The sequence below is a fragment of the Canis lupus genome, chromosome 30, assembly GCF_003254725.2.
Source record: "Canis lupus dingo isolate Sandy chromosome 30, ASM325472v2, whole genome shotgun sequence".
NCBI lineage: Eukaryota > Metazoa > Chordata > Mammalia > Carnivora > Canidae > Canis > Canis lupus.
The window spans coordinates 6,890,384-7,134,176 of NC_064272.1; the positions used below are offsets into that span (position 1 = coordinate 6,890,384).

The following is a 243,793-nucleotide window of genomic DNA, read 5'->3' on the forward strand; positions in this document are numbered from 1 at the left end:
CTCTAAGGGAAGCACAGCTTGAGAACCACTGCTTTAGCATCTCTCCAGTTCCTTCATTCAATATCCAGCTATTGAACAAAACAGAAATCCCTCCTCATAATTAAGTTATAAACTGATTTTAAATTAATATTTGGTGCTCCTAATTCTAATGAGCCCCAAGATTATACCTCACATTATCTATGGCCATGGAGGATTAGGCAAGGGGACTCAGACACAGGCTCAGCCCAGGAATGGACAGCTTTTCAACCACAGCCTGGAATCCTCTCAGAAGACAGAGTGAGGACTTGTCCTTTCATATCTGAATAGAAGGAGAATCAAGGGATGAATCAGGCTGATGACTAGCCTAAAGGGCTCATTGTTGTTCCTGGTTAATCTATAACTCCTTGCAAGAGGATCTGAGCTCTTTCCCTCCCCTTGGATCTAAGCCCAGTAGGTGATGCTCTTTGGATGAACACCCTTACCACCAGCAAACTCTAATCACCTGAGCATTGTCCAACCTGGGCCCCCTCCAAGAATGACAACACCAACTGGCAGGAGGTACAGATAGCTAGCCACCATCTTGAAGGAATAAGCCTGCAGAAGCTGGCCAGATAGACTCTGTTTACATCACATAAAAGTGCGAGGAGGAGGACATCTTGGGATTTTCTGAAAGTGAATTTATTACTAGGCCAGAGGATTCCTCTCTTTTCTCAAGGAATGGGCTGCCTGACTAGGGCCTTTCCAGATTTTTAGACTTTAGTAGGCTTAATCCTTCATAAGGAAAACTGGCTTACATTGCAATCTGAGTAGTTTATAAAGAGAATTTGATGATCCCAAAATGGGTATCCAAAGGAAATAGAAATAAGAGATCTATCCCCTGTAATCTTTTTTATTTTTTCCCCTGTAATCTTTTAATCAGAGGCACCTGGGTGGCTCAGTCTGTAGAGCATCTGACTCTTGGTTTCAGTTCAGGTCATTATCTCAGGGTCCTGGGATTGAGCCCTGAGTGGTCAGGCTCTACACTCAGCAGGGAGTCTGCTTGAAAATTGTCTCCATCTGCCCCTCCCCATGAGCACCCCCCCCCGCCACCCCCCCACACACTCTCTCTCTCTTCTCTCAAATAAATAAGTCTTTAAAAAAAAATGTAGAGACACTCATCTGCCAGGTACACTTGGGTGGAAGAGACGCAATGCTTTGGAGCAGCTGTGTAACCATAAATAAGTTACCTCCAGGATTTGGGCCTCAATTTCCCCCATGCGTAGAATAGAAGGACTCAATTTGGATGACCTCTAACTTCCTATATATAAACATTTTATGTTCTTCTAAAGCCTAAAGCTTTCATTCCAAAGCCTTGCCATAACTGCTATGATCTCAAAATTTGATGACACAGTTCCTGATGGTTGGAGCTTTGTGCATATTCCCACTAACTAGAAAATTCTAGGTAAGCTATAAGAAGAGATAATGCAGGCGGGGTGAATTACTACCTGTCCTGATCAGAGATTTTTTAAGTTCTTGATTTATTCCATTTTATTAAGCAGCAAGGATGAATTAACTCTTTGAGCCCACTCCAATCAAGTTGTCACTTCCATCTCTCCACCAAAAATGCCCTTTTAAAGGTCACCAATAACTTGACATCGTAGAATGACTGACAGAGCTTATCTTCTTTCTACACCACTCAGTGGTATTCCTTGAAGTTGACCACTCCCTCATCCTTGAAATCTATTCTTCTGGCTTCCAGGACAATCCCCAACACGCATGCCTACTTTTCCTCCTGTCTCTCTGGCTGCTCCTACTTGGTCTCCTTCACTGGTTTCTCCCTGTCTCCCCAACCATTTGATGTAACAGTGCCCTTGCTCTTTCAGTCTCTTCTCTTTTTGTTCTATATCCACTCCCCTGGTGATCTCACCAGTCTTGTGACTTTAATACCACTAATGATTCCCAACATTACATCTCCAGCCCTGACCTCTCCCTGCTGTAGGATGCCAAGTAAGACTGCATGACCAGAAATGCTCTAGAGGAAGGGATTTATTTTTCTAATACAATGGGGGTAGAAGCCATCTTGAGGCTGGTTGTTTTTTGTTTTGTTTTGTTTTTAATTTCTAATTTATTTATTAGTGAGAGAGCACAAGCGGGGGGGAGTGGCAGAGGGAGAGGGAGAAGCAGGGTCCCAACTGAGCAGGGAGCCCCACTCGGAGCTCAACCCCAAGACCCTGGAATTATCGCCTGAGCAGAAGGCAGACACTTAACCAACTGAGCCACTCAGGCACCCTGAGGCTAGTTGGGTTTTTTAAGGCTTTCCTTTCAGAGAAAGATGGATACTTGCAGCTCATTTAAATAGGAAGTATGTTTTTCAAAGTCCTAGAAACTTATGAGGAACAAGACAATGGTCTAGAGAAAGTTGGTCTTGTCTCAGGCGCATTCATTCATTCATTCATTCAGTGCACAGGAAAAACATGCTCGTGAACCTAAGGGAACCATCCTTTTGGGAAGACGCCAAGAGACCTTGTCCTTGGGGTACCTCTGACTCAGCATTACAAAGAGGAAAGAATAGGATGCCTACCAACCAGTATTTCATGTTTGCCAAATGAGTGAATGAATGAAACAAAGAGGGCATAGTTCCATGCTGGCAAACAAACCAAAAAGCCCAGTAAAAGGCAGATGTTCAGCAATTACAATTTGAGCACCAAGCAAATGTAATCATCATGGTGCATTTGCATGGGATGCAAAGCTAAGGTCACATCCTTCCCCAGGCTGTGTCACAGAGGCCCTAAAATCCCTGCCCAAGAGTCCAAGTTTCTAGGGTCCATGGGCCAGGCTACCACACTCTGAGAGGCCGGAGCCAGCCCTCATTCTGTGCTACCTTCCCATTCCTCACCATGGGTGGCCCTTCAAACACACAGGCTTATTTGTCCCTTCTTGTCTGTATCTATATGATTTTTTTTTTTTCATTTTCATTTGCAGCCTCTGAAAAACAAGGACAAGAGTGAGTGAGCACAGAGCAAAGAGTCTGGGGACTCTTTCTCAGAAGCCCCTTTATGAAAGCGTTTCTAGTTCTTGCTTTCACAAGACTGGAGAAAGACAGGCAACCAGACATAACAGAGGGGCCACATTCTCAACAAGGCCAACCTTAGATTTGATGGCACTCCAATAAAGCTGTGGAGGCCGAGAAAATTAAGGCCATTCCACTTTGAGTTCAGCGTTATCACAAGTGCAGCCATCCCAGGCCCCTGTGAATAAGAGCTGAACTTTACCTTACTTCAGTTACAGGAAGTAAACAGCTTGCAGCTTAACGTCCTAGAAAGCCCCTATTAGAATGAGAACAGAGCCCAAGCCAAGGGCAGGAAGCCCCTATTAGAATGAGAACAGAGCTCAATGCCCTTGAAGGCCCCATATCAAAATGTAAACAGAACTTGAGGAATTGCTGCAGCCCTTCTGGAGGTCTCCTAGACCAGCCCTTAAAACTAAGCTGAAACCGACCTCGGGGTCCAAGTCCCTGCTTGGTATACTTGGACCCAGGCTCGAGCTTGCAAATAAACCCTCGTGTGTTTGCATCGGTGTGGGCTCCTTGGTGGTTTCTTGGATTCACGATCTTGGGCACAACAAAGCCACAAAGCCATCACCTTTGGGTGGGTTTCTGAAACATGGAACTACCAGGATTTCAGTCAGTGGGCCTCCCAGTGCCCTGCCAAGCCACACGGTACAAAAAGGTGAAGAAGGGATCCTTGGGTGGCGCAGCGGTTTGGCGCCTGCCTTTGGCCCAGGGCGCGATCCTGGAGACCCGGGATCGAATCCCACGTCGGGCTCCCGGTGCATGGAGCCTGCTTCTCCCTCTGCCTGTGTCTCTGCCTCTCTCTCTCTCTCTCTGTGACTATCATAAATAAATAAAAATAAAAATAAAATAAAAAATAAATAAAAAAAAAAAACAAAAAGGTGAAGAAGATGTCCAGTGAGACATATGTTCCCTCCAGTCAGTGCCTGAGCAGGTGTCTGCCCCCCCCACCCCCAGGCTGCCCTACTGTCGGCAGGAATTCACAGAGGGCCTGCTCTCCCTTCTCTAGGCGGGCAGCACAGGGGAGCTCCCCACCCTGACCCGGCAGCTACACCAGGCCTTCCTCGCCTCCTGCTCCCCATGCTAAGATCCCATCAGAATAAAAGATGGTAAAGGCCCTTTCCAAATGGGACTGGCAAAGTTTGCCTTGATTTTTTTTTGTTTGTTTGTGTATCTGTTCTGTTTAACAACTGGGCTGCTGCATTTCCAGTTCCCCCTACTCCTATTTGGAAGTGGACACTAGACATTTTTCCCACTTGTGACCAAAGCTGCAGAAATATCAACCTGTTTTCAATTACCCTGTTGAATGTCGCATGGTTACCTCCCTTTTTGCATGGAAGGAAACAATAGCTAATGCTTTCCAAGTCTAGTGTGGCTCTTAGGCCCTCTGAAAGCAGCTGACATACATTCCAGCATGGGGTGGGTCCCCCCACAAAGGGTAATTGGGGATAGAGTGTGGGACCAGAGACAAGGGAGCAAACTAACAAGGCACCCACAGGGTTAGGATCCCTCCTTACAGGTGGGGATCACGGGTATCTGACATACCATGATGAAGGCATTCCAATCCTGAGTCCTCAGTGGCTGAAGAACAAAATGAGCCAGAGGGGCAAAGACTTCAAGCCATAACAAATAGCAGGGCAAACAAGTGGTTATGCAAACCTTTAGTATGTATAAACCTACCTGGAGGCTTATTAAAGCAAAGATCCCTGGGCTCAACTGCCTGCCTAGAGAAGGGAGCTAGTAGTTGACCACAATCTAGAGTGCAGAGGGTGCCAAGGAGGCCAAGAAGAAGCTCCTAACGCAGGCAGATCATCAGGGCTGAGTGATTTAAGGTCCTCATTATCTTTCCTGTTGGACTCCTACTTCCAGCAGACCTGATCCTATATGAAAGCAGATGCTGGCACCCTGCTTGGTCTCATCACATCAGCTCTCACCTGCTTACACCTTTTGGTACCTACATCTGGCTTCTTTCCCTGTTCTGACTCTTCTTGGCTTCTAACAGTCCATCCTCCCCAGTAAGGTCTTGCCAAGCTCTTGAATCTGACAATAGACACCACCCCAATGACGTTTGCTCCCTCTCTCCCCACCCTCAATACGTGGTGATTTGCAAACTCCCTTCAGCCATCCTGCCTTCGGCGAGCCTGGATAGGTAAACGTTCCCTGGCCCAGGTCGGCCCAGATCCTCGCATTCTTAGACCTTGCCATAGATTCCAGGAGCTCCACGGGATTTTTCCAGCTCCAGGGGAGAATTCACAGACTCCTGAAGGAATAGAGAAAGTGGATTGTGTATAGAAGGACAAAGGTGAGATGGCAGATAAGGGGTAGGTTTTAGACAGAAGGACCCACATTTTAAGGTCAGTGATAACATCCTGCCTTTCCATCAGAATATTTCCTAATCCCAACTACTTTGTTGGGAAGGGGAGACTGATTGTTTCCGGAGTCAAAGAAAGGCTTTGGTGTCAAGCACATTCTCCTGGCCAAGGAGATTCTCCTACATCTTGATGGAACTACTCCGGAAGGCACAACTGCAGCACAACTGAAATCGCAAGTCAAGCTGACGAAGTTGACCGTTAGTGGAAGAGCTTCATTTCCCTGAAAGGGCCAGAGATGGGCTGCAGGAGTCTTACTCTGACTGAGCTGCACTGGTAGCTCCAACACCTTTGGCATTTAGAACCAGTAGGAACTCTGAGGGATAGCCTCCACCCTCCCCCACATGATCCCCAACTGGCTTTGTGACCAAAGAACAAATCATGTCCCATGTAAAAACCTATCTACTAAACACTCCACTGCAGTACCACTGATATAAAACAAATTTGAAAAAAAAAATGATGCTTTAGGGAATTTTGTAATTTATTTACTCTTATTCTCAATCTCCCTCTCTCTCTCTCTCTCTGTCTCTTGTTCTCTGTGTCTTTCTCCGTGTGTGTGTGTGTGTGTGTGTCTCTTTCTCTGCCCTCCCCCCCCCTCACACACACACACACACACACACACACACACACACACATGCAACTCTAAACTGCTTAAGAGCAAGAACTCTTCCTGACCCAACATACGGTATGTTCTACAATGCCTGGAGAATACTTTGCACACAGTAGGCTTTCAAAACCTGTGCTAGTGAGCAGGATTCACTACATTAAAATAAGGACTGATATTGATCATCTTCCCCATAGGAGAATCCATGAAGGATGCTAAGTACAAGTATCTCCAGAGACCCTCTCATAAGAATGTCCATCTATCTTCACAGGCTCAAATTAATCACACAAAGGAACCGAAAAAGACTTTTCAAACCTTGTATCCCCCTAATCATGCCTTTTCCTAAGTTTACATGGTAGTGGGCATCTATAGCCAATCAGTAGTCACTGGTCATAGTCTAACCACTGAAGATTTGGAGATTTGTAACCTAGACCTATAGTTTGATCGGAGAGGATGGTAGTAGTCAGACAAGTAAGGGTAAGCAAGAATTATCTGTTTTACCTATTCTATCAAACTGTAGAGAAGTTGTTCTTTGTTTTGCCAAGAACTTCTTAATTGGTAAAGACTTGCAGAGAGTGTTGATTTAGGGCCCCTTGCTATTTTACCATTCATGAGTCAAACAGCAGGTTCCCCTCCTCACTGAATATCAGCAAAGACTCTAGGAGAAGACTCACAGGTCTATGGCTCTGTCTTCTTTACATAAGGATGAGTGATCCCTGGAGACATTTTTCATCAGGGCTTGTCCACAGTTTGGGCCAATCCCATTGCATTCCAGATTCCTAAGGCTTAGCTGAAAATCTTATGGGAACAGAAAGCCCTCTAAGCAGGAGAGAACCAACATCCTCACCCTAAAATGTTATTGTCTTTCCTGGTAAATTATTCTTTGGTAGTTTGTTTTTTGCAAATAGAGAAATAGATTACTTTTCCCCGAAAAAAAATCATTTATTCAAAGTGTGTTGCAGTTTTTAAAAAAAGTTGTAAAGCCAGTCCTCTGATTCCTTCATTTTTTTGTGTCCCATAATCAAGTTGAGGAAACCAAATATCACATTTTCCCAGGGAGAAAAGTGCCTGCCATTTTGGTAAATCAGGTGTGATATGACCTCAGAGAGAGGAAAAAGTTGCCTTGTCTTGGGTTAAAGGCCACAGGGCCAAACATAAAAGAAACAAAGATTCTGCATTGTTGAGCTGAATGGCCACCCAAAAATCCCAAAAAATGAACTTTTAACTTTCTCAATGGAAAGACAATCACAAGAAGTTTGGCAGCTCATGGAGAAAGTTCCTTCGTGAATGTCTGACCTTAATGGCATTTCATCTTTATACAGAATTAACCCAGGAACTGAAAGATATGTGTCTTTTCCTGTTTTGTTTTAATGGCAGGCTCAGAATAGAGGGTACAGTTTTGCTTCTGTCTCTAGAGCTGTCCTTGCCTTGCCCTCCAAGGCCTACAGCCAGCCGAGCATTTTTGGCCAGACAGAAACATTCTCCAATCCCAAGAATGCCCAGGAACCAACAGACCTAGGTGGTTCCTAAGCTTATTTCCTGTATTCAGATTCTGGAGTGGAATCCCAGTTTGGCCTTGCTACAGACTGGAAGGTAGGAAAGGTGAGAAATTCTCTAAAATGTTTCCAAGTTTTCTACTTACTGGATAGACAACAAACCAATAACTTTGGAGGAGCTAGACTGCTGGCAGCTATTTTCCAAGAATTTCCAAAGAACTATGCGTGGCCTAAGGGAAGGAGGTAGCAGGGACAGAGCAATAAGGGAGGCACAGTAAAGAAATGATTTATTGGTGCCCTTGGCAATTTAAGGTCAGAGTGGACAGCACAGCTAAAATCTATCTTGCTACTGCACTAGGGAAATGAGCTGAGGATGGTGTCAATGAGAACTGCAAAGGACGGCAATCTCACTGGAGAAGCTGACTCTAGACAAAGGATATTGGTGCTGAGAAACTGCTCCAGCAGTTTGCCAGGTTATACGCTGTTTGTTTTCACCAGGACTGTGTGTGTGTGTGTGTGTGTGTGTGTGTGTGTGTGTGTGTACGCGCCTGCACGTGTGCATGTGTGCCTGCACATGAGAGAGTGAGAGAATGAGTAAGAGAGAGACAATGAGAGTAAGTAAGCTATCCTATTGGAGAAGAAGTGAAAGGGTTGAGGGGCGTGCCTGGATGGCTCGGTGGTTGGACATCATTTGCCTTTGGCTCAGGGCATGATCCTGGGGTCCTGGGATCAAGTCCTGCATCAGGCCCCTCATGGGGAGCCTGCTTTTCCCTCTGCCTGTGTCTCTGCCTCTCTCTCTGTGTGTCTCTCATGAATAAATAATTTTGGGGGGGGCAGCCTGGGTGGCTCAGTGGTTTAGTGCTGCCTTCGGCTCAGGTCATGATCCTGGGGTCCCGGGATCAAGTTCCACATCAGGCTCCCTGCATGGAGCCTGCTTCTCCTTCTGCCTGTGTCTCTGCCTCTCTCTCTCTGTCTCTCATGAATAAATAAATAAAATCTTTAAAAAATAATAATAATATTTTTTTTTAAATAAAAGGGGGTTGAGAGAGTTCTCTGTTCTAACTTAATTAAAAGAGGAAGACTCACTATAATATATCAGGAAAACGAGAAGTCAAACTTTTGAGATGGCAAGGGGGAATCAAAACCAGAGATGAGACAGTGATGAATGAAAGCACAGAAGTAAAGTTCTTTCTTAGAGATACACAACTGACCTGAGCCCTATTCCCACTAAAGCTAATGTTCCTCCCTCACTTGAAGTCAATGCAAGAGTCTCTGCCTGGCAAGATAGCATGCTCTCTGTCAGGATCTAGCCCATCTCTCCTCCTGGCCACCAAAGAGTCAAGTTGCAACCTAACCTGGCCAGGAAAGGGCTAAATCTGCAATAGGAGGAAAAAGGCCAACCCCCCAAAGGGGCTGCAGGTCCCAGACGACCCGTGGCAGCAGGAGTCAGTAAACTCTAACAGAGACTGGATCCTGAGAGAGTGGCATCAAGGAGAATGGAATATGAATTTGAACAAGAGAAAGCTATGAAAGCACTGTCTTTGACACAGGATTTATGAACCCTGGTGAGCGCCCATGCTGATGGGGTTGACAATCTGCTAGAACGGTTCTTGGAAACTAGGTGAAAGCAAGAGGTCACAAGAAAGTAAAAGAGAATAGCCAGGCTACCATGATCTACTGGGGAAGAAGAGATCTAGGGCTCAAAGAGGCGGGCATGAGGTAGAGCACACAATGAGGCTGGAAAACCTCAGAGTGGATTATGTTCTGGTGGCCAGGAGGACACTGTATTCACCAGAGTGATGAGAAATGTACTGGGGGCAACGGCAGCAAGAAGCCGTTAAGGTGACTGTCCTCTGTAAGCTGGGCTGACCAGAGCAGATGCTGCTACGGAACTGGGCTCCCTGAAAGCAAGGGAGATGATAGGAAATAATAAACATAATAGAGGCCAAATAATAGCACTCACCTGACAGAAACGAGATGAGTACAGTGATTGTCTGGAGCAGTAAAACGGGAGTGGCAGCCGGGATGCCAGGCACGGAGGGAGCTATGGCATGGTTGCTAGAACACGGAATCCCTAAGGGCAAGAAAGATGGGCTGTCGATGCAAATATTTCTCAAGCTGTATTGTTGAAAGAAACCAGGACTGGATGATCAGAAGGTGAAGGGCAACTGCCTAATAAAAGGCTATGATCTCTTGCCCAGTTTCCAGAGCTAAACCAGTTTTCGGATCTTCTACCGTTTGGCTGCAGGAAAGGCCAGGTACCCAAACAGAATACTCCTGCAATGCCACAGTGTGTGAGGTGCTAATGGCCTCAGTCTTCCCTAAGGGATCTTATGGCCATTTACTTAAGCCACCATGAAGCAAGGAAGAGGGAATGACTTAACATTTTGAAGCCTGATGGATAGAGTCATTCACCACTGTGACCACACCTATGTGGGGACCCCTGATGTCCAGTTGATCGGGGGAAGGAGGGAAAAAAGCCGAAATTTGTTCACAGATGGGTGGGCCTGATGATAAATGCACACCAGAAATGGACTTTAGTGTTCTAGGTCCCACTCACTATTAACCCTGAGAAAGAGTCGTGAGAGGACATCCTCCCAGTGAACTTCAGGAGATGTACCTGGTTACTCACTTTGTGAAACACATAAAGGCCTGTGAGCAGAGGTCAATAACTTGGCTGGTTGGTTAGTGACCTGAAAGGAGAAAGATTAAAAGATGAGGGACCGGGCAGTCTGGAGAAGAAGAATATGGAACCGGACATGAAGCACAGAGATTTCTGTATCTCATGTTAACGCCCACTGAAAAGCATTCACCGGGGATGAGGCACTTTGCAGTCAAGCAGACAGAATTGCTGGCCAGTAGATACCAGATAGCCTCCCTCTCTCATTAGCCACCCAGTGTTGGTACAACAGGCATATGCACAGAGTGGTCATGGTGACAGGGATGGAGGCTATGCATAAATCCAGCTTACAATAGAAGTTGACCTATCAACTGTTGGCTGCTGAATGTTCAGCTAGATGGACAGAGGTCATTGTCAAGCTCCTGGTACATAGAACCATTTTTCAAAGAGACCATCCAGCTACTTTGTGATGCACTAATTACACTGAACACTTTTCTACATGAGAGGGTCAGCAATCTATCTTAAATGAAATCAGCACATACTCAGGGTATGGATTTGCCTTTCCTGTCCATAGACCCTCAGTCAGGGTTTGCCTCACATTTAGTTCACTAACACAGGATCCCCCACAATATCCCATCATACCAAGGAGCTTACTTAAAACAAAGGAGGAACAGCAATGAGATCATGGGATCCAAAGGTCTTGTCACATACTATACCGCCCAGAAGCTTTAGATTGTATAGGGTGAAGATACAGACTTTTGAGGGTAAGACTGAAGCACATGACAGTTTATGCTTAAGGATGGGATATAATCCTTCAAGATGCAGTGAGCCCCCTTCATCAATGAGTAGTATATTAGTATTGTGTCCTCTCTGTATAGAATACGTGGTTCAGGATAAAAGTATGGTGGTCCCACTTAGCATACCACCCAATAATCTGCCCAGGGAATATATGTCCTCCATAAATTCCTGGCTCTGAGTATATAGAGATTCTGTCCGCAAGAACAGAAATACTTCCACCAGGGGCACTGCAGGAATCCCACCAAACTTTAAGCTAAAGCTGCTACCTGGGTACTTTGGACTTCTTGTGCCAAGAGATCAACAGGTAAGGAAAGACACTGTCATCCTTGCAGGGGCAACTGACCCTGGTCATCAGAAGAAGGTTGGACTGTTGTTACACAATGAAGATAGAGAAGACTGTGTTTGGTAATGAGAAGGACCTCTGGGGCATCTCTTGGTAATCCCCTAAGCAACTGTAATGGTAAAAGGACAAGAGCATGAGTCATGGCTTGAGAAGAGCATGATGACCAGGAGCTCATCTCATTAGAGGACGAGGATCTGGGTCACCCACCAGGTTTCCCCCTGGACCAGCAGAACTTCTAGCTAAGGGGTGAGTCTACAATGGGTTGTAGAGGAAGGATTTGATGGAGTGCCAGGTGTCCCCAAGAACAGGTGCACCGATGAGCACTATAATTTCTCCCATTAAACTTCCTTTTGTTCATTTCCCTGGGAAAAGAGGTTGACCAGAATTCTAGAGCATCTGTTTCCAGATAGGCTGAATTCTTTATGAGAAACTGTAGATCCAAGAGATTCAAGGAGTGACTTCAGTGGAAGCTGTGATATACTTCCTGATTCCCCTCTTGGTGCTGAGGATTCATTCTCCCAGCTGCCAGAATCATCAGCTGCTGAAAGCTAGCAGTTGGGTCCTTCTCCAGGAATTGCCCTTGGCTAGAGGGAGATGCCTCACCTAAGGCCATGCCTGCTACCTCCCTGCAGGAGGCACCTGCAGCCATTGAATGATCAGCCCCTGTGCCTCAGTTTGGGACAATTCTAAAGGGACTTCCAAACTCAGATCTCCCCAGGATCAGCTGAGGTCATTGTTGTAATACATCATAGCTCAACTTCCTCTGCCCGGCCCTTCCCCTCACTCTTCCACAGATGTTGAGGGCACTCCCTAGTAAATTTCCTACACACAAATCTCTAGCTCAGAGTCTATTTCCTTGGAGCATGATCTGAAATACAATAGGCTAAAAAACATTCACACACATTGATCCTGCGGCCTCACATCCAAGACAATCTAAGGAAATAATGAAACCAGAGTTTTGAGTTTGCTGTTGTGGCATTACTCTTTTAAAAACTCTGAAGCATATCAGTGTTCCATAAGAGGAGATAACTAAAATAATGATACAGAATTCTTCACAACCATGATAATTCATTTTTGAAACATATGTAGTGATGTGGGAAAGTATTCACAATATAACTTAAGTGAAAACAGCAGCATACAGAACTGTAAAACTATAAATGTCCACAAACATATCACTTAAAGAACTATAAAGTGTAAGAGAAATTCAATGACCCAGAGGTGACTGTATGCGGAAAATCCAAGAAAACAGTCAAATTTTGTTTGAGTAAAATTCTATCTCATAGCCAGACCGATTTTTAGATAAAATAAAATACAGTGAGATCTCTAGCACTGGATATTTCAAGAATGGCATAAATGACCGCTTGGCAAGCTCGATGTGGAGTGGAATTTAGTATTAATTTAAAATGTTAAGGTACCTTTCAGCCATCTGGAATTCCATTCCACAGCGGGTAAGTGTCTTGGAGATGTGTGGTTTTCGTCGGCTTTCCTTTGCTTTCTCTCGGTTTGCTTTGCTTTGCTTTGCTTTGCTTGGTTTTTCTTAGTTAACAGCTTAACTCTCGAAGATGTCTGGTTTCTTTGGCTTACTTTGACAATTCAGGAGGAAGGAATTTACTTGTTCATTCCCACCTCAAAATCCTAAAATCCTCAGGCCTTTATCACAAGCATTAGAGAAAAAGAATTCAAATAAAGGAAACTCGTTTAGATGACACCACCAAGAATTTCTAGGCAGCAGGAAGGAGTAACCCGGTCCTAATACTAAGGCGGAGGGAACGCTTTTTAAAAATAAGATTTTATATTTGGATTAACTAATGGTGATGCAAAGTTACACTCCATGTTCAGATCATCCCCTGTGCATATGCTCTGACTTTCAGCAGAGCCCAACCACCCACCAAAGCAGTTCAAAGAATCTGACCCTGTTCCACCGCCAAGCCCCCGATGTTTTCTAGGTCTGAAAAAAAAATCAAATGTTCCCATTTTCCCCGTTGCCTTACCCCCCACCCCAAGATAGTTCAAACACTTTAATGGACAATTTGAAGGCTTTTAAGGGGTGAGATTTAAGGCAGACACATCATGCCCCACCACTACTCCACACTTTTGTGAGGACAGACTCCATCCATGCTCCAAGAACAGATGTGCCCTTTGAGTGTCTTCTTTATGCCCTCAGTTCAGGGAGAAGTGCAGTGCCTGTTGCTGCCCTGCCCTTTCCAACCAAGGAGGTCCTCCTGGCCTGGCCATGGGTGAGGGGTCCCTCAAAACAAACAGGACCCACGATTCTGTGTTTTCAGTAAGACACCAAGGTGTACGGATGGACTCTCCTTCCCTCTTTACCTAGTGTTTCTCTGTAATGTGATTACAAGTCAAGAATATACCAAGGGGAACTTAAAAGGGACAAAGGGATCCTAAAGAGCCTGCATGATGACGCAAGAAAACTAACAGTAAGCAGTAAGGGTAGTACCGAGGATCTAATCCCTCTCCATTCTGTCTGTAGAACCAGGAAGATCTCTTTGCTGTAGGACCGTTAATCGCAGACAAGTCCATGTGGAACCAGAACATCTGTGTTTATTCAATAACTATTTTTAAAGCTCTTGCTCTACGTCAGGCACTCTATTAGGTGCTAAAGATATGTAGACCTAGACGCTGCCCTCATGGAAATTATATTCTAGAGGCTCGGAAATGTATTAGGAGATATCCTCCAAACCTGGCTGACCCAACTCTACTGTCAGACAGAGCAGTGCTGCAGTTGATCCGTCCCTCAGATGTTCCCAGGAGTGCAGAGAAAGGGAAATCCCAGCCAGAAGCATCCTGAGGAAAGGATTACCCAGAGCAAGTCAGGAAAAATCTTCAAAGCTGTACCTGTTTCCCTCTCCATCGCCACCACCGCCACCAAGCAGGAAAAAAAAAAAAAGATTCAACTGGAGAGAGATGTTCAATGTTCAGCCAGAGAAGTGCCGAAGCCTCAGCTGGAGCTAGGACAGCCCTGGGCCAAACTGCACAAGAGGCAAAGTTGTAACCGTCCCAACTTAACCTCATTATCGATCTCCCAGACGCTACGTCCACTGTCAGCTGCCTTCGAGATGCCCCACATCCTCCAATAAGCCCAGACATGCCATGAGACGGGTGTCTGATTAAAAATGCAAATGAGGTTTAACCTCACCAGGGATGCCTCAACAGCCTCTGGCCAATCTTCCACCCAGACCGGGCAGAAGTGGTGTAATGGAAAAAGCAAGGCTTCGGGGCCAGAGAGACTTGGTTCTCCGCCCTAGCTCCTCCACTTACTATCTGGTGACTGCAGGCAGGTTACTTAACCTCTTTGCAGCCTCCATGTTTGTGGCCATAAAAGGTAGATAACAATGCCTGTCCAAATACATTTGGGGACAAATTAAAATATAAACATGCTCTTCGCTCCTTATCCTATCCTCCCTCATCTTGTACAGGAAATCTATAGATCTCAGCAAAAATAAAAGAAAATACGTTTGAAAGAAATAGATTAAAAATAAAATCGGCATTGGCAGAAATCCCCCATCCTGAATAGGGCGTCCCATCTTTGGTTTGCCTTGGCTGGGAAGGGGGCAGTGCCCCGGTGCAAAGATCCAGGGGATTACCCTAGCAGGAGCCAGGCTTCTGGCCAAAACGTGTGCAAGAGGCCTATCAGGATTCTAATCCCACTAAGAAAGAGCATGAAAAACAAAGTGTATTCTAAATTGCTTCAAGAACTTCTGGGTTCAAATGGTCTGTCCTGGACATAATGAAGAGAGGAAAGATAGGACTTGGCTTTATTTGCAGAGGTGAGGTCATTGGGATTTGCTGCCTGTTACCTGGAAATACCTCCGGGCTGGCCTCCTCAGCCTGTGCTCGGTCCTGTCCGCTGGCTCTTCCCCGCACCACCGCCCGGCTTCTGTTGTCCTGCCTCTGCGCCACTCATGCTGCTCTTCCCTCCACCTGAAAAAGCCCTCGTTTCCTGTTGGCCCCTCATCTCCCCCTTATACACACTCTCCAGCTCAGACGGACCCTTCTGCAGTCAGGACAAGGTAATAGAAGCTAGAGCCCAGGGTGCATGTCTATGGACCAGGCAGGGGTCGCTAGAGCCAAACAAGGTGGTGCTGCGCACACTGCAGAGCTGGGACTTACTCTGGAATGTGGCTTTCAATTGCCCTTACAACCAATTCAGGAGCTTTAAAAAACATATAGGCAGCCAGAGCCCACCCCAAACCTACTAAATCAGAATATCCTGTGGGGAGGGGTGCCGGGGCATCTGTATCTTTAAAGGCCTCCACTTTAGATTCTAATGTGCAGCTCCGGCTAAAAACCACCGCTCTCAGATAAGGACTTTGCTATTTAAAAGAAATTGGATGCCCTGGTATCACTTCAAAGACTCTACAAATGGAGCTGATGGAAAATAACACAAAAAGCAGGTGTTGGACAACCTGAACATCTACAAATCAAAGAGGCAGAGTAATAGTTTGGCATGTTCAGAGACCCAGGTAAGAATTCAGTGGGAAAGGTCTCATGATGTCTCAGGGTCTATTGGCCAGCAGAGGGGTGGAAAGCAGTGGAAACTGAAAGTGTCTGGTCATTTGTCCTGAAATTAACCAGCACCTGTAGGTCTGAAATTAGCAAGGTAAAAAAGTCATTGCAAAAATGTAATTTGTAAATTTATCTAGGACAGTAGAATTCTCAGGCAATAAGCAAAAAGGCTTGCTTAAGGACAAAGAATGCAACAACCCGACAGCTCTTTTGTTGTTGTTGTTGTTTTGGAAAGGGCAACCATATGATAGGAGGAAGGAAACACAGGCCTTTTGCAACATTTTATACAGCAACTCCCACAATTTCAATTGCTGAAAGTGTTCAAATGGGCAGAGAGAACAATTCCCCTGCCTTGAATATTAACAAAAGATTCTGAAAGAAAGGTGAGAGTTTCTGGCAAGTCTCCAGAAAGAGCAGAGGTGACGAGCAGGGTGTCCTGGGATCAGTGCTTGCTCACTTTAGATTTCATTTTACCTTCTAGTCAGCACTGTAGACAAAAGAACGAAAGACCCCTGAAAGATAGCTGAAGACTTGTAAGTGAAGAAGTTGGCAAACCCAGGGAGAAGAGCAAAATGAGATTGATGATGAGCCCACAAGTTTCCACCTATGCACAAAACAGCAGAGAGCTGAGATTATTTATAAAAAGGCTGACCTGCTCATTGATCAGAGGGACATTAATCAGAACCCCTTCCTACCGCTGAAACGGAAGTACCCAGGCCACAGAAAATGTCTAAGCCGACAGAGGTAAGGGGGGCCAGCACCCTGGTGAGGGAGGCTCAGGCTGTAGGGAAGCCAGCAAGCCACCCCCGCCCACCCTTCTGACCCATCCTTCAGGGGTGCTTCAGCCACAGCCACGGCACGGACCAAGGCAAAGCACGCTGACTGTATTGATGCCAGCCATGGATGGCTTCTTTCTAGAAAAATAAAAGATTACAAGAAAGGTCGAATAACCAAATGATCCACTGCAAGATCTTCCCAACCGTTGCCATACCTTGAACAGCGTGTGCCAACGGCCGAACTCTAGGAAGCTTTCGTACTTCTGCAGCAGCCTGATCTAAGAAGACCAAAGGGAGGGGGGATTGGCTAGGGAGAAGGGGACCTCAACAGCCAGCGTGTGCCGAAAGCCCTGCATCAGCCATGTGATTCACGTTGCTCCCATTTAACATGAACGCAGAGCTGTGAGGCAGGTGGGGAGGTTAAGCAGCTGCATGCAAAGACTCACAGGGCGAGTGCAACAAGCTGTGTGGAAGCGTGTCCTCTGAGCCCCAGCTCTGTGCCCTTTCCCTCTGCTGCCCGGTCACCCACCGTTGTCTTTGAGAGGGCTCCTCCCCCATTTTATTCCTGGCCTCAATTCCACCTGCCTGCCTCTGCTTCTAGAGCCAAGCGCACTGACACGCAGCCAATGAGCATGCCTCTCCCTTATGGATCTATGTGGGGTTCCCACCAATCTCATGGCCGCTTGGCTCATTACCAAGCAAAGGAGGACAAAGGTCCCCTTCTTCTGGGAGTGCCTCTACTCCTTGGAAATGTTTCATGTGGAATTCAGTGGTTTCTGACTTCAGGTGAGCCAACTTCTGGCCCAAAGGGTCGAGAATCAGGCAGAAGGAAATGAAAAGGAGTCGTAGGGCAGTCAGGCATTTAAAAGGACATGGAGGGAAATGTAGGATCCCCCAGAAGGGCAGATGGCAGGGCAGTTAAGAGTGCAGACACTGGAGCATGGGTGTCTGGGTGTGAATCCTGGCTCCAGCATTTTTCTATGTGGGTTTGAGCGATTCTTTCTGCCTCAGTTTCCTCATCGGTAAAATGGGTTGTAAGGAGCATTCAGGGTGAAGCATTTAGAAATGCTCCATAGAGGCTGGAGAAACAAAAGTGGAGCAAAGACAAAGATGCTAGAAGTCTCAAAATACATTTGCAATATCCCTAGATGAAGAATTTTCATATACTTGCTCCCCTTGTTTACTTCTCCAGGAACTATGTCGTGTTCCTCCTGTTTTGTGTAGACCAATACATCACTCAAGTTGTTCTTGCAACTATTTATCCCAAGCGAAATATGAAATAACAAGCAGACAAAGCAGGCACTGCAGCTGGACGGCTGCTGGTGATGGGCCTCCTTGGACGGAAAGAAGAAAGGTGTTATGGCTGGGATGAAGGAGAGATTATCATGAAGCTGGATCCCAAAAAGTCCAATCAACATTTCTAGCAATTAAAGATGTTTCTTGCTGACTTTATATGAGTCTTTTCTATTTCGGACCACCAGGGCGAACTGAGAAGCAGCTGAGATATTGAAATTTTCTAACTAAACACGGGGTGCCTGCACCCAGGCCAAAAAACAGAAGAACAAATTCACATGAGCCCACCAGTCCCTCTTCTTAGCACACCCCCCATCATTCAAAAACCCTCTGTGGTGACAACGTTGCTGTTTCTGCCACCAAGGAGTGAGGACTGGAGGAGGGCCTGGCTTTCTGAAAGGGTTTCCCAGCACTCAGTTTCCAATATGAGCAATCAAAAAGGCAGGGAACAGGGAAATGATAATATGCACTGTTTTACTGCAGCCACTGGCCCCAAAGGCAGCATTGGATGCCATCTTTGGATTTCTTGAGATTTTCCAATATCTAGAACATAGTAGGTTCTCAAAACATATCTGCAGAATGAGAAAAAAAAATCAAAGAATGCATGGCTGGATCATTGAAACCTACTCCCAGAGGAAATGGTGGGAAAAAGCATTTGCTAAACAGAGCATGCAATGATGAGAGCCATCCCAGCATGGGAAAGAGAGAACCAGACTTGGCATCCAGCCTCTAAACTAGCGTATGAAAGGATTCCCCAAGGCTCTGGTTTAAAATGCAAATCCTAGAGCTCTACTCCCCAGGAATGGAGATTCTAGGATGGGGCCCAGGAATTTGCTTTTTTTTAAACAAGTTCCACAAGTGACGTCAATCCAGGCGGTCTGTGGTCTGTGTTCCTGAAGGAACAACTGCTCTGAGTCCCACTTCACTAATAGCCTTACTTTGAGCTTCTAAGGTGATCAGAGCGCTGGCCACCTTCTCCCCAGGAGAGATCCTTAGCCTCTCAAAAATGAGTGGATGCCACAGCCTCTAAGACCCAAATGCAGATAGAAATCTTCAGGCTGGGATGGCATGCAAACCCACTCATCAGCAAACAAGTCTCAGGTCAACTGGAAGAGGAGTTTCTGGTAGGGATGAGCGGGAAGAGAAGGAGAGTGACATTATTCGAACCACAGCCCCTGCCCCACTAACATTCCGGTCACATGAAGTAAGAGACTTCTGCATGAAAGCATGCGTCCCTGGGAGGGGAAATTCCTGGAAAACATAGAGGTTTTTATTGCTTCGTTTTAGAAAGACGACAGGGTCAATCCCTCCATTATTATAAAATATGGGTAAATTGAGAGCTCGATATCTTACAAAACACCATAAAAGTTTAATCTTATGTTATTAAAAATTTTTTAAATAAAAATTTTTAAAATAATTTTATGTTATTACTGGCTTAATTCTTAATGGCAGACTTTTTAAGAGGAGCAAAGTAATAAGAGGCATTCCTCTGAGTATAACTCTGACAGAGAGAGAGGGACTGTCAAGCTGAGAGATGTTCCACTGAAAAGCCGGCTGGTCTTGGAGGGTGTGTCTTTGCAGGCTCAAGTCTCAGACACACAAAACTCAGAGCTCAGGAACCAGCCCCTCCTTCACAGGACCAGGAGTTCAATGTCACCCCAGGTGTGTGTGAGGGAGAGAACCCAAACAGGACTGAGGAGGAACTGGTGAGCTAAATTCCCAACCTTAATCCTCTGAAGTGAAATGCAATCTGCTTACTGATCCAGGTGAAAAGACCAGAAGACAATGCCAAGGCCCTCACCTGGAAGCTGCTGGAATGCGGTCTGTCGGCATAGGGCTGTCCTCTCTGCAGCAACTCAATGCCCTTATTCCAGACCAAGACTCTTTTCTATTCTGCTCTACTAGCATTTGTTGAGTGCCTAACATATTCTGGGAAGTGTGGAGAACCAATTCCTTCAGCACAGTGTGTGTATATATACCCGAGCCGTGGTCAGCATCCTGCTTGAGATAAGAAAACACCCTTAAAGTAAATGATCGGAAATTCAAATAACAAGATCTGAAAGCACTAGTTACTTCAAAGGGAATTATATCCCAAAGTGTTTTTTGTTTTTTTTTGTTGTTGTTGTTGCTGTTTAGAGGTCCAACACATTTGTCCAAAGTTATCCGTCCTCGCCAGGTATGCAGTCCCCACATCATGAATTCATAGTGCAGGTAAAATTATACATATACAAAGAAAACGGGGAAAACATTTCTGCTGCCTGATTATAATTGACTTAACAACTAGGTATTGTAACTTCATAAAGTAGTTGTTTAAAACATCTGAAAGCTATCTTTAATGATGACAGACTCAGGAAATCATATTTCAGTAGAATTTGTGGTGAAAAAGAGGAGATTTTTTATTAAAAGGTAAGAGGAAACCTAGATTCAGAGGGACTTTAGATTATCTCGCATCCTTTAAAAAAATGACACTTTCTCTTGATAAAAAAAAAATAGTGCAGGTTGTAGAAACTTTGAAAATTTTGAAAAACACATTAAATACTAAAAGTATGGAAATCAGGGTGGCTCAGCAGTTGAGCATCTGCCTTTAGCTCAGGGCGTGATCCTGGTCTTGGGATTGAGTCCCACAGCAGGCTCCCTGCGAGGAGCCTGCTTCTCCCTCTGCCTGTGTCTCTGTCTTGCTCTGTGTCTCTCCTGAATAAATAAATAAAATCTTTAAAATAAAAAATGTAAAAGTAAAAAATATAGATTATGCATGGCCAACAGCATGCAACTGCTATTAACACTCCACTGTATTTGTGTTTTTTTATTCTAAACATATATGCATGTATTTTTTTTAGTAGATTTTTAGTTTTTATTTACTTATGATAGTCATACAGAGAGAGAGAGAGAGGCAGAGACACAGGCAGAGGGAGAAGCAGGCTCCATGCACCGGGAGCCTGATGTGGGATTTGATCCCGGGTCTCCAGGATCGCGCCCTAGGCCAAAGGCAGGCGCCAAACCGCTGCGCCACCCAGGGATCCCTTGCATGTATTTTTTAATTGGAAGATACAAACATCTGCTTTTTCATTTTTTTACTATAACATTGTCCATTTTATCACAGCATCATCAACACCATATTTATTAGCTTTCTTCTTAAACCTAACAAGCTGATAAACAAAAAATTTTCTCATCTTAATGTTTACTTATTTGATGACTAGTGGGATTGGCCTTTGCTTTCCTTTGAATTAATGACTTGTATTTTTTCATATATAAATTATCTTCTGTGTCTTCTGCCGACTTTTCCTTTTCTTTTTTTTTTTTTAAGATTTATTTCAGAGAGAAATAAAGAGAGAAAGAGAAAAAGAGAGCATGCTCTCCACTGGTGAGGAGAGGCAGAGGGAGAGGAAGAGAATGTCAAGCAAACTCTCTAATGAGTGCAGAGAGCCTGATATGGAGCTCGATCCCACCACCCTGAGATCATGACCTGAGCCAAAATCAAGAGTAAAAATGCTTAACAGACTAAGCCACCCAGGCACCCTGGCCTACTTTCCTGCTAGAGTATTCATAGTTTTCTTGGAGTTGAAAAGATTATGAAGACATAATATCTCCTTGGTCATATATATGTTATATATTTATAATATATTTATTTATTATTTTTTCATTATCATTTAATTTTGACTTGGTTCATGGTGTTATTTCGTACTCAGAATCTTTTAATTGTGTGTAGTCAAAACTCCATATTTTCCTTTCCATTATCTCCCTGTTTTTACATACAGAAATTATTTCCCTACATGATATAACATCTAGGTTCATTTTTTTCAAATAAGTATTATTCAGTTTTTAGGGTTTGAAAAAAATAATGCACTTACATGATCACAGAGCCAAATTTATACATTTATGTCTGTACATACAAAGGTCTTGCCTCTACCTCTACCTTCCTCACCCCACCCACCCCCATTCTCTGTGGATATTCATTTTTACCAGTGTCCTATTTACATTTCCAGTGCTTCTTCTTGCACATTTTAAAACAATTATCTATTTAATCCTTCTGGAATTACTAAAGGGTATTGCATATTGAAAAAGATAGGGGTTTTTTCCAATAAAGTTTCTAACTGGTTATGATTGATGCCAAAATGTTGATTTCTGAACATTTATATTTTGAATATATTTATGTTGTTGAATTTTTAATAATTTTCAGTTTGTCCTCTTGGGTTTGTAGATAGGCAATCATACTGATAATGCCATCCTCTACTTCCAAATAGTATATTCTTATTCTAGTTCTTATTTGTTATATCAAAATAAATCACCACTTTTCTTTATAATAAATTTATAATTATAAATTACAACACTGCCTATGGTTTTTAATTGTAAGAATCGTTTCCAGCTCTCAAAGATAATGGCCAATGCCACGTCTGGAGTTTCTGTTATCATTTATATTAGGTAGGATGAGCTACATTATGTTGCGCTGTTGTATTAGTAATCAACCATGAAATCTTAGAAGCTTAGAACCATGAAAGTTTTTTTCTCACTGAGAGAAATCATCACCATGTATCATGAGAAGCTCAGTTCCATGAGAGCCAGACTCCAGGGCCCATTCCACTGGAAATCATACAATCAAATGTTGTCAGCTATTATTGCCCAGGCTAGGAAAAGGACAGGTGGAAAATTATGTGCTGGCTCCCACAGCCATCTGTCTGAAGGCACACACATCATTTCCAATCACTTTTTATTGGCCAAATTAAGTCATATAGCCATGGCTGTCTTCAAAAGAACATAGAAATTCTATCCTACCACTTGCCTAAAGGAAATCAACTTGGAAATATGAGCGGACAGCACCAAGAAACTACTATGTCAAGCTAAACACACACATCAATATACACATCCACAAATGTACATGAATAGGTTCTTCACCGTTGATGATAGTTTTTAACACATCTTGGGGTTTTGACAATGAAAAAAGTGACCCTTGTTGATTGTACTAACTAGATGATTTCTTTTAAGAGAGAGAATGTGAGTGGGGAGGAGCAGAGGGAGGAGAGAGAATCTTAAAGCAGGCTCTACACAGAGCCTGACACGGGACTAGATCTCACAACCCTGACATCATGATTGGAGTTGAAATCAAGAGCCGGATGCTCAACTGACTGAGCCACCCAGGTACCCCCTAACTACATGATTATTAATAGACTCTGTAATTCAATAATGCTATCCTTCCAATTCAGAGATTGAATTTTTTAAACTAATGAATTGTTGGGGCTTTGACTTCTTCCCTTTTCCTTAGTCTAAATTAATTAAAGTTTACTATGATTTTCTGATGGCTGATTTCCAGATTAGCTTCATAATAATGCACAGCATAGCTAGTAATTTAATTATAAATGCAAGTAACCCCTAAAAGACCATACTTTACTTTCAAATCTTACTGATTACAGAAAATTTGGGTAATCCATGCTCTAGGAAAGTCCTTACCTTATGACACTGATCAATAAAGAGATGGCCACATATTCATAAATATCAAGTAATTACTAAATATTTTGGCCTGGTAAATTATTTCTAATTGTGTCTAAAGTCAAAGGTATCATCAAATCTTTCCTCATTTGGGGCTAATTGCATTGCTTATATAAAACAACTGGTTACCAGGAAGAAAGTGGAGTCATTCAATCCTCACCACCCCAAACTGAACAGGATCTTTCATTTCCATGGCCTCCATCATGCCCATGTGGTTGGCATGCCTAAGACGTGAAATCACATAGAAATTCTCTTGTGAATCCCCAAAATATGTCAGTGAACCAAGAGCCTGCAAATATACAATTATAGTATTAAATCACTGATTAGGGACACAGAAAAACCGAGTATTTTTATAGCATACACTCCTTAAGGGATTTATCTATTGACATTAAAATCCCCAGTGGAGGGCAGCCCAGGTGGCTCAGCAGTTTAGCTCTGCCTTCAGCCCAGGGTGTGATCCTGAAGGCTCGGGATCCTGTCCCACATCAGGCTCCCTGCATGGAACTTGCTTCTCCCTCTGCTTATGTCTGTGCCTCTGTGTGTGTGTGTGTGTGTGTGTGTGTGTGTGTGTGTGTGTCTGTGTGTCTCATGAATAAATAAGTAATATCTTAAAAAAAGAAAAGAAAAAAGAAAATCCCAGTGGAAGTTCTTGTTCATGTGGAAGGTAGCAGCTGTGCTGGTAACATTTGTTAAGAACTTGCCATAACCCATACATTATGCTAAGCAAGTACTGTCCCCATCTTCTCATTTAAATTTCTCATCTGTCTTCTGAAATAGGAACTATTACCTTTATTTTACCAGAAATAAGAGAGTAAATGTTCCAACCAAAGTCATATGGCAGGAAAACCTGTTGGGAGGGATTCCAATGTCATAAATAAAGTGTTGGTAGCTTGGACAAAGTCATGATACTGGAAATAAGGAGGGAATTTGAGATACACTTTGCAGCAACAGCCTTGCTGGTAGACTGAGTGTGACAGATGAAGAAGCAGCAGCAAATAAGAATGACTGCCAGGATGCTGGCTGGAGTACTATGATGATGGCACTTATTTGCATGAGGAAGACCAGGAGAGAAATATGTGCTCCCCCACCCCCAGAAAACTTTGTAATCATACTTATAGCAATACATATAACACACACACACATATCCATATTTACCTTTTTTAAACATGATCCTGGAGGAGAATGTTCTTTCACTTGCTGTTCTTCATAGTGTTCTATCACAGAAGACCCTCAATCAGGATTTTAAAGTTTGTTTGTGGTTGATGTTTTGATCCATTAAAGGAAAGCACACAGTGCAGAGGGAAAATTTAGCACCAAACCACCCTCAAGTGGCCCCACCCCTCCTCTGGTTTAGATTAGCCTTAGCTAAGTTAGCATTGTTTAAAATTGGCTATTCTTTGTTCTCCCTTGGAGCACATTTCTCACTTGCAACCAAGAACTACTCTTTGCCAGCCCAGAATTTGACTAAATCTGAACAAGTGGCCCATTTTGGATGACAATTCTGAGTGCATACTCCTCACTGTTATACGGTGTCTTTACTGATTTTTTTTCCTTCATTGTTTTCCTTCATTGGTGCTTTTGACTTGAGTCCAGAAATGTCTGGTTCATACCATTTTAATTTTATACCTTTTTATTTCATTTAATTTAAATTTTAGGAAATAATAGATATTTAAAAGAACAAGCATTTACAGGCAAACAATTAGAGGGCGGAATTGAACAGAGTATGGGATGACCATTTGAGAGTCATAACAAAAAGGGCCTAGAAAAGCCTTCCCAGTACGCTCTGCAGGGATGTTTGCCTGGGTTCCAATACATCATTTTGCTACTCATTTGCTACATCATTTCTTGACCACTCAAAATAAACCACCAAATCTGAGGGTATGATATATAATTAGTTGATATATAATTAATATATAACGGTATGTAATTATTTGATGCACCATAGATGTAAAACTATGCCCTGCCTTAATTTTCATGCATTTAAGATAGAATTAAGCAAAAGATAGAATTCTCTCTGGTATGTGAAGAAAAAAAGGAGCCAATCTAATCACAGGCATTAATAGCCTTCTAGAACCACACTTTAGATAGTATGTTTCCCAGGCAGCACAGGTGGCTCAGCAGTTTAGCGCCGCCTTCAGCCCAGGGCCTGATCCTGGAGACCTGGGACTGAGTCCCATGTCAGGTTCCCTTCATAGAGCCTGCTTCTCCCTCTGCCTGTGTCTCTGCCTCTCTCTCTGTGTCTCTCATGAATAAATAAATAAAATCTTTAAAAAAAAAAATAGATAGTATGTTCCCTGGAACAACAGTTCCTTGAGATATTAACAAGCATCCCAAAAGGGAAAAATGATCTGTGGTCCTGTGGGTAATGCCGGACTAAATAAATTTAAACAATATTCTTTACGTAGACTTCATATCTTTTACATGATGTTAATATGTATTCTGAATTTCCAATGTGATCTCAAACATGCATTTAGCTGTTTCCCAAATTTATTTAATTGTAGAATCTACGATTTGAGAAATGTTCTGTGGCACATATTTTGGGAATCTCTAATGAAAAAAAAAACATAAATAAGTGTTTTGTTGAAAAGACAACCTCATTTAAAATTAGTCAAAGGGAAGGCCACTATTTGGATCACAGGAAACTAAGACTCCATTTCGTCACTAATGTAAAGATTTGTCCTTGGAAGGGATTCTCAGTACCCATGAACACCTGTAGTAAATTGACCCTTCTACACTATCTCACTACCAACTATAATGAAACCAAGTCTTGAACCAAATTCTGCTTCACGTACAGATATTTATTAGGTGAATAGTTATCAATAGCCCTTACAGCGTGTTTGGTAATCTCAGAGAAGTCTCAGTTTTCTGCCTTTTAATTTTTTAAAAGATTTATTTATTTATTTTAGAGGTAGGGGTGGGGAGATGAGCAGAGGGAGAGAGAGAACCTCTGGCACACCCCCTGCTGAGCACAGAGCCCACAGTTCATGATCTCAGGGTCATGAGATTGATCCCTGAGTCTGGCTCTGCCCTCAGCCCAGAGTCTGCTTAAGATTCTCTCCCTGTCCTTCCCAATCTACCCCTACCCCTAATCATGTCTGCACATACTCTCTCTCTCAAATAAATAAAATATTTTTTAAAAAAAGAAAAGAAAATAAAAGAAAACACATCTGGGTCTTTACTAGAGACACACCAGAGCCAAGATGTGCTACCTATACAACCTTTCACCTTGGCAGGGATCCCCCAGCCTCGGCAGTGATTCATCACAGGGTCATCTGGGCATGTCTTGCTCTGTCAATCTCTGTTTCAGACACACTCAGCTACACTTTAGATCAGCATCATAGTAGGTGACAGTGGAAACTTCCTTGGTTGGGGGCCCAAGAGAGGAACAAGATCCTCATGCCTGAACCTGGCCCACAAGTCTTCCCCAACCAGACCAGGCTGGCTGGGAGGAGGGCTGTCATTTTTTTTATGGATGTGATCTGGGGTAATTCACTCCTCTGTGTTTGCCATTTAGCCATAACTATGGCTGGAGGTTTTTTTTTCTTTGAGTTTTGTGTGTGTGTTTTAAACCTAAACTGTTCAAAGAAAATATGTGTTGTTCTTGGACCTCTGCAAAGCATGTTTTCTGAATTAGATGCATTTTCACAGAGAATTAGTCTTAAAACCCCTGTGAGCTTAAAAATAGACTAAGAACTAACTATTTCCTCTCTCTTTGGAATTTAAAGTGTTTTTGTGAGTGGGTATTGATTTGATTTTACTTTTGGGGGGTGGTGCAGAGGAGTAGCATAATTAAGATCAAGAAAAGAAAGAAAATAATTTTACTATTCCCCATACTGCCCAAACTTTGAGACTTACTTATGTTGATTAATAAAGCTTATTTGGAAATTCGTTCATTTATTCATCCGCTCTTTCATTCACAAAAGTTGACTGTGTACCTACCAAGTTCAAGGCATTGTGGTAAGAGAAATATGCAGGAAGGAGCCTGGAGCATTTAAGAGCAGGATATTGATATACATACAAATTAAAGGTACCATGATTTGCGCTTCTGAGATATTTGACTAATTAAAGCTCAGGAAAAGTGGCATCTATGTTGGCAAAACTGCCAACAAAGGAGTTATCAGATAAAACAATCTGCAGTAATTTCATCAGCCAAGAAACTTCAATTCATTATACCCATCCAAGAAGAAAGTTAATTACGGCTTTGGCTGATTGCTCCCCTGGCTCTTTGTGTTATCTTAACACAGAAGGCAAGAGAAGGCAAGAAGGAGTTGAAAGAACAATCCTTTCAAAATACACTGGGGAAAATAAAAAATGCAGATGTTCCTCTCTGGGACCCTTGTGACTGGTCAGATCCTCTTACCCAGATCCTAAAAGGGCTTAGTGAAAGCAAAAATGTTAACTGTGAGTGTTGACATATTAATTGGCATTTCTTCTATATGGATCCAAGCCTTTCTGAACAGAGTCCTTCAAGATTCAGCTTTCACCCTGTAACCTCTGTACCCCTCAAGCCCCCACACACAACCAAGTCAGCAGGCACACTCACACATCATGCTTGTTCTCACAGCTCACCCCTCGCTATCAGCATGTATGTCTGTGGATCCCTCTTTCTCACAGGCCTGGTAGATATGCGGTGGATCTTTGGCACATAGTGGCACTCAAAAAATGACACATAATACATAGGTTATGAAATTTTCAGAGCATATATTTAAAGGAAAACATAAAAAAATACTCATTGTGCACATTAGAATAATAAACACTACATTAAAGGTGGTTTACAACTATAAACAGAAAAAAATCTGGCCAACAGTAAAAAGAAAAACATGATCTGTCTCACAGGGTACATGCAACCCACCACATCTTCCAAGAGGTCATTAGCCTAAAGATAACTCTAACCACTAAAAGTGTGGAGTCTATTTATTTTTAATAGTGGGGAGCATTTTAGAACAGGATGTTGACACGTATGCACACATGTCCATTGAAGGCACTGTGATTTGACATACTAAAATCTTGGGTCAATCGAAGCTTCAGTTGTTGGAGCTCACTCTTCAAATTTTGTAACACTGTCACACGTAGAAAATATGTGAGGTTATAATCAAAACTTGGTCAAGTTAATCTGAAACATTAGCTAGTATACATAATTATTATTGTGCTATACTGTAATGAGGTATCCGTTGTAAGCAATTCGTGTAGATTATTATAACAATTAGCATAGCTTTCCTTTCCCCCTTCTGGCTTCATTTTTTTCTCCACAGTCTGCAGAAGTGTCAATGTCTACAGGGTTCCTGACACTGTGCACTTAGCAATGCCTACCTCACATACACATAAGCATGGGCACCAAAGGACGAAAATCCTATGCCCCTTCCCCTAATGCTCTTTCACATGCCTGTCTCTGTTGTCACCTTGGAGAGTGCTCCCCACACTCTCTTCTTCTTCAGTTTCCCTCTTAAGCATCTCCTCCAGGGGCAGAGTCAAGATAGGTTGGACCTAAATTGTATATAGTGTAGGGAGTCTTATTTAAGAAAAATATTACAAAACCATGAGTTCAAAATTAGGTAAAAATGAATGTTTATTTGAAATGAGAACAGACACAGCAAACTGAAAAACACTTCAAGTAACAAATATCACAAACCACAAAATCCAGAAAAATTAACAGACTGTTTGTATTCCACACTTCTGTAACATTTTCCCACAGACTACCTTCTGGCTCCATACGTTTAAAACTTTGTTTCTGCTCCACTACACACGTGTGTGCAGGGTCAGACACTATGGGACACATACCATGATGCCACCTCTAGCCCTATGCCTTCCTGTGAGGACACAGGTAGGCAATAGGAGTACTCATGCCACAATGGCTAGCAATTACTTCCCTACGTGGAGAAGTGACTGTGAACCATCCAAATATATCTTTCTACCGTGTCCCTTTAGCCAGATCCCCCCAAAAATGCCTGTGGTCACTTTAACTCTCCAACATGAGGAAAAGTATGACAGGGGCAAGTTGGAATGAAAAAGCCAGTGGAGTTATGGTTAAAGTATCTTACTTTTGTACATGTTACTGAACATTTGACCATGTGAACACATTGCTAGGGCCTCTCTAGGGCCTTGGAAAGAGGCTGGCACAGAAGGAGCTCCCGAAACTAAAGTTCCCTCAGCTTGTTAGTAAATCCATGTCTACCCTCCTCTCACGCCTCCTCCCATGGGTTCAACCCCCCACCGACCAGGGCCGACAAGACCCATGAGGCTTCAGGTGCTGAACACCATGACTTAGGGCAGGATGGACATACTGACAAGGGAAACAGAAAAAGGAAGCCATACAGATGCCCTCTGTCTTCAAATCTTGGGACAAGGAGTGATGGGGGCAGTGGTTAGGATTCTGATGAAAGTCGGGACTTCGAACTCAGGCAAGTGAACTTGAGGTCATTGAATAATGAACACTTAGCTCATAAAGAGAAGAAGAAGAGAAAATGAAAGAGGAGAAGGGAAGGGGAAGGAAGCAAAGAAGAAAGGGAGGAAGAGAAGAGAAAAACAAGAAGTTTCCTCCGTGTATATCTCTTCTCTGGGAAGCAGCCCTGTTTATCTTTGTGTCATAATACCATTTACAAACTTTCTTCAGCCTATACACTCATCCTCTTAAATTAGAGAGAGTGACAGTTCTCTTGGCTCCATTCTGCAAAATGCTGGTTGTCATGATCTCACTATTAAAAAAGGGAAAAGGGGGGGGGACCACCTCCCAAGAGATTGTTATCACAACAAATGCCCAGTGGCCTGGCCATCTGGTCACTGTCCACATTCCCCGGTGGCATATGAGTTTTTCATCCAGACCTAAATTCGATGCCAATCTCCATGTCATCGTCGATCTTCAAAATTCTTCACACAATAGCTGGAGTTTTCTTTACATTTGCTTGCCTTACTTTGTTAAACGACTCTCGTAATTTTCTTCCAGAGAAAAAAAATAACAGAAAACTTGGAACAATTATCATTTATAAATGGGGGGCTTGAAGTAGCATGTTGAACCTCAGAAAAGTTGAATTCTTTAAGAAGAATGTATTTAATCAGCATCAGAAACAAACTCCCTCATGGAAATCCTGGAAACTCCGTTGTTTCAAAGCTTTGCAGTGTCATGGACTTCCTTACTGACAGGGACCCCTGAAGGTCACCTGATTCCAGAGTAACTACCATCATGCCACTGGTGAAGACAATCAGGAGACATTTCTCAACCCATCTCAGTAACATTCCAACATCATAATCCCCACTTTTAGGAAATCATGATTTCCAAAGATACTGCCATTCTTCCACATACTTTGTGAAAATAAATAGATCAACACCTTTACAGTCTCAACAAGAAAAACAAGGTACAGAATTAAGGCACATTCTATACCTCTGCAAGCTAACTTGTCTATACTTTTTCCAGCCCTTGAACCACCTGTTCAAAACTCCCATATCTAACCCAGGTAGTCCCTGGGCCTTTAAGTTGTGGGCGGAACAAACCAGCCATACTTATGAGTGCTCCTGAAGGACACTGAGATTGATAAAGTCTAAAAGTTGAATAGAAAATAAGGTCTGAGGACTAGTGCAAAACATGGTGACTACAGTGGATAATACCGTAAGACCTAACTGGCATTTGCTAAGAGACTGGAATATAAATGTTCTTACACATACAAGAAATGTTACTATGGAGACGCCTGGGTGACTTAGTGGCTGAGCGTCTGCCTTCGGCCCAAGGCGTGACCCCAGGGTCCTGGGATCCAGTCCCACATCGGGCTCCTGCGAGGAGCTTACTTCTCCCTCTGCCTGTGTCTCTGCCTCTCTCTGTGTCTCTCATGAACAAATAAAGTTAATCCTTTAAAAAAAAAAAAAAAGAAAAGGAGAGGAAAGAAATGTTACCATGTGAGCTTACGGAGGGAACCCTTTCCCATTGTACATGTATATCAAATCAGCACACTGCACGTATATTTTCAACATCTGATGATCATCAACACCTTTCTTGCTAACTCTCCCCACTTCCATCTCTGGCAGGGCCCAGGCTGAGATCTCATTATCTCCTTTATCCTTCTGCTTGCCCCATGTCCTCGATTTCCAGGCAGGTCCATTTCCCAACTCCTTCACTGGGCATCAGCTACTCCTGGATAGGCCTTTCCTCTGTGAGGGCCCTGGGACTACATCTCAGCATCAAGTAGTGTTTGCTGCTGGAAAAAGGCACAGGAAGAGAGAAAATGGCTCAACTTCCCCAGAAAGCATTTGAATAACATATGTGAAGAGTTTTTAGTATATTTTATCCTACAGCCTAGTCTTCTTCCTCTTACCCTAAAAAAAGTCAGAAGAGGTTCCAGCAGAGTATGAGTGAAAAGGCAATCCAGGCAGATGAAAAAGAGCTGCATGAGTTGTGAGGTTTGTGGCTGGGAGTAACATGAAACAGCAACAAACTGGCTTAAATAATCAGCACAGATCCAGAGAAATCTGGAGGCATGATAGCCTTCAGGGTTGGTAGATTTAGCAACTTAAAAAAAAAAAAAAAAAAAAGTAGTCTCACATTCAGGTTGTTTCCAGGTCTCTGTTTTTCCTTCCTCCATATTGGTCTCTTGCTAAGTTTGGCTCCCCTAGTGGCCGACAGCACTTGTCAGCATTCTTGTTCACATCTGAATGGAGCCAGAGCGAGCCTGATTTCACAAGGCTTTTGCTTAAAAATAAGAAATTTTCCCAGAAGCCTTCGGCAAACTTCTCATTGGCCAGAATTGGATCACATGGCTATTTCAAATCAACCACTGTCTGGGAAGGAGGCGATAGTAGTGGAGAAAGTAGTTACCCTGAAGCCAACAGCTAGCTCTACCCCTTCTTACGGAGATGAATTTCCGGAGTGTACTTCTTCAGTCCTGTGGGGGAAGGGTGCACTGCTTGGGAATCAGTCGCCCCGTGCACCCCAAGAGCTAAGGCATATACACATGAAATGGTATAGCTGGTTAGGGAAATAGTGAGTAGACTGATTCCTTTGCACCATAAATTCACTTGAGCATAATGGGACTTGGAAATTCAACTGGTAGAGCCAAGCTCTTCCCAAACCCAAACCTTTGGGACTTACAATATAGTCCTTATACATAACATAAAATTTGTTTTGAAGGGGGCACCTGGGTGGCTCAGTGCTTGAACATCTGCCTTTGGCTAGGGTTGTGATCCCAGAGTCCTGGGATGGAGCCCCCCCCATTGGGCTCCTCGCAGGGAGCCTGCTTCTCCCTCTGCTTCTCTGTGTCTGTCATGAATAAATAAAGAAAATCTTTTTTTTAAATTTCATTTTTAAAAACTAAATAAGAAAAAATGTAAGCTGGTGAGTTATATGGTAGAGACAAGCCATGTTTCAAAGTTTCACAGAAAGAAGAAACAATGCAACATAAAGCCCCTGGAGAACATCTCAGGAAGGAGAGGGATTGGTGTCCCATTGAAGGATGAGAGAAATCTACTGGTAACTTTCCTCTGGCTTTGCCCATCAAGGGAGCTGGACTGAAACAACACTGAGCTATGAGCTAGGGGAAATATTCAGAGGGAATGAATTTGTGATGTCTTCGTTTTACAGATGCTATGATTTTGGTCTATTCTAAAATTTAACGATTTTTCGGTGCTGCTCACTTCGAAGAAATTTTCCACTGCTGACCATTTCCAATATATATTTTTTAAAATCCCTACACAAAATCACAGCCCACCTTGCTATTCTTTGCCAGATAAACAAAATTTTGTCTCAATTATCCTCCTCTCCTTAATCACATGTAATTTTCAAACTAGCTGTTACTGACAGTCCTTTCTTTCCTCCTATTTACTATCTCACATCCAATTAGGGGAACTCGGCAAAAGGAAATCCTATAGCAAAATGCCATATACCTTACAATTTAAATACATACTCCTTGAGGATAGCAACTTGGCAAAGAGAGAACTGGACCCTTTCCCTAGAAGACCCATCATTCGGGTCTGTGGCAGATCATTGGCCTGAAATCCCAGCATTTGTAAATACACACCCAAGAGGGACAAGATCCCTCCAATGAAAGGTATAGGTTTTCTTTCCCCCTTTTTTTCCATTCCTGCTTCTCTCATAGTTTCCCAGAGGTACTCAGGTTTCTGGGGGAATATTTTCAGCACACATTGAACTGACCAGCAGGTTTCTATCCCTGCCCCAATAGTCCCTCCACTGTGATCAGGCCTTTCAGCCCGAAAAACGGGAGTGCTATCACTTGGGGAAGGCCTTTGTGCTTGAGATAAATAACTCCTATGCCTCTGTCAGCTTTCTTTGACAAGATAGCTCTTCCCTGCCACCATACAGATCACCCTTCTATCTGTAAAGCACGTCAGAGGATAAAATTCTTTTCCTTGTTTCGTTAAAAGAAGCCAAGTTCCAAGAAAATCCAGAGGGATTCCCACAGTCCCTTTTTACCAAAAATAGGCGTATCCTGCTTTTTCGTGGGCCTCTTTGAAACCTTCCACCGGAGCTGATCCGTGTAAAACTAGCAAATTGGGTGAACGAGTAGGGAGCCATCAGCTGGCCGTCCCTCCAAAAACTGTTCCTAAGTACTTCATATTATGAAGAATTAAGAGCAAGTGGAAAGGAAAAAAATTGTCTTTCAAGGAGCACACAGGATGCTAGGGAAGAAGGAAGGAGTGGGACTTGTATGGCTGCTGACTCTGGAATCTTCAGATCTGTTTGGATGAGTCATTACCCATGACTTCTACAATAGGAATCTGATTTGACTAATCATTCGATAGAAACTTTTATTTCTGTCTCAGCATGTGAAATCTATCCGACTGTCAGGTTTCCTTATTGCTTGAGCAACAAAGCAACAAGTGTCCCAGGAACATACTTGTCATCTTCCAGAAGTACTCGGTGTATGTTGAGTAACTAGAAAGCGTTCATGCTGTAACCCACACACGTGCACCTTGTCACACAACACTCCCACACAAGAAGAGTGAAACTGCCCTTTGATGAAGGCAAACTCGTGGGTGTTTCCAGCAGTTAGGAGTCCTGCCAGGTGTGAGCTCAAAGAAGGAAGGTGAACCCGAGGGCTTCCCCTGCCCTGCCTGTGGCTGAGCTCCTTATTTGGTAAAGCTCCTACCTGCGTCCTGTGTCTCCGTCGGGGCCAGCCCGATGGCGCAGGACACAGCGGGGGAAGTGTGGCTGCTGACATCCCAGCCCTAAGAGATGAATGGAATTCCAGGCAGCTGGAGTCATGCTGGCTTGAGACAGTGGTTTGGAGACCAGACTTCCAATGACAGAAGCATTGAGCCGCCGCGCTCGTGGTAGTTGGTGCACCCACAGAAATGTAACCCACCCCTCGGTTTCGGGAGCTAAAAAAATGAAAAGAACGTTGAGGGAGGCAAAAAGGAAATAAGATGATAGGTGGAGGGTAATTTATTACTTGATGGGCCTGTTCTGTGAATAGTCTAAGACCCCAGAGCCAGATGCTTCCGCAAGTCCTCCAACCAGGAGTCACGTTAAGAAGCACGAGTGGGCACAGAAACTGTTTTTCAAGCCGCAAAGCCCGTTTTGGCTGCAGGGAGGTTCTAGGAGGCCGTTCCCTCCGGGGTCGCGGCCAGCAGGCGGCGGCCGGCGCGGGCCCCTCCATCCGAGTGCAAGACCGCCCCCAAGCGGCCAGCCGCGGAGGCGCCGTGCAGCGCGGGGGGCGGCGGCGGGGCCCTGGGCGCCCGGCGGCGGGGCCGCGAGCGGCGATCGCCCGCCGGGCGGAGGGAGGAGGGTCGCCCCGGCCGGAGCCCCAGCGGGTCCCATTTACCCCCGACGGGATCGTTGGGCTTCACCGACGGGCTCGGTCCCCGAGCGTCAGCCGCGGCCCAGGTGTTCCGGGAGACGGCTCTGCCCCAAAGTCCCGCCCCCGCCCCCGCCCCCGCCCGGGGGCTAAGGCCGGTGCCGGCTCCCGGGGCTCCCTCCCGCCTCCCGCGGCCAGAGCGCCGAGCGCCCGCGCGTCCAGGCGGCGTGGGCGGGCTCCTGGGGCAGGGACTCCGCCGCCCCCGCCCCCGCCCCCGCCCCCGCCCGCTCGCGCTACTCCGGCTGGAAAGGGAGGCTGCGGCGGCGGGGGGCGGAGACAGGGGCCCAGCCTGCCCCCCTCCCGCGGGCCCCGCCGCCTCCCATTGGCCGGAGGCAACCCCAGGAATGTGCGCGCGCCCTTAAAGGCGCACCGCCCCGCCGCCCCGCCAGCCACTGCCTCGAGCGGCCTCCCGCCCCGCGCCTCTCCGGACTCGGCGCCGCCCCGGCCCGCTGCACCCGAGCGCACAGGTGAGGCGCCCCGCTCAGCCGCCCTGAGCCGAGGCTTCGGCCCTCGGGGAGCCCGGGTCTCCCGGTGCCCGCCGCCCCGCGCCCCCGCGCTCCCCCCTCCGGCCGTGGGGTTCACACACCAGCTCGTCAGGACCCCCCAGGACTTTCTTTCTCCCCACACCTCTCTCTGAGCCGTCGGGAGGGGAGTCTCGACTTCCCCGTGCCTCCCCGCGCCCCCAGACCGCATCTCCTGCCCCCCCTCGACTTCCCCAGCCAGAGCCCCCAGGTTGCTGGTCTTTGCCCCAGCGCCACCCGCCCCCGACTTTAAAACCCGTCTCCCCCCCTCACTCTTTCTTCCTGATGCCCCGTCCAAAGTGAGTACTGTTGCCCCTCGTTCCGGCAGACGTGAGGCCAGAGGGGGATCCGCCAGGGCCCTGGCCCCAAGCCCGGCGCCCGGTTGTGCCCGCTCTCCCTGCGCGGCCGCTCTGACCCCGGGGTCTGCTTCCCGCTACAGGCTCCCGGCTGGGCACGAGCGGCTCCACCATGGGGCTGGCCTGGGCACTCGGCGTCCTGTTCCTGTTGCGTGTGTGCGCCTCCAGCCGCCTTCCAGGTGAGTCTAGGTAACACCTTCCGAGCGGGGAGGGCAGATGAGGAGGTGCCGGTTACCCCGAGGACACCCCCTCCCGTGCTCTCTTGTGCCAGCCTTCCCCCGGCGCCCTCGGGGACCATCAGCAGGCAGCTTCCCCCGACCACAGTGCGGATTCAGTTCTTCCAGTGGTTGCCCAGTTCTTGCCCTGCCCTTTTGCCCCGCACCCCCGGCCTCAGCCTAGTTGGCTCACTGTGTGCCCTGCTCCTGTTGAACAGAGTCTGGGGGAGACAACAGCGTGTTCGACATCTTTGAACTCACGGGGGCTGCCCGGAGGGGCTCTGGGCGCCGGCTGGTGAAGGGTCCTGACCCCTCCAGCCCAGCTTTCCGCATCGAGGATGCCAACCTGATCCCCCCCGTGCCTGATGACAAGTTCCAAGACCTAGTGGATGCTGTGCGCGCGGAGAAAGGCTTCCTTCTCCTGGCCTCCCTGAGGCAGATGAAGAAGACCCGAGGCACGCTGCTGGCCATAGAACGGAAAGACCACTCTGGCCAGGTCTTCAGCGTGGTCTCCAACGGCAGAGCCGGCACCCTGGACCTGAGCCTGACCGTGCAGGGCATGCAACACGTGGTGTCGGTGGAAGAAGCGCTGCTGGCCACCGGCCAGTGGAAGAGCATCACCCTGTTCGTGCAGGAGGACAGGGCCCAGCTGTACATTGACTGTGAGAAGATGGAGAACGCCGAGCTGGATGTCCCCGTCCAGAGCATCTTCACCAGGGACCTGGCCAGCGTGGCCAGACTCCGCATCGCGAAAGGAGGGGTCAACGACAACTTCCAGGTGAGGCCTCTCCTCCCGTTCGTGGGTTCGTGGGGTCGGCTGCTGACCTGTCAGGAGGGCTGTAGCGGGGGAGGCAGGGATTTCCAGTACAGGAGATCCCGCCTTTGGACCAGAGCCGTGCTTCCCACGCCTCCAGGGGCACCAGAATCACCTGCAGGGCTCGGTGAAACGCGCGCTGCACCGCATCCCCAGAGGTTCAGATTCCGTGCCCCTGGGATGGGGCCTGATCATTTGCGTTTCTAACAAATTCCAGGTGAAGCTGGGGCTTCACAAGCTGTTGGGGCCTGTGTTCTGGGCGTGCCGTACTTTGAAGACCGCTAAAGGAAACAAGTAGTTTTCCTATAAGCACCTGTTCAAGTCCTAAATACTCCTTATGCTCTCCTCAAGAAAAGAGCTTTTTTCAGATCGTTCTGCCAATTGTGATGTAGCTTGAAATGGATACGGAGAGCAGAATAAATACCACTTTGCCATTTGATTCCTCATGGGGTTGGAGCCAGTCTCAGGAGCCGGTCCCCAAAGGTTAAAATAGTGGCTATTTGCGGCTGCGGCTTCCTCCTTGCCTGGATGTCTAGGTTTTTGCCACTGTGGCTTTGAAACTCCCACATCTAGCTCTTTGACACTGGAGAGTGTCATTAAATCCTCTGTCCTTAGTATCCGATCCCATTTCCTGTGTACCCAAGTAGGCAGATAACGGATTTCTTTGTAAAGTACTCAAGACTTGGCGGACAACCCAATTAAGATTGTGAAGTTGTTTGGCAGTTGACGTTGGTGTGTTATTTTGACGTGGTGATCTTCAAAGGGAGCTCTTTTAAAATTTTAGAACTTCTGTTGTGCGCTTTTCCTGGAATAAACTGCACCCCCACCCCCACCCCCACCCCCACCACTCTACAAGTAATGTGTGTCCTCTGCCCCCAGGGGGTGCTGCAGAACGTGAGGTTTGTCTTTGGAACCACACCAGAAGCCATTCTCAGAAACAAAGGCTGTTCCAGTTGTGAGTACTCTTCTATTTTTTTTTGGGGGGGGGGGGGTGTCATATGAGGACATTCAGGAGAGTCCACCTAAAACAAGCTGAGAACCTTAGGGAGTGGTAGTCATGCATAAATTACCCCAGGTAACCCCAAGTGACTTCAGAGTAATCCACACACATGCACCTGCTCCTTGTGTATCCTTCACCCCAGGTGTCCTATCTTTACAATTAGGAACTGTGGGGGCGGGGGAGGGAGAGACTGGCTTGTGAGAGCAGCTGTGTGAAGATCTGCCAATACTTTTCTCATCGTACTCCTTTCTTTCTTGGCAGCGACCAACGTCCTCCTCACCCTCGATAACAATGTGGTAAATGGCTCCAGCCCCGCCATCCGCACTAACTACATCGGCCACAAGACTAAGGATCTGCAAGCCATCTGCGGCATCTCTTGTGATGAGCTATCCAGCATGGTTCTGGAGTTGAGGGGCCTGCGCACCATTGTGACCACACTTCAGGACAGCATCCGCAAAGTGGTCAGTGGCCTCGGCTCCCAGCCCTTGGGCACGAGCACCTGAAGGGGCATCACAGATGCCCCCCTGCCCCCAATGACAAAAAATGAAGACAGACACTAATGACCTTTCTCCCCCTTCCAGACTGAAGAGAACAAAGAACTGGCCATTGAGCTGAGGCGGCCTCCCCTCTGCTACCACAATGGAGTTCAGTACAGGAACAATGAGGAGTGGACCGTCGATAGTTGTACCGAGTGCCGCTGTCAGGTAAGGGCTCATTCCAGACTGAAATAGGAAGCGATGGCATGTGTTCAAAGCCCAACTCTATGGGCTAGACCCAGATGGCCGCACCAGCTCTTTCTATGCTCCATGGCCAAATACTGAAGTGGGGTTTGTTTTGTTTTCAAGATGTAATTGTGACGTCCATAGAATCTTGAGTTTTTCAAAGTCTTAATTATACCCTAGGCTAAGTATCTAAAGGAAAAAAATCTAAGACATTGGAGTCATTTACCCACTTTCGTTCAAAGGCTAAGTGTTGAATGTCAGTGAAATAAAACCTGGTCAGAACATTCCTTTTATCTCCCCAACCCTGACTCGTATTTAGCAATGACACTGGGATTCCCTTAATACAGTCGTGATTGTTCAAATCACTTAGCCCAACAGTGGTAGGACATTAACTGTCTACTTAGCTCAGATGGCACTGCTTGCAGTGTGTGTGTCCCTAGCACCCCAAAACCAGTGCCGGGAGACTGGGCAGTTTGCCTGATGTGCTGAACAAAGTCCAGTTTAAATGTAAAGCACAGATTGCTAGATTGGGGAGCCAATTTTATTTCCATTCTTCAACATGGTATAAAACCAGATCTATACACAAAGAAATGCTCACTGATCATTTCTCTATAGAGAACATTGTATTTTTTTTTTTTTAAAGACTTTATTTATTCATGAGAGAGAGAGAGGCAGAGACACAGGCAGAGGGAAAAGCAGACTCCATACAGGGAGCCTGATGTGGGACTCGATCCCGGAACTCGGGGATCACGCCCTGAACCAAAGACAGACTCTCAATCAACTGCTGAGCCACCCAGGCATCCCTATAGACAACATTATAAAATTTAAAAGTCCCATGTAAGTTTTGAATTCATTTTCAGACACAGACTAAAAGATTTGACTCATGGTATTTGGTGGTTCCCTAGGGATAAATTCTTCATGTTGTCACTTCTACCATTTGGTAGCAATTAAAGAACTCTCCGAGGAAGGGAATGATGACTAGCACTAGAACTGTCTGCACAATATGGTGGCTGCACATAAGACGTATTAAACTCCTTCCACTGGAGCATTTACAGCCCGACTCGGTTTTATCTTGTAATTAAAATATTAGTCTATAAACTTCTGCTTGCAACATGCTTTGTAACCCCTTTCTCCTGCAGAACTCCGTTACCATCTGCAAGAAGGTGTCCTGCCCCATCATGCCCTGCTCCAACGCCACAGTTCCTGACGGAGAATGCTGCCCACGGTGTTGGCGTAAGTTCTTAAAACTGCATGACCATTCTTTAGTGACAAGGGTCAGTTCTCCATGAACACAAGACCGCTGGAACCCCACCCCCATTTCCATGGTGTGTTTTAACTCAGTTTCCTGCTGCAGCATCTGGTTAACTGATGACTTGGCTGCTCTATATAGGCAATAAAGATCTCACCCTAGCTTATCGATTTTGACTTGATGCTCAGAGGAAAGGAGAGACGAATTTGTAGCAGCAATAGCTCTAAATTTTAGAATTTGATGTCATGGCCTAGAGTTAAGAAAAATCTGCTCACCAGATAAATTGATGGTCCAACATGCAAGTGCTGCACTTAATTTAGGGCCTGAAAGTTGTATCCATTTTATCTGCATGAGCAAGAGGCCTAAGAATAACTGCAGTTTCAGGTATGGGGCACTGGCAGAAATAAGGCACTGTATTGTTCCATGGCACCCTATCCCCCGGTTTCTGTTGCCAGTATATAAATTCATCACTCTGCTGAGACGATAATGTAGTATATACAAGTCCTAAAAATGATTCAGCACAATTGAGATAAGAAATGAAGTGGGGAAGTAGCACTTCCCCTACCCCTCCACCCACCCCGACCCTTCCACGTAGCTGGTCACCAGCTCAGAATAAGCTGTCTCCTGCAGGGATCGTGTTGGTGATCTTGGCACTGTGATTATTGTGCACCTATTTGCTTCTCTTCAGCTTTCACTTCAGGTGTGGGCTAAAGAGAACAAAGCTAGTTGGAGACTAGTGGCGTCTTAAACTTGAATCGGGACTGTTAGGAAAACTTCCAGCTGCTGGCCAGAGAAACCAGTTCTCTGTCTTTGTCTGATACAGCTACATGTGATTGTAGTCCTGGGACCTATGCAGATGGTAAACAAACCCCTTCTCTTGTGAAAATATGTACAGAGAAGGCCCCACATGCTAGGGTAAGAGGAGCTGCACACTGATTAACCTGATGACAGAGTTGGAGGCAGGGCCAACAGCAGCCTCGCTGCCTTCAGGCTTGTCTGCCAAACACGTGGTCTGGCTCCCTTGACAGTCCAAAGTGACTCCGAGCTGCCTACACATCTAGTACTCTTGGAAGCCTGAGACTGGAAATGCCTAGCAAGATCTCTTAGGTCAGGAAAGAGCACCTCATTGAAACACTGAGAAAGCCCTGGCCTGGTATTCCGTTACCCGGTGAGGGGATAAACCTGCGCTGGTGGCCTGAGACAGACATGGCTTTTAGCCCTCTGGCAAAGGAAGAAGGTCCTAGAGAGCACTAGCTAACCAACAGCTTGTCTTGATCACACACTAATGAACCCACTTCCTCTGCAGCCAGCGACTCTGCGGATGATGGCTGGTCCCCATGGTCCGAGTGGACCTCCTGCTCTGCGACATGTGGCAATGGAATCCAGCAGCGCGGGCGCTCCTGTGATAGTCTCAACAACCGATGCGAGGGCTCCTCCGTCCAGACGCGGACTTGCCACATTCAGGAGTGCGACAAGAGATGTGAGCACCCTGGCCGCATGGCAGTGTGGAGCACAGGCTTGTCCTCATCCAGAGAGCATAGTGGCCAAGGATACCGTTTCTAGACTGCCAGAGTCTGAACCCCAGTTCTGCTCACCTGGGCACCCTTGAACCCAGTTTACCCCCCGCCCCCTGAGGCTCTTTCCTCAATTGCAAATTGGGGATGATAATAACTCTTCGTAGGGCTCTTTTAAGGATTTCATTTAGGCAATGCATTTAAAGCAGTTAGCACAGAGTTTGACATGTGGCCAGCGCCCTATAACCGTCAGCTTTGTATTTTAGTTAAACAGGATGGCGGCTGGAGCCACTGGTCCCCGTGGTCGTCTTGTTCCGTGACGTGTGGTGATGGTGTGATCACTAGAATTCGACTCTGCAATTCTCCTAGCCCCCAGATGAACGGGAAACCATGTGAAGGCGAAGCCCGGGAGACCAAGGCCTGCAAGAAAGATGCCTGCCCCAGTAAGTGAGAGCGTGCCACACTACCCGGGGCTGAGCAGCAGCTCCGCCCCGCCGGATGCCTGGCATCTGCGGCCTCTGGTTGGGTGGGTCATAAACGGGGGAAAGGTTACTTCCTAGGGAACAAGTAGAGGCCAAGTTCTGCATGCTCAGCAGCTTCTTTTAATAAAAAGCAAAGGAAACCATCTTAACCTCTCCCTCCTCCCAGACCACCTCTTCGTGTGTCCGAGGAGCAGAGGTTTTCTTGAACAAATTTAGGAGTGTCTTCTAGGACAGATTGGAGTGTTTTGAAAATTGACCTTCACTTTTTACATGTGGTTCACTTGCTTGCAGTCAATGGAGGCTGGGGTCCCTGGTCACTGTGGGACATCTGTTCCGTTACCTGTGGAGGAGGGGTGCAGAAACGTAGCCGGCTCTGCAACAACCCCACACCCCAGTTTGGAGGCAAGGACTGTGTCGGTGATGCGACCGAAAACCAGATTTGCAACAAGCAGGACTGTCCAATTGGTGAGTCATGCAGCCCCAGGATAAAAGCACCCTTGGGAGTTTGTTTTTTCTTTGTTTAACTGAAATCCATGGTCAGCATTCAAGGCAGAAGCGCTCTGGCTCTGAATGGTCCTGAGTATTTGGGGTGCATTGTCCCTCTGGTATTTCCAAGTAGTCTCAACAAGTGACAGGTCCCATCTACCCTATAAGGTTTCCCACTGTATTTTGTGATGTGTGCCAACAACAGCCACTTACACCAACCATTTGCCCGTCTCCCCGATCTCAGATGGATGCCTGTCCAATCCCTGCTTTGCTGGGGTCAAGTGTACTAGTTACCGCGATGGCAGCTGGAAATGTGGAACTTGCCCCCCGGGCTACAGCGGGAATGGCATCCAGTGCAAAGACGTGGATGAGGTAAGGAAGTCCTGGCTGAGTTACTGGGTCTTGGAAAGCAGTTCAGCTGTCCCTGTCACCTCCCAGGGTCCACGTATCTGATCATGGGGCCAACTGTTGTTTCTTCCCCCAGTGCAAAGAAGTCCCTGACGCCTGCTTCAACCACAACGGAGAGCACAGGTGCGAGAACACGGACCCCGGCTACAACTGCCTGCCCTGCCCACCACGCTTCACAGGCCCGCAGCCCTTCGGCCGCGGTGTAGAACATGCCACCGCCCACAAACAGGTAGACTGGCCTAGGCTGCTGGCCCAGAGTAGAGGGGGTGCCTCAGCTGAAACAGCCAGGAAAGGGAAACCTGTCCTTTCACAGCCTTCACAAAAACGGGGAGAGGGCTGAGCAGACGGCCTAGATTTTAGAATTGTTGGTGTGTGTGTGTGTGTGTGTGTGTGTGTGTGTGTGTGTGTGTGTTTTAAGATTTTATTTATTCATGAAAGAGAGAGAGAGGCAGAGACACAGGCAGAGGGAGAAGCAGGCTCCATGCAGGGAGCCCGATGTGGGACTCAATCCTGGGACTCCAGGATCACACCCTGGGCCGAAGGCAGGTGCTCAACCACTGAGCCACCCAGGCGTCCCTGGGTTTTAGAATTGAATGAATCTGGGAGGGGGACAATAGCCTATCGTATTTGAAACTGCTGCTCTGGAATAAATCCTGAGCAGATGGGCTTGTTGTACATCCACAAGGGGAGAAGAGGGACAGAGGTACCCCACACTCCTTCTCATGGAGCCTCTGTCTTCTTGGGGATGAGTGGGACACAGGGACTCTTGAAGGCTCTACGTTAACATCAGGACATTGTGCCCTCAGGTGTGTAAGCCCCGGAACCCCTGCACAGATGGGACACATGACTGCAACAAGAATGCCAAGTGCAGCTACCTGGGCCACTACAGCGACCCTATGTATCGCTGCGAGTGTAAGCCCGGCTATGCGGGCAACGGCATCATCTGTGGGGAGGACACAGACCTGGACGGCTGGCCCAATGAGGACCTGGTGTGCGTGGCCAATGCCACCTACCACTGCAAAAAGGTAGAGCTGACTTCCCTTCCATGCCTTCTGAGAGAAGGAACATAGCCCTAACCCCAGGAAGAGGCTGAGGAATTTTTTATGCTTAAAATTAGGAAATGAATCAAAGATGAAATCACACAAAGGCAGAAAAAGGTTTTTTTTTTTTAAAAAAAAAAAGACTATTTATTCATGAGAGACACAGGCAGAGGGAGAAGCAGGCTCCCTGCAGGGAGCCCGAGGTGGGACTTGATCCCAGGACCCCGGAATCATGACCTGAGCCAGAGGTAGACCCTCAACCACTGAGCCACCAGGTGCCCCAAAAGAGCACAAAGTCTTAACATTAAATCCCTCGGTGCCACAAACAAGAATAGGGCAGGCCCTTTTGGCCGGTATGCTCCAGAGCTGGTTCTTTTCTCTGGAAAAATGTTCCTGGCTCTTCCAGATACCCACAGGGCAGGACTTATGCTCCCAGCAAGTACAAAGCACAGGGCATTCTTACAAATGACACATCCCCCAAGAAAATGCTTAATTTCTTGTCCTCCCATTAAAAACAATAAGGTGCTAGCAGGGAGGGCAGCATTCCTGGTCTGGATGCGGCGTCTGGGGGCCTGGGCTGAGCAAAGGACACACAGATAGCAGCCATCATGCATGCGCATCCTCTCTTTCCAGGATAACTGCCCCAACCTTCCCAACTCTGGGCAGGAAGACTATGACAAGGACGGGATTGGCGACGCCTGTGATGACGACGATGACAATGATAAAATCCCAGACGACAGGGTAAGGATATGTCCTGGCCTCTTTCCTTCACCTCCTCTATGTAGCAGCAGGCTACAAGACTCCAAGACTCTGTCCAACTCAGAGCTACTTGGGGGTAGCTTGAACACCTAGATGCTACCGAGAGAAGATCTCAAATGAGGGTTTTGGTTTCCCATCACAACCTTCCCTCCCCCCAGGTTGACCAAGAAATTACAACATGTAAACAGATGATACTCTCTGCTCCCCAGATTGGTTTCATGTTCTAACCTAAATGGCAGTAAAATTCATTTTGAGCCTATGGAAAACTGGGGCGGTGCCCTTATTTACATTTCACTGACTTGTAAGCAACAGGAATCTATTTTTCATCCATTAGGGCCCTGGCTTTTAACTGGTATAGCGAGGATGAAGTAGAAAATGTTTTATGTAACACAGATGCTTCGAGGCTTGAGCTGGTTTCATGGGCAGTATCCTAAAATGCTCCATTGCTTTGCAGGACAACTGTCCTTTCCATTACAACCCAGCCCAGTATGACTATGACAGAGATGATGTCGGAGACCGCTGTGACAACTGCCCCTACAACCACAACCCAGATCAGGCTGACACGGACAACAACGGGGAAGGAGATGCCTGCGCCGCAGACATCGATGGGGACGGTAAGGCGTTCCCTGACAGCATAGCCCTGGTGGTGGTGACCACACTCTGCTCTCACCTGACCTTTCTCCAGCCCTGGCTATGGGGTGTGGTTTGTTGACACCCCAGAGGCTGGAGATTCCAGCCCTTACTAGTCACTTGTTCTCTGTAGGTATCCTCAATGAACGTGACAACTGTCAGTATGTCTACAATGTGGACCAGAGGGACACTGATATGGATGGGGTTGGAGATCAGTGTGACAACTGCCCCCTGGAACATAATCCAGATCAGGTAGGTGGACTCCATTGAGAATCTTCCAGTGGGTTACTGGAATAGCTCTTTCTAGGTCTTTTTTTTTTTTTTTAAAGTTCAAATTATTTCGTGACCAGGGCTCTCAGAGGTCTCAAAGCCAATTGCAGTATTTTCATGAGCATGAAATATATCATGGGAGCTCTTTGCATGAGAGCATCCCCTAGATAATTTCAGTCCTATAAGGGCTTACTCTGTGTGATCTGCCAAATTATACAATGCAGAAATCTGATAACTCTAGTAATATTAACCATTTCTAAGACTAAGATGAAAGGGAAATATCCTTAAGGAAAATCAATAACCATTTTCACAGCTAATGATAAAATCTGGTTGTAAGAAAACCTCAACTTAAGAATACCTCCAAAACCTAAAGAAACCTCCAAAACCTGTTTGTCATTCTTCAAAATTACTTGGCATTGCAAATCAATCGTTCTGTGTGAGGGAGTGCTACAAATAGACATTAGCCAGAACAGTTTCTGTGTCTGGAGCTATTTCTTTTCACATGTAATTGGCCATCATATTCCAGCAGTGTAAGTTAAGGCATTTCTTCTCTAAAATGCTTTGCTGTAAAAATTTGGGAGACCAGCTTTTTAAAAATGGAAGCTTTATAAGATCACAGAAATGATAAATACAGCTTTTTCCTCCTAACACTTGTTTTTGAGGTCTTGTTCTCATGAGGTCCTGGAAGACCAAAGGCAACAGGGTAACTAGCTGTGAGGCCATAATAGGAAAGTGTAATGCTCTGGGATAGCTTTGCTGAGCAGATGGCATCGAGGCCTCTATTTTCAGTTTGGGTCTTATCATAAACTTATTTAATATCATTCAGTCTCCATGGAGGTTTTGTTTCTCCGATTCTAATATTTATAACCAGGCATTATGTAAATCTTACTGGGAAGAAAAATTCCAATATGCATAAATAATCTCTGAGCATCCCATGCTCACTAAATATGAAAGTAGCAAGAAATAGTTTTGAAAAAACTTAGAATTTTGACTTTACCTGAACCAGCAAATAACCCTCACAGACTAGAGGTATAAAACTACCAAAAAAAGTTTTATTATTATTTTTTTATTTTTTTTAAGATTTTTTTTTTATTTTTTATTTATTCATGAGAGACACAGAGCGAGAGAGAGAGAGAGAGAGAGAGAGAGGCAGAGACACAGGCAGAGGGAAAGCAGGCCCCATGCAGGGAGCCTGATGTGGGACTCGATCCCGGGTCTCCAGGATCACACCCCGGGCTGCAGGCGGCACTAAACTGCTGCGCCACCAGGGCTGCCCACCAAAAAAGTTTTAATAAAAATCCTTGATCCCTGCCATACACGTGACCCAGGATATACAAAAAGCAGTGCCATGTTTTTCCATGATTCAATAACCTAGAGCAGAAGTGGACCTGTCAACAATTTTACAACTGAAACTTGCAATGGAAAATAAGAAAATGACCCAAAGAACTACATTTAATGTTTCAAAGCAAGCAGTTAACAGACTGAAATCTTAAAGTTTTGGTCTGTTAAAGTAAGGCACCTTAGTGATTAATTTAGAAAGCTTTATATTTAAAAACTCTGAATCTCTTTAAAAACTTAACATGAAAATCAAGGATCAAGAGAATTTTTTTTAAGATTTATTTTGGGGGGGTGGGAAGGGAGTGGAAGGGGAAGAGGAAAAGGACAGAATCCCAAAAAGACCACACACTGAGTGTGGAACCCAATGGGGGTTCAAGCCCAACACCCTGAGATCATGACCTGAACTGAAATTCAGAGCCAGGTGCTTAACTGACTGAGCCACCCAGGCACCCCAAGGATTAAGGAAATTTTACTACTACTCTTTCGGCAGGTGCCTACAGACCTGAAACCCCAGTGGCCATATCAAACACTGGAGAATCTTCCATAAGTCATCTTTAACATTAATGACCTATACTTCAGTTCATCTTCTTTTCTGTCTCTTTCAGCTTGACTCTGACTCAGACCGCATTGGAGATACCTGTGACAACAATCAGGATATTGATGAAGACGGCCACCAAAACAACCTGGACAACTGTCCCTATGTGCCCAATGCCAACCAAGCTGACCATGACAAAGATGGCAAGGGAGATGCCTGTGACCATGATGATGACAATGATGGCATTCCTGATGACAGGGACAACTGCAGACTTGTGCCCAATCCTGACCAGAAGGATTCCGATGGTGAGTCAGTGGAGCTACTTTTTAAGTGACTAACACCATGGCTCTCTGGATTGAGAATAAAAGCAAAACTAATCGTATTTGAGAAGATGAAGAGACTAGCTGCCAACTTTTAAAGATAGTGAATTTCTGACACCAAGAAGTTTTCAGAATTTCACTGAACTTACTTTTTTGACCTTAGGTGATGGTCGAGGGGATGCTTGCAAAGACGATTTTGACCATGACAATGTGCCAGACATTGATGACATCTGTCCTGAAAACATTGATATCAGCGAGACTGATTTCCGCAGATTCCAGATGATTCCTCTAGATCCCAAAGGGACATCCCAAAATGACCCTAACTGGGTGGTACGTCATCAGGGTAAAGAACTCGTCCAGACCGTCAACTGTGATCCTGGACTTGCTGTAGGTGAGTTAGCGAGTTCTCCATATGTGAAAGAGGCAAATCTAAAACCGAGCATTTACATGTATCCCTGAGGTACTAAGGATGTCTGGGAATGTGACAGAAGCTTCTAAAGGCTGCAGCTTTTAACCTGGCTCTGGTCTCCTTTTCCTAGGTTATGATGAGTTCAATGCTGTGGACTTTAGTGGCACCTTCTTCATCAACACAGAGAGGGATGATGACTATGCTGGATTTGTGTTTGGCTACCAGTCTAGCAGCCGCTTCTATGTGGTGATGTGGAAGCAAGTCACACAGTCCTACTGGGACACCAACCCCACTCGGGCTCAGGGATACTCTGGCCTTTCCGTGAAAGTCGTGAACTCTACCACCGGGCCAGGCGAGCACCTGCGGAATGCCCTGTGGCACACAGGAAACACCCCTGGCCAGGTAAGAACAAGGCCCCAAGAAAGGAAGAGTGGATAGGTGCTTGGCCAGCACTCCCAACTGGTGGTGGGGTTGAGGAGGTCTTAGGTCTCAAATGCCCAGCACCACCAACTACAGCAGTAAGTTCTGCATCTGAGAGGGGAGCTTGCTGTAACTTAGAGTTACCTTCAGCTCCGAAGACCACCTCAGCCTCTTCAAACACAATTTGCCCTCTTTCTGCCTTATGTGGACATTCAAGGGCACACTCAAATGAAAGCCCTTAGAAAAAAATGCAACATCACAGCCCTCTAAATTGAGGTCCACTTGGTACCTTTCAAGTACTAGTTCTCCTAGAACAAAATCGAAATCTAGCTGGAGCCACGTTTCAACTTTTTCTTCCTTTAGGTGCGCACTCTGTGGCATGACCCTCGACACATAGGCTGGAAAGATTTCACTGCCTACAGATGGCGTCTCAGCCACCGGCCCAAGACGGGTTTCATTCGGTAAGATCACCCAGATTAGGTTTCACTTAGTCACACCAATGGGGAAGAAAGAGGAGACAAAAAAGCAGGGGTGTCATTAACAAGATTTTTCTTTCTCCTGCAGCGTGGTGATGTATGAAGGGAAGAAAATCATGGCTGATTCAGGACCCATCTATGACAAAACTTATGCTGGTGGTAGGCTAGGGTTGTTCGTCTTCTCTCAAGAAATGGTGTTCTTCTCTGACCTGAAATACGAATGCAGAGGTAGGAGCAACATTACTGTGAATGCACAGTTGACATCTCTCATTCAGTCATATTGAGTGTGCCAATAATGGAAGCACATCTGTTTAAAAGATGGTTTTAGAGACCAGGGTTATCAGTACTTTGCTATTGAAGACCATGAGAAGAACAAGGTCCATGAACTGTGGCTTATGAAATTCTCCCCCCTTGTTAACCTCAATTGGCTTAGCAGTCTCTCTGCCCGCATTCACAGTGGAAAGACAATCTACAGACCTAGTCCTGTACAGTTTGGACCACATGAAAACTACTTCAGGTTGACCTGATTCTGTGTCTTACATGCCACTTTAGCTCTATTCACACCACTAGCCCAAGAAGTCTTTCCCAGCATTTCCCTGTGTAGGAGGAGAAAGGAGTACTGCCTTCATTTTGGTGTGCTCAATTTGCACTACCAACCTTAGCTGCTTTTTGTTTTCTCTCTCTGTGGTTACATGAGCACTGAATCTAGCACAGACCTGATCTCCAATAAGTGCTTAATGTTTACCAGGCCAAGGACTGATGCCTTTAGGATGGTGGATTTCACTTAAGATTTAAATTATGATGTCATCTTTGTGAATTTTTTTTAACCTTGAAGCCTATAGAAAGCACAGTGTAAGCTCTGGAAGGTCAGGCTATAAACACATTAATATTTAATAAGTTGATCATCTTAAATTATACTTTGGGCACAATGAAAGTAGAGCTATATACTAAGGTTGATTTATTAACTGATAAAGCCAGTACTTTCATGAATTAATTGGCTTATATGTTTGTTTATTGAACAGATTCCTAATCAAACTGTTGATCAAAAGACTGATCCTAACCAATGCTGGTGTTGCACCTTCTGGAACCACGGGCTTAAGAAAACCCCCAGGATCACTCCTCCCTGCCTTTTCTCTGCTTGCATATCATTGTGGACACCTAGAATACGGGACTTGCCTCGAGACCATGCCATTTTCCAAATCAGACTCGGCAGGTAGCCTCTGAACGCGAAGAGAATCTTCCAAGAGCATGAACAGTTACCATGGTGTGCTTTTCAAAAAGCAAAAAAAAAAAAAAAAAAAAAAGCATCCGCTTGCTTGGGCTGGCAAGTGGCTATCCACTCCGTTCCTGTCAGAGTAGAGCGCTCTTGTGAGGCCCTCTTTGAGACGTGGACTCAAAAGCATTTTCAGGCATGTGAGAGAAGGGAGGACTCATTAGAATTGGCCAAACACCACCCTTGACACACTCCCTCAGAAAGAGGGGGAGCAGGGGCCCGAGCCCGAAGTGGGGGGCGTGTCCCCAAAAGATGATTGTATGAAGAAAAGATGGAGGAGCTGTTACGTGTTCGGTACTAAATCATTTTCAGGGGATTGAAAGACTCTTGCTGGATTTCATGATGCTGACCCACGTTAGCTGACTAACCCACATACATAGGCACTTAACTAGAAACAGGGAAGGGAGGGAAAGACTGGCTTCTGGACTTCCTCCTGGATCCCCATCCCTTACATGCCACCAGTAATGACCACAATAGGGAGTGAGAATTGAGCCAGTGGAAGTATGTGCTGGCTGCCCCTGCCTGGTTGTCAGGAAATTGTTGGTTTTATTCCACACGTAGCTCGTGCAGATGTAGCAGGAAAATCCGAAAACCTACCATCTCAGTGAGCACCAGGCTGCCTCCAAAGGGATAGGCAGCTGTGCTCATATTTTTATGGTTAGAAAGGCACAAAATTATCAACTAAAACATTCCTGATCTCTTTTTCCTGAGTGTCATGGAGTTTTCCAACTCTAAGACTTTTTTTTTTTTTTTTTTTTTTTTTAACAATTAACAATATAAAATATTTATTTTTTACTTACTCTGGAGGATCTGTCTGAAAGACTATTCATGGAACAGGAAGAAGCGTAAGGACTATCCATATCAGCTTTGTTAGGAGTCTTCATGACTGTAAGATTGTAAATACAGATTATTTATTAACTCTGTTCTACCTGGAATCTAGGTTTCATATGGAAAATGTCTGACAGCAGGTAGTGGAGATTTATCAACCAATGTCTCATGAACGGCACAAGGAACATCAGAGCAAGATGCTCTTCACTTTGTGCTCAGAGTGAATGATTTGGGATCTTCTTTCTTTGTCAAGTGGAATGAGTTGTCTGTTTGCTAGTGTCTTTAAGTTTCAAAGAAAGCCACGAGGCCTTTCATAACTGTTTTACCCCATCTCTTGTGCCTATTTCCAGGGAGAAGAAAAGTATCTACACTTTTTTGTTTTTCCAAAAGAGAAAAAAAAAAATAACAAAAGGTGAAACTTCTATACAAATATTACCTCATTTGTTGTGTGACTGAGTAAAGAATTTTTGGATCAAGCAGAAAGAGTTTAAGTGTCTTACAAACTTAAAGCTACTGTAGTACTTTAAAAAAAAAAAGTCAATGTTGTACATAGTATAAAAATTCTTTGCAGAAAAGTATTCCCAATAAGAAAATAGCATGGAAATGTTAAATACATTTTCTGAAAGTTGTTTTTTTCTATCTTATATACCATTGCTTTATTTTTATAAGTTATTTTCTCATTGCCCTTGGAATAGATCTCAGATTGTGTAGATATGCTATTTAAATAATTTATCAGGAAATACTGCCTGTAGAGTTAGTATTTCTATTTTTATAAAATGTTTGCACACTGAATTGAAGAATTGTTGGGGTTTTTGTTTTTTGATTTGTTTTTTGCTTGTTACCCCCTCCCCCCAGTTTTTACTATTTGCCAATACCTTTTTCTAGGAATGTGCTTTTTTTTTGTACACATTTTTATCCATTTTACATTCTAAAGCAGTGTAAGTTGTATATTACTGTTTCTTATGTACAAGGAACAACAATAAATCATATGGAAATTTATATTTATACTTACCGTATCCATGTTTATTTGTTCTCTGCTGGCTTTGTTAGGAGGTGTGGGTAAAGTCTATTCCTAAATCAATAAGAGCATACACAAGAACACATTACAAGAACTAGTAGTAACATTCCCAGTTCCTATATAATTGAAGACTGATTTTTTTAGGAAACACATTTGCTGGATTTGTGGAATAAGAACAAAACATTACCTGCCAGATGGGATGCCTGAGTGGCTCTCAGTAGGTTAGCCGTCTGACTCTTGATCTTGGCTCTGGTCTTAATCTCGGGGTCTTGGGTTCAAGCCCCTCGTGCTCCATGCTGGGTGTGGAGCCTCCTGAAGAGTCCTTTCCAAGATTTTTTTTTAAGATGTGGACCCCCCACCAGGATATTTTGTATTTTACTAAGGTAATCAAATGTCCTACTGAATCCTTTCCAAAGTACAGTTCTGTTTCTAAAAAGAACAGTGAAAATGGGAAAAAACACAGGAAGTGCACGCAATTCTCACAGCTACATTTTCTGACCCATGAATTACAGCGCTGGATGGGCAACACAGCTGCATGTTGTGGAGAAGCATGAGAAGTACTTGCTAAGGAGGGAGGAACCGTCCTTACAAAGTTGGGCCAAACTCTATAGACCTCACCTTTTAGAGAATGAATTCACCTTTGGTCAAAAACAGGACTAAAAAAGAATTCATAAGAAATCCCAAAGATACATATAAAGTATCAAATCAGTTTTTGCAGAGCAGACTAAAGCAGACCTTGAATTCTGGGTGAGCTAACAATGACTGTTGAATACTGACAGATTAATTTCCAGCTTTGATAACCGGTAGAATCAGAAATCCTAGGAGTAGGCTAAAGGTCAGGCTTCGGGGTCCAGTAAACACTAGAAATGACTGGTTAACAGACTCTTCTCGTTGATTTTTGTCTCTCATTCTAAAAATACTTCTCCATCCAAGGGAACATAACCACATATAAGTTTCCAAATCATTCCATGGTGCCCAGGTGAAGAATCAAGAACTAGAAGGTATCAGAAAGGGTTACAGAGTTTGGAACACTGATTTGAAAGGCAACTCTTTGAAACAGAACCTCATTCTTTCTCAGAGGAGCACAACCAAAGCAAGTCTTGGGAGAGAATTCTAATTCACTTTGAAGTAGCAAACCTACAGTAACTGAGAAGATCCTGATTGGACCAAAAAAGTGTATAGAAACAGGAGCTTCTTTCCTAGGCATGTTCCAAGTTTACTCGGAGACTGACCTTCAAATCAGTAGGTTGAATTGAAATAAAGGGCTTGTTAAAAATGAAAATTATGCCATCAGGGTGATAGCTTTTTCCTGCTCCAAGAGTTTATTTACATGTGTTTGAGATTTGGACTGAAGGACAATAAACCTCAGGTCCTATGGGAATTTACAATAAAGCTGGTGCCAGTAGGTTTCTTGAGAAGTGATTAGCAGAAAAATCTCAAATTTTAAGATCCTGAAGATACTCTTTCCTACTTTTCTTTATCTTGTTCTGGGGCAAAGACTCAGGTCTAGAGGAAATCTTAAAAACAATGATTTTTAATAACACTTTCTCTCCCTTTCAGGGTTAAAAAAAACAACTCTGGAGCCTCCATGTTGAGTTATATTATACCCCTGAATTCACCCGATCTTGTCTGAATTATATGTATAACTTACCAATCCTTGTTAGAGGAACTTTCAATTTACCTGCTATGAAATGGTGTCCCCTCTTTCAATGGCAAAATCCATTACTCAAGATCATTCTGTCTTCCTCCCCTTCTCTTAAAATCCTATAACATAAAGGCTCACTATACCCCAAATACCGTTTGCAGAAACACATTATAAAGCCATAAGCTCTCATCTCCCACCCCCCCACACACATACTTAAACACCGACTCCCCCCCACCCACCCACCCACACACACACACTCATATACCAGAAGCACACAAGTTTAGAAAGCTGACCTTCTTGAAAAGGTTGATGGGCCAAAATTGGCTCCTCTCTGTCATCGTTCCAAGTTCCCACCCAGGTCACCTCTCCCTTGACTCAAACCTTATAATGCACATGTCACTCCTAGGAGAGTCTAAAAGCATGACTTTAATTTCTGCCAGTACCCACACAACAAAATTCTTAGCATCAAGATAAGTTACAGTCACACATGGACATCAACATGAACCACAATTACTTTAATGTAAACTGAAAGGGGAGGCTCAAAAAAGAAATTGCCTGTTGATTCCTCTGAAAATAGTAAAAAATTCATTTTTTAAAGTCAAGGAAATGTGATATAAGCGATCATTAACATCATCCACTATCAGTAGATGAAAACATGTGAGCAAAAAATAATCATCTACATTCCTATCACTCCAAACTTCATTAAAGGCAGAACAATACAGCTCATTTCTTTTTCATCAGAAATAAATTGGACTTCTAGCTCTAGCCACCAATTCACTGGGGGGAAAAAGTGCTGACATAAAATTTTCTTGTGAATCCAATGACTTACTTGGAACTCGACAAAACTTTTAAAATAGAAATTTTCTTAAATAGCCAATCTTTATTTGCTGCATTCTAAGTTTCAGGGCACTCTGGAAAAAAATATCAGTATCTTCCCTTTGCCCCCTCTTTATGATATTTATGGCATTTTGATTAATGACCATGTATTTAAGGGTATTGTCCATCTATTACCAGTGTAGCATAAGCATGACCAAAAAGAAGATTTAGAAGACTTCTTTATATGGTTCTTTCATAATAGTTGTATATTAAATTATTAACTAGAAGGTGGTTGTCTCTATGACATCTGTAAGTCTAATGTGGAGGAGCAGCAACAAATTATTTAATATTTTAATAATTATTTATTATTTATCCCCTCCAGCCTTCATGCTATTTAAAATTAGAGGGTTCACCATAGTATTCTCATTGGGAGACAGTAGGAGGTTAGTAACTGCAGTAGATATGTTTGCTTCCTCCTAAGCACTCCTTGCAACCGCTTACTTTTTACTATTATCCCTAGTTTCTACATGCTATTCCAGGGAGATTGACCCAACTCCCATCTAGGAAAGTAAGCATGACTCCTTGACTATACCAATCATCATAGTCCATCCTCTGGCCACAGAATTTGTGTCAGAGATGTGAATGTGATTAAACTGGTTCAATCAAAGTGAAGCATTGAACCTCTGCTCAAAATTCTGATGTATATATACTCTCTCCAATAGGATGATATATTTGCTGCATTCTGAAAGATGATAACTGATGATAAAAAAAAAATCAAGTAATTCAAACTCCTGTTTAAGCAAAGTATCATTGCTAATAAGAAAGCAGGGATCCCTGGGTGGCGCAGCGGTTTAGCGCCTGCCTTTGGCCCAGGGCGTGATCCTGGAGACCCGGGATCGAATCCCACGTCGGGCTCCTGGTGCATGGAGCCTGCTTCTCCCTCTGCCTGTGTCTCTGCCTCTCTCTCTCTCTCGCTCTCTGTGTGTGACTATCATGAATAAATAAAAATTAAAAAAAAAAAAAGAAAGCAAAGCCTATGCTAACATTGCTTTGTTGAGAAAATTATTTTTTTTCTATGGCAAGTTGTACTTACCAGGCATTAGAGAGGAGGAAAGCTAGAACATCAGGGCCCAAATAAGAATTCAGTGATTAAATCTGGAGTCCCAATGAAGTTGTAACACATAAAATCAAATACAAAGCCATAATAGCACTTCCACTAATTTTAACATAGCACACACATACATAAAATGGTGATTTCTGTAATGTATCCCTGATGTTACAAGATAAGCAATAAAACACAATTTTACCAGGAATTTCAATGGAGAAAGCCATTGACCAATTGTACCCCAAGTCTCAAAAATATCAAAGAAATAAAATCCAGGAAGAGAATCCAAATATTAAAGTCAGTATTTGACCAGTGGTCTCCATAAATGCAGTCACTGAATATAAGGATTCAAAAAAAAATGAAATTTAATTTACCAACTTTCTTAAAAGCACACCCAGCAAATCTTTAAGATTCTTTCCATTCTTCCATCACATCTTCAGTCTCCTATTCATCTGCACATTGAAAACAATAACCAAAGTTGTAAAGCAATCAGAAATGTATGCATAATTAAGAAAAATTATTCAACCTACAGAACAGTAAGTCATTTTACACATGAGACAATAGCTGTTCTCATTTAATATTTGTTGGACACTCACCACGAGCTGTATACAAAGTTCACAAGAAAAAAACAAAAGAGAAGGGACCCACCTTCATTTAGCTTACAGCCAAGAAAGAACTTGCTAGGTTTTGAGAGCTAAAATAATTACGGATTTGGAGATGACACCAACCTGTGTTGGTCTCTGGCAAACTGGGATGATTGGTCACTGTAAATTGAAACTAAGAACAAAAAAGCCAAAGGGCAAATTAATTACCTAAAGCTTGCAGTAGTCTGGGTAAGTAGCAGGAGCCTGGAGCTAGAGGAGCCTGGAGCCTAGAGGAGCAGAGGGATGTTGGGTGTGCCTACTCACCAGCATTATCTGGTCTAGTGGTTGGGAGCATGGGCTTTGGCTGAGCCAGATCTGGCTTTGAATCCTTTGCTATTAGCAATGATCTGAGGCAAATTACTTAATCTCTGTCCTCCTCACCTTGGTTTCCTTATTGGTAAAATAAGATGGTTTTATTACTTCAATAAGGATCAAATGATATAAAAATGATTATGTCTGTGACTGGGTATGGTTGGCAGTAGTCCCTCCTTATCTGCTATTTCAGCCACCTGTGTTCTGCAGCCTTCCAGAAGCAGGTGATTCTCCTTTTGACTTGGGAGGTTAATAGTAGGCTAACACTATGTCACAATGCCTATGTCCTTCACCTTCATCCCCTCCCTCATGTAAGCGTTTTATCCCCTCACATCATCACAATGAGAAGTGTGAGTGTAGTACAAGACATTTTGAGAGAGACCAGGCTCACATAACTTTTATTACAGTAAATTATAATTGTTCTATTTTTTTTAGTATTTTTAATCTTTTACTGGATGCAATTTATATATATTATATATAACAATATATAAAAATTTATTTTGGGGCCTAATTTATAAAAATTAAACTTTGCCATAAGTATGCATGTATGGGAAAAATCATAGTATATATGGGGTTTGGTACTCTCCATGGTCTCAGGCATCCACTGAGGGTCTTGGAACATATTCCTTTTGGATGAGAGTGACTACTGTATTTAAGGTTAATCAGGAAATTTTCCATAAAAGCCTGGACTTCTGACTTTTCTGACAAATCAGCAGGTTCTTCCATCAGTGAGGAGAGCTGAGTAGCAGACATTCCCTTTGTTTTTTTTTTGTTTTTTTTTTTAATTTTTTTTAACTTTTATTTATTTATGATAGTCACAGAGAGAGAGAGAGAGGCAGAGACACAGGCAGAGGGAGAAGCAGGCTCCATGCACTGGGAGCCCGACGTGGGATTCGATCCCGGGTCTCCAGGATCGTGCCCCGGGCCAAAGGCAGGCGCCAAACCACTGCGCCACCCAGGGATCCCCGCAGACATTCCCTTTGGAAGGGGCAGGTACCTCCAGGAGGACACAACCCCTGTCTGTTCCTCTCTGCTTCATGTGCCTGGCTCTTTGGAGCCATAGGATTTCCATCCCATGTTATAAGCCTTTGCTGCTTGGAGTGTGGCCCAAACACGGGCAGCTTGTTAGAAAACCTACTGACTCAGAGTTCGCACTTTAATAAAATCCCCCCAATGACACTTACTATGAACTTTGAGAAGCACTGTTACAAACCACAGAGTGTTATTCCTAACCAGAGAGAGCATCAGGATCATCTGGGGAGTTTTCTGCTTGTTTTTTTATACCTGTGTCTAAGGCCCTAGCCTGACTTACTGAAATTAGAATCCCTGGTGTGGAGCATTCAGTCTGTCAGATTAATACAAGCTACAAGATTGTGTTATACATATTTGAGAAGTATGGATTTCAGTACAGATGTGAGAAAGCTAACTATGTTATTCCATTGGGGTCCTCAGATGGACCAAGTTGTACCAACAATGACCACTGTATAATCTGAAAATACTTCAAGTTGAGATGCTACCCACCAAAACTTTATTTGCTTGTAACTTTTTCCGTTATTTTTAAATTTTAATTACAGTATAGTTAAACTGTTAAATTAGGTTCAGGTGTACAATACAGTGATTCACCATTGACTGTAACTTGAGGTGGTTGTAGGTGGATTAGCTTTTGTGAAGGACATAGCAGTTTTGAAGGGCTGTGTGTTAGTATAGGTCCTTCCTCGGACCACTTGAATAGTTTCAAAGGCACTAGATTGTTTTGAGAATGTTTTCTTTGTTGTAATATAGACTTCCTGGTTTGTAGTGGAGCGCTGAGATTCTAAAATAGTAACACTATTAGCTACCTTTTCTTTCTTTCTTTCTTTCTTTCTTTCTTTCTTTCTTTCTTTCTTTCTTTCTTTCTTTCTTTTTTCTTTCTTCTTTCTTTCTTTCTCTTTTCTTTTCTTTCCTTTCTTTGTTTTTTCCATTAAAAAATATGTTGGCTTGCTCTTAGGGAAATACTTAACTCGTCATTGCTTTAATGGAGTTCTGTTTCCCTCAAACTGTGTGTGCCTTCAGGCTTCCTAGTTGTTATTTGTTAAATTACTTTTTCAAGGCTACTCATTGCTTTTCAGATGCTCCTTGTAACTAAACACCTCTCCAAATTTATTTGATCAAAATATCAGAGCTGCTATATGAGAAATTGCCAGTGTTCATTACCTCTTGATATAAAACTTTAGTATATAGTATGTTGATATTCAATGAACTTATCTTTTCAAGTTACTTTCAGCTAATTTTCTTCCATTTTGATTTGAGGTGGACTTTTCATGTAAATATGTGCCACTGATGGCACTCCCTAAAAAATACTACTTTATCATTTTGTTTAGTAGTGTGGACAATAGCATGTTGGAGAGTTTTGGTATTGCAATACATTATCTTTTTATCAGTTAATAAGAACTTATGATTCTATTGCTTCATTCAAATTGGGTAAAATGAGATCATGGCTCCTCCATTCCTCCATGCTATTGGTTCTACATGGATGGGTCTCCACAGGTGAGGCCCGAAGATTTAAACCTCGGCCAGTGACTGGGTATATCAGTTCACCTGGAGGACGCAGTATTGAGAAGACCATGTAACTGCCTACACAGTTCACAACGCCCTACATTTCATCAGCAATGAAGCCAACCTACTTGTTCTGCATTCGTCAGAATCCATCTATCTTTACATGGGTTCTGATCTGGGTGGGGAAGAGAAGACAGTATTTACCAATCCCCTAAAGCCCCAACAGTGAGTGAGTACAACACTGAATTTACTGGACCTTGGAGTTTTTTTGTTTTTTTGTTTTTTAAGGTTTTATTTGAGAGAGCTTGAGTGCATGAGCAGAGGGAGGGGCAAAGGGAGAGGGAGAAATAGACTCCCTACTGAGCAGGGTGCCTACGCAGGGCTCCATCCCAGGACCATGAGATCATGACCTGAGCTGAAGGCAGACGCTTAACCAACTGAGCCCGTAAATTTACTGGACCTTGTATCCAGAAAGTCAAATATCAGTAGTTACCACTAAGCCTAAAGCACAAACTTTAATACAGCTGTGAGGCAGATCCTCCTTTTCCAATGCCACAATTTAGAACGGCCCTCAATATCATTCAGCTGGGTCCTCTTTTTGAAGTTTTATCTGACTCTGCCTTTTAAAAGTATTTTCATACTTGTAACAGACCTCAATTCATCAAGAAAAAGAAAAGTATGTATCAATAATATTTTCTATTGAAAGAGAAAATAACTGGTCTTTCTTAGTTCATTCCTGTCTACAGAAATCTACTCTGAATCACATTTACATGTATCTGCTTCCTAAGAAAGACCTAAATATAATGTAACGGCTGAACACACTGCAACTCCTCATTAAAGTTACATTTGTGAAGGGCTTTTTGCCAAGAAAGCTGGCTTGGCATTCCGTTTTAGTGTTCACTTTCGTAGAAAGCACATAATTACAATTTGTATTCAGAATAAAATTGATTAGCCAAGGATTTTCATCGTAAACACCGAGGTTAGTAAAATTAGAAACTCCAACCTCAGGTATGCTAACATGCACTCAAAACGAGATTGTAGAACCTGTTCCTTATAGTTTGTTATGCAATTATCAGAAAACAAAATCTAGCTCCCATATTCACTCTATGCCATCTTAGTCCACCACACTCACAAGGGTTGTTACACATTAGGGACTCCTGGTGCTTTCAAAGGCATGTTCTATGAAGTGATAGATAAGCTACACAGCTGCTTTCCATCAAGCCACAAGAAGTTCTAGTTCATTCCATCTTGTCATGTTCTACTCAGAGACAGATATACATCAGTGTGACACAAGGTCACATAGAAATAAAGACATATTTTAGTGAAGTACTATTCTAAACCTCCGTACACACAGACTCCACTGGAATGAGCTCGCATATACAACAAATGGTCACATCCAATGTAAGTCTGCTTAGAGTAGACAAAAAGGAGATGCAGATACCTTCTCTGATAAAAATTCTTTAGCTACAAAGAAAATACACTGCGATTTTAGAGCAGAACAAAGTTTTCACAGTTTATTTTTTAAATGAAGATCCTTAGTGGGGGGAGGCAAAATGCACCCATCTAATCGAATTGCATGTTGTAAAAATGAACTCTGCTGGATACAAACTTCATAGCTTGTAAAATTTCATTTGAAAAAAGAAGAAAAGTTCCAAATCTTTATATAGCATGTGAGCCTTGCATAATTCTTAAGCAATACCACCTGCTTTCATTCATGATGTGAAGAATAAATGTGAACCACATTTTCAGCATATTATTTGAAAACTGGGTAAATTTTCATTTACTAAACAGGCACTTGGTTTAAGGCAGCACTTTGGGCATCACAGGAGATGCAATAACAAATCAAAAGATAGGATCTTTGTCCTTAAAAAAAAAATTACACAAGTATAAGGAAGAGAAGGGGCGCATGTGCACAACAACTTCAAGACAGGGTATGTGAAATGATCTGATGGGAGACCAATGTTCTAGGACATTCAGAGGAGAAATCAAGATTTTTAAAAGCGTGGAAGGTTACATTCAGAGAGATAGGGTTGGGAATCCAACTGCCACTGAAGGGGCACCTGAACATTCTTCAGGGAAAGAGGGTCAGGGCTGTCCAGGGGCAGAGGAAAGCACTGGAAATCCTGAGACCAGATTAGCTAACCTGAATAACATATAGAGGCTTAGTTAGAGAGCAATTAGGAAGATCGAACTCTGATTGTGGAGGCCTTGAATGGCCAGGGAAAGAATGTAGATCATATTCAGTAGGCAGTGGAGAGCGTCAGAAGTTTCTGAGGTGCAAGGTGTGGTCACCAAAGCTGTACTTTGGTGGAATTAGTTCAGCCGTGATCAGCAATGGCCGGAGGAGAGGAGAACCCAGTGGTGAGGAGGCCTGGTCCGAGGGCTATCACAGTGTCCAGCTGAGGCAGCAGGAAGAGCAAGGAAGGGATGGGCATGGGAGGCGCTGCAGGAGCACAGCAAACAATACCGAAGGGCGAAGGTGGGAAGCAAAAGAGGGAGAAGATACAAAGATGACTCAAATTTTGAGCCCAGGGTGACTGAAGAAACAGAAGGGAGAGGAAAATCTGAGTTAAAAGGAAAGATGAGGAAAACAGTTTGAGGCCATAACCACATGGAGCTAGCTATCTGGGAGGCAGTGAAAAATATGGGACTGAGGAGTTAGTTCAGAATTAATAGATTCTAGGTTTAATAAGTAGCATGGAGATAGTAATAGATCGACATAAATTTAGTAGACAATATAGAAAATAATCAATAGATCATTCAATAGAGTAATCTACCTTAGAGGAAAAGGTTCAGTCTACTTAAATAGACTTCTAACATAGGTAATTGAATATTTATGTCAAAAAATGTCCACCTGTACCATTGTACCACTGTAAAATGCAACACTGTATCCAGACAAAATACCGAGCATATACACACAGCTGGGATGAGAAGTTTGTATAGAAACTAATAAAATGGAGGGCAGCCCTGGTGGCTCAGCGGTTTAGCGCCGCCTTCAGTCCAGGGTGTGATCTTGGAGACCCGGGATCGGGTCCCACGTCTGGCTCCCTGCATGGAGCCTGCTTCTCCCTCTGCCTGTGTCTCTGCCTCTCTCTCTCTCTATGTCTCTCATGAATAAATAAGTAAAATCTTTAAAAAAAATAATAATAAAATGTATTTCACATTTTACAAATTCATCCCATGGAATAAATGTCCATCCCTGAAATGTGGAAGTTAAAAGACTAAGCAAATCTATTCAAATTATTTGCATCTGTTGAAACTAATTTGTTTTATTCTGAAATCATAACTGTTTTCTGTATAACCATCAAGAATACGTATTAATTGGGATCCCTGGGTGGCGCAGCGGTTTAGCGCCTGCCTTTGGCCCAGGGCGTGATCCTGGAGACCCGGGATCGAATCCCACGTCGGGCTCCCGGTGCATGGAGCCTGCTTCTCCCTCTGCCCGTGTCTCTGCCTCTCTCTCTCTCTCTGTGTGTGTGTGACTATCATAAATAAATAAAAATTTAAAAAAAGAATACGTATTAATTACCATTAGGAATAATGTATCTCATAAAAGTACTAATTTCAATCTTGCTCTCATACAAACACGGATAAATTGTCATGCTGCATGCTACTGACACCATCTGTGACCTACAAACATACCTCTTATCCTGCTCTACCTTAAACTATAACACATTTATATTGAGAGGCTGAGTAATAATTACACACCAACATATATATTCTCCAAGCCTTACCCATTTCTGGTTTCTCTGGAGGGCTGACTTTCAGATGTTGGTCTTCAGATGAAAGGCTCACATTTTTGCCATACAGTGGATCATCCAAGAAAGAGGGCCTTTTCAGTCTTCCAATGCCAAGGGTCTTCGACATAAAATAGTCTTTTGTGTCACAAATAACTTTGTCCTCAGAAAGTTGGAGGCATTTCAAATTCTCTGCTTCGATGACAAGAGCCCGGGATGTGAAATGCCCAGTCAAGGCTTTGGTGAGATAGTAGCCTGTACGTGTTTCACATTCCACATTCTCCAGCACATCTGCATCTTTCACCTCTGTGAATTTTGTTTCTAACCCATTTAGGAGCTCAGAAAGGATAGATCTGGAAAGACAGGGGACCTCCGGTGTTATATCCTCAATGTCTTCCTTTTCTCTTTCTGAAGAAAGTCTAGTCACAGACTTCTGTTTGAGTATGCATTCATCCAGAAGACACCTTAACTGTTCCTCAGAGAGAAGTGATGCTGAATCTAACTGATGAAACAAACCAAATGTTTCCATAGTCAATTGATGGAGTAAACACATATATTGTTGATAAACTGCCAGTAATACAGTATAAATGCAAGTGCCAGGAAATCCCTTACACAAAATACCCAAATAGCAAAATCATTCATTTTAAAGGATCCAAAATGTCAGGAGAAATGCACAGAATCCCTAGAGAATCGCTTTAGAATCTACCATCCATACTGAAATTCTGGGGAAAGCCCCTTAGCACTGATGGAAATAAATTACTGCACCAAATCAATCACTAGTTAACTATACACGTGCAAGTGACATGAAATGGAGATAACAGAAAACCACCTTCAACTTTATAAGTCTTGGGAAATCAAGCAGGGAAGTAGGCAAACAGCCCATTGATAAATAGCTAGAAATCCTGCCATAATCTCCAGTAGATGTTTCCCTGTTTTCCACCACTCCTCAGTGTGAACCCCATCACCCAGCAATTTCTTAAAAATCTGGAAAAATAAATCTCAGGCAAACAAGTCAGCCTACACCTGCCCCTGGGGATTTACCTCCCCTATGTCTGTCCACAGCTTTCAGTGGACAATACAACTGAAGACAGAAAAGGAAGGGCAAAGGGGTGGTGCATCCTGAGATGTGTAGTTACTTCAAAACTACAGATCTAGACAGACGCCAGGGGCATTCCAATAACGGTGCATTCTGGGAGGAGGACTTGATCACAGACATTTAATCTCTGCTTGTAGAGGCTAACAGGATTGAGCATTTCAACCAAGATCTTAAGGATTCAAAAACATTGTTTTCTTCCAGTGATGTCTCAGGAAATAAATCAAATGAAGGTATAGAGCTATGTTCCACAAGAACTCAACTGAATAGCATGCAACTTGAATTGCATCAATCTCAAAAGGAATGGAATTAAAATATATTGGAAAACACTGAAAATAATTTTTCCTTCTCTAAAGAATCAGCACCATTCCCGATTTATATAGTGGATCATTTAGGAAAACACTAATCCTCCTTTACAGGGGAATGCATTATCTAAGAACAAAAAGTCTCCATAAGAAAACCTAATCATGAATTGCTGCAAAGGCCTTAATTTCTACTTCAGTAAAGTAAAACAATGTGTTGTCCTACTTAGTAGGACCCAGTAAGAATTCACCAAAAATGTTCTGCATGTCTAAGGTATCAGGGAGGGAAGGTGTTATTGGAACAAGTATAGTTAATTCCTTATTATTGTGTAATGCTTCTAATGCAGCTAACAAAAAATAGTATGTAAAACAAATTTTTAAAATATAATTTGTTTTAAAACTATATTTAACTTCCATATATTAAAAACTAGTTTTCATGGTGGCAAGTGCCATTATGAGTTTGAGAATAAAGAGAAATTGGGAATATATTCTTAATAATTATCTAGGATTCAAACTTTAGGTAATTCACCCTGAGGTTAATATACATGCCAAAAAATAGGACTTGAATTAGATAGTAGCAAATCCTACTTTTAATCACATTTCAGGCATCCAGATGTGGCACTTTATCCACTATTAGGAGAACTCCCTTCAAAAACCTTGTCAACTAGAAAATGAAGGCAATCCTTGTACAGTAGTATTTAAAACACACTTTCAAAATCTGCTTATATAAAACTGTTACATAAAAGTGCTTATAATGATTAGATAATCCCCTGAAACTTCAAAAGGATCCATTGAGTGTCATCTTCACAAAACATTCTCACCAAAGGCTTATCATATAAATTTCCAGACACTAGAAAAAATATTACTTCATACTGCAGAAGGAGGATGAAGGAGGTCTGGGGGAGAGGTTGGAGAGGAAGAGGATGTGGAAGATTGGTAGATTATCTGGTATATTTGACCACTTCCACAAACAATACTGATAAAATAGATGCTTTGTAGTTCTGATGATCTATTTGGCTACATACAGAAAATTAAATAAAAGGAAAAACAAAGCAATTACAGACTCTGGGGAAAACAAAAAGCTATACAAAAAGAAAGGAGTGGTAGTGTTTCAGAGAGGTAACAGAAAATTAAGCAAAAGAAAATAAGATAATTATTAACTTTAAACAAAAAGTTGTACAAGAAAGAATACCATAGCTGGCATTTGGGTGGCTCAGTCAGTTGAGCATCTGACTCTTGATTTTGGCTCAGGTCATAATCTCAGGGCTGTAGGATCAAGCCTCATATCAAGCTCAAGCACCGGGTGTGGAGCTTACTTGAGATTCTCTCTCTCCTTCTCCCTTTGTCCCAACCCCCACCCCTCTCTTAAAAGAATAATACCATAGGATTCTACTTTCTTTTGTTGTATATATATTTAAATGGTCATCATAATATAAATAGTGATGATGGAGGTAACCAAAAATTGTGATTTGACTATTGTGGAGAAATAAGAACAGAGAGAAGGGATGTTCAGAGTTAAAGCTAAATCTATTACAGGAAGCCAACATACAACTAAATAATAATACCACACTATTGTATTATTGTAAATTGATATAAAACAAATCAATTAAGATGGCAAGATATTAAACAATATAAAGGTAAAAAGTGAGAGAAAAGAGCTAAAGGAATTAAAAATGCTTGATTCTGGAGAGCAAAACTAAGGGGTGGGGAAGGATGGGACAAGGAGCTACCATTTTTGTTTAAAACCTTTTAACGCAACTTTTTCTTTATTACTATAGCAAAGGTTAAAATTAAAATATAAAAATAACTTAAATGTATTCAAGTTATTAAATAAAAATTAATTCAAAAATCAAAATCTGAAATAGTAAAATGAAATTTCTAACTGATTATATCTTTGGGCATCAGAAGCAAACTGAGGTTTTATAGAACCTGAAACTTTTAATCTTGCAGCAGGAAGAGAACACTTTTCTGTAAGAAAAAGAATACAGCATTACAAGTAGGAAATAGGTACACAAGTGAGTTTCTTTTTCTTAGAATGTGAGAAAGATCACAATAAATTACTGGAGCCTTGGAAAGTCAGGTCCATCTCTTACATTCTCTCTTTAGGTCATTTACCAGAAATGTTTATATAGAAATGCTTCCTGATTACAACCTAGCTTCCTCTCCTCGCTCAAGGCTCATACAAGTGAGGGGCCTGACGCCTAAGCTTCACTGGCTTCACAGTAAATCGAAGCCAATTTGGCTTCTGGGTGCTCCAAGATAAAACATAACACATTTGAGTCTGGGTGCTCCAAGATAAAACATAACACATTTAAGTCTGTGTGTACACGGAAATAAGCTCAACTACAATCACCCTGATCCTCTGGGGGAAGCAGCCTGATGGGAAAGAAAACACAGATGACTAGAACTTGGGCTTTGGTCCAAGCTTGTGTATGTCACCCAGGACCCATCTCCTTCAGCACTGAAAGGAGGAATTGAGGAAGATGGTCTCCAAATTAACCTCTAGCCCTAAAATTGATTTTTGTGAAAAATAAAAGAAAGAATAAACGTTCTATTGACATTCAAGCATCCTTGACAGAATTTAGGAGAGCAATACAATAACAAAAAGACAACTTTTTTAAAGATTTTATTTATTTATTCATGAGAAACACAGAGAGAAGCAGAGACATAGGCAGAAGGAGAAGCAGGCTCCCTGCGGGGAGTCTGATGTGGGACTGGATCCCAAGACCCCAAGATCACGACCTGAGCCCAAGGCAGACACTCAACCACTGAGCTCAATTTCATGAGCCCCACAGCTGCCCTACAGAAAGAAACTTTTATTTCCTTAACTTCTTCACAATACTAATCCCAAACTCAAAAAATAACCAAAAATTGCCTGGTGTCAAGACATTATAAGTAAAAATGAACCAACTATATTAAACCTCCAAATTAAGTTAATTTAGCCACAGTGTTTTCTGGGTGGCAACACAGATCAGAGCCTTCACCATGAGCCGTCTTTCTCATCTTTTGATTCTCTGCAGAGACTTGCCCATGGTATAAACTCAGTAACTCACTGGTATGGGAATCGAGTGAATTAAGGTTGCTGGGTGGTTTGCAACTGCAAATACTACATTAACAGAATTTACAAATGCTTCACTAGACCAAACTAGGGTTCTATCCCAAACACCCCTAATAATCATTGATAGTTAAAGGACCATAACCCATACCCTTCATCCAAATTGCTTTGAAACTCCTGAGCTAATGAGCTCTGTAACTAAACGACTCACAGCAAGTACAGTCAAGTAACCATCTGTTCAAGTATTCACCTCAAAGTATTCATCTTTCATGCCAGTTCTAATTTTCCAGTATTTCATAAACAAGTTATTATTCATGCTATTCCTGTCTTTCACAAAATTCATCACAGTGCATCTCAGTCTTCATTTTTCCAGACCAGAACCCAATCTATTTACCCTCCTTCTATGAAAGCCCCTCTCTTCTCATCCTGATTTTACTAGCCCTTTTATGCACCTTCTTTCTTGTTTTAGCCAAAGCACACATATTCCATAGCCAGAGAGTAAATATATTGGATTTTCTCGATAGAACAAGAAGATACATATTGGATTTTCTCGATAAAACAAGAAGATAGAATACTTGTGGTGTTAGTTCTCACACACCTTGCTGGTCTTGTTGACACACCTGGTGAAGTCTTACAAAACAGTAACAGTTAGCAATTATTAGGCACCTACTCGGGGCCAGACACCACTCTATGAGTACAACATGTAGCATCTCTTTTCATCTTCACAACAAATCCAGGAGGTAGGTACTATAGTTATTCCTGTTTTATAGATGAAGAAAGTGAAGCACCAAGAAATTCAGTAACCTGTCCATGGTCACACAGCCAATTAAGTGGTAGACCCAGGATTTGAATCCACGTGGTCCAGGTCCAGAGCCCACGTGCCTCACTATTAGGCTACATAGCCTCTCACTGTAAATGAGTTCTCCCTCTACCACTCTCTAAGTATCCTTTTCCAAATGACATTCATTTTTCTGCCCATTCCCTCAGACATGACAATTCTTCCCATAGAATATTTTACCTTACTTTGAATTTATTACCCAGACCAGCATAGTATCTTATACAAACTTACATAGTGACCTCTCTTTCAGCTAGGGAAAAAAAAAAAAATGACAACCCTCAACTCCATTCCCAGAGTGCCCACTATTTACACTTCTCCACCCAGGTAAACACCAACTTGGTGTAGGAGCTAAATCTGATGAGGAGTGCAGCTTGTAATTGTGGGAGATGGATCATAGACTGAATTACCTCACCTTCACCCCTGCCTCTCCTCTGATGCTATATATATGGAGTTTCCCCAGCCATAAAAACTCCAGCTATTTGGACACTGAGTTTGTTGACAAGGCAATCAAGATTATGTCTCTGGGGCAGATCATTCGAAAGTCCACTATTATAAATAAGCAGAACCAATCCTGCCTACTTTGATGTAAGCTTATGTCTGATATTGGGTTTTTGTGGAGGGTTTTTTTCCCTACAAATGCTGAGTTCCTAAGGACACACCCTCTAAAGCCAACATGATTATCACAAGTGAGAAAAGAGTGAAAAGTCAGAATGTCCAAAATGATTAACAACAAGAATATGGATGTAAATAGCTTTTTGATGACATCAAATTCTACTTCAAAATAAGTAAGTAGGAAATATTCCACCCTTTCCTTAATTGCCAAGATAAAAGTTTACAACTCTCTGTTGCAGCCACTGCTGGCAACACCTAAGTAGCAGTTTATTTTAATCAAGGTTTTTTTAGCCATGAGGAACAGAAATCCTTATCTAAAGAAAAGTCAGGCAATGATCTACTCCTTTAGCTTTCTCTTGTCTGGAAAACTCTCTCAGGCAGTAGAGACGATTTGGTCTTGGATCTAAGAAGTCATCTCATGGACACCAGCAAGCAAGAGATGAAGGATGGACAGAGATTTGGGGGTCTGGAGCTGGGAAGCCATGAGAACCTAAGTCATGTGCTCCACCTCTTACTGAGTCCCTGTGGTCTTAACTCCCTGCTGTCTGATGCATCCTTCCCTCAGCAAATGAGCTGTCTCTGCTTACTAATGCTTTCTTTCTGCTCCCTTACCACCCCAGATTGCCTATGCATGAATTGACTCTGCTTCTAGCCAACATCACCTTAAAAGTCTAGTACCCACCAATGACTAGCAATGATCTCTACATCTGTGAGCTCATGTTTTCAAGCAAGATGACCTGGTTGGTCATTGACACAATGAAGGACCATCAGGATTAGTTTCAAGTGTTCATCACTGGTCCAGTCACCTATGGTGAGCATCACATGGTATGAACATGGTTGACGGGATATTTTTGGCAGGGCTGTGGGTAAGGGGGATTTCTCAAAGAAGGCGTGAGCAGAGCAGGAACCCCAAAATAAATCTACCACATGCACAGCATCAGAAAGGGACCTGACAAAAAAAAAAAAAAAAAAAAGAAAAGAAAGGGACCTGACACTGAATCAATGTGAGGTCATATGGCCAACTTCATTGATTAGCCATCCAAACTTCACCGATCCCATTTACTCTGAGTACTCACTGAATAATTAATTGAGAAGTAAAAGTAGGTAGCAGTACTTGTTGGAAAATATTCACCTGGGGATAGAATGGTAGGTTGGACTTCTACTTGGAATACAGAGTGGCACTCTCAAGCACTATCTACATACTCCCAACAGGCTCATGTGGCCTCAAAAGGTTCACATCACTTGCTGGGACCCTTTGAGATTGAGCAAATCTAGAACTCACGGGGGTAAAATGATTGATGTTCCCTTTAATGTCTACATCCATAGTGCTAAATTTTCACAGAAGGAAAGGGCTTATTTGTCCTTCCTAGGTCCTTCCCTCCCTATTCTATTCTCCTACCTTCCTCTCTGACACTGAGGCTACCCCAGCCATATACAGGCCAGTCTGGCAGGTATAATGCTTTTAGGAGGCCACAGAAGGGACCACGGGTACAGAGAGCCAGGTAAGATCTGGCATATTTTTACCCAGAACAGTCAGAGGCTGTCTGGCCAGAGGAGAATCTGAACCCTAGTCAAAAGGGAAGCAAAGGTCATTGCCAGAGAAACTATGTAAAACATTAGGAATGAGGAGGGTTGAGGCAAGGCTGTAAACAGGAAAGTGAGTCAGCCCCCAGGTCAGAAGCTGGGAGGCTCTGTGGATAGAATAATACAGAGTGTGAAATAGGTCAAGGCAAGTGGCTCTGAGGTGAGAGTGTGAGTGATGGGGTGGTGTTGGAAGTCTGCTTTTATGTGGGGCCTGGCATATCAAAGTGGCCATGCAGAATAGGACATCGCCCTTGCTCAAGCCACTGATCATCCCCGAACAGCTGGGAGAGGCAGAGCCTGGAAGGTTTTGCCCAATGGGTTTGCCTGATGAAAGGCTGTTGTGCCCCAGAACATTCCGTAATGGTTCTTCTTAGCCCAGGTGCCAGAGCAGGTCTCCCTGGCATCAGGATTCCAGACTTCCAGTTTCCATCTCTGAGGATGAGACGGGTGGAATGCCAGCATGATCCCAGTGCATAAGGAAAGGGTGAGCACAGATGGGAAGAGCTAGACGCAGGAAATGGGATTCTCAATTCCTGCCATTTGTGAGGGGGCCAGGAACTGAGCTTTAGTTGGTGACCTAGTCAGAAGGGTGCAGATGTGCTCAAAGGAAAGCCAGACCAATTTCACTCCTCTGATTTCTAACAGGATGACTTGAAAAGGGGCTCTAATTTTTCTATTTGGTGGAAATGTTTCATCTGAGGGTTGCTGGCACTTGCTGTTTTACAGCAGTAGAGACAGTAAATCCGCTTGGATCAGATTCCCCCTGTTCTGAGCAAGTTGCTGGAATGGCCCTTTTGTCACATGTCTACATCCTTGTCAGAAACAAGGCTGAGGTTCAAGGTCTGCAGCTGGATGGAAGGAGCCAGGTACCCCTGCACCCCATACTCCCAGCTTGGCCAGGAGGCTGCTGAAGACAAACACAGCAAGTTGGTACACAAAGAACTTTTTCTGATCACTTTTTCTGGTGGGCTGGACCACCTGCCCACCCTCCACCCTCTGGGGAGGTATATTCAGTACCTTCCTTAGAGTGCAACTAACTCCCCCTCTCAACTACGAAACATTGATGGTTTACTGGATAGTAACAATTATTAAAATCATTTACATGGTCTTCCCTACTCTCAATTTGAAAGGCTATTTTTATTATGTAGAGATTAGCTGGGTCAAGGGAGGCCATGATGGGGTCAGAAGTCAAAGAAGGCCATTAGCTATTTAAATGTTTTAACCCGGGCCAGAGTCCAGATCAAGTCTCATCTTGATTTTGTAGGTCACCTGAAAGATGAATCAAGTTCGAAAAATTCAGTATAGGGGATCCCTGGGTGGCGCAGCGGTTTAGCGCCTGCCTTTGGCCCAGGGCGCGATCCTGGAGACCCGGGATCGAATCCCACGTCAGGCTCCCGGTGCATGGAGCCTGCTTCTCCCTCTGCCTGTGTCTCTGCCTCTGTCTCTCTCTCTCTGTGACTATCATAAATAAATGAAAAAAAAATTTTTTTAAATTAAAAAAACAATTCAGTATAATCAAAACCTAAAGAACCTCTGTATGCCCACAGGATTGCCCCTCTAGAAATTTAAGTACTTTTCTTGCCATCATCTTAGCTTGCCAATTGAAGACAAGGTGACCTTAGAACTCCGTCTCTGGTATCTTCAACAGGCATTTACTGGGCTGTGGTCACTATAGGACCACCCCCAACAGGGGCTCACTAAGGCCAGGTCAGAGGAAGATATCCAACAGGTGTTAAGGAAGATAAATGATCACCCAGTGCAGAAGGGCATGGAGGAGGCAATCTATTAGAGCTGAAACAAGGTAGAGATATGTCATGACCTAGAAGGTAGTATTTGGCCTCACAAGGCCTATTGATGGGTTGGCTAAGATCTCCAGCCTCTGACAGTGAGCACTTCTGGAGACATGGGTCCTCAGTACATGATCAATGCCACATTCATCAGCTGTTCCAAGGACAGCTCTTCCTCCTGCTGAGAGAAATGTCCCTCTGTTGTGGCATTATCTAGATCCTGTACCTCACCCCCAACCAGAGAGAACACTCAGCTGGATCCCACTCCCCCACATAAGAGATTACCCTCTGAGACATGCTCCACTCTAGGAACTGGAAAGGGAAACTGAATATTTCCTTGAGTAGACAAGAAGGCTCCTAGTAGCACAGACAAGCCCAGGAGCCAAGCTGCACTGACATTAAAATGTTCCAATGTGACAGGATCCAGTTTAACCATCACCCAGATCTGTGCACTTGCCTGCTGCTGGGCCAAGGGGACCTAACACAGCTCGTCCTGCCCCCACAGCTGCGGATCCAGATATCACCGCTGATGTCTATACCTCGGCCCCTGTGTCACTGATAAGCACATCACGCCCACCCCCCTCCCCCCGGCCTGCCATCCTTTCTGTTGCTGCTGAGGTGTGGGTTGGTAACCAGGTATGATGTGGTCAGCTGGTCACTCCTGGGCTTGTGCAAACTAGATGTACAAGTTGGCCCTTGAAGCAGACTTTGACCAAGAGGGGAGGGAAGCCAGTGAGCAAGACCCTGTCTCCTCCTTCCTGGGAAGAATGGCTGTAAAATGTAGTCACCGTCAGGGATTTTCCCTGAAGATGTCCCATAAGATCAGACAAGAAATTATACTTGCTAGCAAACAGTAGCCAGATCAATCCTACACCTTCCATATTTATTTTCCCGCCTTCTTTGTCTCACCCCTTTCCCCCACTTCTTCTCTGGTGTTGCTCTCACGAGCTAAGTGACAGCAAAGAAGCTTTTGCCTCAGATTTTGCTGTTCCAGACTGAGACAGCCACAATGAGCAACAGCTCCCAAGACCTGGTAGGGCTTCAGACACAGCAGCTGGAGCTGTCCCGGGCCAGGGGCACAGGGCCAAGAGCTCCACCCCCAGCCTCTGCAAATTGGTCAAAGGCCCACAGGGCAATGCTAGCTGGGTAGAGGGACTGCAGAGCTAGGGCAAGCACTGGTAAGGCCGAAGGAGGGAAAGGGCTGCCTCAGGAGCCTTAGGGCTCAGGGCTTCGCAGAACAGCGGAGCACCCCCCACCTGCCCACCTCCCACCCCACCCCCACCCCCTGCCAAGAGGCAGGATCAACACAGAAAATCCCTTAGAGTCCTAGGGGGAAGGACATTTGCCCAGGGCAGCCAGAGGTAGCAGAGCTGGAGGGAGAATACGAACTGGAGCCACAGAGAGAAAGCCAAGGTCATGGCTTAGGTTTGAGTGTCAAGATAAACAGGAAAAAAAACAAAAACAAAAAAAACAAAGACAAAGACAAACACCGGATATAAAAGATGTGATGGTATGGCGTTCTGTACTAAGGCACGTCTATTACCAAAGCAAAGGGAGGCCTGCCTTGGTTCTGGGTGGGCAGAGAACAAGAGCACGCCTGGGACCTAAGGGAGTCAGACAGCAGCAGACCCCACTACATCAGCACCCACCAAGGGACCAAAGCAAAGGGCTAGGCCAGCAAACACAGGACGTGCCTCCGCAGCATAGCGGCCTCAGCAGCCTTTCTCCCTGTTGTTCCCCCACAGCCATCTGTGCTCTGGCTGGAAAAGTTCCCCACGTTAAGTGTTCTGTAGGCTAAATGCTATCATTTTAGGGGGAAAAAGACAGAGAGAGAGAGAAGCCTCCAGATGAAGAAGAACTAGTCTTAGCCACAGCATGTAGTAGTAGAGGGAGGCTGATGTGTCTAAGTTGGAATCCCAGGTCTCTCACCCCTTTGGACAAATCACTTGGCCTCCCAAAGCCTAGAATTTCTAAACTGTGAAAGGGAAACACTAAGGACTGGCTGGCTCCTCACCAGAGGTGAGGAATACCAACTAGCAACCTGCAGTGCATGTGAGAAACACGGGTGGGGCTGCTAGCGCCCTGCTGGTGCCCCATAAGCAGAAGTGCACGGCGTGCCAGGCCATCACCAGCAGCACCAGGCTGCAAGTGGGAAGCTGCTGGTAGCGGTGGCTGGATGGTGCCCCCAGGAGGTTAGAGCCTTGGGCCCACACATTCCAAGCTTGGAGGGTCCCCCTGGCCTGTGGGGAGCGGGGCATTGCAAATGATTGAACAACTAAAACCTGCGGGCAGTTGGCAAATCACCCTAGGCGCTGCAGGGGTTGGTGTGGGGGCTCCAGAGGCCATCAGGTGCGGGAGGGGGCCCCCAGGAAGGAAAGGTGGAACATGCATCTTCAGTCATCAGGGCAAGCAGGAGGAAAGTTTACACTTCCAGGCAGACACTATTAAGTCATCAGTACAGGAAGGTACTGTGGTGACCAGAACAGTACCCAGAAAGGGGCTGGTTTCCAGACATGTTTATCTTTGCTTAAAATAATTAATGTCGGGTGGGGGGGCGCACCTGGGTGGCTCAGTGGCTGTCTGCCTTTGGCTCAGGTCATGATCCCAGGTGCTGGGGTCAAGCCCCGCATCAGGATCCTTCTCCTTCTGCCTATGTCTCTGCCTCTCTCTGTTTCTCTCATGAATAAATTAAAAAATAATAATAATAAATAATGTCAGGGCTCAAGATGAGTCGTGAAGCCCAGGGAGGTAGGTGAACCAGGTTTGTCCCTTGCTTTGTGTGCAGGCACGCACAGGACACTTGCCTTTTGCCAACCCCGGCTTTTTCTGCTCGCTTCCCTTGAGTACCCTAAGACCTCATGGTGCCCCATCAGCCCTCTCCACTTGAGCACACCTTCCTCAAAAAATATCCTCAATTCAAACCTTTTCAAAAGTCCTATTGCCCTCACATCCAAACTTACCTATCCTAAGATGCATTTCCTCATTCTTCTCCCTAAGACCAAGCAATGCAAGGGCACCATGTAACCCTCCCAAGGGACAAGCTCGCATTTTACAGGTGGGGCCTCTTCAAATCAGAATGACTTAATCAAAGGGGTGATTCTTAGAACGGGCATCTGGGCCTGTAGCAGGATGGTAGAAAGATATTTGAGAGATGCCGTTTGGAGCACCCTCAAGTCAGGTCACAAAGTTAGGCCTAGTCGAGTCCTACAAATGATGGGTCCTGTCAAATCTCATCAGATCTAATTTCCCTCTTGGGTGTGAATCTAGCGCCAGAGAGCTAACTCCACATTTAACTTGTTAATCAAGGAGAGCTTTTTCTGGTCACAAACAGGCGACCTGTAGCTTTTCCCAGGGTTGAGCAAGTGCTCCTGCAGCTTTATCCTGTCTAGACATGTATCTGAAACATCTAATTACCGCTGTACATTCTGTACAGCACACAAAGCCCAACGTTATTACATAAACATGAAGCTCTCTCTTTATATTGCTGCTCAGTGAACTGTCCTTTTACATTTGTCATTCTGAAAGTGAAGTCATGCTACCACCGACAATAAGGATCATATACTGTGGACAGTAACTTCCAAGTTTTGCTCTGACCCAAACTGTGGGAAGTTACATTCTCTAAAAGTCAAACAAAAAAGCCATTTAGTAAGTTGGATCCAAACTCAGAAAGATCTAAATAGTTTGATGCATCGTCTCTCTTGAATGATAAAACATTTAATTTTGCCTTCCACAGGGCAAGGGGCTTTCCTTTGGGAAAACAAAGGGATAACACTTTCCACTTCCTCTGCTGGTTATCAGCCCCGTGTCAGACAGGTGTACAGACCAGCCTTTGGTCCTTGGTCAGTGGCACTGGGGCCATGGAGTGGACAGGGTTTATAGTCCTCGACTATCCACCATATACCAGGAATGCCGACGTACATTATCCCATTCCATTCTCCCAGTTACCCAATGGGAGAAACTGGGAAATCACTCTTTACATTCAACAGATGAGGAAAATAAGGCTCAGAGAAATTAAATGTCTTTAGTGCAAGGCCCAGAGCTAATCAAAAAATTAAGCCAGAATATAAAGCTAGGGTTTTTCATACCCCTGTCTTCACGCAGCTGCCTAGAAGAGCTGACCATCTTCCATCTTCCAGGGGGAGCACTCTGGTGGCAGCATGGTACTGGGACATGCCCTCTCACACTCTATTCTACATCTGAAAATGCCATACAGCAGAGCAGCCTAATAGAACCACTTTCACTTCATAAACTCAAGGCAGGAGTGTGAACAAGAGGCCCTTTCCTGGGGGTCACAGCTGCCTTCTGCACCCCCAAACCTGGACTGCCAGGTCACATCAGCACAGCACCCTCTGTGTCTGCCTTCCCTGATGGATATAAGGTTTCTCGAGGCTGGGACCAGGTCTCCTCATCTCTGTGCCCCATGCCTATGGCACAAGATGGACACAGGCACAGGTTTGTTGGCTACATGAAACCTTCTTTCCGTGCTCCTCCACCTTCTACAGTGGCAACATGCTCCTGTAAATTCAACTCAGTGGTCTCACTCTGTCCCCTTAGTAGCCAGTGCTCCCAAAATATAGGCCAGTCCACTTCTCTCCCATGCATCCTATGCCCCCTGGACCCTGATCTCCCCATACAGCTTTGGAAGATAATGGTTTAATCAACTGATGGCTCTTCATTTATGATTTGGGCACACCAGAGAACAATTCTTTAACTCCTGAGAGTTTCTTAACCTTTCAGATTCCCAACAAGGATAGACGGACAAATTGGCTGAAGGGAAAAGATACTTCTTCTCCATATTGCCCTCCACAGGCAACAACTCACTGGTCCCAGGGGCAAAGACAATGCCAACAAGGATTGGTCCCTCCAAGCCTCCACCAACTTTGTGCCTACTGACTGAGGAAAAATGCTTCAGATTCACAAAAATTCCTGAGGGCAATAAAAAGCCTATATTCTAGGCTTTCTAAAAAGCCCTCCTATATTCTAGGCCTATCACTGTGACATTCACTGTAAGTCTGACACAGAGGTTTAATTTGGTCTGCCATGAAAATAGAACAAATAATCACAGCCGTTGATTGTGGTTAGGCTTAATTATGGAAACCAACTCGTGCACTTATATAGAGAGCTTCATAAGCATGCAGAAAACTATTTCTTTTCATAAGTATTTATAGGGAAAGAGCCTTCTCAAAAGATTCGTTAAATAGGTTTATTTCTTTGAGAAAGATAAAGAGAGCAAGGGTTAGAGGGTGAGGGCAGGGGCAGAGGGAGAAGGGGAGAGAATCACAAGCAGGGTCTCATGACCCTGAGATCATGACCTGAGCTGAAATCAAGAGTCAGATGCTTAAACTGCATGAGCCACCCAGGAGCCCCAAAAGGTTCTTTATTCATAGATAAATACTTCAAGTGAACAAGCCAAAATAGGGTCTCTACCTTTTCTGGGGCATGAATCATGATCATGTCACATTAACATTGCCCCTTTTCATTTTCAGTGATGGAATAGAAGGAGCTCCAGCCTGTGCACCAGGTGGGGTGCTGAGTCACTTACTTATAATGGAATGTGGATGGTATCGAGACCAACAAGTACAGTCGGTGTTCAGCGCAGTGCATTGGAAACATCGTCTCATTGACTATGCTAAGATAGCTTGGATGAAGAAATTAGGGGAAAAAAAGCAGTAAAAACTTTAAATCTCTGTACTCTCTGATTTTATAATATAGCAAACACTATTTCTGGAAGTCAGACAGAATAATGAACAGCCTTTGTTTCCTTTTAATCAAATTTCAAATTAATGTTTTAACTTCAAGTATGCAAGGCACAAACACAACTTCCCCTAAATCACTTAATAATAATTTAAAGAGGACGGGCTGAAAAATACAAAATGCATAAAAATAGGAACACAGAGAGAAACAGAGTCAGATAAGCACTTCCATTTGCTGGATGTAAACTCCCTTACTAATGTCTGAAATCTTCCCTACCCAGACAACCCTCGTAAAATACCAAAACAATAGATTACACTTAATCCGGGTTTTTATAGTTACCAAAATGTGTTATTTAGCTGAATCCACTAATGAACCGAGCCAGTTGACATTGTCATCACTAACTTGTTAAAATTAATGGTGCATTTAGAAATTACCATGCGTCTGTCATTCCACAGCATAATTAGTTATAACTAACTCATCATATTAAAATGAACAATTTATAACTGTGACGCCAGTGCAGATGAACATCTTTAAATGGTAGTAACTCTAATAAATATGTGAAATGGAAGGTTCATTGGGGATTTTAATACTACTTCAAAACTGAAACCATAACACATGTACCTTCTAATTTACCTTAGCATGTGTTTCATATCTGAGTGCTAGGTATGAACATGTCAGATGCCAGGAGATCGCCTTCATATCTGCCGCAACTCTCAAGTTCATTGCCGCACACACCCTCTCCATTTCTCTCATTTTCTTTCCAATGCAATTTCTTAAAATGGTCTTCCTGTCATCAGATCCATCTGCTCCTATTGTCTTTTAAACCCACTCCAGACAGGACTTAGCCACTCAGCTGCACCAAAATTGCTCTTGTCCCAAGAACCCATGTCCTCCCCAGGCCTGCTTCCCCATCTCACAGGTCCCTAGCGACTTATCACAGATAGAGCTGACAACTCCTCACTGAGCTCCCAGATCACTGCCCCCTCCTGAGTCTCTTTTTTTAAAAAAAAAATTATTTATTTATTCATGAGACACAGAAAGAGAGGTAGAGACACAGGAAGAGGGAGAAGCAGACATCCCACGGGACTTGAACCCAGGACCCAAGCCAAAGGCAGATACTCAACCACTGAGCCACCTAGGGGTCCCTCCCTCCTGATTTTCTCCCTTCCTCACTGGTTGCTACTTCAGAGGCTCCTCGGCCAATTTTTCCTCATTTCCCCAATTCCCCTACCTTGTGGAATGCCCCAGGGCCCAGTCCTTGGATCCATTCTCTCTTCTGCTTCTTGGTGATCTCACGTCCCTACAGAGTGTTGACTCCCAAACATATGGCTCCGGCTTGGACACCTCCTCGAACTTTAAACTCATATCCCACTTCCTATTTAACATGTCTACTCAGGTATGCAACATGCACCGGAAATTTAACACATCCAAAATCAAACCCATGATCTTACCCTTAACCCTGCTCCTCCCACGATCTTCATTTCAGTTAATAGCAACTCCAACTTTCCAGTTGCTTGGGGTGAGAAAGCTTGGAGTCATCCCTGCTTCCTTTCCTTCTCTCTCCCACCATATAGACACTGTATCTGAAAACCTTTTTTGTTCTACCTCAACATATATCCAGAATCTAATTCATTCCCCCTTCCTCCTTGCTTCCACCCTAATACATTCTCATTGTTCACCAGATTGCTGCGGGGCCTCTAAACTGTTCTTTCTGCCTACCTTTGCTGCCCTACTGAGTTTCCTCCACCCAGGGTGATTTTATCAAAAATGGAAGTCCAATCATTGGCGGCTTTCCTGCTTAGAATCCTCCAGTGGTCCCCACCTCCCTTGGAGTAAAAGTGAAGCTCCTTTAGGAGTTGGGCTCCCCTACCACCTTCTGGTCCTTATCACCTACCTCCCTCATCATTTGCTCCCTCCCACCTTGCCTGCTGTCTTGCTGTCCCTTGAAGACAATGGGCATGCACCTGTCTTAAGGCCTTTGCCCTAGCTGTCCATCTTCCCGAAACACTCCAACTCAGATGTCTTGAGGACTCATTCTCTCTTTCAAGCATTGGTTCAAACGTCAGCTCACTGAGCCCTTCCCTGACCACAGCGTCCACTCAGACCTGCACTCCACATGTCCCTTCCCTGCTTGATTTCTCTCCCTACAGAGATTGCACTTGCACCTTTCACATACTCCCTAATTCACTAATTCATTTGTTGCCTACCTCCTCCCATTAGAATGTAAGCTCCATGGGGCAGAGATTTTGACTAATCATTTCACTACTTCATCCCTGGAGCCTAAAAAAGCATTTTGACATAGGAACTTAACAAAATACTTGTTCATGAATGAAATAAATACCTTTTCTCAGGGAGGTATGTGCTGCACGTGTATGCGTTCACGCTGTGGCTTAACATCCTTTTTTATCCTATGGTACAGTTTTATCTCCCATTTGGTGAGTAAAGTTTACACCATATGGGATCACTCTGTCTTGCTTTTGTCATAATAGCATCACCAACCAATATTCTTCTTTTGGACAGTCTAGTGTTTTGAAATTCCCTTTAAATGCCTTAGAGAAGGGATCCCTGGGTGGCACAGCAGTTTGGCGCCTGCCTTTGGCCCAGGGTGCGATCCTGGAGACCCAGGATCGAATCCCACGTCGGGCTCCCGGTGCATGAGCCTGCTTCTCCCTCTGCCTGTGCCTTTGCCTCTCTCTCTCTCTCTCTGACTATCATAAATAAATTTAAAAAAATTAAAAAAAATAAATGCCTTAGAGAAGAATATGTACATTCTTTAATCACCCAGGACAAGCCTTCTCTTTTTTGTCTTACTCTCATCCATTTCATACATTTTATGTACCCTTCCTGATCTCCGAAGGAATTTCACTTGGCGACACCTACATAGAGCATATTACAGATTTCATCAACTAGCCCCGTGTCCAAAATGCAACCTTCTACTTTAATTTATCCAGCAATTCCATTTTTTGCCCAGGAACCATGAATTTCTTAAGCTACTTTTCCCTTTATTCATTTTCATCACATTAGCATGTGACCCTTCAGGACTACTTCTCACGACAAAATAAATTATCTGCAACATGGTGAGCATTACTGTGTCAGAGGGAGGGACAGAGAATGGAACTTCGCTGTTGCATGGATGCCAGACCATCTAGACTGTCTCCTTCCTGCTAGTACACAGGTATCTTAAACCAGGACATCAGAGGTACCTGCTATATCCTACTCTCTGGATCCTATCAGCATGTCACAATACATGGGACTAGCATAGTGTCCTGAGTGATGGTCAACAAACCTATAGAAAAAATGGTGACATAGCGATGAAGTTATTCTGCTGCTCCTATCAGATAAAAGCAAACTGTATTCTCTGATTTGCCTAAGGGGGGTAAAGCATTTGTTGGATTTAAAAAATGCATAGCAAGTATCAAGGCATGTTTTGAGTTGCTCCAGTAAAGAGACTGTATCCTGAACAGAACAAGTGTCTACTAATTTCTGTGAGGTCTTAATATTCCCTTTTCCTCAGATACTCTAATAAAAATGCTCAGGGCTCTTTTGCAAGGCTTTATCTAGCAAGTTCTTGACCTTGCTCCCATTTAAAAGATACTGGGCGTATGAACTAATCCTTGTCTGGGAATTAAATGAGGGGTTATGATTTCCTATTGTAATAGATAAAATCAAGCCTGTTTGCCAGAGGTAAAAATCAAGTAGCATAGCTAAGTGCCTATCTATTTCAATCACAGGGATCCCATTATCAATTGCTACTTCCCAAGACACCTGCTGGTCGTCCCAATTAAAATGGCCATCCTTCTGCCTATTATGGTAGCCATGCTGACTACCTTACCTTCTGATGGTAAGATGCTGCAACATAAATTCCATCATCCCAGGATCCTAATATCCCTAGCAAAATCAGAGAGCCCTGCTTCAACTTGAACATCTTCTATCAACACCACTGGCCTACAGAAATGGCCCCTTATCTTTTCCCAAAGATGTTATTGGGCCCTTCATCACTGTATCTCTCAAGCTTTTGTTGAGGAAATTTTCATCAAGAGTCTCTCAAGGGATGTAGTTAAAACATGGGGTTCAATACCCAAAGTACATCCCCTCCAACAATCTTATCTTCCTGAGTGTTTGAATTCCTTGCTCCTACAGTCTATAAAGGAATTTCTAGCATCTCCATGGGGCTTAAGTCCAAGTTTTGGTTCACCAATCAAGGAAACAAGTAGAATCAGTGTCACTTAGTCACACCTGTACAGTGAATCCATAACCTCTGATTAAGTGCTCCCATAAGAATAAATTCAACCCATCTAAAAATTTTATTTTTCTTTTTGGATATAGGATCTTCAAAGTCCATTCTCATGTGTTTCTGGATTTTTTTCAATATTAGTTGGCAAAATCTTGCAATTTTTTAGCACTTCCTAGCTCTGACTTTGTCATTGGCATTTTGAGGTATGCTGGCATGCTAGTTTAGTATTAGATCTGGGAAGGCGGCATATGGGGCCTAAAGAAAACTAACTTTGTCATGTAACTTCTTCAGGTAACACAAAATTCAGCCAAGACAAGAGTAACCTCATCAGAAAAGGCAAAGAGATTAGCAAGGGTGGCTTGATAATCCTGGGGACCGAGGGCACCCTAAATTTATCAAACCCTATCATTCCCCTGTTCTAGATCTTGGGGTCCTACCCTTTGTCTCCAAATACCCAAACTTAAATATAAGGGACCTAGCTGTGAAGGTCCCTTATATTTAAGGGACTGACACTAATTTGGCAACCTACATTTGGCTTTTGATCTTTTCAACTCTGAATGACAATAGAGCTTTTTTTTTTTTTTTTTTTTTTAGTGCAGTCACAGCAAAGTCCCAAGTTTTTAATCCATGCTTAGAGAAAAAAAAAATAGGGATCTGAGCTCACATTCTCTTTCTTGAAGCTGTCCAACACTGTCACATGCAGCTACCACATCATCCCAGTCCTTCAGATGCTCATCCCTTCACATTAATTATGGAAGCTCCCATTTAGTTCCCAAAATCCTCTTTCCTTCAATAAGCATTCATTCTAGAAGTTCACAGATGATTTATTCGCTGATTTGCCATTGGATGTTAATGGTATACAAGAGTCTCATCCTTTGCGTGACTGTATTTCTCACTACCTTCAGCTCCAACTAAGCCAGACAACCAATCCCAGACCCCCACCCCCCATTTCTCTATGTTTCCATTTCCTACAACCATTTCTGGTGCCAAGTTTCACACCAGTCAGTGTTCTTAGTTGCAAATAAATAGAAATCACAAAACCGAGACTGGCCACTTTAAGCAGAAATGAAATTAACTGAAATAATCTTGACTTTTCTCATATAATCACTAAGAAAGCTAGAGAAGAACTTTGGAAAACAATCAGGAACAAGAGGAGGCTACCAACCATAACCAAATTCATGCTGCATGCATGGTTCAAGGCTGCAACTTCCCCTGGATCACTCAGCTACTGAGCTGAGGTACCTGACCAACATTACAGCACCAGAGACAGGATGCCATTGCTGGAACTGCTGCGTCAGGACACTGACATTTCTATCACCACTGCTCACACTGAGTGGATTCTCTACTCTCCGTGCTTCATTCCTTGGTTCAAAGTGGGTATGCCTGCTAGGCTAGCTCTAACAGGCATCCTGTGGCAAAGGCTGCTGGGAAACTGAAGACTGGGACTTCCCAGATCCCATGATGAGACAAGATCTGAATCCCACTAAGATTCACAAAGTCAGAAATTTCCCAAACAAAGGAAAAGGAATCATACGCAAAATAGATTAAAACAAACCAATAAAAAAATAACCCACATAGAAGTATCCCTGATAGGTATATTCTGTGTATCATTAGGAAACATTACAATAAAAGAAAGGTAAATTTTTAAGTGATCCAAAGTTGGAAATTTCCCATGCTGAGGGGAAAGTAGTGTTGCAAAAGTTTCATTTGTTTGTGGGTGTTTGGCATCTATGAAGGAGAGGAATGCCTGATAACGAAGAAAAAGAAAGTTGGCAAAAAAGTCAAAGTTCCCTTGAGTTTAAGTATGCAAATTAGAGAATCTGGAAATAATACCCTTGATCCTTCATCCTTTTTACAGCTCTCAATAAGGCTGATTCATAAAAAGTATTTAAAATATCTGCTAGTATTTTCTCAAGAATGTTTTAAAAATTCCACAGGGAGCTACAGGAGAACATTTGCTATCAATTAGAATGGATTTGAACATCAAAGAAGAGAAAAATTCTTATAATAACTTGATTCCATACTTCCCTTTAAATGTGTCTACAGCACATTATAGCAGAGCACATTCAAGCAATTTGCCCTCCAAGAAGTGCAACTAAGAGGAGAAACAATGGAATACAACAAAGCAAAAATGGAGAAGCAGAAACCTAATGGTAGAAGGAGAAGAGGAAATATGCAACAGGGCAAACAAATTAATGAGTACTTACATATTTCGCCACTGATGAGGAACAGCGGATTTCTTCTCCATATTAAGAAAACAAAAGATACAGAGGCTACAGAAATACATAGTTATCTCTCATCTTGAGCAGGAATGTATTCCTCCCTCTTGTTATAATCGCCTGAGCACTAAATAAGCACTTTAATTTATCTGCTCGTTAACATTCAAGTTATTTCACCCATTCAACTATGTGTGTTTAGATTACACATGTCATACAGCAGACAAAACATTTTATAAAAATGTAGTTAGATGGACCACAAGAAGAAGTGAAAGAGAAAAAAGGAGGCAGCAAGGAGACAAAGAGGGGAGTGAAAAGACTATACTTTTTACTATTTCCTCTGTAAGAGTGTGTGTGTGTGTGTGTGTGTGTGGTTTTGACCAGCAAATTTACTTCATTTCAATAGAGACCTTAAGCAACATAATTCTGTTATTTTTTTCTTATTTCTAAATATAAAAGTTAATGTCAGTTATTCACAACAGCCAAGATAGGGAAACAACCTAAGTATCCATAGATAGATGAATAGATAAAGAAAATATGGTATACAATGGGCTACTATTAAGCCAATAAAAAAAAAAAAAGGAAATCCTACCATTTGCAATAGTATGGATGCACCGTGATGGCATTACGTTAAAGTGAAATCAGTCAGACAGAGGAACACAAATAGGGTGTGATCTCACTTAGATATGGAATCTAGAAAAGCCAAACCCATTGTTGGAGGAGGTAATCACAAGGACATGGCCACCAGTTGACCCTCGGGCTGGACCCAGGCAATATGTGGCCCTCACCCCCTTCCTACCTCCCCTCTTCTTGGAATGTATACTCTGTTCACTGTTCCCACAGTGGAGGCTGTTCAAGAACATAGCCTGGAGAAAGTAAGGTGTTATTGAGACCATCTGGACAGTATATGTGACTGAGCATAGTTAAGGCCTCTGTACAAATCTTAAAATTCTGAGAGATGGGCACAGATGACTTGTGGCTGCCCAAAACAAGCTTTGTACGTAAGTTCCCTTGCTTGTTAAAACTGGCACTCGCCAAACTAGAGTGACCTGCCTCTTTCTTTGCTCTCTCCCTGCCCTCTGGGTATGGGGCCCGGTTGCAGATCACACCCAGGGAGCTCCCAAGGTTACAAACCAACATTTACATGAAGAGTACAGTGGTGGTTGCCATGGGTCAGAAGGTTCGGAAGGGGTGAGGTGAATCTGGTCAAAGGGTACAAACTTTCAATTATAAGACAAATAAGTTCTGGGGCACCTGGGTGGCTCAGTGGTTGAACATCTGCCTTTGGCTCAGGTCATGATCCCCGGGGTCCTGGGATTGAGTCCCACATCAGGCTCCCTAGAGGGAGCCTGCTTCTCCCTCTGCCTCTATCTCAGCCCCGCTTTCTGTGTCTCTCATGAATAAATAAATAAAATCTTAAACAAAAAGAAAAATAAGTTCTTGGGATCCAATGTGCAGCGTTGTGACTATAGTTAGCAACACTATTAATACATACTTGGAAGTTGCTAAAAGAAGATCTAACTATGCAAGGTGAGGGACGCCTGGGTGGCTCAATCTGTTAAGCATCTGCCTTCAGCTCAGGTCATGATCTCAGGGTCATGGGATTGAGCCCCACTTCGGGCTTCCCATTCAGCAGGAAGACTGTTTCTCCCTCTCCCTCCACCCCCACCTATTGTTCTCTCTCTCAGTCTCTCTCAAATAAATAAATAAAATCTTTTTTTAAAGATTTTTTATTTACTTATTCATAAGAGACACAGAGAGAGAGAGAGAGAGAGAGAGAGAGGCAGAGACACAGGCAAAGGGAGAAACAGGTTCCATGCAGGAGCCCGGGACTCCAGGATCATGACCTGGGCCGAAGGCAGGCTCTAAACCACTGAGCCACCCAGGCATCCCAAAATCTTTTTTTTAATGTAAAAAAATAATAATAGTAATCATGTGAGGTGGTAGTGATGCTAACTTTATTGTCATAATCATTGTACAATATACACATATATCAAATGATCACACTGCACACCTTAAACATACACATTATTGTGTGTCAATCATATGTCAAAAAAACCGCAGGGGGAGCTAATATCAGGGTAAGACCCAAAGCTACGTGTTGAGCAAAATGTAAAGATGTACCTTTAGATTTTAAATGAAGTCTCTAAAGTCAGAAGGATACTGTGAGGCAATACTGAAGAGAAAAAAAAGAAGGGAAAGAAAAAGAAAAAAAAAAAGCAAATGCGTTCAGAATAGGAAGTTAAAAATCTACCAAATTTTCTTGGTTCCCAACTGATACCCAAGACCAAAGGGCACCACTTTGCTTTCTTCTGCAGCTGAAGCTGTCGTGGTTATTGCCAAAGCTTCAGACCTGTGGGGGCCCAGAGGGCTTGAAGAGGAATGACTCTCAGCACTGCAGGTGATAAAGCAGAGAAAGTGTTTTCCTTATTCCTCTGACAACAATTTTTTCATGTTTTTGACACAGCTGTCCTAGATCCACTAGCAAGTGAAAAGAAATCAGGAAGACTACAGCTTCGTCTGTAACTAAACAAAGTTTCCATTAAAGGCAATGGACAAAAATGAATTCAAAGTTAGTACACAAAACTCTACAATTATGCTTTCCAGAAGGCTGGAGTCGGGCCCTGGGCACATATATTCTATACCAGAACTCTGCAACACCTTGAATATGCCAGGGTTTCTCATGGGCCTATGATTTTCTAATGTGTTTTCCTCCTACTAATCCTTCTGACACTTAGAGTATACAGCAGGGTGAGAGCACCTCTCCTGTTCGAAATCACAAATGCAAATAAGGACACATTGCAAACGTTGTATATTCAACAGCATACTCTGGATACCAAGAGTGTCCTAAGGGATACACAGGGACTATTTTTTAATATAATTTCTCAGTTATTTATAAAGGGGGAAAAATAAGAAAGTCTGCAAGGAAGTAAAGACCAACTTCATTTAGTTATAAAGCAGTAGCTCCTAATTCTTCTCAAAATTAAAACAATGAACTGTTTTTTTCTCTCACTGGACTATAAAATACCACGTGGGCCACAGCCAAGTGTGCATTTTCATTATTGTAATTCTAGCACCCAGTAGGGTGTCCAACACAGAGAAGAGCTCCAAAAATATATGTTGATTGAATAAATGGATACTGAACATAAAAAATAATAATATTAATATTTAAGCATTGACTTCATCTACCTGCATTATGTATACTACAATATACTTAGTCCCCAGGTAATGTCAATTAAGAAATAGGCAGAGGTGAGAAACATGAGAAAATAAAAGAGACAAAAAGCAAAAAATGGACAGAAAGAAAAGTATCATTTGCCTTTGGAAAATCCTTCTGGCAGTTTATCCATTGATTGTGGTGCCTAGAAAACTTAAACTCATAGACGCTCCTCCTTAAATGGAATAGCTACAGGAGACTCCAAGGAGATAATACAGTTCTGGACATAATCAATGGTCCCCTCCTCTGGCCTGTGATGCCCAATAACATTAAATGAAGTCTCATCTGGCTATGCAATTATTTTTCAGGACTGTGATAATGACCTAAAATCAGAGAACCTCAGAGCCAGAAGGAAACACATGAACCATCTAATTCAACCCATTAATTCACAGATGAGGAATTTCCCAGGGGGTCTGAGTGTCTTGCCCCCATGCCCTGGCAGCAATGAAAACCGGAACCTTTGCTCTGTAGTGCAGCATCCTGAAGTCTTGCACAGACATGTTAGCTCACACTGGCCACAGTTTTAGTCATTCATTAAGAATTCAAGGCTTTTCAAACCACTTCTTGGTCTGAACCTGCCTCAATTTCCACTCTAATAGCAACCATTACCCAGTCATTCTCTACAGAACTCATGCTTTGATGGAGTCTCATTGCAATACCAGAATGCACACAGGATAGGTGGAAATAGTTCAACGGCAAATATTTAGATTTCCAGTCTCTCGTTTCCCACTCATGAGTTAGGCCATTTTCCCCTCTCCGGCATACTTTTTATCCTACAATTAGGCAAAATGTAATAGGTAAACTCATTAACTGTCTAAATGGTGATACCAGGCCCCCTTAAATTCAGCCAGTAGTGGCAGGAACCAAACGCTTGGAAGAAGGACAAGTGGCCAATTCCCACAACAGATGCTCATAGGAGTCTTTAAAAAATGGTACGAATGAAAGCTACATGAGAGGAAATAAAGTTAGGAGAGCCTATGTATAAAACATTATCCTCCAAAATTCCTCTTTCTACCTGGCATTATAGAGAACCATTTGGATGTCATCCACTGGGGTACTGCAAAGAACACTAAATTGCACAGCACTTTGAGTTTCTTAACCCCAAAAAGGCTTATGGATACAAATGATTCATTACTACAAATAAAGATCTATGAGACACCGGGAAATCCCTGGAGACAAAGATGTTTTCAATAGCCATAGAAAGTGTTATCAGCAAAGAAGAGAACACAAGTTACATACACAAAATTTTTCTAATTCAAACTGAAAATTTTGTAAATGCTTTTTAATTACCATTATTTTCCAGGGGTGCCTGGGTGGCTCAGTGGTTGAGTGTCTGCCTTTGGCTCAGGTCATGATCCTGGGGTCCTGAGATGGAGTCCCACATTGGGCTCCCCACAGGGAGCCTGCTTCTCTCTCTGCCTGTGTCTCTGCCTCTCTCTCTCTCTCTTTCTCTCTCTCTCTGTCTCTCATGAATAAATAAAATCTTTTAAAAAATAATAATTCATATTATTCTCCAGACAGAGGAAATCAGGAGCCTCTCTCCACAGTACACATCTCAACCGTCTAAGTTGTAGTATCAACATATTGCCCACCACCAGAACACAAAAGCAAAGTTCAAGCCCTCATTTTAAAATCAACACAGGTTGCTGATGACTGTCAATTGCACCAGTAGGTAAACACACAACTCCCCAGATGCCTGTCACCTGCCTCTCAATCATGTCATATATAGTTACCAGCTGTATAGCAGACAAAAAAAGTCCTCAAAACTCTTTATTGACTATAATAACCAGGGTTTATGGTATTTGAAATCAAATAAGCACTATGACTAATACCATAAAATATGATGTATAGAGATGATAGAAAACCATTGTGTTGTTCTATTTGACTTTCCAATGGAAGAACTATGAGTCATGGCTTCCAGTCTGTTTGCCACTACCATTTACATGATTGAGGACCGAGATCAGCTCTCCCTCCTACATTATGACAAAGGATTAAAACGGGAGCCCCACCACCCTTGTTCTAGGGCATACTGCAGCCAGCAAATGTAAAATAGGAAAAATCCAGAACTCTAAATAGATTGCCCAGCTGCTAGTGTAAATTTACAGCAGTCTGTAAGCCTTAATAATAGTCACCAAATTATTGAGCAGTCCTTTGATTACAGGGTGCTATAAAAATGCAAACTGCAGTCACAAGAAGAAGTTGTGGGTTGGGGCCTTTGAAATCAGCCTTCCTTTTTTGACTTCCCATTTGATATTTTGCTATACAGCCTCCAATTTTCATGTTATACTTGTCAGAGTTAGTGAAACTGAAAAGAGTCATAGGTACTATGACTCCATTAATATAATATCATCATTATCTAATATTGCAAGTACTCATGGTGCAGAAGCTGAATGCCATAGGACCAAATAACTTAGCTGCTGATCCCCCCTGCTCATTAAAATGAATACAGCAGGGATCCCTGGGTGGCGCAGCAGTTTGGCACCTGCCTTTGGCCCAGGGCGCGATCCTGGAGACCCGGGATCAAATCCCACGTCGGGCTCCCAGTGCATGGAGCCTGCTTCTCCCTCTGCCTATGTCTCTGCCTCTCTCTCTCTCTCTCTCTCTCTGTGACTATCATAAATAAATAACAAATTAAAAAAACAAAAAACAAAAAAATGAATACAGCAATAAGCATTCTGACTAATTTTAATGAGACAGCTTAAAGCAGGCTCCCCTCCCCCAAACTCCATTTTTTATTTATTTTATGATTTTTAATCTGCCTGTGGTCCAAGAAACCTATCCCTAGCCCAGAGTAACAGGCATTTCTTAATGACCTCTCCAGCAGGGCTCGTCCACATGAGTGGCTTCCTCCAGCTTGCTCATGGACTCGCAGACGGGGTGGCTTTCAACAGCCTCCTTCTACCTGAGGGTCTTTGTATTTCAGTGAATTCCTTAGTGACAGTGATCTAGGGAATCAAGAATGCTGCTTGGGGTAGGAATGCACACACATGTTTTCAGCTATTTTACATGCAGGCTTGCTGTGACTCAGCTTGCAAGTTCAAAGTTATAAAGCCATTTTTCATTTCTTGGGGAAAATATCTCATTAAAAGTAAGAAAACTTTTAAAAAATCTAAAACTCCCTTTTTTAAGGGAGATATGAAATAAATGTTCAAAATGATTTAGATTTTTCTAACCCGTGGTAACAATCATGAAATGACACCCACTAAGATCCTCTAAGTGAATCTAAAATAAATAACATACAGGTTTATTCCTTTGATAAAATGCATAAATTGGTTGTATATTTTCATTGCACTTGTCAACCTTCACTGAGTCTATCTCTAAAATAACTCTGTACTATAATTTTTTTTTTGCAGATGTCTGGGAGAGAAAATAAAATTCCTCTAGTGGAGACGATTTCTTTACATAATTGATTTAGTCCTTAAAGTAGTTCATTTTTAGGTGGCAGTCATAAAGTTAAATCTATACATTAATATTTACACTTCTTGCCTTTGGAGAAAATGCTGGCAGTATAATTAATCCTTCACACCTGGGGTCAGAAATGTGGCAAAATAAGGTATCATTTTAGGCCCTGGCAGAAAAAGTTCAATTATAACATGGGAAAGAGAAGATGGGGGGGGGGGGGGGGGGGAAGACCAATATATGAAGTGACGGCTATTTTATTAGAGCAGTGGTTGTATGTGTAAAAAAATATTTAAAAAGCAAGTTGACAACAATGAAATCATAAGAATTTTGCTTTCTTCTTATGGATTTCAAAACTGAAGTCATTAGAAAATATCAAAACGATTCATTTATTTGTTTTGAGTATGGTTGAAATATGTTACATTAGTTTCAGGTGTACAACTTAGAATTTCAGCAAGTTTATACGTTACGCTATGTTCATCACAAATATAGCTATCATCTGTCCTATTATAGTATCACAGACTATAATATTCCTTATTCTCTGCTTTTTATTCCAGTGACCTACTCATTCCATAACTAGAGGCCTTAAAACTTTGAGTCTTTAAGTGTTGAAGGTAATTCTGGAAAATATTTGGCCACACAAACCCTAACTGGGCTTATTGTAGATGATATTCCAAAGTGGAGATGTCCAACTGGATTAATTTGGGCATTATCAAATACTGAGGTACCCAAAAGGAATGGTTTGAAAAAAGCTGATGCAAAAAGAAAAAAGAAAAAAAAAGGATAAGGAAACAGATAAACAAATAAATGACATAGCCTATTTTCTGATCAGAAACCAGCCTGCCCACTACCCGTGAGAGACTAAGTGATGCTTATCAGTCTCAAATTTGCCTGAATTTATTCTCGGACTTCTGGATGTATCTTGAAAAATCTGGACAATACTGCTTCTCACCTTTTATAAGACATTGTAGATGTTACCTACAAAAGTGGGAACACCAAGCCCAGCCCTTATTTCTGGATTTGCCTGCAATTGACTACATAATTCACAAAAGTGCTTTTGCAATTTACTCTTCCACATGAATACTCTTACATATGCAAGTTATTTAACTTGGATCTAAGCTCCAAAAACCAATGGTAGATTTTTCAACCTTCCAGTTTCACTTGGTATGATTGGAAAATTCTGCAGAGATAAGAAGTGTGCCATAAATTAAAATAAAGCCTGAAGGAGTAGAATGTAACTACATGGTTTACAAGCCTACAAAGGATCTAATGGCATGAAGTTTATGAGTAACCAACCTTGGTGACAGTGATCTTCCTCAGCTGAAACTCTCTATCACCTAGAATAATCTGCAAGCCATCCGATTACATCTGTAGACTTCTCAGCAGGCTGTTAGTACTTGAAAAACTCAATTTCTGAAATCTCCCTTTACACTTGACCCCTCCAAAGGCACCTCCTCCTAGATTTCATGCTTATCACTACTGAACTCGTTGGGAATGTCCGAAACACTTCCCCTCACTACAGAAAAGTACATTAACCTCCAGCCGCCGGGCCTACCGTGCAGTGTCCCTATCAGTTAGGCTTGAGGGTTTAAAGCAACTGTTCCAGAGGTGATTAATGACTGGAAATGCGTAGCCCTTTTGTTTCCCTGAGGACAGGTCACCCCAGGCCCTCTGTTATTGCCACCAGTCAAAATGTCCTGCTGAACCAGCATATCATACATCCTCTTTCTAACAAGTACTCATTTATCAGTCATATCTGCCAAAATGATTCTTTTCGGGTGTGCATCTGAGACACAGGAAGAGAGACGTTTGTTTTCATTGCTTATGACTTGCTTTATGGCCTCCAAGAACTCCAGAGGTATTTCGCAAAGTAGTTTCAAATTCAGAAACTGAGAAGAGTATTTCTACTGGAGCTGAAAAGCAGCATCTAGATCCAGAACCAAGAGTGTTCAAACCACTCGGAAAGGCACTGTGATTTACAAGCAAGCCCTGGAAAATGAACTCAGTGGAGAGGATGTTTTGAATATGTAACTAAAGGTATGACTATCTCATGTTAGCTTCTCTTTGGTCAGGAAACTCCTTTTAAAGGTCTGCCGCCCTCAAAAGTTGAGAAAAATAAAATTATTTAATTCAAGTTTTTAAATTGCTTGTGTAAAATGGTATAATTCCACTTCTCATCCAGGCACCAGCGAGATGCATAATTATCAGGCAGATACATGCAAAAGAAGCTTTTCAGAACAAAGCTGCTGTTACAAGGTATGAGAACTGCCCTGTGGATGCATAATTTGGGATTTATTCTACATTGGATATGTGGTTTTGTCTCCCGGTAAGGGGTTTCAGATGTCTATCCCACCCCTTCCTGCCCTGGGCACACTACACCTTTACCCTTTCCACACCTTTCCACAGAACCCATTACTCCACTGGTCTGGGTTTTGGTGGTGTTTTCCAACAGTCTTAGCCATGGGACAATAATTTATAACTAAAATTTCAGAACAGTTGCTCAAAAACAATTATCACTTAAAGGCTGAAAATACACAAACACACCAGGAATGAAGTGAGATATATATATTTTTTTATTTTTTAAATAATGTTTTAAAAAGACTTTTTCTTTTTAATGTTTTAAATTTCAATTTTAAAATACACGTTTAAATGTCCTACCAATATCTACTACATAAGACATACAAAGACTGAACGAGTATATTGATTAAAAAATAATAATAATGAATGACATATAAAGTCTGAAATCCAAAAGTGAATTTATCATTACTGTATTTTACCCTTGAGTCAATTAAAAGTAAAAAGTCACTCCCATTAAATGCACACGAGAATCTATATAAACTTTTTATCCAAAACAAAAGGAGAGAAACTTGGCATTGTACCAAGCAGCCTGAAATTTCCTAGACAATTTTTATTGCCTTAATATAAAACATTTGCCATATGTTCACAGAGTTGACGGGTTCGTAATCCTCACTACAGTAGAGTGTTTTCATAATTTAGGTTTGATGTAGATCAGTGACTCTACAAATTAAATAATAGTCTTAGAGGGTGAGGTCTATATATACATCAAAAATTTTTAAGACTTTCCAGATGATTCTCATCTTCACTGGTTGCAAAGCACTGATACAGGCCAATGACTTCCAAGACTTTACCCTCTTAGGAAAAGACATGTGCAATGATTAAGAACCCAGGAGAAGTAAGCTCACAAATAGGAAATACTAATCATGTAAATACAATACACATATCTGCACACAAAAGTAAAAGTAGATGGAAAAGCATGGAATATACGATGTAGTAGGTGGTTTGGGTGGTTCGAGGAGACTTCCTAGGAAAGATACATTAGAAATTGAATTATAAAGGTCAATGGTCGGGTAGCCCCGGTGGCTCAGCGGTTTAGCGCTGCCTGCAGCCCAGGGTGTGATCCTGGAAACCCGGGATCGAGTCCCACATCAGGCTTCCTGCATGGAGCCTGCTTCTCCCTCTGCCTGTGTCTCTGCTTCTCTCTCTCCTCTCTCTGTGTATTCTCATGAATAAATAAATAAAATCTTAAAAAAAAAACTTTTTTTTTTTAATTTTTATTTATTTATGATAGTCACAGAGAGAGAGAGAGAGAGAGGCAGAGACACAGGCAGAGGGAGAAGCAGGCTCCATGCAACGGGAGCCTGACGTGGGATTCGATCCCGGGTCTCCAGAATCGTGCCCTGGGCCAAAGGCAGGCGCTAAACCAGTGCGCCACCCAGGGATCCCAAAAAAAAAACTTTAAAAAAATAAAAATAAAGGTCAATGGACAATGAACCACAGAATAAAGAGGCAGACATTTCAAGAAAAACCCTGAATACAATCTGAGGATTCAAGCCACAGAGCAATAGTGGCTAGAAGGTGTCTTACCTTTACATAATTGTTTTAAAAAGGAAGGCTATTTAAGACTGGAATTTTTCTGTAGGAAGTGTTTTTATTTTGGTTGACTTGGATAACTGTTTATAACTTGAAAATATTTCACCCCAGAGAGAACTGACCCCCCCCTGCCTACCTTAAAAGTGAATGAAAGAGAACTAAGCAGAAAATAACCAATAACTCAACTATAAAATTCAGACAAGCACCGAAGCATCTGACTCAACACTATTTGTCTTTTTTTAAGAAGACGAATTATGTTACAAGCCCCAAGAGTTTTTAGCAGCAATACAATGTATAAAGAGAAATCACAAGCTCATTTATACAAACATATTTCCAAGGGGAGAACACCAAAAACACGTGGAAAGCCAGCATCTAACCCCCTGCAGGAACTCTAGCTGGTGACATTTGCCCGACAGAATAATTTATCCTAAATTTCACAACCTGCAGAGCATAATAAAGGACAAATCTATCTTCGCAATAGACCATAGGTTTCTGAGTAAAACATAACTCCAGTTTCCTGTCTCCAAGTACATTTTTTCTACTTATAATATCCCTTTGTTTTTCAAGATGGTTGTGATGAATACTATAGCTTATTACTTATATTTTATTTTTTTAAGATTTTATAATTATTTATTCATGAGAGACACAGAGAGAGAGGCAGAGACATAGGCAAAGGGAGAAGCAGGCTCCCTATGGGGAGCCTGATGCGGGATTCAATCCCAGGACCTCAGGACCCCGGAATCACGCCCTGAGCCAAAGGCAGGCGCTCAACCACTGAGCCACGCAGGCATCCCTATTACTTGTATTTTAAAAGGTCTGTTTTGGCTTTTACTTAGGCATGTGTAAAAACCGGAATGTGACTTACTTTCTACCCAGGGAGATTAGCGTTGCTTTCTGGGGCTCTTTGCTTCTCATTGTATTTTTGGTCTTTTCCATCCCAACCTGGCTCCACACTACTCTCAGCTTATTCTTCCAGGAAGAGAGTTACTACCACAGATAATTACATATTATGTGAACTACGTATGGCAGATAAGAAAGAGTTTAGCAAAAATCTGTTTGCTGAAATTCCTCTCTATGTCCTATTACTTCTGTATAGCCCAGCAAATATGGGTTTGCCAAAAATTTTTTCTCTTTCTTCAAATTGCTTTCCTTCCCTTTGAAATTCCCTTCTTGCCCTATCTTTGGAATCTCATGCACATGTGTATTCCCTGTATGTAATTACATTAGATTTTCTCTTTTTAATCTGTCTCATGTCAATTTAATTATAGACCAGCTGGAAGAACACTGAAGGGTATAGTAAAGGTGTTCCTCCTAATAGCTTCTTCAACTATGTTTCCATCTCTCCCAAGTTTTTCATTCCAATCAAGCCAGTATCCTAACTGCCTTCCCTAGAAAGCACGTTATCACTCATACATTCATCTAAAAAACATTTACTGAGCCTCAAATGAGTGCCAGGTCTGGTGCTCATTCTTGGCCTCACACTTTAGTATATTCCTATTTCTATCTCTATATCCACAACTCACTCGCTTTAAAAGGCTGATTCAAGGGCCCCTCCTACACAAAGCTTTCCTCAGCTATGTGAACCGACCCCTCAGCTGCTTTATCCTCAGGAGTCCTAAATCAGCATCTTTCAATCTAAGTTCACATACCACTGTCTGAGGATACTTTCAGAGATTCCATTCCTCAAATCAAATTTGGAAACTCTGGTTTACACAAAGTTCACTTTGTTTCTCTACTATAGGGGGACGCCTGGGTGGCTTGAGCAGTTGAGCACCTGCCTTTGGCCCGGGGCGTGATCCTGGAGTCCCAGGATCGAGTCCCACATCGGGCTCCCTGCATGGAGCCTGCTTCTGTCTCTGCCTCTCTGTGTCTCTCATAAATAAATAAATAAAATCTCAAAAAAAAAAAAAAAAAAACTTAAAAAAAAAAAGGAATTCTCAGAGTGTTTAAAAAGCTAACATTAGTGGAGCACCTGGGTGGCTCAGTCTGTTGAGCATCAGACTCTTGATTTCAGCTCAGGTCATGGTCTCAGGGTCAGAGATCAAGCCATGCCTGGGGCTCCATGCTCAGCAGGGAGCCTGCTGGAGATTCTCTCTCTGCCTCTCCCTCCACTCCTTCCCCCACTTGCACACACTCTCTCTCCCCCTAATAAATAAATAAATCTTAAGAAAAAAAAAACTAACATGAGTTGTGAATTCCTAAGAGGGGTATATAGTAATTAGCACTTCACAAACTTACTTGGGCATGGAGGATATTTTTTTACAGCTTAACTACTGATACCACAGGGAAATCTTCTTTGGGAGATGTTCACTGTTATCTAAAATTGGTACCACATGACTGTATTGGCTCTATAGTAGTCTCCTATTATCCTTCTGCCTTTTCTATATGTATTAATCCTTTTCTGGTATCCAAAATATTACATCCTTCTCCCTCATGACTAACAGCAAAAGGTTAAAGCATAAAATACTGTTTGTCTCAACACTCGGTAAAAGTTTTCCAAGATGCATTAATTTATCTCCCTGAGTAAGTAACTAAATGAATAAATGAATATGGAATGACTGAGGAGATATGAAACAATAAAAAAAGACAACAGCACCACTCTTAAAAATGACCTGACACAGATGACCTCCCTGGGCCTTGCTGTCCTCATCTAAATAATAAGGAGAACATCACAGTTCTAATGGTTTAACTTCCATCTGTGTCATGATACCTTAAATAAGTATTCACTGTACAACTCTGTAAAAATAAGAGCAAAAATAATCAGATATTAGACTGAATTCATCATTCCCACAACATTCTTAAGAAATCTTGTACTGCACTTCACTTTCTTTTAATTCTAATATTAACTTGTTTTCTTATTATTTCTCTCCTTTGAATAAAAACACTGTTAATTTAGGTTTCTTGTGATTTAGATTTGAGTTTCACTGGACAAGGAATGGAATGTCTTGCAGCTGTAACAGTAAGAACACTCTTATGATCTTTAATTTATAATATACATTTCTGGCAATTGGTCAGATGGAGTTGTACAGGGCACTGGCCACGGGGAGAGGAACTCATTTAAGGGGGAGAGTGGGAATGTACCCATGAGAAACACTATAGTAACTCTCCATGTCTACTTATAGTTCAGGTTCTAGTGTTTTAACAACTAAACAAACAGTTAATTTTAGGATTTAGGGGTTTCTAAATTAATGGATGTTAAATTTCTTATGCTTCAAGAGCCCATTAAAAAAATCTCACCATGAATCTAAGATTCCAGAAATAATAACTGTTAAAACAATCTCTATTCCATTACTCTAATGAATTTTGCAATACTGATATAGTTTTCTCACAATGTTTAATGCAAAACGATAAACAACTCAAAATTTCATATTTTTCTTTCAACCATCTGTTAAAAATTAGGGATAAATATTACATTTAGTTTAAACCCTTATGAATGGAAAATGCATTCTTTCTTTCAAGAAGCTTTAATAATTCGACTTTGGGCAAGTTAACTTCTTTATACCTCAGTTTTTTTAATCTATAAAGTGAGAATTATAATACTGCCTAACTCATAGGGTTGTCATGAATATTCAAGAAAATGATGTATTCAAAACACCTGATCAACATTGTTGTATTGTTATTGTTGTTTTTTAGTATGATTGCTATTATTGTTGCTTGATTCTTTTATGGAAGTATAGTTGGCATCTAATGTTACATTAGTTTCAGGTGTACAACATAGTAATTTGACAACTCCATGTGTTATGCTATGCCCATCACATTTATTTTTGTTTGGTTGTGGTATTATTACTACTACTACTACTACTACTACTACTACTACTACCACCACTACAAAAAGAACAGTTAGAAAGGATTCTATAAGCTTCTTGAGATTTTATTACTTTGATTTGAAAGCCAAAATCCTTTTGCACTGTTCAAAATCAACCTATAAAAATAGATCCAATTTGGAAAAGCTCAGAAAATCTCTTTTGCCTTCAACAGTTTCCACCTCTCAACCAATCTGTCTCCCCTGGTCCATGTCATCCAAGAAGCTTAATACAATTAAATGGGGAAAGTAGAATGAAGTTGGATGATACGGGATTGAAACATTCAGCTCAATTCTTGATACACAGGATGGAGGATGAATTAAGGGGTGAAAGGGATCCTTTTCCTCTCCAGACAGGAGGCATCAATTGTACTCCCATAATGTGAATAAGCAGCTGTGTGACTGTGAGCAGGTCAAGACACTGCTAGACTAGATGACCTCCATGGTTTCTTTTCAACTTAGAGTCAGCCTCAAAGGCCACACTGTTGCTTTCAATAAAATAAAGTCAAGCCTAAAGGGGGGAAATCAACCTAAATATTTTTTTTTTAAAAAAGAAGCACAGTCCTATTCAAGGAAGTATAACTCCATCTTGAAATGTACAATCTCAATTTGTTTGCTCAGAAAACTGCCTAATGGGGGCAGATTAAAATGCCACAAACTCACGCATTGGTTAAAAATTAATTCTTCACATTCACTACACTGGGAGTTACAAACAAAGTGTTAGTTATATATGTTGAGCTGCCTCTACGTTTATGGAAGCAAATTCTACTCATAGAGGACCAAGGAATATTGAAATAGAAATTTGTTGTAGATTTTGCACATGCAGGTTAACAATCAAAAGATTTCATTTACCTAACCCTTTCTTCTCATTTTTTTTTCTTCTCATTTTTTAAAAAAATCTTGGATCCTACTTCTCTAAAAAGTCTCCCTTTCCACTGGATTTAATTTCAATAACTTCAGAAACCAAAGGAAAAATAAACTCTTCTATGAAACTGGTCACATATATTTTTTTCTAAGTCTTCAGCACATTTCATTTGTTATAACATCTAATAATTATTAACTAATGGAAGTTCCTCAAGCAGACACTATTCTCTTTTGGATTGGCTCAAACATAACTAACTTATTAACAACAAGAATTTATTAATCATTAAATGCATTTTTGCTAGATATTTGGGGGGAACAAGTTTCCTTAGAGTCCCCACTCCCCATGATTTATAATAATTTAAGTAACCTGAATATAATATAGACTACAAATGCAATGGAGCTCAATATATTCCATTCTTTTTAACTTGATATGAAAAGCAGCATCCTAGGGGTTACTAAAAATGTTACAGAATTGAAAGTACAGTTTCTGGTCTCCAGAAGCTCACCTAGTAGAGGGTTCTAAATTTCGCATTCTGAATATGAGGAATTGTACTTTTTCAATAATGTATTTTTATTTTTCTGTGTTTGGCGTATAGCTATCTCCATTTTTCCAATTTTCCCACTTCTGATTCAAATTGAATCTGGATATGTAGATTAATAAGATCACACTTATAAAACACTTGAAGATTCTTGAAAGGCATTTTAGAAGTCCAAGAATATATTTGGGAATGTCAAGAATGAATGTGCCTAGCGACCAGTAAATAAGGTATGTGTTTCCTATTGCTTTTTCCTCTCACTCATATTCATAAGAGGTTAAGTCTAACTAATGCTAAAGATTCCTATCACTAGAAGAGAGATTATAGAAACCAGTAAACTAATTAGTATACTAGATAAGATCATCTGCCCTCCCTCAGCTGTTTAAGCCAAACTTCATAAGCATCCTGAGAAAGGAAAAGCTATTCTCTCACATGCCCATGGGCCCAAGAAATGTTCTCAGAGTCACATAAATTGTCTGGAAGACATGTTTCTTAAGGTTAAACCAGAAGGACTGGTCTTGTCATTCATTAGATTAGAAAAATCATGACTTTGTCTTGTATTTGCCGCCCATGAAGGACAGAAAATTTCAAAAGAACATTAAATGAGAATACTGAATGCTTGAATTCCTACAACTGAAGAGAAACTTTAAATACATCATCTACAGAGAAAAACTGCTAGAGCCCCTTGAGATAAAATAAATCCAGTATAGTCTGCCCAGTTAGAGCTCCTTCAGAAGACAGCCCCTTCAGAAGCTGTAAAAGAGGAGGCCAAAGCACATATTCTCTCAGATGTACAAGCATATTAATTTCCTCACCAGTCTCAGGAACTACAGGCTCACTGGGGCTAGTCCAAGAGGACCCCACATCAGTCAAGAAGATCTGTGACCAATTGCTCTCATGACTAATGGCCTAAACAGGGAACAAAATTCCATGGCCCGCAAGTATGGTAAATGATGAATGACAAGGAAAAAACTTGCCTATTCTGACCATGTAAATTCCTTTCCTTTAAAGGGAGGCTGAAAAAAAAAAAAAAAAAAAAGGAGGCTGTTGGTCCAAAGGCTTAAAGGTGAATCACACTCACGTTCTGGAAAAAGACATGCTAGCTGATAAAAAGATGGTTTCTCTGACAATAAGTAAAAAACATCAAGACATTTATAATCATGTGCTATTATTTTAAGCTAACATTCTCTATTTCTCATCAGTTTAATCAATCAAAGTATATCAGGTATGGGAGTTTATAAAACTTAAAATACAGAAAAATCCCAAGGAAATTTCACTTCATCTGTGTTCCTCAAACTGAAGTTTTCCCTGCACCTGTTTTTCCTTGTTAGCAATATAAGAAGGAATACTATGTAAAAAGAGATTTAAGACATATATCACTGATTCTGTTATATGAGAACTTGCCCTTCTGGAAAAGAAATTTAAATTTACAGGGAATCTTTTTTTAAAGGTCTTCATGGATATATACCATATCCCTGCCCCAGCAGCCATTGACTTTTGGACTCCAAAATATTGAACTAGAAACATATTATATCAAAAGGGCATTTCTCTCCTAGAAATTTCTTCAGAAAAACATACCTCAAAATGTAACTCTTCTGCTCAGATACAATCACCCAACTAATTCTCCTGCTGCACTAACATCCCAACAAGACTGACAATTCATTCGTTCATCTCATCTCATTCATTCATTCATTCAACAAACATTTGTTGAATGGCCACTACAAAACTCATGTTGTAAACATTTTATGGACTCTAAAAATCCTGTATTTGAAACTTAAAACCTGTGCAACCTCAAATAATTTTCTTAAGCTCTCAAGTTTCAGTCTCTTTGTCTCTAAAATACTAGTTGGTGGTATGTGATTACTTCTTAAGAGCCAAGCTAGAAAAGCACCATCCTCCTTACTCAGATGGGAGGGGTGGTGGGCCAACCTAAAGGAAGGTTGATATATATGATAGATATGATACATATATATATCATAGTGGATATGGATCTTGCTGTGGATCTTTCTGCTGGTCCAAGAATATGATCACTCACTGGGACAATAAAAGCAACCATTTCTATTGCATATGGATATATGTAGGCCTAGACAGCGGCTGGCCTGATAGCCAGATGAAGAGGCCTCTGAAAGCATCAATCACAGCCAGTGTCCAGGTGAACCACACTCTGTTGCTGGAAGTTGTTCAAGAAGACAGTAAGACACAGAAATTGAGTATAATATGATAGGAGTGCCTAAAAAATCCCAGCCAGTTGTGGGAGTGAGTAGAAGATGGGGCTGTGGGGTTCTGTCCTCTTGGGCTATTGCTGCCGACATACTCCCAATTGGAAAAGTCATGTGATGTGGTACGCACTTAACCTCTGTATCAAAGGCAGAATTGTCGGGCAGCCTGGGTGGCTTAGCGGTTGAGTGTCTGCGTTTGGCCCAGGGCATGATCCCGGGGTCCAGGGATCGAGTCCCACATCAGGCTCCCTATATGGAGCCTGCTTCTCCCTCTGCCTGTGTCTCTGCCTCTCTCTCTCTGTGTCTCTCATGAATAAAGAAATAAAATCTTTAAAAACAAATAAATAAAATAAAATATAAAACAAAGGCAGAATTGTCTCGATTACCTGAGAGGTGATGTTTGGTCCAACACTGTCCTGCTGAGGTACTGAGGTATGTCAGGTCATTTCAAACTTTTGTCAGTACTATTACAATAACCTTTCACCTGAAAAGTACTCATTTTCCAAGATTAATTTTCCCAATGAAAGATCAATGGAACAGAATAGAGAATCCAGAAGTGGACCCTCAACTTTATTCGACAAAGGAGGAAAGACTATCCACTGGAAAAAAGTCCCTTCAATAAATGGTGCTGGGAGAATTGGACATCCACATGCAGAAGAATGAAACTAGACCACTCTCTTGCACCAGACACAAAGATAAACTCAAAATGGATGAAAGATCTAAATGTGAGACAAGATTCCATCAAAATCCTAGAGGAGAACACAGGCAACACCCTTTTTGAACTCGGCCACAGTAACTTCTTGCAAGATACATCCATGAAGGCAAGAGAAACAAAAGCAAACATGAACTATTAGGACTTCATCAAGATAAGAAGCTTCTGCACAGCAAAAGAAAACAGTCAACAAAACTCAAAGACAACCTACAGAATGGGAGAAGATACTTGCAAATGACATATAAGATAAAGGGCTAGTATCCAAGATCTATAAAGAACTTATTAAACTCAACACCAAAGAAACAAACAATCCAATCGTGAAATGGGCAAAAGACATGAACAGAAATCTCACAGAGGAAGACATAGACATGGCCAAAAAGCACATGAGAAAATGCTCTGCATCACTTGCCATCAGGGAAATACAAATCAAAACCACAATGAGATACCACCTCACACCAGTGAGAATGGGGAAAATTAACAAGGCAGGAAACCACAAATGTTGGAGAGGATGCGGAGAAAGGGGAACCCTCCTGCACTGTTGGTGGGAATGTGAACTGGTGCAGCCACTCTGGAAAACTGCGTGGAGGTTCCTCAAAGAGTTAAAAATAGATCTGCCCTATGACCCAGCAATTATACTGCTGGGAATTTACCCCAAAGATATAGATACAGTGAAACGTCGAGACACCTGCACCCCGATGTTTCTAGCAGCAATGTCCACAATAGCCAAACTGTGGAAGGAGCCTCGGTGTCCATCGAAAGATGAATGGATAAAGAAGATGTGGTTTATGTATACAATGGAATATTACTCAGCCATTAGAAATGACAAATACCCACCATTTGCTTCGATGTGGATGGAACTAGAGGGTATTATGCTGAGTAAAGTAAGTCAATCGGAGAAGGACAAACATTATATGGTCTCATTCATTTGGGGAATATAAAAAATATTGAAAGGGAATAAAAGGGAAAGGAGAAAAAATGAGTGGGAAATATCAGAAAGGGAGCCAGAACATGAGAGACTCCTAACTCTGGGAAACAAACAAGGGGTGGTATAAAGGGAGGTGGGCGGGGGTTGGGGGGTGACTGGGTGATGGGCACTGAGGGGGGCACTTGATGGGATGAGCACTGGGTGTCATTCCATACGTTGGCAAATTGAATACCAATAAAAAATAAATTTATTTTTTTTAATTTTTATTTATTTATGATAGTCACAGAGAGAGAGAGAGAGAGGCAGAGATATAGAAGAGGGAGAAGCAGGCTCCATGCACCGGGAGCCCGATGTGGGATTTGATCCCGGGTCTCCAGGATCGCGCCCTGGGCCAAAGGCAGGCGCCAAAGCACTGCACCACCCAGGGATCCCAATAAAAAATAAATTTAAAAAAACTTTCCCTATGAAGCCTCCCTTACCTACACAATTTTATAGCATGTAATTTTTAAAGGTCCTGTACCATTGTTAGACTGTATGCTAAAGAAAAAAACTATGTCTTATTTGTCTTCATGACTTCAGAAAGTATCCATGCCTACCATCTTGGAGGTATTCGATTTTCTACAGTGCTTAAGTAGTCCTGTTGAAGAATCCCCAGTGTGAAATCAGGGAATGTAGAGCCAATAGTGCTTGAGCTGCATTCAGAGGTAGTCCCTGATAATTCTCCTGCAGAAGCAGACTGAACCAACAAGGCTCAGTGTCACTTTTTATCTGGACTGCTCAGAATTTCTGGGGAAGCAGCATCCAGAACTTCCAAATTAAATAATTCATACTGCCTAGACAGCTAGACAGCTAGATCTCTTCTTTAGAAACCTAATATGTGATATTATGATTGGATAATAGGGAGCAAAAATGGGGGGGGGGGCGGTGATGCATATGGGATGGATATTCTCCATTTGCCTTGAGAGATCCACTCTGCACCCTTCTCTATCTGCTACGTGCCCTGGGAGGCTGACTTAGATGGGTCTCCTTGACCTCTAGCTTCCTGTCAGATTAATCCAATAAAAGGTATCAGCAGGAGACTAAAGGGAAAGAAGAGTGAGATCATCTCCTCCCTACCAGGTCACCAGAGGTTGGCAGCATACTTCAGTAAAGGCTAGGGTCTTGCTGCGAAGTTCCTACCTTCTGGTTTCTGGTAGTTTCTCCCTCCCCTTATCCCTTCCTGGGAAACTGGGAAAACAGGAAGGTAACAGCTTCTCACAGTTGTTATCCCAGGCTGTGGCACCACCCTTTGCTGGTTTCACTCTGCTCCCCTAATATCTTGGTAAACAGTCCCCTTATTAAACTCTCTTCAATTATCTCATTTGAGAACTCATCTATTTCCTATAGGGACTCTACCTTTACCAACACTGAAAATGGAAATGCCTGTCTGGAAAGGGTTTAAGTGATTCAACTCCCTTCAACATTCACAAATGACAAATAATTACCTGTTAGTCTTACTTCCAATCCTTATCGTTTTCAAGTGTTTTAAGGTGGTGTGTGTGTGTGTGTGTGTGTGTGGCCAATATCTGACCACAAAATAAAACCCTAAAACATTTGAAAATGCAGAAAACATTAGCACTCCTCTTAGAATGAAGAATTACTTATTTCCCCCAATAAATTTATCTTCTATCATTTTGCTTCAAATTAAATTATTTAAAAGACCTAAATATATAGACCAAATAGTGATGGGATGGAAACCAAGAAAGAATGTTAAACATGACTGGACAGTAGGTGAAATTTTATAATTTGTCACTGATAACCTGCATGCAATGGACACTAGCCAAAATATGCACAAGCACCTCTTCTCCTTAGTTGCTAAATACTCCTCCTAACACAAATGTAGTGCATATGAGGAAAATGAATTCAACACCATTGTCATGGGGACTCATGCATTAGAAAATATACAATCTATTAAAAAAGAAAATCAAGAAGACAATATAATTAAAAGATGATTCAGCCAACTCTAAATTTTTAAGGAATTTTTAATTTATATGAAGTCCAAATCCTAAATTTGCAGCAAAGATGCTAATATTAGAGAACAAAACAATTCCATTTAACTCAGTTGAAGTAATCTGACAGCATTCGAGAATACTTGTAAATGCCTATTACTCCTAATGTTTATTTAAAGATTTTGGTTTTTTGTTTGTTTATTTATTGGGGGGAGGGGCAGAGGGAGAAGGACAAGCAGACCCCCTACTGTGCATGGAGCCCCAACACAGGGCTCCATCTCACGACCCTGAGATCATGACCTGAGCCAAAATCAAGAGTCGGATGGTTAACCCACTGAGCCACCCAGGTGCCCTTCCTAATATTTAAAAGGTAGTTGCCATGGAAAAAAGCAAAGGGGCTCAAGGATATTTCAGGAGCACAACTTATCATTTCTTTACTAAAACTTCAAGAATTTAGTTCATTAATCTTGCCATTCGCAATGACATGGGTGAAACTGGATGATATTATGCTAAGGGAAATAAGTCGATCGGAGAAAGATAATTATCATATGATTTCATTCATATTTAACAAAACAAAAGAGCATAGGGAAAGGGAGGGAAAAATAAAACAAGATGTAATGAGAGAGGGAGACAAACCCTAAGAGACTCTTAATCATAGGAAACAAACTGAGGGTTGCTGAAGAGGAGGGGGTTGGGGGGCTGGGGTAACTGAGTGATGACCATTAAGATAGGGACATAATGGAATGAGCACTGGGTATTATATAAGACTGATGAATCACTGAACTCTACCTCTGAGACTAATAATACTCTATATGTCAATTAATTGAGTATAAATTTTTTAAAATGGGAAAAAAAGAAAGTTCACAACTACATGAAAAATTCCTAAAACCATTAAATGTAGAATTACCATATAATCTAGCAGCTCCACTTCTAGGAATATGCCCAAAAGAACTGAAAGCAGAGACTCAACCAGACATTCATACACTCATGTTAATAGCACTATTATTCACAAAAGCTTAAAGGTGGAAGCAACCCAAGTGTCCATTACCTATCTATATACATACACACACATACATATATCATGTATATACACCCTACACATGTACGTATGTGTGTATCTACAGGATATATATACACTCCACACATATATATGCATACACACATGGGGTATAATACAATAGGGTATTATTCAGCCTTAAAAAAGAAGGAAATTCTGACACCTGCTATAACATGAATGAACCTTGGGTACATTAAAGACACTAAAGAAGTCAGACACAAAACAAATGTAATACATTCACACTTATATGGGATACCTAGAGTAGTCAAATTCATAGAGATAGAAAAGAGAATGATGATTGCCAGGATCTGAAAGGAAGGGGATCTGGGGAGTTATGGTTTCATGGGTACTCGGTTTCAATTTGGGAAGAAGAAAAAGTTCCTAGATGGAGAGTGGTGATCACACAATAATGTGACTGTGTAATACCACGGAACCATACACTTCAAAAGGGCTAAATAAAATGTGAGATATTTAAAGTGTGCATCACGTTGATTGATATACGTTGTGAATGGATTCCCATCATCTGGTTAATTAATACACCCATCACCTCACATACCTTAAGATCTTATTCGTCAATTAGACCTCAATAAAGCTAAAAAATGTTTAAAATGCTAAATATTATGTATATTTTTAGCACTATAAAAAAAAGAAAAACAATGGGGGAGAGAATTTCTGTGTGAAGGGAAGGCTTGACATAGAGGAAATATGCTAACCTGGCTATAAAGGTTGGGGGGCACTGGATAAACAGAAGTAGGAAAGGGGGAAGAGAGAAGGTGCCACAAGAGGCAGTGGGTCATTAGTCAGTGACTATCTTCGGGGACTCAGGACAGAATTATGTGATCACAGTAAGAAGTACAGAGACATGAGGCCGAAAGGGCGGCTGTGCACCTGCCCAGGGCTGTGAATGCCTGGCAAGAACATCTGCACCCAGAGGAAAGGAGGACATGAACAGGTTTGAACCCTAAACAGATGCCCTGTGAGCACCAAGTAGAATAGCCTGGAACTCTGAGCAGGTGGAGGCTGAGAAGCCCGGGAAGAGTTTGTCACAACAGCTCAGGTAAGAGTACAGGGAAACCAGGGGCTTTAATAGCAGAATGTTGGACTTACCACCATGCTCCTCGGCCTCAAGTCTACTACATGGGCTGCTTGTAAATGATTCTTGAAATTTAATGATCATGATTGTCACGTTACTTAAATGTGTATGACACAGAAGTAGGTCTAAATTCCCTTTACCTACAGCTCCTTACGAAACTAAAAACCACACAAAGTAACAAACCTAGACAGTCTAGTTCTAAGGCTTATCTTCTTTCTGCCACTGGACACCTGAGGGTGCCCACATCCTCCCTGTGAACTTGCCTTAGGGCATGGCACATGGAGCAGAGGACCTGGTTCAGACTGGGACTCCGCTACTTCCTTAGCTGGGGACTTGGGCAGACTGCTTCATCACTGGGAACCGCAATTTCTCCATCTAGAAAGTACGCAAATTAACCTACTCACACGGTTTTTGTGAGAATCCAAAGAGAGATGTGGAAAGCACTCTGTTACCAAAGTATCTTTTAAATAAGTTCTCACTGTCACCATCCCGTGGATTTGTTTTAGTATGCAAAAAACGACCAAGATTTGCAGAATTAAGTGATACTTTTGTAAGTGCTGTGAACTATTAGGAGAAAATAATCAAAACTGACATTTTTCTGAGAAAGAGGTAATTACTTATTTGTAACTACCTATATTCAAGGGGTCATGTACTCATCCATCTTATGCCCTCACTTACAGGGGAGAAGAAGCAGACAGGTTAAGGGCCCACTTGTATTAGGGACAAGGGCAAACCAAGCCCAGGCCTCCCGGATCCCAGATCTGTTCACCAATTATAAAATGGACAGCACATGAATAATGCTGAGAAAAAGCAAACACGTGATCATAAAGAGTGTCACCTAGGACCCTTCCACAAACATCCCCTTCCCCACTCCACAATGGGTTAAAGTTGGGAAGGGTGGGGGAGGTCAGAGAAGATTCCGCAATTTCCAGGGAAGGTAGAGAGAGTCACTGCACCTCAGGACCCTCTCTAATGATTTGAGTCACAGCTGATTCTTCATCCCAAAACCAAATGCAGAAGACAAAGAGTACCCTAACCAGGCCTGAATGCCAACTCATGCCTCTCACATTCCGATCTGCTACGCAGCATGATAATATGCCTGCCCGCAAGTTCCCATTAACTCTCTTTTCCAGAACAATCTCACAGGCAAAGTTTATCATATTTATAACTCCATAAACACTGGCTTTGTCCCCCACTCTTTTTCAAAGATAATTCCTTTGAGAGCAGAGTTATGAGAGCACTAAAATTGTGTAATTTCCAGAATCCTGTGAACTACTAGATGGTATGTTCCTCCATAGGGAGGAGGAGGAGGAGGAGGAGGAGGAGGAGGAGGAGGAGGAGGAAGGAGGTGGGAGCTGCTGCGGGAGGAGGGACTGCGGCGGGGGCGCGGGTGCCGCGCGGCGGCTGTGTTTGGGGGGCGGTGGCATCCCATTGTCCTTGGGTCCTTGGGAGCAGACTGTTTCGTGGAGAAGAAAGAAGGAAAGACAGCGAATGTCTGAAGGCCCGGGAGGCAGGCCGCTCTCCGAGCTCAGTAAGCCTGAAGGCGTCCCGAGGCCATCCCGAGGCCATCCCGAGGCCACCCCGAGGCCACCCCGCAGTTTCCCGGCAGAGCTTGGCTGCAGAGGGCCTTCCGGAGGGAAAGCCGTCCTCGCGCAGGAGGTAACTAGTCACAACGAAGAAGATCGGTCTTAACCCAACTCTGGGAAGCGGACGAGGGCGGGGGGAGGGGAGGAGGGGAGGAGGGCGGGGGCGGGGGTGACTGGGTGACGGGCGCTGAGGCGGCACGTGGCGGGCGGGACGAGCCCTGGGCGTCATGCTCCATGTCGGCAAACAGAACTCCGATTAAAAAATCAAAGAAAAAAATAAAAATAAAAAAAAAGATCAGTCTTAAAACCTTTCGAAAATCTTGCAACTTAAAGAAGAAACGGATGCCATGGCCGTACAGCCAGCGTCGCTCGGCGTTGATTTCGGAAAAGAAGGTCCTCGTGTGGTGGCGGCCGCGGGAAGGACACGGCCGGCGGGACGGCAAAGGCGCGGGAGCAGCCGCCAGCGAGGGCCCAGCGCGCAGGCTCCAGCCCCGGCAGCCCCGTCCGCCCCCGCCCCCGGCCCCCGCAGCCCCGTCCGCCCCCGGCCTCTGCGATGGCTCCGCAGCGCCGCGGCCTCTGCGCCCCCCAGACTCCGAGGAGACGCGCGATGGGGGCCGGAAGGATTCTCGCGACCCCCACGACACGGTGGGCCGGGCCCGGAGCTCGGCGAGAGCCCGGCAGCTTCCCCCGGACGGACTGCGCCTGTGGCCCCCGCCGCCGCCCCCGCCCCCGCCCCCGCCCCCGCCGGGCCCCGGCGAGACCCGAGCGCCCCTGCGAGGACGGTCCTGCCCCGGGGAGGCCCTGCCCGCGCGAGTCGGCCCACGCCGCCCGCCCTCCCGTCGCCACCTCCAGCGCGGGCCGGTCGGGTGCCAAGGATCCGCGGCGGGCTCGGCGGCCCGGAGGACGCGCTGTCGCTTGGACTTTGGCCCCAGCCCCGCCCCTGGGGTCGCTAGGGCGGAGGACTCGGGCAGAGCAGTGGGCCCGGGCCGCGGGGGGACAAGCCTTGCAGAGGCGCTGCGGCCCCGGGACGCGGGAGGCTACTGGGGGCCGACCCCACGCTGCGTTGCGAGGCAGGAGGGAGCAAATGCGCCCGAGGGCTCTTTCCTTGCTCGGGATAGTTCTGACGACCGTTACCTTCTAGGCTTGAGCTTCCGCTCCCATGGCCGGACCCTCCGCACGAGAACCGGACCCTCACATGGCAGGTTCAGCCTTTATGAGCCCCCAGATGGGGAAGGACACACGTCTGCAGTCGCTCTAACCGGGCATTCTATCCCGGACTCTGAAAACGGAGCGTTTGGTCACCCAGGATCCCGGGTGCCCGGATCTGCGCCCTCCCCGGTGCGGCCGGCCCGTCGGGTGCCACGTTAGGCTGCTGCGTTCGCTGCAGCTCCTGCGCCGGGTGGTTCGGCGTCAGTACGGCAGGAGACACTCGATTCAGAAACTGCCTTCGCCAAGCAAAATGAGGATCACTTGCAGGAGAAGCACCACTGAGAGCTTAGGAGAACCCTGCATCTAGCACTTTGGGATTTAGAAAAAGACCTTGAAATACAGTCCACAAACTTTCATTGCTCTCAAAATCTTTTGCTGCCATACTTTCAGTCTTATGTGTAAAAGTAATCAATTTGTCTAGGGTCTAGGGGTGGGGAAACGTGTCAGCAAGGTGTCCTGGGTTTATTTTGGTTCTTTGAAAAGGAAAGCCTTGAGGTTTTGGAAGTGTGAATTATCTTTCATAAATGTGCAGAATAAATCACAATGTGAATTATCAGATTCTTCTTAAACACCCCCCCAAGTCCTTTGCTGCTATCCACTGTGATTTTTATGCATAAAGCACATTTCATGTGTATTCAACCCTAAGTTGAATGAAACTTACAGAATGAAGCTATGTCTCTTTAAACGGCCTGTTTTCAAAGATCGTGTTGAATAAACACATACCCATATGATAAAATGCAGACTTTACACATACACTGAAAATGATTTTTAATCTCATACTTTAGAAAGATTTATTTAGAATTATGATTTGACATAATCTTGGGTATTGGAATGCAGATCTGCAACATATCTTTTAGGACGCTTATCTCTAAATTGTTTTTGCGGTTGTACTGTTTTTTGGTAGTGAAAGGTTGAAATTTTCTGTTGCCTTCATTTTCATCTTGTGGTTTGTCTCTTTAAAAATGGCCTTACATTTAAAAAAAAAAAACATAAAGAAGTGTATACTACCCAAATTAATTAATTAATTAATTTAAAAAATAAAAATAATAGGGTTTTTTTTCCCTGTTTTGTACTTAAAAGCCAACTCTGAAAGACCATGAAAAAAAAAGCCTAAATAAAAGTACAGCTCTTTTATCTATGTATTTACTTAATGAAACCGTCTCTAAGAGGAGTCACCAGGTTTGGGCTTCCGGCTTCACTGGCCCCTCCCACAGACCTCACACTGATGGGGGACCAAATGGATCTTCCAGGCCCTGTAAAAAAGCCACTGCACTGATACTCAGAGTAGTGGCCGTGCCCTCTGGGGGGGCCTGAAAACACACATGATGGCTCTCACATCCGGCATCCAGGAGTGCCGCGTGTTAAGTAGTAACAATTAGGGCCAGCTATGCCATCCCTGTTCACCAGTCACTCCATTCTCTTCTTCAACAGTGTGGCTGTTACAGTAATCCCTCAGTTAGCAGCTCTTCTCAGTGGAGAATCAGGTAGCATACTCTGGCAGTGGGGTGAGACCTGCAATAACTGGCATGGGTGCTAAATCCAAGAATGGGTTCTCTGCAATCTAGTGTAAGGGAGAGCACAGGGTATCTGCCAGAAGGAAGATGTAAAAGTGGTCTCTGAGACAACTGAAATGGAGCCGGTGGGAAATGAAAGGAGCTTAACACAAAATGCATTTCTTGATTTTTCTCAGCCACAAGGAAAAAAAGGAGAGTAAGTGGCAAAGCTTTCAAATACAACAGCAAACTTGAGAAAAATCAGTATCCCCTAGAAAGGATCAATTGCACGTATAAACATAATTCTACCAACCTCTGAGAGCTCTTGTTACATATTTAAAGAATTCTTGTACTAAGATTAAGTAAAAGAAATTATACTTTGATAGAAGTACAATAACAAAACTATAATCCTTGGTTCTCCTGGGATGAGAAGTAACAAAAGAGATTCTTGGTAATAAAATCAAGAAGTAAAAAACCTGGATTTTCAAATCCAGAGTCAGTCCAGAAGTTCACAAGATGTTTATCGTGTGAGAAAGCTCACCTTTTTTCTTTAAAGATTTTATTTATTTATTCATGAGAGACACACGGGGAGAGAGAGAGAGAGAGAGAGGCAGAGGGAGAGGCAGGCTCCTCGCAGGGAGCCTGATGCGGGACTGGATCCCCGGACTCCAGGACTACACCCTGAGCCAGAGACAGACGGTCAACCACTGAGCCACCCAGGCAACCCGAGAAAGCTCATCTTAAGTGAAGAAACAGGGAGCAGTCACCTGAATCAGGATCAACTTCTTGGATGATCAACCAAGAAGTCTTCTATGTAGGTCAATCTCACATGAAGGATCTCATTGTCTTCAACTCAAAGAAGAGTGGTTTTGCAAAAGTGTTTTCACACACATCACAGTTGATCTACATTGTTACTATGTTGAGTTGATATTATGAGCAAAAAAGTATCAACAAAAGTAACTTATTTTTATTGTGTTAACTTCAGGCAAAAAAATCTTACCCTATTTTTTTCTGTTCTTGGAGAAAAATGTGCACACCTTTAATCTGGTAGCGAACTTCCTGTGTTTTGGGAGGCTTAAGTCATGGCTATAAAAATAGCAAATAAACTTTTACTCCACCATTCCTCCTTCTTGAAAGTAAAATAGCACAGTACTAAATTCCATTAATTCTTTCCTTTACTCATAAAACAAACACTTTGGGAGCACCAACAATGTGCCAGCAGTATGTTAATCCTAGGGGACATAAAAGTGAAGACAACCAAAGTCTCTGCCCTTTGATCATAAAATTAATACTAATACAAAATCATAGCCAGTAGACATTAGCTGAAGTGATTTTATCCAAGAGTATAAGAAAGTGCCAAAATTAAAGAATGTGGGGAAAAAGAAAGTTATCATTGAAAGAGATGACTAACTAAATTCACAAGAAAGACATTAGCAACAAAAAATTCTGAAAATGTCTATTAGGGTTTTGGCCACTCATCCAAGAATAGTGTATTTGTTTAGTAGAACTAATGGTAGCACAAAAACCCTGGGACATAGATTAACTTAATTTGATAGTTGGCAAAAGAATATTGACTATGTACTTTGACATAAAATAAGATGTGTGGATACATTTCTACTCTTTGAATATTTAGGCTATGTTCTTCTGCTCCATTATTCAAAAAAATGAGGAATCTGTTAACATTAGTTACCAAGATACCTTTTAGGCAATGAGATCAATGCAAATTAACCAGTATTCTACTAGGGAATTTGATTCTTCTTTCAGCCTCATAGATGTCTATTCCTTTAATTGACAATAACTTATACAACCAAATGAATCTCCCTAAATTTATCTGTAATTCCAAAACAGGAATATCGCATTAAAATAAGTTTTAAGTTAGATATAGCAATACTGAGCTCATCCCAAATAATACTCAGCTCATCCCCCCCAAAAAATCTTGCTTATATTTGACTGCTTCCTATTCAAAAGTTATATTAAAAGTCAACGAATTTGGGATCCCTGGGTGGCGCAGTGGTTTGGCGCGTGCCTTTGGCCCAGGGCGCGATCCTGGAGACCCAGGATTGAATCCCACGTCAGGCTCCCGGTGCATGGAGCCTGCTTCTCCCTCTGCCTGTGTCTCTGCCTCTCTCTCTCTCTCTCTCTCTCTCTCTCTGTGTGTGACTGTCATAAATAAATTAAAAAAATATTAAAAAAAAGTCAACGAATTCCTCAAAAAGCTGAACACAAACTTGTCATATGACCCAGAAATTATATCTCTACATATACATAACAAAAGAACTGAAAATAAGTCCAAGCAAAAAAACAATGTTTATAGTGGCATTACTCAGGATAGCCAAAAAGTAGAAACAATCCAAATATCCATCACCTGATGAATAGCAAGATGTAGTACATCCATACAACAGAATATTATTTGGCCATAAAAAGGAATGGAGTCCTGACACATGCTACGAAATGGATGAACTGTGGAAACATTACACAAAGTGAAAGAAACCAAACACAAAAGACCACATATAATCTGATTCCATTTATATAAAATATCCCAACTATGTAAATCAATCCACAGAGACAGAAAGAGGAGTACTTGGGCAGGGGATGGTTGCTGACTGGTAATGTATATGAAATAAGAGAAATCTCTAGGTACCTGATGATGCTGAAGGATGCACAACTCTGAATATACTACAGACTACTGGATTGTACACTTTAAAAAGGTGAACTTTATGGTCTATGAATTAGAACTCAAAGCTGTTATTTTTTTTAAGCCAATGGCCTTCCAAATGCTTCCTGAAATTTGGTCTCAGTTTGCCTTTTCTTATTTGCCACTAGTTCATTTCCTCCTATATGATAGATAAAAAATCATTTCATGAATAAATCTGAATGCTTTGTCAGTATATATAACACTATAACATTCTGATTCTGGAATTTTTACTGCAAGTTTACTTCCAAACTTGGAATGCCATAATGTATAAAAATTCATTGTCATTGGGTCCCGTTATTACAGCAAGAATCTAATCATGATTCTGGAATGTGTTCCAAATATGCAGTTTCTCTAAGACCAAAAATTATTTCAAAACATGTAATAAACATAATTTTACGTGTGACCTCCTGCTTCCATCTTCCCTCACCATCCCCACAGAACCTTCACGCATCTATGGGGGAAAAGAAAATTGGCCAACCCCCAACCAACTGCAAAGGGAAGAATGACCAGGCAGCTCCAAAATCAGGAGAGGAAAGGGAAAGAGAGAAGGCAAGCTTATTGTTTCTGCCTTGGCAACACAGCAGCAAGTAAATACCAGCACACTTTAATCCTCAGCTTTGGCCAATTAAATTGCAGCCCACCCTCCTTTGGGAAAACTGGAGAGAGAGTGAGATGGGGACAAAATTTCCTTAAGTTCCCTCCCTATCACTCAGCAGGAGAGAAAGGAAGAATAATCTGCCCCCCTGACAGAAGAAAACATGCAGTAAATAGCAGACATTTTTATATTTTCTTCACCCCATCCAACAAGCAAATGGAGCTCACTGTGGCCCTTTTAGTAACTTTCAAGAAATGTTAGTTGAACTCAGTGAAAAAAATCAACTCAGAAGAAGAAGAAGGAAGAGGAGGAGGAGAGAAGGAGGAGGAGGAGGAGAAGAAGAAGAAGAAAGTGAGAGGGGGGATAAAGGGACCATTGGGTATTTGTAATGTTATAATAGTTTTGATTGAATATAAGCCATGGTTTGATTTCTTGATTATAAGACTTAAAATCAGATTTCTTTTAGCAAAAAGTAACTTTTGGTATATTTTAGTAAAATTAATAGACTATCTAGTCTAAATGAAAAATGACTGATTGGGATGCCTGGGTGATGCAGTCCATTAAATGCCCAAGTCTTGATTGCGGTTCAGGTCATGATCTCAGACAGGCTCATGGAATCGAGCCCCATATCAGGCTCTGAGCTGGGCATGGAGTCTGCTTAAGATTCTCTCACTCCCTCTTCACTGCTTCCTACCCAGCTCATGCATGTGAGTTCTCTCTCTTTAAAAAAAAAGAAAAAAAAAAGGGGGGGGATGATAAAAGTCTTTAAAAGATACACTACATGAGTAACAACTGACTAGTTTAAAACAAAAGATTATTTAACTTAGAATAAAATTTTATTTATTCGAAATAAGAAAACTGAAAATTAGTCATATATAAATTTTTAACAGCTGTCTCCTAAATCTCAGTGAATTTTCCTATGAGTAGACACCTTAATCCAGAAGCAATAATTAAGAAGATGAAGACCTACTGGCTTCTCTAGTGAAAAACATTCTAGATTGTTGGTATGCAGACTAGGGACCTCAGAATACTAAGGAGCTAACCGTTCGCCTTGGAATTTTTTCCTCCCATTTATTTTCTTAACAAACTTTCTTTCAACATGTAGAACAGGGGTACACTTCTAGTTAGGCTAGATCTCAGTGGTGAGGTAGCTTTCTTTATACAATGGGTCTGGATAAATAACAGGGAAACTGAGCTTCTGGTACAAATTCTGAGTCTTCTGAGCTTAGTTTAGTTTATATAAAAATCGTCCACTGAAATCAATCACGTATTCTTTTACACAGTCTCATTACTTGGATATTTATCATTCTGGGATCTAATTACAAGATTACTCTGAGAACAATCTGAAAACATCCTTGCTAAACTCAAGCTCTCTTGTTAAAAATTTTTGATAAAATTAATTCTGCTCCAAACTTGGAAGATTCATAATGTGAAACAGAGATTCTTTACAGGCCTACTCTGGGTTGTCAAATCCCCTAAATACTATATAATATTAGAATATAATTCCGAATGGATTTTGTTCCCTCGCCTGAAGCTCCAAAGTGGTCTCTTTTTTTTTTTTTTTTTTTTCTGGGCAATGTTGGTGAAATTCATTTTTCCCAAGTTGCTGAAAATGTGACAATCTAGACTCCAAGTACTACGGGTTTGGTTACAAATGCCAGAACTAATTAACTTATTACCTCAGTCTTTCCCTCAAGTCACACACCAGAGAAAATTTGACTCTGTAAGAGATACAGCTTCCTAACCACAAATATTAATTTTTAGGTCATATCTATTAGAGTTCTGCCAGCTGGGAATCAATCTTTTTTTCCACTCAAATGCCTGGTTTTAACATTACTTAAGGATACAAAAATATTATTCAATCAGTCATTCAGGAGCCAGCTCTCCTGCATTCCATTAACACCTTCTAATACAGCATAAGCATTGTAAAGGTTATATTCTTGGACAAGCCAGAATGTCTTTGAAAAATTATTAGATCGCCCCCCAAAGGATACTGTAACCCAAATTAATGAGTCACAGGTCTACCTGGAAGAAGGGCAGTATCCTGTCTTCAGAAACATATTAAAAGGCTTTTTATTTAATGTTCAACTGCTTAACTCTCTTTTTGGCTAAAGTAGAGGGGGACAACAGTATTGTGAGAGGGATTGAAGGTCATTATTAAAAAGTCCTCAAGCAAAAAATTTAGGCATGTTGTGTCATTTTTATATTTTAATGAAGTTATACTGGCTAAAAGGACTCTAGATGTGTCATGCCCAGAAATAAGCTAATTAAGCCTAAAAAATTTAAGCTATGAATACAAAATTTAGAAGAATTGAGAACCCAGGACCTAAAAGGTTCTTTAGAAGATGAATTATCATGAGTATCTACCCAAAAAGGAGAAAAGATTTAGCAGGTAAGATATTCTGAAATAACAGATATTTTGGAAATTAAGGATATGCAGTCACATACCTTACAACTCTTTTCCCAATTAATTTGCATAATATTACTCAAAGATGAATAATGAGTTGGAGGCAGTGAAGTGTTCTCCAGCCTTCTACACTGAACAGTACTGGGAAATTAAATCAATTTCCTCAATTAGATGGGGATGATTATCTTAACATCCAGCACTAGGTTATAAGGTTAACAAAAATTCATTAAGTGGTAGGAAAAATAAAATATAATTAATGCTTTGTATTTATTGACTTTCTTTAAAAGGTCCATTAATTGGTAATAAAATGCAAGTACTATGAAACAGCACTTAGAAAAGCAAAATAGGGATGCCTGGGTGGCTCAGTTGGTTAAGCACCTGATTCTTAATTTTAGCTCACATCATGAGTTCAGGGTTGTCAGATCTAGCCCCAGGTCTGACTCCACACAATGCAAGATGTGGAGCTGGTTTAGGATTTTTCTCCCTAGACCTCTTCCCCTCTCCCTCTCTAAAAAAAAAACAATTCCTTGCTAACTGCAAATATAAACAAATCTGCTTAATGGCACTAAACAAGATACTATAAATCAAAATACAACCAAGAATTACTGTTTCATGTACTCTGTCCATTTTCTCACTAGTAAAAATAAACTTGTCCAGCAAAAATAAAAAATGACATCTTTAAAACATAATCTTAGAAGACATCCTTGTTAAACTCAAGCAAGCTCTCTTGTTAAAAATTTTTGATAAAATTAATTCTGCCCCAAACCTGAAAGATTCATGATGTGTAAAATAGACATTCCTTACAGGCCTACTCTGGGTTGTCAAATCCCCTAAATACTGTATAATAGTGGCTAAATTTAATCCAGCTCTGTCCCATTTGAAAATAAGTAAATCATGGAGCACCTCGGTGCCTCAGTCAGTTAAGCATCTGCCTTCAGCTCAGATCATGATCTCAGGATCCTGAGATCTGAACCCTGAGTAGGGTTCCCTGCTCAGTAGGAAATTCACTTCTCTCTCTCCCTCTGCCCCTACCCTGCCCCCTGGCTTCTGTGCTCTCTGTCTCTCTCTCTCTCTCTTTCTCAAATAAATAAAATATTAGGGCAGCCCTGGTGGCTCAGCGGTTTAGCGCCGCCTTCAGTCCAGGGCATGATCTTGGAGACCCGGGATCAGGTCCCACGTCTGGCTCCCTGCATGGAGCCTGCTTCTCCCTCTGCCTGTGTCTCTGCCTCTCTCTCTCTCTGTCTTTCATGAATAAATAAATAAAATCTTTTTAAAAATAAATAAATAAATAAATAAAATCTTTAAAAAAAAGAAAAGAAGTAATTATCACATTACTACAGCCATTAACATTCGTGCATAGTTTTTCAATAAGACTTCTACGTCCACTAACACACTGAATTTCTAAAGACACTACAAATAATTGATATCCCAACAGAAGCAATTTTTTCCTCAGGGAATATAATATGTATAAATTTAACTTATCATAGATACAAATAATCTCTATATCTATCTATGTGTTCATACCTAGGACAAATATATCCAACTCAATGCAATCAAATTGATATAGAGTAAAGGGAGGGTAATGAAAATGCACACTTAGGTCTCTATGGTAGCAGCAGTTATATTCAAACCAAACAATAGGAACTGTACTTGGCACACTCATAATACATCTTTATAATATAAGGTTAGGAATGAAAATGGACTAAACCATTTTCATTGAAGGTAACTTGAGCAGAAGTAACAATGTGCAATGTATTGGAAAAATAAGGTATAAAACAAAAGGGGTTGCAGAATTAATTTCCAGAATAAAACATTATCCAAAGGGAGATAAAAAGGAAGTAGGCAAAAGTCTTAAAGGGATAACTAGGTTTTAAGAATGTTTCTTCAGGCATTATTCAGTGATCCTACGCTCTATTTAGACTCTACTTCGCTGGCAAGAAAGGAATTTTATGGAGATAGATATTGTGCAATGGAATGTAACAAAGCATTGTTCAAAGGTATCGTCTATTAATTTCTGTCACTGATTTTGGATCCGTTCCTACTGGTAACTAAAAGCTTTTTGAACTGAAAACATTAAAGGACTGTTAAAAGAAATAAATGCAAAAAAAAAAAAGAAAGAAAGAAAAGAAATGCAGAAGAGAGGCAGCCCTGAAATAAACATGCAGGGAGTGGGGGAGTCCCTTCACATTTAGACAGCATGGGCAGAAAGCAGATTTTTTTCATATTCCTAAAATTATATTATGCTTCAAAGTCTAAAAAACATTCAGCAATAACAGTCTTACCTAATGCCATTTGTCCCAATTAGAAAAGCTGGCTAATTAATTGACAATGTCATTGAAAAAGGGTGAGGCATAATTGTAATGCCAGCTTGCCGCCAAAGTCTTTACCCTTAAAAGGAATTAGAATTAAGAAATCTGTTCTAATTTTGGCTAAAGGAGAACATTTTGAAAGACTTATAAAACATTTGGGTTCCATCAGACCTATATAAAACTAGTCAAGAATCCATTGATTCAGCAAATTTATTTGCAATAAATCAAACCTTCAGTCCTAAGAGAACCCAGACATCAACCTGCAGCAAAGGAGCCAAATAGTAGTAGACTATGACTACAGGAAAATTTATTTTAGATTCATGATCATTCACCCCAACACTGGCCAGAAATCTGGCTCTATGTCTCATATGTGTGCACTCTCATCCCAAACAACTATTTCACACCTGCTCTTCTCGCCTTCAGCCATTCCGGCACACAACTGACCCCAACCTCAGCTGATGACCTCACTCAATTTTGCAGGGGAAACAAAAGCCTTTAGATAAGAGCCCCCCTTTTTTTTTCTTTTGAGCATCGTTGGCACACGTTATATTAGTTTTAGGTGTGCAGCATAGTGATTTGACAAGTTTATACATTATGCTATGCTCACCCCAAGTGTGGCTACCATCTGTCACCATGCTATGCTATTTTACAGACCATTGACTGTATTCCCTATGCTGTGCCTTTTAATCTTCGTGACTTCATTCTCTAACTGGAAGCCTGTATCTCCCACTCCCTGTCACCCATTTTGCCCAGCCTCCCTACTTCCTTCCACTCTGGCAACCAATAGTTTGTTTTCTATATTTATAGGTCTGATTCTGCTTCTTGTTCGTTTATTTGTTTGGTTGTTTTTGTTTTCAGATTCCAGAGAAGAACTTTTGAAAGTCCCACCATCAGGTTACAAACCCTTGCACTGATTCCCATTGTTCTTTTCTCTCTCCTGTTACTAGGGAGAGAAGCCCTTCCTCCAACCAAGGATAAGCCCCCCACATGTGCTCTTGACCCTCCATGTGGCATCACTGACCCATCCAAGGAGAGAAAGTGCAGAGACAGCCAGAAATAACTTCCCTCCACTCTACCTTTAAAAATACTATTTGTCACAAGACACTACTTCCTATCACTAGTATATAAGTTCCATGGGAACAGAGATGTTGTCTTAGTTCACACTGGTTCTCCAACACATGATACAGTGCTGTCATGCAATAGGTGGGCAAAAAGAAATCCCCTGAAAATTACATCCTCTTCTCCTGACACTCCCATTGTCAGCACTATCAAGTAGCAAGATTCCCAATTATATCCAGGGAAAATTAACCACTCTCATAACATTTGTATCAATACAGGAGGAACTTGCAAAAAAATCTATTCTCCCTCATTTTGATTGTCATTCCAACACTATAAGACAGAGAGGAGACTGTCAAGAGCTATTAAGGGGAGAGAATGTGCCTTATTATTTACCACTTGAATTCTAAATCAATGCCTGAATGAATTCAGTAAGTTTCTTCAACTAATTTGGGGGAAAAGTCCAAAACTGCTTTATGGATTAATCCAATCATCTCATTTTTTCCACAAGAAATATATACAATAAAATATCTATTTAATGAATAACCAACAAATACTCTTTTTTTTTTTTTTCCTTAAGTCATTTAGACATAAAGTTGACAAGTTCCACTTAATCTAATGGAAAGGTAATCTCAGGGCAGCCCAGGGGTGGCTCAGCGGTTTAGGCTGCCTTAGCCCAGGGTGTGATTCTGGAGATTGATTCCCCGTCGGCTCCCTGCATGGAACCTGCTTCTCCCTCTGCCTGTGTCTCTGCCTCTCTCTCTCTCTCTCTCTCTCTGTCTCTCATGAATAAATAAAATCTTAAAAAAAAAAAAAAGATAATCTCAGCCTGTATTGAAAACACCAAAAACTGAAAATGTTTCTCCCCCCAACATCATAGACCAAGGCCATAGTGAAGTCAATGAACTAACCTTTATCCTACTAACACCAAGAACTTTTATTTTCCACCAATCCATATCCTTAGATTTCAAGAGTTTTGCTATTATGGAGGTCATTGATCATTTTATTTTGTCTATAAACAAAAGCTAAGTAAAGTTTTAATTAATCAATTGCACTACATAAAACACGGGGTGGGGGAGGGAAGCAATTAACAAGAACAAACAAGACATTTTTCTGGGTCATACCACACAGGACTAAACAAAAGCCATTCTTAAAAACTAACCCCTTCGCAATACAATAGCTACTTTTCTGTGTGGATTCCTACAAGATAATGATCATGAAAGAAAAACACCTAATTTCCTTTTTTCTTAAATTCTTGTGTTTCCCCAGAGAGGTTCCACTCACAACGTGGAAATTGATGCTCTTAGAAGAATCTCACATACTTATTAACCAGTAACTTAAAGATTAAATAAAATATCAGCAATTTGGAGCTTCTGGTTAATCATGAAAGGAATAAACAGTGAAGCAAGAAACACCATGTTAGTCAACTCTATCAATCTATTTTCTCCAAGTAAAAATCGTACACTGGGGACACCTGGGTGGCTCAGCGTTTGAGCATCTGCCTTCAGCTCAGGACATGATCCTGGGGTCCTGGGATCGGGTCCCACATCGGGCTGGAGTTGCATGGAGTTGATTCTCCCTCTGCCTCTATCTCTGCCTCTCTGTGTGTGTCTCTCATGAATAAATAAATAAAATCTTTTTTTAAAAATCATACATGGTATTGAAAAATAAAATAAGGTAAAGCAATGTCTCTGTGACTAAAAATCCAGCCAGCCTCATTTCTGGTACAGCTGACATATTGCAGACATATTGCATGCCCAAAACTCAGACTAACATTATCTTACCATCTACAAGCCTGCAGTTCACAAGTAGTTTTAATATTGATAAAAAAGATAAGAAGAGGTTCCAAATAAAGTTACTCTTATTATGATTTCAATATTGTTATCTGCATGAAGAATTAGGAACTATTTTTTCAGTCCACGAGTCCTGGCATTCATATACAGGAACCACTGAGATGTCAAAGACACAACAATTAAGTGAAATTACCATTTGTTTTCTCTTATTCAAAGTGAAAATATGGAGAGCTTTATAAAGTAAATGTCTTTGAAATAAAACACAAAGAAAATGGCCATTTGGATCACACTATCAAAGTGAATGAAACACAAATATTCAAATTTTTCAAATCAAATATATAGTCCTCATTTTCAGTTCAAGATGCAATACTGAACTTCAGTCAATCATGTCTGATTTTTAGGATGCCTTTAGAATTGAAATCTAAGGCCACAACTAACAAAAAGCAAGTTACTTTGCTGCTTCGCAGCAGGATGCAGATTCTTTTTTCTAAGAAGAATTCCAGACATTCCATGTGTTTCCTATAAAAATAGAAGATGTCCATTTTAAAGTAGCCTGGCCTGAATTCATACCAGCATAAAATGGCCAAGAAATGCACTTATTATGAGAAGGTTTACATTTGCTCTCTCATAAGCAAACTACATATTTCCACTCTCCCTCTAGTCTCTTACTTATAAGACACTAGGCACTGTAAAAAGAGCTTTTGGTCCAAAGAAAAACATGAGATTAGGAGAGTTGATAGGAGAAAAAGTGGATGAAGGGCTTGATTCTCCCTCCCCCACAAATCAAGTCCTTGAAAAAAACAATTTGAGGGGAGCCCTGGTGGCTCAGTGGTTTAGCACCAACTTCAGTCCAGGGCATGATCTTGGAGACCCGGGATTGGGTCCAACATCAGGCTCCCTGCATGGGGAGCCTCTCTCTCTCTCTCTCTCTCTCTCTCTCTCTCTGTGTGTCTCTCATGAATAAATAAATAAATAAATCTTTAAAAAAAAAACAATTTGAGTAATAATATCTGAAGACATCACATCTCATAATTCAATGACTTGATAAAGAAAAATAATCTTTTAAATAAATCAAAGTACCATGATTTTTTTAACATTGAAACAATGGCATGCACTAAAATATAAAGCACATTAGGTTTAAAATAAAATAAAGTATACTACGTTTAAGCAATGGTAAGATTTGTTTTTAATTGTAGACATCAAGAGTAAAGGCCTCATTCCTAGTCTTTGTGGTAGCAAATGTATAGTTTAATTTAAGTGGAATTTACACTGGACCTATGTCCAAACTTAGATGGCTCTAACAGTGAGGTGGGAAATACAGGCTGAACAAAGGAGAATTATGGGAGGCTTTTAAGTCCTTTGTTCAAAAGGATTCAGTTCTACTCCATGGCAGGACGTGCTTGGCAGATGTGAGGCCAAACAGACCCAGTCATGGCCCTGCAGAGCTGCAGTCTGATGCAGGAAACAGACAATCACACACACACAACATGTAATTACCTCTTGTGATCAATTCTAAGAGGGAGTATGAGAAGAAAGTAAGAGGGGGACCCAATCTTTTTTTTTTTTAATTGGAGTTCAATTTGCCAACATATAGCATAACACCCAGTGCTCATCCCATCAAGTACCCCCCTCAGTGCCCATCACCCAGTCACCCCCACTCCCTGCCCACCTCCCTTTCCACCACCCCTTGTTCGTTTAGGGGGACCCAATCTAGTCTAGGGTTAGCAAAAGCTTTTCCAAAGGAAGTAAAATAGACACCAATGGCAGTTAACCAGTATAGAAGCAAAGAGGAAGAGCATTACAAGATGCGGAACCAGTGTGGGCAAAGGTCTGAATCTAGAGGTCCAAAGCCCACTGGGGGAGCTAGTGAAATAGAAAGGGAGTGGGGGAGGGGTATGGGTTTTGGAGTTGGGTTTGGAAATGTAAATAGTGAGAGATGAGATTGGCAGGCTCCAGGCAATAGTCAATGCCAAGTATTTTGGATTTTATGAAAGCCATGAGAAGTAGGAAAAAACAGAATTGAATTTCCATAAAGAATGGGTTGAAGGTAGGCCTACAGTAGACAGGTGGAAAATTGTTGCCAGCCTACAGCAATAACCCTAAGAAAATAATGGAGACTAACCCAAGAGGGTAGGAGTGGGAAACAGAGAAGTGCTGTCTTCAATGAGCTCGGATCTGGTACTTTCATTGACTGTCTATATTGAACCACATCATTAAAATTCAGAAAAGGCCTGGCCCATAAGCATTCCATGAATATTTGTTGATTTAGTCAATCTTTTTCATTCCATGCTCCTTCCTCAACTTTTTTTAAAAAGTTCCCATATCTGTTCAGAATGGCCCCGCATCACAGAAGCAACTTCTCTAGAAAAGTCTGTCAGTCATTTCCTAATATATTACTACAAAAAGTATAAGAGAGATACAAAAGGAAAATATAAGGGAGAAAAGCTCTCTCTGCCTTCAAGTTCAAATATTCATTTTTCTATCAACATTTTACAGTTTGACTTATTTTTATTTTAGTATTTAACATATTAGCATGTATGGTGTGTCCTGCTATGAACACCGTGTACTATGGGTTTTCATCCACACTGTTTAGTCAATGCATCAACTTTATTCCTCTCAAAAAAACAAAAAAAAAACAAAAAAAAACCTTCATTCCTCTCATTGACCAATGAGAACACTGAAGGTCAGAATGAATGAGAGACTTACCTGTCACAGAGCCAGAGAGAACACAAACTAAAAAGCCACGCCAGGTGGAATCTAAAACCTGTGCCTTGGGGCATGTGGGTGGTTCAGTGGTTGAGGGTCTGCCTTCAGCTCCGGGTGTGATCCCGGGGTCCCAAGATCAAGTCCCACATTGGGCTCCCCACAGGGACCCTGCTTCTCCCTCTGCCTATGTCTCTGCCCCTCTCTCTCTGTCTCTCTCATGAATAAAAAATAATAAATAAAACCTACACGCTTTATGGTAGTTTACCAAACTAATTGTTTTTTTAAGATTTTATTTCTTTATTCATGAGACACAGAGAGAAAGAGAGGCAGAGACACAGGCAGAGGGAGAAGCAAGCTTCCTGCAGGGAGCCCAATGTGGGACTCAATCCTGGGACCCCAGGATCACACCTTGAGCCAAAGGCAGATGCTCAACCACTGAGCTACCCAAGGCATCCCACCATACAAGTCTTGAACTATAATACCTTCCCCCTCACTTCTTCACATACACTGACACCCATTTAAGAATAATATAGCCATGGCAGCATGATGTCAGTTTGCCAAAGGCTGAGATAATAGGACACATAAGTTATTCTTCTTAACTTTGCTCAGAATTAACCACGAGATCTTAAGCAAACTATTTTGGCTCCATTTTTCATTGGTCAGATGAAGATAATGATATGAATATGTAAGTATTATTGTTAGTAAGGATTAGGAGAGTCCCATGTGGTAGAGCTCAGTCCCCCCACCAAGAAAGACCTTCGGCCAGTGGACAGTCTCTAGCAGGCAGCTCTTCCACGGGCCTCAGCCACTGAGAGCCTCTTGCCTGAGGTCACATGTTCTCCAGGTTGACCTGCTTTGGTGACTGAGCAAGGTGGGGTGGAAAGGCCAGTTATTACAGCCAACATTGGACACCACTGCCTAGAAACCCTTGCTCCATACTTCCCTGTTGGGTCTGCAGAGGCTCACCAGGTCTGCAGGCAGTTCAGCTTCTCCCTCCACCCAAACATGCCTCCCCTCTTCCCTTTTATAGGTAATCGTTCCTAATAAACGTCTTGGATCCCAAACTCCATCTCCACACTACTTCTATAGAATCCAAATTGCCTCAGTCTACTTACTTACTCTGGGAATGTTAACTGGGCCAATATAAAAGTTAACTTCATATTTGAAATGCCAAGAACTCAAGTCACTGTTGAGTAACTCAATTTGAAATTGTTCTAGTAATTAATAGAAGTATTCTTTATTTCACATTTTAAAGAAATCAAGTCCTAGTTGATACTTAAAAAAAAAAATCTCAAGTGAATTTAAACGCCATGATTGAACATTTGACTTTTTATTCCAAATAACTTTGGAAGAACGTTACAAAGCTAAAAATAAAAGGACAAAGTTAAAGGACCATATCTAATAAGATGATCGTGTCATGCAGGGCCACAGCTGTAGCACCACTGTATGTACGTATGGCAGGGATTGACTATGTTACAAATAGATATTATTCTTTCTGAAACCAATAAAGAAGAGACCTTACAGCCTCTCTACTGTCTGCAAATCCAACTTACATATTTAAGACTTTAGAAGAAACATTTCCCTTCATGTCATATACCACATCAAAAAAGCAATAAAACATGTATTCTCATTATAGTAGGTTATTATTTCAGGTCATCATTCAAAGGACTTATCATTCTACACTTACAGAGCACGAACTTTCAACCTTATCCTGAAAAAAAGAAATCCAAATTTTAAAACAAAAATTAATAACATCAATAGGGTCATTGTTGTATATGCAATTAAAAGAATACCAGGGGATCCCAGGGTGGCACAGCGGTTTGGCGCCTGCCTTTGGCCCGGGGCGTGATCCTGGAGACCCGGGATCGAATCCCACGTCGGGCTCCCTGCATGGAGCCTGCTTCTCCCTCTGCCTGTGTCTCTGCCTCTCTGTCTCTCTGTGTGTGACTATCATGAATAAATTAAAAAAAAATCTTTAAAAAAAAAAAATAAAAAATAAAAGAATACCAAAAAAATACAATACTCAAGACATGTGTGATATCCTTCAGTTTAGTTTTCAATACATTACATAAAGCGGGTTCTATATAGTTGTTTGTCATCAATAAATAAACAACGCATTTTTGCCAGCAAAGCACATATATAAAACCAACAAGGGACAGAAGATCCGCTCATGAGTTACTGCCAAGGCTTTATGCAATTAGAGACATTTAATTTTAGTGCTCCTATTAGAGTGAAATCATCTCATTCTAGAAAAGTCATTTTTTCCAACCTTCCTGGAAACTGGAAATTCATACATTTCCCTGCTTGCTTGACTACAGCCAATGCTACAATTTTACTTTTACCTAAATTTGAAGCTAATGTTTAAACCCTGGAATTTTAAACCATCCAGGTAAAGTTAATTCTTACAACATTACATAGACGGCAGTGATATGAATGGAAATCAAACCTCTAAATATATGACCACTTAATTAGATATGCAGAGAAGCCAAAAGGTCCCCATATTCACTGCCCAGCATTTATTCATTCAAACACTATTTACTGAGCACTTATTATGTGCCAATCAGTGTCTAAGTGAGTAAATCTATTGCAATAGTAATTACCTTGCTTGGTAAACAAAAACAGAAACTCATGAAACAAATTTGACCCAAAAGCCCACATGTGAAAATGGCAGAAAATGTACTCCCATGTATGAGGAGTAAATTAAGGAACCATATATTAGATATAAACAAAAGAGTAGTGATTATTCTTCTCTTAATGGTGTACAAAGGTTAACTAACTGGTCAATTGGTTCAACTGGAATGTTGAACCCAACTTCTTTCATAGGCAGAAATAGCTGCCAGTTCTTGGTCAGCTGCTATGTTAGAAAGGCTGTCTGAATGGAAAGCCTAGTAGGGCTGACGTGTCACACTGCATGTTATTCAGTATGACCAATAAATTAAATACACCATAAATGCTGAATATTGAGGGGCACCTGGGTGGCTCAGTGGCTGAGCATCTGCCCCAGGTCGTGATCCCGGGGTCCTGGGATCGAGTCTTTGCATCAGTATCCCCACAAGGAAGCCTGCCTCTCCCTCTGCCTATGTCTCTGCCTCTCTCTATGTCTCTAATGAATAAATAAATAAAATCTTTTTTTAAAAAAAATACTGAATATCGAGAGATGCCAGAGAAATTCTTGGGATTCACAGGCTTCCAATTGTAAGCACTTCTGCGACATTTTTATAAACAGAATCTGAGAAGTTTGGTACTCTTTTTTTCATTTCAGACCTCAGTCATCCTCTTTACTAAATTCAAAACCAAGCCAAATACACACCACTTGAGCAAAAGGGAGTCTGCCAAAATAACACATTGACAAACTGACAGAAAAATGTCCCCTCCTGCAGAGAAATTTAGGTGTTGAAACAAATCAGGTTGATTCTTGTTTTTATTAATGTTTAATCATTTACAGGGCATACTTCATTTGCAATGAAAATACTTGTTCATCAAGTTGAAAGATGAATGATAATTGCTCTCTGAGCATTTTAATATTAACTGGATCAAAGTAAGGAACTAGCAAAAGGGCAAAAAATAAAATTTAACAATTCTGCCTAAAACTCGGGTCACTTTTTGGATGTACTAGAGAAGGAAAGAATTTTAAACAGGAACCTTTATTCTCTCACCATTTGATTAATTGTGTTTAATTAAATACTTGGTAAAAGTAGAAGAGTAAACTAACTTTTTAAGTTGAATTTCTTTTTCAAAAAATCAACTGTCTGTGTGGGATGAGGGAATCTGGGGTTCATTCTGTAAAGACTATGTTAATGTTTAATTTGGTTGTGTTTTAAAGAACCTGAAGGCTCCTGCAGACTGTTTTCATTCTATGCCACTACCCCACTCTTGGGCACAGCTACCAAATTTTAGTGCCACCTCCATAAAAGCCAAGGGAATAAGTTTATTTTTCCCAAGGTTCAACAGAGATCTCTTGTGCTTAGTGTGAGGGCAGTGGATTCCTGCATTAATGCATATTTTTATTAAGCTCTCACTTTATTTCAGCATACTAGAGATATTTTCCAAAGTTTTCCAAACCCTCCAGTTTTCTGACTCAAAAATCCAGAATATAATCATGAATGCCACAGATCTAAATATTCCTTACCTAAAGTGAATAATGTAAAAATCTCTCAAACCTACCAATCTGAGCAATAAATCATCATCAATTCAACTTTTAATAGAAAATGGCCAGATAGCACCCAAAGTTTCCAGAGCATCGCTTGCATCTGTAGGGATCTGGCTTCCCCACGGGGCACAGAGAATCCAATTATTCAATCACCCAGCAGGTCCCACTGAGTTCTGGGCTCCACATACTTCCAAGTCCACACTCCAGAAAAATAGGAAGATGTAGAGACTCTCCAGAGAACAGCATCTGCACAGGAAGTGGTTTTGAGGGTTCTGGAGTCAAAGAGCCCAGGGAGCGCTCCTGGTCTGGCCAGTTACTAAACTGTGTGATATTGGACTAGTTATTGAACTTCTCTGAACCCCAGCTTCTTTGAAGGTCAAAGATCTGCTCTGCAAAATTGGGCTAGTCTCTAGTGAGATGCTGAGGGTAAGGCATTGTAGACTGCAGCCACTGCAGAGATGCTCCCCATACAGGCGTGATCACTGTTAATATTGTTCTCAGCGTTGAGATCGGCCCAAACACCTGCATCTACTACCTACTTGGAAAGGGTCTGGTTCTGAATAACAGGACTGCCTGTCTCTCCCCTCCTCCCTCCAGAAATAGTACAGACAGAATAGAAAATTCACTGGTTAGGGCGCCTGGGGGGCTCAGTCATTTAAGCATCTGCCTTTGGCTCAAGTCATGATCCCAGAGAACTGGGATCAAGTCCCACTTCAGGCCTCCTGCTGGGCAAAGAGTCTGCTTCTCCCTCTCCCTCTCCCTGGGCCCTCCCCTCCCCTCTTCTCTCCTCTGCTCCTGCGCACTCTCTCTCTCAAATAAATAAAATCTTTAAAATTCAATAAAAAGATAAACAAAATGCCAGTTCTTGGGTGCTACTAAAAAAAAAAATTGGTTAAAAAGTAAAGGCAAGGATATATTTATTGGTACTGTGGTTTTTTTCAGAACTTTGGGAATAAAACAACTGGTTTTAGCACACTCAAGGGAAAAATCCAGATCAGCAGCTTGACATTCCATCCAGTTACATAGAGATACAAGAATTAATTATATATGATGGTGATATGACAATCATGGTAATAATAATAGATGCATTATAACATAACCTGGGAGAAAATATGAGGCAAGTATTTCAGGTAACTGATGCTCCTCAAAGCTACAAACCTCATGCCACAACACTACTTGATAGGAAGAAATGGATGGGATGGGGTGGGATGGAAATTCATGGCATGTTCAACACAGAAGGGTGTGGTCTAAGGACTAAAAGAAAGGGTGGGGCCCTCCAAACACTACAGAACATTCCACACAAAGTGTCAACCTAAAATGAGGGCCATTTAATCATCTAGTAACCTGGGAACTAAACAATGGAAAGCACAAAAGCACAAGATAATCACAAAACTTTTTACTCTTAGGGTGTGCAGACCCTATAGCACCTGCACCCCAATGTTTATAGTAGCCATGTCCACAATAACCAAAATATGGAAAGAGCCCAGATGTCCATCGACAGATGGATAAAGAAGATGTGGTGTATATATACAATGGAATATTACTCAGCCATCAAAAAATGAAATCTTGCCATTTATAACAATGTGGATGGAACTAGAAGGTATTATGCTAAGTGAAATAAGTCAACCAGAGAAAGACAATTATCATATGATTTCATTCATATGTGTAATCTAAGAAACAAAACAGAAGCACAGGGGAAGTGAGGGAAAAATAAAAGACAGAGTTGAGAGGGAGACAAACCATAAGAGACTCTTAATCATAGAAAACAAACTGGAGAGGAGGTGAATGGGGGGGATGGGGTAACTGGGTGATGGGCATTAAGGAGGGCAGATGATATAATAAGACTGATGAATTGGGATCCCTGGGTGGCGCAGCGGTTTGGCGCCTGCCTTTGGCCCAGGGCGCGATCCTGGAGACCCGGGATCGAGTCCCACGTCGGGCTCCCGGTGCATGGGGCCTGCTTCTCCCTCTGCCTGTGTCTCTGCCTCTCTCTCTCTCTCTGTGTGACTATCATAAAAAAAAAAAAAAAAAAAAAAAAAGACTGATGAATCGCTAACCTCTACCTCTTAAATTAATAATACTCTATACGTTAACTAATTGAATTTAAATAAATTTTTTAAAAAATAAAAAATAAATTCTGAAACTTGAAAAAGAAGAACATCTGATAAAATCTGATGGAAATTCTTGATTAAAAAAAAACACTTAGGGATCCCTGGGTGGCACAGCGGTTTGGCGCCTGCCTTTGGCCCGGGGCACGATCCTGGAGACCCGGGATCGAATCCCACGTCGGGCTCCTGGCATGGAGCCTGCTTCTCCCTCTGCCTGTGTCTCTGCCTCTCTCTCTCTCTCTCTCTCTCTGTGTGTGTGTGACTATCATAAATAAATAAAAATCTTAAAAAATAAAAATAAAAAAAAAACACTTAGTAGATCAGGGATAGAGAAGGGAATATCCTTAACTTGATTTAATTTTAAAAAAAAATAACCCTATAACTCCCATTACACTTAATGGGAAAACATTAAAAGCCTTTAAAATTAAGAACAAGAAAAGAATGCCCATTAACATCAATCCTAGTCAACATTGTCGTGGGGTTCTAAACAGTCAAGGAAAAAAATGAAAAATGATGGAAAAGAAGAAAATAAAAATATCAACCATGGCTCTATACCTAGAGAGCACAAAAGAATCTACAAATAAGTTATTATTTCTTAAAAAGAGAGTTTAGCAAGATAGCCAGGTATAAGATCAATACACAAAAACTAATCACATTTCTATACACCAGCAGTAAGCAGCTAGAATATATTATTTAAAAGACATGATTTATAATAGCATTAAAAATGTCAAGCAACTAGGAATAAATATTTTTTAAACAGATGCAAAATTCAAATATGGGACTTGTTTAAACTTTATTAAAAGATATTTAAAATTACCTGAATAGACTGAGAGATATACTGAGTTCATAACTAGGAAGACCTAATATCATAAAGATGACATTGTCTCCAAATCAATCTAAAAATTCAATACAATGCTAATCCAAATCCCAAAAGGGTTGTTTATGGAACTAAACAAGCTGATTTTTAAGTTCACGAGGAAGAACAAAGAGCAAAGAGCCAAGACATTCCTGAAAGAGGAGCAACAAGGGGAGCTGTGCCCTCTTGGATACCAGAACTGTTCCTGAAGTTGACTAGCAGACATTCAGGGCAGGGATAAACATACTGACCCACGGACTAGGAGAGGGCTCAGGAAAAAATCGCACACACATTATGACTTTAATACGTGACAGAGGTAGTACACTATATGATAAAAATGAAAAGTGAACCTCTATTTCACATCACACAAAAACTAATTCCAGATGCATCAGGACTTAAAATGCTAGAAGCAAAACTTTAAAACTTTTAATGGAAAATATATTTTTTAATTCTTTCTGATCTTGACAGGAAAGGTTTTCTTTAAAAGTGTTCATTATAAGGGATCCCTGGGTGGCGCAGCGGTTTGGCGCCTGCCTTTGGCCCAGGGCGCGATCCTGGAGACCCGGGATCGAATCCCACATCGGGCTCCCGGTGCATGGAGCCTGCTTCTCTCTCTGCCTGTGTCTCTGCCTCTCTCTCTCTCTGTCTGTGACTTAAATAAATAATAAATAAAATATAAAAATAAAATAAAATAAAAGTGTTCATTATAAAATATTAATAAATTTGACTCCATTTAAAGCAAGGACATCCTATAGTTAAAAGTAAGTCTAGAGAAGGTGAAAAAAGTTACAAACTGGGAGAGGATATTTCCCGTTCATATAAATGCCAAGGCATTAGTATCAAGAATATATATATTTCTTACAACTCCAAAAATTTAAAAATTTTAAATTTTAAAAACTAAAAGCTCCTATAATAGAAAGAAAAGCTAAATCAATGCAAGTTTTAAAACCAGGCCAAAAACATGAACAAGTCTTTTTTTTTTCTAAAGAAGAACTACATATGGCAGTAAGTATTGAATAAATATTTAACCTCATTCAGTGATCAGAGTAATGCAAATGAAGACCACTATAAACCCACATAATTAGCAACATTCAAAAGTCTGATAATATCAAGTGTTTAGAGAGAATATGGATGACAAGATTTCAAAATTTTGCTGGTAGGAATGTAAACTGGTACAATTGCTTTGGAAGACAGGACTGAATTATCTTACAAAGCTGAGCATTCCAGATACCCTATGACCTATCAATTCCACTCCAAAGTAGAAACCAGAGGAACTGTTATAGTATAGGAATGTTCATGGTAACAGCATTCATAAAAACAAGTGTCTGGAAATAACCCTCATGTCTACTTACAAGAAAATATGTAAATAAATTTAGGTCTATTCCCACTACAGAATGTTACATTGCCCTCAAAGAGTGCATTATTGATGCATACAAAAATATAGATAAACCTTGGCAACATAATACTGGCTGAAGAATTAAGTGCCAAAAGACTACCAATACTAAGATATCCTTTTACCAAATATAAATTCAAATATAAAATTTAAGGATATATTGAACCAGGAGTCCACATTTTTCCATATCCACAAACCAAAACCACCCCTCTCTCAAAAAATGTATCCTAAAAGTATAAATTTTCAGAATTTCCATGGTATAATATGTAAAATGCTTCATTTATTTCATTTGACCAATTAAAATTGTGAACTTCATCAAGATCAAATGAAATACAAATGTATAAACTTAAAAGTGTACAGTGGCGGGTATCACAACATCTCCCCCTTTTTTTTTTTTTTAGAGAGGAATTTTTTTTAAGATTTTTTATTTATTTATTCATGAGAGAGAGAGAGAGGCAGAGACACAGGCAGAGGGAGAAGCAGGCCCCCCGCAGGGAGCCCAACATGGGACTTGATCCTGGGACCCCAGGGTCACACCCTGGGCTGAAGGCGGCGCTATACCGCTGAGCCACCTGGGCTGCCCTCCCATTATTTTTTTTTCCTCCCATTATTTTTAGGAGTAGTTTGTTTGCTTATTTAAGTATGGAGATCATATTAGTAATGCATAAGCCAGAAAAATACTAGATATTTTATTGTGAAAAGGTATGTTTTGGAAAACACCTCAGTCACATAATTCATCTTGCCACACTTGGTACAGTGTCTATCTGTGGCCATTTTTGAGTGAAGAAGGAAGGCCATACATTTGCGTAGAGTTCATTTTTGAGCTCAGTAAGGAAATCTTTTTTAGCTCCCATATTAGAAGCCAGAGAAGCCTGGCAGCCCTCACATGTGGGAAACCTATTGAGCAGTGAATAGAATAATTATTCCCAAGGACTGAGTGTTCAGGGCATGGAAATGCAGCTCAGTACTCCATGAAAGCCACATCTGCCCTCCCAACCAACTTTCAAACAGACTAAAACTAGGCTTTTTCTTTTACACACCTTAATGTCATTAGTCTATTCTGATAAAAATAATTGCTTTTGATTGCCAGATATTTAATATACTAGTTACATGAATACAATCAATTAACCAAGGCTGTCCTGAAAACTGGAAAATCTGCTATTTCTGTCCGAATATTAAGCCAGTGCTTAATAGGTATTGGAGAATCTGCAAATTAAATTTAAGAGCATTACCATGAGTTTTTATCACCCAGGTTTTTAGGTTCCACTATTATATAGTGGAACCTAAAGGAATACACATAAAGTAAGGGTCTTTCTCCTTTAAAAAGGAGAACAAAATAGTGGTAAAATAGTTTTAAGCAATATGAGTTCAGTGTTCTTTATCAACTATTTCAAGTGTCAGGGTAGTGCTCTATTTGTCAGTGGCAGAAAGTAGCAAGATACTGGGAGAACACAGTAGGAAAGCCCCCCATAAAAGTACGGAAAAGAGAATGTTTGTTGCAGCATTCTTTCTAGTAGTACAAAATCGAAATATTCAACAAAAAGGAAATTGGTAAAATGTGACATATCACACAATGTAACGTAGTACTAGGCAATTATTCTAGGCAATTATTTAAAAGCATATTTACAGGGACACCTGGGTGGCTCAGCAGGTTGAGCGTCTGCCTTTGGCTCAGGGTGTGACCTCAGAGTCCAGGGATCAAGTCCCGCATCGGGCTCCCTGCATGGAGCTTGCTTCTCCCTCTGCCTCTGTCTCTGTGTTCCTCATGAATAAATAAATAAAATCTTTAAAAAATAAAAATAAATAAAAATAAAAGCATATTTACAAAGTATAATTACTGACAAGGGGAATTTTCATAATTTAACATTATATGTACAATCAAAATAATCTAAACAAACAAAAACATATATATATATATATATATATATACACATATATACCCAGATTCTGATTTATTACATAGGGATGCATGAGCACATTCATATACACAGAAAAAGAAATTGTAGAAAGAAAACACACCAAAATGTTAAAAGTAATTAACACAAGGGCACCTGGGTGGCTCAGTGGGTTAAGCATCTGACACTTGATCTCAGCTCAGGTCTTGATCTCAGGGTTGTGAGTTCAAGCCTGCCACTGGGCTTCATGCTGGGCATGGAGCCTACTTAAAAAAATAATAATAAAAAAGGAAAACATTTTAGAAAGTAGTTAACACATTTTGCTAATGAATACAATTTAGTAGTCTTTATATTTAAAAACTTACAAAAATAACTAAAATTATACTTAGCAAATGAATGTTAATAATTTAGTTAATAATAACATACTTTTTCTTGTGTGTGTTCTATCTGAAAGTTATCCAATAACCACCAAAAAGAAGCATTTGGTATTTAGTCTTATAAATCAGAAACAAGACATTCATAAGGAAGAGGAAAATATGTAAATACAGGTTAAACCCCACAAGAGCAACTCCACCAAAATGAACACATGCTTTAAAAATAACCATGCAAATAAAATATCTCATCGGAAAGGTAAATATTGGTGACCGTTTTGTTTGAAATATAGAATTCATATTTAAACTAATGATAACAGTGAAACACACTTTACAAAAATGCTCTAAAATCTTTAAAAATAATAAATATAGTTGTTTCCAAGTTTTGCTTTCTAAAAATATAAATTCTGCTACCAATTCTTATCAAGGGTGTGGGATTTTCCCTCTTTAATATTGTTTTATGTTATTGCTGCCCAAAGGCATTGACTACATCAGAACTCTGGACTCATCCAGTGGAAAGACTGCATCCTCACAGGAAGGCAATCTGAAATCACATAGCTGGGTCTGTCAACCTGTATAATCTGTCCACACCAGGCCATAAAAGCTATTAAAATTAAATAGTGGAGACCAGATTTGCTGGTAGGCTTTTAGGTTTTTCAATTCTTTTGTTGTTGTTGTTGTCTTTTTATATATATATACATTTAGAAGTCCTCAGTTTTATAAAGGTCTCAAAATAAATCAAAAGTGAGGATGGCTAGATCTTGTCTGGGTGTGAGACTATCCACATGCACAGATTCATTCCTCAGCCCAGGGTACTATGTCGTTCAGTGTCTTTGAATCTGTTTTTCTCCTTATAAAGTTAAAACAAGCTAAATAGACTGTCAGGAAATTTTAGGAAGTTCCACACTCAGCCAATATGAGGGCTTTAAGAAAGATGTAGAACACTTCGGCATAATTATTGCAGTAGCCTGGGAATCTAGGTAATCTAAAAGCTAAGCAGCCAGGATCCCTGAATACCCTAAATCAAGTTTTAGAAACCAAATAGATCTGGACAAATATTGCAAGGCCTTGTACATTTTTCTGAACTAACATGGAGGAAAGAATGTCTGCCCCAAGTCACACCCAAATTTTGGCCATAGTCTCACCTACTATTCAGCTGGCACAACCATGAAATCTAATTTTAAAATAAGAGTTCCTCTATATCTGAGATGACACAGAGTTTGGTATAAAGATAACCTAATCAGACAGGCTACTTTACCACCATATGCAAGAATAACAGAAATCCCAAAAAGAACATTTACGTTAAAGCATTTTGATGATTAGTCAATGCTAAGAAATATTAATCTATTGAAGAGAACTAACCCAACAATGTCATCACAGGCAATGCCATCACAGGTGTTTCTCTGGCTATAAAATTTTCCATTTGTCACTGGCACAGCTTTTAACATTAATATTTGTAATAGGCACAAGTTACCAAAGCCATTACTTATCATAATGAACATTCAGCTTTTCCAAGTCTGAATCTTTCATCATTCATCTGAATGTTTATAATCACGTAACTGAAGTCTACAGCACAGTAATCTGAAATAGTAAAACTCTTAAGCAAGTTTCCGTGGTACTCAACTAATTTCAATGAATACAGTGTACTTCTTCAAACAGGAAACTGGGGAATGTTAATAAAGCCCAGAATCCTAGATAATCAGGGGGTCTTAAACCATAAAAAAGCAATTTTAGTATAAAAGGAGTATAAATTTTTAGTATAGAATTTCAGTTCTTTATACAAAAGCTAATAAATATCTGGCAATCACTATCCCAAAGAATGAGTAAAAGATAGGGGCTCAGTGATTGAGCATCTGCCTCTGGCTCAAGTCCTGATCCCAGGGTCCCGGGATCAAGTCTTGCATCCGGCTCCCCACAAGGAGTCTGCTGCTCCTTCTGCCTATGTCTCTGCCTCTCTCTCATAAATAAATAAATAAATAAATAAATAAATAAATAAATAAATAAATAAAATCTTTTTAAAAAAATGAACGAGTAAAAGATAAAAATATAAAAAAATTTACAAAAGTGTCTGATAAATGCCCATATAAGAGGGCAGGAGGTACTTCTGAAAGAGGACATATGCAGGGACACCTGGGTGGTTCAGCCAGTTAAGCATCCAACTCTTGGTTTCGGCTCAGGCCATGATCTCATGGTTGTGAGATTGAGTACTACACAGGACTCCTTGCTCAGTGTAGAGTCTGCTTGAGATTCTCTCCCTCTGCCTCCCCCTCTGCCTCTTTCTAAAGAAAACATGTATTTTTTTTTTTTTAAGAGGACATATGCAGAATACCCGCCTTCCTCAGAGATAATGCTGTAGCTGCCATGACAGGGTGTAAGTCACCTCTCAATGTCTTTGACGTGGTATCAATATTTTAGTGGGCCATATGGCCACTCAGCTAAAGGCTCATTTTCCAGCCTCTCTTACTGCTAGGAATGGCTATATAACTAAGTTTGGGCCAATAGGATGTGAGTATATATGCTATAATGCAAATTCTAGGTCATGATCTTCCCCTTGGCTTGAATACAGCTGAGATGGTGAGAGCTGCAGCAGCCATAATAAACCAGGAGATGGAAAATACATGAGCATCAAGATACAAAGAACCTGTGTCTCTGGTAACTATGGAACAACAGTCAGCCCTGGACCTTCCATCTAGACATACCTATGGTAGAGAAATAATAAACTCTATCTTGTTTGCACCATGATTTTTCAGGGTTTCGCTATAAACAGCCATCAATCATGAGTCAAAATAATTTAACAGCTAATATTTATTTAGCATTTACTATATATCAAATGCCATGCTAAGTGCTCTACATAATCTTTTATTTGCTCAAAACAACACTTTAAAGCAATTATTACTATCCCCAGAAACCCAGGCTTTATGGAGGAGAAGAAGCTTGTCTGGAGTCACTCAGCCACTAAGGCTTGAACACAAGCCTATCTGATGCTGATGCCATGGCCAGATTGTGACCTACCATCCTCTACGCTCTAAATTCCATTTGCCTGATATGAAGAGTGACCACGATCCTCTCCTACAAAGCATTCCAATAACACTGAGTTGTATGTCCCTTGCATTTGACTGGCATATCTTCAAGACCATGCAGAAGCAAAAATATATAATATTCTTATTGGTCTTGATAATGTTTTTTAATATGATACCTAAAAAGCATAAGCAACAAAATCAAAAATAAAACAAGTCAGACTACATCAAACTAAAAAGTTTCTGGGATGCCTGGGTGGCTCAGTGGTTTAGCACCTGCCTTCAGCCCAGGGCGTGATCCTGGAGTCCCAGGATCGAGTCCCACATCAGGCTCCCTGCATGGAGCCTGCTTCTCCCTCGGCCTGTGTCTCAGCCCCTCTCTCTCTCTCTCTCTGTGTGTGTGTGTCTCTCGTGAATAAATAAATAAAATCTTTTTTTAAAAAAGTTTCTGCACAGCAAAATAAACCACCTACAAAATAAAAGGACAATCTGCAGAATGGGAAGAAATATTTGCAAGCCACATGTGTGATAAGGGGTTAATATACAAAATATACAAAAAATTCATACAACTCAATAGCAAAAAAAAAAAAAAAAAAACAAATAACCCATTTTTTTTTAAAGTGGGCATTTTGGAGAATAGACAATTCTCCAAAGAAGGTATACAAAGAAAAAAAAAAAAAGAAGAAGAAGGTATACAAAGGGCCAACAGGCACATGAAAAGATGCTCAACATCACTAGTCATTAGGGAAATGCAAATTTAAACCACAATGACCACAATGAGCTATCACCTCACACCGGTAAGAATGGCCATCATCAAAAAAGACAAGAGATAATAATTATGGTGAGGATGTGGAGAAAAGGGAGCCACTGTGGAAAACAGTACAGAGGATCGTCAAAATTTAAAAATAGAGAACTATCATACCATCCAGCAACTATACTTCTGAGAATATACCCAAAGGTAATGAAAACACTTCAGAAAGATATCTGCACTCCCATGTTCATAGCAGCATTATTTACAGTAGCCAAGATGTGGAAACAACCTAAATGCCCATCAATGGATGTATGGATAAATGTATATTATATTCCTGAAGTATATATAATAGATATATAATGGAATATATATAATATATATTCATTTATTCGTGGAATATTATTCAGCCATAAGAAATGAGGAAATCCTACCATTTGCCATAACACGGATGGACTTTGAAGGCCTTATGCTAAGAGAAGTAAGTCAGACACAGAAAAAACAAATACTCTATGATCTCACCTTTACGTGCAATCTAAAACAACAAACTCACAGAAACAAAGATCAGGTTTGTAGTTACCAGAAGTGGTGATGGAAAGGAGGAATTTGAGGAAGGTGGTCAAAAGGTACAAACTTCCAGATGAAAGATAAATAGGTACTAATGTTGTAATATATAACATGATGACTGTGGCTAACACTGCTGTATAATATATAAGAGACTCATTAAGAAAGTAAATCCTAGGAGTTCTCATCACAAGGAAATTTTTGCTTTATTTTTTTCTTCTTTCTTCTCTTTTTATTGTAACTATATGAGAATATAGGATGTTAGATGAACCTAGTTTGGTAATCATTTCACAATGTAAGTCAAACCATCACACTGTACACCAGAAATTTATACAGCAATGTATGTCGATTATTTCTCAACAAAACTGGAAAAAGAAAACTATACGTGAAATGGTTAACAGTTTTTTGGGTTTTGGTTTCTGATTTTTGGGTTGCTTTTTTGTTTATTTGTTTTGGAAAGAGAACATTATGGAGGATCTTTGTTTTTCTACATTATATATTTTTTAAAAGTTTGAAAATTCTATAATGTTTTTTATAACCAGATAGTATTAGTACTACTTTTATTACCTGAAAAGACAGTAAAGATTTTTTTTTAAACATCCCAGGAATTTTCCTGTTTGGAATTTTATCATTTAAGAATATGTAATTTTGGGCAGCCCCGGTGGCCCAGCGGTTTAGTGCCGCCTTCAGCCAGGGTCGTGATCCTGGGGACCTGGAATCAAGTCCCACGTCAAGCTCCCTGCATGGAGCCTGCTTCTCCCTCTGCCTGTGTCTCTGCCTCTCTCTCTCTCTGTGTCTCTATGAATAAATAAATAAATAAATAAAATCTTTTTTAAAAAAAAAAAGAATATGTAATTTTAAGTTACAAAGAAAAAGGGCCAAAGTGCTAAAGAAAATATAATGATATTGACAAAATGATCAGACTTGTTAAAAATCTATTTTCAACCATATTATTTTAATATGGAACTACAGTAGTCTATAACACTAACTACAGTATAACATGGGAAGAGACTCAAGTGAAAGAAATCAGGCAAAAGAAAAATCAAGGTAAAAGAAATCAAATGAAAAGGATTCTAGATGTGTGCTCAGTGTACAAAATGCATGGATTAGAGATGGACTTAAAAAAATTTTCTGAGTTTCCTAGCAGACAGGGCAAAAAGGTGCTCATAATGTCCATCAGATCATAGGAAGTGAGCCATTAGAAGGAAGCACAGCTCATTTTAGTTCCAGAACCTACTGAGATGTTTCTCTGGTAAGTCCATAGCAGGAAGGTACTCTTTCATGTAATGAATTGTGTCTCCAAACACATAAAAGATTCTTAAACTTTGGGGCCCAGTTTCAAACACAAAAGTTTAATAATTTTAAGGCCAAAATTTAAATAACTTAGAAAGCTAAAAGACATGCATATTGCACAGAAGCTGAGTTAAAGTGGTCTCAATACAGTTGCTGGACTACTTTCCAACTACCTTCTCCTTTACATAAATGATATAGTGTAATTTACTTTCCATAATTTACTTTCATTGCAGATACTAATATCTTAAATATTAGTGACCCATTTTTAAATATGCAGCACTAAAATCATTATGGTCTGACATTTTTATATGCTTATAAAACACATTTTGTTCCAACTGTTTTTATTAGAAGAAATGTGGCCTGCTGAAAACCAAAACCCGCATATTTCACTTTGAAAAAAAAAAGGCAGCTGGAAATATAAAACCCCACACATTTGCTTTTAACACTGCTTAGGAACTAAAACCTAGAATGTGAACTTGACATCTATTAATGGTTTGTTCAAAGAAATTGAGACTATGTTTTAACACAAAGCAGCACTCTGAGCTCATGCCACAACCCATGGCATTCTCACTGCTCCACAGCAAGGGGGTGAGTGGGGTGGCCATGCATGCTGAGGCTCCCAGGATGAGGGCTTGCTTTCACAGGCATCTCTGTACTGTTGTGTCTTCAGACTTAAGAATACAGAAACAACTTCTTTGGAATTTAGCCTCTGGGGAGGCAAGCGAATTATGTTAACCACATGCAAACATTTATATTACTCTCTGGTTTATTTCCATTACTTTCCCCAAAAAATTGCAATTTAAAAATCAGATCTTAGAAGACTACATATGACAAGAAATCCGTGGTATTTTTTTCTCTTTAAACCTCATGAAAGGACATAATTTGTGAAAACAATTATTTCACATTATTTAAATTATAGCACGCTAATCATAGATATATTTAAGTCAACATTTCTTTAAAAACAACGCATCCCCAACTCTCTTGCTATAAATTAAATATGCCAAACACAAATGAAGGAAGATGTTCAGGAGTAACTCCAACATTTAGAAATCCCTGGTCAGGGACTTAGCTGCGGAAAAGGAATGAAGCTAAATATAAGAGTAGATAAGAGGGCGTAGAGACAACATATAGTGGCAGCAAGGCATGATTGGTCTGAGTGGTTTCTTGGAAAACAGGTCAGCAGAAGCTAAAGGTTGGTTAACAGCCCAATCAGCCAACTGATTTCCAACACACGAGCCCAAACACAAGTCTATAAGTTATTTGCTAGTTGATCCCTTAGTACATGTTTCCAGTTGGAACTTCAAAACCTTACATGAACCACAACCAAGTGAGGTTTATTAGAAGAATGCAAGACTAGTTCAATATACAAAAACCAACCAATGTAATCTACCAGACTGGCATTATAAAGGGGGGAAAAACTCATAATCCTCTCAATTGATGCAGAAAAGCATTTCACAAAATTCAGCATTTATTCACAATAAAAACTCTGCAACATGGGAATAGAAGGGAACTTCTTCAACCTAATAACCTGCAGCTGACATCACATTTAACGGTGAAAAATTGAATGTTTTCCTCCCAAGATCAGACACAAAGCAAAAATGTCCACATCACCCCTACTCAACATTGTACTGGAAGTTCTAGCCAGTACAAGAAAAAAGGCAAAGAAAAGGAATAAAAGGCATACAGATTGGTAATAAATTAATAAAGCTAATCCCACCCACAGAAATACAAATGGCTATGGAGAAAATCCCAAGGAATCAGGAGGGAGAAAAAACTCCTAGAACATATAAGTGATTTCAGCAAGTTCATAGGATGAGTCAATATCTAAAAATTAATCCTATTTTGGGACGCCTGGGTGGCTCATTGGTTGAGCGTCTGCCTTTGGCTCAGGGTGTGATCCCAGGGTCCCAGGAACGAGTCCCACATTGGGCTCCCTGCATGGAGCCTGCCTCTCTCTGTCTCTCATTAATAAGTTAATAAAATCTTTAAAAATTAAAAAAAAAAGACCTAAATAAACAGAAAGGCATGCCAAGTTGATGGACTGGAAGATACAACATAATAAGATTCATAGGACCTTATGCAAAAAAAGTCATTTTTCTGTCTAATTAAAAACAAAATATCTTTAAAGACATATTTGACATAATTTATTATTAAGAAACTATTGCTAATTTTGTTAGGTGGATAATGGCATGGTGGTTACACTTCTAAAAATTGCTTATCAATTAGGATTTATACTAAAGTATTTATAGGGGCACCTGGGTAGTTCAGTGGTTGAATGTCTGCCTTTGGCTCAGGTGGTGACCCCAGGGTCCTTGGATCCAGTCCTGTATTAGGTTCCCCGCGGGGAGCCTGCTTCTCCCTCTGCCTGTGTCTCTGCCTCTCTCTTTCTGTGTCTCTCATGAATAAATAAATAAAATCTTTTTTAAAATTTTTAAAAATTCAGTATTTATGGGTGAAATGACTTTAGGTCTTAGATCTGCTTTAAAATAACCCTTATTGGGGTAGGGCCAGGAAGAAGAATATAGACTTGATAATTGTTGTAGTTAAAGATGGGTGACAGGTACTGGGTTTTCATTATAGTTTTCTGACTACATTGTTGTATGTGTCTGAAATGTTCTAAATAAATACTTTTTTAAAGTAAACTAAATAATAAGGTAAAAAATAATAACTAAATAATAATAATAAATTTAAAAATAAACCAAATATGATACAGACAGGATATTAAGGCACATGAAGAACACTATTTAAAAATTTGGGAATGGGCAGTCCGGGTGGCTCAATGGTTTAGCGCCACGTTCAGCCCAGGGTCTGACCTGGAGACCCAGGATCAAATCCCACATCGGGCTCCCTGCATGGAGCCTGCTTCTTCCTCTGCCTGTGTCTTTGCCTCTCTCTCTCTCTCTTTCTCTCTCTCTCTCATGAATAAATGAAATCTTTTTTAAAAATAAATAAATAAATAAATAAAAGTTAGGGAACAGGGGCACCTGGGTAGCTCAGACAGTTAAAGTAGTCTCTCTTCAGCTCAGGTCATGATCCCAGAGACCTGGGATCCAGCCCAGCATTGGGCTCCCACTTGGTAGGAGCCTGCTTATACTCTCCCTCACACACACTCTCTCTCTCAAATAAATAAAATATTTTTAATAAATAAATAAATGTTAGAGAACAGAAACTATAGCTGTGCTTCTTGTCTGCCTCACTCACCACTGTAGCCCTAGAGCCAAACACAATGCCTGGCACACAGAACATGGGACGTGGTTCACAGATTGTTGGTGAATGAGAAACAAATGGTCAGCAAACAAAGGGTCAGCTTATTCTTTGTCCTCACCCCTACAGAAGTACAGAGCACCAAGAATCACAATGAATTATTTTCCTTAACTGAAATAGGGAAAGCTGGCTTAAATTTCTTTTTTTGAAATGTTCAAAATCCAGATCTATCACTCATTCCTTCCTTTCCAAAATATCCCAGCCCGCACTGGTTTCTGTTTTGTGAACCCCTGTCATAAGTAGTCTTAATAATTTCTCGCTAAGTAAAAGACAGCGTTGAACTGTCCTCTTATGTATGGTGTCTAACCTCCAGCTCCCTCACCAGATGATGGGAATGAAAATGGCTCCTACGGACAGAGTCCTCACCACATATCCAAACACAGTTCTCAATGCTTTCCATTCAATCCTGCTGGGTCAGTTATCCTTACCTCCACTCACAGATGAAGGAACTAAGGCACAGAGAGGTCAAGTAACTTCTCCAAGGTCATACTACTAGTAAGAAACAGAGCAGAGGGGGGCGCCTGGGTGGCTCAGTGGGTAAAGCATCTGCCCTTGGCTCAGGTCATGATCTCAGAGTAATGATCACAGGGTCCTGGGATTGAGTCCCACCTCTGGCTTCCTGCTCAACAGGGAGTCTGCTTCTCCTTCTGCTCCCCACCCTTCCCTTTTCCCTAAGCCCCTTCCCCTCTCCCCTCCCCTCTGCTAGGGGCATGCTCTCTCTCAAATAAGTAAGTAAAATCTTAAAAAAAAAGGAAAAAAAAGGAAAAGAAACAAAGCAGAAAACTCAAACACAGGCAATTTATCTTCATAGTTGTCTCAACAGTGCCTCTTACAAGGGCCATGAGAACCCAGACTCCACCATACATATTTTTTAATTCTTCTTAGCAACTATCATCTGGCACAGTATTGGGCAGGCAGTTAGACACTTTACAATCTAAATGAGTGATGTGTTACCTGGGCTGTCTGCAAATTCAAAGAACACTTTAGGGAAAGTTTTTAGCTAAAGACTGCATTATTCTAAGGAGCGCTCCTGTAGTTTCTTCTTAATTTTACCATGAGAATTTCCTAGACAAAAAAAATTATATATATATACACATATATATATTATATATATATAATATGTATGTGCACAATAAAAATGTTAGTACTTAGTCAAATGTGGAGATTCTTTATGTAATATTGCCCATAATGAACCCCAAAACAATACTAATAAAAATTCTCCTGTAGAAATGTATTTCATATTCTAGTTAAAGTCTAGTTAGTCTTTTCGTACTAAAGTTCCCCCATTCTTACCCCCTACACATACACACACACACACACACACACACACACACACATACATTCACACACACACATAGGGGAAGCTTCAAAGACTTCTTGTCACTGAAGAGACAAAGTATACAATTCCCTCTGAGAATTTTGATCATTCTTAATATCTTTATGACTAAGTTTGTTTTGTAAAACGTCAACACTTGACACAATTCTGGATTACATGTGGTTTAAGGATTAAGAAATGATTATAGTCAGCTGTCTATGGCTCTGTCTAATTAAGGGTATGCTTGCTGAACATAGCTCACCTGAAAAAAAATTTTTGCCCGAAATATGCCCAAAATTTTGCTTTCCTATTGATCTTTTTCTTCGACACTGTCCTCCTAAAGAAAAATTAATCTTAAAAGAACAAGAAAAGCTTGTCATGAAATTTCACTGCACCTGGCCATCATCCAGACTTTAGACAGGTTCCACGATACACTCCAGATACTCTGCATGTCTTCTGTGTATTTACATGTGAACTCATTTCAGTGGAACAGTAAACTCGTAGCAAGATATGATTTTTAAGTTTAATTCAAATCCTTGCTGACATAATTAGCTAAAAATATTAGCAAAAAGGGATAACAAAAACCATCCAGCTAATAAAACTAATTTCAAATAACGAATTTAAAGCAGAATGATTTTAGTGACCCTGAAGCAGAAGTAAAAACATTATCCTACCAATGACAACAATATGCTAATCACATTCCCCACTCATAGCTTACAAGGATCCTGCAGGAAGCCCCAATACTGCACGCAATCCACCACTGGTACCCAATTGCCACTGGCGAGAAAGAGAATAGGATGGGACCATGTGACCACTAGGTGGCATGTCCACACCATTTCTTTCATCTCTAAACCTTATCTCCTTTATTAGGGCTTTCTCAAAGCATTAGTAGTATAAAATTCAAAATGTAGGGGCCTCACTTTAACAACAAAACAAATTTAGAAAACATATTTTTAATAAAAAATGCTTCTTGTAACTTTCTCCATGAAATACTTTGGTATATAATCATCAAAGACTATCTCATCAAAACGTACCTATAAATTGGTCTTCTGTCTCCCTTTCTCTTTGGCAGTGTTATCAGTCCAATATGACAATAGAGACTTGGGATGAATGTATTTTCATTCTTTTCTGTCATAAATACCTTCTACACATGCACAACCAGAATCCCTTCTGACCCTCTCCCATGGAAGGTGGTTAACATATAAAGCTGTGTCTAACTGAAAAAATAAATAAATAAAACTCAATGGTAACCTCTAAAACTTCTCGAATCCCAGGGGATGATGGTAAATGCCAAGTAACCTTGCAGACAAGGTATAATGTGCATCATTTCTCCATCCATTTTAAATAAACAGTGTTAAGGGTTTTGCTTGTTTCTTTTAAGATTTATTTATTGTCTTGAGAGAGAGAGAGAGACAACAAGCAGAGGGAAAGGCAGAGGAACAGGGAGAGAGATAATCACAAGCAAACTCCTCACTGAACACAGAGCCCAACTCGGGCTTGATCTCATGACCTTGAGATCATGACTCTGAGATCATGACCTGAGCAGAAACCAAGAGTCAGATGCCCAACTGACTGAGCCACTCAGGCACCTTAACAGTATTAAGGTTTTTACAAACATTTTTAAACAGGCCTAGGCTATGACTTTGAAGCATTTACCAAAAAATTAGCAAATTTCCCAAGACTTGAGGGGCACCATTAGATTTAAAGGGGAAGTCTGGGTAATGGCCATTTTATTTGAAATTTTTAAAATTTTATTTGTTGTTGGCATGGTACAATTTACTTGTATTTATTTGCAAAATAATCACCTCAGTTCTGTCTATTTATTTAAAAAATACCACCTCAGTTTTGGATGCCTACTAGTAGGCTGGAACCCAAGGTAAGTCAAAAGGTATGTGTGGTTTCTCCTTGGAAATCGCAGTCTCTGCTTTGCCTACCCAACCTGTGTTCTTCTCTACTTTTCAGTCTCTTGCTCAATAACACCTCTTGCTACTGGCACTCAGTGCCCTTTCTCCTGTCTAAACAAATCAAAGCAAAGACCTAAAATCAGCCATTTCTGTTCTGAAGCAAATATGTGGTCTTTTGCAGAGTCAAGCCCTCCTTCCCATGTGGTCCCCTGAAACTTTGTTACTTGCCTCTCTTTTCACCCTTAATTCCTCTCACTGTCACTGTCTATACAAGAGGATCTCCTCCACCAGGATAAAAGTTTGTCATGAGAGAATACCAGGTCTTAATCTGCATCCCCATAACCTACTATGGTGTTTGTAAATAATAAGTTTTCCCCAAAATGCTTGTTTAATGGATGTATCCTCTTGCCTTGCCCGATTTGCATTTTAAGCCTCTTCTCTGTGGAAAGAAAACATTTACCTCCATTTGATGCAGGAGTTCTTAACTGGAGAGTTCAAGAGCAAGTTTCTATGTACATATATGCAAGCATTTTTCTAGGAAAAAGATTCACAGCTTTCATCAGATTCTTAAAGGGTCTCTAATTGCAAACATTTGGAATCAAACTCTGCTAAAGAACTTTAGGTATGAGGAATCAGAAAGCAGGTGAATTACTGGGCACAGGGAACCTTCCAGCATCCCCAGAACCATTTCCATAGGCAGCTACATACTCTGCTCATAGGTAATGTCTCCTAAATTGTCCATACTAAGAAAACTAGACCAGTTTGTTTCCAGGTTGTTGCAAACATTATTCAACAAGTAAGTACTTTAAAGAAACCACAGTATAGGGACTCCTGGATGGCTCAGTGGTTGAGCATCTACCTTTGGCTCAAGTCATGATCCTAAGGTCCTGAGATAGAGTCCTGCATTGGGCTCCCTGCAGGGAGCCTGCTTCTCCCTCTGTCTGTGTCTCTGCCTTTCTCTCTGTGTCTCTCATGAACAAATAAATAAGATCTTGAAAAGAAAAGAAGAAAAGAAGAGAAAAGAAGAGAAGAAAAGAAAAAAAAGAAAAGAAAAGAAACACACTATAGGCAGAAGATAAGGATTAGAACATACAGACCGCAAACTCATCAGAAAGATAAAGCCATACTGAAATCACATTATTTATAATAATAAGAAGAAGAAGATTAGTTCCTTAAATGTCCAAACAAATGGAATAAATCACCAATGCCCTCCAAGAGAAAAGGCTGGAAGGAAATGAAGCATCATTTGGGCACATTATAATTTTATTCCCACCATTTGTCTTCCAGGATGGGTTTTCTTAAGTCAATCATTTCTCATGTCTGAAATATTCTCTTCCACTCTCCCTTTAACAACACCTAAACCATCAGGCAAAACCAGCCTCATGGGTAGGAGGTCAGCCAGATGTCCTAGGCTTTAGGGTTCAATTCTGATGGTTTGGAATGCTGTCTCAGACAGTGTCAGAGACTCTTAAGGAAATGTTAGCTAAGAATTGAAGGGACCCATCAAAAAGACCTTTTGCCAACCAACACAAGGCACAAAGCCGGCGCACACCCAAATCCAAGCCTCAGAGAAACCTACCACGGCCTGGCGATGACAGGGCATGCTCATCACAGGAAAGGAAAAGGCAGCATAAAGCCAGACCACAAGAAAAGAGAAGAGTTACCCAAATCCTATGGGCACTTATTCCAGACCATCTCTGGCCAGAGCCCGGCCCCTGAATCTACCCACCTCTGGATAAGAAAGAGGAATGAAACAGAGAGAAAAAGAAATGGGGAGGGACATGGCCAGGCCCCTTCCCATTTCAGAGAAGTCACTTCGCCCACCTCCAGCCAGTAGAAGAAAGAAAGAGAAAATGGCATATATTCACATGTAATATCTTCACCCCTAGAAGATGTGGTCAAGTCAGCGTTTCAAAGTAGAACCACATTCCTCCTTTTTGGAAATGGATTGTTAGATGGACCAGGGAAGAAGCCTTGGACTTAGGCTGGAGGACAAATCTAACTGGTATGCTTTACAAGGTACTTGTGGTACTTGCCACAGACTTGGTTTCCACATCTCTTCTTGACTTCACAAAGCTAACAGAGCTTGCCATTTCCAGGCATGGGCCAGGTATCAGGTGTATTCATTCTCAAATGAATGAGACATAGTCCCTGTCCATAGCCTTATAGGAAAAACAGACATGTGGCTGAACAAGATGCACAAAGGCTGTGGCATTTGAATAAGTCTAGAAGGGTGAAAAGGTAAAATATGGGGGAGGAATATATATGCAAAGACTTGGCTGCCATGAAGAAGCTTTGTATGTTTGAGGAACAGCAGGTTGTTCGTGATGGTGGTGCATGGGCAGACTGGGAGCTGTTACAAGAAGTGGATTGGAAGAGAGGCTTTGACTAAGGAATGAAGGCCCATACATACCCAGCCAAGGAATGTGGATATTATTCTAAAGGTTGCAGGGCCATTATAACTGTGTAAAAAGGAGAGTGATATATCATATGCGCATTCTAGAAAGACCACATTCTTGTAGCAGTGTGGAAATGGACTAGAGAGAGGGCTATAGGAGGGCCTGCTAGTTCGGGGAGGCAGGAAAGGCTGTGAAAGATACTGAAGAAGAATCTCCTGATAGGACTCCAATCATAACTGTGGAGTAAAAATAACAGTCCCATCTCTTATTTTTCCAATTTATGGTTTTTGAGGCCCCATTAGCCTATACTATTAGAAGCAATTCCAGTATCTTCCCCAGAAGCTACTTCCCCATCCCTACCCCAGATTGTTCAAAAACTTTGTGGTCTGTCTTACTTCCAAACACCAGGCTGAAAGAGAATGGAAAGTCTGATTCGTCTACAATGGGTCCACACTTCTGGCTGCCAACTCCTGCCACAGAGTTGCCATTTGTGTCAGCTGCTGCCATGAATCCTAGTGTACCAGATTCCCGCAGAGATTACAGCAGCACCTCACACCAGGGACCCTACTGTATTGCTGTTTTACCTTCACTTATGTATCTGTTAAAGGACCAGAGCTGTACCAGGGACCCAGGCACCATCAGCAGAACCTCCTCCATGGGCCTCCAGAGGCCCTAATGGTAAGCTTGGGTCACCAATTCAACTTCCCCCTTCCTCCATGATGAGTTTTCCTTTGGGGCCCTCAGAATTTTTCCTTCCAAGGGACCTCAGCTGGGGAAAAATCAATCCTTCAGGAAGGTTCTGGTAAAAGTGAGCCGAGAGAGACAAAAGGGTTATAGTCTGGTTTCCCTTTCCTCTCAGGGGGTTCCTTGGCTCCTCTACTGACCATCAGCAGTGCACACCAATGGATACTAACAGCAATGATTTTGTGCTACCACCAATTTCCTGTTGCTTTCCTACCAGAATAGAGGTTATTTATTTGCCTTATATTTGCATCATTAATAGGGTCCAGTCAAGTATTTAGGAAAAACACTTTTCCTAAATGTGACTTACCACATCCATCTAAAGAGCAACGCACCTAGACATTTTACTCAACTTAAAAAAGAAAAGAGGAGATGCCAAATGTCTGCCCCTGCTCTGAGTCCATCAACAGGGCAGCACCTACATATAGGATGCCTTTGGACAAATTGGAAAAGGTGCTGGTCTCGGTGGAAGCAACCTCGTTGAAGATGGTGGCCAGCAGAGCCATTTAGGTAAAAAGAACATTTCCCCTTCCTCAAGGTGAACTTGGCAGCCTGCCAGGGAGCACGACTCACCAAATGAGCACGGTGGATTTCAGCCCCTTCTCACCCCTTTGCCGGACACCTCTGGGCAGTATACAATGACCCAGGAGCCCTGCCTGAAATTGCCAGGGCTGGATATCCTTCTTCTGAAGTGAAGTGGCAGGATGAGTCTCTGACTTTGGCAAGGGGAGGTCCTTTCTACCAAGTCTCATCTATTAAAAGGAAGAAATCTCAGTGAAGTAAGATAAGGGGGCAGAAGGGATCATGGATCCACAGTATTTTCATGAGGGACTGGAAGTGGATGTGTCTCCCACCTGATTTGATGCTTACCAGCTCTACTTTGGAAAGAGAAAGTCTCTATAGTGCTCTCACCCACCCTGAATAGTTGGTTCTCAAGGAGAAGGGACGGCCGTCAGACTATCTTCCTCACAATTCTTTGAACAGGCTTAAAGCCCTGTGATATAGAGATATAGACATAGAGACATAGATATGGACATAAATATATAGATACACACACACATATATATATTATCGGCACGTTAGATATTTTTTGTTTTAAAGATTTATTTATTTATTTTAAAGAGCAAGAGCGCACACAGGTGGGAAGGGCAGAGGGAGGAGAGAGAATCTGAAGCAGACTCCCAGCTGAGTGGGATCCCATCAAGGGCTCCATCCCAGGACCCTGAAATCATGACCGGAGTTGAAACCAAGCGTTTCATGCTCAACCGACCTTGCCACCCAGGTGCCCCTAAAGGCATGTTGTTTCAAGGAACTGGGATAGCAACTATTTGCCAGAGAGTGAAAAAAGAGGGTCTTCTTGTATGCTGTCAGTAAAATGTAAAATTTTGCAGAATGCTCATAAGTGGTCCTCTGTAAGTGCTTTAAATTATAGTGATTTTCTACAAAGTCTAATAAAAATATGACTAAAGAATGCTGACAGGAAAAGATAATTTAATCAAGAACTTCCTAAGTAGGTATGCTTAAATTAAGGATGAGGGGAAACTCCAGTCAATAAGCAACATGAAGTGTTGCTCCCTTAAAGGAAGATGAGACTTTCCTTCCAACACCAGCTGTGCTACCAACTGTGTGGCCTGCAGCAACCACCTCGTATTAATCTCTAAATTACCCATGTTGAGGGTTATTTAAACACAAAGTTTATATGGAAAATGCTTTGCAACTATAAACCACTATTCATCTGTATTATAATTACGTCCCTACAAATTGTGCTTATTAGTTCACATCCCAAATCTACCTAAGCATTAAACACTGTTTTACAAATTTTAAAAGGACATTATAAAGTTTTGAATTACACTTTGGCTAGAAAAAAAAAAGAGAGAGAGAGAGAGAGCTTTTGAGGAAAAAAAAATAATGCATCATCTATATCTTCAATTCCACATCCTAAATAAAAGGTTTAATCCCATCACATAATACAGCAAAGCCTGTTAACCTATAAAAGGAAAGCATTAAACCCTTAATTTAAGGACTAGTTACAACTGATTAAAGTAAGGATACTTATAATTTAGTGTGTAAGAATGTATGCTGAAATATAATTAGTGCCTATGAATTAAAGCAGGATGGCTTAGGCTAATTCATGGAAAGCTATTGGAGAGAAGACCCTGGGTTTAAAAAAAGAAAGAAAAAGAAAAGAATGATCCTTGTGTTTGCACAGCAGCTAAGCAGCTTAATGTTCCTCTAATCAATGTGAATGGAAAGAAAGGGGAGTTGGAGCCCTCTCCATCACTGGGGGGGCCCACCATGCCAGCCGGGCACCGCAGCCCTGGGGACAAGGGTGCGAGCAGAAGGGGCTGGGCTTTGTGCCTTCCGCTCACTTCCCAGCTTAATTGATATGGTAATTAGAGCTCTGCTGCCAGAAGGGAGAGCATCTGCCAAAAGTAAAGTCCTCACAATAACAAAACTGACATATGCTGTGATATTGCCCAAGTGCTGACTAAGGAAATTCTTTTATCTCCTTTTGAAGCCAGAAAGTACTATTCGTGTTATTACTAGCCGGGAATTTTTAACAGTCTTGCACCGACAGCAATTATTTAACACATGCACAAAACAATAGGGTTTCACATCACTTAATAAACCTTTGAGCTCGGTGCCTTCCAACACCCTCACTGGCTGGATTTTATGGTCTAGTAGCTCCCAAACAGCCAAGTACACATGCCACAAAAACAGTATAAAAATGATTTGAAACAACCTTTCTTTGTGCCCTTGCAGATCTATTAAATGAATGAGGCAAGCTCCGTGATCATGGGCTAATTAAAAGATTTGTCTGTCCCCTTTACTCTGTGCTGAGCTGCCGCAGTAAATCTCTGTGAAGGAATCAAGCTGAGTGCATGGCTGTTGACCCATCGCTACACCTAATTTTTTTTTCAAAACATCTGCCAGAGTAAGACTTAAGTATTTTAGCAATCTATTTAAGATAGGGCTGTATGATTACCTTTTTAAGGAAAAAGAATGCATTCGTTCTAGTATTTCCATACCAACTCTGCTAAGCCGGAAACAGTATGGCACATACAAAGAAAATCAGAAGCACTGCCTTCCACTATTATCTAATTGAGGAGCTATGATCATGTAATGAGGGTAGAAGCCATATATGTTAAAATACTCTCCTGGAAGTCCGGAAATCTGGGTTACGGGCAAACCACCTAAGTTCCACCCATGTCTTGGGTATCCTAACAAAAGAGGTAGTGATGGTTACACCACCTACTCCCAAGGTTATCATGAGGTTCAGATGGATAGTCCAACTGCAGACATGAGCACTTTGCAAACTATGATCCACTATAAAAATAAAAGGAATGATGATGTTCTACAAATGATAGACTATGTGATCTTTTCATTTTGCACCCTGATTTAAGGATTGTAATATGTAGCCATCCTGGCCACTGAGCCCTTGTGACCTCACTCCATTGACTGTGAGTTATCATGGGGAGTTCCTTAACTCTGGGCCAAAAATACAGAAATCAGAATACCAAAGTTTTAAAAATTATGAAATTTGTATAAATATATGGCTTAAAATCGATGACTAAAAATCAGCAAGCATTATGAAACAAAGTCAACTTGTAAAAGATCCAAATTATACACACAAAATTTTTAATGCCTACATAAGCTCATGTCTTAATACATATTTAATGTGTGCAAGGTTTAAATTACACTCTGACCCATTTTTCAAAGGCATTTTTATTCAACTAATCAAAGAGTAATGTGAGTTAGGTACCATAGAAAATATTGTAATAAATATCTATTTTCTTAGACTATTTTGTAATAGAGACACACACTGTCAATGGGATTTACATTTTCCATACAAAATCATAGAACCATCGTGTTTAGAGCTCTTCATCTTGCTTTCATGTAGGTTATGCTTCTTCAACTTTTGAGAACCTCGGCTTCTGAAACTGCAAACAATGGCATTCCCACCCACTATTTGAAAAGGCTCTAGCTGCCTACTTGGAGTTAGTCCTTGGCCTCTACCTCAGGATACATTGTACTGGTTACATGTTTGGTATTCTCTGCCAACCGACCCTCCTGGCTACCAATTCCCCATTTGCATGTTTCCTTGTGGCATCCGGTACCCAACTGCTCCTCCTCTGCTGGTCTCACTCCACTCCTCTCTCTGAATACCAAAAGCTTTACCTGTTATGTTTTCTTTCCTATCCGCCAAACTATCAAATACCACCCTATATACTTTATCTTTTACAATCTGTAAATTATTGTTCCTGTACTCCCACTAGTCATATATTTATTTGTCTTGTGTCCCTACTTAAATTCTTAGAGACATGAATTTAACGTTACTATATTTCATAGTCAATATTACCACATTATTTTCATACCCAAGAGTATGACAGAGAGTGAAAACAATACTCAGTGGGTAGGTACACTTTTCCACATCATGGAAAGCCCTATTTTGAACAGATACTTCAAATCTTTTTTCCATCCTCAACTTTATTGAGATACGGGATCCCTGGATGGTGCAGCGGTTTAGCGTCTGCCTTTGGCCCAGGGCGTGATCCTGGAGACCTGGGATCGAATCCCACATCAGGCTCCCGGTGCATGGAGCCTGCTTATCCCTCTGCCTGTGTCTCTGCCTCTCTCTCTCTCTCTCTGTGTCTATCATAAATAAATAAAAATTAAAAAAAAACTTTATTGAGATACAATCGACATATAACATTATGTAATTGTAAGGTGTACAGCACATCAATTTGATATGCTTATGGTGTTCCAAAATGATTACCACCATAGCTCTAGTTGCCACTTGAAGCCCACCATATCACTCCATTGCTTTTTTGTAGTGAGAACACTCAACATTCAAGTACATGATACTGTATCCATATTGGGTAGAAAATATTTGAAACCTTAATACCTGTTAAAAGTCCAATGACTGCTAGATGTTGCTTTGAGTAACTCTCACAATTTTCCAAAGGATAATGTTAGAACATTGATGTTGATTTTGTGTGTTTTCATATAATGTAGGAACAGATTGAATAAAAATAAAAACTGAGTTTAATTCTCAGTTGTTAATATTAAATTAAAATATTAAAAGCAGACTCCCTCAAGAAAGTACAATCTTCTACGTTGTCATTGCTTATCTAAACCATAGATCAAAAGAAGTGTAGCTAAAAGAGATTAGCAGAAAACTTCAAAGCTAGTACCAGGCACTTTAGCAAGAACATAATTAGATGGTGATTTCCTTGACATTACTTACTCAAAACATACTCTAGAGATGATGCAGGGCTTAGACATGAAAGGATATAAATACTTTTGATGGATCATTTCAAGAAAAGAAAAGCAAGTTGCAACAGCCAACGTGTATTTCTCACAAATGATTCCATATGATAATAAGTTAAAAAAAACAGCACCTTGGAAATTTTTTAAATACTGGAAAACAGTAGGCAGAATTAACATTTTAGAAACAGTTAAATCTGCAACATATGTAACAAAGAGCATATCTTCTAAATATTTAAAGACAGCTTTTCAATTAAAACACCTTAATAAAAAAGTAAACAAGATACAAATAGACAATTCACCAATGAAGGAATATAAATCACCAATAATCACTTATTTAAAAACATGCCCAAATTCACTAGTAATAAAAAAATGCAAATTAGAGCAACAATATCATTTTTAAACTATGAGATTGGCAAACATTTTTAAATGATAATAATACTGATAGCACTCTGGAACAGTTGGTACAAGTATAACTTAAATATCTTTGGAAGGTAATCTGCCAATATATCGCTAAATTCTTTACACATACACTCTGACTTGGCAATTCCACTTAGGAATTTATCCAAAGAAAATAAAGTCAGCAAATGCATGGACAAGGATGCTCAATGCATTTTGCTTTACAATGAAAAAAACAGTAAACATAAGTAGAAACTCTTGAGTTCAGCTCAGGTAGTGATCTCAGGGTCATGAGATGGAGCCCCACATGGGGCTCTACGGTCAGTGAGGAGTCTGCTTGTCCCTCTCCCTCCCCTCTCCTACACTCTGGTGCTCTCTCTCTCAAATAAATAAATAAATACTTTTTTTAATGATGAGGTTGGGAAAAAAATTTTTAATAAAATGATGAGGTTGGTTACATACTTTATTAACATGAGGATTTGTGCATAATGTATTGTTAAACGAAAGAGCAGGCTATACAATGTATGTAGAATATGATCACAGTTTTATAAAAAAGACAAATAGAAGGGAAGGGTTGTGTATTGTAGTAGGAGGTATGAGTGTGTGGGGAGTGTGAATAGGAAAAATGTCAGGCAGAATAATGGACATGGGTTGACTATGGTTGTATTACAGGTCAACTTTCTTTTTTTTTAAGGTTTTATTTATTTATTCATGAGAGACACAGAGAGAGAGGCAGAGACATAGGCGGAGGGAGAAGCAGGCTCCATGCAGGAGCCCAATGCAGGACTCCAGGATCACAACCTGAGCCAAAGCTCAACCCCTGACCACCCAGGAGTCCCACACATCAACTTTCTAAGAAGTAACATTATGAGTGATTTTTCCTTTCTTCTTTATATTTTTCAGATTGCCTGAATACTCTAAAAAAGCCATTTTCACTATGAAACTAAATTTAAATCATAACCAAATATGCATAATTATTTCATAATCAGAGAAACCTTTAAACAAATTCTCCTTTATCTTCAGAGGCAGTCATATATTATTTCTAATTGGGCACAGGAGACCCCTCTGTCTTTTTGGTCTCTCTAGATAGACCAAAACAGCTAAAATTCCTGTAGCCAGGGCCAGACCCTTTAAAAATGTTCTCTAGTACTTCCGGTGAAGGTGGGAAGTGAAACATCAGACTGTTGCAACTGGTAAATAGAATATCTGATGCTGGCTTGCCAAAAATAAAGAATTAGATATCCTTCAGAATAACATCATTCATTAAATGAACTGGGATTAATAATAATCACATTAGCAAGTAACACCCAAAGAAAGATCGCTGAGATATTCTAATTCTAGAATCAAATGTAAACTGAGTTGGTATTAAGCTCAACAGCTATGCAAAATGAAGTAATAAAGTCCTTCCTGTGTTCCCCAAATTTGTCTTCACTCATTTTTCCCAATTTAAGGAAGAAAAAAGCTTGCAACAGCAGAATGGTAAAACAGGTTAACTAAATCCCCACCATCTTAGATAGACATCATGGGTAATTCCAAAAAGACACAAATAGTTTCCTACCCCTTAAAATACCCAAGAGGTAAAATTGAGAGTATTAGGTCTGTTTCCAAGATTACACATGTGGTTTCAATAATCTTTTATTTCAATTTTCATTTCTTGGCCATCATTATTTTAGATACTATCTAACAACCCAGGTCGGACTCCCTTTAAAAATACAGTTGGACACTTTCCATAAGACTTTTTTCCTCCCAGTTGGAGTCTCCTAGAAATTTAGGAGACTATTTCTTCTACACTCTAAAAAATTAAAAAAAAAAAAATTAGAATTTTGATGAAAATTTTTACCTTTATTTTTCAGAATAAACCAATAGGGGCACCTGGGTGGCTCAGTGGGTTAAGCATCTATCTTCAACTCAGGTCATGATCTCAGGGTCCTGGGATCAAGCCTCATGTCTTGGTTCCCTGCTCAGTGGGGAGCCTGCTTCTCCTTCTCCCTCTGCCTCTGCCCCTGCTCATTCTCTCTCTCTTTCTCTCTCCCTCTCAGATAAATAAATCTTTAAAAACTAGAATAAACCAATATATCAGCACATAAATTACTCTGTTCTTTTCTGGAACCGCCCTGTCCCATACAGTAGTCATCAGCCACATAAACACCTCAACTAGCTAGTCTGGATCATAATTGTGCTCTAAGAGTAAAACACACATAGTATTTCAAAACTTATAATGTTTCATTAATAATTTTATATTGATTACACATAAAGGCTACAATATTTTGGATATATTGGGTTAAATATAATTTTGCTTGTTTCTTGTTACCTTTTTTAAATGACTATGATAAGATCCAAGTTACACAACTGGTTTGCATTGTATTTCTTTTACAGGGCTGGTCTACAATGTTAGTTCATCATTTCAGGATCCTTATTACAATTTCTATAACTCTGTACACACTCAATATTCTCTTTAAGTAATGGGTCTTCATCAGTGGCATTTTGCAGAAAGTTTGCCCCCTTCACCACATTCTGTAAAATGCCTGTTGCTAATTACTCATTTTCCTGAAAAAAAAAAAAATGACTTCTATGTTTACTGGAGGCTCCCCTGCTACATGAATCTGAGCATTCTGTACTCCTTACAGTCAGTGTCCTCCTCCCTTATGTCTGCCATGTACACGTTAGCAATGGGGAGGGGTGATAGTCTGCCTCTATAGATGCAAAGTATAACTTTCTTTGAGATGCAGACTCAACATCAAACAAGGCAGACAGACACATTAAAGTGCCAGGACAATTCCCAGCAAAACTCATTAATCTCCCCAGGGCAAATGTTAACCATTTAACACCTGACTGGAAGCTGGCTGCTGTATCAGTTAAAATTGCTTTCATAAAAAATTTTAAAACAAGAAACATATGACCTTCCTTACATGACCAACTTTAGTTTGTTACCCTAACTTAAGAAACAGGTCGAGGGGATCCCTGGGTGGCTCAGCGGTTTAGCGCCTGCCTTTGGCCCAGGCCCAGGGCGCAATCCTGGAGTCCCGGGATCGAGTCCCACATCAGGCTCCCAGCATGGAGGCTGCTTCTCCCTCTGCCTGTGTCTCTGCCTCTCTCTCTCTCTATGTCTATCATAAATTAATTAATTAATTAATTAATTAATTAATCTTTAAAAAAAAAGAAACAGGTCAGGAAAAATGCACAACATCACTAAGCATCAGGAAAACACAAATCAAAACCACATTATTTTTTTTTAATTTTTATTTATTTATGATAGCCACAGAGAGAGAGAGAGAGGCACAGAGACACAGGCAGAGGGATAAGCAGGCTCCATGCACCGGGAGCCCGATGTGGGATTCGATCCCGGGTCTCCAGGATCGCGCCCTGGGCCAAAGGCAGGCACCAAACCGCTGCGCCACCCAGGGATCCCCAAAACCACATTAGATGTCATCTTACACCTGTCAGGATGGCTAGTGTCAAAGGACAAAGAATAACAAGTGTGGTGAGGATGTGGAGAAAAGGTATCCCTCGTGCCCTGTAGGTGAAAATGCAAATTGGTGTAGCCACTGTGGAAAACAGTATGGAGGTTCCTCAAAAAATTAAAAATAAGGACACCTGGGTGGTTCAGCAGTTAAGTATCTGCCTTCAGCTCGGGGCAGGATCCTGAGGTCCTGGGATCAAATCCCACATCGGGTTCCCTACATGGAGCCTGCTTCTCCCTCTGCCTATACCTCTGCCTCTCTCTGTGTGTTTCTCATGAATAAATAAATAAAATATTTTTAAAAAAATTAAAAATAGAATCACCATATGATTCAATAATGCCACTTCTGATTATTTTCCCAAAGACAGTGAAAACAATTTGAAAAGATATATATACTTCTATGTTTATTACAGTATTATTTACAATAGCCAAGATATAGAAGCAACCCAAGTGTCCAGTGATAGACAAATGAATAAAGAAGATGTGGTATATTGGGGGGGGTGTGTGTGTGTGTGTATATGGTATATTGATGTGTGTGTGTGTGTGTATATATAGTATATACATATGTGGTATATTGGTGTGTGTGTATATATATATATATATATATTTTTTTTTTTTTTTACTCAACCATTAAAAAAATGAAATCTTACCATTTGTGACAATATGGATGGACCTAGAAGGTACTATGCTAAGTTAAATAAGTCAGACAAAGACAAATATCATGTGATCTTACTTATATGTGAAATCTAAAAAACAAAACAAATGAACAAGCAAGCAAACAAACAACCGGAAATAAACCTTTAATACAGAGAACAAATTGGTGGTTGCCAAAGGGTATGTGGAGGAAGGGATGGGCAAAATGGGCAAAGGGGAGTAGGAGGTACAGGTTTTCAATTGTGAAATGAGTAATCACAGGGATGAAAGGCATAGCATAGGGAATATAGCCAATGGTATTGTAATAGCATCATATGGTGACAGAGGGTAGCTACACTTAGTGTGGTGAACATAGCATGATATGTAGAGTTGCTGAATTGCTATGTCATACATCTGAAACTAACATTGTGTGTCAACTATACTTCACTCAAAGAAAGAAAAAGTAACAAACACACAAAGACATCAAAGGTAAGCAGACAAGGATGAGGTGGTGACTTTAGGATGGTATTACTGCCCCAGCTCCCTGAATCTCCTGCTTTGCCCTATGATCTCAAGATGTCTTCTACAGTGTCAGGCAACATTTCTTTACTACAACCAAGAAGAAGGTAAAGGATTAAGGCAAAAGGCATATGTAAGCATCTTTCTCTCTCTTTTCATAAGGACATGTCTGCTTCTATCCCACTGACCAGAATTGGTTCAGAGAGCCACCTCTTTGAAATAAGGATCTGGGATGGCAAGTATTCTTAACTAGGCACTCAGCTGTCCCAGAGTTTCATCAGTAAGGAAGATGGGTAAATAGATTTGGGGTAGGCCATTGGTAATGTTTACCATAGCTATATCTTCTATAACAAGTACAATTGCAATTCTTATACAGAGATTGAAAAAATACTAAAAAGATTGAGATTACAGAAAAATCCAACACAATCCACAATCTCAATGTAGGGTACAAAACTAGAAAAACAGAAGCCTTGAGAATATAATTTCTATTACATGAATCATCTCATTTTACTGAACTCTTACTTGTTTGGACAATCCTTATAAGCAACTTTCAGCATTATCTTTGTTGATAGTAAAAGTTTAGTCAATATACCAATAAAAACTTTTCTAAAAGCTCAGTTCAGGGAAGCCTGGGTGGTGACACAGTCAGCTGAACGTCCAACTCTTGGTTTCATTTGGGGTTGTGATCTCGGCATCTTGGGATAGAGCCCTGCTTCAGCCTCTGTGCTCAGTGTGGAGTCTCCTTGGGATTCTCTCTCTCCCTCTCCCTCTGCCCTTCCCACTCATCCTCTCTCTCTAAAGATAAATAACTCTTTAAATAAACAAACAAACAAACAAACAAACATAAATAAATAAGCTCAGTTCATATCAAACAACTTCTCAGAAAACCTTATCAGTCTGCAGTAGCTTGCTATTAAATAGGAACATATTCTAATTTTACAATTTTATTTGCCTCTGTTTCCTTTTAGTCAAACTAGATAAAAGTGGGCTCTTGATAATAGAGCTTTGTCCTAAGTCACTTGTAAAATTCCAAACTCCCATCAGAATCTGATATTTATATCTCTATCTGAAGTGCTGTTACTGTGGTCACTGAACACCACTGTCTTTTTCCTCTTTACCACTAGAAAAGGTTTTTTAAAAATCAACATAGAAATGGCTTTTAACATCACCTAAGTGTTAAGGTCCATGTGATGCCAGGTTGAAACAAACAGAGCTATGTTGACTGTGGATGCTCAGCCAGCATCTAGAGGCACACACTAAGTGACACACTCCCAAACAAGAGCACTGCAGAAAGCCTGGTTCAAATTCTTGCTTCAGCAAAATTCAAGTTTCTAACATGTCATGTATCTTTGCGTGATTTGCATACAGTCAAAACTTTATATGATTTAGCCCTTAAATGCTGATTTTGTTTACTGTTCCCTAAAATGGTCCAAGCTTTCCCACATCTGGCCATCTTCCACAAAGTATCCTCTTTCTATAATGTCCTCTCCCACTACACAGAGTGAAGCCCTCCTCATTCCCCAAGCTTCAACTCAGCTTTCACATTTTCCACAAAGCCTTTCTGGATCCCTTCGCTACAATCATTCTCTACTTTGAACAAATATAGTACTTTCTCTGCACTTCTTGTCACCTGTCACTGGTTTTATTCTGCTTTATATTATCATATTTGTTTACTAGCCCTATACTCTCCAACAGATCAAAGGCTTAACTCTATACCCCACCTTTGAGAGAGAATTTTATAAATACTAAATACACAGAAATGTGTTTGCATTTAATTAAATCTGGATTTGTTTTTTCTATTTGACAGAAAGATTTAATATTGCAACATCAGAGACCACCATGGTTTTTTAAATCTGATTGTGAATTATGACCCTCAAAATAATAATTAGCCCATTGTTTTCCATTTGGAGGTTCAGAGAAAACTATTAAAATATATCTGAATGGATGGCTTTGAGCAGGGAAGAGATTGCCCACAAATGTCCACACAAGGCATTCACTATTCTACTATGCAGCCCCTTGGCCCCCCTAAATTTAAGCAGCAGAATTCTGTAAAGCAAACTTTCTTGAGCTTCAGGAAAGAATCAACAGATTTCCTGAAACAAAGATTAGGACACAAGAATTCAGTGCCATTTCCAGGTGAGTTCCCATTTAAAATTTAGCTTTAAGCAGCAAGAAGTCTTAGAATAACTGGGATATTTCAGTGCTTGCTGATCAGAGCAATTGAAATGAAAGCTACCTTTGAAAATTGAAGCTGTGTGATTATAATATCTACATCTGCTTTGATTCTAATATGAGCTTAATTTCTGCCTAGAATCATCCCAAAGACATAATAATGGTTTGCTGGTGATGGGCAGTACACACACAGAGCACTATGGAGAGAAAGCTTTGGCTTCTATTAAATTGCCAACACCCTATTGTTTTTGACCGATGAAAAGTGACATTACATACAGTTCAAACTACTATTTTTTAAACTCTAGTATTTCATATTACTTTTAAATTATATTCTAGAAATGTTTGATTTGTAACAAAAAGAATATATAGTCCTTAAGGCAGTGAAAAAAATGGATCAGGGATTAAACGAACGAAAAGACAAGCCATGGAAGAAAATACTTAGAAATATATATCTCATAATGCACTTGTATCTAAAATGTACAAAGAACTCTTAAAAGTCAACAATGAGAAAACAATCCAACTTCCAAATGGGCAAAAGATCTAAACAGAAACCTTCGTAAAGAAAATATATGTATGTTAAATAAGCATTATATTCAACTTCATTTGTCAGTAGGCAATTGCAAATTAAAAAAACAATGAGTCATCACTATGAACCTATTAGAATGGCTAAAATCCAAAACAATGACAATGCCAAATGCTGACAAGGATGCAGACAACAGGACCTGTCATTTATTACTGGTGGGAATGCAAATAGCACAGCCACTTTGCAAGACAATTTGGCAATTTCTTACAAAGTTAAGCATAGGTTACCATCGGATTCAACAATCACACTCCTGGATATTTACCCAAATAAGCTGAAAATTTACATCCACATGAAAACCTGCACCCAAATGTTTATAGCAGCTTTATTCATAATTGCTAAAACCTAGAAGCAACTAAGATGAGCTTTAGTAGATATACATAGTACATCCATACAATGGAATATTTTTCAGCAATAAAAATAAATGGCTTATTAAGCCACAAAAAAATATGAATAAATCCTAAATACATTCTGCTGAGTATTGAAAGAAGCCAATCTGAAAATTCTGCATACAATATGATTTCAATTATGTGACATTCTGGAAATAATGAAAACAGCAAAAATATAGCATTCTGGAAAACTATGAAGATAGTTTTAAAAAAAATCAGTCATTGCCAGCAATTTATGGAAAGGAAGAAAGGAATGAATAGGGTGGAGCACAGAGGATTTTTAGAGAAATGAAAATATTATTCTGTATGATATGGTAATTATGGGTACTTGTCATACCTTTGTCAAAAGCCATAGAATGTACAATATAAAGAGTGAGCCCTAATGTAAACTATGGGCTTTAGTTAATAATAATGTATCAATATTGGTTCATGAGGTATAACAAAAGTACCAGGCAAAATGCTAATAACAGGGGAAATGGGAAAGGTAATGATGAGAGGGTATATGGAAATTCTCTGTACTTTTCGCTTAATTTTTTCTGTAAACCTAAAACTGCCCAAAAAATAATCTATTAAATTTTTAAAGGCTACACACCATACAATTCCAACTATATAACATTCTGGAAAAAGCAAAACCAAAGAGAAAAGACTGCTGGTTGGTAGGGGTTCAGAAGGATAAGAGGAGGAACGAAAGGTAGAACACAGGATTTGTAGGAAATGAAACTATTCTGTCTGCTGCTGTAATAGCAGAAATGTGACATCACATATTTGTTAAAATCTACAGAACTAGACGACACAAGAAGTGAACTCTAAAGTATAGGCATTAGTTCATGGTGTCGATAATGGTCATCAGTTGTAGCAAATGTACCACACTAATGCAAAATGTTATACTAGGGGTAACTGGGATAGATGTATAGAAATACTGTACTTCTTGCACATTTTTTCCTGTAATCCTAGTACTCCCCTAAAAATTAAAGCCTATTTTTAAATTTTTTAATGTATCAGGGGCTTCTTTATTAAGTCTGGTATGTGTTTCAATTAAGAAACCATTCAATGTAAAAATTTCAAGTCATAAGAGCTAACACTTTAAAAAGCTCCAGTTAAGAGAAGGCAGATAAACAGAAAAAAAAAAAAAAAAAAAAAGTCTGTCTTACTTGGAGAAAAATAACAGATATATTCTTGCAAATGTAGGCTCTATGTGATTATACTATATCTCTTTTTCTTTCATCTACCCTAAGGTTTGGAAGCAGACATGCTGTTCTAGAAAAGCCACATCACAATTTTTCTCTAGCTGATTTGAAGCTATTGATGATGTTCTCATTATAGGGTTGATGGAAAGCTTTAGAAAAGTTACAGAAAAATGAGAAGGGAAAATAAGGGTAAATGCCAAAATCCTGTACAGGGATCAGAGAAGGCCTAACTCCAAGAATTTCCACTTTCATTATATTTTCATTTCATTGGTTCCATTTCAAATCTTCCTTTGCCATCCTTTCAAAAGCGCCTTTTATTTCTTTAAATATGTTAAGCAGACTTATTTTACATTCTGAAAGTCTGTTCCAAACTGCAGTCTGTGGGGAACTGATTCTATAGTGTGTTTTTTCTATTAACTCTTGCCAGCGGTGGCTTATTTCCTTAGGCATTTGGGGAGAGGGGAGTTCTTTGCTGTGAATTTGTGGTGCTTATGCTCTATTTGTGGGAACTCTTTACTATCTAGATTTAAACCGTGTTCTTCCAGAGAGGTTTCTGTTTCCTCCGACCAGAAACCAGGAGTGCTGCCAACCTAAGACCACGGCCAACTACACTTTCAACTTTGAGGTTTTTTCAGACCCTGTAAGTAGTGTGAATTCAAATTCAAAACCTGCCTTCAAGGAGGCTTATCGTTAGGAATTTTCATGGGAGACCTTTTTTTCCATTCCACTCCTAACCAAAAGCAAAGACACCATCCCCTCTCCACAGGTTTCTTCTAGTTCATTCACTAAATTTTTAATAATTTGGTGAACCGACTCCATGTGGGAGTTCTGCTTTGACCTCCTCAGCCTCAGGCCCTGTCTCCTCAGCCCCCTACACAGGGTCTGTTGAGATCCAGGCTCTAGCCACTGAAGATCAACAGATACCTCAGGGACAGATGTGGGCTTTAGGGGTCACTTACCCCTCACTATCTTCTCATTTCTGTCCTTTTCCTGCCATACTTTATTACTTCAAAAACAAATACATCATCTGCCATATTTAGGTTTACTTTGCTAAGATGAGCTTCTCTAAATATCTAGGGTTTTTTGTTTTGTTTTGTTTTGTTTTGTTTTTTACCCTAAAATTTGACTTTAATAAGGGAAAGAGGTTAGATACAACATTTGGAAAAGTTTAGGGCAACAGTGTTTGGAGGGCTCTGATGTGGAAATCATTGCATGTAAATTTTAGGCGATTGTGCTGATGCCCTCTGGCTGACTTTCCTGGGAAAGCCTTTGCCTCGTCCTTAGGTGGAGAAAAGAAGGGAGTGGGGTTTTGCTTTTTGGTATGAGTAAGGGAGCCCAGGAAGAGAAAAGTGGTCTGTCATTCCCCCCCCCCCCCCCCCGCCCCGCCAATACTCTAAGTATGAAACTATATATAATGTACAATCTCCGGCAGTATTTCTGTTTGTTTCAGCCTTTTCAGACTTGATGCCATGGCCATGGAAACACCAGTTCCACACAACAAATCTGGTTCTGGTCCCTGGCCTCCACACAGATCCCTTTGATCTCACATACATCAAACTCTCAGCTCCAGGTCCTTTTGTGTTTCTATTGCCTTGCACGTGTGTTCTTTGGCATGCCACAGAAAGATACATCTTGCTTTATTATATTATGCTGTTTTCTTAAATTTTCTATATGGTTGGAGCCAAGGTAAGTACAAACTTAGGTGAATACATGAACTTGACCAGAAATCAACATTGAATATGTTTTTAAAATAGAACTTTCAAGGGTGCCTGTGTGGCTTAGTCAGTTAAGTGTCTGCCTTCAGCTCAGGTCATGATTCTAGGGTTCTGGGATGCAGCTGCACCTTGGGCTACCTGCCCATTGAGGAGTCTGCCTCTCCCTTTGCCCTTCCCTCTGCTCAAGCTCTCTCTCTCTCTCTTTCTCTTCCACTCTCAAATAAATAATTCTTTTTAAAAAAATAAACAATAAAAATGAAATAGAATTTTCAGGTCAATTTTATAGACAGTTTTAGGAATCATATGTGTTTTTTTGTAAAACATTAGCATCTTGAGTCAGTGGCCAATGGTATCCTGTTAATAAGACAGAATGTTGACATGAGTTTAATTTTAGTATAATTAACATATAGCATAGTTTCATGTGTAAATATAGTGATTCTACAATTCTACACATTACTCAGTGCTCATCATGCTAAATGTACTCTTAATCCCCTTTATATATTTCACCCATTCCCCCACTCACCTCCCCTCTAGCAACCACCAGTTTGTTCTCCAGTTAAGAGTCTGTCTTTTTGATTGTCTCTTTTTCCATTGTTCATGTCTTGTTTCTTAAATTCTACATATGAGTGAAATCACATGGTATGTTTTTTTCTCACTGACTTACTTCACTTAGCATTACATCCTCTAGATCCATCCACGTTGTCACAAATTTGAGAGATCTCATTTTTAAGACCGAGTAAAAAAAAAAAAAAAAAAAAAAAAAAAGGCCGAGTAATATTCCAGTGTGTGTGTGTGTGTGCGCGTGTATATATATATCTCTATGGACGAACACTTGGGTTGCTTCCATATCTTGGTACTGTAAATAATGCTGTAATAAACAGGGGAGCACATATCTTTTTGAATTAGTGTTTTCATTTTCTCTAAGTAAATACCTAGCAGTGGAATTACTGGATCATATGGTAGTTCTATTTTTAGTTTTTTGAGGAACCTCCATGCTATTTTCCACAGTAGCTACACCAATTTGCATTCCCACCAATAGTGCACAAGGGTTCAATTTTCTTTACTTCACCAATACTTGTTATTTCTTATGTTTTTTACTTTAGCCAACCTGATAGGTGTATAGAGAACAATAATTTAATAGATAAAGATCATCTTTATCCAGTTTACTAGAGATGAAGGTCTCTATAGTTCCCCATGATATACAGGAGCCAAAGAGCTAGAAACCAAAGACCAGGGCAGAACCCAGTGATGATATCAAGACATCACTATCTAGTAAGAACGTGGGTCCAGAAGCTACAAAGTAAAGGCAAAGAAGGGAGAAAACAGCCACATCTTGGTGACTGAGATCCAGGAGGTAGGGTGCTCAGATCCATGGGCTCAACATCAGTGATCAGAAACAGGCCTGCACTCAGCGCTCCTCCAAGTGTGGTCTGCTGGCCAGTGCTGGTCCTCAAACTGTCACAGGTCTGCTATGCACTAAGAAGTTATGCCAGAGTTTAAATCAACTATTTCACCAAGCAAGCTTTTCCTGATGAAATAAGGAGTACATGCACTTACATTCTGGTAAAATTTCCTTACCCCCCCCCCCCCCCCAATAACAAACAGTTGTTTGACTATCCACATTGAAATCACTGCTTTAGATAATCCCTGCTTTGGCCAGAGATGGCCTTAGATGGTAACAAGAAGTAGATCTAGGATCCTGAAGATCTAGGAAAAAACCAAAAACCTGACTGTAGCTTGTTAAGAAGAAACGAAAGGACTAAAGACTACATATGAACACAAGTAACATTCCCACTGGAATAAATTCAAGAATTTATTATACTAAACAATACTAAAAATGACCTTAAGTATTAGAAAAGAAATCAAACAGTATTACTACCACATGTTAACAACCAAATAATAGGTAATTTCAACCTCTAAAATTGTCAGAAGTTTTAATTATTTCTGCATTCTAATTTTATGTCAGTACACACTATACTGGCTAAATGTAGGGGGGGGCATATTATAATCTTTACAATACTTACTTAACTTTATTTTTTTTTTTAATTTTTTATTTATTTATGATAGTCACAGAGAGAGAGAGAGAGGCAGAGACACAGGCAGAGGGAGAAGCAGGCTCCATGCACCGGGAGCCTGACGTGGGATTCGATCCTGGGTCTCCAGGATCGCGCCCTGGGCCAAAGGCAGGCGCTAAACTGCTGCGCCACCCAGGGATCCCCTTACTTAACTTTATATAATTATACTTAAGTATATCCTTTAGTAAGATATTATTTATTTCTTGATATATGTACATGCTTTTGTTCCATGTAACCACATCCATGGCACATGGCTTCAACCAATGAACTTTGAAAATCAATTCAGAATGCAAAAGGTGAGCTATGCTAAAGTCAAACTAGCCTCATTATCTATTATTAGAGACTCTGCTCAACAATAAAGGTTTTTAAAATCAGGAAATATTCTAGAACAGGTTTGCCACCAAAATTTTCATTTTTAAGATGATGTTCAAGACTTGCACAATACCTACAGCTCTGTAACAATATCAAGTCTTCATTATTATAGTACGTGTGCAGAATCATAGTCCAGAAGAAAATATCCTTAATAATTTTTATAATGTTTTTTATGCAGGCAGAATACAAGGTATATATACATATAACCTCTCATTCCAAAATATATTTGAGACTGAAATCTATTAATGTATTTTGTGTTTTTAAAGTGATGGTTGAAACAAAATAAGTTAATAAAAACACATCCAATTACCTTCAATATTTTATTTCCAAAGCAATAAAGCTAATTGTGCTTTTAATTTATTCTATAATATATTTTAATACAATACATAGTTGATAGCTTTAAAATAGTTACTAGCTCATTTACTCATTCTAGAATAATTCTCAAACACCAGCCATGTACCTGTAACTGCCACATACTATTTCACAACCATTAAATAGTACTATCCAGTTGCAAAAAATTTTATCAAGATTTCTGCATCAGATGATACAGAAATAGGCGCTTCCAAAAATTCTATGCTCAACTTTTTTCAAAATGTGTTTCTTTTTTATCTGATTTTGAGAATGGATAGTTCAAGGTTTGCTCCACTGTCAATATGCAACCCCCACTATCAAAATTTCACAACCAAATATCTTGCATCATTATTGCACACACCTGCCAACACCTACAGAAGGAAAAGTAAAGGCTGTAAACTCTACAGAAATACCAATAATTTATGTGCCAATGTTATCATTATTATCATCCATCTTCCCAAAAGCTGTTACAAATGACAAAGAAATACTAAGTAATTTCTGCAGTTCTGAACAATGACACCAAAGAGCGAGTATAATTACTTTTCCTTAGTAAGGAAAAGCCTTAGTTAATGCATAAATACCAAAAACACACATCTTCCAAGCCTTAGTTAATGCATAAATACCAAAAACACATATCTTCCGGTTTAACCACAAACATATCAGGTTTGTTTGGAGTTCCACTGTATTTGGGAAAGATGCGTAAATGGTTGGTAACAGTTTAAAGGCTTTAGAATGAAGCCCATGTTTGTCTGTGGCCCCAAACCTTCACTGAAAATTGGCTGATCAGAGCAGGTGTGCCTTAGAGCAGCTGGATGTAATGGAAAGCTCAAGTGTCAAGAGTTGGGGATTGGTACAAGTCTATCATTAACTAACTGTGAGTCTTGGAAAAATCATTTAGCTATTCAAGACTTTGGTTTCTAATCCATAGGACTGGCCCACGTGACCTGTAAGGACCCTTCAGCTCTCACATTCTATAATTCTGATTCTATGGCATGTTTAGTAATTGAAGGTAGACCCTCCACCATTCACTGAGCAGAAGAAACCCTCTAGTCTTCTGATTAGGGTCCATGTATTCTTATACTAGGTTAAACGGCAAGAGCATGTCGAAATAAGAATCAGAACACAAGGATTTATCATCTTTTGTGAACCACATTCTTATCCACAATGCTCAGCAACAAGGCTTAGAGTGCTAAACATTTTGATGCAATAATGACAATGCAGTTCATCAAACAAGGCCAAGCTCAGTGGTTTCCAGGAAACCGAAAAGAGAAAGAATGTGGAAAGAAATAGCAGAGACTTCAAATGATGAAAAAAATGAATGAAGTTCAAACTGAGAATCAAAAGAGACACAATAAAGACCTAAAAAGGGTGGTCAATGCATTTAGAATGATTGGAACCATGGAAAGCTTCTGCTAACAATACTAACAAAACATCTTTGAGAATATTTTATCACTAAAGCAGTTCATGAGATGAGATCAAATTGATGATTCTTTCTTGGAAAATGAAAAAACTAAAATTGAATTCTTCTGATTTGTGAAATCTAGATTATTATGCAACTTCATTAAAAGCATTTTTACCTAATTCTAGTAGTTAAAGATGTTCTTTATTTGAAAAATAATTCCCTTAGTCTTATTACCACAATGGAACACTCAATACCTCTGAAAAATTAAACTGAAAATGAATTATTACTTTATTTAAATTAGTCAAAAAGACTATTGCTACATTAAAGGGTTAAATTATATATAAATAAAACAATGAAATAATAAAATTACTTCAATTATGAATTTCTTTCTTTAGGAATAAAGGCAATTCAATAGAAAGTAAAAAATAATAGAACAAATAATAGAACTAAGCTATTAATATTTATAATCTATTTCCCCTCAGATTTTGTCAGTATATATACATATATATGTATATATGTATGTATGTGTTACATAGTTAGAGTTGATACTTACAATCTATCTAGAATTTTTATTTTTTTTGTTTTGGATCACACATTTCCAACTAAAAGTCCTTTATTGACAAAATCCATATACTTGTCATTTTTATTATCCTACCATGGTATTAAATGGGTAAGACTGTATAAATTGCTTTGACATTCTATTTGAGAGCATTTAAGTTCTTTCTTACTTTGCTCAGTTTGGTTTTCCTTGGCTGTTATTTCTTCATAAATATTCCTAGAAGTGGAATTATGCAGGTCAAAATAAAAATAATGTCACAGCCATGGCTATAACAATTGACCAATTGCTTTTCAGGGGAAAAATAACCAATTTAAAAAACTGCCAATATCGGGGATCCCTGGGTGGCGCAGCGGTTTGGCGCCTGCCTTTGGCCCAGGGCGCGATCCTGGGGACCCAGGATCGAGTCCCACGTCGGGCTCCCGGTGCATGGAGCCTGCTTCTCCCTCTGCCTGTGTCTCTGCCTCTCTCTCTCTCTCTATCATAAATAAAAAAAATAAAAATAAATTTAAAAAAAAACTGCCAATATCTAGTTATTTACCCAAAAAATAAAAAAACACTAATTCAAAGGGATACATGCACCTCTATGTTTAAAGCAGCATTATTCACAACAGCCAAATTATGGAAACAGCCCAAGTGTCTACCAATAGAGGGATGGATAAAGAAGATGTGGTATGTATATGTATATGTATACACACACACACACACACTGGGATATTATTCAGTCATAAAATAAAGAATGAAATCTTGCCATTTACAACAACATGGATGGATCTAGAGGGTATAATGCTAAGTGAAATAAGTCAGTCAGAGAAAGACAAATACCATATGATTTCACTCATATGTGGCATTTAAGAAACAAAACAAATAAACAAGAAAAAGAGAGAGAGAGAGAGAAACCAAGAAACAGGGTCTTAATTATTAAGAACAAACTGGTGGTTACTAGAGGGGTGGGGGGTGGAGTGATGGGCGAAATAGCTGATGGGGATTAAGGAGGATACTTGTGATGAACACCAGTTGTTGTATGAAAGTGTTAAATTACTACATTGCACACTTGAAACGAATACTTCACTGTATGTTAACTACACTGGAATTTAAATTTTTAAAAATTTTTTAACTAAAAAAATTTCTTCATCATAAAAATAAATAGCTAATAATTTGATAATGTTCAAATATTGCTGTCTCCACTTTCACACCACTCCCAATAGCATATAATTATATTGTATTTATCATTATCTTTGTTGGTCTGAATGTATATATTGTGCCTAAAGATTATTTGAATATTAATTTTATTTTATTGTTTTTTAAAGATTTTATTTATTTATTTATTTATTTATTTATTTATTTATTTATTTGAGACAGAGAAAGAGAGAGAGCACAGGTGGAGGGGAGGGCCAAAAGGAGAGGGAGAAGCAGACTCCTCACAGAGCAGGGAGCCTGAGTAGGGGCTCAATTCCAGGAATCAGGGATCACAACCCAGTTGGAAGGTAGATACAACCAACTGAGCCATCCATGTGCCCCTAACTATGAATTTTAATCTCTGGTAAGATTGAACATAATTCTTTATGATGACTCACTCTATTTTTGTAAGTGAATGAAGACAGTAATGATCCTTCATCTATATCAATGGTTTCCATATTTTGAAACATTGATTCTACTTACAAATGCAACAACATGTATTTTCTAGAAAGTCTGGATATAGAGAACAGTTATAAAAAGTGAATTTCCTTTTTTTTGCTTCCCTATCCATGCCATCCCTACTAAAAGTAATCACTGTTTAAGATTTGTTATATATTGCCCCTGGATTTTTCTATAACTTGTTTTAAAAATAAAAATGGAATCCTATTGACTATTATCTTAAGCAACAGGATCTTTTCCCTGAATACTGTATCACAGACATCTTTCCAAGATATATAGATCTACCTCATTCTTTTAATAGCTGTCTGCTATTCTATTCTATTCTATTCTATTCTATTCTATTCTATTCTATGTTTATAATAATAAGTTGAGAAACCAGATTGAAAAAGGGCAAGGAGGTCCCTGCTAATACCTGAGGCAGCCATGTTATGTTTGTCTCCTTTCTCCATTTCAAGTATGGTCTCACAGTTACCACCAATTCTCTTGTTTCCATGGTCCTGCATTGCAATCACCCGACCTCTCCACACCCCTGTTTCAACTCTGGACCCATTTCCTCCATTCTTGGTGGACTGCCAAGGGAGGTTAGAGGAGACCCAAGCCCCACTGGCTGGCTCCAGGTCACAGCTAGGGTTTCCAACCTTAGCGGGGTTGTCTTCACTGTTCACCATTGCTTTTCTCTCCCCATTGTGTCTATTCCAATCCTTCCCCATCCTGTTTCAAGGCCCATCCCCATTCTGCCCTCTCATTCCAATCATATGGTTTGATCTCTAATCAAATGACTAGTTAGAGAACATGAAGGTATGACCTCTCTCACCTTCTCTTCAGCTCCAAACCTGCCTTTCTAGGCCTATACTTCTCTCCTTTCAACCGTAATCAGTAAAAGGGCATCTTGATTCTTTTCTAAGCTTACCCCTCCATCTTCAATCTCATCCTCTCTGTTATATCCTTCCCTTGTTATCATAGAAACAACCATATGTAAGTTCCATCTTAATAATGTTAATAATAAAAATAACAATTATAAACATTTGTATAGCATTTAAAATGTGCCAAACTCTGTTCAATGCACTTTACATATATGTTAACTAATTTAATCTTCATAACAGGCTGTAAGGTAGGTAACTATAACTATCCCATTCTACCAATCAAAGAACTAAAGCAGAGAGGTCAAGAGACCTGTCTAAGGTCACACAGCTAGGAAGTACAGAGTTGAGATTCAAACCCAAGCAGGCTACTCCAGTGTCTGGCTCTTAACCACTATGTCCCATGTATAGAAGTTTACGTAACAGAACTACAACCCAGGGAGGTAATACAAGGCAGAGTAGGTTTCAAAGAGTGAATGGGCAGAGAAGCCTGTAGAGCACCTAAAACAACAGAAAGTGACTCTCTGAGCTAGACAGGAAAATCAGGGGATAAGTACCAGGGACATCATATGGCAAATGATGGAGAGGTCTGTGGGGTTTGTCTTGTGCTGTCTATTCTATGAATACAGCTATTTTTATTTTCTCTTGATTCTATCATCTCAAATTCTCTCCATACAAGTAGTTAGCTGGACAGAGGAACTCTTATAGTCAAAGCCAAAACTGCTAACCCCATGGGAACCAACCAGGCAAGAGATGAGTGACTCAGCACAATTCCTAACATGTGTGAAGAGCTCAAAGTGCAGCACCTTCACACATCTGCCGTACACAAGCTGCCTGCCTGTGCTGGAGGTGACCGAAACTATCCAGCCACTCTTTTGATACTTAAACCCTCTCTATTCACTCCAGCCTGGAAGATCTTGTCCCACACACACCAATCCCACTCAGATAATTTTAACTCTTCCTTAGTATTTACCATAAATTGTCTCTTCATGGCCTCCCAATCACCATGCTTTTCCTAAGCTAGCAAAGATTAAACTAATACTTCAAATGATAGTCCTTTAAATATCTTTGGAAAGGGAACATGGTGTGATTTTTCTGCCAAACCATCCCCTTCTTCCCCACAACACACACACACACACCCCTCTTCTTTATCAAGCTAAATCAATACACTCAGTCCCACCAACAATCCTTCATATGACCTGGTTTTAAATCTCTTCCTCATCCTTGTCTCTCTACTATTCACATGAGATCCACTCTACTATCCAAATAAGATCTACTATCCATACAAGATCCTTACCTCTCCCATAATATGTAGTATAGCAGATACATTATATTGCTGACTCATAGTGAGCAAATCCTAAAGATCTGTTTCACATATGCTACTTCTAGCAGCCATGGCTCATCTTTCCTCTATTTATGCAGTTGGTATTCATGACTCCTGTCTGCCCACTAAAGTTCATACTACTTTTGTGAGCCTCAATCTCATTTCATTGTGTTACTCTCCCAAGCTCCTAATAGCTGGATCCACTGACACCAGCAATACCATTACCACCTTCAGACTAATCCAGATCCCACTTCCTCAATCAATCTTGAGCAAGGCAAATGTGCATTCACAGCCTCAGCCTACATCTGAAACACAGAATTAGGTCACTTTTCCAGGGGTACTTGGGTTGCTCAGTCAGTTAAGCATCTGCCTTTGGCTCAGGTCATGAGCTCCCATCGCATCAGTCTCCCTGCTTAGCAAGGAGTCTGCTTCTCCCTCAGCCCCTCACCACCCACCCCCACCCCACTTATGCTCACTCTCTCAAATAAATAAAATCTTTTTCTTAAAAAAGTCACTTTTCCAGCTTTTACTGACAAAAATCAACCCTGAATTCAGGTGGTTCCAGGACTAACCCTAAGGGCTCTTACATTGCCCCTTCCCCCACTCTTTCCCTAGTGCATCCCTAAAATTGAGTATGAATTTTATCCCTAAATCACCAATTCAAAGGCCACAGATTATTGCTTTCACCCAAATCATTGACCTTGAAACAATGTTCCATTGTAATAGGAAGAGTAAGACAAAACTGCAAAATTACCCATTTTCCGAGATATCATTCAGAAAACATATTCTTTGGTCTATAGGTAGCAGGCTAATTTTTTTCTATATGTGAAAGACAATCTCACATTCTCCTAAAAAGTGTTACTGAACTTCCAAAAGTAACTTTCAATAGAATATTTAAATCAATTAATACCAAACAGATGGTAAGCACACATACTATGCTTCAGATACTACAAATAACATCATTTTTTACCAAAAATATGCCAACAATCACAGGCAAAAGTACAGAGGCCATCTAGCCCCTTCCTTGATTTCAAATAAGAAAACCAAGTCTCTAAGAGACTAAGTGACTTATTAAAGGTGACAGATCGGGATCCCTGGGTGGTGCAGCGGTTTGGCGCCTGCCTTTGGCCCAGGGCGTGATCCTGGAGACCCTGGATCGAATCCCACGTTGGGCTCCCGGTGCATGGAGCCTGCTTCTCCCTCTGCCTGTGTCTCTGCCTCTCTCTCTCTCTCTCTCTCTGTGACTATCATAAATAAATTTTTTTAAAAATTAAAAAAAATAAATAAATAAAGGTGACAGATCAGGCCACTGATAAGCTTGAAACAAGGACTCAGTCTTCCAGATTCCCAATCCATAGAAATCTTTAAGGTACAATGGGCTTTACAAAGTTTGAAACAGACACAGTATCTACCCTAAGAAGTACACACATATAGTAAGTACACCATGTGATCCATAGAACATTATGAAATGCTAAGCAATTAAGACATAAAGATGATACAGATCAACACTCATATGCCTTTACCAGTTTCTCCAAGTGTTGACTATAAAACAAAAAAGTTGTTAAAAGCTAATCATTTAATCCTCTCTCTTCTACTTAATAGCTACATAAGCTTGAGGAAGTTACTCAACCTTTATTTCTTCATCTGGCAAATAAGGATAGTAGTGTTTACCTCACACAGTGCTTACAAAGACTACATAAATTAGTAAATTACGAAGTACTTGGAATAGTACCTGCCACTGCAGGCACACACTGCTCTTCTTTACTTATGTGTTATTCTTTTCCACTTAGATAACAATCAACTCTTGATATTTATCATATCTCTGTAAGTCTAGCCAACTTTCACATGACACTGGAAAAAAAATATGAGATTTCCTAAAGGTTTTGAGTCAAAAATTAAATAACAGTAGAGACATGGGAGAAAATAATGGATACATGTCCAAGGCATAAGACAAATGTTCAGAAATCAGGAGAACTTGACACCTGGGTGGCTCAGTGGTTGAGCATCTGCCTTCAGCTCAGGTCATGATCCCGGGGTCCTGGGATCAAGTCCCACATCAGGCTCCCCACAGGGAGCCTGCTTCTCCCTCTGCCTGTGTCTCTGCCTCTCTCTGTGTGTCTCTAATGAATAAATAAATAAAATCTTAAAAAAAAATCATGAGAACTGAATATGGAGAATGACAGGCTTTGCCTGCCTTGGATGGACAGTTATGGGCGAGAAATGTAACGGTTTTCAAAACCAGTCAAGCCACAGACATTTTATTTATCACATCAAGTTTGCAACACCCCATCACCACCACCACAACTATCACCAAGAGCCTCTTTACACTCCCTAACCATTCTTACTTCCTCTACTTCTTCCCCGTATTAACAGATTCAAGGAGAAAAAAAAAAACCCAGAAAACAAAAATGTAGGTTTCCCTGAAATATAATCCCCATTTAATCTCCCATGAATTATAAAGAGAAGCACAATGCATTATTCCCCTTCCATCTGCTGCCTGACAAGCTTTAGGTAGACCTGGCTTATCTGGCTTATCTACACTCTGAGTCAGTGCTGCTATCCATGGCTGGCAAATGGTTAAGAGCAATTCAGCTGCACATGATCAGAAGGGGTGAAAAATCTTAGTGGGGATCAGTGTGCACTTTTGGAGAACTCTAAAGGAGATCAGAATTTAATCAAAGTCACTTACCTGATGCTTACACCCATGCAACATCATATAAAATGGAATAATGAGAGAAGAGACTGACCAGGTTTAAGTGGCTAGACAGGAGGTGACAGGAGGGTGATAGAAGCAAGGACAAAAAGGAGAAGATTTTCAGAGCCATAAAGAACTGTGGCAAGATATGACAGCAAATTAGACATACTGGTTAAAACTTAATGAGGCTTGAAGATCACCCAAGATAATAGGATTTAGTAGGAGACAGAAAGTAGATACTGCTGGCAATTATGACAAGACCAGCCCTGGGAGAGAGGATGTAGGTAGAATCACAAGTTTAGCCTTGTCATATTTAATTTTAGGTAAAAGCCAAGAATCCAGTTGGAAGCATCCTCTGGGTAGCTGGAAAATCATAACATTATGGAGCATTTCTAGTAGGTTCAGAATATCAGCCAGCTCACAATTTCATTGATTTAAGAGCTTTCTCTCATTAGCAATAATATGTCTTTAAATGACAAGCACTTAAAAACATGAAATAGGCACAAGGAGGATTTAGAATGTATTAAAATTGAGTAACATTATATTATGAATTATGAACAAAAAGTGGGAGCATTTAAGCTGTAAGTTCAACATACAAAGATGATTTTACTGAGAATAACTACCAATTTTTTCCATTAAAAAAAAAAACATTGATGTCACTGTCAGGCAGTGAATATTAGGAGTATGGATCATTATTCTGACCTCAGGTAGTATTTCACGGGTTTATTATATAACATAAAGAAAGTACAATACTACTTTAAGTTCTATGAATCAAATTTTTAGCTTTTATTCAAATTCTCACTGACAAATCCCCATGTCAGTTTTCTTGACGGACTTAAATATAGAAGCAGTCATAAAACAGTCAAAGGAAACTGGAAACATTTTTTTAAGACAATCACTGCTTATAAAGTTGAAATAAAAAGACATACCACACTTTCCTTCAGCTTCCTTAGTTTATCATCTATCTCTCTCAGCCGGTTTTGCTGATCCCGTTGCTCTTTGGTGTTCCGAAGCACCTTTTCTCCTGGTGTTATTTCCATATTTCTATCATCAACATTAAGGTCAGGTTCCTAATTAAAAAAAAAAAAATTCATGCACAGGCTGAAAATGTAGTATCCTACACCACTGCAAAGCAATTGAGCTTTGAAGACTGGTTTTGTTTCTCAAACAGTATTTCTTCCCTTCTGAATGACATTCATAATTCTCCAGATTCCTCCTGTTTGAGGGGGAAAGGTCCAACTGTACACGAAACAAGTAGGAAAATAAACTCAGTCATCCAGAAAGCAAGACATTAGAGTGAAAAGAACAGTGGCCAGGAAGCAGCATCTGGGCTCTGGTCGCCGCTCTGGACTTAAAGCTTAAGATCTTGGGCAAATCACGCTTTCTCTGGACTCCAAGTCTATCATATATAAATGACAAGAAAAAAGTCCTGCCTGTCCTTGCTATAAGAGACCAAGGTTTAATAGCAAACCGTACTTGGTAAAGTCAGGAGTTTTGAATCCTGGCTTTACCAGGTTCCTGACTAAGATAGCCATAGGGAAATCAGACCCTGTCTGAGTTTCAGTTTCATCATCTGCAAAATGATAATGATATCTAGTGCCTAACACATGTGAAAAGAATAAGAACTACAGGGGTGCCTGGGTAGCTCAGTGATTGAGCATCTGCCTTCAGCTTGGGGCATGGTCCCAGGGCCCTGGGATCAAGTCCCGCATCAGGCTCCCCTCAAGGAGCCTGTTTCTCCCTCAGCCTGGGTCTCTGCCTCTCTCTCTTTGTGTCTCTCATGAATAAATAAATAAAATCTTAAAAAGAAAAAAAAAAAAAGAATAAAAACTACATAGCGAAAGTTTATCAGCAATATTTGAAAGGACAGAACCATAATCTCCCAAAGTTAATATTATTTCTAAGTGATAAAAATGAGTATTTCTTGACAATTAAGTTGGCCTTATATCTCTAACTAAACTTCCCACTTCTCTCCCACAGATCTCCTACTCTGTGTTGCCAAGCAGGGGCCTGACACAAATGTCATGTTTGAAGTTGCTCAAACCAGAATCCTCCCCCATTCTCACACCTTACAGATGACTGGTTGCCAAGAAGAGTCACCATCTCATCTTCTAATAGCTCTTCATCGAGGCCCTCCTCTTTGTCACTCCCTCGTCATTCCCCTGAACCAGTGGTTTCCAAAGCCCCATGTGCTTCAGACTTAGCCACAGAGCCTGGGAACATCTTCAAAGGCCCCACCCCCACATTGGACATTCTGACTCAATGGGGGACCACCATTGAGTCAGACGGACCACCAGATGGACCAACCATCTGACCACCAGATGGACAACTACTTGAAAATTGGAGAACTGTCATCTTCAGCGACTGCTCAGGCCTCGTGACTGATCTGAGGACCACCAGCATCCCCATTCACTCCATCCTTTGCAAAGAAGCCACAGAGCAAGGTTCAAAGTCCTCAACCCCTCCTGCTCTGTGCCCTGGCTAGCTCTCCAGTCTTGTGTCCCATTGCTTGGGTCTCAGACCCAAAGGCACAGTGATATTCACTACTCCTAGTTTTCCCTGCCACTCCTTGCCTCTTTCCTCCAGCTCCTCCTTAAGACTCCTACTCTTTTAGAGCACAAGTTTATTTCCTATATAAAACATTCCCTACCATACTTAGGAAGGGCAATTTTTCTCTTGATCATGTCACATGTTCTCTTAGGGCATTGACCACACTGTCACTGCTCAGACAGGGATCATGGCTGATCCCATTCTGTATCACCATACAAACCACAATCCTGAAGCTGTATGGACACGGCTCAATGGACTATATGGCTGATCCTTAAACAACATGAGTGTGTAATGCTTGGTCCACTTTCATGTGGATTATTTTTTTTTTTGGATTATTTTTCAACAAATATAGTGCAGTACCATCAATGTATTTTCTCTTCCTTATGATTTCCTTTCCTCTATCTCACTTTAGTATAAGAATGCAGTATAAAAAACATAGGGCACCCGGGTAGCTCAGTGGTTGAGCATCTGCCTTTGGCTCAGGTCGTGATCCTGGGATCCGGAGATCGAATCCTGTATCAGGTTCCCCACAGGGAGCCTGCCTCTCCCTCTGCCTGTGTCTCTGCCTCTCTCTGTCCCTCATGAATAAATAAATAAAATATTTAAAAAAAAAAAAACTCTAAAAATTTTTTTTAAAAACAGCATTCAAAATATGTGTTAATTGGCTCTTTATGCTATTGGTGAGGCTTCCAGTCAATGGTAAACTATGGGTAATTAAGCTTATGAGAAGTCAAAAGTAACATACAGATCTTCAATTGCACAGGTGGTCGGTGCCCCTCACCCCTACATTATTCAAAGGTAAACTGTCATTTGGTTCTCAATTCTGATCACACTACTGTTTCGATGAAATTTATATAGTATCACATTCTAATGAGGAGACTATTAAAAGAGTATTTCAATTTCAAGAAATAATTCTTTTACATTTTGTACTCCCCAAAAGGGGACTCATTTCTGGTAGCTTCAATCTCTAGAAGCACCCAGAGGGTGAGTTATTATCAGAAATATTTTTAAGAAGGAAACCTAATGTTAGGCATTTGGAAAAGATGGCATGAAGGTCCTTCTGCAGCTTTCAGCATCTAGTATTTCATGAACTTTCATAGAGATATCCCTACTATGAAGTAGGATACACAGTGTCTTAGTCTGCCTGAGTTGCTAGTACAGAAGACCACACACTGGGGGGCTTATAAACAACAGAAACATAGTTCTGGGGGCTTGGAAATCTGGTATCAAGGCACTGGTAGACTTGGTGTCTGGTAAAGGCCTGCTTCCTGGTTCCTAGATGACCATCTTCTTGGCTATACCCTCACGTGGCAAGAAGGGACAGGGGAGCTCTTTGGGTCTCTTTTATAAGAGCACTAATCTCATTCATGAGTGCTCCCCCCTCATGACCTAATCACATTCCACCGTCCTGACCTCCAAATACCATCACATTGGGGATTAGATTTCAACATATTAATTTTGAGAGGACATAAACATTCACTCTATAAAATACAGAGAGATGAAAAATATCCAAACTGGATTTCATTTTAAAAGGAAATTTTTTTTAAAGGACAGCATTTTAATAATCTACAACTACGATTTTTTTTAATCTTCAAGTAGGCAAAAAAAAAAAAGGCACAGAAAGAAAATTTTTTCTAAATCAAACTTCATCAATATATTAAATTTTGCTTATTCAAACCACCATTAAGGCAATCCACAAACTGAGAGTAAAATATTATAACACACAAACCTATCAAAGGACTTGTATCCATAATATGTAAAGAACTCACAATAAAAATAAAATAAAGAAAAATAAAGAAATAAAATAAGGAAATAAATAAAATTTATTTTATAGTAATAAAATAAAGAAAAATAAATTCTAAAAAAACCCAACTAGCTTGAAAATTACTTGAGTAGATACTTCATAAAAGATATGTGAATGACAAGCACATGAAGAAGTCCTCAACATCATTAAATCATCAGGGAAATGTAAATTAAAATAGCAATCAGATAGCACTACACAGCCACAGAAATGGCCCAGGAAAAATTTTGTTAACACCAAATGTTGGAAAGGTGTGGACCAAGAGGGAATTCTCAGGTATTATTGGTGAAAGTATACAAAATGGTACAACCACTTTGGAAAATTGTTTGACAGTTTCTTAAAAAGTTCAATGTTGTCTATCCTGTGACCTGGCAATTCCACTTCTGTGAATCCATCTAAGAGAAATGAAAATATATGACTGAAGCCTTGTACACAAATGTTCATAGCAGCTTTATGCTTATAGGAGAATGTCCATCAAGACAAGAATGATAAACTAACAAACTGTGGACAGCACCTGACTCAAGCTAGGACAATTGGACTCTTTCTCCTTGACCTTTGCCTTGTGGTTAGCTTTTTTTTTTTTTTTTAAGATTTTATCTATATTTCATCAGAGACACAGAGAAAGAGGCAGAGACATAGGCAGAGGGAGAAGCAGGCTCCCTGCAGGACTCAATTCCAGGACCCTGGGATCATGCCCTGAGCTGAAGGCAGATGCACAACCACTGAGCCACCCAGGCATCCCAGTGATTAGCTTTAATCAATGTGAGGAGAAACTGGAAGGTGGGAGAAAAGAGGGCTTGCAGTATTTTTCCCCTTCTCCTCTCTGCTTTGGCATTATAGTTTGGGCAGCAATGTATCCCCAAGGTGGCCATCAGAAGAGTTTTCTTAGATTCAAGTGAGTATTCAAGCTCAAAGACAAAGGCCATACATGGAGAGAGTCTATTCAGAAGAATATAATACAGGAAACACGGCAGGGCAGTGTCAGGTATCCCTCTTCAATGAGAGTTTTTACTGCAGTCATGCCATGACAGTAGATGCGCAAGGGGCGAGGAAGCTACCCTGCTTAAAAGCTTCATATTTCATAAGAACATCATCTCTTGAAAATGGTCCCACAGGCATGCCCCCACAGGGTCCTGGCCAGTCTCAAGAATCACTGCACTTAGGAGACCCAAGGTATGGCTTCCCCACCACGCCTTTATTTATGATTCCCCCAATCCCGGGGTCATTTTGCTTTCTGACATCGTTAACATTGCGACTTTCATCAGATTGCCAGGGAAACAGGTAGTTAACCAGAGCTCAAATTCTCATGCTGAAGGGGGAAAGCTCGGTCAATGCTTTGCCCAGACCTTCTATGATTACAATTTTGGATGGCTGGTTCTTCTCCCACAGCTCTCCTTCTCCTGGTATACTGTGTGTGTGTGGTGTGGGTGTGGGTGTGTGTGTGCATGTGTGTTGCAAAGTAGACTGGAAGGAAATTCAACTTGATGGTAAAAATCTTGATTCTTTCATCTTATTTCTCTTAGAAGCTTTTGTATTTCCTACATTTTCTATAATAAACATGTATTAATTTCATAAGCAGAAGTCATATTTTATGAAACAAAACTATTATTCTACCAAGGCTATTTCTGTTCTGCTCTGACAACGTGACTCTCTCAAAGGTACTGGCCCAAAGGTTAAATTTTAGACCCAGTTCCACTGGTATAACCAGTTGTGTACTTCTGAGCAAGTCACTTTTGCTTTCTAGGTCTCAATCTCTTCCAAAAAACTTTCTTCCAACTGACATAGCTTATGAGTCTGTAATTCTCTAGTTAGACCCAAGGATATATAACATCCTTCCTCAGTTGTGGTCTGATCCATAACCATATAGTTCAAATATCTGAAGGACAGCATGCAATAGAATAGAGGCCAAGAGGAACCAAAAAAAGGTAATCACTGATTCTGGCAAAAATTCCCCCCTGGCATATTCAAGAAGCTGTGTGGTACCAGGAGAGGTTCTCTTGTCACATCAGAGTGCCAACCTTTACTGTTTTCTTTTTTTTTTTTTAATTTTTATTTTTATTTATTTATGATAGTCACACACAGACAGAGAGAGAGAGGCAGAGACACAGACAGAGGGAGAAGCAGGCTCCATGCACCGGGAGCCCAACGTGGGACTCAATCCCAGGTCTCCAGGATCGAGCCCTGGGCCAAAGGCAGGCACCAAACCGGTGCGCCACCCAGGGATCCCCCAATCTTTACTGTTTTCACGATCATCAGGAAATGTCTTGATCTCCAGTGATAGAAATGTTTGAGCAGATTCTCTGACCAGCCATGTGGTGTCTGTATTTCTGAGGCATATGGGAATGCTTTTATTCAGTAAAAGTAAAAATCAGTTCAGTGAAAGCTCTCTAACATGCACAGAAAATCCAAGAAGCCACAAGAAGAGAAATGTCCCTGAGGTCAATAGATTTTTGTTGATTTGACTAACTGACTGCCAAGGGATTCTAAGTTCAACCTTAGAAAAATATCTATGGTGTTGACTGAGCCAACAGGGGTCTTTGAAGCTAACTAAATAGGAAAATACAAATCTGCCTAAATAAAGCCAGCTTTCCCCATGTTTTCAAACAAAAGCTATACTTTTCCAAAGGCGATTGCTAATTTCCGTCATCAGATGGGTCATTTGCCTGGCAATTTACAAGAAGCAGGGAAAAAAATCTTTCAGCCAAATTGTCTTCACCATTTTAGAATATTGCCATGAAACAAAAGAAACCTTGACTGCACAGGAGACTTAACATAGAAAAATAAAAAAATATAAATGAAACTTTAATCTGTAAAACAGAGGGGGCAAGAAGAATCCCCCAGATTTATTTGGGAATGCCTGACAGGTTAGCAATGACCTTTGAAGTAACTTCTTGTTTATCCCTCAATCCAAAAATCCATGTTCATATCACATACTTCTATAGTTTTTGGAAATGAGCCAATGGTCAATGAGATTTCTGTGCTGGTGACTAGCATACATAAAAAAATTCCCAGATTCCTGCCCTCAACCAGCATATTGATTATTTGACATCAAGCAGACTACATGGACATCATCAGAACTCTGCAAACCCCTGGATGGAACAATTAAACATCTTTCAGAATTACAAATCAAACAACATTTTATATTTTCTCAACTTTAGCTAATGTTGAAACAGGAAGAGACAAAAAAACAGGTAATTGTTGCTGTCCGCAATAGTATGCTCTTGGTAAGAAAAAAGATGAATGCAACTACAGTTTTCATCAATCATATGTTTATTAATTTTTTGTTGGCCTCACCAAAATGGGTACAACTGAATCAACATTTTAAGAACAACAACAACAAAAAAAAAATCAAATTAAGGGAGAACTTTATGTTCAGTTAAACCAACTGGGTTAAGAACAAAGAAATGCCTCTTGTCAATGAGGACAATTTGAAGACCCCCTTCCAACCAGGAAAAAGAAAAAAAACCTAACCAGGAACTGGTATTCTAGATTTAGTAAGACAGATTGCATGAGATGCAAATAAATTACATTTCTTTACAAGAGCCAAACTGGATAGAATTTATTATTGAATCCAGTTGCTAAAGACTTAAGAAACTAAATATGCACATAACTCCTATATCTTAGATATTTCTAGAGAAACCTGGAATCTAAGACAGCAACAACTAAGAAATATGGCAACTAAATTATAGAACATCACTCAATTTTATGGTGGGATTTACAATATGAGGAAAGAACTAACTGATTTGTTGGAGGGGCTAGGGGATGGATATGGAAAGGTATGCACAGTTAAACCACAGATCTTAAGGAAAAAATTGCTTCAATTAGTTCTCTCTTGCTAAGATGAAATGAAAATAAAAACCAGATGTAAAAACGGCACCCACGTGATATTATGCACATTACGGCAATAGTAGTAATATGCCATTCTTCCTTCTGAATGTGATCACATGCTTTGTTTTACACTAAGGAAATCAGATATGTAAAAGCCAAATTCTGCTTTTTCAAATATTGCCAGAAAGTTAAGAGCCAGACCAGGGTATCCTCCAAGAATACCCTAATCAGCAAGATCCAAAGGAAAAGAAGATTTCTCAACCGCTGCTTTCACAACAACTTCCTGAATCCTTGCCCCATATTTCTGGAGCCTCTCAAATTATTCTGACTCGAGTACATGTATCATCCTAGGCTCATGTGTCTACCGATTTAGCACCTCAGAGTTGCCATAGTCAGCAAGTCACAAAGTCTGCACTTTCAATTTGTTTGGGAAATTGTTTTCTTGACCAAAATTTTATAAATAAATAAAAAAGTCTCCAAAGGAATTTTTTTAAATATATCATGCCTTCAGCAAATAACCCTTCCTTTCGCTGTGAACCCTCCCAGCTGGCATGTTCTTTCTATACTTTTCATATGATCCAATGGCATACTGTGGTACTCCTTTCACTGGATGGTCAATCCACCACTTCTTCTCGGTTGACATCCCACCCTCAGGATGCTACAAGCCGCCTTAAGGTAGGAGATGAAGCCACACACCATTCTGGACATTCAGTGTCACCTACCACAGCATCCCCCACAAAACAAGCAGGCATTCAAAGATGTTTTGATGTCTTGTGCAGGGCTGAGTGAGAGACTTAAATGCACACAGGAGGCTTGGGGCCTGCAACACGATATGGAGTCGTGGATACTGTGGCAAATTGGGGAATTGGTGCTCTGCAGAAAGCAGCAGTTGCTACTCAGATCAATCCTGTAGTTTGCCAAGCAAGGATTCAGGTTTCCTGTTGCCAGATGCTCTAATTTCTCAAGAAAAACTAGAAATGTAGACATTTATGTGGATTCACCCAATTTTGAAATGCCAGCTCAAAAAATTGTAAATCCTATGTGAGCTAAAGGAAACCCCCATGGGAGTCAAATTTGCCCTGCAGGCTACCAATTCTCAACCTCCCGCTGTCTAATGGTGGCCTGCTCTGGGCCTCTGGCCCTTCCTGCTTCATTCACAGGTCCTCTTCCTCCTCCTGTCCCTCACCTGTGGAATTGGCCTTCCTTCACGATCCTTCTGGATGTGCTTTCTCTCTCTCCCCGGAAGCATCACAGCACTTTGCCTCTGTGGGGTTCTCTAGTGTGCTCATCTGTCTTTTTTTTTTTTTTACCTGTGTTGTCTTTTACCACAGTTATCTACATATATTCTGTGCCTCCTATAAGGAAAGGTGTTCCTTAAGTCACTTATTATTATAATAATAACATCATTGGTTGAGTTTTGTCAGACACAGTGCTGAGCACTTTACGCAAATCGACTCATCCATCCTTTAAAAGAGCCCTGAAGAATGATGTTGTTATTACTACTGTACAGATAAGGAAATTTAGGGTTCAGGATGCTTCTAATGAATGCCCAAGGCCTCAGAGCTACTTAGTGGAAAAAGCCAGAACTCAAAGTGAGGCTTTTTGACTCCGCAGTTCTATATTTGCCTGACTTGTCTTTCAGTACTCTACAATTCCTACACAGTGAGCACTTGATTAATACTGCTGAACCAATTGCTGAAAAACGGAAATTCATATTCCACTTAAAAGACATTCTTTCATAAGGAGCGTAGAGAAAAATTACTGATGAGTTAATGGTTTGCAGAAGGGTTAAAAATAAAAATAATGTGGATATGCACTATGAATATTTGTGGTTCAGCAACAGATTGGAGCCCATTCATCAACTGCATAGATATGCAAGGCTTAACCAAGATACTTTTCAGTGGATTTATCCAAAAGGAATTCCAATCCAAAAATAATATCTGCAAAATAATTTGCCATGTTAGCATTTCTGGCCTGAAAATTCAATGCACAATGCTGGTTTTAGTTAGAAATGAGAAAACGCCAAGAGGAAATGGAACAAAAGCTCAAAAGTCATTTTTTTTTGCATGCAAGGAGCATTAATTATTTCTTTTCATCAACTATGATGTTACATTTCTGTTTCTGCATCCAACAAAAGTCCTAAAATGCAAGAGTCTCCAACCATATGTTATTTCACATAAAAATATATAATCTCAGTAAGTGACAACTAAGTAATATACTGGTTGGTTTTCCCTTTTAATATCTTTTAAATATTTTTCTGAACTATAAATGTGAACTCTGAAAATGTGACTTAAATGACAATGACAGGGTGCCTGCCTGGGTGGTTCAGTTGATTAAGCATCAGCTCAGGTCATGATCCCAGGGTCCTGGGATTGGGTTCCTCATCAGGCTCCCTGCTCAGTGCGGAGTCGGCTTCTCCCATTACCCTTCTGCCCCTGCTCATGATCTCTCTCTCTCTCAAATAAATAAATTAAATCTTTTAAAAATTGATAACAGAATATTACCATAGTCATTTTATTTAAGCCCTACTGGCTAAGCAAATCTCTAAATTCTCACTCGCTCCATAAAGAATAACATTTGACCATCATGAAAAAGATATTTCCTACCTTTAGGATCATTACTCAGCTTTGGGATCTCAGCTACCCTTGAAATCCAACAATGATAACAACAACAACAAAATCTGCTGTAACACAAAAAGAACAGAGTATCCCTGAACAATTTAATTCCCTGTCTTGGCTTCCACCTTTTGGGAAATGGCACCTGGTGACATAAATAAACTAGTGATGTAACTAGTGCCAAAGCCCTGGGGAACATCTTAACACTCCTCTTTTCCCTTGAAGCTGTTTCAACTAGCCCAAAACCAGATCCCTAACCTTCAATTAAAGACTCACTATAAAGCAGAATTACTACCTATAGAATACTTATTTTTAAATCTTTTTTAGAACCAAAAAAAAAAAAAAATCACATGCATTTAAGATTGTACTGAAAATGATTTGGTGAAATGTCTTCAAAACCAGTAGAGGTCCGGTAACAAAAGACCAACCATTTTCTCTCTGGGTGAAAACCACTACTCAACTCCGAGCTAAATCCAATGAAGCATGGACAGGTGAAAAAGACAATTTTACTTCTACAAAGCTGTCATAACTCTTCTGTTTTTCTTTTTTTTTTTTTTTTAATTTTTTTTAAATTTATTTATGATAGTCACACAGAGAGAGAGAGAGGCAGAGACACAGGCAGAGGGAGAAACAGGCTCCATGCACCGGGAGCCCGACGTGGGATTTGATCCCGGGTCTCCAGGATCCCGCCCTGGGCCAAAGGCAGGCGCCAAACCGCTGCGCCACCCAGGGATCCCCTCTTCTGTTTTTCTAAACAGGTATTCTTTGATTTGAGAGAACTATCAAGAGAGGAAAATACATTTATTTCAAGTCCTCTGAGGAGAGAGGTCAACATAAGGAGCTTCACTGTTTAATGTTAAATGAGAAGAATCTGGCAGTGTAAGGAACAAGCAGCTGCCACTGCGGAGACCTAGAACAGAGGAATTAAGAAAAATAAGGCTCTTAAAGGACAAACGAGCACTCTATCAATTTTCTTCTCTATCCTGCCTCCTGTTCATGATCAAGAATTAGCTTAAATCATAAGAATATAATACCATTAAAATAAATATTTCCTAAGTGACCTCTCCCAGCAAATTATCAACTAACAGAAAAATGAAGAGGAAGTGAAGTCACCAAAGAAAAATACACACAATATACGCACTTCTGGAAACTACTATCACTACATTTATAATCATGGAAAAGGCATTTGGGAAGAAACTTCTTTAGTTAACAAGCAGATTGTCAAATTATGTGAACTCGTTTTAGCACACAAACCTGTACCGTCTGCGTGCTCTTAAATTAAACCTACCTGGTCACTCTGGTTTTCAAGTTTTGGAGAGAAGCTAGAACTTGTTGGTGAGGCTGCAGAAAGTTCTTGGAGCTTTGTGTCTATTTCAGCAAGCTGCTGGTGCTGGGTGATTGCAAGTGTGTATCCTTCTCCTGGGACCAGCCAGCCAGACTCATCACCCTAAGAGGAAACAAGCGTCACCAGGTCATTCCCATGCTATGTTTCTTGCAAAATATCCCTTCCAGACTGCTATGTCAATGCTCATCATACACACGTGCCAAAACAATACAGAAAACACAAAATTAACATTTGGATAGTGAAAGAAAAAAAGTAAAATAGTAAATAGTTTCCAGTCCAGTCCAACTCTTGATTTCAGCTCAGTCATGGTCTCAGGGTCCTAGGATCAAGCCCAGCATATCTCTCTCTCCCTCTGCCCCTCCCCCTACTCACACATGTGCACTCTCTCTAAAATAAATAGACCTTTAAAAAAAAAGAGAGAGAAGCAAAAGCCATAATCTAGAACAAAAATGATAAGCACCTCAACTAAGGAATATTTCCTAGGAATACAGAACATAGAACAGATTTCAGAGATACTTTTCTTTTTTTTTTCAGAGATACTTAAGAAGTAGAATTTACAGAATCTAGAGATAATTTGATAGAAGAATGAAAGGAGGTGTAAGGATCAAAGATAAAAACCAAATTCTGGATATTGAGAACTAGAGGTATAGTAGTCCTATTGGCCAAACAAGGTAATACAGGAGACATAATAGGTTTGAGGAGGAAAATGATTAATTCTTTTGGGACCATTTGATATTCACAGAAACCCCTAGGATAGCCACAGATCAGTTCATGATCCCAGGGTCCCAGGATGGATCCCCACATCGGTCTCCTTGCTCAGTGGGAAGCTTGCTTCTCCCTCTCCCTCTGCTGCTCCCCCTGCATGGACACTTTCTCCCTGTCAAATAAATAAATAAAATCTTAAAAAAAAAAAAAGAATATAGTTGATGGATCCCTTTCTCAAAGTGTTCCTACATTCTTCCCACCATACTTCCTGTCTTCCTCCTCTGAATCTATTCCAGCATGTGCCAGGAATTTATAGAATTTCTGTATGAAATGTCTATCCCTCATGCCAGATAATAAGAAAGGATCCTCTTTCTCCTTACAATACATTCAGAAAAAACTCTCAGCAAATATTAGTTTACAAAACAACAAAACTATAAAAATAAAAACAATCTCAAAAGAGGGCTGCACAGCTAGTAGCAGAAGACACATGGTTGAAAACTATGGAATGAGCTCATCTGAGCAAAATGACTTAAAAGATGAAGATTATGAGAAAAATATTATAAGACCCAGGAGAGAGGGACACCTGGGTGGCTCAGTGGTTAAGCATCTGCCTTCAGATCAGGTCATGATCCAAAGGTCCTGGGATTGAGTCCCATATCAGGATCCCCACGCAGAGCCTACTTCTCCCTCTGCCTCTCTGTGTCTCTCATTAATAAATAAATAAAATCTTAAAAAAAAAAAAAAGACAAGACCTAGAAGAGAGACCCAAGAGGTTCTATACCTACCTGTGGGCTTGTACACTGACTAACCTGATCTCCCTTTCCAACTTCCTTTCTCCTTGCTTCCTGTGCTATTAAAGTGAGAAAGCAAAATGCCTGAACCCCAGTCTTACTTGCAGTGATGTGTGAAATGAATGACCACATGACACAGCTGGGCTGACCAGTTGCAGGTGGAAGTCCCAGGAACACCACACACTCCCAAATGAAAAGCAAAGCCTCAGAGGAGTGTTCCCTTTCCCTTTACCCTTTCCCTCTTCTTTCCAGCTCCAAAATAGATACAATGCCTACAGAGAGAACAGCAATCTTGCAACCTAAAAACAAAACCATACTAAGAATACAGAACAGGAATAAAGAAAAACACTAGCTATTTGCACCTTGATTTCTTGTTACTGAAGCAAAATACACTCCTTACTTGTTTAAGCCACAGTTTATAAAGTGTTTTGTTACCTGCAGCCCATCACATTCCCCATCAATATCCCATTTTATAGGTAAGCCCAAAAGGAGAGAAAAGATGTCATGGAAACAAAGAACAAAGGAATAATAGAAGATCATTTTTAAAATTTTTTAATTTTTTTTTTATTTATTTATGATAGTCACAGAGAGAGAGAGAGGCAGAGACACAGGCAGAGGGAGAAGCAGGCTCCATGCACCGGGAGCCCGACGTGGGATCCCATCCCGGGTCTCCAGGATCGCGCCCTGGGCCAAAGGCAGGCGCCAAACCGCTGCGCCACCCAGGGATCCCTAGAAGATCATTTTTAAACTAAGAAAGATTTGAGCCTTCAGATCAAAAGGCCTGACAAGGTCCATGCAATGATGTGGCTAAAAAATTGGCTACCACTGAGAAAGATTCCTAAAATACGAGAGGTATACCATATTGTTGTTGTTTTGAAGTATACCATTTTTAAAGGTAAAAACTTATAATATTTTGGGACCAACATTCTGGAGGGAGCAAAAAATGGAAGAAAGGTAAATAAAAGCCAAATACCAAAGATCAGTCCTTGTTAAGATATAAGATTTTAGAGAATAATCGTTGAAGTTGAAAAAAATGTACATTTTAATGTATTTTAAGAAACTGAAGGTTAGCAGCACTAGCTCAGATAGAGGATACTGAATTGAATCCTCAAACTATGAGAAGAAAAAGAGGTGAAGTTAAGAAAACCAAATAAATCTAATCAATGAAATACAAAATAAGATGTCAAAAAAAGGTCTAAACATTGTCAGTGGTCTTAATAAATATGAATAAATTAAATATCCTCATTAAGAGATTAAGAATAAGGAAATAATAACAAAAGATAAAGAAAAAAAGACACAACAGCAACAACAAAAATCCAGCTATATGATCTTTGTAAACAATCTACCAAAAAATAAAATTATAGAAAAGAGTTTAAAATAAAGAGAGGGACAAGGCACAGACACTAACAAAAATAATACATAAAAGGCAACATTTAACAACAAAAATTCATTGTTACATCATTCCTAGGTACATAAGGAAGATTTACCATGCCATTGTGTGGTTACCCAGAGAATCAGTGGCTAGCAGTTTGCCTAATTTCATAATTAATAACAAAACCAGGGGCACTTGGCTTTTTATTTAAAAAAAATAAATCTTAAAAATAAATAAGTAAAAATAAATGTAAAAATTTAAAAATAAAAAGAATATTGCTGTAAGTTTAGTAAACAAGCGCAAATGATTATCTGACCTGCACATGCCCTATAAACACCCACACTTGTACTCTTCAGGGACCTGGATGCTCAAGCTTTAACTAGGCAGGGAGCAGGATGGTGTTTGTTAGGATTACTGAAGACTCCACCAAAAATACCCCGGAACCAGTTTAGAGATAATAAGAAATGTCCCAAATAAAAGAACAGAGAAACACATTTATATGTTGTCAGTAACGAAGCCTATTACATTGCAGTCCGAGGTTATGACTGTGATAGCTAATGAGCAGTCACTATTTTTTTTTTAGATTTTAGGGCAGCCCCGGTGGTGCAGCAGTTTAGCGCCGCCTGCAGCTCAGGGCATGATCCTGGAGACCCTGGATCGAGTCCCACGTCAGGCTCCCTGCATGGAGCCTGTTCCTCTGCCTGTGTCTCTGCCTCTCTCTCTCTAGCTGTGTCTCTATGAATAAATAAATAAAATCTTTAAAAAAAAAGATTTTATTTATTTATTAGAGAGAGAGAGAGAGAGGCAGAAACACAGCTAGAGGGAGAAGCAGTCTCCACGCAGGAAGCCTGACTGGGACTGGATCCCAGGTCTCCAGGATCAGGCCCTGGGCTGAAGGCAGTGCTAAACCGCTGAGCCACCCAGGCTGCCCTGTGCAGTCACTCTTAAAGTGACATAAGATAATCCTCTGAGAGTCAATAATGAATTGACCAAGAATAAATCTGAAAAATTCAATAAACATAAGTTTGTAAAACAGGATTTTTTTCAAGTCAGAGAATATTGTCCCATAATTTAAAAAGTTACTGAAAATTTATGCTAATGGGTCAATAACATGACAAAAAATTAAAGTTAAGAAGCACAGAGGTCTCCCATCCAAATACTAACCTGGCCGTAACCCTGCTTAGCTTCTAAGATCAGACACGATTAGGCATGTTTTGCAGTGGTTGGAGCTAGAGAGTTTTATGCTAAGTGAAATAAATCAATAAGAAAAAGAAAAATACATATGATCTCACTCGTATGTGGAATTTAAGAAACAAAACAAATGAACATGGGGGAAGGAAAGAGAGAGGCAAACCATAAAACAGACTCTTAACAACAGAGAACAAACTGAGAGTTGATGGAGAGAGGTGGGGTTGGGGGCGGGTTAAATAGGTGATGAGGATTAAATCATGTGGTGTGATGAACACCGGGTGTTGTAAGCAAGTGATGAATCACTAAGTCCTACACCTGAAACTAATATTACACTATGTGTTAACTAACTGAAATTTATTTTTTTTAAATTTCTTGAAGATTTTATTTATTTATTCATGAGACACACAGAGAGAGGCAGAGACACAGGCAGAGGGAGAAGCAGGCTCCATGCAGGGAGCCGGATGTGGGACTCCAGGATCACGCCCCGGGGCTGAAGGTGACGCTAAACCACTGAGCCACCCCGGCTGCCCACTAACTGAAATTTAAATAAAAAATTGAAACTACCAAAAAAAAAAAAAAAAAAAAGAAGAAGAAGAAGAAGTGTAGAGGTCATTGAATATCGGAGCTTACATACCTCAGGACAGGACAGCCCCGAATCTCCATCATCTAAGTCCTTTAAAAGTTCAATCAGCCTTTTCTTCTCTCTGTCAGTCATGACCACAGGCTTTCCTGAATTCTTGGCCAACTACGGAATGTATTAATAAAAAAGAGTTCATAGTTCAGGAACATAAAAATGAGACCTGAGACTTCTATAGCACAGATACAACAAGGTAAAATTTGTGAGATTAGGCATTTTTCATTTGCGAGGTAGTTTTCTTTTATGCTAAATTTTTGCTATAGGTCCATTCTCCAAGCAAAGATATTCCTGCTATAAGCAGGCTCTGGTGTAGCCATTTCCACAAACATTTTATGTAAAATATAAAATAAAACAAACATGGGTTTTGCAAACTTTTCTTTATATAATATTTGTCAATGTAATAACATATTTGCTGAGATATTTGGAAGGAATCTTCTTGCCACTTCCTATGGGACATCTATCTAGTGAATGAAATTGCTTTTATTATTTTTTTAATCTGTGGCTGTTTTTAATTATTTTAAGCCTTATCACATAATTTGCAAATTTGTGCTGATGATATAGCTCCTCAATTTTAATCCTTCTAGTGTGTTGGTAAAAGCACCATTACCAATCATGCATATATGGTAATTCTACAGTTATGTTTTCAAAAAGCTGCTTAAAAGACAATCCTGAATTATGACTTTGTCTGACTTAGTAAAGAATTCACAAGCAAAGTATGCTACTGTATTCTTTTCACACTGAATTTTAAAACTGTCTGACCTTATAGATTATCTATAAAATGTGAGACATGTTAAATATTCTTGGTTTAATATTATACATAAACCACACGAAAATGCCTTTCATTAAGCAAAAGGCGATATTTTAGATGCAAGGAATTTTAAATAAATTGGCATAGTTAAGACCAAAAAGAGAAAGTGGACATTGCCAGCTTATCTTCAGCCCTTGCCTTTAACAGACTAACAAACACAATGTGAAACACGGCTGAAAAAAAAATAAAAATAAATTAAAAAACACAACTGTGTCTTGCTGTTCTGTGACATAGTGAAGGGATTTCCTCAGTATGCAAATAAACATAGCAGTTATATAAATCTAAATATAAGCCCCATCGCCTACAGGTTTAGAGATGGCATTTTCCATCTCTGTGAAAAGTTGAATATTACCAATCGGTTCCAATCATATCTCTAGAAGGGGAACAGTGACAGCACGTGCTGAACCGGAATTACTATCAAAGTTCAAAAAATTGATCATGTGCATTTAACCACAGCCAATCTTATTTCAGGCAGGACTGTCTAAAAGATACATTCCATCAGCCATTCATGATTTGAATTTTGGTGTAGGAGATCAATTTAAATACAGTACACACACAAGAAGTCATGAGACATTTCCAGTTTGTAATAAACAAGGCAGTAGCCAACCACTGTGCCTTTGGAACCATCAAGTCTGTCCTCTCCACTGTCTTCTTAATACCAAGGAAGGTGGTTTTTTTCCAGGGAAGTACTTCTTGGGATTCTTGTTGTTCTTGTTGGCAACCAGGTAAGAAAATCCGGGGGCCTGACCTGTGTTTTGTCCAAATAGACCATGAAAATTTGGTCCAGTCTTGTGCCTCCCTCCTTCTCCCACCGTATGGGACTGGGCACACTTCTGAATAAAACGCTTCCTGTCCTTCTCACCATCACCCATTTCAAAATTGCTCTATCGTCGCACGCAAAACGAAGGTGCCCACTTGCCAGCTGAATGTCCCATTCTCTCCTAAATAAACTTACTTTTAAATTTCAAGACTGTCATATTAGGGCTCTGAATAAAGATTCATCTGCTATTGTTAAAAGGAGAAAAGGGGGACACCTGGGTGGCTCAGCGGTTGAGCGTCTGCCTTCAGCTCAGGGTGTGATCCTGGAGGCCTGGGATCAAGTCCTACACATCGGGTTGCCTGCAGGAAGCCTGCTTCTCCTCTGCCTGTGTCTCTGCCTCTCTCTCTGTTTCTCTCATGAATAAATAAATAAAATCTTTTTGAAAAGAGAGAAAAGGGAAACCCATGGTGAGGCTACTACTACTGTCTGTGTCAGCAAGAACTCGGATATGGGAAAAACACTATTGCTCTTGGAAAAGTAAATAAATCAACATACAATGAGCCAGCACAGAGACAGATCAAATTGGAGGTTTCCTTCAGATCAGAGGAACTGGAAGAGAAAAAGCGAGAGTTTCAGAGGCCAGTCCTGGCAGTGGCACATTGACCCATGGATCCAATCTGCCTGGAAATGATGTCCAGCCGTGGAAGGAGCATCTGGCTTGAACTGCGAAGAATTATTTAACTCTCTCCTCTTGTGAATTAACTTCACTAACTCGTCTAGTAACTGCCAGAGTGGTTTGCCACTGCACCTACATTTCTTGCTATAAATTAATTAATCGACATTCTGATCTAATAGAGGAGCCCTTGGTTAGTCTGTCTAGAGGACACAGTCCGCCTGTAAGACCAAGGTTGAGACCCTAAGGCAGGGAGCTAATCAAGGCAAGAGATAAGTGAAAGGCTTCCTGGAGGCTCAGCTGGAGGGAGCAAGGGACAGACAACCAGTTGGCCTCTCCAGCTCTACCAGGAGCATTTTCCATGCAAATTTCTAAATGCACCACATATATAATCAGTCTCACTACTTTAAAAGGCCTATTTTACTAATAACACAATTTAAAATCTGGGAAACGTGTGAAACTATTATCTAAGCAAATGTTTTTCAAATTGCAGGAACCAGATTAGTTTCTGTGTAGTGAAATAAGTATACTGAATTACAGCTAGCATTTTTAAAAGAGGAGAATAAGATAGGATGGAATAAAAAATAGTGAATTACTGGTCCCTAAAACTTTTCTTTCAGTTATATATACTGTTTCAGTTACATATATATGTATTATGATCAAAAAAATATTTAAAGACACTAAACACAACTATTTTCATTTCCATAGCTCATTTAATCCCATGTTCTGATTTCTAAATTTTTAAGTACATACCTCAATGTTTCGCTTAATAAAATCTTGGCTGTGTTTACCCCTGAGCTCAATGTTTTCTGTATTTGAAAAAGGTTTCTTTTCTGCTTTGATTAATGACTCGTTTCCTTCCACATCATAAGTAAAATCTAATATTAAAAAAGTTCAAAAGTTTTCATAATTATGTGTCCATTACGATAAAATTTTAAATTAAAATTACATTAAGCATATAAAGCATACATTAAAATATATAAGCATACATTAAGATATAGAAGAAATAAAACATATATAGGGTAACTTCTAAATTCCAAATCCAGAATCCTAATATATATCATTTATTCTTATGGATAAAGATGTGATACACGCACACACGCACACGCACACACACACATGCTAGAATATTACTTGGCTGTAGAAAGAAAAAGATCTTGCCATTTGTGACAACCTGGATAAACCTAGAGGGTTTTATGCTAAGTGAAATAAGTCAAACTGAGAAAGATAAATACCATATGATTTCACTCATACGTGGAATCTAAAAAGCAAAACAGATGAACGAAAAGCAGAATCAGAGCTGTAAACACGGAGAGCAAAGTGATGGCTGCCAGAGGGAGAAGGGTGAGGAAATGGGTAAGATGGGCAAAGGGGAGTGGCAGATACAGGCTTCCAGTTATGGAATGAGTAAGCCGTGGGGATGTAAGGCACAGCACAGGAAAGAGAGTCAGTAGTATTATAACAGCATTGCATGGTGACAAAGGGCAGCTACACTGGTGGTGAGCATAGATTAATGTATAAACTTGTCAAATCACTATGTTATGTACCTGAAATTAGTGTCACACGTGTCAATTATACTCAAATAAAATGAATCAATACATTTATTTTAGTCTTTATATAAAACAAAACTTTCCCTAAAGACTAGAGTCATTTCCTGCTATTCCATTAATATGTTTTCACCCTCTCTGAACAGAAACTTTTTGTTCAAACCTGTCTTTTAAGCAAGGTCTGGGCATAAGTGTCCTGAATGTCTGACATCCTACCTGTGCAAACCCTTAGAGCTCATCTCAGTTTGTCATTTTTTCTCAACCTTTGAAAAAAATCGAGTCAACTTCTGAGTTGTTCAGACCCTGGATACTCAAAACAAGAGTAAGAAAAATACTTATGGACTCTTATTCCCTTTATTAAATATTTTGTTTTCACTGTAGTCACATTTAAAGCATTTAAAAAAAGATCATGTGAACGCATCTTTAAATCTCTAAAAACAGGCATAAAGAAGCGTCTTCTTAAAAGACAAGTGATGTCCACCCTACTAAACAGGATAAATTGCCACTTAAAAGTCCAAAAGGGGAAAATATCAGCTCAATCCAGAGAAGGTTTACTTAAAAGTCATCTTTGTTTTGGAAGAGAGTATGTCAATAAAGAGGATTAAGGGAGCTAATCAATTGGTATATTTATAGCTAGTTATCAAAGATTCAATACAAATTTAATAATTTAAAGAATATATTTTGATAATGATAGTTGGGAAGAACCAGGAAAAGGATAAGATCTCTGGATTTAAATTCTTTTCAAACAAAAATAAATTTGGGTAAGAAAAACGTTCCACTCAAATTTAACTTACAGGTTTCTAGGCAAACAAATCTGTGTTTTATAGTTAGGATCTTATTTCTTTAATCAGTGATGTTTTTTAATCAACTACCAATAGTTAAAGTATAAGTTACTTTTTTGGTGAGTGGCCTCCTTAGATATAAAATATGTAACTTTGTCCTATAAGCCAAGTTGTGTATATAGTCTTTTAAGTTGAAATATGAGGTTCTGGGCAACCCAGGTGGCTCAAGGGTTTAGCGCCACCTTTGGCCCAGGGTGTGATCCTGGAGACCCGGGATAGAGACCCGGATCGAGTCCCTCGGGCTCCCTGCGTGGGGCCTGCTTCTCTCTCTGCCTCTCTGTCTCTCTGTCTCTCATTCTCTCATTCTCTCTCTTTCTCATGAATAAATAATATAATAAATAAATAAAATATTTAAAAAAAAGAAATATGAGGTTATTTGGTTATTTGTCAGGTTTAATCTGGTTGGTAGTGAAATGAAATAGAGAGGCCAGGCAAAAGTTGGTCGAAACAGGCTTTTAATGGGGTGCGCTCTCCGGGGAGGTTCCGCGGCCGCAGGGGAGCGCAAGCAGGCTTTTTAAGGGGGGAGGGGTAAGGGGTTGTGTGTGTGTACGGGGTGATAGGTATTAGGGCATATTACTGGTGGAATCGGTATGCTTATGCCCTTAATGGGGTCTGGGCATAGTATGGTTCAGGTTTCCTGCATAGGTCCTGTCTCCCCTTGATGACTGTCCCCAGGCGGTCTGCTGGTGATGGGAAAGCTCTGAGGTGGGGGCAACAAGGTGGGGGGTCCACCCCCGTTTTTTTGGTGCCTCCCGATCCCCCTTGATCCCGCGGGCCCAACATTATTCATTCAGTTTAAGTTTCATATGCTCTTAAACAATACAACATTAGTGTAACTCAAATGTGTTCATGAATATATTTAAGATAGTTTTTTAAAAATATACTTTTAGTATATTGTAGTAAAAAACATTGAATTGTCTGGTCAGAACTCTTTCACTAGAAATGTCCTCTTCTCCACCTGGTGGTGATCAACAGAACAAGTTGCCATGTTCCCGTATTAACCCCAACCCTTGGTGAGTTGGATGGATTGGCTAGACCAGGGATAGGCATCTAACCCAAGTTGCATCAGTTGTTGTCTTCTTGCAATTTTGAAATGGAGTCTCCCTCTCAATAATTAATCACAGAATATGCTCTAGGGAATCAAAAAAGGAGTCTACCTCCAGGATTATTTCCATAAATTTTCTTTTTTGCTTAAGCTAGTTTTCTATTACTTGCAGCCAGCTTTTCCTTAACTCTTTGTTATATAAAACTTAAATATCCAAAACTAGGAAGAATAGTATAATAAACCCTCAACAACTAACTTCAACAGTGATGAACTCATGACCAGTCTTGTTTCATCTAGAACCTTAACTTGCTTTCACGAACTATCTCTGGATTAAATTACATCAAACCATTTCATCTGTTACTATTTCCGTATGGAGCTAGTATGTTCTTGTGACAATATGCAAAATCACACAAATTAAAACAAACCTTGATTGTCATTCTGTATATGGTTTTCATATTCTTCTGGAGGGACCTGAGTGTGAAACACTGAGTAAAACGTGTCTTCAAGCTCACAGTGAGTAGGATCTGTAGATTTAAAAAATCACTTGTTCAATACACAAAATAAGAAATCATCTACATGAACAATTGTTTAAAAAGAAGATCTAACATTCTCTGCAATATTCCTCAATCAACTCCACATACACATTTCTTAAGATGTCACTTCCAGGTAGAAATGACCATCATCTTTATTCATAGTAGCCACTGAAACCAACAGCAGAAAATCAAGAGTCAAAAAGCATTTCCCTAGGACTTCCATGCAAGGAGGATGTACAGGCGTGTGCTAAAATATCACATTAACTCTGGAGTTAATGTATCCAAATTCCAACATTCATAATACAGAGAATATGCTCACTGAATAACTTTGTATTTTTCTTTTTTCTTTTAGGTCCCCAAATAAAGATTTCAGATATATGGTTTAGTCATTAAGATAAAAGCATGTGTTTAAAAGAGAAAACCAGGAGACTTCAAGAAGTTAGCTTTGGGATAGCTTTGGGAATTATGCTCTTGGGCCAATACTCATAAAGAAATTAGGAAATTGTATTTTCAATTCTTCTTGTTTCACTGTAGTTTATTATTAGCTAATGTAGACACTGTATTTCTGCAAGAAACTGCTAACATAAACAAGTATCCTTTTTTTTTTTTCCAAGTCTCTATGTCTCAACATGAGAGACTCTGCCAGGTTGTGGCACAGAAAGGTTTTTGCTTCAGAAACATGACAAGTCCTGAGGATATTAGCATCCACCACCTATCTCTGAAACAAACTTGGGGAGCACCTGGGTGGCTCAGTGGTTGAGTGTCTGTCTTTGGCTCAGGTCGTCACTCCGAGGTCCCGGGATCCGGTCCCGCATCAGGCTCCCTGCGAGGAGCCTGCTTCTCCCTCCACCTGTGTCTCTGCCTCTCCCTCTGTGTCTCTCATGAATAAGTAAATAAAATCTTTAAAAAAATAAAAGTAAAATAAATAAACAAACTTGATTCAAGCACCCTCTCAGAGATGATACAGGCAAAGGAAGTTGCCAGAAGATACATTGATGCCAACACACAGATAACACCGAATTCAAAACATACAGTTCCTGAGAGTAAAAAGAAATGTGTCAATTCCAATTCCCTAATTTGGAATTCATAACAATGTAGCATCATTGGGATTGACATTACAACTTTAATCCTGCACAATCTTTAATGAGTTAATCTAGCAAATTGGTGGTATAAGCCTTTTACTTTTGCATAAAAGACAAAGAGGTTTAAAGGCCTTTTGAAGTGGTAATATATTGATTTTTTATCCTCAAATTCCATTTTAATGGTAGTTTCACTCACTTTTACACTGAAGCACCTGGAAAGACACAAAAATATGAAAACTTGCAATACTAGAAACTGTTACAGCAAGGTGATATTTGGAGATAATTTTAACCTAAGGCTACAATTATTCTTGTGTCCCTGTGGCTCTTCACTCATGGTCTCGGCAGTACCCCGTATATTCAGTACCTCAGACAGAAGGTGGGCACAGCCCAGAGCCTTTGCATTGAGTTTAAAAAACAAGAGTTTTGAAAATCAGATACTCAATCACAGGAGCTTAACTACTCAAGAGAGAAAAAAAAAGGCATTTTCTGAGTTTCTGAAGTCCTCCTTTAGAAAACTCTTCCTTAGAGTAAAAAAAAACAACTGATTACTATAGAAGAAGTAATGGAATCAGAAAACAGTCATTGGGTTAACTGTCATAATGATAAATGATTCAGGTAAGAATCACCAATGAATGGTGAAAGTTTGAAGAATGACACAATAGCCTCAGAGTATCACCTCGCAAGATAACTTACCCAGTACAAAAGGAAACCTAGTAACTCTATAGCAGAAAAACCTGGTAGACACCACATTAACCAAGTGATTGAGGTCAACATCAGCAGTTACAGGACAATCGACATCATGCGCTTTCTGATAGGATTCACTGAGGACACAGCGGGATTCCTGCCAAAAATGTGTAACTGAATCTATTCTTGTGGAAATATAAACACACTCACGGCGGGGGGGGGGGGGGGGGGGGGGGGGGGGGGAGACAGTCTACAAAATATCAAGCGTATAGTCTTCAAAAATGCCAATGTCATAAAACCAAAAGAATGGCCAGAGACATGACAACTAAATGCAATACGTGAGCAGCGATTTTCTTTAGTTAAAAAGGATTTTAGTGGCACAATTGGCAAAATATGAATAAAGCCAGTAGATTGGACAATAGTATTGAATCAGTGCTAATTTCCTGACTTGAGCGAGCATGCAGATGTACATATGCATGTGTCCTTTTGTGAAAGGGGTAACAGAAGAGAGACACATCTATAGAGAGACAGACACAGAGACAGAGGAGGATGGGGTACCTGGTGGCTCAGAGGTTGAGTGTCTGCCTTTGGCTCAGGGTGTGATCCCAGGGTTCTGGGATCGAGTTCCACATAGGGCTCCCCACAGGGAGCCTGCTTCTCCCTCTGCCTGGGTCTCTGCCTCCTCTGTGTGTATCTCTCATGAATAAATAAATAAAATCTTTAAAAAAAAGAAAGAAAGAAAGAGAGGAGGATGTGCCAAAATGTTAACACTTGGAGAATCTGGACAAAGGGTTTTTGAAAATTCTTTGTGCTTTTCTTGAAACTTTAAGTCTGCAATTACATCAAAATTAAATTTAATAGGAAATTTTAAAAGATTCCTCTCCTCACTACAAATAATTATGGGGGGGGTGGGGGTGGGGATCTCCTTTCAGAGCTCAAGAGCCAGAGTTTGAAGGGCTGAGCACATTACAAATAATTGCCTTCAAAGAGAAAGATTGCTTTGATTTAAGTTGATTTAAGTTGTTTCATGATTTAAGTTGTTTCATGCCACCTAAGGACAAAATGAAAGCCCATCCCAGACAGTGGAGAAGGATCTAGAAGAGCATCAGAGGAAATGAATTTAAAGTAGACAAAAGTGACACAAGTGAGGCTGTCCCTGGTATGCATTCTCTTGGGACGTAGTTGAAATCCTAAAATTGGATAGAGACACCTCCTCCCCCCACACCAAAGAAAATGAGGAAACCCAGAGCAGAGTGCACTCTGCCTCACTGCACACCTGGAACTCTGAAAGGAGACTCCACACACAGTGCTCCACACTTACACATGACAGCTGCAAAGCAGCAATGGCAGTATGCCAGTAAGCCATGTTTAGAGGGAGAGAGGGCCTGAAATTCATTCTCTCTCACTCTTTCTTTCTCTCTCTCTCTCTCTCTCTCACACACACACACACGCACACACACACACACAGGCCACAGTTCCTCATGGCTGGCCTATGGCATGGCAGATCTAGAAGTTCTCATTCATCCCTGTGAACTAGATGAAGTCCTCCCCCAATGCATATCATTATGCCAACCAAAAATGCACGTATCCCAATGTCACCTACAACTGAGAACCGTTCTATTAGACTAGAATTTCAATTAATTCAAAATATTGGAGCAATATTAATAAATTTCTTTATTACCTTTTAAAATACAGGGCTTATAAAAAATTCTGGAGAACAAGGGAAAGGCATCATCATTTTCCAAAAAACTATTAGATCAATAAGGAAATAACACAATAACAACTTGTAGAGAATAGAGACAACACCACCTGCTAAAGAATGCACTTTAGAGATAAGGCTATATTCAGAAATAAATTCATAGCAATGATGCTTTTATCATAGTGTTATAGACTGAGCTGTATCCCTCCAAAATGAATGTGTTGAAGCCCTAAGCTCCAGTGTGCCTGTATTTGAAGTCAGGCCTTTAAGGAGGTAGTTAAAGCTAAAAAGGGGAACGCCTGGGTGGCTCAGTGGTTGAGCATCTGCCTTTGGCTCAGGGCATGATCCTGGAGTCTGGGATTGAGTCCCACATTGGGCACATTGCGGGGAGCCTGCTTCTCCCTCTGCCTATGTCTCTGTCTCTCTCTGTGTGTCTCTCATGAATAAATAAATGAAATCTTTTTTAAAAAATAAAATAAATAAAGCTAAAAAGGTCCCTAGGTGGGGCCCTAATCTAATAGAACTTGTGGCCTTATAGGAAGAGGAAGAGACACCAGAGATAACTTTAATAATCCTTTCCCTACTTCCCTTGCACACAGAGAAAAGGTTATGAGGACATGGTGAGAAGGTGGACATCTGCAAGCTGGGAAGAGAGACCTCAGCAAAAAATTAATTTTCCATCACCCTGATCTTGGACTTCTAACCTCCAGAACTGTGAGAAGATAAATTTCTGCTGTTTAAGCCACCCAACCTGTGGAATTTTTTATGGCAGCCCTAGCAGACTAACATACATATTTTAAGAAAATGAAATGAGCTTAACTAATTTAACTGAAGAAGCTAGAGAAAGCAGTAACAAGGTCAAGAAAAGAAATAATAAAGAAACAAGATAGAATCAGCAAAGACATTCAAAACTGGCTCTTGAAAGTATAAAAGGATCTAATAAAATCTTTAAAAAGATCTACAAGTGGGATTTTAAAAAGAGAAAACACTAATCATAATCGAGATAACATGTTTTTGATGAAAGAACACACAGATCACTGGAACAGAAGAGGGAGTTCACAAACAGACCTACAAAAATATAGTCAACTGATCTTTAACAAAAGAGCAAAGGCAATTTGTGGAGGCCGAGAAAATTACGGCCATTCCACTTTGAGTTCAGCGTTATCACAAGTGCAGCCATCCCAGGCCCCTGTGAATTAGAGCTGAACTTTACCTTACTTCAGTTACAGGAAGAAAACAGCTTGCAGCTTAACGTCCTAGAAAGCCCCTATCAGAATGAGAACAGAGCCCAAGCCAAGGGCAAGAAGCCCCTATTAGAATGAGAACAGAGCTCAACGCCCTTGAAAGCACCATATCAAAATGTAAACAGAACTTGAGAAATTCCTCCAGCCCTTCTGAAGATCCCCTAGACCAGCCTATAAAAACTAAGCTGAAACCCACCCGGGGTCCAAGTCCCTGGTCCGCTGTGTCGCTGTGTTGGGTGTACTTGGACCCAAGCTCGAGCTTGTAAATCAACCCTCGTGTGTTTGCATCGGTGTCGGCTCCTTGGTGGTTTCTCGGATTCGCAATCTTGGGCACAACACAATTCAATGGAGACAGGATGATCTCTTTAACAAGGTGTTAGACTAACCGGATGTCCATATGCAAAAAAAAAAAAAAAAAGGAAGGGAGGGGAGGGGAGGGGAGGGGAGGGGAGGGGAGGGGAGGGGAGGGGAGGGGAGGGAGGGAAGGGAAGGAAGGGAAGGGAAGGGAAGGGAAGGAAGGAAGGGAAGGGAAGGAAGGGAAGGGAAGGGGGAAAACAAACCTAGACAGAGAAACCTTACACTGTTCACAAATACTAATTCAACTAAACGTAAAATGCAAAACTATAAAACTTCTAAAAGGAAACATGGGGGCACCTGGGTGGCTCAGTCAGTTAAGCATCTGCCTTCAGCTCAGATCATGATCCCAGGGTCCTGGGATTGAGCCCCTTATGGGGCTCCCCACTCAGCAGCGAGTCTGCTGCTCCCTGCTTGTGCTCTCTCCAAATAAATAAATCTTAAAAAAAAAAAAAAGTGGGGGGGGGGGGAGAAAACCTAGGAAAAAAAATCCATGTGATCTTGGGTTTGTTGATGAGTTTTCATATATAACACCAAAAGCATGATCCATGAAAGAACAAAATTGATATACTGAACTTTATTAAAATTAAAAATTTCTACTCTACAAAAAAATACTGTGAAGAGAAAAAGACAAACCATAGGCTACAAGGGAATATTTACAAAACACATATCTGATAGAGTATTTGTATCCAAAATATACAAAGCACTTAAAACTTAACAGTAAGAAAACAACAATCCAATTTTTTTTAATAGGCAAAAGATCTGAACAGACAACTCACTAAAGAAAATATACAAATGAGCACCTGAAAAGATAGTCAACATCATTTGCCATTAGGGAAATGCAAACGCAAATTAAAACAACAATGAGAGGGGATCCCTGGGTGGCGCAGCGGTTTGGCGCCTGCCTTTGGCCCAGGGCGCGATCCTGGAGACCCGGGATCGAATCCCACGTCGGGCTCCCGGTGCATGGAGCCTGCTTCTCCCTCTGCCTGTGTCTCTGCCTCTCTCTCTCTCACTGTGTGCCTATCATAAATAAATAAATTAATTTAAAAAAATTTAAAAAAAAAAACAAAAAACAATGAGATACCACCATATACCTATTAGAATGGCTAAAATCCAGAAAACAATACCAATTGCTGCCAAGAATGCAAAGCAACAGGAACTCTCATTCTTTGCTGATGGGAACACAAAAACTGTAAGGCCAACCTAATAGGCAGTTTCTTACAAAGTGAAAACAGTCATACCATATGGTCTAGCAATCCTGCTCCTAGATATTCATCTAAGTAAACTGAAAATTTACATCCACAAAAAAACCTGCATACAATGTTTAGAGCAACTTTATTCATAATCACCAAAAACCAGGAGCACTCAAGATACCTCTCAATAGGTGAAGTTATAAACCAACTGTGGTACATCCACAGAATGAAATATTATTCAGTGACAAAAAGAAAGCAGCTTCAAGTCCCAAAAAGACATTGATGAATCTTAAAGGCATATTGCTAAGTGAAAGAATCCAATCTGTATGATTCCAATTATATAACTTTCTGGAAAAGGCAGACTCTAGAGACAGTGAGAAAAAAAAAGAAAAAAAAGATCAGAAGTGTCTTATTTTTTTTTTTACTGTGTGGGGGGAGGAGGGAGAGTTGAATAGGAATTCACACGGGATTTTCACAGTGGAAAACTATTCTGTATGATACTGTAATGCTGGCTTCATGACACTATGCATTTTGGCAACCTATAGCTTCAAAACACAAAGAGTGAACCTTAATGCACGCAAGTTTTCAAAATATCATTTAGGATGTCAGAGGATCCCAGGATGGAATGCAGAATGTGACCATCTAACCATTTAACTGTATTACAAACGTCTGAAACAATCTCACTGAGGTGGGTAGAGGGAAAAAGTGTTTACCTTAAACTACCCATGGAAATGAGTGGAGTCTGGGGCAGCCTGGGTGGCTTAGCAGTTTAGCGCCGCCTGCAGCCCAGGGCATGATCCTGGAGACCCAGGATCGAATCCCATGTCAGGCTCCCTGCATGCAGCCTGCTTCTCCCTCTGCCTGTGTCTCTGCCTCTCTCTGTGTCTCTCATGAATAAATAAATAAAATCTTTAAAAAAAAAAAAAAAAAGGAAATGAATGGAGTCTGCAAGACTAAAGGCAGTAGAGACTGCACCTGAGCAGTGTACTCCAGTTGACCAAGCTGTCTCCTATAGGGGCACAGGTTAACAATTTTGATATCACCACTCATGGAGTGGAATTGAGCAAAAAGTGAATGGAGGGCCAATGGTGAGAGCCAGGTTTCTCACTGTTGGATGGAGAGTACAGATTAACAAGAGGAGGTGGTTAGAATGATTCAGGTGGTAATAGAATAAAATTTGAGACATCAGTATGAATCCATGTTTAGCTTAATATAGATACAGATGACTACACATAGAAATATTTATAGATGGCCTATATAACAGGTTAGTGTACCCGCAAATATATTCCTCCTCAGAGGGCCTAGAATCAATGACTCCCCAGTAGCAACAAGCATATCTAGCATCCAGATCTTGGTTTCTAATATCATAATCAGAGGAACCAGGCTCGCTGAAGAGACTACTGATTCTAGGACTCAAATAGGAAATATACAAGCTGGGGGGGCGGGATTAAAAAGGAAATACACAAGATGAGTCTGGTGCATCCTGTTGTATCGAAAGTAAGAAAGGGCTCAGCAACAACAAAATAAAACTTGCAATGTTGAAGGTACATCAAAGGGATGGGTGCTCAAGTCGGTTGAGCATCCAACTCTTGATTTCAGCTCAGGTTATGATCTCAGGGTTGTCAGGTGAAGCTCTCTCTCCCTTTGCCCTCACTTCTCTTAATAAAGAGAGAGAGAGAGAGAGAGAGAGAGAGAGATGGGAGTCAATTGAAAGAGCTCCCAATGATCAAAACTGGAAAAATTTGAGCAGCAAAATAAAGTGATATTAGATTACTATAATCCAATGTATAAAATAAATATCCACAAGTCTATATTAATATAAATATATGATTGAATAAATACATGGAAAAAACAGACAAATCTCCCAAGCAGAATAATTCAAAATAATTTATGTAAATACTCCACCTTCAAGGAGGTGAAAGCATAACACCCCACATCCCAAGTATGGGCTGCACATAGTAACTTCCTTCCAAAGACAGGATGGAAAGGGGAAATTTTTTTTTAAATTTATTCATGAGAGACACAGAGAGAGAGAGAGAGGCAGAGACACAGGCAGAGGGAGAAGCAGGCTCCATGTAGGGAGCCCGATGTGGGACTCGATCCCGGGACTCCAGAATCACGCCGTGCCTGGGCCAAAGGCAGACGCGCAATCGCTGAGCCACCCAGACATCCTGAAAGGGGAAATTGAAGAACTTTACAGTGGAGAAATATGGCAAACACCTCTTCAGCCAGGTGATCAGAGTTGACATCAACAATGATATGTTGATAGTATGATGTGATGAAATAGAAATGGCACTTTAACTCTGCAGTCTTCCTCCGAAGAACATACAACCCTAGTCAAATAATAAGTAAAACATGGATAAATAGTAATTGCCATAAATTCTACAAAATACTTAACAAGTACTCCTAACAACTGCCAAAGTCATCAAAAAAGGAAAGTCTGAGAAAGTGCACAGCCAAGAGTAGCCTAGGGAGACATGAAGACTAACATACTAATGTAATGTGGTATCCTAGATGGCACCCTGGAACAGAAAAAAAAAAAGGTAAAAACTAAAAGTCTGAATAAAGTGTGGGCTAATAATAATGGATCAATATTGGTTCATTAATTATAATTAATTATAACAAATGTACCATACTATGCTAATAATAGTGGAATAGGTTGCAGGTATATGGAAAATCATTGTACTATTGTCCTAGTTTCTCTGTAAATCTAAAACACTGTGCTTTAAAAAAAAGTTGACTTAAAAAAAAACTTTTAGATTAAAAAGAGAGAAGGAAAACATGAATGAAATTATAAATAAGAAATGTAGCGTAATAAACAAAAAGGAAAATTAGGGATCCCTGGGTGGCGCAGCGGTTTGGTGCCTGCCTTTGGCCCAGGGTGCGATCCTGGAGACCCGGGATCAAATCCCACGTCGGGCTCCCGGTGCATGGAGCCTGCTTCTCCCTCTGCCTATGTCTCTGCCTCTCTCTCTCTCTCTCTCTCTCTCTGTGTGTGTGACTATCATAAATAAATAAAAATTTAATAAAAAAGGAAAATTATTCTTCTAAGATACTATATGAAATTTTATTAGTAAAATGCTAAATCTTGGTGAAATGAATACTTTGAAATCTCACTGACATGAGTGTATTGCCAGAATTGACTCAGAAGACCAGAAAACTGAAATATAATAGTAAATATGAAAGAAGTTAAGAAAAGAGTCAGAGAATTGCCTCCAAGAAATTATTTGAACCAGATGGTTTTTCCAGTGAAATCTTTCAAGTTTTTAGGGAACAGATAATCCCCATTTGTATAAACTATTTCAAAGAATAGAAATAAGTGAATAGCCAGCCCCAATCATTTTATGAAGTTAACATAGCCTAGCAAAGCATAAATACACACACTCCCAACCCCACCTATACCATCAACATCGTAACATACATGCCATAGGCACACACATCACACACACACACAGAGCAAATCTCACTTATAAATATAGATGCAAAAATTTTGAGTAAATTCAGCCATTCAAATCTGGTACTAAATCAAAAGAATAATCCTTCATATCTAAGAAATATTGACCCAAGAAAATTCATTTAGTCTTTAAATATATTAATTTTAAAACATTAAAAAAAAAGTTTGTCAAGATACAAAAACTTTGATAGTTTAAATAGATAATGAGGGCAGCCCCAGTGGTATAGTGGTTTAGCACCGCCTTCAGCTTGGGGCGTGATCCTGGACACCTGGGATCAAGTCCCACATCGGACTCCCTGCATGGAGCCTGCTTCTCCCTCTGTCTGTGTCTCTCCCTCTCTCTCTCCCTCTCTGTGTCTCTCATGAATAAATAAATAAAATATTAAATAAATAAATAACGAAATGCATTAATAAATTTCAACACTAAATCTTTATGAAGTTCTCAGAATAGGAATAATTATTGAAAAGGACACAAAAATTAACATTATTTCCAGGTGATCATAAACTAACAAGACTCCAAGAAACATCTAAAGGTAATTAGAATCAACAAGACAATATAATGATAACTGAGGGCCAGAAGAGTTCAATGTTCCAACTCAAGCAGTCAGGCAGAGGCCAAATCCTCCCTTCTTCCATCTTCTGGTTCTATTCAGACCTTCAACAGATCAGATGATGCCCACCCACACTGGGGAGGGTAATGGACTCCATCCAATCCATCAATTCAAATGCTAGTCTCTCATGGAAACACCCTCAAAGACACATCCAGAAATAATGCTTACCCAGACATCTAGGCATCCCATGATCCAGTCAAGTTGATGCATAAAATTAACCATGACAAAGTCTGGATGGATAATGAAACCATCAGCCCAGGTTGAGAAAACATGCAGAAAGAGAAATAAATTTCAACAATGAAAAGTAAGGGAGAGGAGAACAGAGAAAAAAGGAGAGCCAGCAGGGAATAATGACACCCATAAAAATGTTACCAGTCTATGATCAGACAACTGTGCCAGATGCTACAGAGAGGTCAGGCAGGATAAAAGTTGGAAGTATGTCGCTAGCTTTAGAATTTAAGAGGACTACTGATGAAGTAGTTCCTGCAGTGTGAAAGGAGAAAACCCATACCACTAACAAGTTGAGAAGTAAATGGAAGTTGACCAGGTAGCCACAGTAGGTGTGGAATATCCTCTCAAGAAGTCTGACCTTTAGGGATCCCCGGGTGGCGCAGCGGTTTAGCGCCTGCCTTTGGCCCAGAGTGTGATCCTGGAGACCCGGGATCAAATCCCACGTCGGGATCCCAGTGCATGGAGCCTGCTTCTCCTTCTGCCTATGTCTCTGCCTCTCTCTCTCTCTGTGTCTCTCACAAATAAATAAAATCTGAAAAAAGAGAGAGAGAGAGAGAGAGAGAGAAAGGGAATGGTACCTGTTTGGAAGTAGGGTGAAGAACTGTGGAAGGAGATTTTATTTGTACGATTGGCTGGTTTGATGGCTCTCTCTGTTTTAGGGCCAGAAGATTCAAAGACAGCAAACTGAAGGGAAGGAAGAAGACAGAAGACAATAAGTAGGCACAGAATGATGGATGAGGTCAGGAGCCAGGGGCAGAGTAAAAGGGATGGATGTGCTCTAGGTAAGGCACAGAATGATGGATGGATCAGGATCCAAGGGCAGAGTGAAAGGGATGGGTTGTCATTGACCTTGGCCTTGGAGAGCAGCACCTTCCCTTAACCTAAGTAAGAAGGATGGGGGATGGAAGAGAACAGAGTACAACTTAGAATAAGAAGGAAAGAATATGGGAAAGGATTCCCATCAAATTAGTTGTTTTCTCTGGCCAGTAAGCAGGCTGGAGTGAAGGACTTGTAGAAGACAGTAGAAGATTAAACACACAGTAAGCATTTGGAACAGCCACAGTGGAGAATGCAAAAGATACTGCTGGTGATACTAGGACATAACAGAAGTTAAAAACCAAAAATCCTTAGCCCTACTGATAATTATAATTAAGTGATTTTCTTCCTCAATTCTCTGCAAACCAGGACTGCAAAAGACTACCATATTTTCTTTGAACATCCAATCTTAACAACATTCATGAGCAGAAATAGCACTGACCTGAATTTCACCAAGAAGCACTTCCAAAGAAGTATTTCAGATCGTTAAGATGTCACTGTGCTGTGTCATATGCACTAATAAATTTAGAGCCAGAAACACAGAAGTCAATATAACAAAGGAAAAAGGAATAACCTCCATCAAAAACAATGATGATGGGCAGCCCGGGTGGCTCAGCTGTTTAGTGCCTGCCTTTGGCCCAGGACATGATCCTGGAGACCTGGGATGGAGTCCCACATTGGGCTCCCTGCATGGAGCCTGCTTCTCCCTCTTTCTCTCTCTCTGTCTCTCATGAATAAATAATAAAATCTTAAAAAAAAAAAAAACAAATACAATGATGATGAACAATTCTATCATTACATGTGTCTGCCTCTGAGAGTCCAGAATTCTGTCTTTATCGACCAGAGAAATGCTACAAACTAAGGAAAAAATTCTGGTATGGTAAGGAGTTTGGATTTTCATCAGATTTCTCTACAAAAACTTAAAAGCGGCCCCTCGAAAGTGGGGTGGAAAGACTCTTAAAATATTCCTAATGTCTCTAACAAGTGCAATATTGTTTACTTCAGCATCTCAATTTTTAAACTTGAGGTTATTAACTCTGGATTATAAAGTCAAAATGTGGTTAAAAAAATCAATTTAATGTGGTTTTTAATCTTTCTTGGTGTCAAGGCCCCACGTTTATAGCTACCAATAATACGAAATGTATCACTCAACAACCAGTATCTTCTCATTTGGCCTGCTGCTGCTTCTTTGTGATATTAGAGGGGCTAGGATGTATTTTGTGTTTTGGGAGCTGGTTGGAAATTGCCATTGTGCCACCAGCCCAAAGTCCCTCAAATTACTCTTCAATAAGAGGTTAAGCAAATGACTGAGGGACATAAGGAAGAATATTCATCCTGAGAATTTCTCACTTTTTCTTTTAAGGAAAAGAGGGAGGGGGGATATTTGGGTATATTTGTAGATAAGTGTTTAAAGTTCGAGTCTAAAAAAAATTTTTTTAATCCAAATGAAGTTCAAGTCTAAGGAAGTCCGGCTCTAAATTCTTCCACTCTTTTAAAGTGCGTATTTTAACTAGATGCTGCCACCTACTGGATAATTTACAAGGGCTCTGTGCTCTCCTGGTAACAAAGAAAAAGTTACCATGGAGCGGAATGGGGCAAAAGATTTCTGTTTTCATCAGCCTTATAGAAACACTTTACTTTAAAACTTGTGGCTATAAGTAGGTTTGATCAAAATAATTGTTTGTTTCAACTTTATACTTTTAATTAAGAGGGGTAGCCAAAGTTCAGTGAATAACATGGGAAAGAAATTAATCTCAAAATGGAACAAATGCAAGTAGTTTCACACCATCTTACAATATGCAACTATGTTGTAATAGTAACATAGACTATTATGTTTAATAGTCTTTAAAATCACTGATGTGTGGTCAAATTGGGCTCTTACATTTCTATTCATTTCTTTTATACACTCTGTGAAAATTTTCTGCTAATAATACCTTTCTTACACTACAGATTCCAAAAGTTTCCTCTTTTGGAATGAAGTAATGACTATTTTATGTAAAATGTAAAGAAAAAATGTGTAATTAGTCTAATAAAGTAGGCCAAAGTAAATACCTCCTTTGGTTTCTAAGATATTTAGAAATCAGGTATGTGTAACTGTTAAAAATATGCCTAGGATATAAAAAACCAGCAAGAAATTTCATTAAGGAATTTGCCTTCCACAAAAAATCCAGTCACCAGGACGCCTTGGGTGGCTCAGCGGTTAGGCATCTGCCTTTGGCTCAGGGCATGATCCTGGGGTCCTGGAATGGAGTCCCACATTGGGCTTCCTGCATGGAGCCTGCTTCTCCCTCTGCCTTCTGTCTCTGCCTCTCTCTCTCTTTCTGTCTCTCATGAATAAATAAATAAAATCTTAAAAAAAAAAAAAAAAAAGACCAGTCACCAAAAAGAATCTACTTAAATCTGAAGAACCAGGAACAAATGTAGTAACATCATCTTTTCACTGGGACACACTGGTCTAGCATGAGCTACAGACAGTAGCAAAAGTGAAAGTAATAGACATTTGGTTCACCTACCAGTATCTTTTATTCCCATTCCTTTTACACTGACCCTACTTTTGCACCCTATCTGCTCTGAGCACAATAAATGCTTCCGGTCATAATAATTGACTAAGAATTCAAAATCTAAAAATTGAAACTCTAACATGATAATGTTTAAGCCAGTGATTCTCCATGAGCACAGGTTTCCAGTCCTGAGAAACACCAGCTTTCAGTTCATGAAGTCCAACTACTTTCCATGCTGGAACATTAGTACTGATCTAACATTACTGCCAATGTCTGCAGGGCTTATGGCAGTCACGTGACTCCAAAGACACAACAGGGAGCTCTATAGGTTTAAGCCAAATATACACGGCACGAGCTTTAAAGTGAAATGTATTTGATAGTTCTGGCTTGATCATGAAGAAAAGGCAACTGAAAACAAAGATCTTGCCCTGTAGAGTCAAAAGTCAGGATTTAGCTCCAGCTTCCTTAAATACAGATGCTGAGCTACTGTAATATCCAGAATTATATTCCTGACATTGTCCATATTCTTTATTTGGAACAACATATGCAGTGTTGGGTCTATGAAGGTACAGAATTACTGATAGAAATGAAAGAAAATATAAGAAATCAAGATAGATTATCTTCATACAACAACCTTCAGACATTTAAATTAATAAAATAGCATCTATAAGCTCTAAGTTTATTTTTTTAAATATATATTTACTTATTATTTATGATAGACAGAGAGAGAGAGGCAGAGACACAGGAGGAGGGAGAAGCAGGCTCCATGACAGGAGCCTGACGTGGGACTCGATCCCCGGACTCCAGGATCGTGCCCTGGGCCAAAGGCAGGCGCTAAACCGCTGAGCCACCCAGGGATCCCCTATAAGCTCTAAGTTTATAGGTGCTTTGCAGTCTTTTTTCTTAAGTAGTATACTCACTGTTAAACATGAACTCTCAAAGAGAAAAACAGGCTTGAGAAAAGCACGTTATTGAAAAAAACTTTTTTTTTTAAGATTTTACCTATCTATTCATGAGAGAGAGAGAGAGAGAGGCAGAGACACAGGCAGAGGGAGAGGCAGGCTCCATGCAGGGAGCCTGACATGGGACTCGATCCTAGGACTCGATCCCAGGACTCCAGGATCACACCCTGAGCTGAAGACAGACACCCAACTGCTGGGCCACCCAGGCATCCTGCAAAAAACTTTTTGAAGAAGACAACATACCTGCCCTAATAAAGTGTATTACAAAGCTATAATAATTTTTTAAAAGTGCAATACTGATATCAGCACAGACAGAAATATTAATGGAAGAGAACAGAAAATTTGGAAAAAGACCCAATTAGTGGATGATAAAGTTAGCATTCAAATAAGTGAGGAAATGATAGATTATCCAATAAAAGATACTGAGATAACTAGTATTAAAATCAAAGACAAATGGAGACTGGGGCACCTGGGTGGTTTAGTGGGTTAAGTGGCCAACTTTTGATATTGGCTTAAGTCATGACCTCAGGGTCCTGAGATGGAGTGCTGGGTCAGGCTCCACACTCAGTGGAGAGTCTGCTTGAGATTCTCTTTTTCTATCCCGCCTTCCCCCACTCATGTCATCTCTCTCTCTAAAATTTAAAAAAAAAAAAAAAAAGTTGCCTGGATAGCTCAGTGGGTTAAGCATCTGCCTTCAGCTCAGGTTATGATCCAAGGGTCCTGGGATTGAGTCCTGCATCAGGCTTCCTTGCTCGGCAGGGAATCTGCTTCTCTCTCTGCCCTTCCTCCCTGCTCATGATCTCTCTCTCTCTCTCAAATAAATAAAATATTTTTAAAAATGTTTTTAATTAAACTAAAAATCATGTGAGCAGACAAAACCAGTTCAGTCATACAAACAAAACTCAATTTAGCTTCTTTTGCAAGGCTAACTTGACCTGGGTCATCTCTTGCTTATGCCTCTTGAATTCATAAGCAAAACTTCAGTGTTTTCCAAAATTGATATGAAGTAACTGTTCTACTTTATAACAAAATACCCCTGAGCCTCATTCCATGTTTCAGTTTTAGCGTTCCCAGTTTGTAAGCTGCCTTTTTGATGTGTGCACAATAAACTTTTACTAATTACTATTTTGGTGATTCACTTGTTTTATTTCTGTTATTTGTGATCTCTTGATGCTAGCTGACAAACTGCGGGGAAGAAAACAAATCAATTCTCTATTGCATATATCACAAGAAAATGAGTTCCAAGTAGATTAATATTTTAATTTTTTTCAAAAAATAACTATAAAAGGAAGACATGGGTACTTTTTTTTTTTTTTAATTTATGATAGTTGCACAGAGAGAGAGAGAGGCAGAGACACAGGCAGAGGGAGAAGCAGGCTCCATGCACCGGGAGCCCGACGTGGGACTCGATCCCGGGTCTCCAGGATCGCGCCCTGGGCCAAAGGCAGGCGCTAAACCGCTGCGCCACCCAGGGATCCCGGGTACATTTTTATATCATCTTATATTGAAAAAGATCTTTTTCAGCAGAGCAGCAATCAATGAAAAAAGTAAAGAAATAACTGATTTAGCTAAATAAAAAATATTAAGTTTGGGAGAGCAAGAAATACCACAAAACTAAATATAAGTTAGGAAAAAATGTTTTTAGTATTTGATAATAGTTAAAGAATTAGTACCCTTAATATGTAAAGTAGTCCCTCAAACCAATAAAAATGAGCACCTCATTTTTTAAAAGAACAAATTATTCACAAAATGGCTAAAAGAACAAATATTCAACGTCCTTAATTATCACAGTTACAAGTTATGACTCCATTTTAAATAAGTGAAGCTAGGGACGCCTGGGTGGCTCAGCAGTTAAGCATCTGCCTCCAGCTCAGGGCATGATCTCGGAGTCCCAGGATCGAGTCCCAGGATCGAGTCCCACATCAGGCTCCCTGCAGGGAGCCTGCTTCTCCCTCTGCCTGTGTCTCTGCCTCTCTCTGTCTCTGTGTCTCTCATGAATAAATAAATAAAATATTTAAAAATAAATATATATATGTGAAGTCATAAAACAATTATTAAATCCACTGATATTGTGGGTATAGGAAAACAATTCTCAAATAAAATACTTGAGGGGGTTCTAAATTGATATAACCTTTTCAAAAGTCAATATAGATAAAATTCTTTAAAATGTCAAGCCCTTTGATGGAGTAATTTCTCTTCAAAGATATACTCATTTCCTGTATCTAGTGTCACAAACCAACACAAACTTGGTCACTGAAAACAACAAAAATTTATTCTCTCACAGTTCTATAAGTCATTAGTCCAAAATCAAGGTTTCAAGTAGGGCCATACTCCCTCTGGGGGCTATCAATGAAATTTCATTCCTTGCCTCCTCCAATTTCTGGTGGCTGCCAGCATTCCTTGGCTCAAGGCCACATCATTCCAATCTCTGCCTCCTTCTTCACATGGCCTTCTCTTCTGTGTGCCTCTTCTCCCTCTGCCTCTCTTTTATGGGCATACATATGATGGCATTTAGAGCCCTCCTCCATATTCCAGAATTATCTCCTCATCTTAAAACCCTTAACTTACTCACATCTGCAAAGACCCTTTTTCCAAATAAGGTAAAATTGACAGTTTCTAGGGATTTGATGTGCACATCTCTTGGGAGGCCATTTTTTCAACCGGTTTTCCACCTAATTTTTCAATTACCAAAGAAGGTCACAATAGAATAATTAACCCAAGGATGTTACAGCATTATGTACAACTGGAAAAAAAATGAAAAACAAAGAAAATTATGTACAGCATTATGTACATACAGCATTATGTACAACTGGAAAAAAGCATTATGTACAACTGGAAAAAAAATGAAAAACAAAGAAAATAACCTAAATAGTTAACAGCAGAATATTAGTTAAATAAATTATGGTACATCTATGTAAGGAATCATTAAAAATAATGCTGACAGAGCATAAGGAATATAGTCAATGATACTTTAATAGTGATATATCAGGACAGATGGTAGCTGTACTTGTGAAGAGAGCATAACGTATAAACTTGTTGAATGACTGTCATACACCTGAAACTAATGTAGCCTTGTGTGTCAACTATACTCACATTTTTCAAATTTTTTAAAATGCTGATGTAAACCGTACCAGTTATCTATTGCTACATGCAAAAGTCACCTAAAATGTAGTGCCATACAGTAATAATTACTGCAGGCAAGATCTACCAATGGATGCTAACAGTAGTGGACAAAAGTTTGAGGAGAAACAATATATTTACATAACCTTAAAGTATCTTGCCCGAGACATGTATAAATTATAAAAGGAAAATTAGTAACTTTCCAATAGAGAAACCTGGCAGACACCAACTTAACCAAGTTTTCAAGGTTACCATCGCCAGTAAGATGAGGCGTTAACTCATGACACCCTGCACGTGACTGAGTGAGAGCCCATAACTGCTGGAGTATTCTTGCCAAAATGCATCAAGGGAAAGCTTCACACAAACGTAAATTAAATGATATTTTACAAAATGGCTGACCAGTACTTTCCAAATGTGTCGAGATCATAAAAAACAGGGAAAGACTGAGAAATTATAACAAATTAGAAGAGACTAGGAAAATATGATAACCAAGGGTAAAATGGGATCCTGGGTTGGATACTAGAAAAGAAAAAAGGACATTAGTGGGAAAACTGGTGAGATTTTAAGAAGGCCCTAGATTAATTTAAATTTAATTAACAGTATTATACCAACATTAACTTCTTAGTGCTGATCATTGCAAAGTCCACCATTGAACAACACAGAAGTTAGGGATGCTGACTCCCCAGGTAGTCGAAAATCTGTGTGTAACATTTTTGATTCCCCAAAAACTTTACTAGTGGTCTGTTAACTAGAAGCCTTACCAAGAATGTAAACAGTTGATAAACATATTTTGTATTAAGTATTATATACTTAAATTTAAGTATTGTATTCTTAAATAGAGTACGCTGGAGAAAAACGTTGTTAAGAAAATCATAAGGGGGTGCCTGGATGGCTCAGGCAGTTAAGTTTCTGACTCTTGGTTTTTGTCAGGTCATGACCTCAGGGTTGTGAGATCAAGCCCTGCATTAGGTTCCATGCTCAGCACAGAGTGTGCTTCTGATTCTCTCTCCCTCTCCCTCCCTCTAGTGGCTCTCTCTCTCAAATAAGTAATAAATAAATCTTTAAAAAAAGAAAGAAAAGCATAAAGAAGAGACAGTGCATTACAGCATTGAAGGGTAAAAAAATCCGCGTGTAAGTGGGCCCATGAAGTTCAAATCCATGTCATTCAATGACCAACCATGCTATGGTTATACAAGTTGCTAACATTAGGGGAAACTGAATAATGTCCAAGGTTGCCCCTTCATCCACATGTCGGCATGTTAGTTTCCAAGGGCTACTGTCACCAATAACTATGGAATGGGTGGCTAAAAACATGTCTGGAAGTTAGACACCTGAAATCAAGATATCAACAAGGCCATGCTCCTCTGAAGTCTCTAGGGAAGAATCCTTCCATGCCTCTCCCTAGCTTCTGGTGGCTCCCAGCAATCCTTGGCATCCCTTGGCTTGTAACTGCATCGTCTCATCATTGCCTCTACCTTCACGTGACCTTCTTCCCTGTGTCATTGTGTCTCTGTGTCTCTCTGTGTTTTCTCCTCTTCTCCTCTCATAAGAAGACCAAACATTAGATTTAGGGCCCACCTAATCTACTGTGGCCTCATCTTAATTAACCACATCTGCAAAGATGCGATTTCTGAATAAGGCCACTTTCTGAGGCTCCAGGTAGATATGAATTCTAGTGGGACACTACTGAACTCACTACAGGTGGGAATCGGCCAGCATCACCCCCTCTGTGCAGCCCCTCCATATGGCTAGTTTGGACTTGCTCCTGGCAGGGCAGCCTCAGGGTAGTCTGACCCCTTCCAGGATGACTCACTTTCCTCCAAGGGAGCCTTCTAAGAAGAGAAGCAGAAACTGCCAGTCTATTTTAATGGCTAAGGCTGGAAATGGCATAGGATTGCTTTTGCTGCATTCTATCGGTCAAAGTAGTCCCAGCCCAGCCCAGACTGAAAATACAGGAAGAAACTAACCCTGTCCCTCAGTGAGGACTGGAATGAACATACATAGAAGGAGGGAACAGATGGAATCAGTTCCAAACATCTTGGAAACAAACCACCACACAGCGCTGCTCTTGCTGACAGCTAAAGGTACTTATGACATACAAATTAATAGAAAACAGATTACAAAACACCATATATATAATTTGATCTCTATTTTTTTAATATATATGGATATTTACATAAAACAGTCTCAAAAGATAAAGAGAAAACAAAAATAACAATAATGATTATCTCTGCAAGAGTTGAAGTGATTTTTTTTCTTCCTGTTACCAATATTTTCGAATACAGATTACACATGTGTTATTTCAATAATAGAAGTATACAGTAAATGATTTATGATTTTAACAGGCAAATAGTTTTTTGTGTTTTAATTAGGTTATATGAATTGTAAATTTGTAAATCTATCAAGGAAAAACTCAGAAAGACTCTTTAAAAAAAAAAGTCCTTAGTCATAGAAAGGGCAACCCAGATAGGCACCCACCTTCTTGGGGAGAAACATTTCATGCATTCCAAACCCAAATCCTTCAGGCCCTAGCAGCTTCTGAGCTCTCAATGCTGGGTCTAGGAAGAAAGAAACCTAAAGGAATTTTGCTCATATCAAAGCTTGTGCTAAACAGCTGCAGGAATCTGAGTAGAACCCTGAGACGTTCACTTTCCAAAAGACAGATGGCTCCCAGGATTCTCAGAGAAATCAGAGGCCCTTGCTCAGAGCTGGTCTTACCCCTGAGCAATACTGATAACCACTTATGCGATGGAGGTTAAAGGATTTCCAAAGTGTCCTGCCAAAACATATCAAACTGCTTCCCAACCCCTAAAATTTTCACCACTATGTAAGTTAAAGATTACATGATTCCAAAATACTCCTGCAGATGAAGAAGGAGGAAGAGAAGATAAAGGAGGAGGACGAGGAGGAGGAGGAGGAAAAGAAGAATCATAAAGATATGTAAACACAAGGTTGGAAAGTAGAAACATGCACAGTTAATTGGCTGGTGTCAAAAGCAAGACTAAAAGAGAACAGGAAATAGGACAAATCAGTAATGGGTTTTTATTTAAACGGGTTGCAGAAGCCTGAGAGGGACACTCATGGGAGGATTCTAGGGAGTTAGGAGACTGTCTGCATAGACTGGGTGTCTAGAGGCAACTAAGAGGCATAAAAAGTAAAGACAAAGACACACTTTGTCTCTCTCCCAACTTTTCAATGCCCTGTTCCCCACATTCCTTGAGCAGATACAAACCCTAGAAGCCTCTGAAATTTACACGCAGAATACTTCCATATAATCTGATCTAATGTGATCATTTCCCCTAAAGTACTTTAGGCTCCGAGAAAAAGAAAAAATAGCTGAACTGGGAATTTTACTTTAATCCAAATAGTCTATGACTCTGAGATAAAAAACAAAGACAAATTTAACTCACTGGCAGTTCCTTCTGATGCAGCAGTCAAAGCTAGAAACTTTTTTGTATTTTCCATCTCCTCGTTATTTTGCAATGCTTCACTATTTTTTGCAGACTAATAAAAGAGAAACAAGTTTAAACATGGGGAAAAAAGACAACTATATTCATCGATATGTTTTAAAATTCCAACATGGATTCCAAATTGTGTACACACAAGCAAGAAGGTCATTTTTATTATTTTAATTAGGAAATCTATTAGTATTCCTGTTCCCACAAAATCCTAGGAATAAGTGTTCCCAAATAGAGTTGGAATGTATGTCTATTAAAACATAATAATTATCTTGCTTAAATCCTCTTCAGCTTCTGTTTAATATTTCTATAACTAGTGAGTAACCTAGAGGTACATCATCAATTACAGTTTCAGACATCTCAAGATTGATAATGTATTTCAGGGATCCCTGGGTGGCGCAGCGGTTTGGCGCCTGCCTTTGGCCCAGGGCGTGATCCTGGAGACCCGGGATCGAATCCCACGTCAGGCTCCCGGTGCATGGAGCCTGCTTCTCCCTCTGCCTATGTCTCTGCCTCTCTCTCTCTCTGTGTGACTATCATAAATAAATAAAAATTTAAAAAAAAAAAAAAAAAAAAAAAAAGATAATGTATTTCATTATGGGTCCAGTTACAATTCCTGTTTCCAAACAAGTAAAAATTTGCTTTGAGATGCAGTAAGAGTAAATGATAGACTTTTTCTGCTAAGATTTACACAAATAATTTCTCTAGTTTAAAGCACTGCATTTTGTATGGTGCTTTCTTTCTACCCTGTGATCTTCCTGGGAATCTTGCAAAAATGTATTCTAATTACTTCATTATTAATTCATATTATTGTCTAGGAAGTTTCCTGGAAGTCAATCAACTGATCAAGCAGGACTTTATCGAAAACAATCAATCTATTATTGCAATATTCCTTACTTTAAAAGTGCTCTCCTTTAAGGGGCAAAGTTCATATATGAGAAAGGCTATACATCAAGTCAGTGCAAACATCTGGTCAACTTCCACCTCTCAATACTACAGAGAATAAAAGGTCTGAGAAGGCCAAGGAAAGTTAACGGAGCATCAGAAATGTATTAAGATAGATGCAAATACAGCATGGTCACAGACCATAAGCAGTTTACAGTTTCTAAGAGTTCCTGACCAGCATATGAAACAGTGAACTCCTCACTACTTGGTCACAGAAGTTAACTCAAACAATAATGGTAACCAGGGGTTAAATGTTTGTATATTTATGTATTTATCTCCAAACTGTAAGCTTGCTGAAGAGAAAGCAGACATACATACTCAATATACACAGGTGCCACATTACTTTCTATTCCAGAGATAGAGGAACCCCAGCCTGACACTGGGAATAGAGATCTATTGCACTGTGGAAAACGAACATGCCAAACCAGTGCCTAAAACCTGGAATGCTGCAAGGTTACCTTGTCCAGTTCCAGAAAACTATCTACCTCCAGAAAACTGTCCTTATATGGGCATATACACACCACTGTCCTACTTCCTCCACAAAATAAATCAGTAAGGGCAGACCATGCTGATATGACCATGGTCCACACATTTCTTATTCATCTTGGAGGAAACTGTTTCTTCCATTTTAGTACATGGTTGGACAATTCTTACCTTAAGTTCTTCCCACAGCTTTATTCTCATGTCTAGACCTTGCTTCTTAATTTCTTTTTCTCTATATTGTCTCTTCACCAATATCTTATCAAGCCTCTTCATCTTCTGAATAGCATCTTGAAGTTGAGAATCTAATTCTTTTAATTCAGGTTCATCTATATTGTTTGAAAGTAGGAATGAGCTTAAAGTTTAGTACAACCATAAAGTTTTGTTTTGTGTTTACTATTTGTTCTTTCATTCAACACATGTTTATAGCTCATCAGAATAAGTAACATTGGTGTCATGTATCTTGATTTACAAAGTGCTTTCACATATATTTTTTTTCCTATAATTATTGAACAACCCCATGAAATAGACATTTATCTCTGTTTTATGGTTGAAATAACTGGGTCTTTTCTTTTTTCCCTTTTTAATTTTTTTTATTTGAGCATAATTGACACACAATGTTACATTAGTTTCAGGTGTACAACATAGTGATTCAAAACTCTATAACATGCTATGCTCACTACAAGTATATCTACTATCCGTCACCATACAATGCTATTACAATACTGTTGACTGAAAAAAAAAAACACCATTAACTGAATTCCCTATTTTATTCTCATGATTTACTAATTGCATAGCTGGAAGCCTGTAATCTCTCACCCCTCTTCACTCATTTTGCCCATCCCCACTAATCCCTTTCTTTCTGACAACTATCACTTTGTTCTCTGAATGTATAGGTCTGCTTCTGCTTTTTTTTTATTTATTCATTTTTGTTTTTTAGATTCCACATATAAGTGAAATCATATGGTATTTGTCTTTCTCAGTCTGACTTATTTTAATTAGCATAATACCCTCTAGGTCCGTCCACACTGTCACAAATGACAAGATCTCATCTTTTTATGGTTGCCTAATAATCCATTGTGTGTGTGTGTGTGTGTGTGTGTGTGTGTAAATATATACCACATGGACACTTGAACTGCTTCCATATCTTGGCTATTATAAATAATACAATAATCATAGTGATGTGTATATCTTTTCAAATTAGTGTTTTCATTTCCTTTTGGTAATTCCAGTAGTGGAATTCCTGGGTAATATGGTATTTCTATTTTTAATTTTTTGAGAAACCTCTTTACTGTTTTCACAGTGTCTGTACCAATTCATATTCCTACCAACAGTTCACAAGGGTTCCTTTTTCTCCACATTCTTGCTAACATTGGAAATAACCAAATCCTTTCTTTTTTTTTTTTTAAAGATTTTATTTACTTATTCATGAGAGACAGTGAGAGAGAGACAGAGATACAGGCAGAGGGAGAAGCAGGCTCCCCATGGGGAGCCCGATGTGGGACTTGATCCCAGGACCCCAGGATCACAACCTGAGCCGAACGAAGGCAGATGCTCAACCACTGAGCCACTTAGGTCTCCCACGTCCTTTCAAACAGCTAAAAAATTATGGTATTGAACTTAGAAGTGGGTCTCATCTAGTTTTCAATCCCAAAATATTTCTCCTTCATTCTGCTATACCTTCTATTATTCACAACTAAAAAATAAGGAATAAGACAAAGACTCTATACTCAAGCTGCTTCAGACTAAAAGAGAGGCAGGTAGCTCTTTGTGAAACAGCAGTAAAATGTAGCATATCCAGACACCAAGTGGTTCCAACATACAAAAACAAATTCAGGAAAGTACTCCATGTAACTGGATACCTTTTATCTATGCCCTTCTCATCTGTTTTATTTTCTTGAAGTGCCTAAAAATGGATAATTGGTAGTAACTTATTTGAAATGAAGGACTCTTTAGAACTTTTTTTTTTAAAGATTTTATTTATTTATTCAAGAGAGACACAGAGAGAGAGAGAGAGAGAGAGGCAGAGACACAGGCAGAGGGAGAAGCCGACTCCATGCAGGGAGCTGGATGTGGGACTCGATCCTAGGTCTCCAGGATCATGTCCTGGACTGAAGGTGGCGCTAAACCGCTGAGCCACCGGGGCTGCCCTCTTTAGAACTTTCTTCCCTCAAGTTTTAACTTATGATTAATGATAATAGTAAGGAATAGCAGCTAACATTTATGGAGTTATCTGATAGGCACAGTGTTAAGTACTTTATAGGTATTATCCCATTTATTCCTAATCATAATCCTGTGAAGCAGTGTAAGTACTATGTCCATTTTGGGATGCCTGTGTGGCTCAGCAGTTGGGTGTCTGCCTTCGGCTCAGGGCGTGATCCCAGGATCCCAGATCAAGTACCACATAGAGGAGCCCGCTTCTCCCGCTGCCTGTGTCTCTGTCTCTCTCTGTGTGTGTCTCTTATGAATAAATAAATAAATAAATCTTTAAAAAAATTATTGTCTCCATTTTACAAATTAGTAAACTGAGGCTAATTTGTAATGAACTACATATATGTCCAAGATGATATAACGAGTAAATGGCAGAGTCAGTTTCCACCCTGATCTGATTTGACACCCAAAACTCTCTACCTCCAGGAGATACATCCTCTGTGAAGTCTGATGAAAGATGACGATCTGGCAATGAGCATAAATGCTCAAATACTAAAGTCTCAGCCATTCCAGGTTAGATCATTAGGAATGGCATATTATGCTAAGAAAGGTCACATTTTGCAACTTTTTAAAATCCAAAGAGTCCAGTGTGTTTCTCCATAATGTATATCACTTCCTCTTAAGAAAAAGGTGATATTTCCAAAAGGGAATGAGATTATCCAAAAAAGAATACTAATCTTATTAATAAGGAGGCTCTGCAAACCTTAATGCTAACTTATTTCAAATATAACAATTTTTAGTTCTAGTTCCCAACTACCACCCTAGCACTCTTGGGCTCCATAGACATAGGTGGTCTATATGACAGGAACTCATGCATGAAGAAACTCATACAGTTCTGAAACAGTATAAAACAAGTAGGGTGTAAACTGGGCAACAGCAGAACGCCTGGGATGGTTCAGTGGGTGGGACATCTGACTCTCGATTTTGGCTCATGTCATGATCTCAGAGTCGTGAGATCGAATCCAGGAGTCAGTCTCTGTGCTCAGCACAGAGTCTGTTTGTCCCTCTCTGTCTGCTCTTCTCCTTACTTAGGCCCACACACCTGTGCTCTGTCTAAAATAAATAAATGAAAAAATAAAATAAAATAAAATAAATAAAATAAAATAAAATAAAATAAAATAAAATAAAATAAAATATAAAATAAATAAATGAGATCTTTAAACTGGGCCAACAGCTAATCTCAATTATAATGCCTCATGTCCTGAACACTGTAATCCTGAGTTACCTGGCCCAATCTTGAGAGCTAACCTGATCCCAAACATACTCTAAGTCAGTAGTTCCCTTTATAGCCTTAAAATTTTTTGAGAACCCAAAGTAACTTTTGTTTATGCTATACCTATTGACAATTACCATGTGAGAAATCAAAACTGAAAAATTAAGATTTATTTATTCATTTTAAAACAACAAATATGTTATTAGTAATCACATGTTAACATAAATAAAGCACCTTATGATAAATAACTATATATCCCAAAAAATTACTAAGAAGAATGGCATTATTTTAAATATTTAATATGTAGCTTAACACAAGACAGCTGGATTCTTCTATCTGCTTGTACAATCTATTGCAGTCTCTTATTTCAGTTAGAGCAAAGAAGAAAATTTGGCCTCATAAAGACATGTACTTGAAAAGGGGAGGAGAAATGTAATAACCTTCTCAGATAATTGTTGATATCCTTCTTTGATACTACATCAAAAATCAGTAAGAGGGAGGTAGTTTCTTAAAAAATAGTTGTAATGTGAAATCTGTAACCATACCAGCAAGCTTTTTGTATTTGTTCTATTAAAATCCATGCATCTATCTTTCATGCTGAATGGATCTTTTACCCTGCCTTGGTCATTTGGAAAACAGTGGTTCACTGAATTATTCAATGTGTTGAAATATAAACACACTTCAGTAGACAATATTTTTTAAAATCACACTGGTTAATATTGTCATCAAATTGTATTAGAAAAGTCTAAGTATTGGAAAGCTGTCAATCCCACAATGGCATATACAAGTTTTCCAAAAATCTAATTTTCACTTGAAAGCCCAAATTTTATCATTGACCAAAGATACTGTCAATTATTTTCCTTGAAGTAACAGGCTCATTTCATTTTAAAAAATAATGGCTGTCAAATATCCAAGTCTGATTGATAATAGTTTGTCTGTCATTCTTTCACATAAGAATGGTGTTCCATTAAAAAATGGCCAGTTCAGGCTCATGGCGTACAGGGTTGGGCGCAGGCACCCCAACCGGCACTGCAGGCCAAAAAAAAAAAAAGGTGGCCAGTTCAGTTCTCACCATAAACTATCATACAACCAGTTTCTCAACACAAACTTCACATTTTGGTTAACAGCAGAATTGCTTTATATATATGTAGATATATATATATATACATATATATACATATATATATGCTAAGGTGGTAGTTGGGAACTAGAACTAAAAATTGTTATATTTGAAATAAGTTAGCATTTATATATATATATATATATATATATATATATATATATATATATATCTCCCATTTACCTCACAGGCAATTATAAAGATTTATATTTGAAAATCAAGACTTAATAAGATTAGTAATTAGTAATTTTTACCCTTCCATCAAGGGTGTTCTTGAGTGACAGTAGCTATTTCTTTCTTCTGCTAGAGCCTGGTCTTGAAGATCACAATGACTACTAGTACAATGTATTACATTGCCTTTATTCATGCCGAAGCACCACTAAGTTTACTCACCATTGCTTTTGTACAATCATTGCAAATGTCCATTCGGTAGGCAAAAAGGCAAATAGCACTATTTCAGTCTTATAATGAATTCTATTACTGATATATCAGTATTATGATAAAAGTAGTTTTAACTCTGCAAAATCCCTATAAGGGTCTCAGCAATCCCCCAGGGCTCTGCAGACCACATTTTGAGAAATGCTGTTCTAATTCACTCTGACTAGTATTAATGTAATAACCAAGAAGAAAAGGGAATCTTTTAAGATCCAAAAGTTATTAAGATCAAATGGGATTATCCCTAAGAAGGCATTTATAAATTACAGGCTACATTTTATTGCATTATTTAGTCATCAAAAAGATCAATAAATCATGTCATAAAATACAGAAATATTTCCTACTTGATTAACATAAATGACAATTTTATGAAATGACAAATTGTATTATTTTTCTAAGTGTTTTTAAGGATTCGATATTATTCTAAACAAAAACTGGTGCTCAAAAAGGTATGCCTCTTTTTTAAACTAATATCTCTATTTAGCTGATAAAAAACATATGTAACTCTAATATGTTATCATATCTGTTATTGTCATTAGCCAATCACCTAGTGATGATCCTACCTGAACATTCAGAGGCTGTCTGATGTTGAACAAAGTTCAGATCTTCATCTGACTCTTCCTCCACCATTTTTGGTTTCTCATTTTCCCCTTTATCATCATTATTGTTTCTACTTTCCTCTGCATTACTGCTGTCTGAGTTGCTCTCTTTACCAAAGTTCAACTTGATTGCAGTATCAATCTAAAAATTATTTCCCAAGAAATCGCTTTCATAAATAATGTATTCTTTAAAACTTTACATTTCTAGACTAGTTTAATGCTAATGTAAGTATATGAGAGAACATATATACATAGACTAGCGTTAGGCTATTCTAGAAATGTTATACTTTTTAATTAAATATAATTGAACAACACAAATTTGGTAACATTTTGAATCAAAGAGATATGCCACATTTTCCAGCAATTTCCAGCAATAACAGAAGGGTCCAGAATCAATCCCAAAAAGAAGCACTCCCTGCCAGCTCTGGAGATGAGGCATGATAGTGCCTGCTCCCCGACCTTACACTCGGACGGAGAGTCAAAGGTCTAGAGCTATGCTGTCCCATACAATGGCCACTAGCCACACGTGGCTATTGAAGAGTTGAAAAGTGAAGAGTCTGAATTAAGATATGCTTCTAATGAGATTCTTAAAGTCAGAACCATGTGCTTTGGTGATTATTTTTACGCTATTCACAGTTTTTCTGTTTCATTTTGGTTTCTCTTTCTATTTTAGCAATGCTTATTTTGAAAACACCAGTTTGGGGCAGCTGTATTTTCCTGAAAGAGAACAAGAAAAGACATCCTTGGCTGTATCAGGAAAAAAAAAAAAAAGCAGGGATCATAATGCCCTGAGAGCTGTGAGTGGCAGTGAGAGCCAGTCACAGTGGAAGTAAAAACAGCACAAGGGAGGGGCAAAACCTCAGAGACCTCAGAGAAAGAAGGAGAATCAGCCCCTTCTGGGAGGAATACTTTTTCCCTCCCAAAGGAGGAATCCAGCCCTTGGAGGGTTTTATGTTCTCTATGCATTCACGTGGCCAACTCTTGGCCACTGTAATCTGTGCCCCTAGTGAATCTCCAGGACAGAAAGTGGGTGGTGTGGAGAATTAAACTGCCAGAGAAACAGGACTACATGTGAGCATCTCTGTTCACCTGGACCAGGACATAAGTCCCAGTGGAACAAAGCTAAGTCAGTGATATAATAATCAGAGGCAACATTTACTGAGGAATTACTACTGGGCAGGCCTGTATTAAGGACTTTACACACTCTGCCCCTCATTTACTCTTCACAATGATGCTATGTATTGGCATCACTACCCTGATTTAACAAAGAAGAAAATACATCCAGTATTGAATGAAACCAGAGGAGGCCTAATTTATAAACAGGCAAAACAATGCCTCCTCTATGTAATCTTGGAGGTGTTAAAAACGGTTCCCTGTTCAAAAACACACTTCTGTGAAAGGCCGGGTTAAACCCTTAAATTCCGTAATACCCAGTAAATCCTTAAGGCTATATAGTTCTGTGAAAATGCTGAAATTGCTGGAAAAGATCACATGAGCCCTGTCGGTTATTTATATCTTGGCATAAATGAATTTGGCCAACTTTTCCCAGAGAATGGTTTTTATATAGGGGAATATAGAATATATAAAACGCTTAACTAGGGGCACCTGGGTGGCTCAGATGGTTGGGCTTCTGCCTTTGGCTCAGGTCATGATCTTAGGGTCCTGGGATGGAGCCCCATATCAGCAGGGAGTCTTTCTCCCTCTCTCTCTGTTTCTCTCCCTGCTTGTGTGTGTTCTCTCTCTCTCTCAAATGAATAAATTTAAGAAAAACATAACTAGATATTAGCAATATATTTGGATAGTACATTTCAGGACACAAAAAGACCTTTCACATACATCATCCCATATGATCCTAACTCTTAGAATGAGCAGGAAGCAATAAAGCAGCAAGATGAAACTGGAGAACAAAAGGCAAACTTTGCCCATTTTATAATTTCACCCATACTTCCCCACTCCATTGGCACCAACCATCTTTAGTTTATTTGAAAATAAACTAAAAAGAGCTTCCAGAAATTAAAGATGTATCACTAAAGGTAAAAATTTAGTTGAATACCTGTATTCAACTAAAGGTAAAGGTAAGAAAGATAAAAGAGTAGATTTGACATAGTATAAGAAAGAATTCAAAAATGTTTTAAATATATGTTAAAATTTCCCCAGGATGGACCACAGAGAAAGAAATGAATAGGAAATATTAAAAAGAATATAAGAGACATAAAGGATAGAGGGAAAGTTTCAACACACATTTAATGACTTTCAGGATGACTCAAAAGGGAAAAAAGGAGGCAAAATTAGAAACGTTTGAAAAACACATGTTGAGAATGGCTGAGAATTTTCCAAAATAAACAAAACACACAAATCTTCAGATTAAAGAAGTTCTGGTCTCCAGAACGATAAGGTAATAAATCCATACACAGGTGAGTAACAGTAGATACCAAAGACAAAGAGAAAAAAATTAAAGCAACCAGGGAAAAATATCTAAATTAGACAACCCACACTGGAATGAATATCAAATTTACAAAACCTTCTCATTGGCAACAACAGAGGCTAAGTGCAAAAAAAACGTGAAACATGAGACTATAACACTTTCAGAAGAAAACATAAGAGAAAATCTTTGAAATCCTGGCTTAGACAAAGAGTTCTTGGATGCAAGAAAAAAACACAAGCCTCAAAAAATTTTTGACAAATTGCAGTTAATAAAATTTAAAATGTTTGCTCCTCAAAAGACATAGTTAAAAGAATGAAAAGTCAAGCTATAAACTAGGAAAAAATATTTGCACATCATATATCTGACACAAGATGATTCTATCTAGGATATAGAAAGAACTCTCAAAAGTTAACAATAAGAAAAAAAAATACAATTTTAAGAGTTATGCGAAAAACAATGAACACACACTTTCCAAAAGAGATTATGTGGATTACAAATAAGCACATGAAAACACATTCATCAATATTAGTCACCAGGGAAAGATGAGTTAAAATGACAATGAGATACTACTATATACCTATTGGAATAGCTTTTTTAAAAAACTAACAATATCAACTTGTGGTGAGGATGCAAAGCAGCTGGAATGCTCATTTTTCTCACGAGAATAGAAAAGTTTTGCACCTTCTTATAGTTAAACATACACTTACCATACAACCCAGCAATCAACTGCTAAGTATTTATCCAAGAAAAATAAAAACCTCCTCCCCCTCCCTCCCCAAATAATTCAGTATATAACTATTAATAGCAGCTTTATTCATAATCATCAAGACCTGCAAAAAATCCAAATGTTTCTTAACATGTGAATGGATAAACAAACTGTGGTACACCCACACAAAGGAACACTACTCATCAGTAAAAAGGAGAGAACTAGTGACACATAGAACAACAGAGGAGTCTCAAATGCATTGTGCCAACAGACAAAAGCCAGACTCAAATACTTTTTAACTCCATTCATCTGACTTTCTGGAAAAAGAAAAATAATGGTACCCAGAGAATCAGTGACTAACAGCTTGCCTAATTTCATAATTAATAACAAAACCAGGGGGCACCTGGGTGGCTCAGTGGTTTGAGTGTCTGCCTTTGGCTCAGGGCATGATCCTGGAGTCCCGGGTTCAAGCCCCATATGAGGCTCTCTGCATGGAGCCTGCTTCTCCCTCTGCCTGTCTCTACCTCTACGTATCTCATGAATAAATAAGTAAAAATCTTTAAAAGATATATTTAATATCATAAAGCTAGAAACTCTCTCCAAATTAATCTATAAAAGCAATTTCAGTCAAAACCCCAAGAGCAATTTCACAAGACTTGGAAGAACCAATCCAATACAAAAAGAACAAAAAGCCAAAACTAGCTAATACCATTCTAAAAAAGAATAAGATGGAGAAATCCCTCCTACCAAATATCCAGAATAATCACACAACTAACAAGAGTTTACACACACTAATGATGCAGGATTAAATGAAACAAAACAGAGACCTGAACTAGACATGGTATTTTAGCAAGCGACTGGCAGTTCTGGACACATGTTAGAATCATCCCATTAGATGCATCTGCACGAGATTTAGACTGCAGATGTGAAGTAGAAGCCATCTTCCCAAGCTCCTGATAGGAAATTGGCAGGAAATACCAAAGGCACTGGACCATTTTCTTATACCATACACAAAAATAGGCCCAAAATGGATGAAAGACCTAAATGGGAGACAGGAATCCATCAAAATCGTAGAAGAGGAGAACAAAGGCAGCAACTTCTTTGACCTTGGCCACAGAGACTTCTTGCTAGAGACATCTCCAAAGGCTAGGGAAACAAGGGCAAAATTGAACTATTAGGATTTCATCAAGATAAAAGCTTTTGCATGACACAGGAAACAGTAGACAAAACCAAAAGACAATCTACAGAATGAGAGAAGATATTTGCAAATGTCTTATCAGATAACGGACTAGTATCCAAAATCTATAATGAACTTAACCAAACTCAACACTCAAAGAACAAATAATCTAATTAAGAAAAGGGCAGATGGATCCCTGGGTGGCGCAGCGGTTTAGCGCCTGCCTTTGGCCCAGGGCGCGATCCTGGAGACCCAGGATCGAATCCCATGTCAGGCTCCCGGTGCATGGAGCCTGCTTCTCCCTCTGCCTCTCTCTCTCTCTCTCTGTGACTATCATAAATAAATAAAAATTAAAAAAAAATAAAAAAAAAAAAAGAAAAGGGCAGAAGACACGAATAGATATTTCTCCAAAGAAGACATGGAAATGGCCAATAGACACATGAAAAACTGCTTAACGTCATTCGGCAAGGGCTAAAATTAACAAGTCAGGAAATGATGGATGTTGGCAAGGATGCGGAGGAAGGGGGACCCTCTAACACTGTTGGTGGGAATGCAAGCTGGTACAGCCACTCTGGAGAACAGTATGGAGGTTCCTCAATAAGTTGAAAATAGAGCTCCCCTATGACCCAGCAATTGCACTACTGGGTATTTACACCAAAGATACAAATGTAGTAATCCAAAGGAGCACCTGCCACCCCAATGTTAATAGTAGCAATGTCTACAATAGCCAAACTATGCAAAGAGCACAGATATCCATCAACAGATGGATGGATTAAGACGATGTGGCACATATATATATGTCTGGAATATTACTGGAATATTACTCAGCTATCAAAAAAATGAAATCTTGCCACTTGCAACAATATAGATGGAACTAGATAGTATTATGCTAAGTGAAATAAGTCAATCAGAGAAAGACAATTATCATATGATTTAGATTCCATTTAATTCCACTCATATGTGGAATTTAAGAAACAAAACAGAGGAGCATAGAGGAAAGGAGGGAAAATAAAACAAGACAAAATCAGAGAGGGAGACAAACTATAAGAGACTCTTAATCATAGGAAACAAACTGAGGGTCTCTGGAGGGAAGGAGGGTGAGACACGGGGTAACTGGGTGATGGGCATTAAGGAGGGATATAATAAGACTGATGAATTGCTGACCCCTACCTCTGAAACCGATAATATACTATATGTTAATTGAATTTAAATTTTAAAAAATATTTTGTTAAAAAAAAGAAATACCAAAGGGAGTCATCTCTAGTATGTCTAGTCACCAGTATGTGGTTCTGAGGGACTTGTGGCAGTGTCAGGGAGCAGCAGCCTTTCTGATCTCTGGATTTTGGTCATGGAGGCATGACCTAGGAACCAACAATCCAGGGAAGTCCGCTCCCATGATTTCCTTTCCTGCTAGCCTTCCACTGATTTTTCAGAAGCTGAATTTCTGTATCCAATCTCTGCTGGAAATGCCTAGAGTGCTTTCTATTTCCTGCACCAAATCATAACAGACAAACACTCTGAGTTTTATAATGTATAATTTAGTCCATAAATCAAAAGAATAAATAAGTATGAGTTCATAAGCTAGCAACGATTTTTTTTTACCATGAGTGAACTTGGTTTGCTACAAATTTTTGTTTGCTATAAGCTTAAAATAAGTAGTCCCATGTTGCAGATGAAAAAAAATGATTCCTGGGGTGCCTGGATAGCATCCAACTCTTGGGTTCAGCTCAGGTCATGATCTCAGGGTCATGCCCAGAGTCAGGCTCCCAAAATCAATAGAGAGTCTGCTTGAGATTCTCTCTCCTTCATCCTTTGCCCCTCCTGTTCATGCTCTCTCTCTCTCTCTCTCTCAAATAATCTTAAAAAGAAACAACTGATTCCTTAAAAAAATCAAGTTTAGATATTTTAGGAAAAGAAAAAGAGACTAAAAAGAGAAAAAGAACAGAAAAAGTCAGGCCAGGTAAGGTACCTACTAAATGTATACCACATGGTCTTTGACTCAAACTTTATTTTTAAAACTTTATTTTAAAACTACAGGACCTTTTTCATATTAAGAGTCAATGGTGGCATAATAAGTATTGGAATACAAAGATTTCTTATGAAAAATAAAGAGTTTACAAATGAGCATTAGCAAAGTACAACTATGAACAAATAGGTCACCCTCCTAAAAAAGAACAAAAGAGGGGGAGGAGGAGGTAAAGAAGGACACAGGATTTTCATATTAAATGACCTAAAGTAAAATCCCAAAAGAAATCCATGAGTGCTCCCAGAACATACCCTCTAAAGAGGATCCTTGAAGTGGGATGTTAACAACAGCCTAGAGCTCAGGAGAAGGACCTGAAATCACTTGTAAACAGCAAAGTACCTTGAAGGATGCTGGTTCCGGTGAGAGCACCTCCAAAGAAGTACTTGAATCTCTGCTCCCAGGACGTGTTCTTGAATTGGAGGCTGGTTTTGAAATTCCATCTAAGTTTCCCTTTATAATATCCATTGATATCCTGAAACAAACAAGAAATTAAAGCAAGTTATGACCTGTATGCCTACATGTTTCATCAGTGTTAATGTGCAATTAACTCAGAATCTTTGTTAATAAAGATTAGGTTGCTACCAAAGTCACACTTCATCAGTCTCGTTTCATCGAAAGACATCTGCGTCCAAGGATTATGTTACTGTAGGCAGAAAACATTCCTCCCAGGATGTTAGATTCGGAAAGTGGCTAAAAAAGAATGCAGAGTGATTGCTGCCTCAGTGGCTTCTTGTGCCTTCAGAAGAAACATTTACTGTGTCATTGGCCTGAGAAGACACTGGTGGAGCACCAAGCCTCTCAACCCAGATTCACTTCATCTACTTTCTTCCAGTTTTGCCTCCCATAATCTATCTAGCACTTCCTCTTCTAGCTCAGCTCTCAGCCTGGACTCTCCTCTCAGCTCTGACTTCTCCTCTCCTCCTTGGTGCCACATTTTCATGGATCACCCATTTGAGGTCACTACTCTTTTTCTATCCACCCTCCACTTTTTTTTTTTTAAGATTTTTATTTATTTATTCATGAGAGACACAGAGAGAGAGAGAGAGGCAGAGACATAGGCAGAGGGAGAAGCAGGCTCCATGCAGGGAGCCCAATGCAGGACTTGATCCTGGGACTCCAGGATCATACACTGAGTCGAAGGCAGGCGCTCGACCACTGAGCCACCCAAGTGTCCCATACCCCCAACTTTTAAAGCCCATGATTCTATTTCACCCACGGAAACAATAAAACAAATCCTACTTTCTCTGTGAGAGGACAGACCCTGATTATCCAGCCATGAGTTGCCAACTTCTATTTTTCCTGCGACCCCATCCACAGGCCTGTGACCACGCTGGCTCCCTAATTATTCCCTGTGCTGCTTTGCAAAGCAGGAATTATTAGGCAGGGTGGTTCAAATTCGTGGGAGAATTTGGGCATTATGGGTACTTGGATTCTTGCAAACTGTGCCCTTGATCAGGACTATTCCAGATCTGCTCAGTAATGTTGGGGTATCGTGCACGCTGAGAAAAGGGAAGAAATAAGGAGAATGCCAGATTGTGCCTTCTCGTATTTAGCTTTATATGTAAATGGATCTTCCAACAATCCTTCCCTAAATTTTACGATTTCCCTAAATTCCTATTGATTATGAATGAAACCATCTCTCTCATAATAGAAGGAGGAAAGGCAATTGCCCCTGGCCCCAGCGAGTGTAACAGTGTTCTTTTTTTTTTACCCTACAAAATGACTCATCCTTCTTTCTTTTTTTGAACAGCAGAGGCAGAGTCCAGGGAAGGTTTGGATACAGGAAGAAACGCCAACGTGGACAACAGGTCGCTCCTCCAAGGCGCACGCAGGGTAATATGATCTGGCCTCCAACCATTCAGTGTGCCAAAGCTGATGCTTCAGGGACCACTAGGTCAATTCTTTCCATCTTAGCAAATGAAAAAGGCATTGATCTCAACAGTATTCAAACTCTGCAAAAGGGTCTGGGCTCTGCTCGGCGCTGACATTATTATTGTGCGATGACAGATTACCCTGGCCCATCACGTCACAATCAAAAAGCGTAAGTCATTGAAAGGCCAAGTGTCTTGTAAATGCTGTGAGCAGCCTGTTGAGGGAGACTTCTTGTAGCTCACAGAGGGAGCAATGAGATGGAAGCATCTGTAGAGCAGTATGATACTTGTCGTAAGGGGAGAAGCAGCACAGAGAACCATCAATGGCATGGAGCATCTAAAAGGCCCCCGAAATCTTTCCATTTGCTTTAGAAATAAAGCAAATGTTCTATTATGTTTGTTCCTGAAAATAATAGATTAATAAAATACAGTTCCCAGGGTGGGCGGGGATATAACTGACAATCTTATGACTCTACTTATGTAGAAAAAAGTACTAGATTAAGGGCATTGAATTAGGATCTCATAGATGTATTTGAATGTTTAAGGAGAAATCTCAATAGCCACATAGAAGTTCCACAAGAAAAATAAAGCTTTGTCAAAGAAAGTGACCAAATGATAATTACTTATAATTACAGAAGCACTAAATGTTGATTTAACTAAATACTGTGTATGTGGGGAGGAGTATATAATAGGAGAGGTAGTATAAAATATCCAATCTGTCATAATAGGAAATCAAAGAGAATGTCCAAAAATTGATAAAACCAAGCAATAGTAAAATAAGCATAATATTTATGAGTTCAGGATGGTTGCCTCTGGAGGGTGAGACTAGGAATTGCTTTTCTTCCATTGTAAATGTTAAAGTTTGACATTTTTTATTATGCTACTTTAATAAAAGTAAAACCTAATTTTTTAAATAATGAATAAATGTAAAATAAGAAATCTCCAAGGAACTGGAAGGAAATATAAAGATGATTTACATAAGTTAATGACTTTTTAAACACAACACCAAGAGCATAAACCAAAAAGGAAGACACTAATAGATTTGATCACATAACATTTAGTGTTCTTGAATGCCAATAAACAAGCAAAAAAGAACTCTAAATTAAATCAAAAGGCACCTGAGAAACTACGGAAAATATAAGCAACACAGATGATATACAAAAGGCTAATGAATTTACATATCTAAAGAAATCTTACCAATCTGTAAGAAAAAGAAACATTCCAATAGAAAACTGGCTAAGGGGAGCCCTGGGTGGCGCAGCGGTTTGGCGCCTGCCTTTGGCCCAGGGCGCGATCCTGGAGACCCAGGATCGAGTCCCACATCAGGCTCCCGGTGCATGGAGCCTGCTGCTTCTCCCTCTGCCTGTGTCTCTGCCTCTCTCTCTCTCTCTGTGACTATCATGAATAAATAAAAATTAAAAAAAAAAAAATTAAAAAAAAAAAAAGAAAACTGGCCAAGGACATAAACAAGGAATTCAGAAAGGAAAGAAGAAGGGAAGCAAGGAAGAAAGAAAGGAAAGAAGGAAGGAAGGAAGGAAGGAAGGAAGGAAGGAAGGAAGGAAGGAAGGAAGGAAAGAAGGAAGGAAAGAAGGAAGGAAAGAAGGAAAGAAGGAAGGAAAGAAGGAAAGAAAGAAGAAAGAAAGAAAGAAAGAAAGAAAGAAAGAAAGAAAGAAAGAAAGAAAGAAAAGAAAGAAAATATCTTGCTAAATGTCAATATCTTGCTAAAAAAAAAAGTTCAATTCTTTAATTAAAGGAATATACACAAAGGGACCTGAGAGATGATCACAAATCAGGGAATAACAGAGATGGGTTCTTCTGGATTGGTGGGTTCATGGATATTTCTGGTCTTTTATTTTACCTTTTTGCTTATCTGTATTTTCTGATTTTCTACTAAGTATATCTTGAATTCATAATTAAATAATTTATTGTAGAAAAATGTCTACAATATATTAAAGTATATTTAAAAATAAAATCACCCAATATTCACCACTCTGACCTAAACATTGTTGGCATATTTCTTACCCATTTTTGCTCTATGTGTTTCCACCAAATTGCACTCACATATTTCACACTTAATATCACATGATGAAGCATTTGCTTATTGCAGTAAAGGTACTTCCAAAATAAAATATTATTTACTTCATGATATTCCATTAAACAGATATAAAAAAAATTAAAAATTAAAAAATAAAAACAGATGATATATGACCAGATTCTAAATCTTAACAAATCACTGACACATACCAACTTTTTATAACATTTACTACAAACATGATTAAATTTTTTTCTTAAGATTTTATTTATTTATTCATGAGAGACACAGAGAGAGGCAGAGACATAGGCAGAGGGAGAAGGAGGCTTCCTACAAGGAGCCCAATGTGGGACTTGACCCCAGGACCACGCCCTGAGCCAAAGGCAAACCCTCAACCACTGAGCCAGCCAGGCATCCCAAGGTTAAGCTTTTTCAAACAGGCTTGTAAGAAATGCAATCACCATGGATCACTTAAAACCAAAATAGAGACATAAAACCAACATGGCTGCCATAATTTGGTATTTGGGAATGAAAGGAAGAATTGAAAGAAAATGAATCCTTGTCTGCTTAGTAATAACAAATAGCCAGACTTTTTTTTTAAGTGGAATTGTATTTATTTTCATAATCTTAATGTTCAAAAGTTATTTTATGGTAGTTTTTTTATTTATATATTTATGTAAGAAATACTTGTCCATGAGAAGCAGAAAGTCAAATAATATAGAAGAATAAAATTTTTAAAGTCAAAATTTCCAGGGTGCCTGGGTGCCTTAGTTGGCTGAATGTTAGCCTTGGTTTGCTCCAAGTCTGGCTCCCTAACCTGGGGAGTCGGCGTGAAGATTCTCTCCCTCTGTCTCTCAGGAGCGCAGTATGAATGCGCCTGCTCTAATAAATAAATCTTCAAAAAAAATTTTTTTTAAGTCAAAACTTCCCTCACTCCCAAGCCACTGTCAATAGACTTGGGGGATCTCACTTTTTTTAGGGATATGCAAGCTTTCGATCCTTCATACCTCCCTACTCCTCCCCAGCACACACACCAATGGCACACACAATTTTAAATTAACCTCTTTGTGTGAATCTTTGTTGTTATGCTTATATGCCCAGATGATAAACTATGCTGAGTCAAAGAAAACCTGCGTTTCAACCTTTGGTAGGACGCCACATTGCCCACCAAGAAGGTTGTACAAGATTACACTACTTCCAACAGGGTATGATGAAAGTGCCTCTTTCCTCATTTTGGTCTGGGGTCATCTGGTTTTCATATCAAGCTGTTTTTTTTTTTTGTTTTTGTTTTTTTTTAAATCTACGATAGTCACACACACACACAGAGAGAGAGAGGCAGAGACACAGGCAGAGGGAGAAGCAGGCTCCATGCACCGGGAGCCCGACGTGGGACTCGATCTCGGGTCTCCAGGATCGCGCCCTGGGCCAAAGGCAGGCGCCAAACCGCTGCGCCACCCAGGGATCCCCAAAGCTGTTTCATCTCTGTCAATCTGGTGAGTGTCAAAGATATCTCTGAATCTAATTTGCATTTCTTTAATGATGGGAGAAGCCCAGTCTCCAGCCAAAAGTTTACTGGCCACCATTCCCCCACCCCCACCCCCACCCCGTGACGTGCCTATTCGCATCCTTTGCTATTTACGTTCTATTTCAAATGACTGGCGGTTAATTTTTAATGTCCGTTTTAGATCTTAAGGGCCAGAAGACACAGGACAGTAGGAGTCCTCCATAGAGGTCCTAAGGTCGGGAATCTCGGCGATCGTCTCGGTGGAGGCGGACGCCTCTGTCCGCACGCGGCAGGCCAGCTCCCTCCCAGGCCCCGCCCCAGGCTGGCCTGGCCCTGCCCCTTCACCCCGACAGCCGGTCTCCGGGCCCAGCAGCCCGACACGACTCCGCCCCGCCCACTCATTGGCCCCGCCCCTCCACCTGCCGGCCCGCGGGCGGTCCCTGACGCGACCCCGCCCCCTCCGCGGCAGGGCGCGCGGCGATCGAGGTGGGTCCGACCAGGTGCGGTGCCTTACCTTCCGGGCACAACTCCGGGAGGCAGTCACCGGTCGGCGGGTCACTGACGGGCGCAGAGCGTCACCGCCTGTCCCCCAAGGGGAGGGGTCTTTCCCGCCACCTCGGCTTCTCTGGAAGGGGAAGGGGCTGCGCGTCCAAAGCCCTCCTGCTTCCGGGAACGCTGTTCCCTTGGCAACCAGCACTACGCTTCCAGTCTCGCGATAAGAGAAAAGGGCTGTACCATGTGGCAATGAGGTGGGGGCCAGGGGCGGCGGGGAACGCTGTCCCCCCTCCCCAGAGCTGGGGCAGCCCTGCTGTCTCCTTGGTCTTCCTACGGTCCGTGTGGCCGGGGAGAGGGTTGTTCCTACTGGACCGAACTCCAAAGGAGGCTGTCTGGATGCCTACGTGGCTCTCTACCATTACTATGATGCTCTGTCGCTCTGGCATCCTCTCTGAGCTCGTTTCCTCCTCTGTAAAATGGGAATGATAATAATTCCTTCCCACAGATTGTTGTGC

The 243,793-nt window shown here is 40.4% G+C and overlaps 2 protein-coding genes and 1 long non-coding RNA gene across 12 annotated transcripts; 1 reads left to right on the top strand and 2 right to left on the bottom strand.

Annotated features, from left to right (window-relative positions):
• Positions 1-28,880: 28,880 nt before the first annotated feature.
• On the bottom strand, positions 28,881-35,209 carry LOC118352914 (uncharacterized). Its single transcript, XR_004810847.2, has 3 exons — positions 35,095-35,209; positions 34,420-34,651; positions 28,881-31,515 (listed from the first exon to the last, which is right to left on the bottom strand). It is a non-coding gene; the product is annotated as an uncharacterized LOC118352914 (long non-coding RNA).
• A 290-nt stretch (positions 35,210-35,499) lies between these two features.
• Positions 35,500-52,199, top strand: THBS1 (thrombospondin 1). The gene is made up of 22 exons (XM_025473234.3): positions 35,500-35,594; positions 36,088-36,183; positions 36,438-36,997; positions 37,913-37,988; positions 38,295-38,494; positions 38,615-38,737; positions 39,895-39,988; positions 41,311-41,484; positions 41,785-41,961; positions 42,292-42,465; positions 42,731-42,858; positions 42,971-43,123; positions 43,701-43,919; positions 44,568-44,675; positions 45,148-45,307; positions 45,457-45,575; positions 47,537-47,771; positions 47,950-48,177; positions 48,326-48,597; positions 48,979-49,076; positions 49,180-49,319; positions 50,114-52,199. The coding sequence occupies exons 2-22, from the start codon at positions 36,117-36,119 to the stop codon at positions 50,119-50,121; spliced, it is 3,513 nt and encodes a 1,170-aa protein (XP_025329019.1). The 5' UTR covers positions 35,500-35,594; positions 36,088-36,116; the 3' UTR covers positions 50,122-52,199.
• Positions 49,142-243,481, bottom strand: FSIP1 (fibrous sheath interacting protein 1). 10 transcript variants are annotated; one of them, XR_007407420.1, is made up of 17 exons: positions 243,298-243,480; positions 237,716-237,848; positions 231,007-231,184; positions 225,639-225,793; positions 223,992-224,085; positions 202,520-202,618; positions 199,414-199,538; positions 196,417-196,527; positions 191,667-191,825; positions 180,514-180,654; positions 63,002-63,506; positions 56,151-56,228; positions 53,892-53,974; positions 52,398-52,639; positions 52,205-52,264; positions 51,165-51,250; positions 49,142-49,300 (listed from the first exon to the last, which is right to left on the bottom strand). XR_007407420.1 is itself a non-coding variant. In XM_025473235.3 (12 exons), the coding sequence occupies exons 2-12, from the start codon at positions 237,839-237,841 to the stop codon at positions 56,221-56,223; spliced, it is 1,701 nt and encodes a 566-aa protein (XP_025329020.1). In that variant the 5' UTR covers positions 237,842-237,848; positions 243,298-243,480; the 3' UTR covers positions 54,262-56,220. The 10 variants fall into 10 exon arrangements, 1 of the variants encoding a protein (XP_025329020.1); XR_007407424.1 differs by lacking the exon at positions 49,142-49,300 and having other exon boundaries at positions 51,132-51,250; positions 52,398-52,532; positions 56,155-56,228; XR_007407422.1 differs by lacking the exon at positions 49,142-49,300 and having other exon boundaries at positions 51,132-51,250; positions 56,155-56,228.
• Positions 243,482-243,793: the final 312 nt, after the last annotated feature.

What these genes read in the sequence shown, in the direction of transcription:
- THBS1 (XM_025473234.3), top strand. Translation starts at nt 36,117, where the DNA reads ATGGGGCTGGCCTGGGCACTCGGCGTCCTGTTCCTGTTGCGTGTGTGC. An exon ending in ATGCTGCCCACGGTGTTGGC is followed by an intron (nt 39,989 to 41,310) that starts GTAAGTTCTTAA and finishes CTTCCTCTGCAG; the next exon opens with CCAGCGACTCTGCGGATGAT. An exon ending in AGTGCAAAGACGTGGATGAG is followed by an intron (nt 42,859 to 42,970) that starts GTAAGGAAGTCC and finishes TTCTTCCCCCAG; the next exon opens with TGCAAAGAAGTCCCTGACGC.
- FSIP1 (XM_025473235.3), bottom strand. Translation starts at nt 237,841, where the DNA reads ATGGATATTATAAAGGGAAACTTAGATGGAATTTCAAAACCAGCCTCC. An exon ending in AGCTGTGGGAAGAACTTAAG is followed by an intron (nt 224,086 to 225,638) that starts GTAAGAATTGTC and finishes CTCTTTTATTAG; the next exon opens with TCTGCAAAAAATAGTGAAGC. An exon ending in TTGAAAACCAGAGTGACCAG is followed by an intron (nt 180,655 to 191,666) that starts GTAGGTTTAATT and finishes TTTTTTAATTAG; the next exon opens with GAACCTGACCTTAATGTTGA.